At 35.0% G+C, this 288,358-nt stretch overlaps 1 pseudogene; it reads left to right on the forward strand.

The window, feature by feature from the left end:
- Positions 1-59,901: 59,901 nt before the first annotated feature.
- On the forward strand, positions 59,902-60,741 carry LOC100982134 (taste receptor type 2 member 19-like; annotated as a pseudogene).
- Positions 60,742-288,358: the final 227,617 nt, after the last annotated feature.

A 288,358-nucleotide genomic window follows, 5' to 3' on the forward strand; every position in this document is an offset into this window, starting at 1 on the left:
AGTACATAAATGTTGTCAAAAGTGATTATAATATTTTAAACCATAAATGATGTTTTCCTTTCTCATTTTTTTCCAGCAATTGGTACCTCAAAATGTTGTCTCATTTTCTCTTAACATGAAAGCCTGAAAGGAAGAGGAAGTTAAAAATTACTTGAGCAAGTAAATCAAATGCTTCAATCAAGTGCAGCATTTGATTTTGATACTGAACGCCACTCTCTCTTTCTCCAAATTTGTAGAAAGACACTGTCTTAGGATTTCCACTCTCATTTTTTACAGTCCAAAAGCTGAAGATATTAATCTGATTTTCTTTTCTCTTTGCCTATTACATCTACCACTAATAAAATGTTTTATTTTATGCTAAAGTTATTGTTATAAGTCCCCTTATCTCTTAATATAAAGAGAAAGGGGGTGATTCTACCTCTTAAATACTTTAGAATAATTTAATTCAAAGGTCACTTTCCCTATATAGTGCTACGAACTTTGCCTATGAAATTAAATTGGCAAGAAATGTAATGTTATTTTTCAAAACCTCAACTTATTGTGCTATTTCATGTCTTCATTCCATTGGGTTTCTAAAAATTGTCCATTAATTCAGAATACTTCCAGGTCCAGCATTCTCACCTGCTTATATAGAGCTGTGTCTATAACCAGATAGCCTTTGTCAACCAAAGACTTGGGGTAGAATGAGTTTTCCTTGAACTTCATCACCTTTTTATGATGGCATTCAAGAAACACCCTTGTCTCTATTAGTCTTCAGGGTTGCTGAGATATTGTTCCTTGTTTCTGAGTGCAAGGACTTTCTGGGTCTAGCTCTCTTTTAACCCCTTTTGAACCACACAGAGGATTACCTGAAATATCTTCAGGTTGCTTGAAGTTTCTTTACCACTGTTATAATACAGTGCTCTAGCATGCATAAGCGGAGTAGATACAACTCTGAGGACCTTGTGCCCACAGCCATTCCATGGCATGAGAGGCCTTTCTCTTGTCTTTTCAGGTTCTAACTAAAAAAGGGGCACTGATCCCCTCTACTATTAAGAAGAGCTCTAAAATGTTATGGGATTACCAAGCCAGGGCCCCTACTACAGAGAGAGGATGCTTTTTTTTTTCCTTTCATGACTGTCCCCTTTTTCCCTTTGGTCTAGGAAAAGTATTTCTAGTAATGGGGGCAAATTTGACTGATTAGGAAGACATTAAAACAATTTTAACACTATATCCAGACCTCAGATTTTGAAAGTCAAGTACCAAAAGTTTAATTTATTTAATTCTTCATTGAGTGGTAACATCTCCTTGAGAAATAAATGACTTATAGTTTAGCTTGTGGAAGAAGAGAATGACATAGGGTTAAAGAAATATGGATGGAGGGATATTCACATCAGTAAATATATCAAAATATAACTCCACCAAATAATGCACATTTTTAATTGTATTAGTTTAACTGACCCCTACTTTTTAAATTTGGTTAAACACAATAGCTAGATATAGAACATAATAGTGTACAGAAATAAAATGATTTTGGATGGTAATTTGGTATTTACTCGCTTTGATCATAGATAACCTACGAAATGTTAAAAAAAAAAAAAAGAAAGAAAGAAAGAAAAGAAGTGCTTCACTTCCACATCTGCAAAACGAAGGTAATAACACAAGCATGTTAACCAGAGTAATATTGAATTCTGAAGGAATAAATGTTAGAATACAGATAAAGAATTTTGGCAATATTAATTACTGGCAGCTATGTCACCTAGCACAACACACACGTTTGTAGGAGACTTTTGCATAGAGGTGTTAACAGATTGAAACTGCATATTCAACAGGATATTTTAGAATAGGCTATTAAGAAGATGATTTTTAGTGTAAAATTGTGCTATTTCTAATTACTGAGTGCCCTTAATCCTGTTATACTACATTATTGTTCTATACATTAATAGCACTTAATACTGTGTACGTTTTTACTCCTCATTTGATAATTGTGTCTCTCACCCACCAGAATGGAGGCCACATAAACATAGGGACTTTGCTATGTTCCTTCATGTCCCCAGTTCCTGGTAGAGAATACATGATTAATATTTGTTTATTGAAAAAATAAATAAATTAACTTTATATTTGAAAAACTTAAACACCCAAAATACACAGAATATAAGAAATACATCTGTATGTGGTTGTTAATGAAATTCATATAATGGTGAACATGTAACATTTAAACTTTAAGAGAAAACAATCTAAGCTTGTTCAACTAATCACTTACCAGTTGTCACTAAGTAGAGGTTTGATAGAGCCAAACCTCTACCTAGTGCTAAGGGGCAGAAGCCTCTTTTCTGGTAGCTCTGAAACTTTATTTACCTGAGTGAATTCCTCCCACCACACCAACACAGTGAATTTTATACAGTGAATTCGGAAGCGTAGTAGTTTCACAAGTAGAAAACATCTGCACTCACTGGGTTAGAATCTCTACATTTTACTTTAGCCTACTGTTTTTTTTTTTTTTTTTTTTTTTTGAGACAGAGTCTTGCTCTGTGGCACCGGCTGGAGTGCAGTGGCGCGATCTCGGCTCACTGCAAGCTCCGCCTCCCGGGTTCACGCCATTCTCCTGCCTCAGCCTCCCGAGTAACTGGGACTACAGGCGCCCGCCACCTCGCCGGGCTAATTTTTTGTATTTTTCGTAGAGACGGGGTTTCACCATGTTAGCCAGGATGGTCTCGATCTCCTGACCTCGTAATCTGCCCACCTCGGCCTCCCAAAGTGCTGGGATTACAGGCGTGAGCCACCGCGCCCAGCCTAGCCTACTCTTTTAAGCATTAGCAAATAAGAACAGAAGAGTAGTGGAAATATAGTTGATAAATGTAAATATATAATATTGCTGATTTTTGAGCAACTGCAGAAGATGGGTAACTCTATGTGACCTAAATGTTAGAATCCACATTTTAGGAAAGAGATAGATGACTTACAGGAAACTTGGGCTACATGTACCACAGTTACAGATCTGCACACAAGAAGGAAACAGAGTATCAAGAGATGAAACTATGAGCCAGAAATAGAATGCTTAAGTGGAATCTTAAGAAAGATGGATATTATATATGAGATTCAACAGGCAAAGACAGAATGGAGGCACCCAGACACAAACAAGAATGCCATGAAGTACAGTCAGGATCATTCTGGGAGTGTTTGAAGAATTGAACAATAGTATGCTATTAAATGGCTCCTGGAAGAAAACAAAAACACCATTTGTAGCACACCAATTTCCATGATATTAATATACCCACCAAGGCCTATGTCAAGGTAAGAATGTTATTAGTTAGATCATGAAGTTCCTGAAAATTTGTCATCTAGCTCTTGAAAACTGCTACTAGCAGGACAACACACACACTGTGGAAATAATCACATTTAGGTGAACATGTGGTATGAGGGTCTGGCTAGAAATATAAGTAGAGAAATACTGAACTTTAGCCTAATGAATTCAGACTAAAGAATTGCTCTTTATTCTGTAGGAAATAATGACCCGTAGTAGGCTTTGAGTGGTGTGATGTGTTCAGACCAGACTATTCACAGACTTTATAATGTTAGCATGAGGTTAATGAATTATAAACTAAAAAGCTAAAATAGAGCCATATATTTCAGATTGCCAGAGGAAGTACACACTGAATGTATAAATGTATTTAATGGGAAATAAATTCCTTTCATCATTTTCCTTTTCCCTCTAGTGATATATCTTTGAAATAAGATCTTGTATTAAAATAGATATTTTACTCCATTCCCTTACTTTCCTCTAACTGTACATTAAACTTGCTTTTTAAAGAGACTATACTTGCCTTACCATAATGTAATTTTCCTATTTTAGAAAAAAAAGAAACATTAAAGTGTTATTTTGTTTGACTCTATATCTATCAAGAAACTCATTTTTAGATAACAGTTCTGGTTAGTTTTGTTATGTTTTTTAGAACCTAACCATCCCTGAACTTGTATAGAATCTCTGGGTGGTAGGAGTAGGAAGGGAAAAACACACACACACACACCACACACACACACACACACACACACACGCACACACATCAGAGGCAACTATAGAAAAGAAGAAAAGATAAGCAACAGAGACAGCCTTCTCCAGGGAGTTGTTTGTGTTTTCCATAAGGAAGCCCATTTCTTAACCTCCAAGATGTGAAAATCCCTGTTGACAAATGCTGGCTGTTTGATATTCATAATTATTTACATTCTGCTTCTTATTTGTCCCAGATTAATGTGAACTCTTTAGACTTTGAGAGCTAAAGTAAATTTTGGTACCTTTCAGGAATTTTCTTGGAATCTATATGCTCTGACATATGACAGGTCTGAAATCTATCTTATTAATAACTTTAATAGTCTTACTCAGAATTTAAGCAACTCTTTCATTAAAATGTTCAGCTCATCAAGTCATGATAAGTAATTTAAAAACTCCTTCACTTCTTTCCTCGATGAAAGGCATGCAGAGCATAATTGGGTGCTATTGTGGTAGACAGCATTTGGTGTGATTATTCTTGACACTTTGCTTATCACAGTACGATCTTCAGATAAATAAAATAACAACTCACTTCCCTTCACAACAAAGAATATACTCAGAGATAACAATGATTGGGGAATTTTGAAAACTCTACTAGATTCATATGTTAATGAACAGCTGTGATGTTTCCCAGACACATTACTAAAGCGAAGACAATTCCCAGGTTTCCGTATAATCTAAAACTTTTATGAAAACTCAAACTAAGAGTTGAAAGCAAAAATGTCAGTAGTTTCCACAATAAGTCCATACACCTTTGTGGTTCCAAGTTGTCACTCTGCTTGGTTGAGGAAGCCCAAATGTTGCAACAATCTTTGTATTGATCTATTTTACATTCTTTTACTTTAGAAAAGAAGTCTCCATATATACAGCACCGTTTCATTTGCTGTAATGGTTTGTTGTACTGAAACATCAAAAGCGAAAATGAGGGTACATCAGGAAAAAAAGAATAGTGTTTAAAATAACAATAATGTTGTCCATGTACTTTTAAATTCAGTAGGCCATGTATTCATTCACTCCCCCCATGCAGCAAGGAATTCTTACTATGTAAGGCCACTGTAATTAGTAAACAGATACAAAGATGACTAACGGCCCTCAAAGAGCTCTCAGACACCTATTTTCAAAAATATATTCCCTGCCATCACAGATTTTATATGTTAGTTGGGGAGACAATACATATGCAGGCAAAATGTAAAATAACCACAAAAATTTTGAAATTAGATACATTCTTGTATTTTCTTCTGTGACTAAGTCCTCTTGGGAATAAGACTAAGGATTTGTGATTGCCACCTGCCCTCTTTTTAGTATGAATTACCATAAACAAGTGATTCAGAAACAAATATTACTGCTTTTATATCAGGCTAGGATATGTTCCCCTTGATTCACTTCAACTTCGTCTCACTGTTAATATGGTTTGTAAAGATCCATTCACTCTGACATTCACACTGATAGGAGGAGTGCAGTGAAAGGCAGTTCAAATATTTCTCATTGTCTGTTCAGTCTGCTGTGCCATGAATATATGAATGCATCCAAATTATGTTAATCAAGCCTACCAAATAGCCAGTGCCATGAGAAACAGAACTCTTTCTCGAGATTTACATACATCCACTACTATTGGATTTGGAAAAAAAAAAGAAGACATTTCAAAAAGAGGTATAAATCTATAAGTTTATAGTCATTGCAGTTTGTTCCAGGTCTAGAGACCTGAAATATTTATCAACAAACCACAATTACAGTTTAGTCATGGTATAACTTTGCCACTTAACTTAGGCATCATTTTAGTTGTATCTTTTATTAGTTTTTAAGAATAAGTGTTACCTATTCCATACTGTCTTTGCATTGAAGGCAGGGATGGTTATGGATATACTACCTTCTGCAGAGTCAAATACAAATGGTGTGAATTGTGTGTTCCCACTTACATGTGGATCTTTTTCAAGGTATGCATTAAATTTTTTTGAAGATTTACAACAATTTAAAAAAAACTCACAGATAAACTGTGAGCCTAGAAATATAAAAAAAAAAAAAAAACAAGAAAAAATTAGGTATGGCACGAATGCATGACATCTATGTAGATACTAATTTATTTTATTATTTGCTACCAAAAATATGCACACATTTATTATAAAAAGTTAAGATATATGAAAACTTACACACATACACTTAGAGATCAAACATGGCACAATTCACAGTTGAGAGCAGTGTAAACAAATGTAAAGATGCACTATTAAATCATAACTGTATAAAATTCACTGTAGGCCATGCTGTACTACAGTAATAATTTCATGGCCACCTCCTGCTGCTATTGTGGTGAGTTCAAGTGTTGCAAGTGCCTGCTTAAAAGGCCTTGCGATGCTAATCACATCTGCATGACCAGTTCTTCTCCCCAGTAAATGCGTATTGCTGTAAAAATTGATATTTTGTGATTCTTGTGTATTTTTAATCATTTTCAGTGCAACACTATAGACCTTGAATAACATCATGAGACCCACATGAAGTGCCACTAGTGATGCTGGAAGTGCTCCCAAGATATAGAGAAAATTCATGACTTACAAGAAATAGTTGAATTGCTTGACCTGTATCATGGATTAAGATCTGCATCTGTGGTTACCCACAATTTCAAGATAAATAAGTGCAGTGTAAGGACTATCATAAAAAAAGAAAATAAATTTGTAAAGCCATCACTGCAGCTATGCCATCAGGCATGAAAACCTTGCACTTTTTGTAAAACTCCTTTTTATCTCATACTGAAAATGCAGCTTTTATGTGGGTGAAGGATTGCTATAAGAAAGGCACACCTATAGACGTTAATATATTTTGAGAAAAAGTGAAGTTATTTTACGACAATTTAAAGCAAAAGGAAGGTGAAGGGTCTAAAGCTGGATAATTTAATGCCAGCAAAGGAATCTTTGATAATTTTAGAAAGAGATTTGGCTTAAAAAATAACAAGATAATAGAAGGAGATTCTGCTGACCAAGAGACATCAGGCAAATTCCCAGTCACCATTAAGAAAATCATTGAAGAGAAAAAACAGCCACCTGAACAGGTTTTTAATGCAGATAAAAGTGTCCTATTCTGGAACAACAACAACAAAAAAGCCTTAAATGACATTTATTAGAAAGGAAGAGAAATGGATTTAAGGCAGGAAAGAAGTGGCAAACTCTACTGTTTTGTACAAATGCAATTGGGTTTATGACCAGGGCTGCTCTTATCTCTGATGCTGCTAACCCCCAAGCCTTGCAGGAAAAAATAAACACCACCATCCAGTCTTTTGGTTGTAAAAGAAAGCCTAGACAATGAGAACCCTTTATCTAGATTGTTTCCATCAAATGATTTGTCCCTGTGGTCAGAAAGTACCTTGTCAATAAGAAACTACTTTTTAATATTTTTTTTATATTGAACAATACTCCGGGCCCAGAATCTTATGACTTTAACAACAAAGACATCAAAGTAATCTGCTTGCCCTCAAACACAATTCCTCTAATAATTATTCAGCCTTTCCATCAGGGGTTATAAGGGTCATTAAGGCTCACTACACACCATACTCTATGGAAAAGATCATCAGTGCTATGGAAAAGAACCCTGATAGAAAGAACACATTATGAAGATGCCATTATTGTTATAGAAAAAGTCATGAAAGCCAGCAAGCCCTAAACAATAAATTCCTGCTGGAGAAAGCTCTGTCCAGCTGTTGTGCAGATTTCACAAGATTTATAACAAAGCCAATCGAAGGAATCATGAAAAAGGTTGTGGATATAGCAGACAAACAAACAAAATATGGGGTGGGGGAAGGATTTCAAGATATGAATCTTAGAGAAATTTAAAAGCTAATAGACACCAGAGAAATGAACAGAAGACAACTTGTGGAGATGAGTGATTTTGAACCAATTCCAGACAATGAGGAAGAAGATGTAGACGCAGTGCCAGAAAACAAATGACTTTAGACAATCTGGCAGAAGGGTTCTGATTATTCAGAACTGTTTGTGACTTCTTTCACAACATGGATCCTTCTATGATATGGGCACTAAAACTAAAGCAAATTGGTACTGTAAACATTTTTAGATAAATGGAAAAGGAAAAAAGTCCTATGATATGGGCCCTGAAATTAAAGCAAATGATGGAGATCGGTACTGTAAACACTTTTAGATAAATGAAAAAGGAAAAAAGTCGACAGGAATTACAATGCCTTTCATAAAGTTACATCTAGTGTGTCGGCCTCCCCTGCCTCGCCTTCCACATCCTCCATCTCCTAAACCTCTTCTGCCTCTGCCACCCGTGAGATAGCAAGACCTACTCTTCCTCCTCCTCAGCTTACTCAAAGTGAAGATTATGAGAATGAAGAACTTTATAATGATCTACTTCCACTTAATAAATAGTACATATATTTTTCTTACGGTTTTCTTCATAGCACATCTTTTCTCTGTATTGCTTTATTGTAAGAATGCAGCATATAGTACATATAACATAAAATATCTGTTAATTGACTATGTGTTGATAAGACTTTAATCAACAGAAGGCTATTAATACTTAAGTTTTGGGGGAGTCAAAAGTTATATGCATTTTATTTTTTTCTGTATGGGAGTGGGGTTTGTGCCCCTAACCCTTAACCATTATTCAAAGGTCAACTGGAGTCTTAGTAAATATTTGCACCGGCTTAATTTCATGGTAGAAGTGTTTTTAACAATTTCTTCTGTTGAATATTACTTAGTCAGTTGCTTCTCCCTTCTTTCTTCAGTTTCAACTCGTCCATTTCCACTGATGGCTTTTCTAAAACTGTAAAAATGCTAAAAATTATTCCATATAAAATAATTTTCTTTCCAGGGAGACCTTGATTTTGGTCTCTCCAGCTCTTGTGCACATGCATACACACACATGCACATACATGCTCCTTTTATGTTGCCCTCTCTGCCCAAAATCAGGGTCTCTAAGAAATAGCTCACTTGTTCACTGAATGAATACTTCATGGAATCAAATCTGGCAAAATCTTGAATGGTATTCTAACTACCTAATTCAGTATACTCCTTTTAATTCTTTAATTTGACTCTGTGTCATCTGAATATGTTGGTCATTTCTTAAAATCAATGTATGTGAGAAATTTATTCCATTCTAATTATCTTCTTTCCTCTTATTCTTTCTATATTATTATCTTTACTAATCCATTATTTGCCAATATCTTAATCTGGTATCTCCCAGATGTAATCCTCGCCCTTCCCCTTGGCAGTAGCCTTCATTCAAGTGACTTCAACCATCACCAGCAGATCTAAATCTAAAATGCATATCAAAATACAGGGAAATTTTTTCCAAATACAATCTTGCATCTCTCTGCTAGGTCAATAATTTTGACTGGGGCTATTTTTTTCTGGGGGAAAAAAAAGCCTAAATGATTTTAATATATTTTCTTGTGGGAGAAGCCCTGATATATATGATTAATTCTTTAAGCTCTAAACCAAAAGGTTTCATTGCCTGCTGGGTATATTCACTCTAAGGACCCATAGATAGTTCGAAGTTATATTTATGTAAAGCAGAAATCATCATCACCTCAAATACAAAGCTATTGAATCTTCTATATTTCCTAACTCTGTCATTATCCATACAATAACTCAAATCAGAAACTTGGAGGTGTAATTGGCTCCTTCCTACTTCTCATCAGATCTTGTGAATTCTATCATCTTAACAAATTTCATATGTACTCCTTTACATTCCTACTGCTACTTTTTTTTTTATAATTTTCATTTTTTGTGAATGTCATTTATTCTCACTTTACTTTTACAGACACACCACTTTCAGTATTCAAGTCAAACTCAATCTCCTAAGACTTCCCTCTTGACTGTCCCATATACATCATACACTGCCCTCTTTTCCCTAAAGTCATATTATTATCTTTGAATCTCAGTATATTCTTTATGTTTCTACCATTTTATCTGAAATTCTTCAAATATGTATTGAATATCTCTTTTTAATAAACTCGATGTGCCTTGATGCAAGTCATTATTAGCTTTTGGGATTTCCATTAATTAACAGAATTTCTGATGCTTATAGAGCCGTAAACAAGTGTTTGTTATGTCTACTTGTGCATACGTTTGTACGTGTGTGTTTAATATTCACATGGATGTGACTAAAGATCTAATGTCTTTACAATGCATCATTTTATACATTATTTATAGCTTTATACATATCTTTAAAAGAGATTTGGTATTGAATAGGAATATTTTTATATATATTTACTCTCTGAGATTGAGGTGTTATTTTCAGTTAATATATGAACATCAAAGTGTAAAGCAAACTTACAGCTTATTCAATGTAACATAGTAAATCATTATTAAAGTTAGAAAGATGTCTATAAGGCTTTATATCTAGTGCTATTTCAAATTAAATAATAAGGTCACAAATATTAGAAATACCAAAATATTTGCCACCGATCTAACTGTGAGATTCAGGATAATTTTCAAAGGCTCCAGTAAGGTTGTGAGTGCCTCCATTTATATTCTGCTTGAGTATTTAAAACCATTTAAAACCACCTGTTTGTGCATTCAGTTTCTCATGTTGCACACATAAATGTGAGTTTTTGCAAGCAAAAACAGATGCATTCCTAAAATGTGTCAGCACATTTTCAAAAGCCTACTGAAAATGTGTCCTCATATGTCTGCAGACTTTGTTATAACTTACATCAGTGAGCTGTATAAATTGGTTTCTTGAATATCCATTAATGCAAATTACCAGGCCAGGAAAACATCACACAAAGATCTGTAAAATCTCACAAAATATAACATCTTTCCTAGGAAGGAGATAAAAAGAACAAAGTTATGTTAGCATTTTTTATCCTAAGGTCATCTTGGAAGTAAATGTGGCTTATTTTAAAAAGTGCATCTTTCTCTATGCGTAGATAGTACTTTCCCTCTTACCCACAAATTCACCAGCTGACGTTGGGTAAGGAAAATATATATATATATACACTTTCATTGTTAAAAAAGTATGGAAAATATCTTTCCATTAGTCTTATTATAAATAAACAAATTCAGGAAAAAAAAGTGGAAGATTGGGATATGGAAGGATGATTAGTTCTTTGGGGCAAAACATCTCTTAGAATGTATTGCAGAAGTTTCAATTATGATAGAGAAAATGAAAAGCAAGGATAGTCAAGCTGTAAATACCATTTGTCTTTCCTTAGTAAGTAGTTTTCATACAAGGTCTTTTTGGTCTAAACCTACCTAAATTGCTACTAGTACTAGCAGGGAAAAAAAGTTACCAATTCCTACAAAATTCACTAATAGATAAACAAGATGGGTTTGACTGTGCCTTTCAATCTCCAGTGGCAAGCAGGAGCATACCACTTGCCTCACTCTTGTCTCTGAATCCTTGCTCCACCAAATTCCTGAAGAAAATTATCACATCTCTCTTTTTTCTTCCATATTTTTGTGTTATTTTCTACTGCATCTTTACATTCTATCTTTAAACAGATGCAGTATCATATGAGTTCTTTTTATTTTTTTTCCAGTTATAATATCTGAGATGGTTATTTTTATTTTTTTTCAAATGTAGTATCTGAGATGGTTAATTTTATCTGTAATCTCAGCTTGGCTACAGGATGCACAGATATTTGATTAACATTATTTCTGGGTGTATCTATGAGAGTGATTCTAGATGGCATTAATATTGGAATAGGTAGATAAAATAAATTAGATCGTCTTCCCCGTTGTGGATGGGCCTCTTTCAATCCATTGAAGGGCTGAATAGCATCAAAAAGCTGAGTAAGAATTATCCTTCTATATCTGACAATTTTTTTGCTGGGACATTGGTCTTCTCCTACCTTCAAACTCAGACTTGAGCTGGAACTTACAATGGCCGTTCTGGGTCTCTAGCTTGTGAACTGAAATCTAGGGACTTATCAGCCTACATAATTGTAAGTCAGTTTTTTTTAAAATAATAATTTCTGTTAAACTATTAAGAGAGAGATTAGACAGCCAGATAGATAAATATAGATTCTATTGCTTCTAATTCTATTTTACTAAAGATTTTGGTACTAAAAAGTGGTTCTAGAGAAACAGAATGTTAAATCTGAGTTTGCTTAATTGATTCTGGGGTTTGTGAATTGGCTATTTAACTAGATTTAAAAATACTGACTCATGGTGGCTCACGCCTGTAATCCCAGCACTTTGGGAGGCCGAAGCAGGTGGATCACGAGGTCAGGAGATCGAGACCATCCTGGCTAACACGGTGAAACCCCGTCTCTACTAAAAATACAAAAAATTAGCTGGGCGTGGTGGCGGGTGCCTGTAGTCCCAGCCACTTGGGAGGCTGAGGCAGGAGAAGGGTGTGCACCCAGGAGGCCGAGCTTGCAGTGAGCTGAGATCGCACCACTGCACTCCAGCCTGGGTGACAGAGCAACACTCTGTCTCAAAGAAAAAAAAAAAAACTGATTCCTCATTTTCTAGTAGAGTACTGATAGTCTATAGTATAATATGGCAATAAAGATATACCAAGTATCTCTGTTGTATACTCCTAATCAACCACTTGGAAGAAGAAAGGAACTGGGTCACTGGATATATGACACTTTCAAACATTTTTAGGAAATTGACAAATATAATGAGCTTGGCTGGCCTCTCTTAATGTTGCTGGACAAAGTGGTAAAATAAAAAGATGAGCTCAGGAATTTCAATTTCCAGCTCAAGTGCTGCATGAATAACCTAAAACCTTCTATGTGTGCTCTGAAGGAGACCCCTCTCTCCTGCAGGCACACAATCTCATTCTGTAACTGGCTGAATTTCAAGCTGAAGTTCCAGCATTGCAGAGTGTCTACTATTGAAGTGAGGGCATTCAATGGAAAAAACCAAGATCTTGTAAGTAGAAATGGGGATGTGTGGGAAGATCTTGATAAAGCAGTGGACACTGAACCCCTAAATTCTAATGACTCTTTCTCCCTCCAGTGGAAAATGCCTCTCAACCTACCCACTCTCAGTGATAGAAGCTTCCTCTCCACCCCAACCTAAGAGGATTAACCACTGCATTGCCTGAGGGAACTATAACAGCCTTCCCTGAGGAAGCTGCCATGCAAGACAACGCTGATTTTCTTCAGAATCCACTCACACTAACCTTTATTGCTTCTAGACTTATAGGTAGACTCAAGTCCCATCAGGGTCCTGAAACTGAGGTAAAACGTGTGAACCATGAAAAGGTGCACTGCACACCAAATTACTTGAATTTTCTTATTTATAGAGCAGAAATCTGGGGAACATGTATGTGAATGAATGTTATGGGCCTGGGCTATTGGTGGAAGGAAAATCAAATTTGAATGGAATGAACTTATTGATATGGTCTCACTAAGCAGATATTCTGCATTTAATGTGGAAGCTCAGGGATTTAAAAAGGTTTCTAACAATTTGTTTGGTTGATTGGCTGACGTATAGACCAAAAGATGGTCTGCAGCAAATGAACTGGCAATGCTGGACTGCATTGGTTTAGTGTAGAGAAAAGAATTCAAGAAGATTAGAATGTTAGAGCAGATGTTTCATTTAAGACTTACTCACCCACACTAGGGTGGGTCCATACCTAAGGTCCATACTGTTCACCATGACTGGAAGAAATACATTTGTGAGGGAAGACTAGACATCCTTGAAGAGCTCTATTATTGTTCTTCTCTTTAGTTCAGGTCTTACCGTGATTGCAGTCACTGAACTGGAAAATCTAAATGCAATGGGAGTAATTGAATCCTGTGGTGTAGGGAGCAAGTAGCGGAACTTACCCACCAAAGGAAAGGTGGGCGTGGTTAGTGTAATGGACAGCAGAGTCAAAACACAGTCAGAATAGCCTGACTCCTGCAGCATACGGCATTGGCTAGTTGATTAAGATGTAATAGAAAAGAAAAGGGTAAGAACCTTAGTAAATTCTCACTTGATCTGTATAAGAAGTTTTATGTCTAGTGAACAAAGTCTACACCAAATAATAAAAACAGAGAGTCTCAGCCCCACATTGAATTTCCAGACTTGGAACAGTTTTAGAGCCTGGCTCCCCTTAAAAAAGAATGCTCGTATGCTCTAAAAAATGTATAATGTCAATCTTCCCTCCAAATTCCCCTAAAAGAGTCTATGGCCTTTAACCAGAATAACTGTGCATTGGGAAAAGGAAATAATTCAGACCCTTTTCAGCCTACTTAATATTCTGAACTGGTACTAATTCTAGGAGGCCCAAAATGTCACTGTGATCCACCAATCAGAATGAGGGCTTATAGAGGTCAAATGATCAATGGAATTTTAGCTCAAGTTCATCTTATATTTGACTCAGTGGGTTCCCAAACTCATCCTGTGTTTTTTCCCCTGGTTCCATAATGGATAATTGAAATAGATATCCTCAGTAACTGGCACAATCCCTTGAATTATGAAGTGAGGGCTTTATGGTGGGAAAGAACAAATGCCGCACTTAAAACAAACAAACAAACAAACAAACAAACAGGAAACCAAAAGAAATACTGCATCCTGGAGAAATTGCAGAGATTAGTGCCACCATCAAAAACTTGAAAATGCAGGGGTGATGATTCCCATCATATCCATTGAACTCACTTATTTGTATTTGGCCTGTAAAGTAGGTGGATCTTAGAGAATGACAGTAGAATATAATAAGCTTAACTAGGCAGTGACTTCAATTGCAGCCACTGTACCAGATATGATTTTATCGTTTAAGCAAATTAACACACCCCTAAGTACATGGTATGGTGCTATTGATCAGGCAAAGATTTTTCTTCATACCTGTTAGTAAATACCACCAGGAGCAATTTCCTTTCAGCTGCAAGGCCAACAATACACCTGTCCAGTCCTACTTCAAAGATATAGCAACTTTCAAGTCTTATGTCATAATTTAGTTCACAGAGATCTTGATTACCTTTCCCTTCCACGAGATATCACATTGATTCCTTATAATGATATTCTGCTGGTTTGGACCTAGTGAGCCAGAAGAAATAACATCTCTAGACTTATTGGTGAGACATTTGCATGTCAGAGAGTGAGAAAATATTTTGCCTGATAAATTCAACAAAAATTTAGGGGATTTCTATGTCAGTAAAATTTCTAGGGATCCAGTGGTGATACATCAGAATCAAGATATATTTTCTTGTAGGCTTATTTAAAACAGCTCCTTTTTTGCATCTTCTTTTCATCAGGTTGTCTTTAGATTTTTCATCCTTGTTCCAAAACATTTTTTGGGTCTTTCTTTTGGGGTATAACTTGGTATGTCAAGACACAACCAACAAAGAGGCACAGCATCTAATGGTCCTTTCTAGATTTTGGAGACAATATATTCTCATTTTGATGTGTTACTCAGGCCCATTTACCAACTGACTTGAAAAGCTGGTTGTTTTGAGTGGGGCCCAGAACAAGAGAAGGCTCTGCAATGGGTCCAGGCTTCTGTGTGAACTCCTCTGCTTCTTGGGTCTTATTATCTAATAGATTCAATGGTGCTTGAAATGTCAGTGGAAAATAGGGATGCTGCTTGTAGCCTTTAGCAGACCCGTATATTTGTATCACGGGACCTTTGAATTTTGGAGCAAAGCCCCGCCATCCTCTATGAATAACTACCCTCCTTTTGAGAAACAGCTCTTGTCTACTACTAAGCCTTAGTAGAAGGTGAACACTTAACCAGGGCCACTAAGTTACTAGATGACCTTAGCTGCCTACCACCAAGTTTTGACTTACCAAGCCAAAAAGTTGAGCATGCATAATAGCACTGCTCTATCATCAAGGGAAAGTGGTATATACATGATCTGTCCTGAGCAAGTCCTAAAGGCACAAGTAGGTTAGATGAAGAAGGCCCAGATACTCATGATTCCCACTTCTGATACACAGCCTTTTCTCTCCTAGTGTGCATCTATGGCCTCAAGAGGAGTTCCCTATGATCAGTTGACAGAGGAAAAGAAGTCAGGCCAGATGGTTCTGCAAGGCATACAGACATCGCTCAAAAACAGACAGCTGCAACACTACAGCCCTTCTCTGTGACACCCCTGAAGGAGAGTGGCAAAGGGAAATTCTCCCAGTGGGCAGAACTTCAAGCACTGCATCTGGTTGTCCACTTCGCTTCAAAGGAGAAATGGCCAGATACAGGATTATATACCCTCTTGAGGTTGGCGGTGGGGGTGGGGGTGGAGAGTCTCTCTTCTCAAACTTCTGTACTATTGGGCTATAACTAAAATTGACAATAAGTTCATAAAATATTTATTGAATGTAATCATTTAATTAATTTAGCTCAAATTTCCTTTTATTTTCTGACTTCAATGAGTAGTTTTACCACTTTGGTCTATAACATTCTTTTATACATTTTAAATGTTAAATTCTATTAATAATTTATTATTGTTTCAGTTTATTCTAGAAATCACAGAGGCCTACAGTTTATAAATGTTTACTCACTGTACTAGCTTGATTATCACAGAGCAATAATTCTTAAAATGGTACCTACAGCAGTACCTGCAAACTTGTTAGAAATACAGATTCTTAGGGTCCCTTGCAGATCTACTGAATCAGCAATCTGTGTTTTAAGAAGCCCTTCTGGCCTGGCATGGTGGCTCACACCTGTAATCCCAGCACTTTGGGAGGCCAAGGCAAGGTGGGCAGATCACCTGAGGTCAGGAGTTCAAGACCAGCTTGGCCAACATGGCAAAACCTGGTCTGTACTAAAAATATAAAAGTTAGTGGGGAGTGGTGGTCTCTGCCTGTAATCCCAGCTACCCAGTAGGCCGAGGCAGGAAAGTTGCTTAAATCTGGGGACAGAGGTTGCAATGAGCCGAGATAGGGCCCACTGCACTCCAGCCTGAGACTCCATCTCAAGAAAAAAAGAAGCCCTCCTGGAGATTCATTCTGGTGCAGACAAAACTTTGAGAACAAGTTCCCTAGACACACTGATTGCTATGGGAATTGTTTATTGACAGAATGTTCTGAAGTGAAACCTGTGGAGAAGTGAGGAAGAGCAGCATGGCAAACATGTGAGTTCAGCTCAAGTCTAGCCACAATCTGATTTTCTGCTGCATCAATGAATCAAAATTTGAGGCAAAGGAATAGGACTCTTGTTATTCCTAAATTACTATACTGCTCCCAGAGTGAAGGCGTGCCCTTCAGGTATTTCTGCATAAGATAGCTCTAGTATACCCAAGACAATTCCCAGAATGGTGCTGTCATGAGCTGTTAGCTTCCAGCTCTCATAGCAGTTTGGCTTAGATTCATCACTCAGGGATAGCATAAGAAAGACATGAGTGGGGCACAAAACTGTCCTTTACACATTTTATCTGAAATTTTTCTCAGAGGGAGAGGGAGAGAATTTGGTTTTTATGCATATTTTCCTTTGGAAAACAATAAAAGAACATTTCATCCACAGACAGTAAAATTCAGAGATAAAAATTTCCAGTGCCTTCAAGATAAGTTTAATTAGTCCTTCAATCAGGTGAGTAATTTGCAGCCTTTCTCAACATTTTCTTTAATTCTTGCCAATCCATTTTATCCTGAGTCTTAAAACCAAAAGGTTTTTAATTTTTTAATTTAAAATATTTTTATGAAATGACCTCTTGACCACATAATGAATCTATCCTCTTATCTATTAATTCCTTCAAATCCTGGGTATTTTAAATTGCTCAAACCCTATTTGGTCTTGAAGATTATACTGTTACTCATGATTTTACTCCTAAAAGTTGATAGTATGTTCATTGTAGAGTCATGAATTAAGCCATAATCCTAAATAAATTGCTCAATAATAATTTAAGCTTCTGAAGGTTTGATTAGGAATGCTAGCGGATTATAAAAAGAATGCTGATGACCAAGTATCTGGGGACAAAAAGCAATGTCTTCAAACTCTTTTTTGAAGCATCTATGTTTGGAAATTAATATTAAATGTTTTTCAGCACATTCACTTTAGAAAGAAAATGAAAATACTAAAATTATTTCCCAATAACGATTTAGGCACCATTTAAATAATTTTACAAATAAGCATAGGCATATTGCAGTGCCTTGTATTAATTTTTAAAACATCTCTCAAAGAGTTAAAGGACATTTCTTAATTTGAAGTTAGTTTCTATTGATGTAGAGAACCAGAAATTATATAATTCTTCTCCTATATTTGTAGGTCCATGCCCCTCCCTTACCCCCTTCTAAAATAGCTACATTGAGTCTCTGTTTTAAAAATGTATATATATATATATAGACTTGTTTTTTTCCATAGTCGGAATCAAGATGTATTTTCTTGTAGGCGTATTTCAAAGGCCTCCTTTTTTTGCATCTCTGTCTTTTCATCATGTTTTCTTCAGGTTTTTCATCCTTGTTCTAAAACTTTCCTTGCCTCTGTCTTTTGAGATATAACTTGAGGAAGATTGAAGTAAAATTATTTTAGACATAATTCTGTCTCTTTACTTCCTTGATTTCTCTCAATATCACTTGTCTTTTTACCATAAAGTGTAGCCATAGAGTTTTCCTGCGTTGTTGCTCATTTTTGCCACTCTTTCTTTTTTTCCCAAATCCATGTTAGACTCCTTGTTCCCCTGTTTGAGGTGGTATACAGGCTTGCTTTGACCACGTGCGTTGGAAAGAGAAAATTAACTTAAAACATGAACTCAAGAAATGAGAGATGTAGCAGGTTCCTGAAACTCTCCATTCCCTATATCCAAGCTTTCTCATCTGAATATTGAGGATAGAAAAGCTGTTTGTGTCCCACTCAGATTCCTCTTTTATGGCCAGTGCAGACACAGTTCCCCCTTTTCCTTAGAGAACATCTCTGTTGATGGCAGCCCCCTTTTCCAGGAGGCTAACCACCCCATATCCTTACCCTCTTCCTGGGTGCACCCAACAAGCCAATGACAGATAGGTGAATACAGAAGGCTGATCACTTACCTGTAGAAACTGCAGCTCTGGTAGAGATTTGTGATCACCCTGTAGATTAGGCCAAGGATAGACTTACCTGAGGCTGTATCTTTCCTCAGTTCATTCTCCTTTTCTATCCTGCCTCCCCCACTACCTTTACCAAATTCCTGTCTCAGGCTCTGCTTCTAGGGACTCTTACCTAAAAATGATGCTTCCAGGAGTCGTTCTAGGAAGCAAACATTAAGCATGGGATTCTGGAGTTGGATCACTTATGGGTCAGCAGAAACAAAAATGCTATCATTGGTGGTAGATGAAGTATTGATAGATTTTGGCAGTGTAATTGCTAAGATTTTCTCCTGTGGTGAAAAATGATGGTAAACAGGTAGATGAGTGTGTTCTGGCTTGCCTAATGTCTCTGGCCTCTTAGAGACAGTGGAGAAATAGTATTTATAAGGGTTGGAGTTTGGGTGGCTGTTGCTAAAAATTAAGAATGCTTGAAGGCAGAAAATGACAGGCTCAGGGAAATCAATCATTAATTTACGTCCTGCTAACAGAGCTGAAAACCAGGCATTGTGTCATCACTGAATTCAAACTAGTATAATATAGTAATTACTTATATTGGTAAATAAGCCACCAAAAATAGTTTAAGTTATGCTATGTATTCTGTGTTTAAGGGTTCAGGTAAGTGCAAAATGTAGTACAGACTGCTTGCAATCTAAAATCTTAAATGTTCCTGCTGAAAAATATGTAGAAGGTATTTGTCAAATGTGAATGCATGTTGTGTTCTGAGTTTTAAATGCCCATGTTGTCTTTATTTTGAAGAAAGTAAACGAATGGTGAATATTTTTTATAACTAAGCATAATATGTGATATCATTTAATTTTCTCAAGCATTGTAATGACCATTTTACAGAAGAGTAATATAAGACAAAGACAGGTATGCACAAAGTTTCTAAAGGTCATGGACAATAGCAGTAGAGAGCTAGAACTCAAAATTAAGTCCTGATTTCAATAAATGCTATGTTGTTTTTCTATATTGATGTTAGCTATACATAGTAGTCTCCTTTTTTGAATGGCTGAGGAATTTTTCAAGATTATAGTTTTTATTGTTTTTCTTTGTTGGGCCTGGAATAAATGTGTAGACTGCATAATTTGGAACTCACAGTGTAGTATAGGAAAGACTGTCATAAATAGTCTGAAAAATTAATCAGAAAATAAAATCAGATATGAGCAATACAATCCTTCAGGCTAAATATGACAATGATCTTGGTGTAAACCTAAGATGTGTCTAGACTTGGAGGTAGAGGTGTCCTCTTGGGCCCATGCAAGTGTTCATTTGCATTTAAAGTGACGGGTTGCCTGGAAAATAAATCACCTAAGGAAAAAGAAATTGAGGAACATGAGATGTTTAAGGATAATGTGAAGACAGGGCTGTAAAGGGGAGGAAATTAAACTCTGCTTTGGTCTGCTGTAAGGACTTTTGGGTCCAGAATATGCAAATTTACACAAATAATACTAAGTAAAGGGAAATTTTACTGAAGGGATTCACATAGACTGGAAACAAAGTCATTCAGAATCAGATACAGCTCTAAGCTTATGCTACAATCTCAAAAAATACCTGTAAAATATATTTATATGCTCTTTTTTTGGCTCATTATTTTCTCCCCAATTCCTTTCAGAATCCCTTATCCAAACTGATTGGCTTAGTTCATTGGTTAGATGCTTAATGAACAAAGCGTTTTTTTCAGGGTAACTGACCTGTGACTTGCATATGGATCAGATACTCCAACTGATCCAACAAGTGGCTATCTTTGCACAAGGGTGTTTTTTTTTTTTTTTTTTTTCTGATATCCCTAAGCAAAGCTATTGTAAAGGAATGGTGAACATTTTTTATAACTAAGCATTATATGTAATAGCATTTAATTTTCTCAAGTAGCCCACAAAGGCAGGTTCTATTGTAATGACCATTTTACAGAACGATAATATAAGACAAAGAGAGGTATGCACAAAGTTTCTAAAGGTCATGGACAATAGCAGTAGAGAGCTAGAACTCAAAATTCAGTCTTGATTTCAGTTGAAGTCAGTTTCAGCTATAGTTTCTGTTTGGTTGGTTGGGATTTTTTTGGCAGCAATATGACTGAGACATCTAGTATGCAGATTATATTATTCTAATATTTTGATGATTATATAATTTATCATCAAAACTAGCTCACTTTTGAGGATGAGATGGGTGATCTTAATAATTACATTGAAACAACAGAAATAAATCAAGACTCTCTCTCAGATAAACTAGAATGTGAAGTCAAATTTCACAAGGCACAGACTCCTTTATTCTTCCTTCTGCTGAAGTTTGAGGCAAATAAATGTCACATCTATTTTTTGAGAGTGCTAATACAACATGGGGATCATCCATGTTAATACCTGAGCCCAGGCCAGTGGCATCAGGACTTGGAGCAATTTCAGGTGAATCCATAGACCTACATTCCTGACATCACTAAGATATTTTATTGTGTTTTGACAGACAGCAAAATCCTGGACAGTAAGCATTATTAAAGAAGTTATATACAGGAAAGGAAGAGTGTTTCTAAGAAATTTCCTAGTAAATTCAGGGTGCCAGTTGTTTATTATTATAAGTGGGACCTCAAAACTTTCTTTGTCCCCATTTCCTGTTGGTATTTGATAATAGAATGACAGGTGGTTAAAAAACTAAGTTTTGTAAAATTTGAAGCAATTCATAGAAAATCAGTAAGATTCAGAAGAGAAGCAAATTCTTAACTGTATGGTCTTAGTCAAATCACAAAACTCTGGATCTCAGTAGCCTCAATTAAAAAATGAACTCCTTTAATAAGTCTGAAAATATTTACTCTTGTAGGCTAATAACATGATAAAGAAGTAATTAAATTTTTGGTAAAACTGATTCTTATGAATGAGACCAAGGTCACATTTGGAGTTATAATTTACAATTTATGTTAATCTAGTTCCTCCAGAAAATAAACACAGAAAAGGATTCAGTGCTCAAGGATTTTATTCAGCAAAATGCTTTGAAAGAAAATAAGTCTGGGAGTGCTACTGGACAACAATGCAAGTCTTGACTCAGAGAGGAGGGAGGGAAGGAAGTTTGGTAGTGGTGTCCTAGATGGCCATACATTCTAAAGAAGTTAACAAGGCACTTCAGGAGAATGCAAGATAGATGCAGCCAACAGAGAAATCCTGTGCCTTCCGGGAGCAGATATAACATAGTATAGTATCCCACTGAGCTCAGACATGTGCTTGAAGTAGCCCTTGAGAAATGTGGGTTTAGTGCTAATGTGGAAATAGTTTTAGAAGCTTTGCCACAACTTCTAAGTTGTGGAGGTCTGCTTCTTCGCAAAAGTTCAGAATTAGTTTTCTCTGTTTTTTCTGAAACTTTCTTCCTGAGGGGAACCTCAGAAGAAGAAACTTATTGGGATAAATTAGTTTTCATTTCTGCACTTGAATTCCGAGCTATACATGGTACTCATCTTCTTCCTCCCTTACTACTCATTTTAAATTCCCCTCAATCTTAGTGATCACCTGAGCAGGTTCGGGTGGTTTACCTGGTGTTACCTTCGTTACTAAGGTGTTCATACCCTTGATGATGGTACCAGTCTCAGTTCTGAACCTGTCCATTCAGTTATAATAGGGTGAGGGATTACCAGGAGGTGACCAAGTAGATCTTCTGTGTTTAATTTGTTTTCCTGTCCTCTTTGTGTAAAAAAACGCCCTAAAATATGCCTACTCTTTCTATTAGGGCTAGTTACTTTTGCCAGGATGGTGACTGTTCTTGCTTTCCTCTCCCTGTTAACAGGATGCCAAAGTGCCCTGAAAATAGCTCTAAATTTTAGGTCAGTGGGACCCTTACTGTATTCACTGGTAAACGTGTGCTTGTTTGGAAACGAGGACATCCAACCCTACAGAGTGCAAAGTTGAGAGGACACAAGTCACAAAATCCCCAATTAGGTCATCAGAGCTCGCGATAGGAGAAAATACTCCATCTTCTACCTGGACAATGTATCCTTCCTATTGGAAACATAGAGCAAAAAGAGTTCTGCAGTATAATAAATATACTTTGTTCTGAAGGATGTCACCTTATCCTTTCAGATGTGGTTTTAGTCTCACTTTTGAACACCATTGTTGTGTTTTTTGAGCATGGTGCAGTATAAGATGCAACCACTGAATCCCAAAGTTATGGACCCACTTCCACGTCTCTTATGTATCCCCTAATCAGATGTTGTGCTTTTTGTGATTCTGTACCTATGGACCAAGCATTCCATAAGCTCCTAGATATTAGTGCTTCCCAAAGCTTCATAGGTTGGAAAAGCAAATTTATGCACAGAACAGGTATCTAATCCTATCAGAATGGACACCTGGCACTTCTGGGACAGATGGCAACCAGTGTGGAAAACTTGCCAAAAAGTGGCTGATTAGTCACCTAGAGAAATAGTGCCTTATTGGAGCTAAACTGTTGGTCTCCATTGCTGACAGGATGAACACTTGCAATATAATAATCTCATGAAATAGAATCCACTGGTATCATTCTAGCCTTTCATAATACATGCATCCCATATGCTCTCTTTACTCAGCTTCTTTATTTCCTCTTCTACCATTTGTAGGGCATTTTAAAACTTTTGAGAGCCACCTGAAATCCTTGTTGGGAGTTTAAATGCCATGTATTGAGAAAGTGCCCACATGTCAATGAATTCTTGCCTTTCCTGTCAGAAATTTTGGGTCCCTTGATCAAGCATCATTAAAATCCAATCCACGCTCACTACCCTCAGTCATGGCAGTGTATGCCAGCTAGTTCTTGCAATTCTTCAGAAATACAGTCTTTTGTCTTCTTTATCAGGCTGAGCAAGTTCCCAGAGAAGTTGTACTAAAATTTTTCGTTAGTGTTTAGCCTGGCAGCCAGGAGAGCCTGTGGAGGCAGCTCCCAAGGCTGACATCTGTTGCCTTTGTAAGAGTGGCTTCTGAAACTTCTTTCATCACAGCTAGCTCTTATTATAGAAAGTGGTTCTTTTTACAGGCTCAAAACGTCCAGAGTAAGCTGAACAGTCAACATCTTCAGAGACAGCCCGATATATTTCCTGTTCCATGTTTTCATGAACCCAGGTTTACTCCACAAGGGCCTGACACCACTACAAGCCACTACACACCACTGCACCACTACAAGCAGTACTTAACAGAAGTAGTACATAGGTTGATGCAAAAGCAATTGTGGTTTTGGACTGTGAGTTTTAAATCATTATAACTGGAATCAAACACATCTTTATTAATAAAAATAGGAACTATTACAATCAATGCATTTTTGCCAATGAGAAATATGTTTATTCCTGTAGTGTAAAAATCCATGCTTACGGATTTGATGAACTCTTGGAAAGCCTTTTCTGCCTTAGTTTCTGCATTCTGCTGATTGAGGAAGTGTTTTCCCTGCAAAAAGTCTTTAAGATGCTTGAAGAAGTAGTAGTCAGTTGGCGAGAATATAGCAGGCGAGACAAAACTTCGTAGCCCAATTTGTTCAACTTTTGAAGCATTGGTTGTGCGAAGTGCAGTAGGGCCTTGTCTTGAAGAAGAACTGGGCCCTTCCCATTGACCAATGCTGGCTGCAAGTGTTGCAATTTTTGGTGCATCTCATCAATTTGCTGAGCATACTGTTCATATGTAATGGTTTCACCTGGATTCAGAAAGCTGCAGTGGATCAGACCACCAAACAGTGACCAGGACCCTTTTTTGGCACAAGTTTGGCTTTGGGAAGTGCTTTGGATCTTCTCTGTCCAACGACTGAGCTAGTCATCGCTGGTTGTCGTATGAAAGCCACTTTTTATCGGAGGTCACAATCTGATTGAGAAATGGTTCATTGTTGTTGCATAGAATAAGAGAAGATGAAACTTCAAAACGATGATTTTTTAAAAATTTTTAGTCAGCTCATGAGGCACTCAAGAGCTTTTTCACCTTTCCATTTTGCTTCAAATGCTCAACGACCTTAGAATGGTTGATGTTGAGTTCTTCAGCAACTTCTCGTGTAGTTGTAAGGGGATCAGCTTCGATGATTGCTCTCAATTGGTCGTTGTCAACTTCCCATGGCTGGTCACTAAGCTCCTCATCTTCAAGGCTCTTGTCTCCTTTGCAAAACTTCTTGAACCCCGCTTCACTGTATGTTCGTTAGCAGCTCCTGGGTCGAATGCATTATTGATATCGCCAGTTGACTTCGCTGCTTTATGACCCATTTTGAACACGAATAAGAAAATCGCTCAAATTTGCTTTTGTCTAACATTATTTCCATAGTCTAAAATAAATATAAAATAAACACCAAGTAATAAGTCATTAGCAAAAAAAAAAAACAAGAAATGTGCATTAAAATGATGTATAACATAACCACATTTATTTAAGAATGCATTCCAATATCAAACTGCAATTTCAACAATGCAAAAACCTCTTTACTCTTGCACCATATACTATATATAACTATACAAATACGTGTAGTATTTGTATAATTATATATTATATATATGGCATATCCAAATATGCTATATCTACATCTATACTTAATCCCGATACTTCTTTTGTTTATCATACAGAAGCCCAGGCAGGACCCATGTCTGATGGCTGGGAAGGCCATCAGACCTCAAAGCAAGTCTGACCCTGAGGAAAGAATGAGGGAAAGAAAGTTGTGTGAAAACATCTTAAAGGGTTGTGGGTTTGTGCAGTCTAAGGACAGTTTGGCAAGGATGCCATGGGACCCCCAGGGCAAAGTCAATCCTTAGAGGAGGCTCAGTTTCCCCAGCAATAGGGCTGCTTTAGTTTCCTAACTGTGCCTGTTCATTGCTGGGAGCAAGCCTGTGGGAGGAATGTCCTCAGTGCAGAAATGCTCAATGAACTTCTTAGTACTACAGTTGGAGCCTTCATCAAATACCCTCCGTGTGCTTTCATGATTGTGAGGGGCATTCTCATAGCCACCAGAAAATTATTCTAGGGAAAAATTTTACAGCCATGAGGTGTGCAATGACCAGATGAAGACTAGGATTAGTAATCAAGCAATTAAGAAATAACTAATTTTTTAATGAAAGAATTTTTTAAAAAAGAACATAAAGAAGTCATAAAATATCATTATTCACACCTGATATGTTTTGGGTCTGTGTCCCCTCCCAAATCTCATTTCCAATTGTAATCCTCAATGTGGGAGGTGAGGTTTGGTGGAAGGTGATCGGACCTGGGGGATGGATTTCCTCTTTGGTGCTGTTCTTGTGATAGTGACTGAGTTATCATGAGATTTGGTTGTTTAAAAGTGTGTAGCCCTCCCACCGTCTCTTCTTTCTGCTCCAAGCATGTAAGACATGCCTGCTTTCCCTTTGCCTTCTGCCATGATTGAAAGTTTCCTGAGGCCTCCCCAGAATCCATCATGCTTCCTGTACAGCCTACAGAACCATGAGCCAATTAAAACTCATTTCTTTATATGACACAAATTTGAGTATTTCTTTATAGCAGTGCCAGAATGAACTAATACAGTACCCTTGTGCCCTTTGCATTTTAGTAATTTATGTGTCATGATAAATCAGTAACTCATCAAGGAAGTAAGGCAAGTTCTTATTCCAACCATAGGTGGTTTAACAGGCAATAGATATATTCTTCTGCCTGTTAAATCATGTGTATGTGTATACACAAATGTATGTTTCTGTCAGTTAAACCATATTATCAGAATACAAACTTGTCTTTTCTCCATTTTATATATATATATATATATATACACACACATATATATGTGTGTGTTTATGTGTGTGTATCTGTGTGTATAAATCTTATTATATACATCTATGCATATGTTGATATACATGCATCTATACATAATATAAACATACACATATATACATTTGGATACATGTGCATATGTGTACTCAAACACAGACTATACATATATATACATGTACAAATGAACACATATACACACACACGCGCACATACTCACACCTGTGAGAGAGATGACTATAGCAGTTGTCATTAAATAGATATTTAGTAATTATAATGTTTCACTCATTCTTATTAAATTATTTATGTCATAATACTTATTTATCCTAAAGGAAGTGCTATGTCATATTTTCCTTGGAATCCATTATTTTCCATTATTCTGGGTCATCACTTTACCCATGCTGTAATGTGGAGAACAGTGATTGGGTATGTCCTTTCGTAAGCAACCTGGATAAATGAAAGAAGCCAAATAGTTTGCAAAGAGTTAGCAAAATGATATCCCATTGTAAAAGAAGAACTTAAAAATAAATGGCAATATTGTAAAGTTTATTATGTAATTTTGACTATGTTTCTGTAGTGATGTCTGTGAAAAGTACAAGGTTATATGTGTTTGGTATTAATATATGAATGTGTATATTTTCTACATGAATATCACTCTTAAATTTTATCAAAAATATTTTTTTGAAAAACAGGAATCTACATTTATTAGAGTTAGAAATAAAAAAAAATTATTTAAGAAAGTTGGTGTCCTGTAGTTTCTTTCTTTGTTTCTAAATATAAAACTCACCCTGAGAAAGATAGCTATGCCTGAGAACATGAGGACTAGCTAGAATTTCATGGCATAGCTGCAATAGGACCTTAGTGAGTATGTTGTTCTCCTAGCTTTTTGGATAACTTATTTTAAAAAGTAAATCAATAATAAACTGTGTCTGGTTCAGAATTAAATAACTAAAGTAATGAAAACAGAAATTGTACAGAACTACAAGATAGAATATAACAAAAATACAAAATAACATTATTTTCAACAGTATTAGTGATGTATGCTACTTTTCCATGGCTGTAACAGGATTTACAATTCAGAGACTTGTAATTTCCTGTTTCCTCCCCTTAAAACCATCCCGATTAGCCCACAATTACTATTACCAACACTTACTCAGGTTTAAAATAATTTTTTCCAGTTTTTCCCACTGGAGTTACAAACAATTTGAAATAAGGGACTCTGTCTTATTTATTGCTATATCCTCATTTCCCAGGATATTCCTCTCATACCTTAAATATTTTTCTAAGTGAAATAATAATGCAATATATTTTTAAATAGTGTTTTACCCCCACATCCTCTACATACTTCTATAAGTATTACATGGTGTTATCTTCTTTGATGTTTAAATGCATTGGTTCTAAATCTCCATCTAATTCAGTAGGGACCACATTCACACAACAAGTATTTGTAGCTTCTTGGGTTTGAGGGAAGGAACAGAGAGAGGTGCTATAAAAAATACCAAATATTTTTCCTAGCCCTACATGGATTCATGTTTTTGTTTATGCCTAATAGGTTTATTTTCTGAATCATCTATGCAGGTGATGACATATAAAAGCAATTGTTAAAGACACGTGCATAGAGAACTCAAAATTGAAGGGTGGATGACCAGTCAATTTTCTTCTTAGAGTTTATCAACCTAACATGTTAAAGGTCCTCTCTTTAACATTCTGTACCATTCTCCTTACCTTTACATTACCTTTAAATTTTTGTACAAAGCAATGTTGCCATATCTTACATTTTACTTCAAGAATCTTAGGGAGTCATCACTTACACATGAAGATATTTTTCTAAACAATCACATTTGGTACCCAAGTGGAGGTCTTGTGAAACTTGACAAAATTTCTCCTTCAATGTATAGAATTCTACGTAGCATAACATCTTCTAATTCACTTCCAATGTTCATGGTATTGAGTTCCCACAATTATTTGAGAACCAGTAGATATTTATTCACAGAAATAAGGAATATTCTTTGAATTAAATGACAGATTACATCCAGAATGTTGATGAAAATCGCCATATGCTTTACCCTAAGTAAGGAATACACTTTACTCAATGTTTTTCTTTCAAGTACCCAAATGGAGGTAAAATATATAATGTAACATATGTTATTAAATATATATCATGAAATATACATATATAACATATATCAAATGAAAGTTTTATATACATGTAGAATGTCCCAATTATTCTATTTATATTGAGAAACAATTGCCTAGCATCACAACAGGCCCAAATACTATTTCATGATTATATAGCCATAAACTGATATATTGGACCTAAATATTCCATATGAAATGATATTAACAGAATAATTATTCACAAGATAAGAAAAGTGAAAAAGATTAATGAATCTGGGAATAAAACAATGGAAGCTACTCTTACACACTATCATGAACTCAGTTGGCCTTTTTTTGTTTCACAAAATAAGAGATGATACATGCTATATAACTAGAAGAGTTCGACTTCTCTCCCATAACTCAATCACCAAACTCTTGGCAGCTGTATTACAGATGCTACATATGAGTAACAGCTTAATTAACGTATTACTGACATGAAATGTACTCTATATATTTAAAGTGTATGATTTGATACATTTTGATATATGTAAACCTATGAAACAATCACTGCAATGAACATGTCCATCACCCTCAAATATTTCCTTAGGCTTACTTGTAATACTTCCCACCTGCACTTTCTAATTGCCTCCAATCGTTCCCAGGAAACTATTAATATGTTTTCTGTCAAGATAGGTTAGTTTACATTTTGTAGACATTTACACAAATAAAATCATATAAAGTATTCATTTTTATGTTGCTTCTTTCACTTAGCATAATTATTTTGGGATTTAGCTGCGGTGTTGAAAAATATATACATATATATGTGCATTCTGTTTTAAGAATGGGCATTTAGGTTTTTTCAGTTTTTTTGTTCTGTTTTGAGCATTTTGGCTACTACTTCTTAAGCTACTATAAACATTTATGTACAGGTCTTTGTTACCCACATATACTTTCATTTTACTTCAGCAAATAATTAAGAATGGAATAACTGGGTCATGTGCTGGTTATGTGTTTGTTTAAGGAAATGCCAAAATTTTTCCAAAGTGATTTAACAATTTGAATTCCCACTGGCATTCTATGAGTCCCGGTTCCTCCACATGTTTGCCAACAATGGTATGACAATCTGTTTAAATGTATCCATTCTAATAGGTGTGTAGTGGCATATTATTATGGTTTTAATTAACATTTTCCTAATGACAAAGTGGTATTCTGCTTATCTGCTATCTGTAGCTCTTCTATGGTAATGTATCTTCAAATATTTTGCTCATTTGTTTCCACTGAGTTTTGTTTTATCATTGAGTTTTGAGGTTTTTAAATATATTCTAGATACAACATTGTATATGTTATGTGTTAATTATTTTCTCCTAGTCTGTTTCTTGTCTTTTTATAATCTTAACATTGTCTTTCAAAAATCATCGTTTTTATGAAATTCAATAAGTGTAATTTTTTAAACTATAGATCGTATTTTGGTGTTGTATGTAAGAAATTTTTGCCTAACTCACGACCCTAAAGATTCTCTTCTAAGTTTCTTCTAGAAGTTTTATATTTTCAGGTGTTACATTTAAGCTTATGATTCATTGTAAGATATTTTTGGCATATAATGTGAAGTATCATTGAAGGCTCTTTTTTTCTTTGTCTGTTTCACATATGACTATCCATTTTCCCCAAACAATATGTTAAAAACATTATTCTTTCTTCACTGAATTGCTTTAGCATCTTGATCAGAATTCACCTGTCTACATATGTGTGGATCTATTTCTGGACTCTCTTCTGAACCTTTGACCTATTTGTCTATCTCTACACCAAAACCATCTTGTCTTTATTACTGATGCGCTACAATAATTCTTAAAATCAGGTAGCACAAGTACTCTCAATTTGTTTCTTTTTAAACCCACTTTAGCCATTTTATGTGCTTTCCATTTCCATATGAATTTTAGAATCAGCACATCTCATTCTTTAAAAAAAAAATAGCTAAATTTTTGTTTAGGATTGCATTGAATGTATAAATCAATTTTGGGAGAAATGATATCTTAACAATATTGAGATTTCACTACATAAGCACAGTACATTGTTCCAGTAATTTTGGTTTTCTTTGTAATATATTTAAACAATATTTTAAAGTTTTAAAGTTTTTAGTGGACAGATATCACATATTTTTTATTATATCTATTCTTAATATTTTACATGTGTGATGCTATTATAAGTGGTGTTTTAAAATTTCTGTTTCTAAGTGTTCATTGCTAATATTTACGATTATAATTGATTTTTGCATATTGATCTTACAGATTTAATAGGATATTCCATGTAGGTGATCATATTATCTCTAACGAAATACAATTACACTTCTTTTTCCAATCTGTATGTGTTTTATATCTTACACTTGCCTTGTTGTACTAATTAGAACTTTCAGTAAAATGTTAGAAAGAGGTGGTGAAAGCAGAACTCCTAGTCTCCTAACATAACATATGCTTATGTTAGTGGGGATAGCAGTCTTTCCTCACTAAGTATAATGTTAGCTACTGGCTTTTAGTAGATGACTCTCCTCAGGTTGAGGGAGGTCCCTATGTTCCCAGCTTCCTGAGAGGTTTTATCAAAAAATGGATGTTGGATTTTTCCAATGTTTCTTTCTGTCTCTATTGAAAACGTCATGTGGTGTTTTTTTTAATAGTCTTCTATTATGGTGAATTCTTTTTATTACTCTTCAAACATTAAACCAAACTTTCAGCTCTGGGGTAAACCTCATTGAGTCATAAAAGGCAGTCTTTTAATACATTATTGTATAGATTTGTTAAAATTGGTTTAAAATTTTGCCTCTAAGCTCATGTGTGATATTGAGCTATAGTTTTATTTATTTTTATTTTTTTGGTCATGTTTTTGCCTGGTTTTAGTATCAAGAAAAAGCTAGTCTCATAGAATTAGTTAAAAGTTTTCCTCGCCTTGATTTTCTGTAGAACTTTGTATAGAATGGATTTTTTTTCTCTTAAATGTTTGACGGAATTCACCTTAGAAGCAATCTGTGCCTGGAGTTTTATTTGTGGGAAGGTTCTCTAACTACAATGTACTCAACATTAAAAATAGGTTTATGACATTAAAAATGGGCATACTTGCAGTAATTGTTTCTTCTTGACCAAACTTTGGTAGTTTGTATTTTTAAGCATTTGTTCACCTTATCTCGGTTGTCAAATTTATTTGTATATTATTTTATAATATTAAATTATTGTTTTATTAATTTTTGAATAAGCTTCAGTAGTGTAATCTCTCCCACTATTGAAATTGGTTGTTTTCTCTTTTTATGTTGATAAGTTTTGTTTCAATTTATTAATTTTTTGACTATTACAAATAGCCAGTGTTTGGTTAAATTATCTATTTTTTTTTGTTTTGCAGTTTATTAATTGCTGGTGTAATCTTTATTACCTTCTTTTACTGCCTATTTTGGGTTGAATTTGTTCTTTCAGTTATTTATTAAGGTGTAAGCTAAGAACTTTTTTTAACAGAACTGTTTAATGCAAAAGTCTTCATTCATATGCTATTTTAGCTGCATCTCAAAAATTCTAATATGCTGTATTTTCATTTTTATCCCATTCAGAATACTTTCTAAATTACCTTTTAATCCCTTCACTGACTCATGTATTATTTAAAAACGTCTTGTTTAATTTCTAAACACCTGGTGATTTTCTGTATATCTTTTCTTTATTAATTTCTAATTTCATTTTATTGTGGTAAGATAATATACTTTATACAATTACATTATTTTAAATTATTGTAAATTCATTAATGGTCCGTAAAACGGCATACCTTTTTATATCCACTTTCAAATTCACTGCAATGTGTCTAAATAATGAGACCCATATGTTTTTATTCCCAGAGATTTTATTTTTTCACTGTGGCCTAATAAATAGTCAAATTCTGTGAAACTTACATATCTGGTTAATGTGCCATTTTCTGACAGATGTTCTCACATTATGATTTTAGATTAATCAACTTTCTCCTGTAGAATTCTAGTCTCTGCCATGATAGGATAATGAACATATTATTTTCCTCTTCCTCACTTCTAGGAAAAATTGTCAAACTGCATTCACTATCTGAAGCAACATTTTTTTGAGGTACTGGAAAGAAGATAGTGTATGATTGCTGTCCACGAGAAAAAAAAAATAACAGAGGTAAGGACCATGTTTGCCCCGTTTTGGAGCATTCTGTGTATTATGATACTGGGACGTGGAATAAACATAGAAGTTTGCAGATTAGTGAAGTGGAAGTAACAAAATTTAGGCTATAGGGATTCTGAAGGAGGTTGTATCTGTGGTCAGGGAACTGGAGATAAAGAAAGTATATAGAGGGGAAGTGTCAGAAATTTGCATAAGTTTTTCTTGAATTTTGGCCAAATACTAAACACAATTGCAGATTAAGTCTCTGCGAGGTCTGAGTGAACAGCCACTGGGGGACTAAGAACTGAGTGGATATTTCATAGGTCACATGGTGCTCTCATTAGCCAGAGTGCAGATACATTTTTAAAAACACCAGGAATTTAGTTGAGAAAACAGAAAGACTATCCCTTAGGACAAGATTATTCTAATCTTAGACTAGATACTAGGATACTAAATGTATCCTAACAAAAGCTAAACAAAAACTGCATGAGGTCCAGCTGAATAATAGTAAATTAAACTACTTTCAAAACAAAATCAACACTCTTCAGAGGAAGTAACACAAGACTCTCATTAACGTAGCAGCATAATGTTCATTATATAATAATAATAAAATTAGACATTAAAATAAATAAAATGTAACCTGTAACCAGAGGAAAAAAATAGTAAACAGCAACAGACTTAGAAGTGACAGAGATCCTATTATTAGCAGATAAGGAGCATGAAACATCTATTACAGACACGTTCAAGAATATAAAAGAAGTCCCAGCATGATGGGTTGTTGAATGAAAACTCAAGTCAGAGACGGAAACTGCAAAAACCAAAGAACCAGATCAAAATCAAAGAATTGGAAAAAATAATATCAATGACAAATGTACTAGACGGGCTTTACTGCGGATTTCACAGCACACAGTACAGAAATAGTGAACTTGAAGACATTAATTAGAAATTATCCAAATGAAAGTGGAGACCGAAAAGAAATGAAAGGAACCCCATCAACCTGTGTGACAGTATCTAGTAACCTAACATGTGTTTATGTGTGTGTTTGTTCTAAAAGGGTTAATAAAACCCAAGAAGTCTAAACCCACATCAAGACATACTTAGGCATGTTATAGTCTACCTTCCAAAACCCAAAGACAAGAGAAATCTTGAAAGCAGGCAGATCAGTAAGATATCTTACATACAGAGAAACAACAGTATGACATCTATCAGAATGGAACAAGCCAGAAGACAATGCAGTAACAAGTTCTGATTTTTTTCAGAAGACTAAAACTGTATATTTAAATGTCTTTAGAATTAGAGTTAAAGGCATTTTTCGGATAAACAAAAGCTGAGAGTATTAATCATTAGATACTTAAAAAAAAACTTGGGTCTACATGATGAATCAGAGAGCACTGAATTGGTAAACATATGGGTCAACAAAATTCTATTTATTATTTCTTAGAGTTTTAAAAAGGCCATTGACTGATTACATAAAAAATGAAAACAATATATTATTTTGGGGTATATAGAACATGCAAGTAGAATGTATGACCAAACAGTAAAATGGACAGGAGCAGGGTAAGGCAGTGTATACTTTTGAAAAGTTTGTAAAATACACATAAAATAAATGATATTTATTCCAGGTTGACTGTGATGAGTTCTGGATGCTTACTATAATGCTAAAGAAATCACTAAACCAATGAACTACTAATAAATTCAGCAACGTGGGTAAATATAAAAAAAAAAGGTAAGTGAGAGAAATCAGAAACAAAGGAGCAGGCATTAAATCTTTCCATTTATTTGAAGATACAGGAGAGTCAAAACTGATTTGTGGTTGTAGAAATCAGCAAACTGGCTCTCTTTTGGGGAGACTGAACAAGGGATGGAGGGGATAATGAAAATATTTTGTATTTTGGAATAATGGAAATATTCTATATATTTAGAGAAGTGTAGATCACAGAGGCTACAGTTTCTCGAAATATATTGGACAGTACACTTGAAATTTATACCTTCTGTCATTTGAAAATACTACTTAAATACAAGAATAATGCTGTTTTAATTATGAACAAATTATATTAAGGGTTTTTGTTTTATTGCTCTATTGTTATTTGTTGAAGTTTCAGGTTGGTATGCCTCCTAGAGGACAATACTTTTATAATAATATAGATTTGTCCTGTCACCTTTAAAGATTTAATATTTATTTTTATTATCTCTGTCATTAGCTTAATCATGCTTAATTTTTGAACATATGTATGTTCCTTTATTTTTTATTAAAAGTGTTTTATATTTTCTTCAAGATATAAATAATACAACAAATATACAATTGCCCACCACTCAGCTTAAAGTAAAAAAAGAAGTTATCAATAAAGCCAAAGCTATTTATAGATTACATGTGAAGAAACTATTTTCCCATTCTGCCATGTATACTTTTAACTTTCTTTTTATTATCTGCTAATGTCCTATTTATCAATAATTCCTTTATAAATTATACTTTTCAAGTCTTGCTTAAGATCTACTTGCCTACTTTGGTCATAAACATATATATATTTTTTAAAAATTATACATAGTTATCCAAATCTCTTGTAATTAATTTTTGGTTTTGTTCACTATATGAATCTGATCATTTTTTCCTCATGGAAAACTGACTCAATATTATTCATTAATCAATCCTAGATCTTTCATACTTAATATTTCTACCTATGCATGTGTCTGTTTCACAGATTTTATCTTTACAATTATTTGCTTAATATCTTTAAAATTATTTGCTTAATACCATTATAGCTACAGCAGGATCGATTTGACTATTCTTTCCTGGCACATCCCCTTTTTTTCATTTTTAACATTTCTATATCCTTACATTGGAGTTCCTCTCCTAAATGGCAATAGCGAGATTTTGAGCTACATTTTAGTATTTTGCTTGATGTCCAATATGACATCATCTTTTAACCAGCAAGTTACATAATTTAGTTCAAATGGCATTACTTACACAGTTGAAATTATTTCTCATATCTCTTCAGAAAGCTCTTTACTCATGGTAGATTCACTCTTTATTAGCCTACAATACTTTCTAACACATTATTTAAAAGTTTATTTTTTAACATTTTTATAGAATTTATTACAGAAAAAGTAAAAGTATTTTTAAACTTCTCACTACAAAATTCTCAAATGTATACAAATGTATAGTGAAAAATTTATTTAATCCTCATCTACCCATCATCAAACTTCATCAGTTACTAACAATTTGTTAATCCTTCCTGCCCTCACCACCAGTAATTTTTATCTGCTTTTTGTATATTTTGCTGGAAGTTTATTTAAAAATCCAAGAAATTATACAATTTTGTCCATAAATAGTCTATTATACCACTCTACTGAAAGACTTTTCATTTTTTCGTAACCATATTGTCATTTTAATACTTAACAAAAATTTGCAATACTTAATGACACTGTGATCTCAAGATGCTTTTTACAATTGCTTTGTTTGAGTGAAGGGGCAAACAAAGTCCATATATTGGATTTGATCCTCATATTACTTTTTTATCTTTCTCTTCCTTTTTATAATGTTGATTTGTCAGAGGAATCAAGTCATATTTCCTATAGAAAGTCCCCTGACTTGACTGCCTCCTGTGGAACCCTCTCACTTTAGTATCTAAACTTTTTCATTTTGTGTTTATTTTCTACTCAGTTTTAATTCTACTGCCAGGATTTTTTTAAATGGAGGCTTTCTGTCAATTTGTTAGGAAGATGTTTGAGGTAATTAAAGCTGTTAGAGCAGCATTGTCCAATAGGAATATCTGAGTCATATTAACAGTCTTAAATTTTCTACTAACCATATTACAAAAACTAAAAAAAAGTGAAATTAATTTAACAATATATTTTATGTCATCCCCCATATCATAAGTAATGTCATTTTAGTTTGTAATCAGATTAAAAACTGTTGGGATATATTCCATTATTCATGAGGTGTTCCAGAGAAATAAGCCTCTTTTTTTTCCCAGCCCTACAGTCCATAGCTCTTTCCTGCAGTTAGTCTGTTTCCTCACTATTTCCTTTTTGTTCCATTGGGTTTTCCAATTCCCATGTAACCAGTTATCTGTATTAAAGTGCTTTTGTGTAAAATACATAAAGTAGTTTCTGGTTTCCTTAATGGACCTTGACTGGTATTCTTATATCTGTCTTTGGAGGCTGATTTGTAGAATTTGTAGAATATGTAGAATTGCCAGGTAAAATACAGGATGCAATAACTGGTATATTCTTATACAAGAAAAATATCCATTGTTTATTTGAAATTGAAATTGAACTGGGTGCTGTGCATTTTTATTTGCTACATTTGGCAACCCTATAATTATCTTCGCGGTCACCTGATGTTTTGATTATGGCAGAGAGATGGATTTGCTGTTGAGAAGAAGGCACTATTGCATGTCTTCTGTGTGACTATGCTCACCTATTTTATCAGGTAAGTAGCCACCTGTGGCACTGTCCTTCCTATCCAGTTCCAGTCCCAGCACTCACTGCCTTAGTCTGGCAGCAAGTGCAGATGCTGCTGCAAAACAGCACACTTAGTGTTTGGAGAATGCCCTGTTGGAATTTATACAATGAAATCATTAATGATAAATGACAGTTTTAAAATAATCCATTTAAGTTTCTCCTGACTAATTTTTTCTTTGAAGATTTATGGTTTTCTCTTCTATTGACCTGAGCTGGATTTGTACATCTGTTTATTGGATATTTCATATGTGACTATATTAAGACATTTCATGTACTAATCCCTAAATAAATTAGGCCAGATATGCATGTTATCTTATCCCACAACACTGTAGAAGAAAAGTACTTATTTTTTACATTTTTAATATGAGAAACAAATGAAAGTAAACATGCAGCTTGTGATTAATCATGAGACCTTCAGTGTAATCAGTTATGCAAGAAATTATTGAACTTCACGTGCAAGACTTAGTATATACAATGGCACATCTACTCAGAATCAGGAACCAGATTTATTAGACAATTAGGTATTTCCTATCAGTTCCCATTTTCTTGTCTCTCTTATAATTCCAAATTTCAACAAATGTTATATATAGTATGCAAAACTTATTAAAATCTTTTTTCTTATTCAAGAAACTAAACTTACTTGGAGAAAATTTAAACCAAATACCTGGTTTTGCTAAAACAAGCTTATACTTTATTATATTTTTCTCTCTTTAAATTTGTTTTTCACATGTCACAAGATACAACAATAGTCAAGATAATTTGACAATAAAAGTTGAAGACATAGTTACCGTTGATTACAATACAGGGAACAAAAGACAGAAAATACCTTTATAAATGTGAGATCAAATTCTGTAAAAATAGTTGTACATGAATAAATGAAAACACGTTAACTCAAGAGTCTGGTGTTTGTTAACTTAATTCTTCAAACTGTAGCTTAAAAAATCCAGATAAATAATTTACCCACTGTCTTTACTACTGAAAAGTACATGTAAGTAATGATCGTAAAAAAAAGAATGCTAAATAATGAGTACTAATTATACTTTTGTTGGGTTTTAGCACCAAATCTATTACAGATAGAGCATACTGTATTTTATTTCCAGTGATGTCTAGCAAATAAATTTATTATTTTTCTTGTTTACAGGATTATGCATGACTAAGACCATTGTATAAAATATAGAAATAACCAAGGATGACAAATAACTTAGATATCTTTAGAGTTTGGGTCCCCAGGAAGCAGAATCTGTAGTGGAGACTCGCATGCAGGGTCAAAACCTAAGGAAGCAAAAGGAAGAGAGAAAAGAAAGAATAAATTGGCAAGGGGAAAAGTTGGGTTGCATTTCAGTCTCAACAAAAGCACCTGATCCCACATGAACCACTGAGTCTGGAACAACTCCTTAGAAGCATTTACTCTGTGGTGATGGGTCTGGGCCTATATACTCTTGCATCCACCAGTCATTGGATATATTTGAAAGGGCAGAATGAGTGACATGATTTCCTTCAGCTAAGAGCAATTTCCAAAGATGGCTAACAACTGGCAGCATTTCCCACAGCAGGGGAAATACATTTTTCAGTCTTGATGGGAGCTCTGAGCTGAAAATCACAGCATCCACTACAATATTGTAAAGGCCTTATTTGAAAAACCAACAAACATTGTGGTTACCACTTGAAAAGAGGAGGATGATCAAATGAAGTGAGTGACAGAAATAGGAAATTTGAAATTACAGCATCTAGCTTAAGGAAGGAGATAGAGAAAAACACGAGAAAAATGTTATGCTTCTGAAAAACCTAATGTATTCTGTTGCATTCTGGTTGAGATTGTCTAGAGTCAGAAAGCATGACTAAAGTTGTATAACCATATTCATGAAGTAAGTTATTGAAATTATTAATTAGTACATTTAGTAAAAGTTAAGAAACTTTAAGTAAAATTATTTTGCCGCTGTGATCTGTAGCTTCTGGATTATAAGCCAGCGAGAATGCTGAAAATATATAGGAATAAGAATATTCATACATGAAGTCATTGATAGAATCTATTAGGTTTAGACATTCCTCTGTGTATCTAGTCTTTCTGAACATATTGAAGATGATTATACAGGGGTTTTATCTTTGAAAAATTCAAACACACACCTAAACTTAAGGTTTGTGTCCATGGTAGCCCTCTATGTGGGCATTGCTATTTTCTTTGCAAACACAAAAAATATATAAAGCATCATATTTAACTACATTATATTGTAGACCTATTTACAATTGTCCTTGTTTGGGGAAGAAAACACAAATCATGTGGCCTAAAATTAGCATACATTTTCCTGAATCTCAATAGCGAACTATCATGCTATTTTATATGTCAACCCTTCTTACAATAATAACTTTTTGAAAAACCAAATGCTCAATTGCTGAATTGGGTACAAGCAATGATGAAGCTAATAGATTTAAAATGAAATTATAGTCATATACAACTGCCTGTTAAATTAACATAATATCCATTTAGAAACATCTTATAGCTTACCTCTCGCAATCATCTCATTTATCATAACTACAAGTTAACTGAAGAACCAGTACTAGAATGTAGGTTTCCTGACATATATAAGCAATGCGGAATAAAGGTTTAATAAACATTTTAAAAGATGTATTTCTCAGACATATGCTATAATGTCATTTCCATTAAGCAATATGGAATATACTAATGTAGAGCAATTTTCTTATCTTATACATGAATCATATCATCTACAATTTTAACAGATAGGTAATTTATTATTGATCAAGATAAAATACAAATTTATTTGCATATTTTGAAACATATACATTTAGAAACGTTTTATAAAATAATGTATTTTACTACCAAATGTATATTTTCTATAATTAATATATGTTCCCAATCAGTTAATTTGCCTGAACTACTAATGCACCAACATTACAAACATAGTACTTTTCCAAGTTCTGTTTTTAAGTTATTCTTTAGAAACAATTTGAAGATCAGTCAGGAGTGGAAACAATTGATGGATGCTAAATACTGTCTTTGGAAAGAGAGATATATACTATAGCAACCACATAGAGATAAGAGCTAAATAAAAAGGAAGTTTTCACAGTTTTATGCTGGGCTATCATCCAACAAGATGGGAATTGTGATATCCCTTTTGTTGATATTCCTCCTTAGTTCCTGAGCACATTTGTTTTGTTCTTTCATGATAATGGTTATGGATAGCATTAGGACAACAGAACCTACTATGTTAACTCCTTCCAATTTGCACATTTAAAGTACTTGTGACATTGCAATTGGTTTCCAGAAAAATCAAAAGAAAGAATTTAAAGATATATATGAAATCTCCAAATTTTTTTTTGCTTTTGGAACATATATAAATAAATATCTCATTTTTTACAAACTAGCACACAATATAATAAATCTACCAAACTGTTTGTTTCTTAACTGTCTTAATAACACTATATAAATGCAGTGCTTTCTGACAAAGACCAAATACATGTATAGATAATAAAAAGACAGAATAAGGAAAAAAACAGAATAAGGGCCGTCATTCTTTCATGAATAAATTTTAAAATGTCTTTATTTTTATATTATTTATAGTATGCAAATAATGTGAATATATTTATCTAGGTTTGAATACAATATATTTACTTTTCTTAAAGAGCATCAATGTAAAAGGGAATAAGTATTAAATGCAAGTTACTAGATGTACAGTGTGATCCTTACTTTTGGTTTTACAGGAAATACTGAACTTCTAAATTATGGAATAAATTTTGTCCATTATCCTTTAATACTGAAGAATAAGTTAATGTATCTTTCCTGGGTTTATTTACAGAAGCTCTCTAATGTCTATTTATAAATTTACTTTCCTAAGACTTAAGCTTGCCAGTTTGGTTTCTCTCACTTTTTAGCTCTTGTGCAAGGTTATTTAGTAAGTACATTTTCCCCTTTCCATTAGTACCTGATTCCAAACAATAGAATATTTTTAGTTGTTGTGTGAGACTGAGACAAAATTAATTTCTCTGTAATTTTAGGTTCTGAGTTTGTAAATAAGCTCTTATTTTCAAAGACCTATAGGGGTCCATCCTATGAAAATAAAGAAGTAAAAATTTAAATACATAAATATATAAGAACAGAGAGAAGAAGAAGCCCTGATTGAGCTATGTTTAAGGAAGCACCACAGCAGAGCTCTGAGTTAGACACATAGGATCTACTGACTACCACTTATAGTCCTGGAAAACTGGGGCAGCACACTTAATTGATTAGTTCTTTAATTTCCTTGTATATACAATTTATTGTTGAAAGGAGGTGCTATAAAATAATGAACAATTCTAATTAAAATACCTAGCACTGTGTTTGACAAATGTAGGCTCTTGAAAATATTTGTTACTATTATTGTTTTGTTATTGCTACCATTTTGACAGCTTTGTTAAAATATTTCTGACAGTTGCCAGACTTTATTTGACTTATCTTACACAAAAGTAAATAATCAGAAAAATCTTTTGAAGGCATATCTTGAAAGAAGATGCAATAAACTAATGCAGTCTATTTTTGACAAAATATATTTTGTACTTGAAAAAAAGAGAAAATGAAGGTATTCCAATTACTGAGTTCATTGTTCCTCTGATACTTCAAAAAATGCTTTATAAAGTATTAGCTGGTAATTTTTTAAAATAAAACTTCCAATCTTTAGTCCTTTTCAATCCCCATTGTAGATTGTTAAGAAGATTGCCTGAAGCCAAGAGACTTAAAAATCTATATTAAATCTAGAAATATTAAATATATAATATCTATATTAATGCAAAAATTCCTACAGCAAAAAGCAAAGTGATTATAAAAATTAGCTGGAAACATTATTTAGACAGTTTTCCTAGGTTATCAGTGGGCACAAACATATGCTGATTTTCCAAGAATGTTTCTAGATATGAGTCTGTCATCCTCTTTTAGTAACCTGCTTGGAGGGAAGATCAGAAAGCACAACTGAAAGGCTAGAATGTAGTCACAACTCAGAAAAAAACCCCTGGCTCTTGTGCTTCCTGTTTGATTCTGTAAACCCAAGAAGGGACTTAAAAAAACATAACGACTTATGGGATCGCATTGCAAGCAAATAAATAAAATTCACATTTCTTTTTGATTAAGTGCAAGCCTTGTTCCTTTCCTGGCACCTCCCCCAAACAGAAAAGCCCAGAGAAACTTTGTCTGAATTAAACCCAATAAAAGCAGAATCCTAATACCAATATATCTGAGGTTGAATTGCTAGGTTCCTTGTTTTTTCTTGAGATGACTTATATATCATCAGAGGTTTAGATCCTTGACCAGAATACCCCTGGCAAAATGTGAGAGGCAATAACAATTTACATGATGAGATAACACAAAGAAGCTTATTTTAATCACCAGCAAGCACAGCCAGCCATTCTTTGAGTAATAAGTATCTCTCTCTCAAGATTTAACATGGAGAGTAAAATCTAATTACATTTTCATCCTTAACTATATTTCTATTTCCTATCTACACTAAAGACTGCTGCTTTCGGCTCTCTAAATTTTGGTCACATTGGTTTCAAACACTATAGATTTTTCTCTGCAATATTCACTCATAATCTTTCATTCTATTTGAAGTTAAATTTAGATTCCATAAACATTATAGTATGCATTTTATTCTTCAAAGCACCTGTGTGCCCACATATGCAGGTAAGTGTATCCATGTGTTGTTCCATTTGTGTGTGGATCTTCGTGTTCTCTGTAGGAATGTCTGTTTAATTCATAATTAAAGAATAATACATATGCTACATATGCACATAGCTCAGATAAAACAACAGGGAAGGAGAAGAAGATGGTACATTGATTAATGGTCTAAAAGTCTAAAGCTTGGCAGCATCACTGACAGAAATAAAAATGTGGCAGAGGCAGTTTTTAAAAGAGGCCTAGGTGTCTAACACTGTGATTACTAAGACTGAATTGACTAGAATATTGCCAAGTGAAGGATGTTTCCCCTTAGTTTCCCTTATGTCCATGTTATATTAACTTACTATTCTTTTTTTAAATGTATCCACACAACTTAGGCTCTATACTCAGAAACTAGATAGCTGCTATTTAATATCCAACCACCATTTGATTGGATCACTTCTATAGGTTATCAAAACAATGTTATTATTCTTTTGCAATGTAGTAAACATTTGGCTGCTAAAATTATTAGGGTTTTAAAGTTATTAGCATTTTCTATTTTAAAAAGCCAACGCTCCTCTTCTGTAACTTATATTGAAGTTTAAAGTCCACTATGGCACATATGTACCTATGTAACAAACCTGCATGTTCTGCACATGTATCCCAGAACTTAAAGTATAATTAAAATAAATAAATAAATAAATAGAAGTGTTTAACAGACTATGACACTCTCCCTTCCTATTTCTTTAAGCCTAGTTTTCCATTTCATTGATAAGTTTTCAGCATTTCATCCCCCAATCCCCTAACAGTTTGCAATGGCACTAACAAAAGTTTGAATTTAAGAGTAATTTTATTGCTTACAAATGTAGATCATTTTCTCATCTAAAGACATGTAAAAGCCCCGGGGTCAGGAATCACAAATTAAGAAAGAAAATAAAATACTTAGGGCAAACTATTAATATATAAGTTAGACAGAAAAAATATATAAGTCAGGAAAAGGATTTGCTTTTCTCTTGAAGTTCAGGAAAACAAACCCAAATATGTGTCAGCCAAAATAAAAAATAAATGAGAGCCGAGGGAGAGTTTTCAAAACCAGAATGATCAGTTTAAAGTACAGTATATTGACATAGGCCTGTTACACAAAATCAATTAATATTATCATTATTATTGTTGTCATTATTTTGCCCACAAGTAAGCCTACCAATCATATAATAAGTGACATTATGGTGTGGTTCTTTTAATTCAATCATTTACAGAGATCTCTACCATAAGAATGTCAAACTGATTAAACCCAAACCAGAGCAAACCAGTATTTTCAGCTGCAGATAATGTAGAAAAATCAAAGACATGTACCAATGTAATGATTACATTCTGATTCTAATATATTTAAGCTGACTTCAGCCAATATTGAATTTTTACATGTACAAGCTACATTAGTGATTTAAGTTCTACCCTACAATTCTATTTCTATGTTGAGGTTTTAGTAATGACTTAAAGCAAATGTCCAGAGTAAACTGACATTTAAACCTTGTTTGGCTGGTTTGAGTCATCTTTGTAACCCTAAGAAAAGCTGTCAGTGTTTGAACAAGAGTTCAAGCATTAAGGAGGAAATATCTGAATTAGAGCTTAGATGTGAAGAAATAAATGAGCTTAAAGAAAGTCTCTATTGCTTCTTGTTACTTTAATCTCTATATAAAAGCTAACATCTTAAAAGTAAATCTGTGGAGAATTATCTTGCAAAACATGTTTATTTATGTAAATTGGAAAAATGAGTGAACTATTTGCAGGTTTCATGAGAAGTAAATATGTCTCTAGGCATAAAAAACATTAACATCTTTACTGTTTTTTAAATAATATCTGTCAATCAAAAAGTTATGAATTAAAAAAGACGAAGAAAAAGCCTGCAATGCCAAACAGATTAGACACAGTGGGCTAAGAAAAGGAAGATGGATAGAATTGTTCACGGGGCAGATACTCTTCCCCTTTCTCACTAAGAATAAGCAGAGCCACATTTGTGGAAACTTAACTGAGCAGAAACCTGCAGTGTCTGCTCAGTGCTGCTGACCTGCCAGCTGGAAAGAGCACTGAGTTTAAAGGGTTTAAGCTCTCAAAGAAGCCAAGACTTGGCTGATCATCTTGGGCTCAGCATATTGTGAGGCATATGAACACTCTCTTCAAAACTGGCAGAGAAAAAGGAAGGAAAATTGAAAATCTAAACACAGTAGCCAGTTAAAATTCAGATAATTGTAAGGGTTATGTTTTCTGTGAAGCACTTGGTTATACCCAACACTGATAAATAAGGAAAGTAAATGGATTTTCTTTCTGAAGGGAAGAAGAACAGTATTCCTTTCAATTACTGCTACTTTTAAGTGTACTAAATTAAAAAATGCAATTCGTATCATTTTCCATTTGTTTCATTTTCCGAAATGTGATCTAGTTCTTTTTATCTATCCCTAGAAATTTATTTATATTATTTATTAACATGTTTTATTATTAATTTTAACAGAAATAAGTAAGTTTAAATACATTTTAATAGGATATTCACTATTATAATGAATAAACTTCAAAGGCATGGTTTTCAAAAGGAATATGTGGAATAGCCCAAAAGTTACAATGGCGTATTCATTATTCTTACATTTTTAAAAGAAAAAAAAATTGGCTTAGCTCCAGTAGAGTTAAAAACGATATTAATTTCTATTCTACTTTTTGTTTTTAACATTTCTGTTTGTGCTATGTATGCCATATAAAGATAACACAACACCCCTCACTCCTGGGAATGTAAAAACATGTTGCCAACAACATTCTAAACTGACATACTTCTGATTTATTTCATCAATACAGAAAATATTACTAAAGATAGTCAAAGTTCACCACTCCTGGGCACATCGCAGGCCATGGGCCTGAAGAGCGGATGCTGCCCACACATCTGCAATCAGCATTTTTACTGATGTCACTTGAAATTGCTGAGCTAGAGGTTGAGACTGAATACTTATCAGTTATATTACTGACAAGTATTTGAGTTGTATATTTAGCAGAAGTTGTAATAAATAGTTCTTTGCATTATATTTCCATTCACATTTCTTTTTTTTTTTTTCAAGACAGAGACTTGCTCTGTCCCCAGGCAAGTGCAGTGGCATGATCTCTGCTCACTACAATCTGCACTTCCTAAGTTCAAGCGATTCTCTTGCCTCAGTCTCCCGAGTAGCTGGGACTACAGGTGTGCACCACGCCCCGCTAATTTTTATATTTTTAGTAGAGACGGGGTTTCATCATGTTGGCCAGAATGGTCTTGATCTCTTGACCTCATGATCTGCCCGCCTCAGCCTCCCAAAGTGCTGGGATTACAAGCGTGAGTCACTGTGCCGGGCCTCAATTTACATTTCTAAGTGATAACTGAAGTCCAGGTTCAAAGCAGGCATTTGAGAAATACATGAGACTAAAATACATAAATAATTCTAGATTCAATTCTAGTTTCAGAAAATACATACGAATATTAAGAAACTTGCAGTAAAGTTTTAATTTAAAAGAAATACATTTTATATTTATTATATTTTCTGTTAAGTAGTGCTTGCCCTTAGCTTATCTCCTTAAACCTACTCTATTTCATTTTTGGATTAAACCTAATTTGTGTTTTAAAATATGACACTAATTATTCTAGAAATCAGAGCTGAATATAATATGCTATAAAATGTTTACTATGTGTAGTGAATCAACTACTTTCAGTAAGGCAGAAAAATATTTTTAAAAGAAATGTAGACATTCTTTACTGCTAATACAAATTGAACAGAAAAGAAAGGGTAGGATTTTTTGCCTACCTCAACTAGTAAATCATGTGCTACTTTAAATGGCTCCTCTGCTCAAAAAGATAATATTCTTTTCTAGGAGGGAGGGTTTCTTTCCAAAATGATCTTGCTCATCATCTTTTCAGTTAAGTTGTTTTCATTGTGCCAAATGGAAGTTTTTAAAAATTGTTTATGGGTGTCAAAATTCCTTGAGAGTTCTGTTGGACTCTTTACTCTCCAAGCAATAGTACATAGGCAACATTTCCATCAGTAGTAAAAGTTGATCTGCCAAGTTTTTAATGCTGTGACTCAAACAAGAGAGGCAGTTTGGTAGGAAAGAAAGCTGCCTGTTACTTGACCAGGTTTGGTTTATGGACAATATGGCTGAAGGTGTTTGGCATGATACATTCTTTCTTCATCATACTTGTAGCCTTATGTCAGAATGTATATCCTCACCTGGAGTCAATCTGCTGAGTTCTTTTTTCCCTTTTAACAGCAAAAGGAAAACTATACTTAGGGAATAACAGTAAAGAATAGTAAAGAGAGATTTTACACATTGATTTTCTATGAAACTGTGATTAGAGATAATAATGAATGCTAGCTGCTTATTTATATGCAGAAGTAAATTCCTTCTTTCAGTGATATAGAGGGAAAAAAATCAGTCATTCTAAAAAAGATGTTACCTCATATGAAATCTACTTGCTCAAACTAAGAAATAAAGCACTGACACAGGGCAAGTGAAGGGATTTCTTTGCAGTCTGAAATGACTGTCTTAACTTGACTATAAATCTTCTTCACACAATGCCTGGGGTCTTGCTTGCAGAGATGTAATGAAGTTACACTGCCTGAATGAAAATTTAAAAAGCAAATTAGGGCAGGGGACCTTGCCTGCTATCCATGATTTGTGGCAGTGCTTATCAGTAGCTGGTGTGGGGTGATTCATCGTGAGAACACCAAATCTCTCTGTCCCAGGCCACCATGTTTCACTCTAGTGTCAATATATCAGGGGAAATGAATGCTAAGCTCTAACAGTCATAGGTAGTGTTGGACATGTTTGTAACACACACAAAGAGAAATTTACAGCTGGGAAAAACTAGGACACATCCCCTAGTGACTTGGTTCATGGAGCTCTTGCCTTCAGACTGATTGAGTAGCAGCAATACTCCTTTAAGGTGACAACCTCAGTGATCTTAAGAATGTGTTCTACATGGCTGTATATACGAAATGAACACTATGAAAGGCATCAGTATATAAAATCACTCTCTGGTATCTGTTTAAACTAAAGTTCCTGAAAATTCAAATCTTATCCTTAAAAAAAGTTACGTAGTAAGAACTCATGAACTACAATGTGAATAATTTGAACTTTGTGATAGCTCAAACCAGGATTGATAACTCTTACTACTATCTCTAAATAAAGATAATACAATGTTTTATATGTGTTATATGTTATTTTATATTAATATTATTAATAGGTTTTGGAGAATTTGTTTTATACGAGTTTATGGAGATTTAAAAAGAAAAACTATTGCTAGATACCCAAGTAGTATAGAATAATTTCATTTGACTTTTAATTTAAGATCATTCTTATCAATACTTTAAACTCTTTGCTAGTCCAGTTAAAATTAATTATTTTAAAGCTAATTTTCCATTTCATGAAAAAGTATCAGAGTTATAAGATTGCAAATTTTATCCGCCACCTCCTATATATCCCAGTTATATATTGTATACCTGTAAGATTTTTGCACACTCATGTGTGCTGCACTAGATTCCAATATTTAAAAACTAGAATTAGAAAAGTCTTACAATCAGCTAAGAAAAAAAAAAAAGGAGACATATCCAAATAATAAAAACAATGTTAATGACAAACAGAAGCCACATGGGTAGTAGAGAAAGTCATCCAAAGGACTGAGAAAACAAAGCAAATGCAATCCATGGGACAATTGATCCTATTTTCAAAAGTGGGAAAGCCTATTTCTTGATGCTGCTCAGAAAGAGCATGTACATAGCAGATGTAACTTTGTCTTCATTCAAGTCATATACCTATGTAATCTCCAGATTCCTTTTCAACAGTGACCGAATTCTCTGAATATTAACATCTGAATAATATCACCATCACTTGTTTGCTTCAAATAGTGGCTAAAAAGAGACCATCTTAGAAGAATTCCTTGAACCATTCTGTGGCCCATGTGTCTTTAAAAGCCTCTGTGGGAATTGCTACTCACAGTTTCTGAGGTTTGCATTTCATTTTACAAGTACACATGGAAGTCTATGCAGTAAATTTGGATGCAATTCCAGTTTAAGTATGACCTCCATCAATTGTCATAACCAGGTTCAATTTTGGTTAAAATTTCTGATATTTATATGAAATATACATTTTACATTCTATTGGGTTGGGGATAGATTATCTAGATATGGTCATCCAGGTTCTATTATAGTTTTGTGTTTTTGTGCAGAAAGAACAATTAACATTTAAAAAGATTTTTTTTTTAATTTGGCATAAGATGTCATTCTATTACTAGCCACATTTCGTTCATAGGTTTGTTGTTGTTTTTATTTTAATGGCAAAAATAAAGCCCCATAACCAACAAGTTGACACCAAAGCAATCAATCTCCATCTAACTAAATATTTTTCTGCTTCCCTATTTCTCTTAAATGTCACTCCCCACTCAGGGACAGAGTCATAATTCTATCCTTGACTCTTTCCTATCCTTTATCTTCAGCCTCACCTTCACACGTTATAGTTAAGAATTCCTTACGTTATCTGTATATCTTTTTCTTTTCTATTTCCACTTATCTATGTATAAAAGCCTCACTTCTAAATTAGTGCAATAATCTTGTATTTGTGCTCATTTACTTCATCTCTTTACTCTATAGGTGGCTATACAACTACCTGTTTAATCTTCCTAAAATGTCATGCAACTAACCTACTCAAAATTTCGGATAATAGTTGCTATGGTTTGAATAGTTTTGTCTTCTTTAAAATTCATGTGTTGGAAACTTAATTACCAATGCAACAGTATTGTAAGGTGGGGCCTTTTGGGAGGTGTGTAGACCATGAGGGCTTCAGCCTCATGAATGGATTAAATGTCATTATAACAAGAGCTTGCAGGAGTGCCTTCACTGTCTTTTGCTATTCCGCCATGTGAAGAAACAGAGTTGCTCTTTTGCTCTTTCACATGTGAGGACACAGCAAAAGGCTGTCATCAGATGCCAAAACCTTGGTCTTCGACTTCTCAGTCTCCAAAACGGTGAGAGAATACGCTTATGTTCTTTATAACTCACCCAGTTTGTGGTTCCATTACAGCAGCACAAATGGACTAAGATACCTCATTGAACGAGTATCCAGGCTATATCCAAAAATGTTTGTCCCTTAATCATGTCGTAAGTTGCAGTCCACAAGTTTTGATTTGTGCATTTAATGCATACTAAGAAACCAGTGGTCCTTGCACCATTTTTAACACTTTATAACCTTTAATTTGATTATTTATTTGGCGATTATTGTTAAAAGGGGCTTCAGGATCCTGGCCATGCTCTGTTTTCTTACAATAGTGGTGGTTATATGATTTGTTCTCACTTTACCTCGAGCTGTACATAAAGATATATATTTATCATTGTGGACTTTTCTGTGCTGAGTTATATTTCAATTTAAAAAGTAGTTTATTTGAAAAGCAAATTAAATTGTTAGGGAATAGAAATTCACTATCACCTTGGGTTGCAGAGAGGTTAGAATGTAAAGTGATGTTGCAGGCAACCATCTTGCTACACAAAGCAGGAAACTTCATGAGAATAAAAAGCAGAATTTAAAAGTTTGGAGAAGAAGGGAACATTAAGGTTAATCTACAGAACATGTCATTTAATTAACTTCAGAGTACAAAGTACAGGGTTCTATGCTGTAATAACTGTAAAAGTATAAAACTATATGCTATTATGGTAAGCTTTTATATGTATTTTCTTACTACAATATTGTTTGTAAGTACTTCTTAATTTTCAAATGGAACAGTACTTTATAGTTATCTTTTTGATGTTGATTCTTACCTTAATCTCACTATGATCAGATAAAAGACTGATGTTATCAAAACCTAAAACTTTGTTGAGGTTTACTTGCTTTGTAGAACAGCATATAGTTGCACAAGTAGAAGTTGAAACAAATGTGTGTTGTGGAGTTATTCTGTACAGTATCTTGTACATGTCAATTAAATCCTACAGTTAGGTAATTGTGCTTTTCAAATTTATATCCTTCCTGATATTTAACTCAATCTGAAACTTTAGAGTTGTAATGAATCCATTATAGGAATAGAAAAAAAATTGTATTAATTTTTAGTTCTAAAATAAGTTTCATTATTTTATGTAGCTTCCAGGTTTCTGTCAACATTTGTCATTTTGTCATTCAAATAGTTGCTGTCTTTTTAAAATTAAAGTACAACTATTCTAATTTCTAATTTTTTTGGATGTATTTTTGTCACCTGTTCTTTCTCTTGATCATTAGTAATTTCTTGATGTTTTCATTGCAAGTTATTTCGATTGGATTTTTTATTAAGTATGATAATTTAGTATAAAAAAGTAGAGACAATTTGAAGAATTATATAATTTTAAATTTCTCCAGATTTTGCTTCCAGCTATCAATTAGGTCAGCACAAATCAACTTAAACCAGGGCTTCTACACCTCAGGACTAGTTGATATTTTGGACTTGATAATTCTTGATTGTGAAGAGTTGTCCATCGTAGGATACTTAGCAGAATTCTTTGCCATCCATCGGATGCCTGCAGCATTCCCCCAAATTGTGACAATCAAAAATATCTCTGCATAGCTATATGTTCCCTGCATCGTGATGAGGTGTTTTGGTGGTGCTTAAGAATGACTGCTTTAACATGTCAGGAACTGGATTAATTTAAATCTTGTTTAGGCCGAGTGCACTGGCTTACGCCTATAATCCCAGCACTTTGGGAGGCCAAGGTGGGTGGATCACCTGAGGCCAGGAGTTTGAGACCAGTCTGGCCAACATGGTGAAACCCCGTCTCTACTAAAAATACAAAAGAAAATTAGCGGGGCGTGGTGGTGGGTGCCAGTAATCCCAGCTACTTGGGAGGCTGAGGCAGGAGAATCACTCGAACCCGGGAGGTAGAGGTTGCAGTGAGCCGAGATCGTGCCATTGCACTCCAGCCTGGGCAACAAGAACAAAATTCTGTCTCCAAAAAAAATAATAATAATAATAAATAATAAATAATTCTTGTTTAATTTTCGTGAGAATTATTTTTTTTCTGGTGTGATCTTACTCATAGGCTTTAGATTTTACTTTTTTCAGATGGAACCAGAAGTATTTATCAGACACTCATTTTTAGTCCCAAACCCTGAGATGGACAGCTGTACCTCTAAGCCTCTCAACTGCCTCTTTTTGCTCAGATTCTCAGCTTCCCATTCTCTGCTTTTACTTGACAAACACCTTACAGGAAAGTGATGCCAAATGTCAAATTTACCTTCCAGAGGTTTTTTTTGGAACATAGTTAACTCCCCAATCCCTTTAAACAGACATTGTAGAAATGTTCTTCAGTTATTTTAGTTGTGTTCAGGTAGTGGATTGGTAAAAAGCAAGTGAGCCCGCCCTTGTCAGAGTTAAATCTCCCCTTGACCAACTGTTTAAAACATGTTGCAGGATTGTAAGTCCCTGCCCTTTTTGGCTTTTTATGTGTCCGACACCCATCTCTGAATGAGTCACGGTATCCACAAAAATGAAATGCTCAATTTGGTTTATCCTGATTTGTATGCCCATATCTAAAGATGTGTATGGGACCAATCCTACTTCAACTGTATAGATAAAGTATGGATGATGAGGAGCTTCGCAAAGAAAATCTCAGGGCTACTATCTTAAAGCAACAGTGAGGAGAGCTTCAGTGGGAAAGAAGGAGATAACAGGTGGATGGTAGGAGATGAAAAACAATAGTTTTTACTAAAGATAAGTAAAAATAGTTATATTTACAAGTAAATGAATAGAAATTATATTTATAATATAATATAAATTTATAAACATAAATATAAACTGATAAATAATTGGTGCTCAATAAATGTTACATTTTCTTTTTAAAACTTTTTAAAATTCGCATAACATTTTCTTAAAAATCTCTAAATATTAAAATAAAAATACTATATTATACTTTTGATATATTAACTGAACCCAATGTTTAAGGAATATCACTAAACAGAAAGAAACTAAGATAATTTAGGAAAAAAAAACTAGTTTAAAGATAGAAATACTTGCTCACATATGTGGTTGAATCATTTTAACTTATAGTCAGAAAGTATTTTTCACATCTTATGCACTGGTTATGGCTGGAAGATTTTTATATGTTTATCTCAGATTTCTGGGGCAGGAAAAAGGAAATAAATCTAATCATCTAACAACTAAGTCCCTTTGAATGCAATTTTTTTTTTTTTTTTGAAACAGTGTATCCCTCTGTAGCCCAGGCTAAAATGCAATGGCATGGTCACAGCTCAATGCGCTCGACTTCCTGACTTCATGAGCTCAAGTAATCCTCCTCCTTCAGCCTCCTGAGTAGCTGAGACCACAGGAACACAACACCACAACTGGTTAATTTTTTAAAATATTTTTGTAGAGACAGGGTCTTGCTACGTTGCCAGGCTGGTCACAAACTCCTGGGCTCAAGCAATTCACCCTTTTGGTTTCCCGAAGTTCTAGAAGTACAGGCATGAGACACTGTGCCCAGCTCGTATACATATTTTTGAGAGCTAGGTAAGTCAATATGAGGTATCTTCAAACCAATCGACTTTTTTCTAAATTGTCAGTAAATGCATTTATGATTAGTTGTGTTGAATGTGATTAATGATTTTCAGATACACATGCTTTATCCTATCTAATGAACCATACTATTCTCACTATTTCATATACATGATTCAGACATGCGCACACACACACGTATTTTTGTTTTCACTACTTAATATCATGTACAGAGCAATATTTTATTGCTGATAAAAAATTTCACTCTTCTGGCATTCAGGATTGACAGGCCAATTCCCCACCACTTCTATAGACATCTATGCTAATGAAACCAAAGTCAACTTCTACCTAGAATAGTCCAATCATCTTATTTCATTCATGGGAACAGACTTCCTGCCAAGTGCTATCTCTCATCTATATACCTTTGTCCCAAAACTTTACCAATAAATCATATATCTGTGGAACAAATTGATCACAACTTATTTCACAGAATGCAATTAAAACTGCATTTTGTAATTCTAAATTCTGGTGTGTGTGTGTGTGTGTGTACTTGTGTGTGTATGTACATGTATGTGTGGGCCAAGGGGAGAGAGGAAATGAGGAAATTGGGATGGTAATATTGTTTTGTGTAAAAAAGGGCAAAAGGGTAGCATTATTATAATGACCTTTAGTACACAGCACTGTTAAACTTGACATATATAACATATGTGTTCCTTTATGTAGGCAATAAATGAATCAGTACTGACTTGAACAATTATTGAATGTAATTTGGTAAGAAATTCACCAGGGATAAAAAGACCCCAAAAGAATTCTCTGAACCTAGAGTAGGCAAAGTAGAAGGATTGAGCTGCCATTGCAGATTAAAAGGTTTTTTTTGATTCCATTAGCAATATAGTTGGAGTAAAGGGAAATGTGTAGAAGTATAAGTATGGATGGTTAACTTTTAGCTTTAGCCGACTTCAGGAAAAAAAAAAAAGAAAAGCCGTTATTGCTTGGTAGTAAATTAAAAGATATCATTGCTGTTGAAAAATACAAGTACTTTCTATCGCACAAAGAAATTTCATGGAAAACATGCATATATTTTCAGTGTATTTTCTATCACTGTTATAGTCAAAAAAGTGCCACAGTTCTTCAAGAAGAGATCAGTTTTGTGATGAGATAGTTCAACTCTGTTCTAAAGGATTTTTTTTTTTTTTGTCTAATGCAAATGGAAAGAGAAGACCAAAAAAAAGTGCACTTGAAAATACTTACACTAGCCCATTTCTTATTTTCTGAAAGGGAAAAATAAAGCTTGCAAACATACACCTAAGCAAAAAAGAAAGGAGGACAACTTTGATTCCTGACATGATGGCAATTACTCTTTCTTCTAGCTACTTCTGTCAAAACTTAGCCGAGAGAAATAAGAGATGGAAGAATGGTATTCAGTGTATCAACAACATCAAAAGGAATGAGACCCAGTGAGATAGAAGGTGTTTTATTTTTTTGAAAGTATGCGTGTGTTGTGGATGTGTGTAGCCTGGATGGAGTCCTAATTAGGCTAGCCAGAGTGGAGAGAGTGACAAATAAGAAAAATTGTTTGGAGTTTGTTATTTCTGCCCATATTGTACCCTTCCTACCACCACTACCACCTTAGAATAGTCATTAGCTGCTCTCTTCCGCTGAGGTCAGTAATTGACATCAGTATGCCACAAGAAACCTCTTGCATGAGGTCAAGAAAAATATAAGCGAGAAATCATTGTTTTTCTATATTTTATAAATTTTTATATTGATTTTTCTGATGGATATTCTAAGAATATTGTCTTCTCCTAAAACATTGCTTGTTCAGGATTTCTTTTTTTTTTTTTTGAGACGGAGTCTCGCTCTGTCACCCAGGCTGAGAGTGCAGTGGCGTGATCTCTGCTCACTGCAACCTCCGCCTCCCAGGTTCATGCCATTCTCCTGCCTCAGCCTCCCAAGTAGCTGGGAATACAGGTGCCCACCACCACGCCCGGTTAATTTTTTGTATTTTTAGTAGAGACGGGGTTTCACCGTGTTAGCCAGGATGGTGTCGATCTCCTGACCTCGTGATCCGCCCGCCTCAGCCTCCCAAAGTGCTGGGATTACAGGCAGGATTTTTAAGTTGAAGTTCTAAATCTGATTTTGTGGAAATGATAGCAAATATATGTAATTAACTATGGTTTGCTGGGATCTGCGGTTCTCTCCCCTAGGGCTTATCCTGTACAGCCTCCTTGGACTCACTTGAAATGCCACAGGCCAGGTGCTAGCCTTCTATCCTTCTAACGCATATTATGAAACAGAGTAGCTGATGAGCCCAGGAATATCAGAGATCATCAACTAGAAAAAAAAAATTCCACAGAACTATTACCTTCAGAGAAAAAAAGGCTGGGAAGTATATACTCTCTGAAGCAGAAATATTTGAATAGTCAGGCCAAAAATCTAAAGAAGAAAAATGAGTTATATTAGCAAATTAAAAAAGAATGAGAAACTCTTAAAAGTTCAGATGGAAATATTTTTTGTAAAAATATAATAAGACAAGATAAAGGAGTAGCAGTTGAAATTTAGCTGATAATCAAGTTTGTGTTTGGATGACTATATTAAAAAAACTCTTCTAGAACAAAATAAGATAATATAAAACAATACAAAATATACAATTTAAGATATATGGAGATTAAAAAGAAGTTCGACATTCAAACAACATAATTTTGGAGAAAAATAAACATAGTGAAAAAATTGTTCAAAGAATAAAAATAATTTTCAAGAATTAAAAAGAAACAATCATCTGAATTGTGTATAAAGGAGCAAAGTGCCAATAAGAGCAACTTATTTAAAAAATAATAACAGAGTACTTTATAAGTTATTATAAAACATTATTATTAAGGTGCAGTGGTATTATTGGTGAAGAGATACACTAATTTGATCAATGGAACACAATATGAGCCTTAGTACAGACTCACATTTTTATGAAGATTAAAAGCAAGTAAAAATTAATTACAGATTGTCAAGACAGTAACTAAATAGGTTAAAAAAAAGAGGAAATGGTAATTTAAAAATAGTAGTTGTGAAGGACAGGTTTGGGGATGAGATGGAGAGACTTGTATAAATAGATATTAGTAATAGTGTATAAACTAGATTTGAGTCTGAGGCCGGATGGTATGTTCATGGTGATATTAGGTATGTAAATGAAATAATATAAAATACATAAACACATATGATTAGTGGATAGACCAATGATGGCCATGTGCCATGAACAAATAATTGCAATTAATTCAATATATCTGAGTTTTAATTAAGAGAAAGCAAACAAGGAAATAAAATAAAAATAATTCGTGTTTTTAAATTCTTAAAGGTTCTTACTGGGTTTAACATTAAAAAAATGTTTATTTGATCTGAAAATTTAACTATTTTCTCACTCATGAAAACTCATCTTGGGATTTATATACATAAACACTTTAAAAACCTTAAGTGGCTTATAATGGCCTATTTATCTAAACAGAGAACAGAAAATATTTCTAAATGCTAACAAAATCAGAATGAATGGAAAATATGACTAAGAATACAGGAGATATAATTATAATATTTTCAACTTATTAACACCATTGTAGTTGTATAGCTGTCTGCTTAAAATAGAATAAGTCCCACAAATTTGATCATTGCAATATTTATATATCTTATAAAAATCTCTGCTAGTTTTCTTCAAATATGTCATCATTAGACAAATAGCTGATTACAGTAGGTAAAATTTATTTTAATTCAGATATAATTCACTTTATAGAAAATTTATTCTTAAAGTGTGTACTTCACTTGTTTTAAGTATATTCACAAAGTTGTGAAATCAGCACTGCCATCTAACTCCAGAACATTTTTATCATCTCAAAAATAAAGCAATACCCATTAGAAACACCTCATTCCCCTCTTTTCTGAGTTTCTGGCCACCATTAACTACTTTCTGTCTCTATGGATTTGCCTATTCTAGACATTTTATACAAATAAAATCATATATGACAGGGCCTTTTGTATGGCTTCTTTCTCTTAGCATAATATTTCCAAGATTCATACATGTCATTCCATGAATTGGTGAATAATATTCCATTTTATGGATATACCACTTTGTTTATCATCTACTGATGAATGTTTGGGTTTTTTCCACATTTTTGCTATTAGCAATAATGATGCTCTAAATATCTGGGTACAAATATGTGTGTGAGTGAAGACTGATTCTCTTGAATATATTCTTTAGAGTGGAATGGCTAGATCATTTTGTAACTCTATGTTTTACTTTCAATGGAAGGACAAACTGTTTTCTAAAGCAGTTGTTCTATTTTACAATCCACCAGCAATGCATGAGTTGTTCAACTTCTCCACAATCTCTTCAATACCTGTTCATGTTTTTTTCTTATTATTATAACCACTCTAGTGTGTAGGAAGTTTTCATCTGAGTGTGGTTTTGATTTACATTTCTCTATAGACAAAAAAGTTGAGCACATTTTTTCACATGGTTATTGGCTGTTTGCATATCTTTTTTGAAGAAATGTTTATTCAACTCTCTTGTCTGTTTTAAAAATTGGTTTGTCTTTTTATTGCTGAGGCTTAAGTAGTTATTTATGTGTTTTAGATATAAAACCATTCCTAATTGTGTGATTTATAAATATTTCTTCTCATGCTTTGAGTTGTTTTTTCACTGTTTTTATAGCGTGCTCTGAAGCAAAATCATAATAATTTTGATGAAATCCAATGTATCTATTTTTTTCTTTGGTTGATATGCTCTAAATACCGTATCTAACAAACCATTGCTTAATCCAAGGCCTATAGTTTTTCGTATAGATTTCTCTTATCCTTGACACCTCTTCTGTGGACAAGAATGTCTTTCCTCTTGCTACAGAGACAGCAGCTTTCACATAGAAATTTTCTCTTCTGCTTTAAGTAGAAAAAGGAACCTATTAGTCCCATGCTTTCATCTGTTGTTTTTCCAGTGCTTTTACCTCAAAATAATCACTGTGCCAAAGAGGCATCTGTGGGGGTAAGATGCTTTGGATCCTATCAATGTGAATGGCAATTACTGTTTTAACTAGGCAAAATTTCCAAACTCAGTGGACAAGGCCAACATTACCCTGATACCAAAGCCAGACAGGACACTGCAAGACAAGAAAATTACACACCAATATCTCTGATGAACATAGATGTCAAAATCCTCAACAATATACTAGCAAACTGAATTAAACAACACATTAAAATGATCATTCACCATGACTGAGTGGGATTTATCCCTGGGATGAAAGGCTGATTCAACACATACAGATCAGTAAATATGATACACCATATTAACAGAATGAAGAACAAAGCCATACATTCCTATTGATAGATACATTTGACAACATTCAACATCATTTTATGATTAAAAGCTCTTAACAAATTAGGCATAGAAGAAATGTACCTCCATAAATGCCATATATGAAAAGCCCACAGGTAACATCATACTCAGTGATGAAAGTTGAAAGCCTTTTCTCTATGATCAGAAACGAGTCAAGGATATCTACTGTCACCTCTTGGTACTGGAAGTTTTAGCCACAAGAAAAAGACACAAAAGGCATCCAAATAGGAAAGAAAGGAGTGAAATTGTCTCTGCTGTTTAAGCCACACTTATTTTTTTCTTTTTGTCTCATACTTTCTTTGTGTGTGAAAAACTGGACAATTTAAACAACCAAATACGGCAACTCTGGCAGACTCTTTCACCTCCTTCATTGGTATGTTGTTTAGTGACTTTCTGAATGAAGTTACTTGTTTAGTGACTTTCTGAATGAAGTCTGTTTGTATTACTTGTCTTTGCTGATGATCAGACAGATTTCTTTAGACACCTGAAACTAATATATCTCCTAGTGTCTGCCAAGAGGTTCTGTGTACATGTTGAGGCATGCCTCCAACACTCCGCCAATTGACAACTACACCTTATCCTTTATACCTTGCTTGTGAAGAGCCTCAACATTAATAAAGGTCGAAAGTTTAAAGGCTTTTTATCTTTTCTGATACTATATACCATTTTGGGCATCTGCTTAGCCCTACACATGAACATAGCCTGCTACGTTTTTTGAGATGTTTTGGAATTCTCAAAGTCCTATATGAACATCTCATTCTCCAGCTTTTCCTTTTAAGCTTTTTGGTTAGCCTGTTGTTTTCCCCAACTGTTATGTACTTTCTGAAGCAATTCAACAGTTGTTTAATAATTTAACAATTGCCTCTGATTTTTTTTTTAATTTTTAATTTTTGCTGGTACACACTAAGTGTATATATCTATGAAATGTATGAGATATTTTGATACAGGCATACAATGTGTAAAAATTACATCAGAGTAAATAATATATCCATCATCTCAAGCATTTATCCTTCTTTTGTGTTACAAACAATTCAATCATACTCTTTTAGTTACTTTAAAATAGCCCCTGATTTGTTCTCGGAAATGTTGCCAATGGCTTCATAGCTCTAGTAGGTGTCATTGAGTGGGTTAAGACACAAAAGATCTCATCAGCTGACCAAATTTCTCACTGCTCTGGTGGTGTCCAGAATTGGTTTACTCTGGGTCATATTATTACATTGGTATGCAACTGTGTTTAATTTGGCTTCATATAGATTAGAAGTAAGAATTTTTGGTTCTAATGTCTCAGCAATAACCAAGCATTTCAGCATCTGGGTGTTACTAGCCTCAGCATATTTCATTTGCTCAAGACTGCCAATTTCTCCAACCTTATTTTTCTCCACCTAAAGAAGAGGATTAAGAATGTTGGTTTGGTGATACTGTTGGGGCCCTTGGTATTTTTCATTTGTAATCTTGCTCTGATAACCACGGGTGAGAGTGTGTGGACAAAAGAATATGAAGGAAATTTGTCTTGGATGATCAAATTGAGGAATGCAATACAGCTTTCAAACTTGACTGTAACCATGCCAGCAAACGTCACACCCTTCACTCTGACACTAATACCTTTTCTGCTGTTAATCTGTTCTCCATGTAAACATGTCAAGAAGATGCAGCTCCATGGCAAATGATCTCAAGATCTCAGCACTAAGGTGCACATAAAAGCTTTGCAAACTGTGATCTCCTTCCTTATGTTATTTGCCATTTACTTTCTGTGTCTAATCACATCAACTTGGAATGCAAACACTACCAGAATTGATAAAATGATGAGCAGAAAACATATCATGTTTGAACAAATGAAAAGAAAGAAAAAATGCAGCCTTAATAACACTGGTTGTGATTCCCTTAATATCCAGACCTTAATGTCGATAAACACTTGACTTTTAAATGTGCAGTAACATTTTCTGCCTTTAAATTCATGACTAATTTCAACAGGAAAGCACCATCATATGCTAATGGATGAATTCAAAGCTGTCTTTATAGAAATAGAAAATATTCTTATTCTCAAAACAGCTCAAATTCACTCCTCTTCATACACTGTCTGTCTTACTATATGCTGAAATATTTTATATTGAGGATGAAGTGAAAAGTAAATTCTCATGTGTTAGTATGCAAATAAAAGCATTTTTAAAATTAAAAAAAAAAATAGCCCCTGATTATTTTTGACAAAGTCCCAGTGGGGATGATTGCTTTGGGGATGATTGCTTGAACTGGGCAATTCCCGTTATGTGTGTGTGTGTGTGTGTGTGTGTGTGTGTGTGTGTGTATATATATATATATATATATGTATAATCTTTGTGAATGTGGTCTTACCAGGAACTACCAAATAGGTGAAATAATAACATTTTTGAGGGCTTCGAAAGGTGCTCTATTCTCATTCTTTCCCTTTCAATTTCTGCCAAGTTGTGATTTTCACTGCAATTGTGGTGGTTGATTTTCAAGGCTAATGAGAAGTTACGGAGGGGAGAATTGGAACAGGTCATGTTAAAATGATATTAATCTAAAACTCTTTTTCTTAATGTGATTGATCTCTTTTTTTTTCTCTGAATAAACACTCTTGGGATTGGCTAAAGTCTTTGGTTAATTTCCAGAATTCTAAAACATTAATTCTGACATTTTTGCCACTGTTCTTATTGCTTTTATGATGATGATGTATCAAAATGATTTGTGTGCTTAACGTGTCAAAATGGAGTCATTCATGTCAAGCAGCTTTGAGACCACAGTGAAGTTGTTCTTCCTTTCCTCAAAGAGATAAATATGTAATGACCTGAGGGGATAACATCCACTGTTGCCTGTACCACCTGAGACCTAAAAAGAGCAAATGGAAACTTAAAGGCAGCTGATATAATGAGATGAGAATAGAATCATCTGGGAAGATTGTAAAAGCAGCTAGGACTTGGCCTTCTTTAAGACACCTTCTCAGGCTCTGTCTGTGAGAACTTGGAGATATTCTCTGGCATTTGTCAGCTCTGCTGGAGAGAAATCCCTTCACATCTTCCTCTCCACTGACATTGGAAGAACTTCCAGACCAACTGAACTTGGCTATTGGCATGTTGGTGTTCCCGAGCCATCACTGTGGTTTTCTACTGCCCTTTTTTATTACTACATGTGTGTTAAGTATTAATCGCATGATTGGTGGTGTATGAAGGTCTTGCAATAAACCATCACTTTGAGCATATATAATTGGCTATTGAGTCATTATGAAACCTTATGGCTTTGGTCAGAGTTAGTTTATGTAGGCAGTATAGACCTAATTAACATATCAATTGGCATGGCCATAGCGGTAACAAGTGGACAGAATTTCGAAGAGTCCTTAGTCCACCATTTTTACTCATGCCACTCTGGATTTCTTAAGGAACAATGCAACACATCTGAATTGGCTTCACTGTATTTTTTACATTTGTATTTGTGTAAAGCGAAATCATAATTTGATTTCTAAAACAGTAAATTAAAGGACTATAAAAACAGCTATAACATTTTCAATGGTTAAACTCATTGATCAATCAATTCTCTTTTGTGGGATAGAAATGATAAGCCTTGCAGAAGATGCTTATCCTACAATTATTAAATTCCAATTCAATCTAATTACATACCAATAAAAAGTCTTTCCTGTCATTTTTTCCTTCTGAACGAACTGAATTATGATTTTTGAGGATGCAGACATCAATTTCTTTTCAAAAGGTGGCTCTAAATATACTAATAAAACATCTTGAAGCTAATAATATACCATTGATTAATCTAGTGGCATTATGTAGTAAACTACATAAAAATCTGTGATGTGTTTCCTTAAATAATATTAGAGGCATGGTTATTGGCTATATTTAAATTTAGATCTTTCATTGCTAAGTATGAGAGAAGTAAGAAGATAAACTCTGAATGCCTGGATATAATCAAAATGGGAAATAATATAGCTAAATAGTAATAAAATATATTAAATATGTTTATATTTATTTTTTCTAGAAATGTTATCTTATTTGTTAAACAAAACCAGGAATCCACTAACAAATAATTTCAAAATGGCAAATAATCCATGAGGATTTTTTTTTTTTTAAAGCTAAAGCAGACATTCCTTTTTGGTAGTAGACAACATAAATCTGCAAGGCAAAATCAAAGACCCATTGAGGATGGGAACTGATGAAGTTTGAAGCTTTCTTATATTCTTTTTAGATCTATCTCTTTTTCATGCTTTGTCTTGCAGACTCACTTGAAGAATAACAAACCACCACCAACTTAACACTCCTTTATAAACAATGGGGACCTAGAGTCTAAAGAACTTTGAAGAAATGGTCAAAACTAAGGATTTAAAAGACCCTATGTAATCTTATCCAATTGTTGTTTGTTTGTTTGATGGTAGTTGACTTAAAAGTATAAAGACTGGGATACTACTATTTTTAACCAATTATTCACTGTGTAAATCATTCTGGGTGATGATCAAACTCATAGAAAACATATTTTAAACTCCAAATAAGATAAATTTATCAAAGTCAACAGGCAACATGGCAGCATAGCAGCATAAGTGGATCCTTATTTGAGTTAAATTTAACTGTGTGCATAGAGGCTACCAATGATTTTTAGGTGCTCTTTAGAGTTCTTTAATTCCACACCCACTTGCTATCTCTCACTGATAAACTTTTGGCTTCTTGATGCTTTATGATTATAATCAGCTGAGTATCATCATATGGAAATTGATGATTCTTGATAATGTGCAAAATACTTGCCTTATACAACAGGGGCCTAGATTAATTGGAGATAAATGGAAGGAAGCAGGTAAGAAGACAACATAAAGATAACATTTCTCTATGCTCTGTTTCCCAAACTGTGCTATCCTTACAGAAAATTTATTTCCAGTTTCAAGAAAGAAATGCAATCTTTTGGCTAAAATATTGAAAATGTGGATGAGGAAATACTTATCCTGGTAATTCAGCTAAAGCCTATGAGATTTCATTTATTTTATATTCCACACAGAAACCTAAAATTATTGTTCACTTTTTCAAAAATAGCTACCTCTTAAAAACCTTTGATAGTGTTACTTCTGGTACAGCCAGAAAAAACAATTACGCTGCCAATAACAGAAGTTCCCTAGTATTACTAGAACATTTCCTTTCCTCTATGATTCCAGAGGCACTCTAAACTTAGCCAGTGGGGAATTTCTGATTTAAAATTTAGGCCAGAATAGAAGAAAATATTTCACGTGTCTAGGTGCACTATGGATGAGTAGAGAAAGTTATAGAATCAAGACTGTGTAGGATAGAGGAAATTTTTCAGGGATCAGAAAACTCTAAAAGGGATTTAATATGGGGCTTAAAATTTTGAACAATATCATCACTGGGGAGATGAATGCAAATTTCTTTGGTCAGTCCCTTGACACATATACACACATACATACAAATGCACACACCTCAAAACAGACAACAATAAATTTCCTACTTCTTGCAGTGCTCAATAGAGATTGGAGGGGAAGGAAGGAAGGAAGGGAGGGAGGGAGGGAGGGAGGGAAGGAGGAAGAAAGGAAGGAAGGAAGGAAGGAGTCAGCACATTATATATTGAGCACAAGGCTCTATGTGATTGGCAATATGAAGGAAGGCAGTGATCAACAAAAATGAATTCACAAATGTTTGTCATGTTCACTATAAAAGTAATAGGAATTAACTGAGTTGTAGTCACTGGCGAGGATCTTTGACAGAGGCTTCACTAATACTCTCCCATAGCCATGGCCAGCTTCAATACTGAAGATATATTATTTATCATTCAATAATACTAAATTTTAATCCTTTCATCTTTTCAAATCTATTCAAAAATGTTCTGTCTATATCTGCTTAATTTTATTCTTGTTGCTATAATATTATTTGTTCCATTAGTGCACTAGCAATGTCATGCATAAAATTAACTGGAGGTACTAGGGACACACAGAGATTATACATTTTTGTAATGAAGGTGTTTCTTAATATAAAATTGTTTCTACCTAAACAATATATTTTCTAGAATTATTAGATTCTGGAGAACATTTTGTTTTTGCTTTTATCTAAAAGGTATTAAGTCAATTTGGTTAATTTAAATAGAATATTAATGATATCTGTAAAATCCTAACATTTATTTTCCTATCTTATTTTGAATTCAACATCTTTTTAATTTTCAAATTACTTCCGGAAGTTTCATTACATCTAATGCTTCATCTACATGCTATGGCTTTAATGTGGGGTTAACTGTAGTGCAGGAATCTATTTATGGGCCATAGATTGTCTTCCATTGCCAGGTATTTTTATGTACACTATACCTCTGAAATATAGTTTGGAAGAAAAGTTGTGCTTTCTAAAAATATTTATTTAATAGAAAAATTAGGCATTCAGATTGAAATTCTACTTTTAATTTTATCCAGTCCAATTTTACTATCACGATGGAACATACTAACAGAGTTTAATAAATGCTACATAGTCTAAATCGAAGGAATGTCTATAGGAATATATGTGGACCAGTAAGCAAAGTTCTCGTGCTCAGAAATTCAACTGTGATTGGCATAAAAATGTCAAGGTCAGTGAAAATTAGTTCTTTTCATTCATAAACATTGATTACTTTTGATATTCCACACATATTCTTCAAATTTTCTTCTTACCATTTTGAATAAAGGAAAATGCAGCCCACGAATGGAGTATTCTGCCTTAAAATGATAGCTCTATTCATAGGCCGCATTTTTCTGTTTTCAAAATGGCAGGGCCTGGTGTGGTGGCTCATGCCTGGTGCGGTGGCTCATGCCTGGTGCGGTGGCTCACACCTATAATCCCAGCACTTTGGGAGGCTGAGGCAGGCAGATCACCTGAGGTCGGGAGTTCAAGACCACCATGGTCAACATGGTAAAACCCTGTCTCCACAAAAAATACAAAAATTAGCTGGGCATGGTGACAGGTGCCTGTAATCTCAGCTACTCAGGAGACTGAGGCAGAAGAATTGCTTCAACCTGGGAGTCAGAGGTTGCAGTGAGCGAGATCGAGCCACTGCATTCCAGTCTGGATGATGGAGTGAGAATCTACCTCAAAAAAAAAAAAAAAAAAAAGAAGAAAATTTGAGTGAATGGGAATATGAAACAAAATCATTTAAAATTAATTTAGAAAAAAATGGAATGAAATAAAAACTTCTTTCCTTTTTTTGTGGTTGTTTTGTTTTGTTTTTGTTTTGTTTTTGTTGTTGTTTTTTTGTTTGTTTGTTTGTTTTTGTCCTCCAGGCTCCTAGAGTAGGAGGATCCTGGTTTTGTACTTTTTCCTTCTTTTTTCTTCCTCAGCATATAGCACAGTACCTGGCACATCATGAAGGCTCAATAAATATTTGGTCAATGAATGAATGTGTGAGTGAAAAAAACACACTTGCAATTAACTACACTCCAAGTCACATCTTGTATGTGCCATTACCCATTCTTGCTTCAATTTTTATGTAAAAAATGACTACTGGAAACATTTTTAGAAATTTCAACCAGAATGACTCACATCTGATCCAAAACAGAAGAACAATCATTTTGGCGCCATTATAAGAGCTCTCAGATGTTAAAGGTGACAAAATGGGCAGAGCTTCTCCTAACAGATTATGAATACCATGTGTGACAGGATTAAGTGAAAAAATGTTCATAAAAATGCTGAAGTGGAAGGCATGTCATGCCCATGTGGCTTGGCTGCAGGATAGTATGCATTCACTGACATGATGGCAAAGTTGGGTAGCATATCACATACGGCATATGGCAGGCTTCTGCTTCAGCAAAAATGCATAGCACATGCCAAAAAGTGGTGTAGTTTCTACTGATTACTCTGTTTTTTAGTTTCTTTCAAAGGGTTCAAAATTAATATTAAAGATTTTTAGCAACTTCCCAAAAAACCAAAAATATCCAAACATACACTTACATCATTTAACAGTGAATTTCCATATTAATGATTTGCCCACCTAAAAAATGAATAATGTATGCGTTATCTCTAGAAATATAAACTAAAAAGGACACTAAAAGGAAAAATATCTCATAATTTAGTAAAAACAGACTCACTTTCAAAATTTAAAGTATGCATATGTATACTTAGTACATATGCTTTCATATTCTGCCTTACACTCACTTGTACACTCATTCAAAAAAACGTTATTGAGTGCATATGCTACTCACTGTGAATCCAGAGGTCAAGTATTGGTCCCTTCTATCAAGAATCTTGTGTTCTAGATAGTGAAATGAGAATAAAAAGAAAACTAAACTACAGTGGGGTAAGTATAATAAGAATTAAGAAATGAAGGTGGGGCTGGTCATGAGGAAGGTAAAAAATATTAATAAATAAATTGTGGGTGGATAATTATTGTGATTTGCCTCTGTTATGAAATTATGCGTTAACCATTTAAGAAGAAGAAAAAATATTACAAGCAAAAGTAAGAGCATTTGAAAAGCAAAGAAATGTAAGTTAATAGATTGATTTTTCAGATGCTGCAAATAATTTAATATTGATAGAGCATAGTGTACAGCTACTATGGCAATAATCTGGAAGACGGAGACCAGAACCTCACTCTATGTTATGTTGAGCTTAGATGATGTACTGAATGGGATGCAAAACCATAAAAGCGTTTTAAGTAGAGAGTAATGATCAGATACTTCTATTAAAGAAATCAATCTGCAGACTCCAAAGAATGGGAAAAATGGTAAGAAGATGATGATATTGAAGGCTGCTGCATTAGTTCAAATGGTAAGAAGAAGGGCCTATCTGGAGTATTATTAATGTAAATGGAAAGGAGAAGGTTGCTGTTACTGTGATATTGACAATATGCCTGGCAGGACTCAGTTAACTGATTGGAAGTCTTGGGGTAAGCAATGGAAGTAATTTATGACGACTCCAAGAGGTGATGCTTGGTAAAATGGCTGATGTGAGAAAAAGAGGATGTGAGAAAGATTTGTTAAAAAGAAAAAAAATCTGATTTTTAAAATTTTCAATTGGTGGGCTTATGAGATTATCTAAGTGGAACTCTGATATACAGTTTAATGCGTAGACATTATCAAAAAAAAAAAAAGCTTACACCGGAAAAAATTGTTCTTGAATAGAATGTGAAGTTTCCTATTGCTAGGTATAATGTTTTATATATGTCCATTACATCACTACTATGAATTCTATATGAGGAAAAACATATTTGCTTTGCCAACACCTCATTTGGATTGCACTTAGGTTCTTGAGTAAGATTGCCCCTTATCTTCTCCTTTTTCTGGTATTATCCTTGTCTAATATTATTAAAGTTACGTTTGCCTTATGAAGAGTAAAAGAGTTTTCTTTCTTTTTCTCTCTCTGCAAGGATTGTGTTGAAATTGGATTATTCTTTGAATGTTACCATTGTAGTCAAGTGTTTCTTCATGGGAGAATATTTAATACATTTAATTTCACTAATGATTGTAGGACTACTACTATATCATGTTAAATCAACATTAATACATTGTTTTTAAATAAATGTATATATTTCATCTGAGTTCTCTAATATATTAGTATGCAATTAGTCACAATAATCCTTTATTATCTTTTTGATTTCTGAAACATCTGTAGTGAAGTCCCTCTTTTCATCCTTCATATTGTTTGCTTTAATTAAGTGAATACTACAATTTATAAGCCAAACTAATATACTTTTGAGAATGAAAGGGGATGCTGTTTCTTACACCATGGTGTAACCTTGCAGTGTCATGGCAAGCTGTGACATATGGCCTTCATGTGAATATCTAGTTTGCTTTATATCCTTGTGATTCATCAGTGACATTTAAAAAAATGTAGCCATTCTTGCAGTTGTGTCACATAAAATGTTTTAATAAAAAGAAAATTAAATATATCTTTTAAAATTAAGCGATCAATACAATTAATAAAAAGTCACATTTTATAGACCTCCAGGGCTCATACTAAATACTTAATGAGATTACATGAAACTATATGAGATCTTGAACAAGTGAAATCTATTTGTACTACAAATGAATATCTAGTATTCATTGAGGATTTAGTATGTGTAGATCTCGTGAAATCCTTATGAAAGCCTATGTGCCCAATAACAGCCCCACTTGGTAGATAGGAAATTTGTGATTTACTTTATTCAAAAATCACAAATAGCTGAGAAGTGGTGAAACCATGAAAGAAGTAAGGTCTGAATTTGCCCATCTCTTAGTTACCATTTAGCATACTGAGAATTTCCCATAAGTAAATAATTATTCTCTATTCAAAAAACTTTTCAAAATATAATTATTAACTCTGAACTTTATTTTTTAATAAAATACTGGCTTTAGTTATCTTATGAGGAATAACTGAATAGCTATTCATTGGAAATTTTAAGTATCTATTTCATACTAATATAACCAAGTGCCTAGAAATTGTTTCATTAATTCCTGAGAATTTTGAATCACTTTCTCAAGCTAAACCTCAGAATGAACTACATTCTGAGTTCAACAAACTGATAGTTACAGGACTGTTAAGATTGCTAGCCTGAGTATATATCCAAAGGAATGAAAATCATTCTGTCATAAAGACACATGCACGCATATGTTCATTGCAGCACTATTCACAATAACAAACACATAGAATCAACTTAAATACCCATTAATGGCAAATTGGACGAAGAAAATGTGGTGCATATACACAATGAAATATTATGCAGCTATGTAAAAGAACAAGATCATGTCCTTTGTGGGAACATGGATGAAGGTGGAAACCATTATTCTTAGCAAACTAATGAGGGAAGAGAAAACCAAATACCTCATTTCTCACTTTTATAAATGAGAGCACTCCATTTTATAAATGGAAACAAAGAGGAGAACAAGAGATACTGAGGTCCACTTGTGAGTGGAAGTTGGGAGAAGGGAGAGGTTCGGAAAAAATAACTATTGGGCACTAGACTTAGTACCTGGGTGATGAAATAATCTGTACAGCCAACCCTGTGAATTGAGTGTACCTATATAACAAGCCTACACAGGTACCCCTGAACCTAAAATAAAAGTTAAAAAAAGAAAAAGAAAAGAAAAGCTGTAGGCCATAATTCTAGGCAAATTAATACAGGAACAAAAAACCAAACACTGCATATTCTCACTTATAACTGGAAACTAAACACTGAGCACACAAGGACAAACATGGGAATAATAGACCCTGTGGACTATTAGTGAGTCGGAGGTGGGTTCAAAAACTACCTATAGTACTATGCTCACTACTCGGGTGACAGGATCTGTACTCCAAACCTCAGCATCACACAATATCCGTATGTAACAAATTTGCACGTGTACTCCCTGTATCTAAAATAAAAGCTGAAGAGAGAAAAAAAGATTACTAGAAACACAATGTTTAAGAAGAGTCACAGTTTCCTCTTTCAAAAAGTTTTAATTCTAGTGTGAAAGCAGAAAATAAGTAAACAAACTTAAGGTAGTAATTAGTTCCAGGAATAAAAATGAGGTAGAACGAAGGCATGATGAGTGACCAACATGGATATGATAATTCATTGGACTCAACTGAAGCAATAGAGAAACTCCTGTAAAATTTTGCAGGCAGCATCCCAGGCCAGGAGATAAGAATGGGCAAAGCTCTCTCCACCATGTGGAAAACAGACCAGTAAGGCAACCAAAAGGACAACAAGGAAATGGAGTGGTAGATATAAATTTAGAAAGGAAGGATATTGGATTCCACTGGAAATTAAATATTAAATGTTTTCTATCTTGTTACTGTGAACAATGCGCAATATATTTCCCACTATTTACAACCACACACTTTCCTCAAGATTTATGACACCCTTGATATCTCTGCTACTCTGGAAATTGTCAGTAATCGGGTAGAGTAAGGGACAAAGTGAAGATGTGTATTTGCAAAACACAAGTGGCATTAAAAAACTATGAAATATCCTCCTGGATATAGACCTTAAAGGAAATTAAAAGCTGCAGGATAAAAGAGGCACCACTGTCCCCATCCCAAACTGAGAGTCTGTCATAACTAGGTGGTGTGTCAGCTTCTCCAGGAAAAACTACTTTAACAAGAATTTCCTTTCTAGAATGTACCAATATTGGGTCGGGGGATTCAAAAGATATTCTCTTATAAGAGTCTGAAGAAGGAAAGAAAGCAGCAGTCATTGTATAGCACAAACATTTATGCACACACACACACACATGCACACAAACCTTTTTCCCAGTTTTTCAGTCAAACAGAAATCTAGGTACTGATGTGAAGCGACTTTGCCAATGTAACTAAAATTCCTATTCAGTGGATTTTAATTTAGATTATCTTGGGTGGTCCTGACATAATCAGTTGCTAGTCCTTTTAAAAGAGGGCATAGGCCTTCTTGAGAAAGTGGGCAACAAACTTTGGCCCTTGCTCTTGGGTTTCAATCCACTTGGTCTCTTTCCTTCCTGACTGTCTGCCTTGTGAATTTCAAACTTACTTAGCCAGTCCCCACAAGTGAATAAGCCAATTCATCAGAGTAATCCATGTATTTCCTATAGGTCCCTTTTCTCTGGGCGAACTTGAACAGACACGGGCATACTCATTTCAAGTGCTTTGTAGTGGAGACTCTAAAGAACACATGGAAATATTTTTGAGTCAGATTTAAACATTTGCCAGATCCAGAGAACCTGAGGACAGATTTAGACATACCAATACCTATCTTTTTAATATCCTTTTTATTTCCTCAGTTCAAACTTGATGAGCTCAGAAATTTTAACCATGGGGGCTAAGTGATGTGAAAACATGAAAACCAAGAGGAGAACCAGAGTTATTGAGGTCTACTTGAGGGTGGAAGTTGGAAGGAGGGAGAGAAATTTTGAATGGAAAGCTAGTGGAGCTTTTATAATGTTTGTAGTTTGTTTCATTTTAAAGGGCAAAGACAAAATATGACCACATCCAAAAGCAAGATACATCATGTATTACTTATGAATGGCTCTTGTGATTAATACACAGTGACTTAAAACAATATGACTTTAGTATTTTGTAGTTCTCTAAATTATAATTACTACACAGCTCTTACTGAGCTAAAATTAAGGTATCAACAGAGCTGCATTCCCTTCAGGAGGCTGTAGAAGAGAATTCGTCTTCTGCCTCTAAAGGTTGCCATATTCCTTGACTCAGTCCCTCTTTCTTTATCTTCAAAGCCACAATGGTGAATGCAATCTTTCTCATGTGACATCATTCTTTCTCTTCTGTCTCCCTCTTCCACGTTTAAGGTAAGGTTCCTGGTGATTATATTGGTCCACGTAGCTAATCCAGGATTCCATATTTTAATAGCATCTAATTAGCAATCTTAATTACATCTGTAATGGTAATTTCCCTTTGTCATGAAACATAACATAGTTGCTGGTTTTATGGGTTAGGAATTTGACAACTTAAGAGGTAGTGCTAGTATTTATTCTGAATGCACATCTGAGCATTCTGCCTATTTGTATCTGGAGCAACTATATATTTCCGCACTTCCTTTCATAGTTTGATATAATAGAACTTCACTGAGACAAATGTATTCCCATTGACAGGAAATCACTCCTGTAATTAAACTATAGAGGGAAAAACTTGAATGTGTCAACTAACTGGTAATTGGATCTATGTCCAAACATATACTTTTCTTTACATTGCTATACATCTTGCATAAATTGTCCTTTTCATCTGGCAATTCACGGTTATACATGAAAGACATTATCATTAAGGGTACAGTTTACTGTAAATATAATTTTTCAATAGATCTTAGTTGTATCCTATGAGTATTTCTTTACATGTGTTTTCCAATATATTGCTAAAAGGTAGCTTTTATTGTGAACAGAATAATAGGCAGTTGGTCTTATGTTCAAAGACATTTCAAAAAAGCATTTGCTTAAAAATGTTAAAAATGGAGGTCATTATATAAAATTGACTCCAAATGACTTCTTGGTCAAAAAGAGATAATTAGGTGCTTCCCTGAAGAAAGTGGTATATTAGGAAATTAATCCCCATGGAATCAGAAGTCTTTCTGAATTTCAGTGATTTTGTAGTACTCATATTTGATTATGCAATATGGAAACCTCTAAATGTATCACCAAATCTGCAGGCCCTACTGACAGCTGCTTGAACAGCCAAGCAAAGGAAGAGAAAAATAAGGAAGAATTACAGGCCAGGCATGCTGCCTCACTGCTGTAATCCCAGCATTTTGGGAGGCTGAGGCAAGCAGATCACCTGAGGTCAGGAGTTTGGAACAAGCCCGGCCAACATGGTGAAAGAGATGGGCGTCTCTACTAAAAATACAAAAATTAGCCGGGCATGGTGGCAGGTGCCTGTAATCCCAGCTACTTAGCAGGCTGAGGCAGGAAAATAGCTTGAACCCAGGAACCCAGGAGGCGGAGGTTGCAGTGAGCTGAGATTGTGCCACTGCACTCCAGCCTGAGCAACAGAGCAAGACTTTGTCAAAAAAAAAAAAAAAAAGAAGAAGAAGAAGAATTACAACAACAATGAAACTCATTCTTGATTTAGCATCATAATTTCAAGGTATTTTTAAAAGCTTGAGAACTTTCTTGCACATTTCAGCAGTACTAGTCAAAAACTGTGTAATTAAAAAGGAAGTAAGTTGAAGTAGGACCAGGTAGAGATGAAGGAGATGTGAGGATGGGCAGTGCATTAGTACCACATGTGCAAAGTTAGTTCAGTAAAGAAAGGGATTAATTAGCTTAAAAGGTTTGAAACCATTTGGGCATAGTTTTAAAGACAAAAGAAAAATCATCCTGCAGGAATGCAGTTCATTACTGAGAGAAGATGAGCAATGAACAATGAATTCCATCAGTTTTATAGGCAACCCTCCTTCTCCTTCATACAGTACTATCCATTATTAATGAGCACTATTTCTGAGTGTGAAAGAACTGTTTGAAAAACATTAACATAGTCTATTGGATGTGATTGACATTGTCATTTCTTTTATTTTGCTGTTGGCAAGTGGCTTCCCTGTAGATGTATGTGCATCTGGACATTACTAATATTCTTCTTGTTATGCACTCTGGGCAGCTGTGATATGGAAATTTTCAGCATTGTATTTTATGGTTTATTTTTCAGCTTTTACATTGTGTTCTGTTGCAAGATGCATAAGTCAAGCCTTTTTGTATGCAATGATCAATCAGAAAAAAATTATCTTTTTTCTAATCTGACTCTTCTCCAAAATGTAAAAGAAATCTATTCGAATTCTGGAGATATGCAATGACTGTCTGCTAGCGAAGCAGTTATTTAGATCCATGTCTATTCATGGTATTTCTTTTTTGCCCTCCAGTTTTCAAAGTTGATTACATTTTTAATTGTCCTGCTCCAAACAAAAAAGAACTGTAGCTCCTGTCTACCTGCTGTTCAGTAACATCAAGCACAGACTAACCTGCCCACATAATACCTTTTAATCAACAAAATTAAAGGTAACAGAGTCAAGGATTAGAGGAGTAATGAATCCAAGAAAAAAAGAAATTAAACACCACATCCTCTTGACTTTTAAATATGTATGTAACTAAGCTGCTTTTTTCCTCTCAGCTGCCCGGCTTCTCCCTCCTCACAGCCCATATGCACACCCACACAGAGATGTGTGCTCCTAAGTGTTACTGACTCACTTCACATCAGCATACCACAAGTCAATCTGTTTCTCTGTACATTCATAGCCTATCAATAAAGTGAAGTAGGAACTAAAGGTGATAGTCATTAATAGATGGAGGTGCAACTTAACTGCTTCTATTCCCTTTGTTGGTATTTCACTGCCAGATTTGCCAAATTACTTGAGTACACTAACAATTCATCCTAACAGAGCTCCCCAAAGTGTGTGTTTATCTCATGGGATGTCAATATATGTAATACAAAAAAAAAAAAAAAGAGAGAGAGAAATTGTTCTGTGGTAAAAGTAACATGGCGGTGTTCTGTTTCAGTATTTTGGAGTGCTAGAGAGCCAGATGAACTCTCATAAGGCTGACACGAAACAGGGTTCCTAGGAAAGTGAGTATAATTATATGGTTTTCTTAAACTGATATTACTTTAGCATATTTTCACCTCATAAACTGTCTGGAGTTATTAGTGTTTTATGGAACACATTTTGGGAAATTCTGATTTAATTGCAGCTCCCTATTAAGCATATTATTATACTAATAGGAGTTATTCTAGGGAAAAAAACGCTTTAACTTCTTAGTCTTTTTCATACACCACATAGTATGGTGATTAAAAGTGGCCTTCAGAGTTCTACTTCCTGAGGTCAAATACTAGCTCCACTAATTACTAGTTGCATGACCTTAGGCAAGTCTCTACCATTTATTTGACTCAATTTTCTCTACAGCCAAATGAGGAAAAATAATAGTACCTTAGACACAAAATAATGTGAATAAAGTAGTAGCTATAATAATTGTTACTCACACTCCCAAAACCTATGCATATGAAGCACATCAGCCCTCTTATATCAGAAAGGCATGTTATGTTACCAATTTCTTTATCCAGTATTCTAGATATTGAAGAACTTTCTAGAAATGATTGTAAGTCCCAAAATTGATCACGAAACTTCATATACTCTGTTTTTTCAGTTATCCAGTGGTTTGACTTATGAATTACCACTCTAATGAAATAGTGCAGCAGGGCTGCATGCTACACAAGCAAGAATATTTTCAGGTTGGTCTCCAGGATGTAATAGTCTTCTTCCCCTACTGTTAGGAAGCCATGTGTTACTCTAATGTTATAAATTTCAAGCCTATCAGTAATTATATACAGAAGTCCCTTTAAAACCTACCCAAATCATATTATGGTGGAATTCTTTCATTTTTTTTTTTACCCAACACATTTGCATTGCACACTTATTGCCCTAATGCTATGGTTTTAATGTGTCCTCTCCAAAATTCAGGTATTAGCAATGTGATAGTATTAAGATATGGAGACTTTAAGGGGTGACTAGGCCTATTGGGGATCCTTCCTCATAAATAGGAATAAAGCCCTTATAAAAGAGGCTTCATGTAGCATTAGGCTCCCTTACCCTTCCACCTTCTACTATGTTAGGATGCAGCAATAAAGCACTCACCAGAATAAATGTTAGTGCCTTGATCTTAGTTGTAGCCCCTAGAACTGTGAGAAATGCATCTGTCCTCTTTATACATCACCCAGTCTCAGTATTTTGTGACAGAACTACGAATGGACTAAGACATCTGTCATCCATCAGTCAGTTTTATAGCTAAAATTCAGAAAATCAGTATGTAAACACATAAATGACCAAGACAATTTTAGAGAGCAATGGGTGATTTTTTAAAAAAAGATAATTAAAGGGAGTATCTAATAGGGAATTACAAAGGTAAGAAGAACTTTACCTTAGGAAGTCAGGTGAGGAAACTCTGTGAAAAGAAGTGTCACTTGAGCTGAAATATGGGTGAAGAGAAGGAGCCAAGCATGCAAAAAGTTATCGAGAATGAATGTACAAAAACAGGAATGTACGTGGTGTCTGAGGAAAAAAGTGAAAGCCACCGAGACTAGATCATGTTAAGATAAGGCAAGACATATGGAAAATGAGATTAGAAAGAAATTATTGGATTACCACTTAAAGCAATCTGTCAGACCAAGACATTGGTCTGAAAGATTTTGGCGGGTCAGACCTCAAAAATGCAGGCCGCAAAAGCAAAAATAGACAAATGGGATTATACTGGGGTAAAAAGTTTTGCAGAGCGAAAGAAACAATCAACAGAGTAGAGAGACAACCTACACAATAGCAATAAATGTTTGCAAACTATTCATCAGAGATTAATAACCAAAATATATAAGGAACTCAAAGAACTTAACAGCAAAACAATAATAATAATCAGATTTAAAATGGGTAAAGGATTTGAGTAGACATTTCTGAAAAGTAGACATACAAATGGTAAACAGGTATATTTTTAAATGCTCAACATCATGAATCATTAGGGAAATGCAAATCAAAGTCAAAATGAAATATCATATTATCCCACTTAAAACAACTGATATCAAAATGACCAGAAAAAAAAATGATGGTAAGTATGCCAGAAAGGAGAATACTCGTACTGCTGATAGAAATGTAAATTAGCATAGCCACCATTGAAAATCCTATGAAACTTTCTCAAATAAATAAATAAATAAATAAACCTAGAAATAGAGCTACTATATGATTCAACAATCCCACTGCTGGGCATATATCCAGAGGATTGAAATCAGTATGTTGAAGAGATATCTGTACTCCTGTGATCATTGAATTTTTCCCAATAGCCAAGATATGGAACCAATTTAAGTGTCCAGCAATAGAGGAGTAGATAAAGAAAATGTTGTATATATACACAATGGCATATTATTCAACAATGAAAAGGAAAGAGATTCTGTCACTTGCAGCAATATGAATGAAATCAGAGGAAATTATGTAAAGTGAAATAAGCCAGGCACAGAAAGATAAATATTATATATTTTCACTCAGAGAATGTGTTAGCCAAAAATGTTCATCTCAGGGAGGTAGAGAGAGATTAGTAATTACTAGAGACCAGGAGGGGCAGAAGATTAGGAGGAATAAAGACAGGTTGGTTAATGGGTACAAAAATACAGTCAGATTGAAGAAATAAGTTCTAGTGTTCAATCACATAGTAGGGTGACTAAATTAATAATAATTTATTGTATATTTCAAAGTAGCTAGAAGAAAGATCTGTAATATTCTCAACACAAAGAAATGATAAATGTTTGAGGTGGTGAATATCTCAATTACCCCGATTTGATCACTACATATTTTATGTATCTGTTAAAATATCACAAGTACCACAGAAGCATATATAATCATCATATGTCCACTAAAAAATAACATAAATAAATAAAAACAATTTTCCCAGATAACAGATTGAAAGAAGGTGTCAGGGCAGATCCTGGAAACAGGGAAACCACTTTACCAGTTGTAGCAGTTATACAGGCCAGAGACAAAGGGTGTTGGACTTGGATGAAAGCAAGGGAAAAATAAAGAGTTAACAGATTTAGCATATATTTTGAAAGTAAGATTGACAAGATTTGTGGAGGGAGTGACTATGGGATGAAAATGGAAAAGAGGAGCCAGGGATGATGCCCAAATTTTGGCCTGAGAGGCAGTTGAATTGCAATACAATACAATTTCCTGGACTTGGTGAGACTTGAGGAGTGGTAGGCATAAATTCTGCATTCTGTTTTTGTCACAATAATATTTGTTAGCTACTAGGAATCTAAATGGAGAAGTAAAGTTGGCAGATGGTCATACAAGCTGTAGACCAGAAAACAGATATACGATGAAATTAAGAAACTATCATAGAATATTGTATTAAGAACTTATTGTAGGCCAGGCACTGTCCTGATTACTAGAAATAAAATGGTGAAGAAAATATATATGTGATAGGCAGAATTCTAAAATGGCTACCAAGGTCCCTGCTCCCTGATGTGTAATATCCTCTTCTTGAGTATGCGTGGGACTTGTCTATATGATGAATATAGCTCCCATAATTAGGATATGCTATGGAGCAGTGGTCCCCAACCTTTTTGGCACCAGAGACTGGTTTCATGGAAGACAATTTTTCCATGGATTGGGGGTGGGGGACGGTTTGGGGATGAAACCGTTCCACTTCAAATCATCATAAGGAGCATGCAACCTAGATCCCTCACCTGTGCAGTTCACAACAGGGTTCATGTGCTCCTATGAGACTCTAAGGCCACTGCTGATCTGACAGGAAGCGAAGCTCAGGTGGTAGGTAATGTTCCCTCCAACACTGCTCACCTCCTGCTGCGTGGCTGATTCCAGGTCTATGGCCAGAGGTTGGGGACCCCTGCTATATAGCACAGTTTGCTTTAAGAACAGAAGTTATTTTGGGTAAGCCTGATCTAATTAGAGTAGCCTTTAAAAAGGTCTGGACCACTTCTGAAAATAAGTAACCTATGAGCTCAACATAAGAGAGATTGGAAATGTGAGAGGACCAAGTGTAGAAGGAACCACATCTCTGGGACCTGCCAGAATCAGCAAGAAAACACAGACTTCATTCACTCAGCCACAAAGAAATAAATTTTGCCAATAACCTAATGGAGTCTCCAGATGAAGATGTGTCCAGCTGATACTTTGATTTCAACCTTGTTAAGAACCCAGCCATGCTGTACTGAACTCCTGACCCAAGGAAATCTGAGATAATATATTTGTGTTTTATTAACCCACTACAGTTGTGGTAATTTCTTACATAGTAATAGAAAACTAATTCTATGTATTTCATCTGTTTTGTGGAGAATTCAGTTTGCTAAAAAAAAGGAGAAGGAAGTAGAGCAGATAACTACCATCACATTTTCATTTCAAAAAAAGGCTGTGCATCATTTTGAAGACTGGAGTTGAATGGTATGCAGATTGAGGTCCTTTACGACATAATAGATGGATGAACTTGGTGGTTGGCTACTGAGGTACAAGCAAGAGACCTCAGATTAGGATGGTGGTAGCAGATATTGTGTAGAAAGGACAGATGTTAGAGCCATTTTTAGGGAACATTGAAGAACTGGAATAATGGACATGAATGGAGAAGATAGGCATCCATATTGGACCAGCCCCTGTCCACAGTATTGAAGATATCCTTATGTGTAAGTCACTTTGGGACATCAGATATCAGATATAACAGTAGAGCAATTGAGAAGGAGACCATTCAGTATATTTCCCACTTTTGTTTATGTAGTTGCATTATTTATGATGCAATCAAACCTCATATTGTCACCATTATTTTATATTTTTGTTCGATGTTTTATAGCCCATGTTAAGTCATCATAGATATAAGAGTAACAAAGCCCAGGCACTCATGTCAGTAATTTAAATATACTGCTATATTACTGCCAGAATATAATGATGCTCAATCAGCTAAATGATCTGCTTATTTTATGACACAATTGATGTCAATTTTTGAAATCAAATTTCTCAATATCCATACCATAGATTTGAATGTATGTCTTGTTTAACACATTGAACTGCTAGATTATGTATTCCAGCAATTTTAAAAGATTACATAAATTATTTAAGATCTTGGTTGTTTTATATATAAGGTTATTTTTCTTGGGTTCTCAAAAGTGAAAATAAAATCACTTATCTAAAAATTGTGACATAATCTTTTCTCTCGTAGATTTATAAATGTTATTTATTGTCTTCTGACATTAATTGTAGCAGAGAAAACTGTGGGCAGGAAAATTTTAGTTTCACTGCAGACCGTTTGCTATTTTGTCTCTTTTTTTACTAAATGGAGAAAAATTTTCTCACTGTTTATATTTATCTCCTTGTTGTTTATAAATTGGTGTTGTTGTATTTACTACTTGTGTTGATTTTTCCCATGCTATGGTACTTATTTAATCTGTATATTTCAGGCTTATTCAGCTTTCATTTTTGTCTTTCTTGTTCTTATTATGATCATTATGTCAGCTGATTTTTATTCTTTCCTCTATTTCCTTTTTATTCTTGAAATATTGCTTTCAGGACTTTTCATCAAAATTATTGCCTTTAATGTTAATTCTGTTCTTCATTAACTTGAAAACACGTTTTAACTTATACTTTTTTAGTTTACTTAAATTTTTGCTTGTTTTACACATTTACTTTTGTATTCTTTCTATTTCTTTCCATACAAACTTATGTTTCAATTTCTCGTATGCGATTTTTCTATTATACATTGGACACCAAGGAATCTTTGAATGTTTTTTTCTTATTTTGCATTAAATTGTTTATGATATCTGTTTATTTTTTGATATAAAAACAATATTGCCTTCCACTTGATCTATTTTATTTTTTAATTTGGCACTCATAAATAAGAAAATGATTGTACTAATGTTTTCATAGAAAAAGTGACATTGGTTAAAAAAATACTTTAAATAAACTCTTAGAGCTAGCTTACGATACTGACGATGCAAAAGATACATGCTGGGAATTGCTGCAAATTTAGAAAAAAAAATTTAATTTACCAAGGTGTAGAAAAGATTCTAATTCCATGTCATAATTTATAAGATGATGATGAAGATGAACTATATGAGAATAGTTTCTGTTCAGAAACTATAGGAGGAGAGAGTCAAGTTGGCAGACTAGAGGCAGCTAGTGTGCAACAGTTCTACAGAGAGAAAACAAAGTGGCTGCTAAACAGCGCCTAGCGGCCCTGCAAGCCAATCATCTAATAAACCATGTGGAGATCCAGCAAGGCAGTGAGGGAACACAGAGAACAGAAAAGAGTGAAGCTAAGCAGAAGCCCATCTGGGATTAGTACACAGGCAGGAGAAGCGCCCCAAAATGGGGAAAGGGTGAATGAGTGAGTGAGAGCCACTGGGGGATCCAGAGGGATCTGTGCAAGCCTTGGAAGGAGAAAATCCCCTTCACCCCCCGGGCTGCTAGACTGATACAGAGCCACCTGCAGTTTTTGCAGAGGCAGCACTCAAGTCTATGGGGACCACCAAAAGCACTGGACTTCAGAGAAACCCAGCACCAGCTGTCATAGCCCCAACTGAGAACACAATTGGAGTGTCCAAGAACAGTAAGATTGCTCCACTCCACCTCAGAAGACTAGGCTTGGTGCCAGCTTCCAGCGCAGTGGCCTTGCTTCTGCCTCAACTCTGCCAGGGGGAACAGCTCCAGGTTCCTCGGGAAGCACTTTGATGGCAGGATGGGCAACACATCCATCACCACTGCTCACAGCCAGGTGGTCCATACCTCCTGTGGCTTGCAGCACAGTGGAAATGCTTCTGCCTAAACTCTGTGGGAGGGTGTAATCCCATGTTCCCACAAGAAGCACCCAGACAGTAGATTGGGTAAGCACCCCCGCTGCTTCTAGCTGAGTGGTACCCACTGGCTGAGTTAGTGACCAAAGAAAGGAGAGCGCTTACTCTCAGAACATGGAGAGGTGTTAGGTGCCTGGTTTTGTGAGTGAGTGGAGGAGCAAGCAGGGTGTGCCTCCCTCAACAGGACTTGTCCAGCAGGTCCTATAGGAGGAGGGAGTCAAGATGACAGACTAGAGGCAGCTAGTGTGGTCTGCCAACCATGATCCCTGCCTGAGGGAGCCCTGTGGACAAGAACACCTAACAAAGGCAACACAACCATGGAACCAATGATTGGAGGAGGCTCTTCCAAAATGCAGGAGCCGGCCAGGTGAGGCAGTCATTTCTCTCCCACATCTTCTCAAACACAGAGCACTGCTGCCAACTGTGCCAAAGTACCAAAGAGACATATGGCTGAGTAAGAGTCTATCTGCCAGCCAGTACTTGTAAATGCCACATACTAGATTACAGCTCAAAATGCAACACCAAAATATTTTGCTAGTATACAGCACCTGTGAAAACTAAGGCAAAAATCCAGCCACAAATATAGATTTAGTACAGAGTTCTGGCCCTCTGAAAATATCCAGAAATAAAGCCAACTGACTAAACTTAACTCACATCACAGTTAAAGGAACATTAGCCCTCACACATAAGAAAGTTTCAATCCAAGAACTCGAAACTCAAAAAGCCAGTGTGTTCCCTTAACTGCAAAAGAACCCACTAGAACCCTAGAAATGGTTCTTGGTCAGACTGAGATGACTGAAAGGATGGACATAGAATTCAGAATCTGGATAGCAAGAAAGCTCATCAGGATTAAGGAGAAAGTTGAAACCAAATCCAAGGAATGTAATAATTTTTTAAAAATGATCTAGGAGCTAAAAGACGAAATAGCCATTTTACGAAAGAACAAAACTAAACTTCTAGAACTGAAGAATTTACGTCAAGAATTTCACAATACAGTTAGAAGCATCAACATTAGACTAGATCAAGCTGAAGAAAGAATTTCAGAGATTGAAGGCTGGTTTTTCAAATCAACTCAGTCAGACAAAAATAAAGAAAAAAGAATTCAGAAACCTGAACAAAACCTCTGAGAAATGTGCGATTACATAAAGAGACCAAATCTATGACTCACTGGAATTTCTGAGACAGAAGAAGAGAGAGTAGGCAACTTGGAAAACACATTTGAGGACACCGTTTATGAAAACTTTCTAATCTTGCTAGAGAGGAGGATGTACAAATTCATGAAACACAGAGAACCTCTGCAAGATACTACACAAGATAACCATACCCAAGGCACATAGTCATCAGATTCACCAGTGTAAACACAAACACAAAAAACTTAAAGGTAGGTGGAAAAAAGGTCAGGCCACCTAAAAAGAGAACCTCATCAGGCTAGCAGCAGACCTCTCAACAGAAACCTTACAAACCATAAGAGATTGGGAGCCTATTTTCAGCATTCTTAAAGAAAATAAATTCCAACCAAGAATATCACACCCTGCCAAACTAAACTTCATAAGCGAAGTAAAAATAAAATTCTCCAGCTCTAAGGGTACTCATTACCAGCAAACCACCCTTAAAATATGTCCGTAATGGAGTGTTAAACATGGAAACCAAAGATCAAAACCTGCTACCACAAAAACACACTCAAGCACATAGCCCACATACGATATTACACAATTACACAATCAAGTCTACAAAATAAGCAGCAAGAGCACGATGACAGAATCAAAATCTCATATGTCAATACTAATCCTGAATATAAATGGTCTACATGCCTCAATAAACCCTTTTCCCATTTAGATAAAAAAGTACAGCTCTTTGCCAGCATTCATTTAAACACACTCTTTGAAGTTGAAAATTTGACTGATTTTAAATGTGAAAATAAAATCTAAAAACTATTCTCTGAGTTATTTCTAGACAGAATTAACATCAGAATAATTAGAATTATCTATTTTGTAAAAATTGGATTCATCAAATGAATTTTTGGCCAACAACTGTTAGAGAATGATGTTAACATTATGCATAGGAGTGCCAAACTTTCTAGGATTTGATATTTTTAGCAATTGAGAATTACTATAGTTTGTAAATGAGAATATCACTACTAAAAACAGAATATTATATATAGAACAGTGTCTTTTGTTTCCAAAGTCAATAAACTAGAGTGATGCAAAAATAATATTAAAAGCAATATTTTGTGGCAAAGTTTTTTGGGCAAACACTCCAGCCACAAGTGCCACTAGTGAGTATTCTCAGAGCAAACCCAAAAAGGAGTAAAAGTCATAGAGTGGCAAACTGGATAAAAAAAGACAAAATCCAACTGTCTGTTGTCTTCAAGAGACATATCTCCATATAATAATGCTCCAGGCTCAAAGTAAAGGGATAGAGAAAGACCTACCAGGCAAACAGAAACCAGAAAAGAGCAGGAGTTGCTATTCTTTTATCAGATATTACAGACTTTAAACCAATAACAATCAGGAAGGACAAATAAAGCATTACATAATGATAAGGGGTTTAATTCAACAAAAAGACTTAACTATCCTAAATACATAGGTACCCAATATCGGAGCACCTGCATTTACAAAACAAGCTCTTCCTAACCTACAAAAACACTTCGAGAGTCACACAATAATAGTGAGGGACTTCAACACCCCACTGACAGTGTTAGACAGATCATCAAGGCAGAAAACTAACAAAAATATTCTGTATTTAAATTCTACCCCTGACCAATTGAACTTAATAGACATCTACAGAAGGCTTCACCTAGAAACCGTAGAATATACATTATTCTCATCTACACATGGAATATATTCTAATATCAACCACATGCTTTATCTTGAAGCAAGTCTCAATAAATTTAAAATAATCAAAATTATATCAAGCATATTCTTAAACAGTAGTGCAATAAAAACAGAAACCAAAATCAAGAGATTTTTTCAAAACTACACAAAACAGGAAGACATTACCCTCTTAAAATTATATGCACCTAACACTGGAGCTTCCAGATTTATAAAACAGTTACTATTAGACCTAAGAAATGAGATAGATAGCAACACAATAATAGTGGGGGACTTCAACACCCCACTGATAGCACTAGACAGATCATCAAGACAGAAAGCCAACAAAGAAATAACGGACTCAAATTATACCCTAGAACAAATGGATTTAACGTATATTTCCAGAACATGCTCCCCAACAAGTATATAATACACATTCTTCTCATCAGCACATGGAACATTACCAAAGATAGACCATATGATAGGCCACAAAACAAGTCTCAATAAATTTAAGAAAATCAAAATTATATCAAGTACTCTCTCAGATCACAGTGAAGTATAATTGGAAATCACTCCAAAAGGAACCCTCAAAACCATTCAAATACGTGGAAATTAAATAACCTGCTCCTGAATGATCATTGGGTCAACTATGAAATCAGAATGGAAATATGAAAATTATTTGAAATGAATGATAATACTGACACAACTTATCAAAACCTCTGGGATACAGCAAAGGCAGCGCTAAGAGGAAAGTTCACCACATGTTCCTATTCATAAGTGGGAGTTGAACAATGAGAATACATGGACACAGGGAGGGGAGCAATACACACCGGGGCCTGTTGAGTGTTGGCAGTGATGGGAATGAACTTAGAGGATGGGTCAATAGGTGCAGCAAACCACCATGGCACACGTATACCTATGTAACAAACCTGCATGTTCTGCACATGTATCACAGAACTTAAAAAAAAAAAAAGTCCAAGACTAGATGAATTCACAGCTGAATTCTACCAGTCCTTCAAAGATGTATTGGTGCCAATCCTACTGAAAAAATTCTGAAAGAGAAAGAGTGTATTAGTCCATTTTAATACTGGTATAAAGAACTGCCTGAGACTGGGTAATTTATAAAGGAAAGAGGTTTAATTGACTTACAGCTAAGCATGGCTGGGAAAAACTCAGAAAACACAATTATGGCAGAAGGCAGAGGGGATGCAAGGCACCTTCTTCACAAGGAAGCAGGAAGGAAACGTGCTGAGGAAAGGGGGAAGAGCCCCTCATAAAACCATCAGATCTCATGAGAACTTTCTCACTATCATGAGAACAGCCTGGGGGAACCACCCCCATTATTCAATTACCTCCACCTGGTCTCTCCCTTGACACGTGGAGATTATAGAGATTAAAATTTAAGATGAGATTTGGGTGGGGACACAAAGCCTAACCATATCAGAGGGAATCCTCCTTAAATTATTCTATGAAGTAAGTATTACCCTAGTACCTAAACCAGGAAAAGACATTAAAAAAATAACTACAGATGAATATCGCTGATTAACATAGATGCAAAAATCCTGAACAAAATACTAGCCAACTGAATCCAACAGCACATCAAAAAGATAATAATACATCACGATCATGTGAATTTCATCTTAGGGATACAGGGATGGTTTAACATATGCAAGTCAATAACTGTGATACAGTAAATAAACAGAATTAAAAACAAAAACCATATGATCATCTCAATAGATACAGGAAAAACAATGGATAAAATCCAGCTTCCCTTTATGATAAAAGCCCTCAACAAAATAGGCCTAGAAGGAACATACTTCAAAGTAATAAAAGTCATGTATGACAAACCCACAGCTAATATCACACTGAATGGGGAAAAGTTGAAAGCATTCCCCTTGAGAACTGGAACAAGACAAGTGTGTCTACTTTTACTACTTATACTCAACATAATACTTGAAGTCCTAGCCAGATCAGACAAGAGAAAGAAATAAAGAACATCCAAGTTGAAAACGAAGGATTCAAACTGCTGCTGTTTGTTCATGATGTGATTGTATACCTGGGACACCCTAAAGACTCATCTAAAAAGCTTCTAGATCTAATAAACTAATTCAGAAAAGTCTCAGCATGCAAAATCAATGTACATAAATCAGTAGCACTTCAATACACTTACAACGACCATGTAGAGAATAAATTCAAGAACTCACTCCCTTTTACAACAGCTGCACAAAAAGGTGAAAGATCTCTACAGGAAAACTAAAAAACACTGCTGAAAAAATCTTAGGTGACATAAACAAATGGAATCACTTTCCATGCTTATGGATGGGAAGAAAATGACCATATGGCCCATATTAATCTATAGATTCAATGCAATTCTCATTAAAATACTATCATCATTCTTCACAGAACTAGAAAAATAATCCTAAAATTCATTATGGAATCAAAAAAGAGCCCACATAGTCAAAGCAATACTAAGAATAAGGAAAAATCTGAAGGCATCACATTACCCAACTTTGAACCATACTATAAGGCTATAGTTACCAAAACAGCAAGATTCTCATATAAAAATAGGGGCATAGACAAATAGAACAGAATAGAGAACCCAGAAAGTATTTAAGCCAACTGATCTTCAACAAAGCATACCAAAACATAAACTGGGGAAAGGGCACACTATTCAATAAATGGTGCTAGGAAAATTGGCAAACCACATGTATAAGAATGAAACTGGATTCCCATCTCTCACCGCATACAAAAATCAACTCAAAATGGATAAGACTTAAATTTAAATGTGAAACCATAAAAATTCTAGAAGATTACATCAGAAGAACTCTTCCGGACGTTGGTTTAGGCAAAAAATTCATGATTAAGACCGAAAAGCAAAAAATAAATAAATAAATAAATAAATAGGACCTAATTAAACTAAAAACCTTCAGCACAGCAAAAGTAATAATCAGCCAAGTAAACAGACAACACACAGAGTGGGAGAAGATATTTGCAAACTACTATGCCTTCGACAAAAGACTAGTGTCTAGAATCTACAATAACTCAAACAAATCAGCAAGGAAAAAAATAATCCCATCAAAAATGGGCAAATGATATGAACAGATGTTTCTCAAAAGAAGATATACAAACAGCCAACAAACATATGAAAAAGTGCTCAACAGCACTAATCATTAGAGAGGGAAATGCAAATTAAAACCGCAATGAGAAAATCGTCTACTGCTGCAGGAATGACCATAATTAAAAAATCAAAAAACAAAAGATGTTGGTATGGATGTGGTGAAAGGGAACATTTTCAAACTACTAGTGTGAATGTAAATTAGTACAACCACTATGGAAAACAGTATGGCGATTTCTTTTTGAGTCTCTGTCGTCCAGGCTGGAGTGCAGTGGCACAATCTCTGCTCACTGCAACCTCCACCTCCCAGGTTCAAGCAATTTTCCTGACTCAGCCTCCAGAGTAGCTGGGATTACAGGTGCCCAACACCATGTCCGACTAATTTTTGTATTTTTTAGTAGAGACAGGGTTTCACCATGTTGGCCAGGCTGGTCTTGAACTCCTGACCTCAGGTGATCCACTCACCTCAGCCTCCCAAAATGCTGAGATTACAGGCGTGAGTCACTGTGCCCAGATGGAGATTTCTTAAAGAACTGAAAGTACAACTACCATTCGATCCAGTAATTCCACTACTGAGTATGTGCCCAAAGGAAATAATTCATTCTATCAATAAAACACATGGAGTCGTATGTTCATTGCAGCACTATTCACAATAACAAAGACATAGATTCAATCTAGATGCCCATCAACAGTCAATTGGATAAAGAAAATGCTGTATTATAAATATACCATGTAACACTACAGCTGAGAGGTGAAGCCAGATGGACTTCTGGGTTGGGTGGGGACTTGGAGAACTTTTCTGTCTTATAAGAGGATTGTAAAATGCACCAATCAGCACTCTGCAGCTAGGATTGTAAAATGCACCAATCAGCTCTCTGTGGCTAGCTAGAGGTTTGTAAAATGGACCAATCAGCACTCTGTAAAATGGACCAATCAGTGCTCTGTAAAATGGACCAATCAGTGTTCTGTAAAATGGACTAATCAGCACTCTGTATAATGGACCAATCAGCAGGACATGGGTGGGGGATAAATAAGGGAATAAAAGCTGGCCCCCTCAGTCTGCAGGGGTAACCTGCTCAGTTCCCTTCACCCTGTGAAAGCTTTGTTATTTCTCTCTTCACAATAAATCTGGCTGCTGCTCACTCTTTGGGTCTGTGCCATCTTTAAGAGCTGTAAAGCTCATCGCAAAGGTCCATGTCTCCCTTCTTGAAGTCAGCAAGATCAGGAACCCACCGGAAGGAACCAACTCTGGACACACAGCCATAAAAAGGAATAAAATCATGACTTTTACAGCAACATGAATGGAGCTGGAAGCCATTATTCTAAGCTAAGTAACATAAAAACAGAAAACCAAATACTGCATATTCTCACTCATAAATGAGAGCTAAACACAGCACACAGGAACATAAATATAGGAACAATAGACACTGAGGACCACTAGAAGGAGAGGAGTGGGTGCAGGCTGTAGAACCACCTGTTGGAAGCTATGCCTACTGCGTGGGTGATGGGATTGTTGGGACCCCAAACCTCAGCATAACAACATGTACCCATGTTTCAAACCTGCACATGTACCCTTTAATTTATAATAAATGTTGAAATTATTTTCATAAAAATAAAATAATAATGCTTTTTACCAATAAATAGAGCACTTTAATTCTCAATGTCTCTGTTTTAATTACAGTATACTATGTAAATATTCATTTTTATAGTTCTTGATGAATTTCTTTATACATTTATAATTTACAGTGAAAATAATTTTTAATAATAAAAATTGCCAAAAATGTTTGGAGGTCACAGCAAAATTATTATTATTGATTGTTATGATTACTTTGAAGTTTCACCTTATATGGTCATTATTGCTATCCTGTATTTCCACACAAAGTGAAAGCTTCCTGTATTAGGTGTGTGTAATCATATTTATAAAAACATACATACTTTCATATATATTCACTTAGAACATAAATTCTTGAGAATGGGAAAAATATTGATGAGAAGCAGAGAACACTATTATTTTAAAATATAAAAAAATTCTTACTGAATTGGTGCTTGCCTACAATTTCTGTATTTTAAAAACATAAATAAAAATATGCTATTTACACTTTTATTTGTATGTATTGGAGGAGACAGGATGTTGTTCTTCACATAACATATCATTGTATTTCTTTAGGCGTAAAAAACTAAAATCCAGGGTTGGGCGTGGTGGCTCACACCTGTAATCCCAGCACTTTGGGAGACCGAGGCGGGTGGATCGCGAGGTCAGGAGACCAAGACCATCTTGGCCAACATATTGAAACCCTGGCTCTACTAAAAATACAAAAATTAGCTGGGCGTGGTGATATGTGCCTGTAGTCCCAGGTACTCAGGAGGCTGAGGCAGGAGAATCGCTTGAACCCAGGGGATGGAGGTTGCAGTGAGACGAGATCATGCCACTGCAATCCAGCCTGGGCAACAGAGCGAGACTCTGTTTAAAAAAAAAAAAAATCCAAAAATCACAACCAAGTGACCTGTATTTATGACCTAGGTCATAAAATACTATTGTAATTTCACACCTTAAATTTGTTAGAGGTAGAAGTACCACAGAATTCCCATCTTTCCTGAGGGTAAAAAGGATAAAAATGTTTTTTTTTCTTTTCTCTTAACTGATTAAAAGGAAATAGCAACTAGCCTAATCAAGGCTTAATCTTTTCTTCCTATTAATAAGTGGATATGCAGTTCTACTTGCTGCATTCAATGAGGATATGTTTGAAAAAAGAAAATTGAACTTTCCAAGTAGCTCACCTTCTGTTCAGAGCTGCTCTTACCTTTTTTATTTTATTTATTTATTTTTTAAATTTATTTTTTGAGATGGAGTCTTGCTCTACCGCCCAGGCTGGAGTGCAGTGGCACTTTCTTGGCTCATTGCAACCTCAGCCTCCCTGGTTTAAGTGATTCTCCTGCCTCAGCCTCCCAAATAGCTGAGACTACAGGCATGCACCACCACGCCAGGCTAATTTTTGTATTTTTCATAGAGACGGGGTTTCACCATGTTGGCCAGGCTGGTCTCGAACTCCTGACCTCAAGTGATCTGCCCACCTAGGCCTCTCAAAGTGCTGGGATTACAGGTGTGAGCAACTGCGCCGGCCTGCTCTCACCCTTTAAACTCCATTCATTAGATTCCTATCTCCTCACCTTATAATATTGGGTGGGAGGGGTTTTTTAACTGGCAAAGAGATGGCAGTTTTGAAAGAAATGTTTATTATGTTGACTTATCGACACCATGTTAAAAGAGATGTGGAATAAATATGGGCATTAGCTAGCATCGTATCCCCCAAAAAGGGATGCAGTTATTTGCAATCACACAACTGAGGCTCATGGGATGGGAAGGTTTTCTCAGAGCCTTTATGTGAAAGTATAAAATAATACTCTTGTTTCTGGCACCAATAATTCAATATGATGTCTTCCTTCAGGAGCAGTTGTCATCTAGGAAATTTACCTAAATCATAGCAACAACAAAGTCTGTCATTTCTTTCATTATTCTATTCCTGGCCTGGCTAGATAAGAGCAGAAAGATAATTAAGTCAGTGATGAGTTGCAGGCACGATGCCATTTCAGCTATTAAGAAATATACTGAGGAGTACATATATAGACACACGGTGGCAGACCTGTGAGGGGCATCATTTTAGCTTTTCTTAATGCCCCGTCTGTCCCACTGATAAACATCCATCTTTCAGTACTGCAGCTGAGGTAATTAAATGATAAATAGATGGTAGGTAGATAGATAGATTTTATAGATTTGTTTTAAAACAAAAATATTGCTTAAACATAACGTGCTTTTTATAGTAATTTTTTTTCTGAAAATAGTTCAGATGAACATGGTTATCTTTTAAGAATGAAAACATCATCATTGATGATAAAATGTTATATCACTATTATTAAAAACACTTTTTTTTTTTTAAACTTTTAAGTTCAGGGGTACCGGTGCAGGTTTGTTATATAGGTAAGTTTTCCTCATGGGAGTTTGCTGTACAGATTATTTCATCACTTAGGTATCAAGCTTAGTACCCATTGGTTATTTTTCCTGATCCCCTTTCTCCTCCCACCCTCCACCCTCCAATAGGCACCAATGTGTGTTGTTCCCCTCTATGCATGGCTGTGTTCTCATTATTTAGCTCCCATTTATAAGTGAGAAAATGTGGAAAAACACATTTTATAATCGACCTTACTGATATCATAGAAATTATGACCATACACTGAATATTGCCAGTATTATAAGACATTAAACATGTGTGTATATTATATACAATATTATAAAAGTTAAATGGAAATGTAGCTAAATACCCCAAAAATGCAAATAAACTAGTGACCCACGTAAGATAAAAAATTCATATTAGGGTATTGCTATATATGTGAAAGTGTTCGCATAAATGGGCGTTATCTCCAAAGGTCCATAGTCCTGCCTTTCCCATCTTGATTAACATTATATGTAGAAAGGCTATAGTGTTCTAAAGTTTTTTTAAAAAGCAATAGATTAGGCCTTGCTTATTTTTTCTTTATGTTTTTCTAACTTTACACAAAACGAAAATAATTTTTATCATTCTATTTTTCATGAATTTTTTTGAAGTGTATACTTTTATCGTAAATGAGCTCAGCAATTTGTCTTTCCTTATCTGTTTCTTCCTTCCATGTCTCCTGTGTGCCCGGGACTATATTATAAAATTACATATGTGAGTCATGACATAAAGATTATATTCATATATATGAACAAATTTTATGCATATAAATACACACTAATATTTTAACAACATTGGATTATACTGCTTATTACCATTTTTAAATTTATATTTAATATAATGTTGTTCATGTTGTAAAATAATTTAAAATAATCTAATTCTTATAGATAAATCTATATCTGTATCTCTGTTTCTAAGTTATTAGGCCAAAATGATGATTCCTTTGATTAACGTCTTCTATACAGTCACTTAAACTTATTAGTATTAAATCATTAATAGTGTGGAAAATATCAACATTATATTAACTCTGGTAAATAAAACTGAGTAGATAGCATCATGAAAATTTCTGATTATTTTCTGCAAATAATTTCCTAGAAGGTTACTGCGTAAAAAAGCATAAACGTTTTAAACATAAAAATTTCTGGTTTTTACTTCTAGTTAAGACAGAGTAATTCATATCTGACTATAAGAATAGACAAGATCCTGAATAAGCACCAGTATCTTGCTGCTTTTTGCCTGATTTCATTTTAGTTTGGTTGAAAACAGAAGCTTAAAAAAAATCAAGCAAAAACTGTCAGAACCAACTTTGTCAAAAGTCTGGAAAACAGTCAAAGGTTGTCAACAAGAAAACAAATGCTGAATCAAAGAAAAGGCAACTTAAAAACAGTAGGAAAGCTTTATGATGCTTTATTTGTTCTTGTGCCACCCCCTCCCCAGCACTGCAGCTATTCTGAATCTGGTAGAGTTTCCCAGCCTGGGCCCCTGGGCCCTGGTTTTGGAGAGGGGAGAGAAAGCTTCATCGATAAAGAATTGTTTGTCTCTTCTTATCTGTCTGGGGCGTAAGCTGAGGCATGATCGGTCATTGTTTTCCCTAACTAGGAACCTACTTGAGGAGAAAAAGCTGCAGGCATTCCTCAAAAACATTACAAGGTGACTGACTAACCCATAGCAGCTTGAGTAGGTCCTCAGGGCATATAAAAGACTAGAAGTCTGTGAGGAAAAGCAGAGGAGAGTTTCTTTTGGAACTTAGGGCATTAAAAAGTGCCAGCGTTTATTGGAGTGTTTAGAAAGCCACATTCATGCCCAGGACAGGAAGCTTACTCAGAGAAAAGCCGAGAAGACCCAGAATTTCACCTCTGAGTGATCTCTAAGAGCGGTCCAGGCAAAAAGTGAGGGTGAAGACAGAGTTGTGAATGGCCTGGCTAATTGGTGAAGGGAAGCCTCAGCACAGAGCCAATGTACAAAGAGTGGGAGATGAGTTTTGGGTTTTTTTCTTCTTTTTTTTTTTCTTTTCCTCTTCTCCCCATCTCATCTTAAATACTTGGCAACCATAAAGACCTATGACTGAATACCGTTTAAGGATGTTCTTCATCATATAGGCAAAGCTGCTGATGGATTAAAAATTAAACTGTCTTGAATAAGTACTAGTTTTGAAAAATACAGAGTTTAAAACAACAGCTTAATTTGACTAAACTTAGAAATAATCACTATGGAGGAAATTTTTTAAAGAGAATAAATTTTTTCATATGAGGAGAGAAAAACAGGATACAATGGATGCCACAGGTTTGAACACACTGCCTTTCTTATATCTACCCTCTTCACTTTCAGGGAAATTTTTATGTTTGCAAGGGGACTTCAGGGGCATCTGTTCTAGGGAGATATTAATGCTTTCAATTCATGATTGAGAGATTTGGAAATGAGAAAGAAAAATAAACATATATCAGGGGAAAATGTTGTGTTTTGTGAGTTGAAAGGGGTCGTTAACAATGTAGTGTAAAGAATGACTGTAAAGCTCTCATAACTATATCCACATTGCTACCATATAAAATATGTCTAAAAATGTTCCTTCCTCTTAAATTAAAAGTTAACTGCATACAGAATATCCAGCGAAAATGAAATGCAAGACAAAGCACTGACTTCATAAGAAATTAGGTCAAACCAAAAAAAATGGATGATTAAAATTTTCTGCTAATCATCTCTAGATATTATTAAACTATGCTGAATGTAAAACACCACATATATTTGAGTCTTCTGAGTTAAATGCAAAAGTATGGGGTCCAACTGAAAGCAACAGGAAAAAAGACAAATGTTATTTAGTATATTAGATTTCCGTAGCAGGTGTATGCAATGAGGACAATGAAAAAAATCAGCCCTTAGTTGAGTCTATTAAGAGAAAGATAATTTTGTTGGAATTCACTTTCTGCAATATTGGAATTCACTTCGTGCAATAGTAGGAAATGTAAGACTCTCTCATTGCAGTAAAGGAAGCATTGATTCCTCTGTTCACTGGGTTTGTCATAATTAGAGGATGGATTAGTCACATTTTCTGGCTCACTTAATAAAATTCACAATAATTCATTTCATTTTTGAACTACAGATAGCATGCTAATTTCAAATTGTTTTGAAGCTTTCTTTCTCTGTCAACTTAATAGTCAATTCCTTACCAAATAAGTATATAAATTGTCATTGAAAATTCATCAATAAATAAACTAGAGATAAATCTGAACCATCTGTTAACTGCTTGGCTATAGTAACCCCACTGGGACATTTACAAATACATAGGCACACAAACAGCTTCTACTTTCCCTATACTATTTCTTTGTCTTCTGGTCACCTTTCGTCCATTCAACTAAACATGGTCTTGCTGCTACGGAAAAAGGCTTTGAGAAAATCTGTGAATTCCAAAATAAAAAGAAAGGACAAATTGTAAAATTATGGAGAGCTATAAAAGCAGAGTGCAGGGCAAGACCCTTATGCTGTGCTAGACTGTTTACAGGTAGCTCCTTCTCCCAAAATAGTATTTCTTTTCATTACATGGAAAATTATCTCTCATATTGCAGACCTCTCATGTATTTTACAAACAGAGAAAATTTTGAATTAAAAAGTCATTTTTGAATAATCAAATTGATCTCCTAAAAACTAGGGGTCAAGGAACAATCATTGCATATTTGCACACATTAGGTTGATGAAATTTCTAAATTTCTGATATTCAGAGAAGGACTGTGTGGTAGATAGAGCTCCCTCTCCCCTCTCCCCTCTCCCCTCTCCCCTCTCCCCTCTCCCCTCTCCCCTCTCCCCTCCCCCCTCTCCCCTCTCCCCTCTCCCCTCTCCCCTCTCCCCTCTTTCCACGGTCTCCCTCTGATGCCGAGCCGAAGCTGGACGGTACTGCTGCCATCTCAGCTCACTGCAACCTCCCTGCCCGATTCTCCTGCCTCAGCCTGCCGAGTGCCTGCGATTGCAGGCGTGCGCCGCCACGCCTGACTGGTTTTCGTATTTTTTTGGTGGAGACTGGGTTTCGATGTGTCGGCTGGGCTGGTCTCCAGCTCCTAACCGCGAGTGAGCCGCCAGCCTCGGCCTCCCGAGGTGCCGGGATTGCAGACGGAGTCTCGTTAACTCAGTGCTCAATGGCGCCCAGGCTGGAGTGCAGTGGCGTGATCTCGGCTCGCTACAACCACCTCCCAGCCGCCTGCCTTGGCCTCCCTAAGTGCCGAGATTGCAGCCTCTGCCTGGCAGCCACCCCGTCTGGGAAGTGAGGAGCGTCTCCGCCTGACTGCCCATCGTCTGGGATGTGAGGAGCCCCTCTGCCTGGCTGCCCAGTCTGAAAAGTGAGGAGCGTCTCTGCCCGGCCGCCATCCCATCTAGGAAGTGAGGAGCGCCTCTTCCCGGCCGCCATCACATCTGGGAAGTGAGGAGCGTCTCTGCCCGGCCGCCCATCGTCTGAGATGTGGGGAGCACCTCTGCCCTGCCGCCCCGTCCGGGATGTGAGGAGTGTCTCTGCCCGGCCGCCCTGTCTGAGAAGTGAGGAGACCCTCTGCCTGGCAACCGCCCCGTCTGAGAAGTGAGGAGCCCCTCCGCCCGGCAGCCACCCCGTCTGAGAAGTGAGGAGCGTCCTCCCTCCTCGTCTGGGAGGGAGGTGGGGGGGTCAGCCCCCCGCCCGGCCAGCCGCCCCGTCCGGGAGGTGAGGGGCACCTCTGCCCAGCCGCCCCTACCGGGAAGTGAGGAGCCCCTCTGCCCGGCCAGCCGCCTCGTCCGGGAGGGAGGTGGGGGGGTCAGCCCCCCGCCTGGCCAGCTGCCCCGTCCGGGAGGCGAGGGGTGCCTCTGCCCGGCCGCCCCTACTGGGAAGTGAGGAGCCCCTCTGCCCGGCCAGCCGCTCTGTCTGGGAGGGAGGTGGGGGGTCAGCCCCCGGCCCGGCCAGCCGCCCCGTCCGGGAGGGAGGTGGGGGGGTTAGCCCCCCGCCTGGCCAGCCGCCCCATCCGGGAGGTGAGGGGCGCCTCTGCCCGGCCGCCCCTTCTGGGAAGTGAGGAGCCCCTCTGCCCGGCCAGCCGCCCCGTCCGGGAGGGAGGTGGGGGGGTCAGCCCCCCGCCCGGCCAGCCGCCCCGTCCGGGAGGGAGGTGGGGGGGTCAGCCCCCCGCCCGGCCAGCCGCCCCATCCGGGAGGGAGGTGGGGGGGTCAGCCCCCCACCCGGCCAGCCGCCCCGTCCGGGAGGGAGGTGGGGGGTCAGCCTCCCGCCCGGCCAGCCGCCCCGTCCGGGAGGGAGGTGGGGGGGTCAGCGCCACGCCCGGCCAGCCGCCCCGTCTGGGAGGGAGGTGGGGGGATCAGCCCCCCGCCCGGCCAGCCACCCTGTCCAGGAGGTGAGGGGTGCCTCTGCCCGGCCGCCCCTACCGGGAAGTGAGGAGCCCCTCTGCCCGGCCAGCCGCCCCCTCCGGGAGGGAGGTGGGGGGGTCAGCCCCCCGCCGGGCCAGCCGCCCCGTCGGGGAAGTGAGGGGCACCTCTGCCCGGCCGCCCCTACTGGGAAGTGAGGAGCCCCTCTGCCCGGCCAGCCACCCTGTCCGGGAGGGAGGTGGGGGGTCAGCCCCCCGCCCGGCCAGCCGCCCCGTCCAGGAGGGAGGTGGGGGGGTCAGCCCCCCGCCCGGCCAGCCGCCCCGTCCGGGAGGTGAGGGATGCTTCTGCCCGGCCGCCCCTACTGGGAAGTGAGGAGCTCCTCTGCCTGGCCACCACCCCATCTGGGAGGTGTACTCAACAGCTCATTGAGAACGGGCCATGAAGACAATGGCGGTTTTGTGGAATAGAAAGGGGGGAAAGGTGGGGAAAAGATTGAGAAATCGGATGGTTGCTGTGTCTGTGTAGAAAGAGGTAGACATGGGAGACTTTTCATTTTGTTCTGTACTAAGAAAAATTCTTCTGCCTTGGGATCCTGTTGATCTGTGACCTTACCCCCAACCCTGTGCTCTCTGAAACATGTGCTGTATCCACTCAGGGTTGAATGGATTAAGGGCGGTGCAAGATGTGCTTTGTTAAACAGATGCTTGAAGGCAGCATGTTCATTAAGAGTCATCACCACTCCTTAATCTCAAGTACCCAGGGACACAAACACTGCGGAAGGCCGCAGGGTCCTCTGCCTAGGAAAACCAGAGAACTTTGTTCACTTGTTTATCTGCTGACCTTCCCTCCACTATTGTCCTGTGACCCTGCCAAATCCCCCTCTGCGAGAAACACCCAAGAATGATCAATAAAAAAGAAAAAAAAAAAAAAAAAAAAAGAAATTTCTAAATTTCTAATGCCTAAATAGCTCAATTGAAATTAACTTGACTTAAAATTTAAATAATTGCAATTAAACAAATTTTTAAAATCTAGAATAGAAATGAATTTATGAAATTTCTGAATTTATGAGTACTTTTTAACCTGATAGTAATTTTAGAAAAAGAAGTAAAATTTGATTGTAAACTTCAAATGTAAAATAACCTGTATGCCAGTGCACATAATTAAATGCAAACAGCACACTGAAAAATAATAAAACAAATATGACAAAGTTTGATACCCTTACAATTAAAGACATCATTCAAACTTACTGAAAAGTTAAGCATTGCCACATAAAAGGACAAAGAATAAGAGCTGCCTGAAAAGTAAAACAAAAGTACTGGTGAATATAGAAACTATTGCAGTATTAGAAGTAATTGCTGAAACACTGATTGAAAGATTATGAGATACCAATTTAACCATCAGATCAGTATTTATAGAATGAATAGTATTTACAGAAACTCTCACAAAGCTGGTGAGGGTTTTATACATGTCATTTTCATGGGGGGATTATGAGAATAGAAACGGCTATAAACATTGTGAAAGTAGTTCAATAATATGTTTCAAGATATTTTACCCTCTGTGTCTTTTTACTCAGTGATTCTAATTCTTGCTGTCTGTGTTAAGAACATAACTAAAACATGAAGGATATGTCCATTATGATAAATAGTAAAACATTGAACGTAATTACATATCTACCAATAAGGAAATATTGAATTATAACACATCCATAAATGAATTATAATGTAATCATTAAAATTATGTTCATCAAGCATTGCTAGGAAGAATGAATGCTTAATCTATAATGTTAAGTGATCATAAGATATTAAAATATATGCAATAAATACAGAAATAATGAAATGAAAACCTAAAATATTAACCAAGATAATTTCTTTTTTAAAAAAGTTACAGGTACATAGTAGGTGTATATATTTGTAGAGTGTATGAGATATTTTGACACAAACAAACAATGCATAATAACTACATCAGGGTAAATGGGATATCCACCATCTCAAGCATTTATCATATGTTTGTGTTACAAACATTCCATTATTTTTAAACATACAATTAGTTATTGTTGACTGTAATCACCCTATTGTAATAGAATGTATATGCTTTTAAAAAATTACCCTTCATACTTTTCAGTATTTTCCAAATTTCATTTTTCAGTATGTGTTAGTTTTATACCATGTATTAGCATTCTTTAACAGAATATTCAATAAATATTGTTTAATTTTGGTTAAAACAGTCTTGGTGCATGCATGAACTCATGGATTCAATTGACAAATATTGCAAATATTTACTATGGGCTTGGCACTCTCCACACCTTGAATTTGAATTGTGAACAAGATATATATAAGTCCTGCCTTTATAGAGCTCATATTCAAGTGTGGCCAGAAAATATACAGAGTTTTACTGGAGTAAAAAATGGAAAGTAAGAATGAATAAATAAGCAAATGAGAAAATGGAGATATGGACTTTAGTCACTTTTTAAAAGAGGGGAGCAGAGAATATCAGTGTTCGTTTTAAGACCTTAATGTATTTAAGTATTTTTTGTTGTTTTTATATCAGCAATAGTGGAAGTATTTTAATGGAGTGGGAGAACTGGACAATGTAGAAGAAAATATTCCGGAGTAGATTATAGAGGATGAAATTTAGAGTGCAAATCAAGGGGCTTAACTCCGATGCAAGACCAGAAATTTCTTTTATTGAAATAGTTAGAAGCACAGAAAATATAGGTATAAACAGTAAAGGATTTACAGAGGTAGTCTTGGGAAAATAAGAAAATTGGACCAATTACTTCTAATTTTTTCAATAAGGTATATGATTCAATCATATGAGCTGACCATGTCAAGTTTGGTGTTTGGGTTTAAAGAAAATTAATATGATGACCTTTGGAGAGAGTAAAGAAGTTGTGAGTTTAGTTGTCTGGAGAAGTGGAAAGTGAATTTATACCAGGAAATGTAAAAACATTGCTGGAAACTTGATTTATGATGTAAAAGTACAGGTATATTCTTACTATCTAATTAGAAGACTCTAGTCAAAGGAAGCTTAGCTGCTCTTGTTCAGATGCAGATAATTGTGTTCAAGATCACCAGGTTTCAGCCAATTAATGGAATGATTCATAAATAAGAGCATCACTTACTAAGCAAATGCTTACCAAATGTGCTTACCAAAGAAGCACATGAGGACAGGAGAAAGACAGTAAATGATATAGTTGATACGCTAGAGTTCTTTCTTCAAAATTTACACCCTTTCAACAATTTTTAAGATACTGTTGGTTGTTAAGGATATTTGAAAAAGATATGAGCAGAAGCTGTGGTAGGGCAAGACCAGGATAAAACCACTAGAGGTCTTCCGAAACTAGCGTCTTTCTAAATGTCTGATCTTCCCCAATTCTCCCTTGACATAATTTCTCCCTAAGTCGTGCATGCTAGAATTTTTCTCTACCCATGCAAGATTAGGGTAGAGTTTAGGGTAGTAAAATAGATGAGATATTATATTCTTTCTCATAGAGTCCACAAAGGACAAAGAGAGGCATAAATCTACCTGATCACATTTAACACTGCAAGATAGCTGTCCAAATTCATGTGAAAATAAAGTGTAAAGAGTGGTAGAATAATTGAATCTGTCTCGCAGCAGTAGAGAAGATTACATTAATTTTTATGCTTTTAAGTTTTCTTGATTTAAAAACCACATGTCATCTTATTAATGAAAAAACAAAACACAGTGGAAAGAAAATATCATATGAAATGTATTCTTGAATCTTGTCAAATAAGATTGGCACAAAGAATTAATCATTTTATCAGAGCAAAGGAAACCTAGTCATGGAATTAAATAAATAAAACACTTGTATTAAATTATTTGATAAATGCTTAGGGTTTTGTACTTATAATTTGGGTTAGTGGACCTTTAACAGACACTCCTATCTCTCATTCAACCCCTATCCCTCCCTAACTACTTTTATGAAACTCATTCACAAATCTCTCCCTTCTTTATCTGTGTCAGTTTTTCCTATGTTGCCCTAGTCCTGAAAGTAGAAGGAAAACTGGAGCCTTCAGCGTCTATCCAACTTGAAAACAAGTAAACTTAAAATGTACTGAACTACTCAGCTATCCCATGAAATACAGATTCAAAATCAAAATATCTGTACTAAAAATAGAAGTAAAGAACATTTTTCAACCGATTAGTCATTTAGAAACATATTAACATGTGACCTGCACAGATTTTTTTTTCTTCTGAAAATGTACTGCTATTGATTACAACATTACTCACTGCAGTATGGCAACACCTGGCCATGTAAGGTCCTCACCACCTGGGCACTGTTTGAAATACTTTCCTTTGGTTTTATCTCATCCATCTATTTGTTCATTCAATGTGTTAGAAACAAGTGTTGGTGATTCAAAGAATAGTAAGTATTCACTCACTGCAGAGTCTGCAGATTATAATATATTTGAATTGTTTCAATCCAGACTGGCAAAGAGAGTTAGGAACAGGAAATTCCAAGCACAGAAAATAACAAAAAACAAACAAGTAATTAAATAAAAACAACTAGAAAAAAAGACGAGATAAAATAATCTGTTGTATGTGCACATCTAGTGTTTCCATAGAGCTGAGTTGTCAATGTAGGGGGAAAATAGGCCAGATTAAAAAAAAAATGTGAAGATGTAAAAAGCTAATGAATGAAATTTAAATAGAAGCAATTTGGTCATATTTGTACTTTAGAGATGCAACTATGGAGGAACTGTAGAAGACAGATTGGAGTAGAAGCCTAGAGGTAGAGATTGTGTGGGTGGGTATTATAATAGTTTCATGAGATATTATGACCGTATGAAATAAAGCACTATTAGTGTGTGAAAAAGAGAAGGGGAAACATAAGACATCATTAGGATGGAGAATCAACGGGACTTGATAACAGCTGCATATGATCGTGAAGATGAAGTGTCAAAAAAGTCCAAATATGTTGTATTAGTTCATTCTCAAATTGCTATAAAAAATAGCTGAAACTGGGTTATTTAAAAGAATAGGTTTAATTAGCTCATGATTGTGCAGGCTATACAGGAAGCATGGTAGCATTTTTTTCTGGGGAGGCCTCAAGAAGATTCCAATCATGGCAGAAGGCAAAGGGGAAGCAAGGTGTCTCACAAGGCAGCAACAGGGGCAAGAAAGAGAGCAACGGGGAAAGTGCTGCACAATTTTTTTTTTTTTTTTTGAGACAGAGTCTCACTCTGTTGCCCAGGCTGGAGTGCAGTGGCACAATCTTTGCTCACTGCAAGCTCCGCCTCCCAGGTTCATGCCATTATCCTGCCTCAGCCTCCTGAGTAGCTGGAACTGCAGGCACTGGCCACCACGCCTGGCTAATATTTTTGTATTTTTGGTAGAGATGGGGTTTCACAAACAGCGTATGTCACAAGAACTCACTCACCATCATGAGAACAGCTCCAAAGGGATAATGCTAAACCATTCGTGAGAAATCTACCCCCATGATCCAACCACCTCCCATCAGGTCCCACTTCCAACATTGGGGACTACAGTTTGACATTAGCTTTGGTGTGAACACAGATCCAAATTATATTATTCCACCCTTGGCTCCCCCAAATCTCATGTCCTTCTCACATTTCAAAATAAAATAATGCTTTCCCACTTATTCCAAAAGTCTTAACTCACTGTAGCATTAACTCAAAAGTCTGAAGTTCAAAGTCTCATTACAGACAAGGCAAGTCCCTTCCACCTACGAGCCTGTAAATTAAAAAAAAAATCAGGTTAGTTACTTCCAATATACAATTGGGATACTGGCAATGGGTAAGTACTATTATTCTGAAAGGTGAAAATAAACTGGCCAAAAGAAAGCAGCCACAGGCCCAATGTAAATCCAAAACCCAGCAGGACAGTCATTAAATCCTAAAGCTCCAAAATAATCTCCTTTAACACCATGCCCCACATCATCCAGGGCATACTGATATGGCAGGTGGGTTCCCTAGGGCTTGGGCAGCTCCAACCCTGTGACTTTGGTGGGTTGGGCCACCATGGCTGCTCTCACAGGCTGGCATTGAGTGCCTGTGGCTTTTCCAGCTGTCAGTGCATCTACCATTCTGGGTCTGGAGGATGGTGGCCCTCTTCTCATAGTCTTACTAGGCAGTGCCCCAGTGGGTACTCTATATGGGGGCACCAACCCCACATGTCCACTCTGCACTGCCCTAATAGAATTTCTCCATGAGGGTAACACACCTGAAGCAGCCTTCTGAAATTTTGGCAGAGGCTCTCAAACCTCAGTTCTTATACTCTGTGCACTTGCAGGTTTAACACCACATGGAAGCTGCCAAGGCTTAAAGCTCACACCTTATAAAGCAGTGATGTGAGCTGTACCTGGGCCCCCTTTGACCCAGAGCTGGAGCTGGAGTGACTGGGATGAAAGGAGCAGTATCCTGGGGCTGTGCAGGGCTGCAGGGCTCTGGGCCTGGCTCATGAATCCATTCTTTCCTCCTACGCCTCTGGGCCTGTGATGGGAGGGGCTGCCACGAAGTTCTCTGAAGTGCCTCTTAGGCCTTTTCCCCTATTGTCTTGGCTGTCAGCACTTGGCTTCTTTTTACTTAGGAAAATTTCTGCATGTTTTTTGAATTCCTCCTTTGAAAGTGGGCTTTTCTTTTCTACAACATTGCCAGGCTGCAAATTTTCCAAACTTTTGTGCTCTGGCTCCGCTTTAAATATCATTTACAACTTTAGGTCATTTCTTTGCTCATGCATATGAGATAGGTTGTTAGAAGCAGTCAGGCAACATCTTGAAAGCTCTGCTACTTAGATATTTCTTCTGCCAGATACCCTAAATTATCACTCTCAAGTTTAATATTCCACAGATCCTGAGGGCAGGGCACAATGCACCCCAGTTCTTTGCTAAGGCATTAAAAAAAATGTGACCTTCACTAAAGTTCTGAAAAAGTTCCTTATTTCCATCTGAGACCTCATTAGCCTGGCCTTCACTATTCATATCACTACCAGCATTTTGTTCATAATTACCTAGTTGGTCTCTAAGAAGTTCCAAACTTTTCCTGATCTTTCTCTTTTCTTTTGAGCCCTCAAGACTCTTCCAACCACTGCCCAGTACCCAATTCCAAAGGTACTTCCACATTTTCAGGTCTCCTTATAGCAATGCCCCACTCCTTGGTTCCAATATTCTGCATTAGTCCATTCTCACATTACTATAAATAAATACCTGATATTGGGTAATTTATAAGAAAATAGGTTTAATTGACACATGGCTCTGCTGTCTGTACAGGGAGTGTAAATACTGAATACCTGAGACAGGTCTCAGTCAATTTAGGAAGTTTATTTTGCCAAAGTTAAGGATGTACACCCATGACACAGCCTCAGGAGGTCCTGAGGACATCTATCCAAGGTGCTCCAAACACAGTCTGGTTTTATACATTTTAGGAAGACATGAGACATCAATCAAAATATGTTAGTTGAACATTCATTGGGTCCAGAGAGGTGGGACAGCTCAAAGCAAAGGCAGAACAACTCAAATTTGGGAGGGGGCCTTCCAGGTCATAGATAGATGAAAGACAAATTGTTGCTTTTTTGAGTTTCTGATTAGTCTCTCCAAAGGGGGCAATTAGATATGCATTTATCTCAGTGAGCAGAGGGATGAGTTTGATTGGAATGGGAGGCAGGTTTGCCCTAAACAGTTCCCAGCCTGACTATTCCCTTTAGCTGAGTGATTTTGGAGTCCCCAGATTTATTTTCCTTTCACAGAAGCATGGCAGCATCTGCTTTTTAGGAGGTCTCAGGAAGATTCCAATCATGGCAGAAGGCAAGAGGGAGCAAGACATCTCACATGGTGGGACTAGGAGGAAGAGCACAAGTGAGGAGGGAGGTGCTACACCCTTTCAAAAACCAGATCTCCTGAGAACTTACTACCATGAGAACAGCACCAAAGGAATGGCGCTAAACCATTTATGAGAAATCCACCCCCATGATCCAACCACCTCCCACCAGGCACCACCTACAACCTTGGGGACTACAGTTTGACATGAGATTTGGTGGGGACATAGATTCAAATTGTGTCACATATACTGGGCAATTGAGTGGGAAGTGATGCTATTTGCCAATACACACAAAAAATCATCAAATATTTTGCCTTGTTAGTTTTTTATAAAAATACTGGGACTATTGGGTGAGATAGCATCTTAAGCCCTTATTATTTTGTACCTTACATATTGGTTCCACAGATATTAAGACTAGAACGCTGCACAGGGCCCGGAACCAGTGCCAACTTCAGGATTTTGCCTATGGCCAGCCCTGGGTACAAAAGAACTTTTGTAATTTCCCTAATAGGATTTTAATGGGTAAAACTCTCTAGCTTTTTTTTTTTCTTAAAAAAAATTCCATTATCTCATGTAATAGCAATATACAAGTGTTAACAGCATGTATTAGGAGAAGAGCCTAAGGCTGTTTTTACACATGGAATACCAGGGGTGATTGCAGTATCATTTCTCTTACAACTTGGTCAGACATAGCTCCTCTATGCAGGGTTGGTTAGCAGGCTTGAAGGAAGCCACAGCTGACTGTATTTGAAGAAAATAGAAAAAAATCCTGTGACTATTTCTACCAGAGAGAATATTAATGGCAGTCTCAATAATTTTTAACCCAAAAACTGAAATACTTTAAAGCAATTCAGGTTAGAGATTGTTTGCAAAGCAAGTTGAAAGACCTATTATTTGCGTTTTCTAAATGGAATTGTCTTAACAATGTTAACAAGTTAAATGTATACAAGTAACAAGAGGAGTGCTTATTTATTATCACATAGATTTTCTACAGATATTTATCACCAAAAATATTGATGTACACCCAAATAATATATATAATTGTTGATGACACAAAAAGCAAAAAAAAAAAAAAAAAAAAAAAAAACAGAAAAAGAAAAAGAATCAACTGATGGTTCTACTGCTCAATTTTCAATGTGTTCTCTTTCAATAATGGCACATTTAACAAATTCAGTTCTTGCTTATTGAGTTTTCATATATAATGAATTACATTTAAATGTAATCCTACTAACCTTGTTCCTATTTGATTATGGGAATGATTGCATAATTACTAATGATAATTACCCCATACATGTATAAAATACATGTATAAAATACCATTACCCCATGCATGTATAAAATACCATACATACATATATAAAATACCATACATGTATTAAATACCATTATTTAATAAATAATGTTAATAGTTTCATCTTTAGATACTGTAAGATAGAAATCCTTTTCAAACCACAGTGTGAAAGAGTCAAATCCCATTGGCTGACTCAGAGGACAAAGAAAAATTTATGCTCAATTATGATAAGGATTACAAACAAACTGAATTATAAAGTTATTTGATTCAAAATTCCATTTTACTTTGAAAATTTTCAAGCACCAATTATACTTAAATATTTATGTATTATAGCTGGAAATAACAATTTACATGAGCTTTTATCACTCTATAATAAATATATACTTAGATCTTACATTAAAAAGAAAAACATAGAAGAAAGCAAACCAAAAGTAACATTGACCAGATAGGAAAACATAAGCAGATATTAAATTGTAGAATTAATAAATATATTCAATATATAGGACTTAATATATTTATTGAATACAATAAATAAATGGTTACATTTCATTTTACTACAACATTTATCGTTGATATTCCTAATAGAACTCTATAAATTTTGGGCCAATTATTGCTCATGTAGTTACATAGTGCCAAACACCTAGAAATCCACACTAAATTCTAACTAGAAGTCTCACCTACTACTGTATACTTTTGAAGCTTCTAGACCAAACATATTTAAATTGTTTTCTATATTTCCTTTGATATTCAACCTTGATCAATTTTTATTTGAAGAAGTAAGCGTAAAATCCCCAGAGTTCCCTAAACAATATGGTTAGATATTCAAGCACTAATTCAAACAAAATAAATTCCCATTTACCAAAGAAAATGATGTGAACATCTTCCTTTTGTGTAAATACATTGATCATTTTAATTATAAATTATGAGAAAAGTGAAATGAATCATAGACTTTAGTATATAATGTGTGTATGGTGTGTGTGTATTCACGATTTAAAATGATGCAGGTAACTATCAACAAAATTATAATAAAGTTGACTTTAAAATACTGAATATACATTGGAAATGCATTTTTTATGTTAATATACTCTTTAAAACACTGGGCCAGACTCAGCAGCTCATGCCTGCAATCCCAGCGCTTTAGGAGATCAAAGGTGGAGGATTGCTTGAGGCCAGGAGTTTGAAATAAGGCTGGGCAATATGGGAAGATCTTATCTCTAATATATATATTTTTAAATTGTCCAAGTGGTGCTTGCCTGTAGTCCCAACTATTAGGGAGGCTGAGGTAGGAGAATCATTTAAGCCCAGGAGTTTGAGGTTATTATATATATATATATATATATATATATATATATATATATTATATATGGCACCAATATTATATTATATAATGGCACCACTGCACTCTAGCCTGGATGACAGAGTGGGAACCTATCGCTTAAAAAAAAAAAAGTTGTGTGTGTATCAGGGAGACCAAGGTATACTGCAGGGAAATAACTGCTGTAGTTTTAATTATAAGAGTGGGACCTAAATTAGTCGACTAATTGCCATGTGGTGGTTATAAGAGAGGCCTGGAGCAGCAATCCACAGAAGTGATAATCCATGTGAGGAAGAAGAATTCTCTTGGGATTTTCAGCAATAGTCAATAGATGTGCCTGTGCAACAACATCAGGAAGAAGACGGAAGGAGAGGAGAAGGGAGGGGGAGGAGAGGGGAGGGGAGGAGAGGAAAAGACAAGGCAGGGGAGGGGAGGGGAGAGGAGAGGAGAGGAAGAATGGGTGAAAAAAAGCATGGACTCCCTGCATACAGGTAGGAAGGACACTTACTGGGTGAACCTCTGCTGGACAAGTGTTAGAGAGGGGAGTGGCGCTCACAAGTCTGGGAGCTTGAGGCTACATGATGTGCATATATTTCAACATCTACATTTTACTACAGTCAAGGAAACTTCCCTTTATGAAGCAAAAAAAAAAAATAACTGTGCTTATGAGATTGCATTCAGATATTCTAACTCTGAATTCAATTTTTTTTTTCAAATTGGATTAAATAATGTGCAGGCATCATTTGCCATAATAATAAAAGAATGATCTATGGAACCATAGTATTCAGAAGAGTGCACAAATGAGAGAGGGGAGAAGAGGTGTGGGTGGGTGGACAAGAACAGATGGACAAAAATATCTTTGAATCTTCTTTAACAATACCCACCCTGGTATTGAGAAGGGTATTTCCTTTGACCTATACATTTATCTAAGAGCATGTAGACAGGATTCGTCAATGTCTGACATTTTTCTTCTTCACAGTGACATATATAAATGTTCTGTCTGTTATTGGATAATTTGAGGTAATGGATCATCCATGTTGATGATTTTGTGAAATTTGCTACATTCTTGAAAATAATTTTCACATTTCAAAATAAAGAAATTGAGGCAAATTATTGATGGGTTGAAATGCAACTTTTTAATGTTACTGCTATATTTCATATGGGAGCTAGTAATGATCTTTTTCTTATGTAAGAAATAAGAAACTATGTAACAACCTTCACTACTGTCAAATCCCTAAGCACTCTGATGTTTGGTTGACACAAATCTGATCAGAATAACCTTGAAAGACTGATTTTTTTTATGTATGTGCTATAAAAGGAGAAATGTTACACTTATCTCAAGATGACCACAAATCTGCAAACATAGTGGGAAGCCAGATGGCCAAGTCCCTACACCTGGGATGCCATTGGTCTGTCTCAGCACGCTACAGCCTTCCAGCAGCTGCTCATCACACACACTGGAGGACACTGTTCACACACCTAAAATGCACACTGCAAAGAGTTAGGGAGGCTTTATAGCCATCCTGCCCAGGCCATGCAAAGATAGATGTGGAAGTTGAGGCATTTACTCTCTCTCTCGCTTTTTCTAATATATACCTATGTGATGGTCAATACTGAGTGTCAACTTGATAGGATTGAAGGATACAAAGTATTGATCCTGGGTGTGGCCCTGAGGGTGTTGCTAAAGGAGATTAACATTTGAATCAATGGACTGGGAAAGGCAGACCCACCCTTAATCTGAGTGGACACAATCTAATCAGCTGTCAGCAAGGCTAAAATACAAGCAGGCAGAAAAATGTGAAAGAGAGACTGGTCTAGCCTCCCAGCCTACATCTTTCTCCTGTGCTGGATGCTTCCTGCCTTCAAACACCAGACTCAAAGTTCTTCACTTTTGGAACTTGGACTGGCTCTCCTTGCTCCTCAACCTGCAGAGGGTCTGTTGTGGGACCTTGTGATCTTGTTAGATAACACTAAATAAACTCTGCTTTATAGGTGGATATAGAGAGATAGATAGATAGATAGATAGATAGATAGATAGATAGATAGATAGATAGATGATAGATAGATAGATAGATAGATAGATGCATCTATTCCATTAGTTCTGTCCCTCTAGAGAACCCTGACTAATACAACCTGTAAGTATAGGATTTCATCTAATCTGTTATAATTTGAATAGTTGCACCTTTAATAATTTTACTTGTATATATTTTAGATTACAAGTTGAAATATGTAGTATTTCTGTACTACTTTTAGGGGTTTTTAATTTATTCTATGTTAGCAGAGAATTTTTAAATGTTACACAACTTACCTTTTTAAAAATATCTCTTGTAGTAGCAACTTGGAAATATTTGCATGCTATTAGATAAACAAAAAATTTATATACTTAAAATATCAAATTGAACAGTGTATACCTCTCTTTATCTCCTCTATCCTGACACTTCAGTTAATAGTTAGCTATCTCTTATCAATTGATTACTAGGGAAAATGCAGGAACTATAAATAGTTACCAAGAAATTGATATCTAAGTAATTTGATTTGCAGGAATTTGATCTAATATTGTGGGAAAACGTCTTTTGAAATGTTCTGCCTTGATACATGTAACTCTTTGCCTTTATTTCATTAAAGAGTCCCTCCAAGTAAAAGATATTTTAAAAACATTGTTTGTGTTACCTAGGAAAGATAAAATACTAATCACATTGCTTGATTCATTCAAAATGTTCATACTACATTAAAAGAATAGAAATCCTGTGATGTGTTCTTAACTCCATTTGCAGTGAGGATGCAAATGTTAGTAAAATGCATGTGTCATCATGGTGCTCATAGGCTACTTGAAGTGTAGGGTATGTAGACACTGTATTACAAGCTGTTAAAGGCACATGGTACTGGCTGGGCACAGTGGCTCACGCCTGTAATCTTAGCAATTTTGGAGGCCAAGGCAGGCGGCTCACGAGGTCAGGAGATTGAGACCATTCTGGCCAACATTGTGAAACCCCATCTCTACTAAAAATCAAAAATTAGCTGAGCGTGGTGGCACACGCCTGTAGTCCCAGCTACTCAGGAGGCTGAGGCAGGAGAATCGCTTGAGCCTGGGAGGCAGAGATTGCAGTGAGCCGAGATCATGGCACTGCACTCCAGCCTGGGCAACAGAGCGAGACTCTGCCTCCCAGAAAAAAGAAAAAAAAAGACACATGGTACCAGGAGGCAATGGAGAGGGCTTTCTTACTTAAGAATGGAGTAGCTGACACAGTGCAGAAGTGTAGTAGGAGATGGTCTGAGAGCCAAGGAGAGGTAAGGATAAAGGGGGATTGCACAAATTACCACTTTCTTTACCTTGTCATTATCTGTAAGAGGGAGAATCATTTCTAAATGAAATAAATACATAAATATTGACGTAATATTTAAATATGTTACATTAAATTTTCTGTTTTGACTCTCAGGTCAATGGAGTAAAATTGCTATATACAAAAATAGCTTGATATAGCCTAGGTTAAATTTTTAGTTGACCCTTGAGTAGTAACGTATTTTCAGGTATTTGATTAAAAAAAAAAAACAAATTTGAAGTAAATGCACTGTTGACACAAGAATTTTTGAGAATGCAGAGCAGTTAGTTTATATATATATTTTTTTTATTTTTGAGACAGGGTCTCACTCTGTCACCGAGGCTAGAGTGCAGTGGCTCAATCTTGGCTCACTGAAGCCTCTGCCTCCTTGGCTCAAGCTATCCTCCCGTGTCAGCCTCCTGAGTACCTGGCACACCACCATGCCAGCTAAGTTTTTGTATTTTTTGTAAAGGCAGGGTTTCACCATGTTGCCAAGACTGGTTTCAAACTCCTTGACTCAAGCAGTTTGTCTGTCTTGGCCTCTGGAAGTGCTGAGATTACAGGTGGGAACTACTGCACCAGGCCTAGTTTATTTGTAGAGATAAGGGAGAAAGTTAGTGAAAACTGAATGTCAGCTATATTTAAGTTAACTTATCTTATATCCTATCAGCTCCATGAAGACATATTTCTTTCTCCATCAATTTACTCAAAGGAGCAAAAGGCTTTCTATACAACACTGAGGTTTTCTTCTATAGTTTTATAATGAAGTATGTTTCTGTGCAAAATTGAAGATACATATTGTTAGTAAAACTGTGCTTGTTAAAATGTAGTTGTAGGTATTTTTGTTAATTAAAGATGTAGCTACAATAGGTAAGTTTTTCTGCAAATTTGTGTTCATTTACTGCCGACTCTTACCTTATTGTGCTTCTTATAATTACTCTATCTGGTATATAAAGATGTCCATCCCTGGTCAGGCGTGGTGGCTCACGCCTGTAATCCCAGCACTTTGGGAGGCCGAGGCGGGTGGATCATGAGGTCGGGAGATCGAGACCATCCTGGCTAACACGGTGAACCCCGTCTTTACTAAAAATACAACAAAATAGCCGGGTGTGGTGGTGGGCGCCTATAATCCTAGCTACTCAGGAGGCTGAGGCAGGAGAATGGTGTGAACCCAGGATGCGGAGCTTGCAGTGAGCCGAGATAGCGCCACTGCACTCCAGCCTGGGCGACAGAGCGAGACTCCGTCTCAAACAAACAAACAAAAAAAAGATGGCCATCCACTTGTTAATTTAGGATAAAATCTAAAAGCATTCCTTCATGCAAAAGTTGTTTTCAAAGTGAATCATGTGTTATTCTAATATATTTTACTTAAATTTGTATTGAAAAAGAGAGCATGTCTAATTATGTTTCACATCTGTAATAGTCAATATTTAGTCATCCTGCCATTTAAAAATATATTTATATGCACTAAACTTCTCTTGTTATTCAAAATTCAAGTCAATTTTCTTTCACTTTTTTTTTCTCAAAGAAATAGATTTTGGTTAGCCACCTATTTAATAAAATAATTTTAGAAGTGCTTATAGAGTATAATTAAGCTTTTCCTCTTTTCAGGTTAAGTAGTATAATCAGCAGCATGAGTTCAGACCCTGAGCCGCAAGCAAAAGTTTTAGAGAGAACTCTTTTATTAACTATAAAATAATTAGAGATTGAGGAAAATGGCAGCCAGTGGTCATGAGGGCAAATGGTGAAAGGAGTTTTTCTTTTCATTTTGTTAATGCAAGACTGATCTTTGAACTAAGGAAACTATTATGGATCAATATAACACTAAATTATAAAATATTATTGAACTCTAATGACAGTTTTTTTTTTTAACCGAAGAAATTCTGCTCTGCTCTTTCAGGCATAGACCTTGCTGGTTCAGTGGCAGTGGCTAGATCATGAGTGAGCATCTCTTTTAGAGCAAGTCTACACAGAGGGAGTGGTTTGTATGTCAATAACTCTCCAGATTGTGTTGCAAACACAATCTTCAACTCAGCCATTTTTCTCTTGGTTTTGAAAAAACCAGAGAATAAGCAAGAGGAGGACAAAGAAAATCACTTAGTGACACTGTCCAACAATCCTGAGAGTGTTTCTGGGTAGGAGAAGCCTGCTTTTTTTTTTTTTTTTTTTTTTCTTAGTTAACTATCTTCTTCAGTTAATTAAGTTGCTGGTTACTTCAAGATTCAACCTATCTTATCAGGTTCCTGCCTCCTTCTCAATCTTCCTATATTGTCTGAAGTGCTCCATAACCTGATGCCTATAAAGGTGAACTGAATAGAACAACAAAGTCTTGCTGAAATTTTAAACATGAACAGTGACTCTTCTGTATTCAATGCACAACAATTCTAGAACAATATTTCTTGTACTATTGTGCCTTAAAAGCAAACAGCAAAACAAAACAAAAACAAAAACAATAAAAAAAACACTTATCTTCCTAGAGAAATAGTCTTTGGCCATTGTATAGTACTTCTCCCATGTGATTCATATATTACCAAGACAACTTTACTTTTGTAACACCACAATTCATTGTCATATTTCTCACTCAAAAATTCCAAACACCATAGTGTTCATAGAAATGATGGCTTTTTTTCAGAATTTGTTATATACAAAAATGACAGAATGAAGTAGTCAAATGTCTGTCTGTTGTCCTCTTTCTTGCCCACTTCACTGCATTAATATGCTTGATGATTATGGACTGTAATTTTGAACTTCAGTGATCATATTCCATCGCAATAGCCTGTAATTTATTTTTTATTCACTTTTTGCCTTTGATATTCCTGTCTCACAATGACCACTGTCATTTAAAAAAATATATTACCATTGCATCTCTACTTAATAATTCCCCAAACTCTACCTCTTGTCTAAAAGCATCACATATTTTTTCTCTTATCTGTTTATAAAATCCAATATGATAGAACTGTGAAAAGGTCAATAATCTCTAAGTATGAACCTGATACTTTTTAATTCATTATATGCACTAACTACTTAATTAATTATTATTGAGCTCTTTCTATGCAGTAGATAATTATTTTGGCAAATATAAATACTTTTCTTCTGACCATTAATGCTTGTACTTTAGTATAATTAAAAAGAAATACATACTGAAGATAAAAGGTATAATAGACAAGAAATGGCAAGGCAGAGGAGGGAGCAACTCAGTTTGCTTCTGTGAGTCAGAGAAGCACTTTTGTTGAGTTCTAAAAGGAGAAAAATTAATCTCCAGGCAGAGAGAATATTTTGGGGAGGAGTGGGTGAGGACAAAGGTGAAAGTATTTGCAAAAGACTACACAATCTTTAGTGTGGAGATTTATTATGTTTATATTATAGCTTAGAGGCCAATGACTCTCTTTTCCTTGTGAAATATATCCTGAATGTTGAAATTGTCAGGTAACTGTACTCTAAATGAAGATGAGAGACAGAATTGAAGTGTGTTTGTACTGACGATGAGTGGATAAATAGATTTTTAAAAGGAAGAATTTTCAGTACCGGAAGGATATGATGAGAGGCTAGTTTACTCACACCAGGATTCTAGCTGAAACTCAGATAATAGTTTGCATACACAAAGGAACTGGTCTTTATTTATCAGAATATTACATATATATGTATATATATATAATATTTAAATTAACTGGTCCACCAACTTAGATTTAAATAACATTATTGAAAATTATATGCATCAAACAATAAACTACATCATTATCAATAAACATTAGGTTATCCATATACTCATATAAGAAAAAAAGTATTTCTACACAATAGATTATTTGTTTATATTTGCAAGTTGAATAATATTTTTGTTATGAGTAAATGACCTTCTAAATGTCAATATACTTACGCCTGTCATAGTTTCTGCCAATTAATCATGTGCTGATAAGGCAGCAGTATGGGTGCTGGGACATATCAGCCTTGTTTTTGAGATATCTCTGTTCTCTGCATTGTTGAGCCTCTTTTTTATAGCTTACCTTTTAGATTTCACTAGTTGCCCACATACTGTGAGCAGTTTATCCGCTGGTTGTGATGGAAATAAAAGCATAGCTAGTTTCAAAGGTTCCCTTGAATAATCATTCTATGCTCAAGTTTCTCTCAATTTTAGGGTGATAGAAATGTATGCTTTTCTTATTTCCCCCATGTAAGTTTCTTGTCTCTAATCCTTAATGTAAGGATGTGCCAAACATTTGTGTTTTAAAGGAATAAAAGCTGGCATTGAATAAGACGCAATGGACAACACTGCCATAAAATAAAGTATTTAAATTTAAAAATAAAGCCCATCTGGCAACTGCCAGTATCAACAAAAAGAAACCACAACAAGGAGAAGAGGAGACACTCCTCAAAAGAGGGAAAAAAAATGTGGCAATTGAATTTGGGGGCTTGTGTTTTCATCCTCATTATATTTCTCTTTGGAGTGGGGTAGCTCTAGGCAAAGATTTAAATGTTGGATTGAGCAATATTTTTTTCCTGTGGAATGTCTCCAGGGAATCTCTGAGAGTGTTCCAAATTCAAGCCATTGCAATCTCCTTGCACGATGCGACATATGGAGTGGCAGATTTGTGCAGGATGGTGTTGTGCAGATGTAGGATGGTGATGATGCTACACCGTGGAGCTGAAGATAGCATCTAGGGGTGTTCAAAACTATCAGTTTCACTCCTTGGTTTGAAAAAAGTAGAAAGAAATGAAACTTGAGAAAATGATGATGCCTAGAGGAAAATAGCATAACATTGAAACACTTAATGGTCAAATGGAACCTGAAACCAAGTTAGGCAAAAAAGACCTGGATTGATAACAGAAATCATACTTGGTATGTGTCTGAAATGAGGTGTGGCATTTGAAAATGTGATTCTTTGCAATATCTTAACTCACTGATATCTTACTCAGATTGCATACCTAAGTGGTAGTGGTGGCAAAATGTTGATGAGTTAGGGGACAGAGAGGGAGAAAAAACAAAACAAAACAAAACAAAAAACTAAACATGAAAGAAGAATGGATTTTTAAAATCTTGTTAAAAACGAGGAGACATTTATTGACAAGTTCTGTAAGTGTAAGAGGAATTTATATGAATCTCTCTAATATTATGTTATTAAGGCTAATGAGAAGATTTTATATAAAAAATAGACATATATAGGCCATTAGGTCAACATGACACTAAGAAGACTGCATTAGAAGAGTCTCTGAAATTCTAAAGGGAAAGTTTAAAATTTGCCATTTAAGACAATTTTTAGAACTCTGTCTTACTCCTCAAGTTACTTCACCAAAATTCAAGTTGGCAGGAAAGAAAGAGTTGGCATTTGGACCACTCACAAGGCAAAAGACTAAAGATCTTTACTTTCCAACTCATTTATTCATGCATCCTACAAGTATTGTGTACAAACCATGGACCAGTTATCAATATAGTAATAATGCCTGTTTTAATACCCAAAAGATTAAGGTTAATATAAAGCAAACAGCTTTATTTTTCTTAAGCTTTAGGTTTAAACATTCAAAATAGTATTGTTTTTCCTATTGAGAATGTCAAATTATAAGCTATAAATTCAAGGGATAATTTTGTATTGTTAATGTCAGAGAAATGCTTTTTGATTTTAGTTTGTTTAGTCTCAGTATGAGTTACTTTTGAGATACTTTAATATAATAATTCTGGCACAGAATCTACTACAGATTTCAGTGTTCTCTATTTTCATTTCACTCAATATATTAAACACAGATTAATTGAGGCTGAATTGCGTGTAGTCTAAGACGCCAAATATTTGCATAGAAAGAATTCATATTGAGAATGAAAAGTAATTCTGCTAAGAAAAGAACTGTTAGAACAACGAGGAGTAATTACATATATTTTTTACTTTAAAATGCAGAAAAAAATATGTGCCAAAATTCTGTAACCATATTTTTTCAATTATAAAACCAATATAAACAAAAATACATGTCTGAATACTATTGTGGCTCTTTACCCGTATGAAAGTGTTTAAACCATCAAGTGATAAAATTTAGGTGAAAAGACATTATAAGTTAAAATTCTGTATAAATTAAGAATAGCTTTACTAGTAAATTTTAATATTGTACATATGTTGTCAGAAGTGATTAAGGTAATTACATACTCCAATTATTTTGCTTTTTTTGCAAATATATCCACTATATTTTTTGAATGAATCTATTTTTACTATAATTATGTCATATATAAATAGGCTATAATATTTAAATTTTCTTTTTAATCATTACTGCACATATATATTGAAATTTACTGCAATTGTATGCAATTCTCATTTTTAGGCATAGATAATAAAGACAAGAATAAGGTAAAATTTTGCCCTGAGTATACTTACATTTTAATGGGGAAAAGAACAGACATAAATGCATCTAATTTCAGGTACTGATAAATATGTGAAACTAAGTGAAACAGTGTGAAGCATGAAGTATGATAATCGGAGGCAAAGAAAAGGTATCCAATTTCAGATAAGGAGTTCCTGGGGAGGCTTGCTGAGAAAGTGAATTTTGAGCAGATATTGGAATGAAATATGACGGGAATTCAACAAATGAAGCTGAAAGAAATAGGAGATGGTGATGAAGGGTCAGAAAGGACTCAGATCATGTACACAATTTGGGATTTACTATACTTGCGATGGAAAGACATTGGCATCTTTTGAGCGTGGGAATGGCAAGATATGATTTATATCTTGAAACTCTCATTTTGCAGCCTATTGTGGTTTGTTCAACAAGAATTGACAGTGACTGGAAGTAGGATGATAGCAGCTGAAATGGGGAAAATATCCGGTTTTAGGATGCATATTGCTGGTAAAGTGAAGAGAACATGCAAGTACAAAGGAAAGAGTAGAATTGGGGTCACTCCCACCTTTAAAGGCTGAGCAATTTGGTGAGTGTTGGCATCATTTGATGAGAAGGAAAATGCTAGAAGACCAGCAGGTGGGAAAAATAAATAATTTGTTGTTAATCAGGGTATGTTATGTCCGAGATAATTATTAGCCTATTAAAATTACAGGTGCAAATGTGGGCAGGGCTAAAAATATAGACTTGGAACTCTGGTCCACACATCTTCTCTGCCTGCCATGATTTCAGCTGCAGCTGCTGTGGACAGCACACTGCAAACTCAGCCACACCTGGATTTTTATAAAGTTTATACAGGAACTTCTCCAATGCCATAGAAAGTCACTGAGTCCAGCATGAACATACAGCTGGGAAGTACAGGGTGTCTAGTGCCCCTGAGGGTAAACTTCAACCAATGGGATGAGGATGTGGCTAATGAGTGAATGCCCTAGCTTCCTATCCCCTCAGGTAGGTAATTCTGAAAGCCTTCTGAGGATATTTCTCTGGAGGCCCATCACAACTGAGCTCTGCTACCTGTGTTGCTTAATTTTATGTGTCAGCTTGGCTAGGTCATAGAACTCAGATATTTGGACAAACACTGGCCTAAAGTTGCTGTGAAGGTATTTGTTAAATGAAATTAACATTTAGATTGTAGCTTTGAAGTAAAGCCATTTATACTCCAGAATGTGGTGGGTGCCATCTAATAAGTTGAATGTTTTCAGAGAAAAAAAGACAAAGGTTCCTGATGAAAGTGGAATTATACCTCCAGATTGCCTTGGAAGTTGAGCTGCAACATCATCTTTTCCCTGAAGCTCCAGCCTGCTAGCCTACCAGCACATGCTGCAGATTTTGGACTTGCCAGCCCCCACAATTATGTGAGCCCATTCCTTAAAAATAAATTCAGTTCAATCTCTCTCTCTCTTTCTCTCCATACATACATCCTATTGGTTCTGTTTCTTTGGAGAACTCTGACTGATACAGATTTTGGTACCAAAAGTGGTTCTTAGGCTGCTCATTCATCCTGACAATCAAAAGTGGTTCTTAAAGAACAAAATCTTAAAAACCCATTTTCTAAATTGGCTCTGGGGTTTCTGCAATTGGTTCCCTAGTCTAATTAGATTTAAAAGCATTAATGTTGCATTTCCAGGAGTAAAAGGAACACTGATAATCCATGGCATGATATGATGATAATAGAGATACTCAGAATATCACCATTGGATTCTTTTAATCAAATACTTAAAAGAGGCAAGTTTCTGGGTGACCTATGTAATACCTTCAAACATCTCTGTCAAGCTAATCTTAGAGTTTTCATTTCACACGTGAACTGGGAATAATTATTTTTACCCCAAAAAGAGTTGTATTGAAGAAAAAAATGAGCTAACCCTTTTGGAATATCTGGCACATGGTATGCACTTACTAAACTGTCGTGTTATCAAGGTTGTCACTACGGCTTTGTTATTGATTATAAATGTTTATTTATTGTTATCAATTAAGTAACATTTGTTGAATGTTTATTTATTAAATTAAATAAATTAAATATTTAAGTGTTCCAAGAACTATTCTTGTTATGGCAGTTTAGTAGTGAGATGTACCTGTAATATTCATCTACTCTGTTCTCTTAGAGCTTACCTTCTGTGTTGGAAGAAATATTGAACAAAACTTAAAAGCACTGTATATATATTAAGGTAGAGCAATATCAAAGGTATTTCTGGTGAGAGAAAATAATAGACCTGTCCTAGTTGGAATGGAGGAAATCTATTAGGATGTGATGGATAGGAAAACAGTAGAGGAGTGGTTGAATATTCACTAAAGCCAGAAGAGTGAAATCCTGAGTTTATCAGAATGTTAGTCCTTGAGAGAGATTTAGGTAAGTGATTAACTTGTCACCCTTTAAGACTTTACAGGATGCCAAGGTTTTGTGACCATCTCTCAGGATCTTGAAATCTGGAAATATTTTGACTAAGTCTATTCAGTTCTCAGGATATAGACTCATGTTTCTTTGTTCTTTAAAATAGAAACTCAGTGTAGTACATTTTGAAAACAGCTATATATATATATGTGTGTGTGTGTATATATATATAATATAGCAATATATATATTTTATATTATATATATATTTTATATTATATATTTAGATGGAATCTCAGTCTGTTGCCTAGGCTGGAGTGCAGTTGCGCGATCTCTGCTCACTGCAACCTCCTCCTCCGCTTCCCGGGTTCAAGCGATGCTCCTGCCTCAGCCTCCCGAGTAGCTGGGATTACAGGCATGCACCACCACCCCTGGCTAACTTTTGCATTTTTAATAGAAACAAGGTTTCACCGTGTTGACCATGTTAGTCTCCAACTCTTGACCTCAGGTGATCCTCCCGCTTCGGCCTCCCAAAGTGCTGGGATTACAGTTGTGAGCCCCTGTGCCCAGCCAGCAGTGATTTTATTCACCTACAATTTGTCCTTCAAATTAAGGACATGCAACTATTATCCAAACCTCTTTATGAAAATTATATTTTCCTTTATTCATTTATGTAATAATTTTAAATGTTTCTAGCATTTAATACTAGGTTTGAATAATTATGAGTTAGCACTATTTCAATAATTTTATATATTGTATAGTTCACTCTGCTTAAATATGATATTACATCAGTTCAGGTTAACACACAAAAAAAATTCAATAATCTAATAGAAATGAACCAATAGCACCAAGTCTTTGCACGAGATTTTAGGTTTATTCGCTCAACCCCAATATTTTAATCTTTTACTTTTATGACAAAATAAATAAAAAGAACCATCATATAATCATTTAAATTAAAGAAAGAGAAAGAAATCTAAAATTAAAACATTTATTTTAACCATACGGTGTTCTAAATAAAATGACATTGAATGAATTGAAAACCCCCTCCAAAAACGTGAGGAAAAGAAAGAAAAATAAAAGTAGGAGTAAGTGTTGGGTAATGGGACAGATCACTTTATTGAACTTGAAGCGAAAGGGTAACTGATTACTGTATCAAATAATTTTAATCTTTGTCACAAACTGTAACATGAGGAACCAAAGCAATCTCCAGCATCAGCCGTCATATGCACTTGACTTTCCAATCACTACATTAGCATATTTTACATTTACTTGATAGAAAATTTTGCATTTCTTTTATCAAGGGACCTTTGCATTTTTTCAATAAGGCAGAAATTATTATGAAAATTGAATTTAACTACTCTCTTGTGAACTAGACTTTTTATTTGCATCAGAGGAAAATTTTTGATTACCAGGAAATATTGGGATCCTTATTTCTTCATTTCATATTTTGTCCTAGGAAGTGCATCAGCCTACTTTTTTTACTGCATTCTTATTTGAAATTTGTAACACCAAAGCAACAAATGTTCTCTTAGAGTTTAGTTTCTCTGTAATCCAGTGACTCTCCATCACCTCAGGCATTCAGAGAATACAGAGCATGAGGCACCAGGAGCTGCATTGTGGAGCTATTAAATACACTGTCAAATCTTCACATTTGAGTCCACGTGAGCAGCCCAGTTGTGGCCTTCTTAAGCAATAATGGGAAAAATTACTATTATTGTTCCCAAATACTCAGAATTTACTAAGCACTGCTTTCATTCATGTAAAATTGTCAAGTCTAGTGACTGACATTACTTTGCTACTAAAATTTTCATGTTATTACACATTCATTGACTATATGGATTAGAAAATAAAAAATAAATCAATAAAATTTTTAAATATAGTCAGCCTATTTCAAAAAATAAAAATCAATTCTTTGGTGGAGAGTGGCAATGAAGCAGGCTTGTTTTCAACAGTAAGCTAGATATTAATATTAGAGCAATTGATTTTTTTTAAATAAATACACTGTCAAAAATTTAGAATAAGCAATAATTTTTTATTTTGAAAATTCATTAAAAAATCACAGAAAACATTCATTTGTTCATAATGTAACTGAAGTAAATAATAAAGCACTAAAAAGGCTGCCAACCTACTTTTAGTAGGAATTACATTTGAAAATAAATATCAAATAGTTCTCTGAATGAACACATTTGTAACTGTTTACAGTATTTCTAAGAAACTCATGCCATTTAATTATAACAGTTTCTATTTTTAAAAAATCTGTTTACTAATGTGATAATGTGTTTCATAATTTAAAAAACACATAACCTTAAACATATTTCCATTTAAGAAGTGGAAAATTCATAAGTACATATACTATTATTTCTACAGAAATATATACTTTTATTTTTTTAATTAATTAATTAATTATATATTTTTTTTTTCGAGGTGAAGTTTCACTCTGTCTCCCAGGCTGGAGTGCAGTGGCGCCATCTTGGCTCACTGCAACCTTTGCCTCTGGGGTTCAAGTGATTCTCCTGCCTCAGCCTCCCAAGTAGCTGGAATTATAGGTTCCCACCACCACACCCGGCTAGCTTTTGTATTTTTAGTAGAGATGGGGTTTCACTATGTTGGCCAGGCTGGTCTCGAACTCCTGACCTCAGGTGTTCCACCCACCTCAGCTTCCCAAAGTGCTGAAATTACAGGCATAAGCCACCTTATCCGGCCAGAAAGATATATTTTTATAGGTGAGGGATATCACCATAATGCAAAAACTGCATTTTGCTTTCATAATAACAATGGTAAAAACTTGTTTATAACTTAAAATATTCATGGCAACAAGTGCTAAAGCATTAAGTAGAAAAATAATTTACTATCAAAAAAATCAATCCAGTTTACAAAATATTGAGAATATAGTTAAAATAAGCAGAATATTAGAATAGTTTAAAGAAACATTCCAGCCAGGTGCAGTAGCTCACACCTGTAATCCCAGCACTTTGGGAGAGTGAGGTGGCTGGATAGCTTCAGCCTAGAAGTTTAAAACCAACCTGAGCAACATGGTAAAACCTTGTCTCTCAAAAATAAATAAATAAATAAATAAATAAATAAATAAATAAATAAATAACTGGGAGTGTGCCTGTAGTCCCAGTTACTTGGGAGGCTGAGGTGAGAGGACTGCTTGAGTCTGGACAGGTCGAGGCTACAGGGAGCCATGATCACACAACTGCACTCCAGCCTGGAAGACAGAGTGAGATCCTGTCTAAAAATAAAATAAAATAGATAAAATAAAATAAAGAAAAAGAAAACAGAAAAGAAAAAAAAGAAAAATTCTAATTATTTGTAGCTCATGTTCCAGTATTCTCTTTTCTTCAAGACTAACACATTTGAAAAGAGCTCAACATTAAAAATAAAAGTATCATAAAAAAAGGCTCAGAAATTACCCTTATGATTTAGGAAAGATGTTAGAAACATTTTACATAATAAAGTATTCAAAAAATATTAATAAAAATAACTCAATGCTCCTATCATTGATCTCAGCATTAACTGAGCCAGGATATATGTGTCTAATGGAAATCAGTCAAATCACTACTTGTCATTACAAAATAGGTCAATTATTCAAAATTAGTAGTATATGAATTATGTTTTTATATAAATTCCCTTGAGTTGACATTTAGTCTCAATGATATGCAAACATACACACAAATACACATGCACACATGAACATACATGCACAAATTTATTAACTTAACCAAAGACAGTATATATGTGTATGGGCATGTGCTTGTGTCTTTGTGTATACATAAATATATTACATATTCATTTTGTAATTAATTTTGGCACATCAAAGAAGCTCATGACCAAGAAAGATCCATAAATAAAATGAAGAAATTAGGGGTGATTTCCTCAAATCTCACTGAAGAGTGGCAGAATATGCCACTTTGGCATAAAGATTATTTTGAGCTAAAGGCACTTGAAAAACAGCAGGTATAAGAATGGCATTCTAATTACCCCTTTCGCTTGAAAAGAGGAGATACAAAATCCCACGTGAAAGATGCCTTACCTATACCAAGGAAAAAAGAAATAGTCTTCGAGGAGGAGTCTTAGCCAAGATAATTCCATAAAAACAGACTGTTAAAATAATTCCTATGCTCCTTTAGCCTCCTCTATAGGTTATACTTTAGTAAGTATAGTTACTTACTTTTCCACAGTTGCCTCTCTTTGTTTAAACTAATATAAAAGCATTTAGGTTTTACCACTTTTGGGGGGCATTTCCTTTTGAGAGCTCCATGTCATATAAAACTGTATTGAATACAGTTACTTGCGTGTTTTTCTCCTGTTAATCTACCTTGTGCCAAATTACTTCACAGGCCCAGTCAGAGATCCTAAGAGAGTTAGAAATAAATTTTCACTTCCCCTAAACCATAATATATTGTTTTTGATGAAAATAGCAAGAGAAAGAGGATAGTAACACATGGAGATACTTTCATCTGCGTGTAAAACTCTCTACCCTTCTCTTGTAACTCCCTTAAGAAATGTAACTTTTGCACCACTTTCTAAAGCACAACTTTAATTGAAATGGTGTCTTTCAAGAGTGTATCTTTTGTTCCTAAAAAGATCTCTATACAAGTTAAACTTAACTCAATATTACACACACTTACAAACATACACATATGAATACACATTTGTTGTGAGAAAGCTGAAAAATGTTATGCACGATATAATTTTCCCAACCTCCTGTTTGTCATCCCCCAAATCTAACTTTGAATAGACTTGGTTGAACAAATGCATGTTTTACTACATAGGGAGCTAAACACAGAAAAAGAAATTTATGGCATCCAGGTATGGTGGAAATTGGATGACTAATATTTTGAGCGTGTAAAGCTTATGCAATTAGGGGATATTTTCTTTACAAAAAATAATTCAAAATTACTAATTCAAACCCACATACAAGGCCTTGAAAAGAGCCTGTATAATCAGTGGCTGTAAAGCTAGATACTCAGTAGATTCATGACCAAGCTACTTGGATGGTATCTTATACTCTACTCAGTATCTGATACGGTATTATCATTTGCCATATCCTTATGTTGACTCTCCATAGCTATTGTCTTCATGATGTATCACAATAATATTAATAATCAGAGATTATTCCTGACTTTCCTGCTTCAGTGCCTCAAATAAGCACATGCACCCATCCCTCCACGATGAAGGAATCTGGAGGTGTTTACAGTGATACAGAGTAGCCACTCAATATTTGGAACTCTAGACAAAACCTAGGTTCATTAAGAGATTTGGCACATTTTTACTACTATAAGATACTTCTGAACTGTGACCCAAAGAATATTTTATAAATATAATTAAGTTAGAACAGTAGGGTTTTGTTTTGCTTTTTCAATCTCCAAGTATATGTCCTAGTCTGTTCTCAGTACTCTTTAAATTGCTCTTGATTTTCACCATGCTTTATATTTACTGTTCTTAGAAATTTTACTAAAAATATAATCTCTTAATGTTCATTCTCATTGATTTTTGAGGTCAAAAATGGAAATAATGATTTTCAGTATTTTTAAGGTTGTCAAATCTTCACACAGCCATTCACCAAATGATTTTAAGTTTGAAATACACTATCTGAAACAAATGCCTTCTACTATGTAAGAATAGGTCTATGGGATATATTTATTAAAGTTTGAATGCAGATTAAACTCTGCAAGGTTAAATGACAAGGTTAAGTGTCTAATTTTGCAGTCTTTTTATACCTGGTGAGTGCAAAGGCTTCCTAATGATAGGATTAAATATGGTTCCTAGCTACAAACAGTTGCTTGTCGTTCCCTATAGGTTAGCCTCTATATTCTGTACTTATCACAAACAGAGAGGAAATAACTTTCTGGGTCTTTTGTGAGTCTTTTTAAAATACACAGACTTTAGGGAAATCATATTTTCTTGAAGGAAATGAGGCATGACCAATCACACAAAACGTGAGAAAATCCCTTGATAGATGACCTTTGCCACATGTAAAAGAAACTGTTCAGTGGCTGAGGTTTCATGGATTTCATGCATGGAAATCAGATTTTCTGGCCACCAGTGCTGTTCAGTAAATAAATAATCCATCATTGTGTCAAACAGTTGAAACATGGAGATACTGCCCTTGCTATCTGAATAGACATTTCGAGTTAGTAAGTTATGTAAACTGTTTGCATGTCAGCAGCTGTGTGAGCACTGTTCTACTTTTCACTATGTAAAAGAAAACCACCTCACTTTGGTCATGTTAACCTAATGGTGAGAGCATTCATTTGATTCTGCCTCCACTGATGAACTTTCTGGTGCATGAAGGAATTAAGATGAGAGTTCCCACATGGATTCTGTGGTATGTCAGGGCATTGTGCTAAATCATTAGTAGTCAGTTCCAATGATAATTTTAAATACACCTACATTTTATTTCCTGAAAACCAATAATAGCAGCTTTCTTAAAATATGTTGTCATGATTTTCTCTAAATTCTGTCTTAATATTTACATTGTAGTACATTTTTGGTGTTACTAGAATAAATCTGATTAAAATGATAGTCCTTGACATCTAGTGATTATTTTAATCTTCATTTAGCAAGTCACATGTACTTGAGGTTGTATGTTCCATTTATTTTAAAAGATTTAACTAGCTTTCATCCTTATTATATTTTATTTCTATGTCATTTTATAATTTATCCATCATTATCAGCAAAATGTCAGACATGCACACACACATGCACACACAACTGACTTAGTTCAGCTCTGCTTCCCACTAATGGGTCCATTTTAGGTTTCCATTTGGGCTCTATTTCCCCTAAATAAGAAGGAATATTCAAGTATTTCAACTATGTTGCTGGCATTAAAAGCAAAAACATAGTTGAAACATAGTTATGTTGCTTTCCAGCTAGCACCTACATGCACTTTTGATATTTAAAATACTTTCTTGCTGAAATGTCAGGCTCCTCCTGCCACAACAAAGAGCTTCTCTTATCTCCTAGGTTTCACAAATAGCACCTCACTTACAATAGACCTTTTTGCTCTTCCAGAATACAGTGGACACTATTTTGCTTTAGAGCACAAGAAATAATCATTTCATTTCATTCTGCTTAGCATTTAGAGAAAACCCTTCTGAAATTAGTTTGCAAAGTGGGTATAAAATATGTATAAAATTCTAAAAAAGGGAAAAAGGGGAAAAAATTAGGAAAACATGTTTTCATTTCAAGTGATTTAGTCAACAGTTACGATGTTTTACCAAAAATGGTTATACTATAATTATGCCATAATTTAATTTGATTTTTAAAGAAATTTATCTTTAGAAATATTTTCAGATTTATCTTTTAAATGTTAGTCAAAATAACACCTTCACTTTATTTTGTTATGACAGATTGTTTTGTTTTTTATTAGATACCTACTGAAACCCTATAGTCCTTAGAGATTTTTGGTTTCAGAGCTGATTTACTAAAAAAAAAAAAAAAAAAAAGGACCAAGGGAGTATGAGATTATTTAATTTATTAGGTAAATTAGTAGAAAAACCAAAGTTGATTTTCAATAATTTATAAGCAAGGAAAAAGAAGGAAAATGAAAAAGTCTATATCCATGTTCTTGTTTACATTTCAAAACAAATTAGTCATAAGATAATTGTTTCCAAATTTGTAAAGTAAAACAACAACCAAGGAAAAATCAAAATTTTCAAGAGTTTATAAGAAAATTGGCAGTTCAGGACAGATATTCATCTCTAACCTCAGTTTTGTTCAGCATTGAAAAGAAACATATGTTTGTGAAATCACCTTATTGGAATTACGATTTACTTTTATTTATCATCAATTTGCCACAGAAAGAGTTTATGTCCAGGAATCAGAAATAAATTGATAATACGCAAGGATTTGCCTCAATAAGCATCTATTACTACCAGGCTAATCCAGGCTGAATATTCCACTTTAGCACATTCCTCAATTTACTTCTCTAAATTAAAACAATATTGTTTATATTTATAGTAAACTACGTCTTAGAGCTTTTAATGAATTTTTTCTTTCATTTTTATTGAACAATTATTCCATGTTAAGTGTTCAAAAATGAAAAAAAATCTAAAAGGAAAAGAAAAATGTAACTACTGTTAACAACATCGTCAATATGGCACATACGCTTTGATGTTTCAATGCTTATAATTAAACATTTATAAAAAGAGGAGAAGAAAGCAGTACCAGTTTATGCATACTATTCTATCTTATTTTTTTCCACTTAATAATATATTGTGAACATCTTACCATGTCTGCAGATATAAATGTATGATGTAACTATATGAAACATTCAGAATGCCATTAAGGAAATAGAAGTCTCACTAGGATATTGGAATAGAAAAAGATATATTATAGGGATTTATAAGCTTAAGGGCTGCTCAAAGCACTAGGAGAGTGAAGACTAGAAGGCCACTTTCAGGCAATCTGGAAGTGCAGCAATTGCAAAGAAGCTTCCATCAGTGATTACAGCCATATGGCAGCATCAGGGATGGAGATTCTGAAGGGAATGCCTAGAGCCACCTGCAAGCTGCCAAAGATCTTTGCTGCCTCAGTACGTAAGTGGGTGATCCTCAGGTGGAGCATTCAGTGCTACAGGATGCTTGTGTATATCTGCCTCTAGAAAATGAGGGCTCTCCTCTTTTGCCTTCAGAATCCAACCTGGAACTGTAGTGAAAAGAGATTATGAGATTTAAACTTTTGGCTTCCTCCCAGAGATGATGGAAGGGGCAGAGATGAAGCTGAATTGACAAAGGACATAAAAATGGTCAATGCCTTTTTAATAGCTTCATACTATATTGTACTGTAAATTTTTAAAACTTCATATTTTTTCTTTCTTTTTTTCTTGCTTCCTCAACATCCCCACAGACAAGCTGTGAGCACCCTGCCCAAGTGATCAAGTTCACCAGTGAATAGAGTGGTCTGTGACACAAGTTCCTCTTCTTGCCCTCCCCTGACAGTGACCTAGTAACATCCAAAAGGACCAGTGAAATCCCTTCAAGCCTTTTCTGATGTACTCTATTCTGACGTATAAGAAAAACCCTCGCCTGACGGTTTCTTGGGGCTTTTCACTGGCTTGGTTGAACGTGCTCCTGTGGTGCTCCTCCTCTGGGGCCCCTCTCAGCATACAGTACTCTTTCTAGAACCTGTGAGCATAATAAACATTGTTTCCCTGAGTCTCTCCCGTGTCCCGTCTTGGGGACACATCTGATTGACCACTACCAAAAAAAAAAAAAAAACCATACACACACACATAAAACATATATCATAATCCATATGAATTGATAAAGCTTTCTTAATGCCATTTTTGGAAATATTTCTAATTTTTGCAAATTTTGAGTACTGAAATGAGTATTCATTAAGTGTTATATATAAACGGCAAATATATATATGTATTTATATGCCTGCTAAGGCTATTTCTCAATGTTCAGAAAAGTAATATAAAGTGCTTGATTTTGGAAACTAAAAATCGAAAATTTAAAAAGAAATGCATAATGAACTTAATTTTCAATTTGGGTTTGGGGTCAACAATGTGAATCTCCTAATAATTGTCAAAATTCAATAATTCATACATTATTTCGTATGCCCATTTCTCCAAAACAGCCTTAAAATTAATCTATTTTGTGGGAAACATTGTGAAAGTTACCCAAAGAGAAGAAAATGTGTTTATGATGAAGTTGCTGTCATCCAGAAACTTATAATCAAGTTGGTAAGATATGACATAATTTGCTATTTAAAGCACACGTGCACACACACACACACACACAAATTCAAGGCTGGATATGTACTTAAGTATATCAAATTTTTAAGTTGCTATTTTGATTTTTTTCAAATATACAGATGTGTCTGAATGCAGGGATTATAGCTGAGCACAATATCAGGCCACTGTATAGATTTGATTACATAGTAATTAAATATTTTGATGGGCGATTCTCACTATCTTAAAGAGAAAAGTACCCAGAGGGGGGAAAAATTGATAAAGTGTGTCAAATTTCTTTTTTTAAAATATAAATAAAATTTAAAAATACTTATGTATCATTTTTTGGCTATTCAGGGTCTTATTTTTTTGTTCATACTCCTTAAATTGCCTAATATTAAAAATGCATATTGAAATAATTACATAGAAAAACAGCTTAGTCAACGATTAAAAAATATTTACCTTGTGCATTCAGCTAACTTAGAAAACTAGATTATTTCTGGAGATGTTAAATGAGAGAGAGAGGAAGAATGTATATTTAGCATTTTAATTTCAAATGTCATATTGATATAGCCCTTATAATCACACATCAGTTTTATGCTATTGTTCACCTATATTTTTAGGAGTTTTGTGCCTTAAAATGCAGTTTTACTGCTATTGTTACAGGCATTTATTTTTTAAGAAAACAGTCCATTTTTTGCTCTTTGGGTATAACAAAAACACAACTTCAGTCTTTGACTATATAATCCTCAGCATGAGGAGCAATCCTTTCATTAAAAATCAATAAATAAATAAGGAAGAGCCTGTATTCTGTACCCTGGAGAAATCCTGACTGTGGCTTGATACCCAAGAAGAAAAGCCTTTGAAATGAATCTAATGTCACATTATTGAAAATGTAGCCACACAGATTAACTTTTTTCACTCTGCAATGGCTTACAAAGCTTCAAATGCCCAGAAATCTCCTAAACCAGACCATTTAAGGAATCTAAATAAGCTTGCACGGTTTTAAGCTTTCCGACTTTGAATGTTAGCTTTGAAGTTCTGCCAGAACCTGACTGTAGAAGAATTGCTTTTAAACGGAATTCATGACACTAGAATTAGTGTTGGAGGTTCCATATGCTTAATAATGATCTTGACCATGCAAACCATAGACAGCCATCACATATGGTACCTCTGAGTTAATAATTCTCCAAAGATAAGATGTGTAACATCCTGGCTCCAGTATTTATTTATTTTCCATCTTTATACATTGGGGCTTTGGATAATATCCAACTTAAAGAGCCAATTTTCTTAATGGCATATGGCATTTGTCCATGGGTAAGAGAGCATAGAAAGGAGAAAGGAAAGAAGTTTATAATGGTTGAATTATAAATGTCCCAATATCATATTTCTTCTCTCTTTTTTTGCCTTTTTCATTTAATTAGCTGAAAATCCTATAGCAAATTTCTGGGCAAAACTCCACTGTCAAGTGTTTTTCTGCCAACTACCAACCAAGACCAATTCTACTTCCATAAACTTTTCTGGACCTTTATATAAACAAATTTATCCTCAAAGAATGGAGTTTATTACAAAACCTTTTTAATATTGAGGTATGCACTTCGTTTTAATTTGAAGACTTGTATTTTGCCCCTTAAAAAATATTAAAAATTATCATATGGGTCTTCCCTCCTATCCTAAATTCGACTTCAATTTCCAACCAAGAGGAAAAAAAAGTCCCCAAGTCTATATGACTGGATGGCAAAGAGAATCACATATGGGGAGAATTATTATTCCTCTCAATTCTCCATACTTTCCAAGAAATCCACAATGCCATTTTTAGTGTATAGGTCTGGCATCTGCCACAAAATTGAAGAGTAAGAATGTGGCCCGATAGGGTTTATGATTCTGCCAACTAAAATATTTAGTAATTTTAATAAAAAGAGGCAAGTAGATATATTTGAAAAGTACATACAAATAAGTTTTAATTTTACCTACCTATTATTTTATGAGATATTCTTCTAATATGTGGTTCTAGGTAACAAAAATGCTTTAGCATTTTAAATAATATTTTTAATCAATTATGAGTTTGTACAGCAAGTTAAAAATCTTTTATGAGTTTGATCTGAAAACATAGGTAACAAAGAAGAAAACCTACATTAATTTTCTATACAGTTAGTATCTAAGTAATCACATTTATACAATCTGTCTACAATAGTAAAGCTTATTTTTTGTGATTAGTGTATAAACATAAAACTCAAAGAAAATACATAATTTTTACAATATTTTCTAATCCCATTTCTATATCCTTAATTGTTTCAGCAATTATAATGGAGATTAGAAAACAATTCTGGTATATAATTGCTGTAATCGCTTTCCTAAATTTTTTAAAAGCTAGAATTGATAAATAATAAATTGACAAGCTGTTAAAAATGTGTATCATGACTTCTTTTAAAAATACTTTCAATGTGTAAAATCAAATGAGATAGTTTACAATGCTTGGGGCCAATGAAATTATGCTGTTCATAAGAAATGTAAAAATTATATTTAAATGAATGGAACATGTAAAAGGTTACCAACTGATTTTGTTTAATAATCAGCCAATACGAATATTTTGCATCTGCCAATGCAGAAACTCACACACAGACATATAAACACATGCAGACGTATAAACACATATTCATACAGGTATACACATTTTCTTTATATTTTTCTATAAATTCTTTGATTATAAGACTGACTTCCTTCCTTCCTTCCTTCTTTTTCTCTTATGAAGAATGTAAGATCATTTCAAACAATTATATTGCTTAATGGTATGTTTATACTTATCTTTTAAGTCATTCAGCAATTACTGAGCACTTATGCTGTCTCAGCGTTGGTTTTCAGTTTTGGTGATATTTACATGAAAAATACCTCATCTTTGGGAATGACACAGGGCTATTTTTTAGATAGATACAGTGACATAAAACAAGTGCCATAACTACAGCACCGTGTGTTTATGTTGTAGGTAAATTTGAATTATTCAAATGTGGAGCAGTATGATGTAAATTATTAATAAACTATTAATTTATATAAAATATTTTAAGTAGAGTACATCAATCACAAATTAAGTTGATCAAATGTACATAATTTTAAAATGTATAGGTAGGATGAACAATGAACTTGGCTTAATCTCTTGACTAATGGTTGTGTCAATTTGATTGTTAAAAATTTACCCACCATACTTTTCCAGATTTGGGTTTGAATTATTTGAGTTTTTCCAAATGAAACTTCCCAATAAAGCTCTCAAAACAAACAAAATGAGACTTTTATAATAAAAGGTATTGTTAAGGAAGTAAGAATCTAAGCCAACAGAAAGTTGCCATAGAATGCTTATGAGATGAAACAATTTTTAAATTAAACATTGGAGTTTTTGGTCCAGTTTTCCTATTCAATTAGGTAGAAGAGATTTTATCATGCTGAGAAATAAGCATATACAGACACAGCATGTTGAAAAATAAGTAGTCCAAATAACTACTCTCAAGAATGAGAAGAGTGATGGGCAATTAGACTACTCAGATAAGTGTTAATAAAAGACTCACACAAATGAATTTGAATATATGATATTGATGATGTTGATGTTATAATTGAGAGATTAAGTTCTTATCACCATTTCTCAACACAAAACCTTCTAAACGTTTTAAAATTCTTCACAGACTCAAAATGGTATATGAGATCTCTCCCTCTGTAATTGAATTTTTTAGGAACAAAAGCAAAATGTGTTCATGTGAAATGTAAGGGTAAAAATGACTCTATTCATATTAATAATAAATACTGGTAGAGACTGTGAATTAATCTGCATTCCCCTCACCAGTGCTTAGTAGAGTAACTTGCAAAAGTAAGCATTTAATAAACGATTTTTGAACTGAATCACATTTTATTTTATTAACTAAATCAGTTGTAATTTGTTTAGTCCTTTTTTCCAGTTTGACCATTTCCTTTCTTGTTTCTATTTATAATTAATAATTCTGTAGCTCTGTAAAATAACTCAGTCTCAAGTTTCAAATCTATAAAATTCTTGCTTTACCTATTTCCAACTCTCTTTTGAATATAAAAAAATTACATGTAAACTTACCTTTGTAATTTAAAAATGTTTAATATAATTTTTCTGGCTAATAGTAAGTATTCAATGAGTATTTTAATACACCAACAGAAATAAATCCTTTATGATTTGCTTTTAAATTTTAAATCCTTTCTTACAGATTGCTATTAAATTATAACATATCTTAAGAATACATTAAGTACCAACAGAAGAAAATATTACTGAATTTAAATTGAATTTGTCATAGCAACAGACAATCTAACATGAAACACGGAGATAGAAAAGAACTTTAAAAAAGTATAAAGAGCATCATTGACCTGTAGAACACTTCCAGTGGCCTAATGTAGTGTAGTTGACATCCCTGAAGGAGAAGAATGTGGGCTGAAAAAATATTTTAAGAAATAATGCTTGAAACATTTAGAAATTCTATAAAACTACAACCCTAAGTTCTAAGAATTTCAAGAAACCCCAACCACAGGAAATAAAAATAAAACTATGCCAAGGAACATCATAATCAAATTGCTCAAAACCAGAAATGTAGAAGAAAAATCTTAAAAAACTAGAGAAAAAGACATTTTATTTATAGAAGACACAGATAGGATTGACAGCAGCTTTTTCATTGGAAAAATGCAACAAAAGCAGACAGTGGAGAAATACTCTTAAATTATTGAAAAAATGTCAACACAGAATTCTATACACAGTATAAAATATATTTTTATAATTGATGGCAAAACAAATACTTTTTAGACATATAAAATCTGAAATTATTTATATCTAGCAGATCCACACTATGACAAATGTTAAAGGAAATCCTTCAGGCAGAAAAAAAGTGCAGAGTTGTGTTTCTACAAGAAACAAAAGGCACTAGAAATGGTAACTACATAGACAAGTATGTATAATATTTTTACTATATAATATTTTTAAACAAAATAGTCTATTTAAATAATAATATAGATATAGTGTGGTGTTTATAATATTAAATGCACAATGTATGGAAATGATAACATATAGGCTGGAGGAGTTCTTATTCTATACGTGAAATGTCATAATATCAAATGAAAGTAAGCTATGATAATATAAATCCCAAACCAACCTCTAAAATAACAAAATAAAAGTTAAAACTATTAAGCCAAGAAGGGGAAACTTTAGAAGACAATCAATTAGAATGGAAGCAACAAAAATAGAAAAGAGAACAAAAACTGTATGAGGCAAATAGAAAATCAATGACATAATAAAAGACTTAAATCTCACCATCTCAATAATTTAATGGAAAAGAAATGCTCTAAACAACCCCAGTACAAAGTCAGAGGTAAAACTGAGAAAAGAGAAAGATCCAATTATTTCTTGCCTACAAGAATAACACTTTAAGAATAGAGATACAAATAAGCTATAGGTAAAAAGGTGAATTAAGAAATACTATGGTAATGCAAGTTTAAAAAATAAAGCTGAATAAGCTATATTATTTTGAGAGAAAGTAGATTTTAGACTAAATAATTTTACCAAGAATACAAATCATCTTTTTTTTAATCTTTCCTTTTTTAAAAGTTTTATTTTAGGTTCAAAGATACATGTGTAGGTTTGTTATATATGTAAACTCATGTCACAAGGGTTTGTTGTACAGATTTTTAATCACCCAGGTACTAAGACTAGTACCCAATAGTTACTTTTTCTGATCCTCTTCCTCCCCCAACACTTCACCCTCAAGCAGGCCCCAGCATCTGTTGTTCCCCTTTTTGTGTCTATGTTTTCTCATAATTGAGTTGAGGACATGATCTCTTTCTTTTTATGGCGGTATAGTGTTCCATGTTGCATAGATACCACATTTTCTTTATTCAATCTGCCATTGATGGGCATTTTGGTTGACTTCACGTCTTTGCTATTGTGAATACTGCTGCAATGAACAAACATGTGCATGTGTCTTTATGGTAGAATGGTTTATATTCTTCTGGGTATACACCAGTAACAGTATGGCTGGGTTTAATGGTAACTCTGTTTTTAGCTCTTTGAAGAATTACCATCTTAATTACCACTTACCAGCCTTCCAAAATAGCTGAACTAATTTCCACTTCCACCAAAAGTGTGTAAGTGTTCCTTTTCTCTACAACTTAGACAGCATTCTGTTATTTTCTGACTTTCAATAATAGGCATTCTGACTGTTATGAGATGGTATCTCATTATGGTTTTGATTTTCATTTTTCTATTGATCAGTGATGTTGAGATTTTTTTAATATGATTGTTGGCCACATATATGTCTTTTTTTGAAAAGTATCTGTTCATGTTCTTTGCCCACTTTTTAATGGGGTTGTTTATTTTGTTCTTGTAAATTTGTTTAAGTTCCTTATAGATGCTGGATATTAGATCTTTATCATATGCATAGTTTGTAGATATTTTCTCCCATTCTGTAGGTTGTCTATTGGCCCTCTTGGTAGTTTCTTTTGCTGTGCAGAAGCTCTTAAGTTTAATTAGATACCATTTGTCAATTTTTGTTTTTGTTGTGATTGCTTCTGGCATCTTTGTCATGAGATTTTTGCCCATTCATATGTCCCGAATGGTACTGCCTAGGTTGTCTTCCAGGGTTTTTATTGTTTTGGATTTTACATTTCAGTTTTAATCCATCTTAAGTTGGTTTTTGCCTATGGTGTAAGGAAGGAGTCCAGATTCAATTTTCTGCATGTGGCTGGCCAGTTATCCCAGCACCATTTTATTGAATAAGAAATCATTTCCTCATTGTTTGTTTTTGTCAGCCGTGTCAAAGATTAGATGGTTGTAGGTGTGTGTCCTTATTTCTAGGCTCTCTATTCTGTTCCATTGGTCTGTGTGTCTGTTTTTGTAGCAGTACCATGCTGTTTTGTTTACTGTAGTCCTGTAGCATAGTTTCAAGTTGGGTAACATAATGCCTCCTGCATTGTTCTTTTTGCTTAGAATTGCCTTGGCTATTCCAAAAAAAAAAAAAAAAAATTGAGAAGGGACTCCTCCCCAACTCATTCTATGAGGCCAGCATCATTGTGATAGCAAAACCTGGCAGAAACACAATAATAAAAAAAACAAAAAATAAAAAATAAATAAATAAATAAAAACTTCAGGCCAGTATCTTTGATGAACGTTGATCTAAAAATCCTTAACAAAATACCTGCAAACCAAATTCAGCAGCACATCAAAAAGGAAATCCATGATGATCGAGTAGGCTTTAACCCTGGGATACAAGGTTGGTTCAACATACATAAATAAATATATGTGATTCATCACATAAATAGGACTAAAGACAAAACCCAGATGATTATCTCAGTATATACAGAAAAGGCTTTTGATAAAATTCAACATCCCTTCATGTTAAAAACTCTCAATAAACTAGGTATTGAAATAGCATACCTCAAAATAATAAGAGCCATCTATGACAAACCAACAGCCAACATTTTACTAAATGGATAAAAGCTGGAAACATTTTCCTTGAAAAACTGGCACAAGACAAGGATGCCCTCTCTCACAACTCCTATTCAACATAGTATTGAAAGTCTTGGCCAGAGCAATCAGGCAAGAGAAAGAAACGAAGGGCATTGCAATAGGAAGAGAGGAAGTCAAAGTATCCCTGCAGACATGATTCTATGTCTGAAAACCTCCGTAGTCTGGACCGCAAAGCTCCTTCACCTGATAAACAACTTCAGCAAAGTTTCAGGATACAAAATCAATGTACAAAATCAATGTACAAAATCATTAGCGTTCCTATACATTAATAACAGCCAGGCTGAGAGCCAAATAAGGAATGCAATCCCATTCACAGTCACCACAAAAAGAATAAAAGACCCAGGAATACAGCTAACCAGAGAGGTGAAAGATCTTTACAATGAGAATTTAAAAACACTGCTCAAAGAAATCAGAGATGACATAAACAAATGGGAAAACATTCCATGCTCATGAGGAAGGAAGAATCAATGTCTTTAAACTGGCCATACTGCCCAAAGCAATTTACACATTTAATGCTATTCCTATCAAACTACCAATGGCATTCTTCACAGAACTAGAAAAAATATTTTAAAATGTATATGGAACCAGACAATCCTTTCATGTGATTAAAAAGGACTGACTTTATTGAACACTCCAGACAAAAACATCAGAATGCATATTCATTTCAAGTGTACATAACACATGTACCAAAATAAATAAAATTATTTGCAATAAAGCAAGCTTCAATATATTAAAAATGAAATTAAATTAGAAACCAATGAAAAGAAGAGCTCTGGAAAATTCTCAAATATTTGAAAATGTATTAGTATACTTCCAAATTATTCATGGAATCAAAAAATAATCATTTATGGTAGCTGAGAAAACTACTCCAAATATAAGCATGGACATGCAGATAATTATAAGGGTCCAAAGGAAAAACTGTTGATAAATACAAAAGTTACACTGCAAAACAACAATAATTATATCTTGTGGAATAAAGACATATAAAAATTAAAGTATAAATGAATAACTTTAATTTTCTAATTACTGATTTAACCTAGTAAACTTAACTTTAGCTTTTGAAGCTATGCTAGATGTGCTAATGAAATTAAGATGTTCTACGAAATTAAGAAATGGCAGTGAAGAAGATGCAGACTCTTGTATTCAGGGAAATCACAATTTAACGAAAAAATTGAATACATAAAAATCCATTAAAATATTAGCCAATAGCACAGAGGATATACTATTTGCCCTTCACAGTATCTGCAGTAGAACATTTTTTATCTCACAAAATATGTTATGTTGTCTCTTCACACTATCCCCAACATAATTTCATGAAAGTAGCATCTGCTGGTCTTCAGTGTGTACAAACAGGAACATACAAATCTGTAAGGTTTTAGAAAGCTGCATCAATAAATTTTCTGGAAGCCAATCCCTATTCTCAAACTCTTCCTTCTTTCCCAGAGCTTTTCAATTACATTAATACCCCACCCCCACCCCACATTGAATCTATCCAGCCCTATTATTTTCTAAAATCTTAATTTAGCACTTAGAAAAAAAAGAAACTATACCTTTTTTGAGGACCAGAACATATCCACCTTTCTGTGGCTAAGAGTATATATAAAAAGAAGAAAAATATAATATTTTCATTATATCAAGTAAACAATTGCTCTTTCATTGTCATTTCCAAGGAAATAAATGTCAAAGTATGGTATTATAGTGATACACTGCTATTCCCTATAAATTTACCAATGAAAGCGGCTCTATAGGGTGGATTTATGATAATATGAAATGAAAAAAGCAGGATTAGGCAACAGTTAACTGATATTAAAATGTCAAGCACAAGGTGAAAATAATCCTTTGATTGAAGATAGTAGTTTGTGGAATTCACGTTTCATGAATTATACAATGATGAACAACTATTCTATTGAAGATATTTTCTTTCATTTATTTGACATGATACTATTCTGTTAAATGAGTTAAGGAAAGAAGGGAAGGAATAGCAATACCCAGTTCCTGTAAAAATCAGAATAGATTAATTTATGCTATAATGACAGGCTAACTCCAAACTCTAGCAGCTTAAAGGAACAAAAAGTTACTTCTTGCTTTTGCTGCAGGTTTAATGCAGGTCAATAATAGAATCTGCTCATCATAGCCTTTGAGGCTGATGGAAGCTCTATTTTAACACTTGCTTCCACATCAACAAGGCACAGGAAGGGGACTCAGTAAATTATATACTGATATTAAAGCTTTTGCCTGAAAGTGACAGGCACACTTTCACTCATTCCTGAACATTCTGCTGAACAAAGAAAGTCGCACGGCAATTTCTAACAAAAGCAAGAAGGTTCAACCCTACTAGCTACCTGGAAGGACAATTAGCATATTGGCTCTTCACGCCTACAATTCAATAAAGAGAATTAGACATTTACTCCAATGGCAATACAAGAAGAGACATGATAAGCGCCGAGGAGTATAATGATGAAAATATAATGGTAATGCCAATACAAAGATTAGTAATATCTAAATTGTATTGATTTATTATTTATTATTTTATTATTTTTACCAGGCATCATTCTAAGTGCTCTACATGGCATATGGCACTAATGCATTTAATTCTCAAAGCAGCTCTATGAGATAGGTAGTATTGTTATAACTTCATTCTATATATAAAACATGAGGCACAAAGAAGTTAAATTACTTGTTCATAGTTGTTTATGGACTGGATAGATAGGTAGGGGTGTGTGTGTGTGTGTGTGTGTGTGTGTGTGTGTGTAGTGTTTTGATTGAGCCAAGATTTGAACCTAAGGAATTTGGTTCCTGAGCCTGAGCCCTAAATTCTGTATGATATAATAGCCAATTTGCTTTAGTACATTTACTTTCAACTTTTGTTTTTAATATATAGGACATTTACTTACATTAAAGCTTATTAAGAAGCTTATTATAAAAATGGATCTAATTGGAGCATCTTTGGTTAAAGCAGGAAGAAGAAGCCAAAGCTCTATCCATTTGGGACAGCATGTGTCTCCCAGCTACTGATTTAGAAGGCTGTCATTAACATCAAAAAAGGCTTGAAATTTGTTTATTTGCTAAAAATATAACCACTTAATATGACTCTTCAGGCTCTCATACCTTAGCTAAATTATCTAATTAGAACAGTTGTTTCTCTCTCAAAAATAAAATAAAATAAAATAAAATAAAATAAAATAAAATGAATAAAAAAAATAAAGTATCCTGAGACACAAAGTCAGGACAAGCTGAAATTGAAAATACGAAGCTTTTGATTTCTAGAGAGAGCTTAATTTTAGAAAAACTTTACTCAACTACAAGTATGCAAACAAACCCAGGATTAAGAGAGCTGTAAAGAGCTGTAAGAAATGGACGACACCTCATAAAAATGATGAAAAGCAGTATCCTACTAGCTAGTTGTTAGACAACTGGGTAATTTTGTGTAAATCTATAAAGAGGCTGAAAAGCACAGCTCTCTGTCAGCCACCTACAGAGAGTCTGAATACTCTGTATACTCCACGAAATCTACGCACTTGTCCAAAGTGTTTGTTCTTCTGATCTTAAATTGGCTTTCCCTTACTCTTTCTTCATTAACCCTGAACTGAGAAAATATTGATATTATGTATTTTTAGCTTCTCCACCAATAATTGCTTTCTCTAAACTTGTCTGGATATAATAAAGAAACAAAAACTCAGTTTTAATGATATGTTTTCTCACAGTTCAGCAGTTAACTTCAGTATTTACCACTAAATACTATTTTAAGAAAATAAATACTTGAGAACAAAAACCTTAATTTCAACTCATCAATAACATATTAATAAATATTTAACACCCTAACCTGCCCTTAAAATACAGTAGTTAGGTAGTAAGTTTGGGTTTGAGAGCTAGTTTAAATAAATACAAAATAAATAAGCAAATACACAATAAATACATATATTTTCTAGACAGCCTTCCGTCCCATACACAGAGCTACATTGATTCACCAAATACTTTCATTTTGTATTGTTCTCCTTTAATTAACCTCATGAAGATATTAATGCACTTCAGCCTTGCCATGTAATACTTTTTTTAACCTTTATAATTATAACGAGGTGTCACTATACTTAAGAGAATAAGGTTAAAATATTTTATTACTTATAATTATTTTCAACTCTATTATTATATTTAATTGGTAAGTAAAAATTTGAAAAAGAATTTTGAATATTTTGCAATTATTATTTAGACAAAAAATTGATAATTTCAAATGCAAACAGTCTGAATTTAAAAAATAAATTAGAAAACATAATTTTACTGGTGAAAAATATATTAGTAATATTAGTATAACAGAAAGTATTTAAAGTGTGTTTACGTTTCTGGAAACTTTCTAATATAAAAATATATCTCTGATAGCTCCCTTTATTGTTTGGATTTTGTATTACAGTGTGCCTACTGGACACAAAATTTAAAGCCTCTACGAATTTTCAAAGAAAACATCAACGATTAGGGGGATATAAGCAAATGTTTTTATGGTCCTTGAAGAAGTTTCACATCAAACATGTAACACAGCAAATGATCCTGGAAACAAACAAACAAATTAAAAACAAACCTTACCTCAGACATTGACAGTTTTTCAAGTCTTGTCTTGAACTTGCTGACCATGGGACTTTTATCTCTGAAATTTTCCCTATTAAATGCATCTATCTCAACCTCTAAGGCACTTAAAATTTCTCATTCCTCTTTTATTCAGAATAGTTTGCTCTTCCATGGAAATCTGGGCACTGGATATTATCATTTATGTTGGACAAAAAAATTTTCCGACAAAGTAGTTACATATGATTTATCAGATTTTTTTTTTTTTTTGAGACAGCATCATCTTGCTCTGTCACCCAGGCTGGAGTGCAGTGGTGCAATCTCAGCTCACTACAACCTCCACTTCCTGGGTTCAAGCGATTCTCCTGCCTCAGCCTCCTGAGTAGCTAGGACTACAGGCATGCACCACTATGCCTGGCTAATTTTTGTATTTTTAGTAGAGACAGGGTTTCACCATATTGGTGAGGCTGGTCTTGAACTCCTGACCTTGTGATCCACCCACCTTGGCCTCCCAAAGTGCTGGGATTGCAGGCATGAGCCACCGTGCCCGGCCGCTGTATCAGATTATTTAATTCCCAAGAACTCTGTTTATGTTCTCAGTGCTATGGCTATGACATTTGACATTAGATTTATTTTTTTAGATTCCACAAGGATCTCCATATATTTATTCCTGCAGAGTTATGGGAAGTTTATATAAAACATTGTGGGCAATGATATTATTGTCGTTGTCCCGATATGCCACAAAGTTTCATAACTGTCATTGAGGATTTACCTGACAAGTTATTTAAAAAATGCCTTTGTACCATCTAAATGGTCACAGCTGCTACAGTGACAAATGTCATCTGTCCTCAATATATATTTTTCTAAATCTCCAAAGAGTAACATCTGAACAATAAAGAAAAGGATTAAAATCTCATAGAGATATTATATTCTTGGAATAAGCTCTATTTTTCTTACTGAAGAGTTTGCAATGGACTGGAGAAATTCAAAATATTTTATTAACAGATTTTTTCCCCTTTTTATGAGTATTACCGTGTTCAATTTCTGGAGTGTTCATCCCTGAGTCAGTAAGTCACCATAAACAAAAGCAATTGAATTTGGATTTAAGAAATACCACTATCCATCTTAAGCAAACTAGAAATTTAGCAAAACTTTTAAACTCTGCTATGATTTATTATGTAACCTTGGAGATTTTTAATATGACTTTAATTTTTTTTTTTTTTTTTGCAATCTGACCCTTCTCTCAGTTGTATTGTCCTATGTGTTTCCTGATCTCTCAAAGGGAGGTGATCTAGATTAATGAGTTTGAACTCCACAGATTAATATTCTACAACAGCAATCATTTTTTCATTTGGTATTATTTCACTATTTCAATTTTCTGCAAACACTTGGGACACATACTAACCTAGAGGGATGACAAACTATAAGATTAAGCTAGAGCAGCGATGATGTAAATTTTCACACAACCTTCAGAAACATGAGTATCAATTTCTTTAGGATTAGACCAGAGACAAGCTGACCGTTGCCAAGGAAAAAAGACAATTTATTCTTTAGAGGCTCTTTCTAAGTTCTTTCCCTAAAGCCTGCCCGCTAACTAAAATCATGCCCATGAGATAAAGGAAGCCAGTAAGATACATTCCACGGAAGTACAGGATATTTACCAAAGTTTGATGAAAGAGAATAGTACTATTTTTTTTAACACAGCATTGGTAATGCAAATTAGTTGAGGAGAGTGGTGTTATAACCGTTACAGTCTTTCATAGAATGAGGATTTCTTAAACATGTGTTCTAGAAATGTAGGTAGATTGTTGTTGTTGAAAAGAAAATGAACAATTTCAGCAGTTATAATACATGGTGAAACAACTTTATATTGATTAATAATGCCCATTATTGAAGATATAATAAAGACTCTTTATAATAATACGTGTATCTTTAGGAAAAAAAACCTGAAAACTGGGGCTTTCGTCATCTGTCTTCAAAGTTTCAGGTGCTATAACCATGTCCTAGAATAGTAGCAGTAGAAACAATAATAATGATCTGAAGTAGCAGGTAATATTCTACCAAATAATTTAAATCATTTGTACATAGTAACTTGTAAATGGAACAAAATACTCATCTTTAGAAAACAACATTAACAAGTAATATTTATCATATGTCTACGAGGCTATAAGCATATACCAAATGCTTATAAGTAGGAAGTTTATTTCTTACTTATATACATTGCCTTTTTTCATCCTCACAGTACTGAAGTACAGAAAGAAAAACTTCTCAAAAGTACAATTTATTTACTGAAATTTGATCAAAGAGAAATTTGATGACTTTTTCTTCAACACAACATTGTACAGTATAATTTTACTGTTTTATAATAAAACAATGTTACTATCTTCATTACAAATACATATTAGAAAGGTTAACAATTTACTCACAATCATAGAGTAATAAGAATGGTTTAGCAAACATTTGAATGGAGACCATCTGACCAGAGAGTTAAGTTCTTAACTATCACATGATCTGACCATATGAATATTCATTACAATAAAAACACTCTGAACAGTTGTTTGACCAATATTCTCAAGGCAAAAATAGAAAAAAATGATACTGCTAGAGGCTTTTAAAGACAACCTTTGGGTTTCTATTGACCATTTACTGAGCTCTTCGGGTATAAATATCATTTAAGTCATTTCATTAGCATGCATTTGTAATCTACTGTACACTGCAGATTTCCAGGAATGCACAATAGAATGAAAAAGCAAAGTATAGAAAAATAAGTTTAAAAATTGTGATTTAATGTTTAAGTAATGGTTAAATGGCAGTAAAAGCACTGTCAAGAGAAATCGCAGACTTAATTCCCCATTAAATGATACAACAAATTTAATATCATCCACAGACTGAAGAGAGTTCATCAGATATGTTGGAGAAGAAAATAATTTACATAAGAGACAGTCGAAAGAATGCATAACACTTGGAAAGAGATAGAGAACTGGAATACTATTACTTGTAAGAGAAGTTGCATATGGCAATATGTAATCTACAATAAAAATTTAACACAGCATTTTAATTTCTGTTAGGCCCACCGGTTAATTTTTACATGCTGATTTTAAAAAATGACAAATGTATCTTTTGAAAGGTACTTTTGAATTAAAAAAGGTACAAAGTGGCAGGTTGCCGTGGCTCACGCCTGTAATCTCAGCACTTTGGGAGGCTGAGGCAGGCGGATCATGTGGTCCAGAGATTGAGACCATCTTGGCCAACATGGTGAAACTCTGTCTCTATTAAAACTACAAAAATTATCTGGGCCGTGGTGGCACATGCCTGTAGTCCCAGCTTTTGGGAGGCTGAGGCAGGAGAATCACTTGAACCTGGGAGGCGGATGTTGCAGTGAACTGAGACCGCGCCACTGCACTCCAGCCTCGTGACAGAGCAAGACTCTGTCTCAAAAAAAAAAAAACAAAACAAAAACAAACAAACCAAAAAAAGCCACAAAGTATCCAATTTAAAGAAAATACCGCTTGGTTTAGCTTGAAAAGCCAAACTTTATTCATAGTTTACTTCTTGCCTAGGGATAAGAGAAAAATAAATGCTTCAGAATGGCTTGTAATCTTTGATTTTACATAGAACAGAAAGAAAAAAAATGCAATGGCTTTTGTTCCTAGGTCTCACATAAATGTCCGACTTGTTAACAACAATCCGTAAATACAAATTAATAGGCAGGCATGGTGTTCAACTATTCCTATCAAAGCCTACACACACACACACACACACACACACACACAGACACACAAAGTTAAGATAAGTTTAATACTGTTGTAGAATTAACAGTGAAAAAATGGAGGCATTTTCTAAACTGTAGAATTAATATGTAGAAGAATATCATCATGGAAGAAAGTAAAATAAATAAAATTTTTAAATAGTTCCACTATTTTGAATAATGAATTATGCATTGGAAAACAAACTTTGAGAATGTGATGCAACCTGATAAATTTAAAACATTAATACAATTCATTAAATAAAGGCTTATTGATAGCTTCTCTTGCACTCCAACATGCTAGATCCCAGAAACATATGGATGGACATTGAAAAAACCTTTTCCCTTAAGTAGTTTATAATTTGATGAGGAAAATAGTCATATATCCCCTTTAAAAAATCAAGTCAGATATTAACACTGTTCTTATAGTCATAACAATAGATGATAATGAAATTTAAATGATTTGGAAGTGACCTTTGAACTTCATGGTTTAGAAAGATGTCAAAAGGCACAAAGCAGGAAGGAAGGAGAAAGTACCATGAGACAAAAAAGTGAGGAGTACTCAAAAGAGCAAGTATGTAGAATGCACTTAACTTCTGAAAACCCAGATTTACTCATCTTTGTAAGGAGTGTTCAGTGGAACTGTTGAAAACATAATTTGGGGATAAAGTTAATGTAAACATAAAAATATAGCGTAGTTTAAAAATACAATTATATGAGTGAAATTATTGTATCTTTATTTTAGAAAAATAACTCTAGAAACCTCATGGAGGACAGATTATATTAGAGGAAGGCTTAAGTTTGGAACAGCAGTGAGGAACTTTTGCTTTATCCAGGGTGTAAATGTACATAGTCTGAACTATTGATAAAGACAGGAGACAGGGAAATACTGGGTAGAAGAGGGTGGTTCCCGGGCAAAGGCCCCACCCTCAAGCCTGGAAACTTGTGGCCCTAAATGAGAACAGGCATTCCTGTTTTCATGCCCAAAAGTTGCCTTTTGGCCCACCAACCCCTGCATCCTGTACCCATATAAACTCCAAACCCCCAGCTTCACAAGCAGACGAGGAGATGAACAGAAGAGCAGAAGAACAGCAGCAGAGTGCAGCAGAGTGAAGGAATCGAGCATCTGAACATCCGGAGGAGTTCAGCTGGGGATGGTTACAGAGGAGATCAGCTGCTGGATGGCCAAACTCCAGGGGAATATCATCTTCTCACGGTCAAATGCCAGGGGAAGATCATCTTCTCACTCCATCCCCCTTCCTGCTCCCCATCCATCCCGCTGAGAGCCACCTCTACCACTCACTAAAAACCCTGCATTGATCCTTCAAGTCCGTATGTGACCCAGTTGTTTCTGGACGCTGGACAAGGACCTGGATACCAAGAGGGCACTGAGCTGGTTAACACTTAAGCCACCCAGGACAGCAAGGCTAAAAGAGCGCACTGTAAAACACACCCACTTGGGCTTCGGGAGTTGCAGACACCCACCCCTGGACACTGCCATGGAGCCGGAGCTCAGGGATGCTTGTCCGTGCTCCTGCACCTGCCAGTCTGCGTGCTTCCCTTCCCAAAAGCGGTTTAAGTGTGCACTGCAGTTTCCACTGAGAACAGATGAGCCACACCCCTTTTAACAGGAGTCCTCGAAGGACACCTGTAACACGTCCTTTGAGGAGGATCAAGGAACTCTCCTGTTTCACTATGACACTAGAAGTCACAAAGTAAAGAAGACAGAGATAAAATGAGAATTCTCGTAAGATATAATTTTAAAGTAATGCCAATTAATTGAGTGGGTAGGCAAAAAAATATGTAATTAAAAACAAGGTCCTTGGTGAGCTCATTTTCGTCTGCAAATGGATGGAGTAGATGCAGTTTTCCCTGTTCCTCCCGCTAAGTACAACCAAAATCCCTAAACATTATAGGTAAAATAATAATGAGATTATTAATAAAGCAGATACAAACATTTATGCATATGTTTTTGCATGAACACTTGTTAAACATAGCGCTAGAATTTCTAGCAGGTGCAAGAAAGAAACTAAAAGTCATAGAGATTCAAAGGGAAAAGATAAAACAATCCCTATTTGTAGGTGACATTATTGTCTTCATAGAAAATCCTAAAGAGTCTATTAAAAAATCTAGAAGTAATACTTGAGTCCCTCGAGGCTTCAGGATATATGATAAAGGTGAAAAAATAATTGTGTCTCTTTTATAATTGCAATGAATATGTGGACACAGAAATGATAATACAGTTTACAATATTTCTCCAACAAAATGAAAAACTTAGGTGTAAATCAAACAAAACATGTATAGTATTTATATGCTGAAAACGACACAACATTATGAGAAAAAATAAACAAATAAATGGAGAGACATACCATGTTCAAGGATTGAAAGACTAACATAGCAAAGATGTTAACTGTGTTAAAATTGATTTATAAGCTTAATGCAATTTCTATAAAATTCTAGCAATAGTTTTTGTAGATATGTACAATATTATCCTAAAGTTTACATGGAAAGACAGAACTAGTAAAGCTGAAGTAATTTTGAAAAAGAAAATAAAGTGTGAGAAATCAGTCTACTTGATTTCAAGTAAATATGTACCTACAATAATCAAGACAGTGTTGTATCGGTGGAATAATATACACATAGATGAATGAAACAGAATAGGGAATCTAGAAATAGGCTGACATAAATATGCCCAACTGATTTTTGACAAAGGTACAAAAGCAATTCAATGATGGCAAGACACACTTTTCCACAAGTCATGTGGAAACAATAGGACATCAATAAACAATAATTAATCTGACCTAAATTACACACCTCATACAAAAATTAACTAAAAATGGATTACAAACATAAATATGCAATTTAAGAGAGTAAAATTGTTAGAAAAACACATAGGAGAATGTCTTCGTTATCCAGGGCTTGGCAAAAATGTTCTTAGACTTGACACCAAAATTATGATCTATAAAAGAAAAAAAGGTAAATTTGATTCCATCAAAATTAAAAATATTTACTCTGTGATAGCTCCTGTCAAGTGGGATAAAAGACAAGCAAAAGAATGGGATACAATATTTTCAAATTATATATCAAAGAACTAGTATCTAGAATATATAAGGAACTCTCATAGGCAAAACACACAAAAGGACATTTATCTAAAGATGATAAGTTTCACATAACAACATGAAAAGTTGTTCAACTTCAATACTTCTTAGGAAATTGCAAATTAAACTTCAACGGGATATCATTATATACTTATCAGAATGGCAAAAGTGAAAAACAAATAATGACCACCCTAAATCTTGGCCAGGATAGAAAGAAACAATCACTCATACATTGCTATTGGGAATAGAAAATGTTACAGCCACTATAGAAAACAGTTCGGCAGTTTAAAATATAACTATCACACAACCTAGCAATTGGACTCCTGGAAATGTTCCCAAAGAAATGAAGACTTATGTTCATGCAAATTTCTGTACACAAATGTTTATACCAGCTTTAATCATAATAGCACTAAATAACTCATGTGTTCTTCAGCAAGTGAATGGTCAAACAAAACATGGACTACTACTCAGCAATACCCTAGGATATTATTCATTGGTAAAAGGAAGTGCATTGTCGAGCTGGCTGAATCTCCAGACAAGTATATGGTGTGAAAAATTCCATTCCAAAAGGTGAAATACTGTAGGATTCCATTCTTTGTAACATTCTTTAAATGACATAATTAGAGAAATGAATAACAGCTTATTGATTTCTAGAAATGAAGGGGGGATTGGGAGAAGGAGGGAAGTGAGTATGGCTATAAAAGGGCAACAGAAATGATCTTTTTGATAATAGACATGTTTTGTATATTGACTGTATTACTGTCAATATCCTAACTGTGATAATGTGCTATAGTTTTGTAAGTTATTACCATTGGGGTGTACTAGGTAATAAGTTAATAGTATTTCTCTATTTTTTCACTGCATATTTCATACTACATATAAACCTATAATTGTTTTCAAATAAAGGCTAATTTAAAAATATAAATAACCTTTTTGTTTTTAAATTCTGGGGGTGAGCCGGGGGAGGGGTGTATGTAAAAGAAAATCCAGGAGAGAAACCAGTTTGAGGAAAATATGCAAGTTTTAAAAATATTGATTTTGAGCTGTCCAAGAGATTTTTTGCAGGTTGCATTCTTCTACAAGTGGATTCCAAAATGAATTAGTGATCAGGACATTTATTTTTTAGTCACCTTGGGATTACCAACTGTGACAGGAACAACAACAACAAAAAGCTTATTAAAGTTGTTTCATGTTGGGTGGAAATGGATGGCCAGGCCTGTATGACATTGATTCAATTCTTCATTGCATACAGGCTGCCTCAGGAAAGGCATACACATGGGTGAGGTGGCTATCTACAGCTGACCACATCACCCCAGCTAAGACAACAGGTGCTTCCTTCAAGCGGAATCCTGCTAGGACATCTTCAGTTGCAACACAACAGTCTTTTACCTAAATCTGAAATTCAGAACTGAGAGTCAAGGTAGAATTTGACCTTTATTTTGGAATCTGTTCTGTTATTCTCAGGAAACTACCTATGAGCTCATCAAGAAAGACAATGTGGAGCCACATGCCGAGAGTAAACGTTCAGTATAGAAATATTGTACATGTAAACAAGAAAAAGGAGTGGTATGTCATGATAATTTAGCACAGATAAACAACTTTTCAAAGAGGCCGCCCACAGAAACCAGTCTGGTGAGAAGTAAAGGCCTTTCTTCTAGAAGTTTAAAAATGAGAAAAAAATAATGAGAATAAACAAAAAGGGCCCTTTTCCCCCAAAATGCAAACTATACTTGTAATAAGTATATTTAATTTGATAGTCCCAGTGATAACAAGCCTAAATATGCGGTTTAATTCCTGTTCTTTAGAGAAGAGTGTGGTGACTCTTAGGTAAGTTAAATAAATCTTATAGCCCAGACCACTAATAGCTGGCACAGCACTGCTGGGATTTGAACCATTTCTAGTTATTCCAAATTAATAATCTTCTGGCTCTGCAGCATCAGTTATCCTTATTCAAGCTGACAATGAATAACATATTTTACTTACATACTTTCCAATGGAAAGGAATCATATTCTACTTTACTCTTTAAAAAGTCAACCATCCTTTCATTTACTTACTCAGAGCAGCAGAGTGTGAAAAAACCATCAGAGAGATTTTAACAGTAGCATGCATAGTATAATAAACAGGTCTGTGCTAGGCTCATTAGCACTATCATCTCCAATATTCTCAATCACAAAGATGCAGAGTTAATATTATCTTTATATTATAGATGAGATAAAAGGCTTAAAAAGGACATCCTGGTTGATGGTATCATATCTTTAGATAAGCAGATGAAGGCAGACTCAAAGAAGAGGAAATTAAAGAGATAAAACATGCAAAAAAATTCAGCATTTTATTTACTGTCAGTAACATTATATATACTTATATGGCAGTTTTAGTGTGGCCATGAGTTGATTTTTAAGTGGATCAATATTATATTTCTGAGATCCCATTTAACAATTATGTTTATTTTCTTCAGACCTGGAATATCTTCTTTACAATGAAAAGAAACTAGTTGGGCTGTGAAGGTGGCCAAATAGGAACAGCTCCCAGTGAGATCAATGCAGAAGGTGGGTGATTTCTGCATTTCCAACTGAGGTACCCAGCTCATCTCACTGGAACTGGTTAGACAGTGGGTGCAGCCCACAGAGGGCGAGCCAAAACAGGGTGGGGTGTCGCCTCACTGTGGGAGCGCAAGGGGTTGGGGAACTCCCTTCCCTAGCCAAGGGAAGCCGTGAGGGACTGCTGTAAGGGATGGTGCACTCTGGCCAAGATACTATGCTTTTCCCATGGTCTTTGCAACCTGCAGACCAGGAGATTCCCTCAGGTGCCTATGCCACCAGGGCCCTAGGTTTCAAGCACAAAACTGGGCAGCCATTTGGGCAGACACCGAGTTAGCTGCAGGAGTTTTTTTTATGCCCCAGTGACACCTGGAATGCCAGTGATACAGAACCATTCACTCCCCTGGAAAGGGGGCTGAAGCCAGGGAGCCAAGTGGTCTAGCTCAGCAGATCCCACTCCCAGGGAACCCAGCAAGCTAAGATCCACTGGCTTGAAATTCTCACTGCCAGCAAAGCAGTCTGAAGTCAACCTGGGATACTGGAGCTTGCTGAAGGAAGGGGCATCCACCATTACTGAGGTTTGAGTAGGTGGTTTTCCCCTCACAGTGTAAACAAAACTGAGGGGAAGTTTGAACGGTGCAGAGCCCACTGAAGCTTGGCAAAGACACTGTAGTCAGACTGCCTCTCTAGATTCCTCCTCTCAGGGCAGGGCATCTCTGAAAAAAAGGTAGCAGCCCCAGTTAGGAGCTTATGGATAAAACTCCCATCTCCCTGGGACAGAGCACCTGGGGGAAGGGGTGCCTGTGGGCACAGCTTCAGCAGACTTAAACATTCCTGCCTGATGGCTCTGAAGAGAGCAGCAGATCTCCAAGCAGAGTTCTCGAGCTCTGCTAAGGGACAAACTGCCTCCTCAAGTGGGTCCCTGACCCCCGTGCCTCCTGACTGGGAGACACCCCCTAGCAGGGATCGACAGACATCTTATACAGGAGAGCTCCGTATGGCATCTGTCAGGTAACCCTCTGGGATGAAGCTTCCAGAGGAAGGAACAGGCAGCAATATTTGCTGTTCTGCAGCCTCAGCTGGTGATATCCAGGCAAACAGGGTCTGAAGTGGACCCCCAGCAAACTCCAGCATACCTGAAGCAGAAGGGCCTGTAAGAAGGAAAACTAACAAACAGAAAGTAATAGCATCAACATCAATAAAAAAGTACGTCCACACAGAAACACCATCCAAAGGTCACCAATATCAAAGACCTAAGGTAGATAAATCCACAAAGATGAGGAAAAACCAGTGCAAAAAGGCTGAAAATTCCAAAAACAAGAATGCCTCTTCTTCTCCAAAAGATCACAACTCCTTGTTAGCAAGGGGAAAAAAAAAAACTAGACAGAGAATGAGTTTGAAGAATTGACAGAAGAGGATTCGGAAAGTGGGTAATAACAAACTCTTCCAAGCTAAAGCAGCAAGGAAGCTAAGAACCTTGTAAAAAGTTTAGAGGAATTGCTAACTAGAATAACCAATTTAGAGAAGAGCATGAATGACCTCATGGAGCTGAAAAACACAGCACAAAAACTTCATGAAGCATACACAAGTATCAATAGCCTTATCGATCAAGCAGAAGAAAGGATATCAGAGACTGAAGATCAACTTAATGAAATAAACAGTGAAGACAAGATTAGAGAAAAAAGAATGAAAAGGAATGAACAAAGCCTCCAAGGAATATAGGACTATGTGAAAAGACCAAACCTATGTTGGATTGGTGTACCTGAAAGTGACAGGGAGAATGGAACCAAGTTGGAAAACACTCTTCAGGATATTATTCAGGAGAACCTCACCAACCTAGCAAGACAGACTAACACTCAAATACACTAAAGCAGTGTTTAGAGGGAAATTTATAGCACTAAATGCCCACAGTAGAAAGTGGGAAAGATTTAAAATTGACACCCTAACATCACAATTAAAAGAACTAGAGAAACGAGAGCACACAAATTCAAAAGCTAGCAGAAGACAAGAAGTAACTAAGATCAGAGCAGAACTGAAGGAGATAGAGACATGAAAAACCCTTCAAATAATCAATGAATCCAGGAGCTGGTTTTTGGAAAAGATTAACAAAATAGACTGCTAGCCAGACTAATAAAGAAGAAAACAGAGAAGAATAAAATAGACACAATAAAAAATAATAAAGGGGATAATATCACCACTGATCCCACAGACATACAAACTACCATCAGAGAATATTATAAACACCTCTATGCAAATAAACTGGAAAATCTAGAAAAAAATCGATAAATTCCTGGACACATACACACTCCCAAGACTAAACCAGGGAGAAGTTGAATCTCTAAATCGACCAAAAACAAGTTCTAAAATGGAGGCAGTAATTAATAGCCTACCAACAACAACAACAACAAAAACCCAAGACCAGACGGATTCAGAGCTGACTTCTACCAGAGGTACAAAGAGAAGCTGGTAACATTCCTTCTGAAATGATTCTAAAAAATAGAAAAAGAGGGACTCCTTCCTAACTCATTTTATGAGGCCACCATTATCCTGATACCAAAACCTGGCAGAGATCCAATAAAAAAGAAAATTTCAGGAAAATATCTCTGATGAACATCGATGTGAAAATCCTCAACAAAATTCTGGCAAAACAAATCCAGCAGCACATCAAAAAGCGCATCCATCACAATCAAGTCGGCTTCATCCCTAGGATGCAAGGCTGGTTCAACATACAGAAATCAATAAACATAATCCATCACATAAACAGAACCAATGACAAAAACCACATGATTATCTCAATAGATGAAGAAAAGGCCTTCAATTAAATTCAACGTCCCTTCATGCTAAAAACTTTCAATATACTAGGTATTGATAGAATGTATCTCAAAATGATAAGAGCTATTTATGATAAACCCAAAGCCAATATCATACTGAATGAGCAAAACTGGAAGCATTCCCTTTGAAAACCAGCACAAGACGAAGATGTCATCTGTCAACACTCCTATTCAGCATAGTATTGAATGTTCTGGCCAGACAATCAAGCAAGAGAAAGAAATAAATGGTATTCAGATAGGAAGAGAGGAAGTCAAATTGTCTCCGTTTGCAGATGACATGATTGTATATTTAGAAAACTCCATCGTGTCAGCCCAAAATCTCCTTAAGCTGATAAGCAACTTCACAAAATCTCCAGGATAAAAAAATCAATGTGCAAAAAACACAAGCATTCCTATACACCAATAATAGACAGAGAGCCAAATTGTGAACTCCCATTCACAATTGCTACTAAGAGAATAAAATACCTATGAAGACAACTTACAAGTAATGTGAATGACCTCTTCAAGAAAAACTACAAACCACTGCTCAAGGAAATGAGCGAGGACACAAACAAATGGAAAAACATTCCATGCTCATACACAGGAATAATCAATATCATGAAAATGACCATACTGCCCAATGTGATTTATAGATTCAATACTATCCCAATAAGCTACCATTGACTTTCTTCACAGAATTAGAAAAAAAACTGTTTTAAATTTCATATGAAACCACAAAAGAGCCTGTACAGCCAAGACAATCCTAAGCCAAAGGAACAAAGCTGGAGACATCACACTACCTGACTTCAAACTATACTACAAGCGTACAGTAACCAAAACAGTATGGTACTGGTACAAAAATAGATATATAGACCAATGGAACAGAACAGAGGCCTCAGAAATAATGTCACACATCTACAACCATCTGATCTTTGACAAACCTGACAAAAACAAGCAATGGGTAAAGAGTTCCCTATTTAATAAATGGTATTGGGAAAACTGACTAGCCATATGCAGAAAACTGAAACTGGACCCCTTCCTTACACCTTATACAAAAATTAACTCAAGATGGAGTAAAGAGTTAAAATTAAACATAAGGACCTACAACCATAAAAACCCTAGAAGAAAACCTAGACAATACCACTCAGGACATAGGCGTGGGCAAAGACCATGACTAAAACACCAAAAGCAATGGCAACAAAAGCCAAAATTGACAAATGGGATCTAATTAAACTAAGGAGTTTCTGCACAGCAAAAGAAACTATCATCAGAGTGAACAGGCAACCTACGGAATGGGAGAAAATTTTTGCAATCTATCCACCTGACAAAGGGCTAATATCCAGAATCTACAAGGAACTTAAACAAATTTACAAGAGAAGAACAAACAACTCCATCAGAAAGTGGGTGAAGGATATGAAAAAGCACTTCTCAAAAGAAGACATTTTTGAGGCCAAGAAACATATGAAAAAAAGCTCATCATTACTTGTCATTAGAGAAACGCAAATCAAAACTACAATGAGATACCATCTCATGCCAGTGAGAATGGTGATCATTAAAAAGTCAGAAAACAACAGATGCTAGAGAAATAGGAATGCTTTCACACTGTTCTTGGGAGTGTAAATTAGTTCAACCATTGTGGAAGACAGTGTGGCAATTCCTCAAGGATCTAGAACTAGAAATACCATTTGACCCAGCCATCCCATTACTGAGTATATACCCAAAGCACTATAAATCATTCCACTATAAAGACACATGCATATGTATGTTTATGGCAGCACTGTTCACAATAGCAAAGACTTGGAACCAACCCAAATGCCCATCAGTGATAGACCTGATAAAGAAAATGTGGCACAGATATACCATGGAATACCATGCAATCACAAAAAGGATGATTTCATGTCCTTTGCAGGGACATGGATGAAGCTGGAAACCATCATTCTCAGCAAACTAACACAAGAACAGAAAACAAAACACCATATGTTCTCACTCATAAGTGGGAGTTGAACAATGAGAACACATAGATTCAGGGAGGGGAACATAACACACCAGGGCCTGTTGGGGGGTGGGAGTTAGGGGAGGGATAGCGTGAATAGAAATACCGAATGTAGATGACAGGTTGATGGGTGCAGGGAACCACCATGGCATGTGTATACCTATTTAACAAACCTGCACATTCTGCGCATATATCCCCATGCTTAAAGTATAAGAAGAAGAAAAGAAAAGAAGCTAGTTGAATAAAATTACATAAATATATAAATTTCATAATTATATGTTTGCAAAAACTATTGCTCAAAAAAATAGACTGACAGTATTTTCTAAGGATTAACTTTAAAGGAATATTTGCTTCTGTTTCTCCTCACCCCCACCTTTATTTATCTTCTACATTAGGCAGGCTACTGGTAACCCAAGTTGGTCCTCTCCTACTACAGTCTTAACTGCTAGCATGGCAAGGATTAGAGTAAATTCTTGTGGGAGATAGCTTTTTCGAAGAGGCAACTTCTTTCCTTTTATATTGCCATAAGGTAGGAAATGTTTTCTTCTATTTCACAGTAGGCCTGGGTCTCACTCCCTATGCACACACACATCAGAGCCTTCCACATGGACTTGTGTGCACAGGGATTGAATCCTCCCATTAGGTTCCTTTCACCCTGGATACCTGGACAAATTGTTGAGAATATATTTCTTGTTACGAATAGTTAGTCAAAATAAAACTGCAATTAAGCCAGATGAGTGAATGAATAAAACAAAAAAACAAAATAGTTGGTAATATTTCTCATAGAATTTTATTAGATATTTAAATATGCAGACACATTTTACTTTCAGGAGGTGTAAATTAATAAAGTCAGCCAGGTCACAATTAATGTTTTTTTTCCAGTTATATAAATCACTCATTAAGTCATATCACTTGAATCTTCATCATTGGAGTGATATAATTTATTTAAAACTAATTTGATTATATTCTGAATGTATAATAATTGCTTGAAAACACTTGGATAATATCTTTATTTATACCCCAAACCTTAAAATTTAACTAAACTTGATTATGTCAATTTACCTTTAAAATTATAAAATCATCAGTAAAATTTCATAAACCATCAACATTCACAGTAAATATTAATCTACATTTTGGGCTTTCTGTGACACTATTGAGTTAAAAAATGTCCTACAACCCAAGCCAAAATATTATTTTTTTCAAATTATTTAAAGAATCGTTTTTAAAATGGGACAGATATTTTACATTTCAAAATGAAGCTTTTTAAAAAATTCTAGAATACAAGAAAATAGTATGACCAAATACATTCACATATAGACAGTGAATACTATAAGGGTAAGGAGATCAGAACTTTCAGCACATTTGTTTTACATTCTTTTTTTAATGATTTATTTTCAGAGAAGTTTTAGGTCCACAAGCAATATGAAAAGATAGGTTCAGAGATTCCATTTGCTCCCCATCCCCACACATACACAGCCTCTCCTAGTATTCACATATCCTACCTGAGCGAGATGTTTGTTACAACTAATGAAACCTAGAATGAAACATCATAATCACCCAAAGTCCATAGCTCACATTAGAGTCCACTCTTGAGGTTATATATTCTCTGGGTTTAAAATGACATATATCCATCATTATAGTATCATAGAGAATAGTTTTACTACCTTAAAAATCCTGTTTTCTACCTATTTATCTCCCACCTCTATCCCCAGGCAATAACTGATCTTTTAAATATCTTCATAGTTTTGCCTTTTCCAGAATGTGATATAGTTAGAATCATACTGTATGTAGCTTTTTCAGATTGGCTTCTTTCACTTGGTAACATGCATTTAAGTTTCCTCCATATCTTTTTACAGCTTGATAGCATATTTATTTTTAACACTAAATAATATTCCATTTTCCAGATGTAGCACAGCTTATTTATTCATTCACCTACTGAAAGATATTTTGGTTGCTTTCGAGTTTTGGCAAGTATGCGTAAAGCTGCTTTAAACATTGGTATACAGGCTTTTGTGTGAACGTATGTTTTCGATACATTTTGGTAAATACCAAGGAGTGAAATTGTAGATTGTATGGTAAGATAATATCCTAGGTAAGATACTAATGTCATCATATTGGGGATTAGGTTTTGTCTTAGTCCATTTGTTCTGCTATAACAAAACACCAAAGCCTGGGTAATTTGTAAAGAAAAGAAATTTATTTTCTCATAGTTTTAGAGGCAAATAAGTCAAAGATGAAAGTGTTAGCAGGTTTGGTTGTCGGGAAAGGACTGCTCTCTGCTTCCAAATGGTGCTTTGAAGCTACATCCTCTGAAGGGGAGAACTGCTGGATCCTCATGTGGCAGGAGGTAGAAGGAAAAGCAAGTAGAATACTGTGTGAAGCCTCTTTTATAAGGGCCTTAATCCTATTCAAAAGGGAGGGGTCCTTATGGCCTAATCAGCTTTTAAAGGCCCTATTTCTCAATACCATCATATTGACCATTTAGTTTCAAAACCTAAGTTTTGGAAGGGACACATTTGAACCACAGCCGGTTTAGACATTTAAATTTAGAGGAGTACAAACGTTCAGACTATACCATGGTCCTTTTGTTTTCAAACCATATTTACAGTGTATGGTAATTATATAAAACTTATTTGAACATCAAAAATTGTCAGAGATCATTTTTCTAAACACTTGTACCACATCTAATCTTTCCCTCAGATTTTGAAACATTTTGTTAAACACACTGGAAGCCAATGATTAATGTATAAATATCCTCCATATTATTTGTTATCAACTAAAAAAAAGGTAGTCCTAAGAAATAGCAAAAGAAATTACAAAAGTGCCATTCAGAAGCTTGTTCAGAGTTCACCAATAGAAATCATTGTTTCTTTAACTTCTTAGTGCAATACATGTCATTTCCTGAAGTTTAAGAACTAATTATTTGCTATCAAGTATACTTCCATTAGTTATTCCCAATCCCTTTTTTAAACGGAAAACAGGTTTATATTTTAAGAAAAACATGATGTTAAATGTGTCTGAATCATCTACATATAAGGATGGAATAAGAGGTCATAAGCAAAGTATTTTGATAAACCCTTCAATCTATAATAGAAATGGATTAACATTAAACATAATGACAAAATGCCACCTCTTCTGAGCTTACAATGGTTAAAAAAATAAAACAGGAAAAATCTTTTTATAAAAGCATGAACACAGTTTTAAAAAACCTTCCCACTTTCGACTGCAGAAAACATAAATTATATACTTTGCAACCAGCTGTAATGGTAGGCATAGGCAGCTGGTCCAATTTACTGTATAGTACTATTGTACATATTGTTTGATGCGCAAATTACTTATAATTTCTAGAAGTGCATCTTTGCAGTTTGATATTTTTAAGCAGCACTCCAACTACTTGAAAAGTTGTAAACTTTTGGAGAGGCTAATTCTGAAAAGGCTTTGCCATTGCTGAGTGTGTTTTTCCACATCATAGTTTACAATAGCCTATTTTATATGTTCAAAAAGTAAACAGAAATGCATGATGTTTTCCACAGTTTCAGGAAATAACTTAGTGAAATTTTGATGATTTCTATGTTCTGATTCTTGAAATTAAATCTTTTACTATGTTCATTGCAAAAGTATATATATGCACCTCAAAAATCTGCCATCCCCACAAAGGAATACGAAGGAAAAGGAATTCAAATCACTGGAGACCATTGAATTGGGGTCAAATATATCGGAAAATAATTCATGAATTTGAGTGCAGAGTTATTAAAACTTTTTATCTTCTCAAGCCAAAGGGGGAAAAGCAAGCACCTAGATTAAAATCAAAAGTCACTTTACCAACTATGAAATTATAGGAGGATTCGAAATCACAAAAGCATACATTTTTTTGTGTGTCTGAATTTGTCTTTTTACATGTGTTAATGTGTAGAATCAAGGGGAATGAATGTTAAAAAATTCCTGGTCTCTCTTTTAGTCCATTGTCCCTGCCAGTCAGGTGCTGTAGAACTGTTTCTTATGACACCAGAGCAAATGTGTTTATTATTTATTTTTTTTCCTGACTTCTATCCTTCTTTGGTAAGCCTACACACTGCTGCTGCCACAAGGTAGTACCCAGACTTACTTGCTCTTGAAGATGTGTGTTCCACTGCTGACATCCTGCTCCCCTGGCTGAATCCCTTCTGCAATGGTAGTCACAGATGCTCTGTCAAAAGTGGAATTGTAAAACTACTATAAATGGATATTAAGTGGACTCTAAGTGATTATCAGTGTTTTTTCTCTAAATGTTTCCCTTCGTTTTTAGGGTTTACTGTTTTTCATTGAAAATCTGGATATGCTTAAATGAGGATTAACTCATTACACCTGTAGGTCACCTTCACTGACTCTGGCCTTGTGTTTTGAGCATTTTGTCTTAATCTCAAAGTATATTTTCTGCATTCATGATGCATGTTTCTTAAGCACTGACACTAGCTTTATCTTTACTCCTTTGTAGGAAGCTCCAAACAACACTGCACAGGAATACATCTATAGAACCATAAGTCTACATAGCAGCATCCATGGTCTATAGATACTGCGAATGATTTCACTTTTTATATAAGGTTTAAAAGTATTTTACATACTACTTCACAACTTGTAGACTGCTATCTCTGGTATAAACATTTTTCTGAGCCCCAGATCCATATGTTGTGTTGTCTACATGGCTTCCCAATTTGGGTGCACAATGATATCTCAATCTCAATGGAACCCATAATCTGCTTCCCATTTCCCAGATCATTTTTATTTCTAACTTTCACATATAAGGGAACACAACTACCAAACATGCAGTTTTCTAATTAAAGAAAAGAAAATAGACATCACTTTGTATTATTAATAATTTGCTATGATTACAGTAACAAAGTGCCACAGATTGGGTGGTTTAAACAACAGAAGTTTATTTTCTCACAGTTCTGGAGATAAGATGTCAAAGATCAAAATATTCACTTGGTTAGTTTCATCTGAGGTCTCTTTCCTTGGCTTATACCTGGCTGTCTTCTTCCTGTGTCTTCATATTGTCTTCTATTTATACCTGTCTGTATCCAAATTTCCTCTTCATATAAGGGTACCATTCGTTTGGGATTAGGGACTCCATTAATGATCACATTTTACTTTAATTACCTTATGAAAGGCCTGTCTCCAAATACAGTCCTGTTCTGAGTTACTGGGTGTAAAGGCTTCAGTATGTAAGTTTCGGGGGAACAAAATTCAGCCTCTAATATACCTTTAATCTGTCATCCTCACTCTCCTATCTACAATCATCACGCCTTGTTGGTGCTACCTATTACATATATCTCTAATATGTCTACTTTTCTCCATTATACTCCACTAACCTAGTCCATGACAGCAACAGGTTTTCACTTAAACGTTTGCAAAGACTACTAGTCTCACCCTCTGAAACTTACAACTGATTATACGATAAGAGTGACTGTAGAAAGTAGTATCCATAGTTCTGCTGAGTTGTAAGAAAGAGAGGAACTGCCAGGTTTCACAGGAGCCCAGTAAATAACAAGCCAAAATTGAAAGCTAAGCCTTTAACCACTTATACCAAGGTATAAACAAGAGTCTAAACTGAAGAAAGCACCAAACTAGCCTGTCCCATTTTCTACTATGGAATGGTGTCCCATTTTCTACTATGGAATCGTGTCCCATTTTCTACTATGGAATGGAATAGTTAGGTGGGTCAGTACATGCGGGAGGAGTCTTAGTTGTTGAGGGAGCCCTGAACAAATGAACTTTATTATCAGGTGGGTGGGGAAGGTGGTTGGAGGATGAGGAGGAAGGTCTAGAAATGACAAAGTACTGGATACTGAGTCAGAGTGAAGAAAAGTTTCCCCCCTTCTCCCCTGTTTATCATCATAAGGAGGCTTGAAAAAGACTTCTATCCATGGCCTCAGGTACAGAGACTAGGAATACACATAACTGTGGTAGAAATGCAAACACACTTAAGAGCAAGATTGGCCAGGGGACTCTGAATCTTTAACTGCAATACATTGGCTGCACACAAACATTGGTTTATGTGTTAGGGATGAGCGGCAGCTTTCTCCAGTGAGAACTGCCAGGTAAATCTTTTGTAATTGCCTAGGGTAGGCCCGTAAAATCACACAAAAGATTTTAACCAGGAACCGAACGCCTTGAGAGTACAGTCAGGAGATTTAAGTTACAGACATTGGGATTAGACTTCATATGTTCAAATCCTGACTCTGATACTTGTAAATTTTGTGACCTTGGGAAAGTATTTTAAACTTTCTGTATTTTACTTCTCCCAATTAAATTTGATATAGAAATACTATGTATATTTTAGGGATTTCTGTGTGTCTTAAATACATTGATAAATGTAAAACTTTTAGAACATTACCAGGCACATAATTGATCAATACATATTAACAATCATTGTTATACTCATTATTATTATGAAGATATTTCAAGGGAAACACAACTAAAAATGTAATTTAAAATTAATTTAATCACCTTATTTCAGTTTTAGAAATAAAACTATATTTCCATAGGCAGATTAGAAGAATAACAAAAGAATATATGGTCATAATGTAGTGCAAATTATCCTTAAGTCGTTACTAAGATGAAGTAACTTAGGTAAATATTTCTATATGTAAAAATGGAGTGCCTGTAAGAATATTATATACTAACAGTAAATTGACATAAGTAGGCATATTTTCCTGCCTCAGAAATGAAATATGTCAAGGTCTTATCTTTTCTCTAAAAAAATCCAGAGGGTCATTTATCACTATTTTTGTGCCTTGAATCAAAATATATTAGTATGCTGAATGCAATCCTAGAATTACCTTAACAAACACACTTCCTATCTCTGAGTTAAAATGTTCTGACAATAAATGAGAAAGCAATATAATGCTCTTTATTCATAGGAGCAAGATCAGTTCAATACTTGGTTGTATTACTGCATTGCCTGAGTTTTAATCATCCTTCCTTTATTCTAAAGCTCTAGTTCTCTCAATGCTTTGTTGACTTTCCATGAGAGCAATTTTAAATATTTACTTTTAAAAATTCTGAGGAATAAATTTATTAATTTTACTATGTTAAAAACGAACAACTCAATAAATACATACAGTATAATAATAATATGCCCCCTTGAAATTTCTTAATTTCAGAAAAAAAATCAGAATGGTATCAATATCTCCAGTGTAGACCAATATTTATTTAATTAGAGCTATGAGAGAGCTAAGGTTGTTTCTAAATGCAGGGTAGTGGATCTGAAGAGAATTGTGGTAACCCTAAGGTTTGATACAACCCAGTAACCCTGTGTGTTAAATGCTTATGCCAGTGGTAATGCCTCAGTTTTTTAAACCTAGAATCATTATAAAGACTTTCAGTCATAAGTCTCTCTAATCCTTATATGGAACTATTTGAAGTTCTTTAATGGCAAACGTTAGAATATTTCGTTCTAGTCATAACTTGAACCAAGAGGAAGTTTAACCTTATTCCTAGAACTAAATTTCAAGAGCCAGCTACATTTCACTATTGATCAACTTCAAAATTAGGTGGCATAATCACTTTCATGAAGCATATTAGAGAATCTCACTCTGCCAGCATGAATGCCTTCTCTGTTGTCTATTGTATATTATTGCCATCACTTAAAAATTTCACCATCTTTATTCCACTTTTTCACTTGAAAATTTTTGTATGAAGAGTCTTACGTTACACTGCTGCTTTGCCCGTGAATATGGTGCTCTCTCTCAATTGCAAGGCTAAGCAGTGTGTCAAAAAACTTTGCTAAAAGCATAAGCAGATAGCGACAGACCAGAAGATAAAATATTGAATACTGAGACTTGATTTGTAATGAATCTATATCCCAGATGCCAAAATCATTTGGCTACCCATAGTTTAAGAGATCCAAGAGAACACTTCAAAGAAATAGATACAAGGGACGATGAGTCTTTGAACTAAGAGGTTCTTTTAGGAATGGAAACACAAATTGCCAAAAAACCACAGATGTTCACCACATGAACAGGTGAAAAAATACTACTCTTTCAAATATATTTATCAAAGTCTTTTCTGCCTTTCTGTAATTTCATTTTAAATGGGCCTTCCTTTTCAGCTGTTCTCTACTTAAACTACCTAATAAGTAAGGACAGATTGTATGACTACATTAACAATGGTGAGCCAGAAACTCAAGTCCTTTTCTGGGCCTCTTTTCTTTGCATGTGTAATTTTCTAATTGCTGTTCTCTAAAGCAAGAACTGCAATTAGAAAAAATGTTATCTGAGGACAAGAACTAAACTGAACATTATTTGGCACTTCAAATTGTTTTCTAGCATTGAATTATTGTAATGGAAATTCTACTTAAAAACTTGGTTTGTCATAATCACCTGCAATTGAGCTTATGGTTTATTTACATATATGGATTTCCTTGCTATAATTATCATAAGATGACAGGCGTACTCATTAGTATCCATACAAAGTTCATTGGAAATGTCCTTAATAGCAATTAGTGCAAGAATGGAGATCAGTAAAATATATTTTTTGATGTATTCATTTATTAGTACCATTGTACACATATTAAGATGGGCTGTAGTAGATTAAAGATGACCACACATTATTTGCTACTTCTCCCAAGAGGTGGAGTCTAATTCCCTTCTCCTTGAATCTGGGCTGGATTCAGTAACTTATTTGGGTAATAGAAAATTCCAAGAATGTTTTGGGACTTCTTAGGCTAAGTCCTAAGCCTTGGTACTTTCTTTCAGGACTCTTAGAACACTTGCATATTGAAATAAACTGCCAATTTGTGAGGAAGCACACAAAAGCTCATAAAGAGGAACTGAGGCACCCAGCTGACACACTAACAGAGCTCCCAGATGACAATCAACACCAACCTGCCAACTATGTGAGTGAGCCATCTTGAAAGTGAAGCTTTCAAACTTCATCAATCAGCTGATGCTACATAAATATAAAAAAGCCATTCCTATCAAACCCTGCACAAATTGAAGATTTTTGAGCAAAATTAATGATTGTTTTCATTAAGATGCTGAATTTTGAGATTATTAGTAATGTAACAATAGATAATTAGAACAAGGACTATGGCTTAGATTATTTAAGGAAGAACAGGAAAGGGGTTTTTCTTTAACTTGTTTTAGTTTTATTGTTATTGTCTTTGTGTTTGTTCTCTTTATTTATCCAAGTGTTTGTGTACCAACTGAAACATATGTGTGAGGAACACCCCTATAGTTTCCTAACAGAAGTTTTTTTTTTTTTTTTTTAATAGAACTTCCTTTATCCAGGTAATTCTCAGTATTTGGGAACTAGGAACATATATTAATGTAGTCAAATCAGCATCGCTCTACATAGGCTAGAAAATAAAAGTGAAATGAGGAATGTGATGATAAAGGAACACCATTGATATACAGTGAGAGAACCCTAATTCCCCTCAGCCGTTCCTCCCTGCCTCAGTAGCTGACAGTATCACCCAGTCTGTTGTCCAGAAACAAAAGATAGGAGTCGTGTTTGCTTCCTCTATATCCCTCAGATTTTGATATTCAGTTCACCTTGGATAATATCTACATTATCTCTTATTACTTGTCTACTTTTCTTCATCTGCATTTCTGCCTCCATGATATAAGTCAAGATCCTTTCTTACCTATGTGATCACAATAATGAAATTCTCTTTTTCTTCAATACAACCCATTCTCAAATAAGAAGCTAGAATGATCTTTTTAAAAAGAAACTTTCCAGACCTGAGCAAGATCTGATCTCCAACTACTTTGTCTGGGTATCTAGGTTTTGGCCACATTATCTTCTTTTTGTCATTCTGATGCTACAAATATAGTCTACCTTTTCTTCCCCAGAGCTTTTTCTACTGCAGAGACTCTCCTTTAGGTCCTGAATAGTTTAATCTGGATCTCCAAGTAGCAGGTTCGTTTAGTTTCTCAGATCTAAGGTCTCAATCTGAGTATTTCCCTCCTTCAATCTCATTCAATGTTAGTTTCTTCATAAAACTAACCACTCTCTGAGATTACTTTGCTGATTTATTTATTTGTTATTTATTGAACATCCCCTCACCTCAGCCAGCACACAAGAACAGATAAAATATTTTTCATTGCTGTCCCAGAGCTGTGAAATGTCTTGTTTCATGGTAGGTTCTGAATAAATATTTGTTATATATGCAAATAAATAATTCTTATATTTGCTTCTAATAATGTGTTTCTCAAAGACTTTGAACCATGTAATAGGCATAATGCCATAAATTCTCATTCAAATTCTTCAGAAAGGTAATTATAAGAAATCTTTACTTATTTTTTACAGATATTGCAGATATACTAAGTGATATTTCATGAAGTGCATTCGAGGCAAAGGCAAGGGCAAAAAAAAAAAAAAAGAAAAATGAGCCAGCCCTTACACTTTATTCTAATAATTTTAAAATTCTATTAGAAGTTGTACTCATTCTCATTTTCTGTTGTTATTTTTCTTCTCCACTCAAATGAATTCATTCAAATGTTTAAAAAGTTTCGAATGGTTTTTGAAAAAGTGCCTCAGTAATAGTAAACATGGATAAACACTATAACCAAGAAGAAGATAAAAAGAAATTCTATAGATGAGAAACAATGTCAGTCTTTTCTTATAGCAGCCATATGGATTTGGGAGGTGAAATAATTTTGAAATTATTAAAAACTTTTAAATATTGATAAATCTGTTTCACAAAGCAACACATGATGTTCATCCAATTCTCTTTACTTAATGCAGGTAAGAAATTGTGTAACATTAAACAAAATATTTTAGAAATTAAAATATCAAATTTGATTCATGATGCAATGAAAGATTATACTCTTAAAAGCAGTGGTGACTTTCAGTGCGAAATCTCGAAGTCACTCATTAATACAGGTTTTCTACTAATGTGTAACTTTATACTAAATATTACTTTTTAAAATTTTCAATACTCTTTGGAGGGTGTTAAATGAGTTTATTTGTGTCCAAACACTTTCTTTTACTCTTCTGATCAGAAGTATCTCTGTTAGCAATATATATTTATCTTTTTTATATAATTCTGAAGTAGAGAATCTGTTAAATGAATGTTCTCACCATCTGGCATCCTTTAAATTTGCAGCAGTAAAATTAGGAATTGACCAAATTTATAAAGATTTAATAAGCCTGCACACTACTTTATCTCTCTAAAAAGCATGAATAAATACAGCAAGGAACTGTATCATTTTTTTGGGGAAACAATTTCAGTAGGACTTTATACCTACTGCTGAAATAATTTAGTTATTGATAGAAAATTACTTCAGTAAATGTGTTCATTGAATCTCCTGTCTGTAGATGAAATCATAAAATGATTTCTTAAATAAATCAGTATGTTACATATCTGAAAATGAATATTTAAAAATAAGATCAAAACAAAATCAGAGCTATAGCTAATACTTGTAAGCACTATGTGCCATGCACTACTAAATTCTTCTCATTAGTTAATTTTAGTAATTAGCTTCATTAATTTACTCCACTTAATGTCCTGGCAAGGTATAAACTATTTTTATACCCAGAGAGTAGTGCTTAGAGATATTAAATAAGTTTATCTCCCCAAGCCATATAGCTGGTAAATTTTGAAATTAGCATTCGGACCAAGGCAGTCAGGCTCTTTGGAGCACAAGGTCCTGACTATTATGCTGTACTGCCTCCCAATGGAAGTTCTAGGTTTTCAGCACATATGGATTTATCCATTATAGCATATTAGAAGATCATGATCTTTGGAATTAGGCATAAGTTCTCAAATAGCAGTTCTGCTGTTAACTAGTTTTCATAATTTTGAAGGTCTCTAATCTTTCTGAACTTTGTTTTTTGGTCTGTAGTAAAAAAAAAAAAAAAAAAAAAAAAAAAAAAAAAAAAAAAACAAAGAAAAAACTTTCCCTCCTCTCAAGCATTATCATGAGAATGAAAGATTTTTACATAATAAGAAGTGTCCAGCACTGTATTTGACAGAAGCCTGGTGATTAATAAACGTTAATTTTTATTCCTTACTTCTTAATTTGACAAAGAATACATGTAGAAGTCAGAGTGTGTGCCATAGTAATCATATGTAATTTTAAGGGCTAGAAAAGTCAATAAATGTCATCTGTTAAACAGGCCTGACTTCCTAAAAAATCTGAATGTTCCTTTGACTGAGAGTAAGAAACTATCACCAACAACAGGAAGGTACCCAAGCTTGTCTCATAGGTTTTACTCTGACATATCCTTCACAGAGAGGTGAAACATGTTTAATCTATATTTAGAAGTAACTTCCAGGTTATAAGTTCTAACTGATAGCACTTCTGGGTTTGTGTCAGTGGCAGCTTTTCAGAACATGAGGAGAAAACCATGGAGCAGACCTGCATGGCATTAAGAAATAATCAGCCTACTGAAAATGGCTGTGCAGCTTTTACTCAGCAGAAGAACACTGCATGTATGGGGTGAGTGGGGACTGAAAATTAACCCATATTTCATGTGCTAAAGCCTCCAGTTATGCTCTGGAAATAGACAACCATCACATGAAAAGGAAGATCAGTGAATGCTCTAATACATCCTCATCATCCTTTACACGCACAAAAATCACTAGGTAGTCAGGCACTCAGGAATTCAGAACCATGTGTGTTTTTGCACTTAGCCCTAGTTGTACAAATATGTGTTTTAGTTAAAATTATTTTTGGTGTGATACACTAATAATTAATACTTAATATGGAAAATTACTCAGAGATAGCTATAATTATGGTGAAGTTATTTTCAATATGGTATTTGCATATATGCATAAACATTATTCCCCCCAAAATAAGTTTTATCTTATCTATTCCATCTTATAAATTATTGGGTCAATTAATATGTATTTTTCTTGATTTTTCCAGTGCTATAAAATGTTATTTTCAACATGTTTTTAATGTTTGATAAGCACGCACCCATATTGTTATATCATAATTTATTGTTATGGTTTATCATTGAATTTTTTTCTTACATGTTGATAAAAAGCAGAATTTGGGTTAAGAATATGGTCATTTTAAGTTTTCTTTATTTGTCTGATTTAAATAAATAGCCAAATTGCACTTTACAAATGCTGTACTCTTTTACAAAGTCAACTGTAATCTATCAGAAAGTCATTCCACCACAGTCTCATAAAACCTTGATATGGTATTCTTTTGTGTCTTCAAAAATCGACAAATGTTGTCTTATTACAATATTAATTCTATACTATTATATTAATTTTTCTTCAGAAGAAATCATTTGCTTATCTTTATTTGCAAATTATCGAGTCATATATTTCCTTCTATTGGGATGTTCATCTTTTTAAAAAGTTTGGAAAGCACTCTTAATTTGTTTTGGGGAAAACACTGAAATAAATAATGGAATGAAACAACAAAAACAATAAAAATCTTAGCTAGAGCGAGAAGTATTTTTATGAGTTAAACCATCTGTATCTCTGCAACTCAGACGATCATATAGAACATTTCCAGCACCCCACAAGCCACACTTTCTCATCTTTCATTCACTTGTGTCACCAAAAGTAATCACTATTTTGACTTCTACCACCACAGAAAGATTTTGCAAATTTAAAAATTTTAAATAAGATAAATCGTAGTGTTTGGCTTTTTTGCTCCATATTTTCTATGCAATTGATCTAAGAATTTGCTAGAAGTAATAATTCATTTTTAAAATTACTATGTATAGAAGGATAATTTTACTACTCTTAATTACTTTTTTATTTTATGAACTGACTATAATATATATTCTACTCTTTATAGACATTTCTATTTATTCCATTTATTATACAAATGTTTTTATACTTTACATTTTCTGTAGTTGTTATAACTTCAGTGTTATATTTTAAAAGTTGTTTATTATATGTTGAAATAGATTTTCGTTTTCATGTAACCAAAGTATTGATTTTTATAACTTAATTTCACAAAAAGACAAGTTATTGTCTTCTTTTTTATTTCTAACAGTTTTTCAGTCATTATTCTGGATTTTCAAACATGATATATATTTCTTGAGAACAATTTTGACTTCGTCTTACTAAATTTCTACATTTTTCTCTAGTATCATTTTCGTGACTTGAAACATTTACTGTTGCTTTAACTTCAATAAGAATTGTTCTGGCATTAATTTGCTATGCATGATGATCATGTTGGATTTGAAATATAGTCATTTTTTCAAAGAAAGGTACACACCTATTGTTTGAGTTATTAATTTAAAAATCTGGAATGAATATAGTTTATTACAAGATTTTTCAGCTTTGTGAAAGTGTTATTATAGTTTTTACAGATGGATAAATAAATCCGATAGTTTCTAATATTATATCATACTTACATTTCTAGAATGATCCCTCTTTGCTCTAAATGAATTAATGCTATGCAGCTATATTACATCTGCAATACTTGTATTTAGCATTTTATATTGTCATTCAAAAGCAAAATTGGTCTTGTTTCACCTCCATTCTTAAAATTTTTTGGCCTTAAATTTTGGAGACTCAGAATAATGAATGTAAGATATTTCCTCCTTCTTCAGGCTTTAGAATTTCTAACCCTCGTTATGTGGTTATCTGTTTTGACAATTTAGTAAAATTTATTCGCCAAACTGCTTGCCATTTATGCTCACAGGAAGAAAAGAACCCTCACATAATGTTCTATTCTTTCCATGATCACTGGCCAATTTTTTTCTGGCTCTCCTATAGAAAATTACAGACATATATATTTTCTCAGAATATTGTTTTTTTCAACCAAGATTTTCAAATTTATTTGAGCATTATTTAACAAATTCCAATGTCCCTTTATTCTGTTGACTTTGTCATTTTTATTTTTCTGTTATTTATTAATACAAGATTTCCAGCTGTATGGAAATGTTACCATAATTTCTTACAGGTGGATAAATCAATCTAGATATATAGATAATTTATAATTTTGTATCATACTTACATTTCTAGAATGATCCCTACTTGGGATTTTCAAATTTATTTGAATGTTATTTAACAAATTTCAATATGCTTTTATTCTGATTACTTAGTCATTTTTATTTTAATTGTATGCTTTTATAATTACTTATCTTTTTCTTTATTAATTTTGTTATATATTTAATATTCTATTATTTGTATGTATTATATATTTTTTGTTAATTTATTTCTGTTTTCATTTTTATTAATTTTTTATCTTTCCTTACATTTATTTTGGCCATCTCCATCATTTTTAGTTGAATGTCTAAGTCATTTTTTAAAATATATAAATGAAAGTGTTATGAGCATAAATTTTCTTTTAACTTCCTCAATTATGAAAACACTATGTTGTCATTATATATTTTTCCAGTTAATATGCAAATTTAGGTATTGATTTTCACTCCGCCAACATGAATTTTTAAAAAGAGAAATCTACATCTTTGGAGTTTTTTGTGGTAAATTCAAGGTTATCGAAATGTTTATTAATATTTTTATTAACTGGTAACCTCACTATATTATGGCCAGAAAACATGGTGTATATTATACTATTTCTAGTCTTACAGACTTTCTTAAAGTATGAAGAATAGTCATGGTCTCTTTTCACGTTTCACGGTTTACATTATTAATCAGTATTCTACAAAGAAACAAAACAAATAGGGTATAGGTATAGATATAGATATAGAGAAAGAGACTTATTATATGGAAATGGCTCTTGGAATTCTGGAGGCTGAGAAGTCCCAAGATCTGCAGTTAGCATGCTGGAGACCCAACAGTGCTGATGGGGTAGTTTCAGTTAGAATCTGAAGGCCTGGCAACCAGGGGAGTTTGTGTAAATGCCAGTCTTAGGGCAGGAAAACACTGAGGTCCAGCTCAAGCAATCAGGCAGGAGATGTTTCCTCTTGCTCAGCCTTTTTCTTCTCTTTGGATTGCAATTAATTTGATCAAATCCATGCATTAGGGAGAGCAATCTGCTTTACAGTGCTTACCAATTCAAATGTTAATCTAATCCTAAATTAACCTCAAAGCTACATCCAGAATAATGTTTGACCAAATATCTGGGCATCCTGTAGCCCAATCAATTTGACATGTAAAATTTAACCATTATAATGGGCATAGGAAATGAAAGTGCATTATTGATGTTCAGGGCATAAAATACATTTAAATGTATGTGTGTGTTGAAGGGTGTGAAAAGAGGGAGAGAGAGAGATAAAAAGAATTGTATCTTTATTAGTGTACAGTATTCTAAATGTTATTAAGGTCTCCAATATATTTACTCATTTGTGTCTACATAATCAAGAATAGATAGAATTTCAGTTTACTACAACTGTTTTCTTTAATCCTTTGTATTTAATTTTTGTTTATTCCTTTTTATTTTTGAAAAGTTTGCTATATAAATTCTAGTCTCATACATAAAATTTTATAATGATTATTATTGTAGATTTTTACTGCTTATTATAAAACTATCTTTGTTTCATTTTATGCTCTTATTAAATTTGACCTCATTTCTCATTAATAATAGCATTATTGATTTCTTTTGATTTGTACTTTACAAGTAGTTAGGTTTTTTCTTTTGCTTTAACTTCCAACTAGTCATATACATATACACAGACAAAGAGAGACACACACACACACACAAACACACAAACACACACACACACACATGATAGAGTATATGGGTCTGGGTCTTCTTTTTTATCAAATAATAGAATATTCATTTTAAAAAATGAATTCCATATCATTAAATGTTTCATTAGTCTTACTGTTGTTTGCTTCCAGAGATTGATTGATTGATTGATTGATTTCTCTTTATCTCGCTCTCTCTTTCTCCCCACTTCTTTCCTTTGAACTCTCTTTCTTTCTCTCTCTTTGTCTTCCTCTTTCTTTTTCTACTTTGGCCAGTAACTTCTAGGTTCCTATTCCTACTTTGATATGTGAACATTTGGTTTGATTAGTATAATTTCACTTTACAATCATTATTTGTGATTATTCCACACTTCATTGAAGATGAATATTTTTGTCATGGAATTCCCTTTTTATTGCTTTATTTATTTGTTTTTCCATAGGGTTAAATCTAAGAATCGGGATGGACATACTTTTACAGGTAATACTTTAAATGGAAATTACATTGCTCATTTTAATAAATTGTTGTAGTGAGGCTGTTATCTTGGTTCCATTCTCTTGTAGTGAGTGTAGAATGCAACTCTACTCATTAGGTGGCTATATCCAATGATTACTATGGAAACTAGGAAAAAAAAATGAAAACACAGCCTTTTAATTGTGAACTGATAAATACATATGTTAACTAACTAAATCATTAATATGATAGATATGCAAGAAGGGCAAATAAGGGCTATGGCATTCAGGAGAGACAACAAAAATCACAGATCATTTGTAATTAATGCCAATGATCTGTGTCTCTAATTCTATTGCCTATGGGTAAGTGTATGTAGAGCGATGGGTTTATTTCAAGAGACTGAATTCTAGTCCAAATTCTCCTGTTTGTTGGCTTTGTAATTTTGACTGAAATACTCCTTATGCCTTGGCTGCCTTATTTGTGAAATTGAATATTGATGACATTCTTATAAGTTTGTGTGGATAATTTTGGAAAGTTTCATAAAATTTTATTCAAACCATTTTGGAATTATTATTGGAATTAATATAAACACAAGAAAACTGCTTGAAAGGAATAAAAGATAATATTCAGCATGAAAAGAAACTAAGCTTGTTTACTTTTGGTTAATAATACAGCAAAGGTTATAAAAATATCCATGACATATCATTCAAGTGGGTGTGTTACAGTACACAGTCCATAGTCACTCTTAACTTAGCATTTCATGACTTCATTCCCACCTACTAGTATGTTTTTTCAGTCCACCTGCTAAACTAATGTGCAAATTTGTTCTTGTTAATCAGTTTAATCAATCTATAGAGAAGATGAAAAATGTTTAATGATGATTAACTTTACTCCTCAGTAGATATTATCAAGGACATTATGCTCAGTATCATTATTTGTAAAATTCTTTTTTTTAATGTATTATTAGTCCTCTTTCCTCCAGATGACAAAAACAAAACTGGGTGATTATTTAACAACCAAGTACCACCAGCTGGTGCTCCAGGCTGGTAGAAGTTACCATGTGTACAACTTCATCCTACCATAAATTCATATAAATGAGAATGCAAAAGGCAAATTAAATTCATAAATGCCTTTGGATATGAAGCATGGAGAAATATCAACATTTTAATGCTGTAATCAACCATCAAGGAGATGGAGTGAGAAATGAAGGATATCAAGAAAAATTGATAAACATTAATCACTTTAGCTAACTGATATGACTTTCATGATGTGTCTCCTTAAAGTGCCAAGATGCCATGCTTAGAATTTAAATGCCAACAATGCATACTAATTGTTTAAAAAAAATTAGTCTAGTGATCAAGATATAGGAACAATGAAAAAAATTACACAACAGAGATGAAGCAATGTTCATTAAAAAGCTTATTTTGTTCATTTACATTTTACTTTATGGCTATATCTGTGTTTTATTGCTTATCTTAGGACAATTCTACTTTATATGGACCAGTGAGTAATTTTTGTTCTTTCATTAATTCTAAAATGAGGTCTCTATTATTAACTCATAAACTACTCCATTTACTCACTTCTCTTCAGGTCCTCAGTGTAAAGTTTGGTTAAGTCTAGGTTTGGCATTTTAAATCATTAAGGGCTTCACTTATAGAATGAAAAAATTCCTATAATATAAAACAATAATGTAATAAAATATGGTTAAATAAGTTTTAATTTTGGAAAACAATAAAAAGCAGACTCTTTATCTGCAATATATTTTATTGAATCTGACGAAAAAGACAGTTAATTTGGGTATAGATGCCTACCCTTTGCTGGGAAGATTAAATGAAGTAAAGTCTGAGACAAGTGTCACGTCTTGTTAATAAAATAGAGGTTAATCTTCTTACTTTTTGGTTTCTCTACTTCTCCTTCCTCCAGTAAACTTGATATGTACTCTTAGCTCTGACTTAAAGAACTGATCACTACTATGATTCTCTCTTTTGGATTCATGTTACCTCTGTACTACTCTGAGCAGTAAGAAAAAGGAGATAGCCACTCTATGTGTGGCCGCTCTCATTCTCTCATTTTCCATCTTCTGCTTTGCTCCTCCAATCCGATGTAAATGTGGGTGACAATAGCCAAAGCATAAATAGATATTCCCTTCATTCTTCATGCCCTTTGGAGTAAGGTCATACTCTCTTTGAGAGCTCTCTGACAGGTTTGTAGGCAAACATGCATAGGTTCAACACTCCGCTGGCCCCTTGCACATAACTTTATATTAAAATATTTTATTTTGATGGTAATAATTAGAAAGAAATAAGCAATATTCTATTATGGTGTGATAGCCTCTAACTGAGAGAGAAGGTGAGAGGGCAAAAGTTGATCTGGAATCGTGTCATAAAGGAACAGAAAACTGAAGGCTTCTATGGCCAGTTTGACCTCACAGATGCTCTGAGTGGTATGAAACACTGACTATCATGAATGAATAATTTAAATTTTCAGTGCTCTTTAGCAATTTAAATTATGATCTGAATATTTCAAGTGTGCAGAAACTTATTTCTAGAATACAAAATCATAAAGTAGATAATTTTATCTTGCTAAGTGAGATAAAATAGACAACTTTAAGACTTTTTTTAAACATTCACTTACACATTTTTGTTTGGAATTCAGGGCATCATATTTTCCTACGTAAATAAGTTTATAAAGTCATATTATATTTCCAAGTAACCTCTAAGGCCCTTTTTTAGTGCTGTGTCATTTCATCGCTCATAAAACTTACAATCATGGCTGAAGGGGAAGCAAACATGTCCTTCTTCACATGGTGGCATCAAGGAGAAGTGAAGGTCTCCTGAGAACTCACTCACCATCATGAGAACAGCATGGAGGTAACTGCCCCCCATGATTCAATTACTTCCCACTGGATCCCTCCCACAACATGTGGAAATAATGGGAACTACAGTTCAAGATGAGATTTGGGTGGGGACACAGTTAAACCATATCATTCTACTCTTGGCCCCTCCCAAATCTCATGTCCTAACAATTCAAGACACAACCATGCCCTTCCAACAGTTCCCCAAACTCTTAACTCATTCCAGCATTAACCCAAAAGTCCAAGTGCAAAGTCTCATTTGAGACAAGGCAAGTACGTTTCACTTATGAGCCTGTAAAATCAAAAGCAATTTAGTTCCTGGATATAACGGGAGTATAGGAACTGGGTAAATAAACCCATTCCAAATGGGAGAAATTGGCCAAAACAAAAGATCTACCCCATGCAAGTGCAAAATCCAATAGTGCCATCATTAAACCTTAAAGTTCCAAAGTGATCTCCTTTGACTCCATGACCCACATCCAGGTCATGCTGATGCAAGAGGTTGGCTCCCATGGCCTTGGGTAGCTCTGCCCCTGTGGCTTTGCAGGGTTCAGCCCCACTTCTGCCTGATTTCATGAGCTGGCGTTGAGTGTCTGTGGCTTTTCCAGGTGCACAATGCAAGCTGTCAGTAGATTTACCATTCTGGGGTCTGGAGGACAGTGGCCCTCTTCTCATAGCTCCACTAGGCAGTGCCCCAGTGGGGACTCTGTTTGGGGTCTCCAACCCCAAATTTCCCTTTTGCACTGCCCTAGTAGAGGTTCTCTATGAGGGCCCTGCCCCTGCAATAAACTTCTTCTTGGATATCCATGTGTTTTCACATATCCTCTAAAATCTAGGTGGAGGTCCACTGAAGTCACGGCCTTAGCTGTATTTTGGCCCCTTTTAGCCAAGGCTGGAGCAACTGGGACACAGGGCAACAAGTACGTAGGCTACATACAGCAAGGGCACCCTGGTCCCGGCCCATGAAACCATTTTTTTTTCTCTTAGGCCTCTGGGCCTGTGATGTGAGGGGCTGCCATGAATGTCTCTGACATGCCCTGGAGATGCTTTCCCCATTGTCTTGGTGATTAACATCATTTGGTTCCGCATTACTTAAGCAAATTTCTGCTGCTAGCTTAAATTTCTCCCCAGAAAACGGGTTTTTTTCTTTTCTACTGCATCTTCAGTCTGCAAATTTTCCGAACCTTTTTTTTTTTTTTTCTTTGAGACGGAGTCTTGCTCTGTTGCCCAGGCTGGAGTTCAGTGGCGTGATCTCGGCTCACTGCAAGCTCCGCCTCCCGGGTTCTCACCATTCTCCTGCCTCAGCCTCCCGAGTAGCTGAGACTACAGGCACCCGCCACCACGCCCGGCTAATTTTTTTTTTTTTTTTGTATTTTTAGTAGAGATGGGGTTTCACTGTTAGCCAGGATGATCTCGATCTCCTGACCTCGTGATCCGCCCATCTCGGCTTCCCAAAGTGCTGGCATTACAGGCATGAGCCACCGTGCCCTGCCAGATTTTCCAAACTTTTGTGGTCTGTCACCTCTTGAACACTTTACTGCTTAGAAATTTCTTCTGCCAGATACCCTAAATCATCTCTCTCAAATTCAAAGTTCCATTGATCTCTAGGCATGGACAAAATTCCACCAGTCTCTTTGCTAAAGCATAACAAGAGTCACCTTTTTTCCAGTTCCCAACAAGTTTCTCATCTCCATCTGATACCACCTCAGTTTGGACTTTATTGTCCATATCATTATCAGAATATTGGTCAAAGTCATTCAACAAATCTCTAGGAAGTTTCAAACTTTCCGACATCTCCCTGTCTTCTGAGCCCTCCAAATCTATAGGAAGTTCCAAACTTTTCCACATTTTTCTATCTTCTTTTGAGCCTTCCAAATGGTTCCAACCTCTGCCTTTTACTCAGTTCCAAAGTTACTTCCGCATTTTTGGGTATCTTTACAGCAATGCCTCACTACCAGGTACCAATTTACTGCGTTTGTGCATTCTCACACTACTAATAAAGACATACCCAAAACTGGATAATTTAAAAAGGAAAGAGGTTTAATTGAGTCATAGTTCAGCATGGCTGGGGAGGTCTTGGGAAACTTACAATTATGGCAGAAGGGGAAGCAAACTTGTTCTTCTTCACATGGTGGAAGGAAAGAGAAGTGCAGAGTGAAGTGGGGGGAAAGCCCCTTATAAACCCAGCATATCTCATGAGAATTCACTCACTATTCCGAGAACAACATGGAGGTAACCAACCCCACGATTCAATTACTTCCCACTGGGTCTCTCCCAGGACACGCAGGGAATATGGGAACTACAGTTCCAGATGCAATTTGGGTGGAGATACAGCCAAACCATATCACCTCCTAAGTCAATACACATTTTCCTAAAACAGAGAATATATTGTAGCCTCAGCTGAAATGAGCCAAGATTAGAGGAGGTAATGATGGGTCTAAAGAATTAGACATGTGTTAGATTATGGAGTGAAAAGAACATATTATGCAGTCAGAACGGCTATTATCAAAAAGTCAAAAAATAACAGATGCTGGTGAGGTTGCAGAGAAAAGGGAACACATACACTGTTGGTGGGAGTGTAAATTAATTCAACCATTTTTGAAAGCAGTATGGAGATTCTTCAAAGAGCTAAAAGCAGAACTACCATTCAACTGAGCAATCCCATTACTGAGTATATACCCAGAGGAATATAAATCATTCTACCATAAAGACTCATGCACACAAATGTTCATTGTAGCACGATTCATAATAGCAAAGACACAGAAGCAAACTAAATACCCATCAATGACAGATTGGATAAAGAAAATGTGCTACATCTACACCATGAAATACTATACAGCCATAAAAAATAAGATCATGTCTTTTTGCAGGAACATGGATGCAACCGGAGGCCATTACCCTCAGCAAACTAATTCTGGAACAGAAGACCAAATACTCCAGACATTCTCATTTGATGAGAACTTATTAACACAAAGAAGGAAACAACAGACACTGGGGTCTACTTGAGGGTGAAGGTTGGAAGGAGGGAGAGGTGCAGGAAAGATAGTTATTGGTTATTGGGCTTAATACCTAAATGATGAAATAATCTGTACAACAAACTCCCATGACATGAGTTTGCCTATGTAACAAAACTTCATATGTACCCCCGAGCCTGAAATAAAACTAAAAAAAACACAAAAGTCACAACTCGACCAGTTGTATAAAGATAGATTGGAGGAAATGCAGACAGTTACTAGTATGTTGAAATAACCCAACAAGAGCAATGGTGGCTCAACACCTGGGGTGGAAGTGAAGAGAGGAATATGTGTTTGAAAGCAAAATCCACAGGATTTAATGATCAATACTTATTGGCAATTTTAATTCTCTAATTTGAGCAGAGTTGTTTGGGTGTTGAAGTGGAAATGTTGTAGGGATTAGATAATGAGTTTAGTTTAGAACAAATCTAACTAGAGGTGACATGTTTAGAGCAATAGTGTGAGCACTAGAAAGGCAGAAACAGAGTCAAGCTGAGCTCGAGATATTAATATTTCATGATACTTCTTGATTTTTTGCTACTGAGCCTGTTTACCCACACCTGTTCCACGAAGGCTGATTCATGTAGTGACTAGGAAGGTATATGGACTTTCTATTCTGATCTTACCGCTGGCTAACCTGCTATTCTTCCTATTCCAACAGACAAAACCAACATAAGCAAAACATTTTTAATACTTGAGCTACAAAACAATGGAACTATGTGATGCAACGACCTTGTTTTATCTTTTTTCTATGGAGATAAAGAATAACAGTTTTTTTTGAGCACTTACCATGTTCAAACAGAGTATTGCTAAATTCTAACATATTATCTCATTGACTCCTCACAAGTCTCCATAGGATAGAAAATAAAAATATTATTATTCTTACTTTGCAAAAAAGAAGTTAAAGCCTAAAGAATTTAAATGAATTACCCTAAACAACTCATGAGTGATAGAGTCAGGCCTCAAATACAGCTCTGTATGACTTCAAAGCACAAGTGTTTAAACATTAATCTAACCTGCCTCCCCATATTTTTTCTGATTCTCAGCTGGATAATCATAAATCACATCTCAATCACTTACATCATGATAAAATTCAAACTTTGAGGAGTTTGATTTCCAGATTTTTTATGTGTGGCCTGCGCAGGGAACAGCATAGCTTTATTTCTTCTCATTTCCTAAGATAGAGCAATGCTCTTCTTGAGCCAAATCCTACCAATGCCTGCCTCTTGAATACTCCATGCTCTTTCTCACATTCATGTCTTTACTCAAGCAACACATGTAGGTCTCCACATCTAATACTACTCAAATTATATATCATCTCTTTGGTGAAGCTTTCCTACACTCTCACCACCAAAATATTATTTCATTCTAGCTCTTTGCAACTATAAAACTTTGTATATACCTTTATTATTATGTTTATCTCATTAATATTTTGTTTCCATGTCTGATTCTCCCCAAGACTATGTACATCTCAAAATATTCTGTTTTACTCATTTATGTTAATAAATGTTAGTGTCAGTCATTGTACTGATATTTCATCATCTTTGCAGAGTCAAAGATAAAGATGCTCTATTTCCGAGAAAGTGTGGAATTCCTTTCTATGTTCCCTCTCTTCTTTCTAGTTATTTCAGAAATGGCAGTTAGGATCACCCAGTGGAGGAGATCAATTCTCTGGTGGTAGTACTTCTAGGGCAGGTTGAGACAGTGCTCTGGAGACAGTACAGATGAAAGGAAAGAAGAGATTCTTATTACTGGGCTGTTTTTATCAGTAAGTCAATATAAGTCATTTTACATGTAGTAAATTATCTCCTTTCTGGAAAGAATTTTCTAATGGAGGAGAAAAATGACTTAAAGATATTAAAATATTTTGAGGGAAAATATTATTATATGGATAAATAAACAGGAGTGTAAATAAGAGAGACCAGTAGTACAGTGAGACAATGTTTTCCTTCTTCTCTGAAAATAATGCAATCACTGTCTATAATAGAGAATAACAACTTCAAAAATGTTATAAGGTTCTTCCTGGTTTTGACACATTTTGACAAACGCTATGTTCTTAATTATTTGCCCTAAGAAGAAATCATTAGATGCTGTATTTGGGATCAAATATTGAAGATAATAAACAGAAATGTAGAAGAAAATTAATGTTTGAAATGCTTTTAAATTGCATATAAATTATTTTCTTTAGTGGAAAAACATTATATGAGATATATACTCTCAATATTTTAAAGTATTAAAAAATTCAAGAAAACAATGCTGTATAGTGTAAATTATATAAAGCAATGAGTGTAGATATTCAGTCATAATGCCATTAAAGAGGAAATAAGATTAAGAGAGGTTGAGAAGAGATGAGTTTTAAATAGTAATGCTAAAAGATGGGACATAAGTTATAAAATATTAACTAGATTTGCCGTATTTGGTTTATCTGATCAGACCCAAAGAATGTTAATGGCTAAAATTAGATATATTTTTCACAACTTAATATGGGAAGGAAAGGAAGAGATGCACCCTGGAGCAAAATTCATTCTACAAGGTGGTGGATTAGATTAAGCTAGATTGAAACCTGCAGAGAGTGACTAGAGTAGCACTAATAGGTTAGACTACCCAAAAATGTGTTTGCTTTTTCTTTTTAAAAAAATTGTATAGGTTAAAATGATCAGCCTGCACACACATTACTTGCAAGTTATCCTGTAACTCTCATCTCTGAATATATAACAGGTTCAAATTTATTGGTCAGATTAGTCAGTTGACCCGTTACAGCTAAATTAAAAGAAATAAAATAAAGGAAATGAGATTTCCTTTGAAAAAAATTAAGGAAGAAATTATACAATTAGGAAACTGTGTAAGTGCAGTGGAATGCAGGTCTGGAATTAGGCATCAGGGAACTGAAGTTTGCTTATAATCAATGATGTTATTATGAACTAAATGCTTGTCCCACCACCCCCCACTACTCCAAATTCATATATTGAGGCTCTCACTCCCAATGTGATGGGGTTAGGAGATGGGGCCGCTTGGGGGGTAATTAGGTTTAGATGAGGTTGTGAGAGTAGAGCTTCCATGATTTGACTAGTGGCTTTAGAAGAGGAAGAGACAGCAGAGCTCTCTGTTTCTCTGCCATGTGAGGACACAGCAAGAAAACAGCCTTCTGAAAACTGGGAAGACAGTCTTTACCAGAAACCAGCCACAGACACCCTGATCTTAGAATTTCCATGCTCCAGAAATGTCTGGGGTTTAAGCCTCTCAGTCTATGATATTTTGTTGTAGCAGTGTAAGACATGTAGAATTAGAGGAGTGATTAAGACAAATGTCAGTAAAGATTGTTTTCTTAAAGAGAAGAGACAGCCATAAAAGGTGATGTCACCCCCTACAGCAAGCATAATGAGTCAAGGTCTTGGTGAAAGCCAACCTGCTCTTAAGATGGTGATGGAATCCATGTCAATTCTCAGTCTAGGCAGCTTCCTTAATGCCTTCCAGGTGATTTTTAAAAAGCCACCAGGGATATAGGCTTGTGCATTAATTAACAAAGTAGACTCCCCATGAAGATGAGATAAATTCTTTTAATCTCATATCTTATGTTAAGGCAACCATTAAGTGTTTGATGAATGAGAAGAAGGTCACAGGAAAAAAAAACATGGATAATTATTATTATATTATTTTATGATTACAAATATTCTCTGAACACTAAAAAAAGTTTGAATGATTCTAAGAATATAACTGCAGATCTATTGCATTCCCTAGAGAAACTAGGATAGTTCTACATGGACATGAAAATATATCTTTTCCTCTAGTTTTGAGCAGTGTTAAACATTTTCCCTAAGGAATTTTAGCAACAGTAGAACATTATTTTTAAATTAACTTTTTCATTAAATACTTGTTTCCCTTGAAAAGGGAGCAGCTGTTTAGTGCTGGCAGATATTTTTCCCCTCAATCTATGAGTGTAAATCAAAAACAATTTGTTTTGTGAATAATCTACAGTATGACAATTTGTCTACAAATATGTCACTGCCTGTTTACTTCAGTGTGTGTCAATTGGATTTAGCCCCTTATTTGCAGAGAAGAGAAGAAGGCAATCTTGACAGCATGCCTGCCTGCCAGGCTGGCACTGCAGCCTCTCCCCCAGCTTCCTGTTGCCACTGAGAACCACGGGGAGTGAGAAGCCACACACTGTGCAGAGTGTGGGCTTAGCAGGACTAGGCTAGCAACAAAATTAGAGACCTGGGCTCTCACTGAGAGAGTAGAGAGCTGTTCACACAGAGGCAGATCTTTCTGTACAGCACTTTGATTAAGTCTAGGAAGAACCTTAATAGACTGCCATTTACTAGAAAGGAACCTTTTAGAGACAAGTGTTGGGAGATGGAGTTGACTTTTTTCCCCTCTGTCAGCTCCCTCTATACTGAACAGCTGATGCTTGCATTAAAGGAAGATCAAATAAAAAGCTTATTCAGCACTTACTAGATTTCCAGGAAGGAAAAAAAAATATTGTCAGCTTTAGCTTACTTATATATAAGTATATCCTTCTATATGTCAGCTTATATCACCCGGTGTGATGTATGATTCACTCCATGTATTTAGTATTATAATGAGTGAATCTCTTTCCCATAGCCGGGCACAGTACTCTCCTTTCACGTCGGCACTTGCAGGGTTTGCATATTCACAAGATTGACCTGAGCTAGTGAACTCAAGAGCCACATTAAGTTATTTCTATGGCTTGTGGATTACTCAGACAGATCTTAATGTTGTTATTTTGTGACAAATGATAAATGTTCCCTTCCATTGGACTCAGCAGCAGCATTAGTGTTATGGTAACTGAATTACTAATCTCTATTTCTTTTCTAAATATTTGTTCTTTTTTATATGTATATATATATACTTTTATGTGTGTGTGTATATATATATGTATTTCAAAACTGAGATGTACGCAAGAAATGGCAAATTCAATAGAAAAGTGATTAAAAGGGCAAAACTTAGTACAGGGCATGTATCCACTTGCTACATGAACACTTATTATAGATGATTATTAACTAAAATCTTTAGGAGTGTTTCGAAAGAGTGTTTTGAAAATAAATTTCAAAACCAAGAGCAATCTAAAAATATTTATCTCAAGCTTCAAGTATGCAAGAAGGTTAAATTCTGAGCAAAAATACAAATGCCATTTATTTTACACCAAGACCTTTAAATATAAATTATGATTCTACCTAGGGACAGGGAATGGAGAAAGTCAATACTACTTCCTCCTTTAAAATGGACTGCAAAACTCCAAGTTGGACACAATACACAGAATTCATTTTGAGAGATAAATCCTAACTACTTACTCTGAATAGTTTTTATTCAGATCCCAGTAGTTGGAAAATGATAGTTTAGAGAGACCCAAATTGGAAAGAAGTATATCCCTCTGTCACAGCTACCTTAAAACATCTTAAAATAGAATGCACCTGGATGGACAAGGTGAAAGCATATTCTTTTCTTCTTTTTCTTTTCTGAGACAGAGTCTCGCTCTGTTGCCCAGGCTGGCATGCAATGGCATGATCTCAGCTCACTGTAACCTCTGCCTCCTGGGTTCAAGTGATTCTCCTGCCTCAGCCTCCTGAGTAGCTGGGATTAGAAGTGTGTGCCACCACTCTTGGCCAATTTTTTTTGTATTTTTATTACAAAAGGGGTATCATGATGTTGGCGAGGCTGGTCTTGAACTCCTGACCTCAAGTGATCCACCCACCTCGGCCTCCCAAAATGCTTCTTTTCTAATATTTAGAAAAATACTTATTGAAGCTATTAGAGATTATTAAATACTTGTGCCTAGAAAAATTCCAAACTTAGAGATGACATTTAAAAAATAATTTCCTCTTAATTCCTGTATATATAGGGAAAGAGAATTGTGTAAGTTTCTAAATTCCTAAAATGCATAGTAATTTTGAAAAAATTAAACAAAAAGTGAAGCAGAGTGAAGCACATAATTTTACATATTGATGGTGAAGCCAGGGTGTATGTATAAAGATGGAGTTTAGACACATTCATGTTTTTGCTTTCCACTAAAATAAGAGATAAAGATTCAAAGACTCATAAACCCACACGGATAAACAAAACAGGAAAAGATAAAACAGCAACTAACTTTTTGGAATCTAGAGTGACAGATGCATGTAACTGACACAGCCTAATAGAGCTAAATTCTAAACTGGCAGTGGGGAAGGCTGAGAACCACGTTTACACCATAGAACCCTAAATATGTACAGATGGGCAACATTGGATGTTTCTTGAATTGAGGGTAAAGGCAGAGAGGATTGTTTGAACGATGGCTGAAGAAGCAGTTAGGATCCGTCCCCCCACAGACATGCTTCCCACCCCTGCATGTAGCTCTGTGAATCCCTGTGCCACCAGACACTGTAATGCCAGGCTGGGTTTTTCTTCAAAGAAGGACTTGTTTACCCAGTGCTGTGAGTACTGCCGCAGACAGGCATCAGGTGTCAGCACCCTCAGGGATTGTCTCAGCTACAGAAAGCAATCTCAGCTTTCTGTGGCCTACATCTAATGGCTAATCAATGCAGTAGGGTAAGGTGTAACTATCTAAGTCCAACAGGGAACAACTCTGAAGGACTGTTCTAGTTCCAGAGCTCTCTGGGGGGTCAGCCAATCTATCTTTGGGCCAGTATCACAGCTGGATTTCTCCCTCTGCCCAAACATAATTTCTTCCTCTCCCGTCCACAGGGCTTGAACACAAAGAAGCACCTCAATAAATATCCTGTACATCAACTTGGTGTCCGAGCCTCCATCTAGATTCTGCAACAATAATTCTTCCTAATCTCTAAAGAAAAGTGTTGACTTATTCTTAGCATTCCATACAGCAGAGGGTGTCTCTACAAAGGGGAACACTAGGGAACGTGAAGAGCAGATATTTCATACTTAATACAAGTCAAATAATTGAACATTTGCACACCAAAGCAGAGATACAAGCCTTCTACTTCCTACAATTGTCTATAGGGTATTCAGGAAAATTGCTTTCTGAAGTATCTGAAAAGCCTAAAAAGAAAATTAGAATACATTCATATTAAGATAAAATGGCCCCACCAGAAAACCTTACAGAGAAGCCCAAAGGTAGTAAACTTTATACCAGCAAAGAGCTTATAGTAATTTCTTTTGAAGCCTTAGAAGAAAATCTGAGATAAATAAGTATACATAGAAACCTTTTAACATGAAAGACAAACACCAAAATAGGCAAACAAACAAACAAATAGCAACTTGGAGGTACTAAAGACTAGGAAGTGATTATGAAATTAAAATTACTGATATCCTCAGAAAGATAAGAGAAGGTATTACATTCATGAAACAAGAACAAGGTGCTATAAAAGAAGAAAATAGAGTTCCTGAAAATTAAAAAGACATCAGTCGAAAACAAAACCTTATTAGAAGACTAGGAAGATCGAATGATGTTCCCTTTCTGAAATACATCAAAAAGGCAAAGATATGAAAAATAAGATAGAATTCATAAGAAATATGAAGAATCAGTCTAGAAGTCCCAATATAAAAATTTATGAAATTCAAAAAAAGAACTGAGAAAGCAGAAGTGAAATCATCAATAAAATATTAAAGAAAATATACATTTTCCAAATGGAAAGAGTCCGCAGAATGACTGACAAAATAGATGAAAATAACGCCAAATTAATGTATCCCATTTTATTTTACTTTATAATTATTTTTTAGAGACAATACCTTGCTTAATGTGTGCCATTTTAAAGGAGCAAAATAAATATTCTACAATGTCATTGGAAGCAGATGAAAGAGAATATATGAGGTGTTCTTTGAACTTCTCAGAGCAACCCTAGAAGCTAGAAGATCAGGGAGCAATAGAACATGTTAAGGTCAGTAAGACAGAATTGGCAAAACTCTGCTAGACAAATGACTATTTTCATCAATAAATTAATCCTGGGTTATAGAGTCAACAAAAAAATTTTTGGGTATCAAAAGAAACTTAAGAGATATGAACAAAATGGAATATGCAGATCATAGGGTCCTTGTGTTTTTTTCATCTTTATTCATATCAGCCAACTTAAAACAATAGAAACAGGGAAAAACTGAGCATGACCTGGTTATTAAATAATATTAAAGAATTATTTAATTTTTGGGTTGTACTATTGCCACTGTGTTCTCATTTTTTTAAAGTAGCTTTTATAAGAGATACATGCATTCTGAAATATTTACAACTGACATCATATGATTTCAGGTACTTTTTAAAAAAATCAGTCCTTTCCCTTCTCCCCTGCGAAAAAAAGTATGAAGGGGTGTGGGTAGATTAAACAATATAGCAGGAAGTTGATTGGTGTAAGGCTTCGTGATGAGCATTGGAAGACGAGTGCATTATCTTTTCTTCCTTTGTATGTGTTTGAAAATATCAATAGCAAAAAGATTTTTTAAAGCTCTGAATGTCCAGATAAAATTCAATTTCATATATCTTTTCTCTGAAAGCCACTGCAGGAGATAGTATTCCAAAATTAGGGAATAAAACAAACAAACAAAAAAATAGAATCTGTGGGGAACAGGACATAGGAAAAACACACAGAAGGGAGATAAAGAATATCCCTTAGAATTATTATAACTTTATATTATCTGTGTCTACACAAACCAACAGAAAAGACACACACAAACTCACAGACACACACACACATATGCACACACAAACACATACAAACATGTTTTTCCATTAGGCTCACAGTCATGTGACCCAAGATTTTACTTGATTCTTATGGCCCTAATTACATTAAGACAGAATCATGGGATGGACTCAGCAACTCTCATCAGTGGTCTATGTAAAGCAAATTCTTAGGAAATCACAAAGCTGAGATGTTTCTTCCAGGCACAGACCGCACTGTTTCTTACATTCAAGAAGCACAGAGTTAGGATCTTCCTTTAAAAGGTTAAGAAAAGGAGCCTCTACGCTGTCCCTGGGTGAGCCTCTTGAAAACAATAATCAGGTAATTAGCTATGGCTTGCCCAGCCTCCCTACATTAAGGAACAAACAATCAACGTTGGAGTAAGCGCTGTTAGACATATGAATATCAAAGTCTCCTAGTGACTTTTAGTAATTTCCATCTGATAATTATTTCTCTAATTCTCAACTAAATTGTGGTTTGCTCAATTTAAGGTCAGGTTTTTCCCCTCTTTATTTTAGTTTTTACTTAAGAACTTTTAACAGTGCTTTGCATTTTTATTGGGCATTGTATTTGTCAAAGCTCTAATTGGCAAGAAGCAGATATCATCTCTGATTTATGCAGAATGTACATTTATTGAAGGAAATCGTGGGGGAGTCACTGAATTGCCCCAAGCCCAGAGTACCAAACTTAGGAAAATGGACAGGGATATAGAAAACTCTTTGTCCAGAACGGGTGTCCAAATCACATCACAGATTCTAAGCAGGAAGTACTTTGCTTCCAGGGCCACTGGACACCAGCATTTGCAGGAGCCCCTGCAGCATAGCTGGTATTGATACCTACCAGGAATCCCCACTAAATTTGCTGCCTTAAGATCCCAGATATCACAATGTGGTCCCTTAAGCCAAGAGAGTCTCCACAGACCTTGCTTCTTTCATATTAGCTCCCAATTCAAGGTGAGAGTGACCGATGGGCCACGCATGGGTCGCATACCTATACTCTGGCTGCAAAAAAGTTTGATAAACACTTCCACAAAGATTATTATGAAAAACATGCTACAAATTCAGAGGACTTAGCAAAACTCTGCTAGACAAATGATTAGTTTCTTCAACAGATCAATGCTGGGGGATAGAGACAGCAGAAAACTTATTGGACATCAAAAGATACTTAGGGGATATCAATAAAATACAATATACAGGTCATGGGGCTCTTGTTTTTGTTTTTGATCTTCAAATGTTGAGCAACCAGAAATATACAGATTTGTACTATAAGCATTTTGCAACTGTGTATAAGTACATATTTCATTTTAATTTTAAAATTCAAGATCTTGTGAATCGGTAATGATTTAGATCTGTCAGTGCAAACTTTTGCATTAACGGGAGTAACATTTTGAAAAACTGTATTCTGAGGGCCACTGTGTATATTTTATATTAAGTAGTGTTAAGTGTGCATCAGGAGTAGAGGGAGTAAAATAGTCAAGGTGCTACTTTCTAGTAACTTCCTCATCCTTACCCAGCACAGTGAATCTTCTCTTCCTCACTGGTAAGATCACTTGCTTCACATCTGGAAGCTAACTAGTGAACAAGAGGCCAAAGCAAATGTATAATATAGCATGTTTGTACAGTTAAACACTAAATTAACTATCTGAGAGCTATACATTCCATCAAATTCTACAGGCTGGCCTGTAGTCAAGAAACCTAAAGTGTGATTCCAGCTTGCCCTCTACAGAACTGTAGTACTTTATGTAAGAAACAGATACCTTTGAATTTCAGCTTGCATAACTCCCCCAAATATTAGACTTTTTAAAAAGCTGTTATAATAACTAATCAGAAATTCAAATTCATAAAGTTTAAAGAAATTTGATGAAAATTTTATATAGCAAAGTTCCAGAGCTACTGCACAGTGTAACCTCCAATTTATCCATTCAATGCCACTGAATCCTGAATATAAAATTTGTATATATATATACATATATAGACAAAATTTTTGTATACATATATATACAAAAATATATGTATATATATTTGCAGGTGGAACCATGAAGGAATTTTTAAATTTTATTTCTCTTTCAGGCTGTGGCTAAGTCACAACTTCTGGTCATAGTACCTAACTTATGCATTGATCTGCTTAAGCTTAAATAAACAATGTGTTCACAATATAAGCATTTATTAGTACTTCATATAGAAAGAAGTGTTATAATGCAGATTAGAGTGATGTAGATAGCAATATATAAAGACAAACATTATTTTCTCTGATTCTAAAAAGGAATTGAAAAATATCTGAGATATCAATTGGTATGATAAATAAAGCTCGATGTTTGAAGTAAGCAATTATTTTAGAAATTCTTAAAATAATAGAAAAAATATTTTGAATTCTATAAAAGTCACGTTAGTGCTTTTAGTATTTCATATGTTATGTTGAACCTACTTATTTTAGGTGTCTATATCATTAGAAAGTTGTAGTTCAGTTTTCAGTTTCTGATTTCTATTAGTTTGTAAAAGGATTTTACATTTGCATTTAAATAGGAAGAAAATGTGATAAAGATTTCAATTAAAAGGCTGTCTGTTTGGGTTAATTCATTTTTAATAGGAACAGTAAATATTTTTCAGTTGATATAGTTCTTACTGCAAGATCAGTACACAGTTCTTTTTTATCTAGTTATGTCAGGTGGTGCTCAATAATGAACACTATAATGTCAGCCTTTGCTCTTTAAGGAACATTTGCCATTCTTCATTGATTTTTGAGAAAACAAAGCAAATTGCTGAATAGTGCTTGAGAAAACTAATGACAGCAGGTTGCTGTGTAAGTACAAAAGTTCATTTACACACATATGAACTATGTATAACATTAATAGGTTTGTTCAAACAAGTGTATACATAGACACATACGGAATAGATTTTCATTGTAAAGTTATTGACGCTAGATTTGATGGAAAGAAAATGAAAAACTGTCTTATCTTGAAAGTTTGGCTAAGACTTCAGTCTCATCTACTTTATATGGATAGGTTGTGTTCTCTATAGAAAGAAAGGCCATCTTTTAACTAGTAATACATATAATACACTTTTTATATGGTATTGTAATGACAATACCAGTCTCCGTCTGACGTGTCAAAATTTTTTTACTTCCAAAGTTAGCTCTTCGAAATTTGGTCACTTACTCGTTGTTTGGTTTGTGGGTGTGTCCTTAGTTCTAAACAAATTCAGTTAACTGCATGGGATCTGCTTGAAATATTTTATATTAAAATCATTTAAACGTTTCTTATGTCTTCAGGATGTTTTCTTTTTTTTGTTTTTTGTTTTATAGCTACAATTATGTAGCTTGTAATATGTTTCTTTACTTACTCAGTTTCTAAGGAATTTGCTCACTTTCTTTTTTTCTTACTTTGTTTTCAAATTCCCGAAAACACTTTGCACTGGACATCATTTTCTGAGTGAGGGTGGGGGTGAAAGAATGAAACTTTTAAATAAAGAATCGAAGCATTTAATTAGTATGTCCTGGCTTACTGCTAGCAGAACATCACACTAGTGCATAAGTGGATTAAGTTTCCTGTAATGCCAGCCAGGAGATCTCTTGACAGATGCATTTTTTCATTCTCAGGTGTCTAGTTAAGAAAAACACAGGGGTCCAATTCAACCTTTAAAAATGTTATCTTTTGACTAGAAAGATTACTGCTTTGAGGTGCAATGGGATTTTCCACAGCAAACTTAGCAGAGGATTATGCTTTTCATTACTCTCTGAGTGAAGAGTGAATAGGTGGTGTAAATAGAGGATATTTCTAGAGAAAATTTCTATATAAATTGTGATTTATTTTTCCTGTTTTTACTAAAAATTCATAAAGAAAAGAAGTGGCTGTTGAATTAGAGAAAAGTCCATATTATCTTGTGAAACTGCTTCTTGCAAGTTATACACACACACTCACACACACCCCCCACAGACAGAGAGAGAGAGAGAGAGAAAGAGAGAGAGAGAGAGGATTTCAAGTGTTAAAATAATTCTATTTTATTGTACCTTATTTTCAGCTGTTTTATTCATTTTTGATATTATTAGAATCTATTCTCCCCACAGTATGTCTGTATCTTTAGGCTGTCTCTAAATTGACGGCTTCGTGGTTGATTTTTTTTTCAGCCATATTTAACCACTGATCTCAGCTGAATTGATTAGAGTGACTGTGGGATAATTCAAATCAGATAAGACGGCTGAGCTCACCAGACAAACCATGCCATGGTCCAGTAATTTTGTTCATATAACTACAAGCTAATCCACTGCAGTGAGTTAGGACTGTTGAGACCACAAACTTTAGGAGCTATCTATAATATACTTTAAAGCTTTAGTTTATTATAACTTATTTTCTTAGATTTTTCCATCTTTAATTTAGCAATGTAAATCTTTAAGGAGATTTCCATGCACAATTCTGGGGAAAGGAGTACTCAAATGAAGAATCCCAGGGACTTTCCACAGTTAATTCCATTTAATGTCTTTCCAGTGTCTGCAAAGCCAAAAAAGTGAGAGTTATTGGAAAGTGCCAAATTTAATATAATCATGAAGTTTTTTCAGCATTTCAGCAGAATCTGAGAATTAAAAACTTGTATATATACATACACACATAGAAGCACACCACACATGGGAAATTATAAGAAAGGAAGTATGCTCTAAGCCTCTAATACTACTTAAAATGTAGTAAAAATAAATACATAAATAAATACATTCACAAATAAATACATTTATAAATAAATGAATAAATCTATACTAGTACAGCTTTGCCTTATTTGACTATTAGTATTTTTCATCTCTCTGCATACAAGGCCTGCATACATAACATGTTTAGCATCTATTATTTTAAAGTGTGTATCTACACACTTCAATAAATTCAGCTGATGCAGTTTGGATGTTGTTCCCGCCCACATCTCATGTTGAAACATCATCCCCAGTGCTGGAGATGGGGCCTAGTGGAAAGTGGTTGGATCATGGGGGTAGGTTTCTCATGAATGGTTTAAGTGCAATTCTTTTGGAACTGTCCTCACAATGGGGAGTGAATTCTCATGAGATCTGTTAGTTTAAAAATGTGTGATAGTTTCCTTTCTCCTGTTTCTGCCCATGTACGACGCCTAGTCCCCCTTTGCCTTCCCCCATGACTGGAAACTTTCTGAGGCCTCCCCAGAAGGAGAAGTTGCTATGCTTCCCCTACAGCTTGCAGAACTGTGAGTCAAGTAAACTTCTTTTCTTTATAAATTACCCAGTCTCAGGTATGTCTTTATTGCTATGTAAGAATCAACTAATATATAAGTAAACAGTCAAGCAAGGCTGTTTTTTTTTGTGAATATTAACATTGTTATTTAAATGAATGTGTTTAACTGATTATTTTGGTAAGAGTTAAACATTGTGAAATTATTCATATAGGTTTATGGCGTTATCTGGAACATTTTCTACTTACACTTTTTGAATTTAAAATTATTTTTAAATTGCATATTTTTCTTAAAATTATGACATTCCAAATTGCTATCAACCCACCTGGTTATTTCCTAGCAATCATTAACAATTGCATATTGCCAGGCCATATTTAAACTATTTAAAACCAAAATCTTTCTATTCCTCTATCGTAATGTCTAAACCAGCAGTTGCACAAGAAAACCTGCTGTTTTGGAATTCCATTGAGTTTATCACACATTAGCTTTTTTGTCTTCTTTCACAGTTAGCATTTTCGAAGCATCATATATATCTCATGGCATTTGGAAAAAGAGCTACTGTTGCTATATGGATCAGTGGTAAATAATGTGGCAAGGGACAAACCTCTTTCAGTTTAGTTTAGTAGAATATTCCGTGTATGCTCATTACTTTTGGAAGGAAATATGTATGCAATCTCAATCTTACTACTTTTGTTTTCTCATCTTACCCTTTACTTATTCTAAAATTTAAAATGTTCTATGAAGTATGGCAAATAAAGGTCTGACAAATTTATAATGTATTTAAAAATAGTATTTTAAGGAGATTCTTTTGGGACTTGTGTTTCTCTTCACTAAGAACTACTTTATCATTACTTTCTAAATTAAGAGCATCATAATTTATAGTTTTCTAAATATACATTTGAAATGACTTTTTGAAAAAGAAATCCTTCCACTAATGGTTATAAATCCATCCTTTTATTGTTTCTCTAAATATTTGTGCACCAGTATTTTTTTTCAGGCAGAGAATGTTTATATTAAGCACTGATTAATGGAAAATATGAGTATGAATAAGAAAATCCTTTTAACGGAATTTTAAAAAAATTTGAATGCTTACATGCTGTATAATACCTTTGCTATTTCATAGAAGTTATGTAATGAATAGTGGTATGTTGACAAACCAAATTAGAATCTGTGGCCTAGGGAGGAAACAATGAAAAGTATTGATGAAGTCTACTTCAAAATTTTAAAATAAATTTTTATAGTATATAGACACATACATACACACATACACACACATACATGCACATTGAAATCAAGTTGATGTTGAGCCAAATAAGAAGACTTATAAAGCTTAATTCTTGAATGCTGCTCTATTTTGTGACATTACTGGTAACAAGTCACATCTTGTTGGAGATTTTAGATTAAAAATGATCTATTTTGTAATTCAGAGTATTACTGCAAGTCCATAAATTTGGTTTTGTCTCCTTTTTATACATAATGAACTGAGTTGCAGAAAGTTAATTGACATTTGTACCCATTTATGCCATTAGTTAGTGTGGTGGATTCAAACTCAAGTTTTTCAGCTCCCAAATTGTTATTTTAACTTTAATTAATTAGAGATTATCTTACAAAAGCCATTAAAGTCTATAGCACTTTATTTGTGTAACAGCGGTCCCCAACCTTTTTGGCACCAGGGACCGGTTTCTTAAAAAACAATTTTTCCATGGACCTGGGGGTGGGGCAGGGTGGTGATCTTGGGATGAAACTGTTCTACCTCAGATCGTCAGGCATTATTAGTTGAATTCTCATGTGGAGCACTCAACCTAGATCCCTCACATGTGCAGTTCACAATAGGGTCTGTGTTCCTTTTAGAATCTAAGGCCACCGCTGATCTGACAGTAGGCGAAGCTTAGGCAGTAATGTTCACTTGCCTGTCACTCATCTCCTGCTATGAGGCACCATTCCTCACAGGTACCAATCCATGGCCCAGGGATTGGGGACCCCTGTTGTATAAAACTGTATTTATGAATGCACATATATAGGTATCTAAATATAGTATTAACCTCAATTATAGGAGACTATTTTATGTAAATGGATAAACAGGTACAAAACTAATAGCCTAAAATGCAATAGGGGATATAAAAAAAACATGAAAATTAAAGCTAAAATAGTTCAGAGCAGTATGTGTATCATGATTTTATTGAAGTATAATGAAAAGTTCCAAAATTATGCTAATAGCCAGTATGATCCTGATCTTTAGGATTTCAGTGGGATTATTTTCTACCTTTGATTGAAATTCACCAAAGGGCATTTGTATTTGTTTTAATTCTAGTCAAACTACCTCATAAAGGTTTTGCTAAAAATTTCTAAGAAACTTACTAAGGTACTTTGAAACTGCCAACATCTCTACAAATCCAATTATTGGGCATTATTGTAGTCTTACTGTTCTGAAAGTAGAGTTAATTGTAGGCATGTGTCTTGGGCTGATGTACATATATCAAACAAAACTGTTGATCAACCCTTTTTTAATAGAAATTTCAATATTGTAAGTGTGGAAAAGTTATCTTTAATGCTTATAAACACAGAACAACAAGGATGCGGGCAGTTGAAATTGATCAAATTTATCATGCTTCATTCCTGTCACATTCTTCAAAGCACAAAATAGCACTTTTTGTTTTATTTAAAAGCATCTCTATTTATTTCCATTAAATTTAAACATTAAATTTATAAAATTCAGCTACATATTCAGAAGGAACAGATTTAAGGCAGTTACTGACTTCAGTTTAGCAAGTATTTTGGCATGCATAGCAGTTAGGACAGTTGAGGATGAAACTTATTTTAAAGCTTTTCAATTTATATCTGAAACTGACAGCTAGTATAGAAACATTGGAAAAATAAATTGAAGACTACTTTATTGACTCATTACATAATAAAAAAGAATAAGCATCTAGGGAGGATAATAGGAGTCAAAGTGAGTTTAACTATATGTTGTACGTGTGAAAATGACTATATTTACTCATTTAAGATCCTATACGTCATCTTGATTGCAACCAATAGCACTTGCTTATAGAAAGAGTGGCCTTTTGGGTTTTTTATTATAAGAATTATAAATCCAGATTTTTGTACCAAATGACGTCAGTGGCTCTTACATTATATAATGTAAGAAAATAATGCTCCCCTAAAAACCTAGATTTCTGCCAGGCACAGTGGCTCTTACCTTTAATCCCAGCACTTTGGGAGGCCGAGGCGGGTGGATCACGATGTCAGGAATTTGAGAGCAGCCTGGCCACAAGGTCTGGAGTTTGAGACCAGCCTGGCTAATATGGTGAAACCCTGTCTCTACTAAAAATACAAACATTAGCCAGGTGTTGTGGTGCTCGCCTGTAGTCCCAGCTACTTGGGAGGCTGAGGCAGAATTGCTTGAACCTGTGAGGCAGAGGTTGCAGTTAGCCGAGATCATGCCACTGCACTCCAGCCTGGGCAACAAAACTAGATTTCTAAATGAAACAATAAAATACCAAAATATTGATCATTTTTGTTAAAGAATAAATGCTTTTTAACTTTGTTCTCATATACAGGTTATATATATACACAAATTCATAAATATAGAAGTAAATTTTGATAGATAGCTGTCTTGAGACTTTCTTGTTTTTCTGCTCTGAAGGACTCCATATTTTGAACATAATACTGTAAGTAAAAAAAGAAAAAGAATCTGAATCTCCGCTACATGTATATTTATTTAATATCAATTTAGGTATTAGTGCATGATATTATATTAATCAGTAATATAAAAAGAGAAGTTAAATCAATATGAGTCAAGGAAATAATTAGAAATATAATCTTAATATTTTCCTGGATCACCCAGCACACCTATTGGGAAGTGCACATCCACCTACTTTGAGGGTTACTGGTCTATACTGAAAGCATGTAAGTCTCCTAGTATCAATGTGTAACTCAGAGAGAATCTGCATCAGAATCAAAGTAGTCTACTCTGGGTAATATTCTAAAATGATATCTGGGCTCTTAAAGGGGGGTTGGCTATCTATTGTTTGAAAGAAAGTTTTGTTGACTTGACTGTTAAGGGGAATACAAAAGATTTTCTAACGTAAATGTAGCCCTCATCCTCTATTCTAGTCCTCTCATTCCACAGTCAATATTCCTCTCTTTGGGCAGTTTCCACTTGTAGAACATTCACATGTTTATTGTTAGCATAAAAATCAACAACAATAATAAAACTTGGGCCAATGCACTGTATAGTAAGACTAACTACATGAGCACAATGATTCCCTCAATATTATATAACAGCAGTCGTTTGAAACATATAACGTTTCAATTGTATATTTTTATCTTCTTGCCTAACAAATATTTTCCCCATTTGGTTAGATTCATTTTGTAGTCTTAGCCAAGGTGTATGTCCCTAATTGTAAGAGCAAATGAGATAAATTCCTAATTAAAACAAACATAAGATCATAAAGTCATCTTAGATTTCTATTGCATAGCTCAGAGCATATTTTATGAGTGTGTCATAAGCAGTGGTTCTTAAATTTTAATAGGCACATGATTCTGATTCAGTATTCTGCTTTCTAACAAGATCCCAGGTGACATACATGTTGTTGGTTCATGGATCACAATTTGAGTTAGCGAGATCCTCCTAAACAATGTTCACCAGCAGGTGTTGCATCTGTTTAGTAGAGGATTGTGTAGACAGGTGTATATGCTGTGGCACGTATTATTCAGTACTGGTATAAATGGTAAAATGTGCGTAAGGATTAATGTCTTATAAAATTGAGAAATTGATGAAGTGGGAATCCCAGTCTCAATGAAATCTTATTAAAAATTGATCAGCTTAATAACTAGGCTGGGAATCAAGAGAAATGAGGTGATTTTAATGAGCATCCATTACAGTATAATATGTCTGTGACTTTTATTTTTATTTCTCATTGTTTTGGCTAATTTTAGTCACTGGAATAAAAATAATAGGCTGAGCCTTCTTTTTCCAAACTGAGTAAGTTATCGAGGAAAAAACACATTTTTGGCAACTTCTTGTGGGATGTTATTTTCTCTATTATTAGCTTATGAGCTCACCAAAATACTATAAATAGATTTAATTTGACCATTTTACTTTACTAATTATGCATATTGCCTATTTTATTTTTATTTTGAATAATATGAGAATCACTATTATTGTTAGGGATACATATCTATGGCTAATTAAATCAATATTCAGAAACTGGGAAGCATTTATTAACTACAACAGTGGTTGGAAAATTATAATCCATGGGTCCAATTCAGTCTGCAGCCTGCTTTTATAAAGTTTTACTGGACCAGAGCAGAGCCACGCTCATTTGTTTATATATTAATTCACCTATGGCTGCTTTCCCAATATAATGGCAGAGTTGAATAGTTGCAACAGAAATCATCTGGCTTGCAAATCCTTAGATATTCACTCTCTGGCCTTCACAGAAAAAGTTGTGTTTGCTCTAAACTCATATAAAATGTTTTTAAATAATAAAAATTTACTCTTTCCACATGCTGTTCTAAAGCAATTTTTATGAATGAGAAAACTTAATGCTAGAAATAATAATATAATTGCAAGTTTTTTTTTCTTTTTTTTTTTTAAGTTTGAGGTACTATATTGTATAAGGTACTACTCTAAGTGTCTGTGCCAATTTGTGATTCTTGAAGAGTCTGGATTACACCTTGGTCTTATATATTTTTTTCTAACCAGATCATGTTTTTTGCTTTTCCTCCTATGAGTTTGCTAAAAAGAAAACTAAGAAGAAAACTAAGAGTTCCAACCCCCTATTACATTACACAAGAGATGCAGCACTTTAAATACAAAGGGACTTGATTCAACAGGACTACTATAGTTGTCAGCCAAAATAGAATGATGTATTTGGCAGTGATTTCAGCTACATGTTAGTGTTTCACCTGACACAGCAAGCCCATAGATTGTAGCCTTCAACATAATTTATAGGGTTGACATTTTGCTATTGAGATAATGTAAGAAGATAAAGCCCATAACTCCAACAGTTGTTTTGTTTCGGTTCATTGTATAATTTATGCAAAGTTAGAAGGCCCACAGTAGTAGGCAAACCCATAATGTCTGGAAATTTAACTCTAGACTAATAGAGGCTCCTTCAGCAGCCATACACCAACCCTATCATTTAGCACATAGTATTGGAGACAGTGTGGAATTAGTATATAATGGCTATTATATCTATATGATTCCTCTTGTCTTCAATGTTCTTATGTGTAAAAAGATAAGTCCATTATATCTATATTATTTCATCTTGTCTTCAATATTCTTATGTATAAAAAGACAAGTTTGTCAGGCTCAGTGGCTCACTCCTGTAATCCCAGCAATTTGGGAGGCCGAGGCGGGTGGATCGCCTGAGGTCAGGAATTCAAGACCAGCCTAGCCAACAGAGTGAAACCCCGTCTTTACTAAAAATACAAAAAATTAGCTGGGCATGGTGGCAGGCACCTGTAATACCAGTTACTCAGGAGGCTGAGGCAGGAGAATCAGTTGAACCCGGGAGGCGAAGGTTGCAGTGAGCCGAGATTGCACCATTGCACTCCAGCCTGGGCAACAAGAGCGAAACTCCATATCATAAAAAAAAATAAGTCCATTATATCTATATTATTTCTTCTTTTCTTCAATATTCTTATGTATAAAAGGATAAGTCCAAACTAGAGAAGTTATAGGAAACTCTGTAATACAATTTTTCAGAGAAGGTTTTAAAATAACAACGATATCCTGACTATTTTCAACTAATAAAAATACAGAAAACTTGGGTAGTTTTAATGTGAGCTGAGATTTAAAGTCACTAGACCAAATTATAGATAGCATGCAAATTTTCACAGGTCATGCCAAATGTGATAACATTGCTCCTCTGATTTTTATCTGGATGTTGGGGCGAACAGTGAGTAGCAGGAATTAAGCAGCAAAAAACTTAGGTGTTTCCTGCTGCCTTTTGCCTTTAGTAGTAACATACATAGATAAGACTTGAACACACACATTTATTATTGCAACAGATAGAACAATAGCACAGATGTCTTATGGGAATTTCCACAGATGCATCTGCTCAGCAGAATGTGTGTGAACTGGTATATTTTGTTTAACTCAATATTTAAACCAGTAGCTTTTATAGAAAAATTTAGATTTCCAACTTATCTTGAAAAATCTGCTAACACCAGATCTGTATTTCCACAGGATAAGAGTTGTCAAGATCTGAGTAACAGCGGCTCATTTTGGAAGGGACATAATGTGTCTGAATTAACATGGTTCCCATCATTGTCTTTTATCTTCCCAACATCACAATGGAGTATCAGTTGCCATTTATTGTTTTCTTTGTTCTATTGCTCTGTTACAGTAGAGTAACATTATCTGTACTACGTCTCTGTCACAAGAGAAAAGACAGAAGATAGACCCATAAGATGGTAGTTTTCAAGAAGAATGGGAATAAACATATTTCTCTTGTGGTGGTTCACCTCACTCCTTTATTTTAATTGCAAGTGAGCAATAGATATTTGTACGTGTGACCCAATCTAGAGCAAATATATTATTGTTCTTTATTATTTTATGAGAAATTTCCCAGTATTTCTTTGCTCTGAGATTAGAGGTTTTCCTTGGACAAATTCAGAGTAGTTATGCTTTCCAAATATTTAGGATGGCAGACACTAAGCTTTTTAAAGACTGTGTGTATGCACACACGTATTTGTATGTTAAGCATTTGAAACAAACCCTAGAAATTACCACTAGTCTTTTCTCTGTCATTTAATTCAGTCTTTACTATCATTTTACCCTTTTAATGATGTAGAAACTGAGGCTTCAAAATAAAGTAATTGACTCAAGGTCCCCAGAGTAATTGACTTAAGGTAACTTGGAATAGTACTATGACTTTTGCCACTGTACATCTTCTTAAACTCTAGACTGTGTTGTCTCCATAACTTGAGAGGCTAAGTTATTTCACAAAGTTCAAACATAAAATCTCTTCTTACAGATACTCTCAAATTTGATGTACTATGATTTGATATTATTGGGCTAAAATTATAAGTCCTTTTATGACTCTAAATATAAACACCTATATTTTTATTATTTTCTGAGTTTGTATTTTTCTGGTCACCTTGAGGAAGCTGGGATCAGTTCTGATGATATGAAAGTCATAGTCTGCATATGAACCTGAATGATACTTTTTCCTCCTTTGAGACACAATATATAGCATTACATTCTCTTCGTAATTACTTAGTTTTCCCTCACACAATTTTAAAAGTAAGATCTTTGAGGACTTATTTTTATTATTTTTGTGTCTGCTGAATCGGTCATAGTATATTTAACAGTATTGAATTTAATCAACTATTGGATTGTTTAAGAATAAAAGGAAGGTAGAATGCATATGTGAGCTCTCCAAAACCTACTCAGTACAGAGAAAAATAAAAAGCCTTGCATATGAGCTGGTGGTGGGAGGACCCTTAATTATAAACTGGCAAGAAGCAATACTTTGTTAGCTCTGTCTTGTTTGTAATACATCTTTCCTAATTAGAAATTGTATTGCCTGAGCTACTTCAGGTAATATGGCATGAGTGGCTTTGATAAGACTATGTAAATTTTCCAGGGATGAGATTCTGGAGAGGAAATGTGAGGAAAGGCCTGGCTGCCGACAACATTTCCAACGGAACTCACCATGTTTCCTTTACAGTCAGGCAGTGAGTGGCTGTGAATTTTAAAATTCAGTTACATACCATTCTATAATAGGTTTCAGACTAGGCTTCTCAGCCTGCTGCATTATAAAGTCATTTTGACAGCGTATTAGTTGGCTTCAGTCTTTGAACAGCAAGAAAACAAATGAAAGTTTCTAATTCAAGTTTTAAACTCCAGACATAAATAGCAAAGTATCTGGGACAGTTGTCTCCATGAGAGGGATTTACCTTGCCCTGTAGTTATAGAAATAGCATCTAAATGCTGCTCAAAAGATCCTTAGCAAGAGTAAAGTGAAACAATTATTTGATAGGGGTCGGGATGGGACAAGACACTATTTGAATTATCCTCTCATCTCTAGGTCATACCCAGACTTGAAATTTTGGCTGCAGAATGTGTACGCAGCATGGCTTTGTGCTATGATCTCTAGCAAGCTTTTGAACACTTGTAATCTGTCCACGAGAATCTTTTCCTGAGGCTCAGCATTAAGAACATCTCATAAAAAGAAATAGTTGCAAGGTGGTGTCACTCTTATTGGACTCACTCCTAAGCACTTGGTATTGTAACAGGTAGGAGTCTACCTTCGAGATAGCATGCATTCAGGGTTTGCTTTTGTAATCTGAGTTTAGATCCTTCAGGCACTCAGCATGTTGGCAATCCCCTGTAAAACGGTATCAGCGGGGGACAAAGTGAAGTAAAGCGGATTGTATCTGACAGAGCTCCTTAAATAAGTTGTTCAATTGATGGGAGAGGTAGGAAGCCTTCCCAGGGTGATTAATTCGAATGACCTAAACTAGTTGATGTGTACTTTTAAATGATTTTTGTCTCTTATTATTTTCCTGAAGAATACTCAAAAATGCATTTTGTAGTTTGTAGTTTGTAAAAGTTTAAGCATTTGAAGCCTTACGTTATGGAATAATTTTACCTAAAGGCAGCAGTTCTTAAAATTAAGGGCACATGAGATTATCCAGTGTCCCACTATGATGATTTTGTAGTCTGAGTTGGAACCTAGGAATTTGAGTTTTTAACAGGCACTTCAGGTATTTGTGATACAAATAATTCAGTTAGATGATATTGACGGAAACTTCAAGAAATGATAGAAACATCACATCCACTTGAGTCTTTCTTCCTTCTTACCTACACAGATTCACCTTTTGTCAGGCAGTTGAAACAGATTACTCTGGCCAGAGAAGCAGGAAAATGTCAGCTAAGTTCCTTCGTGAAAAATGAAAAAGAAAATAAATCTAGAGCTCCCCACTTAGAAGTTGTCCTAGAAAGTAGCTTTCAAAGCGCTAAAGAGAAAATTACCAAAGTATTTCCCTGTGCTTCTGTCACTGATTTGATCTAAACTTTCTGTTTTCAAGCTAGTATAAAGATATTTCCTATTTTAAGAAAAATATCTATTAAAAACACTTCTCAATCACACCTTAGGACTCATGTAAATTTAATTTAGAAAACTGATTAAAGATCCATAAATCATGCTTGGATTTAGACCTAGTGGGAAATCATAGACATATATTTAATTTATCCTTCCTAAATTTTGCACTTCTGGTTCTAAGATTCTTCAAAATCTGTAGTATTCCAAGGAAATTAACGTATAACAAAGTATAATACACTAAAGTTTACTTTAATAAGGAAATACCTTCCAAATTAGATTTAATATGATTTTCAAGTTCTTTATTTAAAATTTTAGAGTTCAATCACAATCTTTTTAGCACTGACTCTATTCATAATTATCCCTGTGTTGCACCTTACAACTTTTTTAAATCATGGGTTAACACTGTCTGCTGATGCTAAACATGAGTCCTTAAGCTCAAAGCTAACAACATATCTTTGAAGAAATTCCACCTTGCTGTATATCCACTAATTATAACTCTAGTTTCAATGTTAAATGACATTTAGAGAGTAATCTGAGATCATATAATTTTAAAATAAGACAATTTCAATGATTTCTGGAAAAAATATTTCATATTTTCAAAGTATTGATCTTTTTTCTAAAGCTACACTAAAATTAGAAAACGTAAGACAAGGAGAGGTTGAAATAATATTCAAGTTAGTGGTTGTGGAGGCTTTTTAAAAAAAAAATTAATTGCATATCCTTACAGCATACAAAATGATTTTTTGATATATGTTTACAATTTGGAATGATTAAATCACATTAATTAACAAACCATCATGTTGCATTCTTATTTTTATAGTGAAAACATTTAAAATTTACTATTTAGCAATTTATAATATACAATACAGTGCTCATTGCAGTATTATTCACAATAGCTAAGATTTGGAAGCAATCTAGGTATCCATCAATGAATAAAGAAAATGTGGTATGTACACACACACACACACACACAATGGAATACTATTTAGTCTTAAAAAAGAATGAAATTCTATTATTTGTGACAAAATAGATGAGCCTGGACGATATTATACTAAGAGAAATAAGACAGGTACAGTCTCACTTACATGTATAATTTGACAAAGTTAAACTTACTAAAATAAAGAGTAGAATGATGGTTAAGAGAAGGGATGTTTAGGAAGGGAATAAGGGGAGATGGTGATCAAAAGGTACAAAGTTTCAGTTACAATAAGCTTTTGTAATCTAGTGCACAGAATGGTGATTATAACAACTCATGCATTGTGATGACTCTTGATGTGTCAACTTGACTAACATACAGTCTCCAGTTACTTGATCACATGTTATTTGAGTATTGCTGAAAAAAGATTTTACAGGTGTAATTAAAATATCTAATTACTTAACTTTTAGTGAGGAAAATTGCCCTAGGTAATATGGGTGTGCCTGATTTAATAAGATGAAATTCCTTGGAAGCAGGGCTGTGGCTTTTCTAAGAAAAGAAGAAAGTTCACCTGTGGATGATACCTTCAGTTCATGCTGGTAGAGTTCTGTACTATTCATAATATTCCTTCCTGACTACTGGCCTTATTGATTTGGGATTTGCTTAACCAGCTTCCACAATCACAAAAAGCAAAAACCATTGACAAATGGTTTTTATATGAGATACAAAATATTGTGATAATCATAACAATAATTGCAAATGGTAGTGTTGCTGTAATATAAGCTCAGCAAAAGAGGCTTAAGTTGCTGAATGCAAGGTTGCTGAACAATAAAATTGCTTTTGTTTATTTACTAGCAGAAAAATATGGCATTAGCTTGCAAAACTAAGACCTTTAGCTAGATTTAGATAAATTTTTTATGACAGGTCAAAATGAGGCCAAATGTTTATGGGTCCATCAGGTAAGGAAACGATTTTTTAAAAAATACGTAGACAAAAGCAACAACAGCCAACAAAAACAAACAAATAAAAAACCCGGAGGATGTGTGCATGTGAAAAGGATACAGGTTATCATTTATCCTGAGATAAAGAGCCATCTGGGAAGATCTCCAAATGGCCAAAGCTGGCTTAATGTGGGCAACAAAATAATGAGAGCATTAGATTATAATCCCTAAAATGATACATAAAATTGTACAATCTGACTAGTACTCTTCAAAAGCATCAAAGTCATGAAAAACAAAGATTGTGGCGCTGTCACAAATTGAGAGAGGCTGAGGAGACATGATAATTAAATGCAATGTGGTATCCTGAGTACTATTCAGGAACCTAAAAACATGTATTAGTAGAAAAACTTGAGAAATCCAAATAAAGTCTGCAGTTAATAATACTGTGCCAATATTAATGCTAGATGTTCATAGTAGGGAAAGCTGAGTGACAAGTGTATGGTCATTTTTTACACCATGTTTGTAATTATGATGGTTAATTTTATGTGTCAACTCAGCTGGGCCATGGAATATTCATGATTGAACATTTTCTTTTTTTTTTTTGGTGTGTACCTGTGAGGGTGTTTCCAGAATATATTAACATTTAAATTGGGGAAGTGAGTAGAGCTGATGGCCCTTCCTCTTGTGGGTAGTCATCCTCAAATTCCTTGAAGGCTTGAATAAAACAAAAAGATGAGGGAAGATTGATTTTGCTTTCTGCTTGACTGTTGGGATGACACATCCATGTTCTCCTGCCCTTGGTACTGCTGATTCTTAGGCCGTCAGACTCAGATGGAAATCTACATCCTTGGCTCACTAGCTCTCGAGCCTTTGAACTATGCCACTAGCAGCCTTCCTGGTCTGCAGCTTGTAGACAGCAGACCATGGGCCTTTTCAGGCTCCGTAAATCATGTGACAATACTTTTAAACAATTTGTGTGTGTGTGTGTGTGTGTGTGTGTGTGTGTGTGTGTTTATCCTATTGGCTCCTTCTCTCTGGTGAACCCTGACTAGTACAGTAACTATTTTGAGAATCTAGAAATAGTTACAAATAAAAGATTAAAAATTCAAAGAAAATTGATCAATCGTCTAGACAAGGTGAGACAAGCAGAACTATGAGATTTATTCTTACCAATTGGCTGATTGAAAGAGCAAATCTACAGACATTAATAGTTATGCTATTTATATCATTTTTTCTAATTATTGCTCTTGCCAATTGTATCAATGACAGTGTTTGTATTAATTTCCAAAGTCTCATATTCTGAAATTTTAGTGAAACTATGGATATGGTAGAATCTGTTCAAACTGCCTGGTGGGATATTATTTTTATGTTGCTCATATGTTAATATAAATTATCAAATTAAATATGAAATCCCCTCAATTAATGTAGAACACATATTCTCAACTGTGTTTCAGCAATATAAATCTTCAAGTGTATTCCAGAAAAAAAAACTAGTTTATTTTAATTTATTAGGTATTAAATGACAAAAGAAGACTTTTCTGGTCTAATAAAATTAGAGCACACTAGGTTCAACAAAATTTAATCATTTACTTAATGATTTGTCTGAACACTTATAACAGTAATGTGCTTTGTGAATCTCTAAAAAAGTAAAACGTAAACATTATTACAGAAACTTTCACTTTGTAACTCTCACAACTTATTGGGCTAATGCAGGGGAAAATGTTTGGAAATGCTATGGTGAATCATATAATTTAATCATGAGCATATTTAGAATTTCATGTGCACTGAAAAAATACAATTGCCAAAATATAAGTATCATGGGAAAAGCCTATCATCAAGGGAAAGTGCAGCAGCTCAGCTCCCTAACTTTTGAATTTATTATTATCATTCTGACCATATTTTTTTCCATCAAGTTTCTCTCTACAACTTTACCTTTTAAGCAATCATTCTTATTTGTGTATGCAGTGGGAGCAACCAAACCCCTGCAAGGTAGAGATGTTTGTATTATTTATAGGTCATTCTTAAGCTAAGTTCTCCTTTCTCTTCAGTTTTAGAAATTGTATTCTGATTTCTCTACTAACCAGAAAGTGTATGGTTTATTCCTGCTACCACCACTAGCTCTCATTTTTTGTTTTAAAAATGTCAGAATCCTATTTACTCTAATAATTGATACAACGATGGGGGGAAGGGTAAGCACTTAATTCAGCTAGTTCTTGAAACATTCTAAATATCCTTACTCCAGAGATGATACTGGGGAGGGCTTTCTTCGATAGGGGCTAAGCGTTGCAATTCTGGTGCTAAAAGAAGTTTCATCCAATTATATATAGAGGAAGCTCACTCCATCCTGTCCTCTCATTAAATATATTGCATGAAGCAGCTATCTGAGGACCCTGAGAGGTAAATTTGGTTGTAGGTAGATTGAGATCTATGCCAGAATATTAAATACTGTCAAATTGGTATTAAATGTTTTCTTCTGGTATCTCTCAACCTAGACTCAAAGGCAGCCCCAAATCTCAGAGTGTACACTAAATGAGAACAGAAAAAAGTCTCAGTAGAGTCCCTCTCTTTCTATTCTAAGGAGCGGAAATGGAGGCTCTAAGAGTCAAACAATGTGGAGAAAATTTTGTAGAGATTTTTCACCCTTCTTTCCTTCCATTCTCTCCTGAACTAGCCCCATGAAATCTTACTGTAGTTGAGAGTTGAAGTCAGCATCTGTTGATAGGCACCGAGATTCCAAAGAAAAATCCCTCTCTGTAACCAGCAGAGGTACGGGGAAGGAAAAAAACAAAACAAAACAAAAACACCAGAATGCTATAGAGTGGAGAATCTAAAGGCCCAGCCTTTTGGTCAGGAAATTGGGAAGAGAAGCCCTTAGGGAACCAGAAAATGTCAGGAAGCTTGCAGATTGGTGAGAGCTCAAGAGAGCAATTTCATAAAGTCGTGTACAAACTCCTGGGTTCACCTCAGAGCCCAATATGCATAGATCCGACCCTAAACAGTAGATGAAAGATCTTGAGAAGCGAGCTACATGGTAGATGTTGGCACATCTTAGTTGGCACACTGAGGAATGAGCTGTACCCTTAGTTGGCACACTAAGTAGATCTGAATAGTACTGTTTTTTTTTAATAGTATAGCACTACAAAAATGGAACTGACATCAAAACCGCACACTAAGAAGGGACATGAGAGCTTGTTGACTGAATCCAGTCTGACAGATTTTGTCCTTTAAAAACAAATTGACAAAAGAACATTCATTTTTAGATTTAAACAAAGACCCAGAATCTCATAACATAATATCCAAAATGTCTGACATACAATCCAAAATTTGTGGCACACAAAAACAAGGATAATTCCAACTCATAAGGAGAAAAAGATAGTTGAAGATGGCAACAATGTTGGAACTGTCATAAAGGTTGTGAATGCTGCTATCATAGCCATACTCTGAGAAGTAAGGGTAAATCCTCTTGAAAGAAATGGAAAGAGAAAAAATTCAAAAAAGAATTAAATAATATAAAGGTTTTAAAAATAGTAACATTAGAACCAAAAACACATTTACAATAATGAAAAATTCATTGGAGTTAAACAGCAGAATGGTGGTCAAAATAAAGAGTCAATGAAGCTGAAAATAAATAAGAGTTGATATAAACTGAACAGATAGGGAAAAATTTAAAAAAAATAACAGAACCGTAGGAACTGTGGGACAATACAAGCAAGGTCCAACACTTCTGTAATTAGGGTCCCAGGAGTGAGGGAAGATGCATGATGCTAAAGAAATATATGTATGTGAAGGAACAGTAAGTAAAAACGTATCAGTTTTTGTAAAAGACAGAAGCTTATTCAAGAAGACCAGAAAACTAAAACAGAATAAATTCAAAAAATTTCTGCCCAGGTGACAGATAATAATCAGACTACTAAAAAACAAATACAAGAAAAAAAATCTTAAAATAAATTATAAAGAAAGGACGCATTAAATCTATAGAGAAACAATGGTTCAAATAATTGTGGATTTTTCATCAGAAACCATGGAGGCATGAAGGAAGTGAATTGACATTTTTAAAATGGTGGAAAAAATCTTTCCAGAATGTATGTACAGGGAAACAAAGAATAAAAAAAAAGACATATAGTTAAAAAGAAAAAAAACTGTAAGAAATGAAAATGGAATAGTAAAAAATCTTAAATATACTTAAAAAATAGAAATAGGAGACTAAAAAGACTCATATCTTCCAAAAGATAGCAAGAAAAATAAAAGAGAAAGACAAAATATAAGGAACAGAGAGAAAACAAATCATAAAGTGAAAGACCTAAATATGATTATAGTCATGTGTTGCTTAATGATAGGGATACGTTCTGAGAAATTCATTGCTAGGCAATTTTGTTGCTGTGCAAACGTCATAGAGTTTACTTACACAAACCTAATTGGAGTAGCCTACTACTCACTTACACTATATTGGATAGCCTATTACTTCTAGGCAACAAACCAGCACTGCTTGTTAGGGTACTGAATACTGTAGGTAATTGTAACACAATGGTAAGTATTTGTGCACCCAAACATATCTAAACATTAAAAAGGCACAGTAAATATACAGAATAAAAGATAACAAAATGGTACACCTGTATAGGGTACTTGTAAGGAATGGAGCTTGTAGAACTAGAAGTTGCTCTGGGTACGTCAGTGAGTGAGTGGTGAGTGAATGTGAAAGGCTAAGACATTACTCTGCACTGCTGTAGACTTTATAACAATCTACGCTTGGGCTACACTAAATTTATTTTAAAAAATTCTTGCTTCAATAATAAGTTAACCTTAGCCTATAGTAATTTCTTACTTTAAAAACTTTATTTTTTTCAACTTTCAACTCTTACTTGTAATAACACTTACACTTACACTTAAAACAAAAACACATTGTCCAGCTGTACAAAAAAAATTTCTTTCTTGATATTCTTATTCTATGTTTCTTCCATTTTAATTTAATTTTTTTTTTTGCTTTTTACATTGTAAACTATTTCTTGTTAAAATGAAATCACAAAGACACACATTAGCTTAGGCCAACAAAGAGTCAGGATCATCAGTATCCCCATCTTCTACCTCTACATCTTGTCACACTGGAAGGTGTTCACAGGTAATAACACACTTGAAGCTGTCACCTCCTATGATAACAATGCCTTCTTTTGGAGTACTTCTTGAAGAACCTGCCTAAGGCTGTTTTCCAGTTTACAATTTATTTTTATAAGTAGAAGGAGTACACTCTAAAATAACAACATAAAGTATGGTATCATAATACATAAATCAGTAAAACAGTCATTATGATCACTGTCAAGTATTATGTATACACAAAATTGTATGTGCTATGTTTTTATATGATTGGCAATACAATCGGTTTGTTTACAAGAGCGTGGCCAAAACCACATAAGTGTTGCACTATGACATTACAATGGTTATGACATCATTAGATAGGAATTTTTCAGCTACATTAGAAACTTATGGAACCATCATTACATATGAGATTCATCCTTAATCAAAACATTGCTATGAGACTCAGAACTCTATATAAATAATTGCATTATATGCAAATAGTCTAAAACTCTAATTGAATAATGAAAAAAAATGGCAAGTGAAGAGAATTTGTCACCAGCAGAGTGGCTGCGAAAGCAATGTGAAAGAAAATTATTCTTATGGAAGTGAAATATACCAGTGAAATAGACATATATATTTCACTGTTGTCTAACCTAATTTTAAGGCCGGACTTGAGTACGGAATTAGAGAAAGCTGATGGAATGCGAAGCACTAACGTGAAGAGGCCCTATATGCACACAGTGGCTATGTTATGCCTGGTAGCAGCCACCTTCCCTTCTTCTGAGAACAAGATAGAAATGATTAAACTGTATTAGAAGGATGAAGTTATGCCCTAGGGAGTACACTTCCAGATCAGGCTTGAGATGCTAGACTTCAGAGTAAAAGGACTTGTGTCAGATGGTCTCTAGAAATATGGAAGACTAAGATTCAGAAATAGAATAAACAAAGTAACTTAAAAAAAAAACCCTCTCTCAAGATCATCTGCTTACAACAGGAATGAAAACATTTTCCAGTTTAACACATTTCTGACTGAAAGTCATTGCAGAGTTGAACCTTAAGGAAAAGTAAATTTAAACTTTCTTTGCATAGCATTTTATCTTTTTTCCTAGGGTTAGAGGTGGGGACTAGAAAACATAATACAGTTTTGAATTAATATTATTAAAGAGGCAAAATTTCACATTTCAAAATGGTCCAAAACATTCCACTGCTCATTTTGCTGACAGGTGATATACTCTAGAGAATCAGGCATGGAGGGTTCAGTCATAATAAGCATACATGCTGTGGGTCAGGTGACTCATGAACATGTCAAGCAGGCCATGTTCTTTAGCAGTTTCTGGTCTGGTCCTGCTATTAGTAATCTTGCAGTGGAACTTAAGCACATAGCTAGGAATTAGGTACCGCTTCCTTATAACCTAGCCTACATCCCTTTGCCCACTCTCAAGCCAATCAGTCTGTTCATCTCAGTGCCCTTAGAAGGTGAAGGTTTGGGCTGGGCCCACTCACTCATGTCTGTAATCCCAGATATGGGATTTGGATCATTAGAGGAAATAAATTTAGACCATTAGAGGAAAAAATGAAGAGGAAGGAAGGAAAGAAGGAAGGAGGAAGAAGGAAGGAAGGAAGGAGAATAAAAGAAGAAGAAGGAAGGAAGGGAGGGAGGAAAGAAAAGAAAGAGAAAAAGAAAGAAAGAAGAAAAGAAAGAAAGAAAGAGAAAGAAAGAAAAAGAAAGAGAAAAGAAAAGGAAGGAAGAAAAAGAAAGAATGAAGGGAGGAAGTATGGGCATTAGAAAGCACAAATATTATATATGTGTTAAATATGTGTGGTACATGTTAGAAAACATACAATTGTGTTATAAGGTTTACAGTGTATTTGGATATCATACATACAACTAGTACTGTATAAAGGAAATCTATATGTTCCTGAGGATTCAATAGTCTACAAAGATTTTTTTAGAAACTTTTGTGGAAAGTTCTTTTCAACATGAAATTTTCATAACTTTCATGATAAATATACAATAAAGTCTACTGAAGACTATTTCCAGCCAAGATAGATAGGAGAGTTTCCTGAAACAACTTTCAAGATGGGACAAATTATATAAAAACATGGTATTTCAAATAGTAAACATTAGCTTTGGTCCAATAAATTTATTAAAACTAACAGAGGAATTAACATATTAAAATAAAATTTTTGACATAGAATAAGAAAGTAAAGAAGAAAAAGGAATAAACATGAAAGAAATATGGAAAACAAACAGCAAAATTGTTGATGTAAGTCCAACCAGATAAATAATTACATTAAATGTGGATAGACTTAAAACTGTAATCCATCAAAAGGTAGAGATTGATGGATAAAAAGAAATACAACTGCTTGCTATCAAGAGGAGACATATTTTAAATTCAATGGCAGAAAATGGAGAAAGTAAAAAAACTATAGAAAGATATACCATGCAAACAGCAACCTTAAAGAAAACCCAGAATGGCTATATTAATATCATAAAATACATATTTTAGGCAAGATATAGTAAAAGAAAAAAGAAGGACATTTCAAAATGACTGAAAATTCTATACATCAGGAATATATAATTGTAAAATATTTAAATCTAACACATCCCAACCCATATAAAGCAAAAACTGATAGAGGTGAACAAAGAAATGGCAGTTTAACAATTACTGACGGTATCAATATAGTCCTCTTGATAATTTCAAGAACAACTAGAAAGAAAATCAGTAAGCATATGGAAATCTTCAACAATACTATTACCATTTTGACAAGACAATTTCAAAATACTTCACTCAATAACAGCAGAATATACTTTCTCTTTGAAAGCAGGTAGACTGTTATTCGGGATAGAACACGTGTCAAGACATAAAATAAATCTAAATACATTTTAAGGAATTAAAAAATAACAGATGAATAGAGAATATCAATAAAGCCAATAATTTACTTTTTGAAGAAATCAACACAATTCATTAATATTTAGGCAGATTGTACATGAAAAAAGATATAAAATAAAAATCAGCAATGAAAATGTATAGGATGTTACTACAGAAAAATAAAAAATGATTATCAGCAAGTGTTAGTATTATAAACAACTTTAAGCCAACAAATTAGAAAATGACAGAAATCACTATAATTGACTCAAAAAATGGAAAATATTGATAGACAATAACAAGTAGAAAAACTGAGGAAGAGTCAGAGCAAGATAGCCTAATAGAAGCCTCTAACAATCATCTGCCCCACAAGAGCACCAAATTGAACAACTATCCACACAAAAAAGCACCTTTCTAAGAATCAAAAGTCAGGTTAGTAATCACAGCCCTTGCTATTAACATCATATTAATGAAAGTGTCACTGAAGACCATACGAAAGGCAGTATTTAACTGCCTATATCACCCCTGCCCGCCAACCCCCAGCAGCAGCTACGAGGCGCAAAGAGAAAATTTGTGTGCTTGGGGAAGGGAAAGCGCAGTTATTGTGGGATTTTGCCTTGGAATTCAGTGCTGTCCTGACACAGCAGAAGACAACATGGGGTAGAATTCAGCTGGTGCCAACAGCTGTCAAAATCTGAGTTCCTTCAAGCCCTGCCACCACAAGCTAAAGGGCTCTGGAGTTCTAAATAAACTTGAAAGGCTGTCTAGGCCACAAGGGCTCCATTTCCTATGCAAGTCCTGGTGCTGTGCCAGGCTCGGAGCCAGTGGATTTGGTGTGCACGTGACCTACTGAGATACCAGCTGAAGTGGCCAAGGGAGTGCTTTCATCACCCCTGTACCAGTCTCAGGCAGCACAGCTCCTGATTCTGCGAGGGATCCTTCCCTGTGCATGAGGAGAAGAGAGGGGAGCGTAAAGAAGACTTTGTCTTATAACCTAAATAGCAGCTCAGCCACGATAGAATGGGGCACCAGGCAGAGTCCTCAGGCTTCCATTCCAGGATGTAACTCCCAAACAACATTTCTAAATATATACTGACCCAGAAAGGAGCCCGCTACATTTAAGAGAAGGAGCCAATCCTGGCAGAATTTATCACCTGCTGATTCAAGAGCCCTTGGGCTGTAAATAATCAGCAATGATAGCTTGGCAGTACTCTCCATGGGCCTGAGGCAGTGATGGCCATGGGAAGAGACTCCTTTGTTTGAAGAAAGGGAATAAAAGTGGGAAGGACTTTGTCTTGTGACTTGGGTGCCTGCTCAGTTGCAAAAGAATAGAGCACAAGGTAGATGCCTAAGATTTCCAACTCCAGGCTCTGGCTCTTGGAAAGCATCCCTGGACCTACCCGGGGCCAGGGAGAACTCACTTTCCTGAAAGGAATGACACAAGTTTGAATGAAATTGCCACCTACTTATTGTAGAGAACTTAGGCCTTTTGGGGGAGCTAAAAAAAATTAAAACAATTGAAGTCATGGTGATAGAGAGTAAAATGATAGTTACCAGGGGCTGAGAAGGATAGTTGGTGGAGAGTGGGGATGGTTATTGATTGTAAAAATTTATTTAAAATGAATAAGATCTAGTATTTGATAGCACAACAGAATGACTATAGTAAACAATAATTTATTATACACTTTAAAACAACTAAAATAGTTTACTTAGATTGTAACACAAATAAAGGATAAGTGCTTGAGGTGCTGGATACCCCATTTACCTTGATGTGATTATTACACTTTGTATGCCTGTATTAAAATATCTCATGTAGAAATGCAAATTAAAACCACAATGTGATATCATCTCACACCAGACAGAATTCTATTCTTAAAAGGCCAAAACACAACATATAATAATGAGACTGGTACCGGTTTTTCCCTTCCATGTTTAGTGCTTCCTTAATGGTGATCATTAAAAAGTCAGAACACAACAGTTGCTGGAGAGGATGTGGAGAAATAGGAATGCTTTTACACTGTTGGTGGGAGTGTAAATTAGTTCAACCATTGTGGAAGACAGTGTGGCAATTCCTCAAGGATCTTGAACCAGAAATATTATTTGACCCAGCAATCCCATTACTGGGTATATACCCAAAATATTATAAATCACTCTACTATAAAGACATATGCACACGTATGTTTACTGCAGCACTGTTCACAATAGCAAAGACTTGGAATCAATCCAAATGTCCATCAATGATAGACTGGATAAAGAAAATATGGCACGTATGTATCACGGAATACTATGCAGCCACAAAAAAGGAAAAGTTCATGTCCTTTGCAGGGACATGGATTAAACTGAAAACCATCATTCTCAGCAAACTAACACAGGAACAGAAAACCAAACACTGCATGTTCTCACTCATAAGTGGGAGTTGAACAATGAGAATACATAGACACAGGGAGGGGAACATCACACACCAGGGCCTGTAGGGTGGGTTGGAAGCTAGGGGAGGAACAGCATTAGGAGAAATACCTAATGTAGATGACGGGTTGATGGGTGCAGCAATCCATCATGGCACGTGTATACCTATGTAACAAACCTGCACATTCTGCACATGTATCCCAGAACTCAAAGAATTAAAAGAAATAATAATGAGACTCTGCTTTAAGTTAAAACAGAGCTACCATTTACATTCAACCCTGTAAGCCCATTACTGGGTATATACCCAAAGGAATATAGATCATAATACCAAAATGAAACATGCCCTTGAATGTTCATCACAGTGCTGTTTACAATAGCAAAGACATGAAACCAACCTAGGTGCGCATTGATGGTGGATTGGATACAGAAATTGTGGCATATATACACCACGGAATAAAATGCCGCCATAAAAAAGAATGAAATCATGTCTTTGCAGCAACATGGATGGAGCCAGAGGCCATAATCATACATGAATTAACACAGGAATAGACAACCAAATATCTCATGTTCCCACTTATAAGTGGGAGCTAAACATTGTGCACACATGGACATAAACCTGAGAATAGACCCTGCAGACTACTAGAGGGAGGAAAAGGGATGTGATTTTAAAAACTACCTATTGGGTGCTATGCTCATTATTCGGGTGCAATATACCCATGTAACAAACCTGTTCATGTACTCCCTGTATCTAAAATAAAAGTTGAAATAAAAAAATACACAAACGAAAAAACCTAATTTATCCCTTAAGTATATATACCTACTACGTACCCACATTTTTTTAAAAAAAGAAAATGGTAAATAAAATCTTCCCACAAAAAACGCAGCCCCAGATGCTTCGTTAGTAATTTCTATCGAATATTTAAATAAGTAGTAGCAAGCCTACATAAACTTTTTCAAAATAGTCAAGAAGGAGGGGACACTTCTATACTCAATCTATGAATCCAACATTACACTGAGAACAAAGCTAGTCAAATAAATCTAGAGATTAAATGAACAAATATACAAAATTTCTTAATGACATATAATCAAACTAAACCCAGAATCAAATATAATCAATGATACAACATGACCAAGTAGATTTTTATAATGGGCAAACAATGAATAGACACTTTATAAAATAACATATACAAATGGCAAAAAAGGAACATGAAAAAATGTTTGACATCATTAATCATAGGGAAATGTTACAATGAGATGCCACTACACTCTCCTTTAGAATGACTATAGTCATAGAGACACTTAATGCTAGGTGTTGTCAATGAGGTAGACAATTTGACACCCTTATACACTGATGGTGAGAACATAAATTAGTGCAGTCACTTTGGAAAGCTGTTTGGCAATTTTGTTGTTCTTGTTAAGATTAAGTAAAGACTTACTATATAAATCGGGAATCCACTCCTACCTATATACCCAAGAGAACTGGAATTATATATTCACAAAAAGACAGATTTGTGAATTTTCATAGCTGTTTTATTCAAAATAGCTGAAATTGGAACCAATTCAAAAGGACATTAACTGGTGAATGGACAAATAAATATAGTTTATAGTGGAACTACTTTCTGCAATAAAAGAGACAATACATACTAAAAAATCATTAGGTTCAAAATATTATGCTAAGTGAAAGAAGCCAGATATAAAAACTTACATAATTTGGTAGTCAATGTATGTGAAATTTCTTTTTTCCTTTTTTCTTTCTTTTTTTTTTTTTTTTGAGACAAAGTTTCACTCTTGTCACCCAGGCTGGAGTGCAATGGCGTGATCTTGGCTCATTGCAACTTCCACCTCCCAGGTTCGAGCAATTCTCTTGCCTCAGCCTCCCAAGTAGCTGGGATTACAGGTGCCCGCCACCACACCCAGCTAAGTTTTGTACTTTTAGTAGAGATGGGGTTTCACCATGTTAAAGGCTGGTCTCTAACTCCTGATCTCAGGTGATCCACCCATTTTGGCCTCCCAAAGTGATGGAATTACAGGCATGAGCCACTGTGCCCTGCCAGTATGTGAAATTTCTAGACAAGGCAGAACTATAAAGACATGAAGCAGACCAGTGGGACTGGAGCACTTCCTGGGACTGAGGATGGGAGCAGCAATTGGCTACAATTTATTTTGAGGGAAGTTCTGGGAGCAATGGAAATGTACTAGAAATCTCTCTCGATCATTGTACAACTCCTTTTTATTAAATGGTACAGTTAAAATAGATTAATTTTATGTTAGTATGATTAAATAGATTAATTTTATGTTAGCTTATAGTTTATGTTAATATATTATGACTTAATAAAGATGTTAACAAAGGCAGAAAAAGATTTAAAAAGAACACTTCAAAAATAACATACATAAGGCAAATACCTAATTAGTATTCAATATAATTAGTCATTAGACTAAAGCAAATTAAAACCACATGGAGCAGTTTTTTCATTGTCCAAACATGAAAGCAACCAAGATATCCTTCAGTTGGTGAATGGATAAATAAACCACAGTACATCTGCACAATGGAATATTATTCAATGCTAAAAAGAAATGAGCTATTAAGCCATGAAAAGACATGAAAGAAACTTAAATGTATATTATTAAATGAAAGAGGCCAATCTGAAAAGGCTACATACTGTTCAATTCCAACTATATGACATACTGGAAAAGACAAAACTATGGCAACAGTAAGAATATCAGTGCTTACCAGAGGATGGGGGTGTGGGGGGGTGGTGCCTAGATGGAGCATCAAGGATTTTTAAAGCAGTGAAACTGTTCTGTCTGCTACTACAATGGTGGATATTTGTCATTATACATTTGTCAAACCCATCTAATGTACATCACCAGGAGTAAATCTAAATCCTAACATAAGCTAATGATTTTGGGTGATAATGATGTGTCAGTGGAGGCTCCTTGATTGTAATAAATGTATTACTCTCGTGTGGAATGTCAATGGTGAAGGAGGCTGTGCATGTGTTTGTGGGAGAGGGTACGTGGGAACTGGCTGTATTTTTTGCTCAAATTTGATGTGAATCTAAAACTGATCTAAAAAATAAAATCTATTACAAAAAACACAAGGTGCTACTACACACATGTCAGATTGTCTAAATAAAAAGTCTGACCATATGAACTGTTGATGCAGATGTAAAGGAATTAGAGCTCATATACTGTTGCTGGGAACGTCCAGTTTTAAAAACACTTTGGAAAACAGTTTGACAGTTTCCAAAATGTTAAACAAAAACCTACCACCTGACCCAGCCATTCCACTCTTGGATATTTACCTGGGAAATGAAAGCCTTTTCCATACAAAGACTTATACACAAGTGGTCACAGTACCTTTAATTTTAGTAGCCCAAAATGGAAACAACCCAAATGCCCATCATTGGTTGAATGTATAAACAAATTGTGGTATAGCCACACAATTAAATACTATTCAGCATTAGAGAATAACAAAATATTAATACACAAAACAACATGGATTGCACTGAATGGACACAGCAGGAATGTGTTATTGTGTAGTTCCATTTATATGAAATTCTAGAAAATACAAACTATTCTATAGTGACAGAAAGTGATTAATGGTTGCCTGAGATGGGGATGGCCATGGAGGGGTAGGAGAAAGGTATTGGAAAGAAACACTTTGCAGATGTTGGAAATGTTAATTATATTGAAGGTAGTAATTGTTTTATGATTTAACCATATATGAGGATTTATCAAATTGTATACTAAAATTAAGTGCAGGTCGTTGTATGTCAATAATCTTCAATAAAGCTGTCAAAAAGAGACTTAATTGATTGATCTATTTAAGAAATTTGTCCTGGTTGTCTTTAGTGTTAATAGCTATGTGATATTGACCTGCTAATGATTTTTAGAATAATTATTTGGTTCCATTTAGCACTTCAATTATTTGAGAAGATAATTGTGTAACTTCAGGTAAAGTTATGCAGAAATGTAGGAATGATGGATTCTGCCATTTATCCAGTGTTTTTAGGAATGCCCTCTAGTCAAAAAGCAAAAACTGTGTCGTGGAGGGTTAGTTGCTTTAGGGATTTTTGCAAGTAACAATATATTGAATTCATTGTTTTATTCAGTATTTTTCCAACATTAGGCCTCAATAAAAATATTTTTGGCACTTTTATTAATTTTTTGTGCTATCTACAGATGGGCTAATTTCTGTGGGGCTTATAACATGTAGAGGTCATCATGTTCAGAGAGAAATGGTATGATAATTTCATTCGAGAGAGAATCTGATAAAGCACAAGCTTAAGCTTTGTAGGCTCTTTTGACCCTCTTAATAATAATAGCTAACATTTAGTGAGCACTTAATATGCACAATATATTCTTATTAAATCTTCTCTACAACCTCTTGAGATTTGCACTATAAATATCTTCACTTTACAGATGAGGACACAGAAGTTCAAAGAAATTAAGCATCTTGCTCAAGAGAGAAGTAAGGAGCAAAATATCCCACCCAGGTGTGACTATGTACAGAACTGAGCTCTGTCTCTGTATATTTTATGTCTCCATCTTAATCACAGAAAATAAGTAATAGATATCAAGCTACAAATATTAAATTATTGGTTTAAAATCATAGACGTTTTATGTAATGATGCTCTCATCATATAATTGATTTTATTCAACCACTTATTTATTTCTTTATGCCTACTACAAGAAATGCATAATTTCATAGGTTTGTAATATCTGATTCATTTCACATGATTTTGGAGATAATAAACCTCTAGTCAAGGTCACCACAACCACCTATAGAATAACTTATCTCTTGGCTCCATTGCCTTCTCAGTTCTATGTCAGAGGAAAACTTTTATAATTTGAGGAAAAAGAATAAATGGCTGTGAACAGAATCAGCTACAATTTTTTTAAAGATAACAAGTGATAACCCTCAGAGGCCTATCACCTCTGTATCACAGGGGCAGTTTACTTCATATGCACCTGAGGACCTATTGTTCTATCTGCGTGCTTCTCTCTAACTTTCCCTCTTTTGTATTTCTATCTCTCATCAGGTGTGTGCATGTGTATGTGTGTTTCTTTCTTTTTTTCTTTCTGTTCTCTATTCCTCTGGGTCAGGTGTGAGACACAAATCTTTAAAATAGCTCTATTCAAGCCATTTTTCTGGCCACTAAAATTAAATTGAACCTCCCTGTCCCTTTCGCTCTGCTTCCCACATACTACCTAATTTACCACTGCCAGTGCCTCAGTGGGCTCCTGTCCACATGCTAGGGACATCTTACAGCTCTCCTTGTGCTACTGACCATCTCTGTGACCAGTCTGTCCCCTGTGAACTCAACGAGGCTTCACTTTATAGCCTCCCTCTACCTCACACACAGTACCACTGGTACTCTTGTTATCACTTCATTTTGTCCAATACAAACAAGATGTAATGGTAACTTACATATTTTCCTCCCTTGCTTTTCTTTTAATTTTTACTTTCTGTCTCTGTTACTTGTTCCTCTACCATTTTCTTATTTTCTTCCTCTCTTATTTCCTTTGATTATGATATATTATTAAAATATTCTAAGTTATTTAAATTTAAAATTATGTTCCCTATTCTTTTGTTTGTTTGTTCGTTTTGAGACAGAGTCTTGCTCTGTCGTCCGGACTAGAGTGCAGTGGCATGAGCTCGGCTCACTGCAACCTTCACCTTCTGGGTTCAAGCGATTCTTGTGCCTCAGCCTCCTGAGTTGCTGGGATTACAGGTGCCTACCACCGTACCTGGTTAATTTTTGTATATTTTGTAGAGATGGGGTTTCACCATGTTTCCCAGGATGGTCTCGAACTCCTGATCCACCAGCCTCAGTCTCCCAAAGTGCCGGGATTATAGGCGTTAGCCACTGTGCCTGGCCATCCTAGTCTTAATTTAAAATTGTGTGAATCTGAATTGTTGCTCAAATCTGGTATATATTCCTATTTTGTATTCAAAATGAGGCAACCCTGAAGTTTTGTGTTGCTTTCATCTCAAAATAATAAATAACCCCCTTAATTGGTTAATAGATTTATTTATGTAAATATGACACTTTATTTGTGTTGGACATAGGCCGTGAGTCATAAACTATTATATAATATATAATACCTGCACTTATTATTTATGAGAATCAAAATTTCTTTCAAGGGAACTATTACATATGTATACATGTGCCATGTTGGTGTGCTGCACCCATTAACTCATCATTTACACTAGGTATATCTCCTAATGCTATCCCTCCCCCCTTCCTGCACCCCACAATGGGCCCTGGTGTGTGATGTTCCCCACCCTGAGTCCAAGTGTTCTCATTCCCACCTATGAGTGAGAACATGTGGTGTTTGATTTTCTGTCCTTGTGATAGTTTGCTCAGAATGATGTTTTCCAGCTTCATCCATGTCCCTACAAAAGACATGAACTCATCAATTTTTATGGCTGCATAGTATTCCATGGTGTATATGTGCCACATTTTCTTAATCTAGTCTATCATTGATGGACATTTGGGTTGGCCCCAAGTCTTTGTTATTGTGAATAGTGCTGCAATTAACACACGTGTGCATGTGTCTTTACAGCAGCATGATTTATAATCCTTTGGGTATATACCCAGTAATGGGATAGCTGGGTCAAATGGTATTTCTAGTTCTAGATCCTTGAGGAATCACCACAGTGTCTTCCACAATGGTTGAACTAGTTTACAGTGGCACCAACAGCGTAAAAGTTTTCCTTTTTCTCCACATCCTTTCTAGCACCTGCTGTTTCCTGACTTTTTAATGATTGCCATTCTAACTGGTGTGAGATGCTATCTCACTGTGGTTTTGATTTGCATTTCTCTGATGGCCAGGGATCATGAGCAATTTTTCATGTGTTTCTTGGCTGCATAAATGTCTTCTTTTGAGAAGTGTCTGTTCATATCCTTTGCCCACTTGTTGATGGGGTTGTTTGATTTTTTCTTGTAAATTTGCTTTAAGTTCTTTGAAGATTCTGGATGTTAGCCCTTTGTCAGATGGGTAGATTGTAAAAATTTTCTCCCATTCTGTAGGTTGCCTGTCCACTCTGATGGTAGTTTATTTTGCTGTGCAGAAGCTCTTTAGTTTAATTAGATCCCATTTGTCTATTTTGGCTTTTGTTGCCATGGCTTTTGGTGTTTTAGTCATGAAGTCCTTGCCCATGCCTATGTCCTGAATGGTATTGCCTAGGTTTTCTTCTAGGGTTCTTACAGTTTTAGGTCTAACATTTAAGTCTTTAATCCATCTCGAATTAATTTTTGTATAAGGTGTAAGGAAGGGATCCAGTTTCAGCTTTCTACATATGGCTATCCAGTTTTCCCAGCACCATTTATTAAATAGGGAATCATTTCCCCATTTATTGTTTTTGTCAGATTTGTCAAAGATCAGACGGTTGTAGATGTGTGGTATTATTTCTGAGGGCTGTGTTCTGTTCCATTGGTCTATATCTTTGTTTTGGTATCAGTACCATGCTGTTTTGGTTACTGTAGCCTTGTAGTATAGTTTGAAGTCAAGGAACTATTTTGTTACAACTTATGATTCTGTAACATTCTGCAACCATTCTCTCTCTAAACATGGTGTAATTCTGAATTGTCAGAGGCACACCTTATTATGAGCACATCTAGTATGTGAAAAATGTATTTAAAAAAGAATTAAAGTAGTAATTTTTTTTTGTTGTTGTTGTTGTATTGTTTGAGTCAGGGTCTCACTCTGTTACCCAGGCTGCAGTGCAGTGGCACCATCTTGCCTCAAAGCAACGTCCATCTCCTGGGCTCAAGCAATCCTCTCACCTCAGCCTCCTGAGTAGCTAGGACCACAAACAGGTACCTCCATGCCCAGCTCTTTTTTTTATTCTTGTGTATTTTTAGAAGAGATGGGGTCTCACCATATTGCCCAGGCTGGTCTCAAACTCCTGAGTTCAAGCAATCCTCCTGCCTCAGCCCCCTAAGTGCTGGGATTACAGGCTTGAGCCACTGGGCCAAGCTAAGTAGTAATTCTTAAGCTAGAGATGGATGTCTGTATATCTGTGTGGATATGCATGCTTTCATATTATCTTGCTATGAGATACTGCATAAACCAAAGCATATAGAAATAGGCATAATATGGCAATTATGGCATAGATTATATAGCTTATTTTACAGATTATATGATGAAATATTTATAATTCTAAAGATGTGTCTGTTATAAATAAGTATTGCAACTAGAATTGTCTTCTTTTTAGCTTCAATGCCATCCAAACTTGCAAATCCACATTTTAGTTTTCCAATATTCATTTGAATCAATATAAATTTGTTAATTTTAGATCAGATGGAATAAAAAGCTGCAGCCTCTTTGAATTATTTCCTCAGAGGGTGTGAATTGGTGTTATCAGGTAGGCATAAAGTCAGCCTTGAAGAAAAGCTACCAGATCTATAATCTTCACTCCATGCCTCCATATTAGGCACCTTCATACAACACATTTAACTTCTCCTAGCCTTTATTTCCTCATATTTAGAAGGGGAGAGATGACAATTCAGTTGTAGAATAGTGGTCCTCAGACCTTGGTGGGCAGAAAAAAAAAATCCACTAAAAAGTAATGTAATAAATGGGGAAAAAAGTGTAGTTATTCCTGGTCTAGCCCTCAGAGATTTTATTTTATTTTTATTTTTTGACTCAGCAGTCCTTGTTGAAACATTTCAGGTGGCTCTGACAGAGATGAAACTTGGGCTTTGAAGAACACTTCACGCTCTTGTGAAGAGTTAATGAATAAAATCACTTACTGCATAGTGGATACTTGTAAAGGAATTATGACACCAAGTTTTAGACCATGTAATTTGTGGAAATACACTAAAATAGCTAATCAAAGGAATCCTAAAGGTATAATCCACAATACTTGCTATGGAGATTCCAAGGAAAAAGACATTTCACCATTTGAAATATAGAGTTACATGGAACAGGCACTAAATAATACATTTTTTAAATTAAAAAATCTTAATTTGGAAAGTACAGGATTCAAATTAGATCAATGTTATTCTAATAATGACAAGTCAGAAGCAACACAACAATGAGGACAGGAACAAAATTAAGGAATATTAAAAAATAGAGAAATTCAACTAACAACAGGAATATATATATTATATTATACTTATATTCTGTATTATTAAGATATATTATATATATATGTATACTTTTATTTTTTGAGACAGAGACTCTTTCGCCTAGGCTGGAGTGCAGTGGTGCGATCTCCGCTCACTGCAACCTCCATCCCGCAGGATCAAGTGATTCTTGTGCCTCAGCCTCCTCAGTAGCTGGGACTACAAGTGCACGCCACTTCACCCAGCTATTTATTTTTATTTTTATTTTTGGTAGAGACAAGATTTCACTATGTTGGCCAGGCTGATCTCAAACTCTTGACATCAAGTGATCCACCTGCCTTGGCCTCGCAAAGTGCTTGGATTATTGCCTCCACATCCAGTCAGAATATATGTTTTACATATATAAAACATATGTATATGTCTATAAAATTTTGGCTTTATTAAATGTAATCAAACAAATACAGCAAGAGCAATAATGGGAAAACATAGCAAAATTACCCTGCAAATTGGAAAGAATTATATACATATAGCTAAAGAGAAATTATGGAAAAATTATTTCAAGGGACAAAAATAATGTAAATTGTTAAGACAACATATGGAATACTATGCAGCCATAAAAAAGAATGAGTTCATGTCCTTGGCAGGGACATGGATGAAGCTGGAAACCATCATTCTCAGCAAACTAACACAAGAACAGAAAACCAAACGCTGCATGTTCTCACTCGTAAGTGGGAGCTGAACAATGAGAACACATAGAAACAGGGAGGGGACTATGACACACTGGGGCCTGTCGGGGGGTGGGGAGAGATAGCATTAGGAGAAATACCTAAGGTAGATGATGGGATGATAGGTGCAGCAAACCACTATGGCATGTGTATACCTGTGTAACAAAACTGCACGTTCTGCAAATGTATCCCAGAACTTAAAGTATAAAAAAAGTAAGACAACATAGTTAAAGTAACTATTTTGTTAAAGTTATGCATAACAATGCAAGTTGAGACAATTTTAATGACTGACTTTACACCTGCTAATCTAACACAATTCATTAACTGTTTTGCCAGACTATGTGGAAGTATGCATATGTTTAGATTTGTTAATGGTTTGTGAGTTTATTTGGTTATTCTGGAGACTAAACAGACAATATATAATAAAAATGATGAAATACTTTGAAAAAAAGGTATAGAAATGCTCTTTGGTCAATTATTTGAAAATACATACCAATAAAACATCCTAAAATATAAAAAGCTGGTCATAGGCATGCATAATATTGAAAAAAGAAACCCTTCTAGAGGTCTTCTGTGTAGGCAACATCATAGTAAAAGAAAAATGAGGCCGGGCGCGGTGGCTCATGCCTGTAATACCAGCACTTTGGGAGGCCGAGGTGGGTGGATCACAAGGTCAGGAGATCAAGACCATCCTGGCTAACACAGTGAAACCCCATCTCAACTAAAAATACAAAAAATTAGTCGGGCGTGGTGGTGGGCGCCTGTAGTCCCAGCTACTCGGGAGGCTGAGGCAGGAGAATGGCGTGAACCCGGGAGGCGGGGCCTGCAGTGAGCCGAGATCGCCCGACTGCACCCCAGCCTGTGCGACAGAGCGAGACTCCACCTCAAAAAAAAAAAAGAGAGAGAAATGAAGAAATTCAGTTGGTAGAATGCAATATAGCCATTAAATAAGTTAATATATTTTTAGAAAAAAATATTCTCTTGAAGCGGAACTGATATATTGATGTAACATATCCAAAAATTATAACTATTTAAGATCACTAGTTACGCGATTTATCCTTTTTCCACTATTAATATTTAATGTTTGGCAAATAATTTAAAGTACGCTGGAATTATTTTAAATTGTGTAGAATAATATGTAAGGTGTTTTAGAAAAATTAAACTCTTATTTGTACAACACCATTTTACAATTCCAACTGAATAATACTGATTAAGACTTAACTGTGTGATACCTGGCTTAGCGTTTTCTTCCTGAAATTAGAGCTAGATTTAGGGCTACAGGATTGATTGCTTCAGGTGATTTATTAATTTAGTAAAGCAATTAGCTTGTTGATTGTTTTCATTGAATCAATTAATTGTTGGAAAAAATAACCAAATTCATTTAATTGTTTGCTGACATAGCCCTAATCATCTTAACTTTCTTTCTTTGTTTTCCAAGTGAGAAATTGGATCTCAGCCACAGAAATCGTGTGAGGATATAGCAACAGGAAAAGGAAAGGTACTTTTAGCTCAGCTGATATTGTCTGTGGTTAGCTCCTGAGCTGTAATGAATTAAAAAATAATAATTATAAACACTTAACAATGTTCATCACATTTCCGCTATGACAAAAACGTGACACTTCACTCTTAGCTAAAAAAGACAGCACAATTTCAGGTATAAGAGTAACCAAATCTCAGAAAGTGTTTCAATTGCTACATATTGTGAATACCAGAGTCTCTAATTATTCCATTTGCAATATGTAAAGTTGCTTTGTTCATGATAGCAAATAACAGTTTGGCAAGAACAATCCAGTTATTGGTATCTCTGAGTGAAAAATTAGTTTTCTATACACTTTACAAAAATGTCTGCCTGAATTAAAGAAATATTTCTAGAACAAAATCTCCTACAAGGCTATCAATGGATGAAGCTCTCCTACTATATTTGTAACATTATTGTTCTCAATATTAAAATATGTGAGAGAGAAACAGAAGTTACCAAAACAACAGAAAACATCTATATCTCTATATTTCTATTTCTCTCTATAAATTCTGTCTTGTAAGGGTGATGTGATTTTTCAGATGGCATTAATTCTATTAGCATTGGTTGGGTTGTGATGCAAAAATTTGGGAAACGTTTATGACTCCCATAGTGTAGACCCAAAATTATCAGTGGTGAGTAATACATTCAAGAATATCACTGATGCTAAGGTACAGATTGCTCATGTTTTCCTCTTCAGTTCTCAAAAGAGAACATTTTAAGCTTCAGAAGCATGAATGAAGCAGGCATGAGAGTTGGAAGTCTTTTGTATTACTAGTTAACATAATTATTCCTTTGTACAGTGCAGGATTTGGGAAGAAAAACCTTAATAAGAAGTTTTTGTCTAAACCATTAAAATAGTTATCATCAGTTCTCAGTGACAATTGTTATATTTAAGAATCCAAACACACAGACAAAATTGGTGCCTGCCTTGTTATCCCAAAAATAATTGAGGTCTTCTCCTGATAGGATACACTTCCTATATCCTCATAAACTTTATGGGTTTTGGGTCAAAGCTGAAATCAATAATAAAAAACCCATGTAGTTCAACTATTGTTGCTAGAAAAGAGAATATGAAAATATTTAATCTTGACTTGGTTGATAATGTCTAGTGTGTAAAAAGAAAATCATAGGTGAGTGGGTGGGGCAATCACTGAAGTCCTTTCATATTATTCATATTATTGACCTCATGCTTTTTGAAGAAGGGACTGGATCCCAATTTCAATACCAAATGAACTACACTGAGCTGAGATAGGGATGACGGGAGGTAGGCCAATGTTAGCTCCATTTGAAAATGAAGTATATGTTTGGAATTTCAAGTGTGCCTTCTTTAAGTGTTTCTCAAAAATTGTAACTGGAATTTATTGCAGATAATACCCATGTGATAATTTTGTTATTAGTTCACATAAGTAGACTACAAAAAGCTGTTAATATTGTTTTTAATGGCATGCATTTTATTTACATTTGAAAAACCATTCCACATACATGGTGCAAATGTTTTGGTATGCATATAGAATTTGAAGCCTCTTACTCTAACCCTGGTGTTCGCATGTTGAAAATTCCTCCTGCATATCTTTAGTAAGGAAGAATTTTGCAAAATAATGCTAATTTGAAGTGTCCATTCATCACAAGTTTTTCTCCAAAGAGAATTTTAAAGACTGCTTTGTTAAGCATGAATATAACATTCAAATTAAAAGATTTTATTAAATAATGAACAGTTGATGATATTCAAATGAGGAGATCATATTGGAGAGGAGTATGGTGCCCTGCATTATGAATAGGTGGGAGAATGGGAGTCCAGAATATAACTAAAAAGTGAGAATGTAAAAACTAGGAAGGCTTTAGCTATTATCACAGCATGAGGGCTAGGAAAGCTTATGGTTTTGAAGCACAAAAGTAAAATTTTGGAAGGAAGGCCTAAGGTAAAAATTTTGAAGTGTACCTGTGTATATAATCTTGTAAATTCTCTATTCATGTCCCTCTGAAGTCTTTGGTGTATTGCTTATAGATTCTTTGGGTAGAAGGGAATTCTATAATATAAATGATCCAGTTTGGCAAGAGCAAAAAAAAAAAAGGCTTTCCCTAGAAACATGTCATCTAGGAATGACACCAGATATGACCGAGTGGAGGCTTTTCATATTCTTCTCTTTTACTGCTTAGTTCTGAGAGTGAATACCGTGATTGATATTCACAGAGAGCACTGTACACTGTAATTGATAACCTTCATGAATCTTTTTGCTTTTTGCTCTTTTGGGGATGGGTCAAATGAGAACAAACATTTCAAAGCCTTAAAGATTTCAAATAAAAGTAAAGGGCTTTCTTTCTTGAAGCGGGTCCCATGGAAATTCAGTATTTTTAGGCTAGATAGGATAAATAAAATAACAATCTAACATGATCAAGATTTATAAGTTTTAATTTAAGGTAAATGCCTCTGTTGTAATATGTAATAATGCAAGGTAATTATATCTAATATGAATAAAATATACAAGCATATAGGCATAAATCATTATTTAAACAAGAGTACCTCATTTTGCAGACATACTTGATCATGGGTGAATATGCAAGTTTCCTGTTCTAATCTCATTTTTTAGGAGAAAAATATGTTATTCACAAAGTTTTTTATTTGGAAAACAGAATGATTTTTGATAGATGTAGTCCTACATTAGATTGTGTTTATGAAATTTATTCAAGAGATGATTTTTTTAAACACATTGTCAAGTAGCACTGTGAAGAGCAAGAACCAGTCTTGTATTTACCAGGAACATTTCATCTCACCAGAAATGCAGATTGATATTGGAACCAAACATAAAGAGGCTCTTAGACAGAGAGCCATTGATCAGTATAGTGCTGTGGGAATCGAAAGAGGCCCTAAAGTCTTGTTGAAATAATCCTAATAAATGAAACTCATTTGGGAAATAGTAAAATGGTTTTCTCTTTCATAAAGCACTATTGCCTCTTGGCCAGTGTTTCACAAGGAATGGTGTGTATCAGGAATACTTAGGAGAGCTTTAAATATAGTTGTTCAATTTCTATTCCGTAAAAGCTGATTCAAAAGGTCTAGGGTAACCAGGCAGGTGGTGGGCAGAATGTATAAGACACTACTAGAGGCTTCTAAGATGATGGCCATGCCATTTCTCCTCCAAATTAGGAACTTTGATTGCTCTGGGCCTCAATCAGTAGTTCTTGGAGAGAATGGGCTAGCTGGCTGATTCATCATTCAAAACTAAAGGTAGTAACAGTTAAAATAAAGTGTCAGAATGTTTTTCGCTTTTGAGAGAAGTATCCACAAAATATTAATATTGACTTAGGATACTTTTTAAAGTAAAGAATCTCAGAGATTATGCTTTGAGGCCTTAAATTATAAGGTGCTTTCCCCAATCTCTACCCTATTTCTTTATAAAGTTGGTTGCATTAAATGTCTGACACACTAAAAACTACAAGTTTTCCAGAATTTTTGTTTGAATTTTTTCCAAGAAATTATAAAGACAGCAAGATAGAGACAACTTGTTTCACTAAAACCAGTTTTTTAAACATATATTAACATATGTAATAAGTAATAACATAGGTAAAATATAGTTATAACATGTGTAACAAATTTTTACAAATGTTCTCTTAACTTCCAGAATGTCTTGCACCCAAAAGCAAAAGAGGTGCCACCTGGTACAAATCACAAGACTTGTAATCCTCAGCCATACTATTATTGGTGCTCCATTGAGTAACCTGATCTCAATATGTAGTAATTACTGTCTTTTCATAGAAGAGGCAATGGGCTGTACAAAAAAGGACATATAACACAGAAAAAAAAGGTCAAGTTCTTAATCTCATCCATGTGTTTCTTCTTTATGAGTCTCAAAACTGTGTCTCGAAAACCTTCAGCTCTACGTTAGTCATTTATAAAGTGTATTAAAATATATGCTTCACCTATTGGTGAAATTATGATGTGTTCCAAAAAATAATGGATTTAAGTAGAATACATATAACTTTTATGTTCATGAAAACACTAACACCAATTATGATAAAATAAAACTATGTGACTTATATTGTTTTTAATTTTTTTAAATTTTATTTTAGGTTTGGGGGTATGCGTGTAGGTTTGTTACCTATGTAAGCCCCTCTCCCGCCTACCACCTTCCCTGCTCTTGTAGACTCTAGTGCCTGTTGTTTTCTTCTTTTTGTTCATACTTTCTTATCATTTAGATTCCACTTATAAGTGAGAACATGCCGTGTTTGGTTTTCAGTCTCTGCATTAGTTTGCTAAGGATAATAGCCTCCAGCTCCATCCATGTTCCCACAAAATACATGATCTCATTCTTTTTTTAAGGCTGCATAGTATTCCATGATGTATATGTAGCATGTTTTGTTTATCCAATCTGTCATTGATGGGCATTTAGAGTTATTCCCTAAATTTTAGGGAAAATAAATAATAAAGACACATGCACACATATGTTCATTTCAGCACTATTCACAACAGCAAATCTTTGATTGACTCTCTGTCAATAGCAAATCTTTGGTTTGCCATTGTGAATAGTGCTGCAATGAACATTGTGTGCATGTGTGTTTATGGTAGAATGATTTATATTCCTTTGGGTATATACCCAGTAATGGCATTGCTGGGTCAAATGGTATTTCTGGTTCTAGATCATTGAGGAATCATCACACTGTCTTCCACAATGGTCAAACTAATTTACACTCCCACCAGCAGTGTAAAAGTGTTCCTATCTCTCTGCAGCCTTGCCAGCATCTGTTACTTTTTTGACTTTTTATTAATAGCCGTTCTGACCGGCAGGAGATTTATCTCATTGTGGTTTTGGTCTGCATTTCTCTAATGGTCAGTGATACCAAGCTTTCTTCATGTTCTTTTTGGCCACAGGTATATCTTCTTTTGAGAAGTGTCTGTTCACGTCCTTTCCTCACTTTTTAATGGGATTATTTTGTAAACTATAAAAATTAAGTTGTTTTACATCCTTATTCTTTATATTTAAAACATGATTAATATTTCTATAATTCTTTTCCATAAAAAGGAAAACATAAATTCTCACTCTACATAGTTAATCAAATTCCCATTCCCTGCTTCCGTAGCATTTTATCTATCCTAAAGAACCAATCTACAGGCTGTTTCCTCACCCAATAGCACTACTAGGAATTCTTATATTTGTGTATGGCTTCATTCACCATGCAACAATCATTGTTGCATCGATTTTCTGTAGTAATCTATTAACTGGTTGCAGTCTATGTTTTCAGTTCATTTTGCATAAAAAGAAACTGAGGTTCAGAAAGGTTAGGTGAGCCAATGGCTAGTAATAAAAAATGATGTCAGTAGATGTTTACTGAATCATATCGGATGTTTTTTCCCCAAACCTTATTTGAAGCAAATTTTTTTGTTTGTTTGTTTGTTTTTTATTGTGGCACTGAGAGTGTCCCCGGATTTACGTTTATCATTTCAGATATCAGATTCACTGAAACTTCTAAAAGTTTCACAATGTTATTAATTATTATAACATAATATAGAAGAGCTTTATGTTCATAAGATTTACAAAGTGTTTTTTTTTTGTTTTCCAAAATGTTTTTATGAGCATATTAGTTTGTCTTCATCATCAAGTAAAGTAAGCTCAAATTATACTAATGCCAAATCACTTAAGAAACATTCCTCCATTTACTCTAGGTTTTTGTGTGTCATATATAATTTGCTTTTTGAAATATATGATAGAATTTCACTTAGAAAAACTTAGTACCTCTGTGTAATATTAAAAGCCTTTTCTAACTCTCTGTCATAAATAATGACTTTTTTTAGTGAGCTAACTTGGCCCAACAAACAATGCCCAATTGCCACAGTGGGTTTGGCTTCACTCTGTTGAGCACTCATGCATTAATATATAACATTTTTAGTTCCCCACAATTCATATGTTGAAGTCTTAACTTCCAATGTGACTGTATTTGGAGACAGGGCCTTTAAGAAGGTAATTACAGTTAAATAGGGTCATAAGAGTGGGGCACTAATCCAATAGTATTGGTGTTCTTATAAAAAGAGGAAGAGATACCAGAGAACCCTCCCTCTCCATGTATATATAGACAAATGGCTGTATGAAGACACAGCAAGAAGGTGGTGGCTGTCTGCAAACCCAGGAAGACCGGCCTCAGGAGAAACTAACCTTGCCAGCACCTTGATCTTGCACTTCCAGTTTCCAGAAATGTGAGAAAATTGATTTCTGTTGTTTAAGCTTCCCAGTCTGTGACAGTCTGTGATGACAACCTAACCATGGTAATACAGATTAATGTAATTTTCTTTTTCAGAAAAATCACGCACTACTAGAAATTAGAGATCAGTTGTTGAACGGGAATTTATAGTTGGCCTGAAATAAAGTAATAGTGTCTAGTTATTACAATTGACGGGGCTCAATAATTGATGGTATGATGGTGTAAGGGAGTGGGAGCTGTGAATTTGTCAGAATATTTTTGTATGAGGCAAAGAGAAAAAAAAGAGAATTAATGAGAATGTGTGTGTGGAGGAGACATATGAATTCAAGTTGGAAGATGTATCAGTCTCTTAGGGCTACTATACCCCAAACTGAGTGGCTTAAGCAAATGAAAAGTATTGTCTCACAGTTATGTTGGTGAAAAGCTTGAGATTCAAGTACTAGGAAGGTGTGCTTCTTCTGAGGGCTATGAGGAAGAATCTGTTCCACAGCTCTCCCTTTGTTTCTAGTGGTTTACTTGCAATCTTTGGCATTCCTTACTATATAGAAGTAATATCCTAATCTCTGCCTTCATTTTTACATAACATTTTCATATTTTCTTCCTGTGTGTCTCTTTACATATGTCCTCTTTTTATATTGACACTAGTCATAGTGAATTAGAAGCCTGCTCCAGTAGCTGTCATCTTAAGTATAACATCTGCAACATCCCTATTCCCAAATAAGGTCACATTTCGAGGTACTTGGTGTTAGAATCTCGATGTGTGAATTTCGACAGGACACAATTCAACCCTTAACAATAGAACATGGGCATCAGTACCTTTTTTGCTGAAATGTTCTTTCAGTTATCCAGATTTGCACCTCTGCAAACCTTTTGTGTACCTTTGTGATCAACATTCATGCTATGACATTACTGATTTCTCTTCTACTATAGGCATATTTTATACTTGGTAGTGTATTTTGCTTTATACACTTCAATTTTCTCTGCAGAAGTGTGCATAACTCTTTAAATTACTCAATCTAATAATCGCTTCCCCTACAAAACTTTAAAATAGATGGTGGTAGCTCTATGTGATGAAAGTATATATTCCCCTCACTGTTCACTCAGTGTTTATAATGACCCTTCGTTCACCTTTTGAACTGCCCTTTTTTATAATCACTGGAGAATAGGCATGTGTTTCATCATCAAGAGAGTTCAGCAAAAAAAAGAAGCCAGTGGGTGGGACTCTTACAGGATCTGGCTGGTGAAGTACAAACTAATTTCCTTCACTTTTTCTGAGCACTGTCAATTTTTTATTAACTTTTAGTATAAATTTATTTTTTACTATAAAGTTATTAAAACTTTACTTCACAGGGAAAATGTAAAATATATAAAACAAATAATTCAGTTACTTATAATCTCTAAGATATACACTAAGATGAACATATTTAATATTTTTATTTCCAGCTTTCTTCCAGTGCTCCTCCTTCTTCTTTCTTCTCCTCCCCTTTCTTCTTATTATACATTTTCCTCATAACTAGCATCAAACTATTTCTAGCTTTGTTTTCCCATATATTATTCATTGTGAGCGTTTCCTGATAGCAAGTTAAATTATTGAAATTTAGGTTTGGCTGAGTGTAGCAATAGCAAAAACAAAAGCAAAACAAAATAAAAACTATCAAAATTAAAATGTTTTTCTAAGGAAAAAAAAAGTTAGTTTACAAGCCACATTGCGTGCTTCCTAGTGTCAGGAATCAGGCTCCTTCTATCTTGTTCTCCACAGGAAATTTCCATTGCCAAGCTCATGCCATAGTCTTAGATGGCTATTGAATCTCTAACTAGCGTATCTAGCTCTAAGTAGTATATGTTAATATAAGAGTTGCCCTCTTCAGACTGGCAAAATTTCACTTTCCCACCTCTATTCAGAGGTGAACACCCGTGCTCACTTTCCTACATGCTGACTCTATGTCAAAACTTTGTTAACACTTGTCTTGCAGCACGATACCATCTTAGATTGAAAATCAGTAATACAACTGTAGAAAGTTTCTTCCATTAGTAAGTTTATGCTTCCATTATAAATTTAGCCTGTTAACTGTGAAATAAATATTTTTTTAAATCCTCTTATACTTAGGATATATACTCTTTAAGTATTAGAATTTGGGCAACATAACCTGCATCCATTTGAAAATTTATTTTTCACTGAAATATGAAGGGCAGTTTTATAAAGCACACCTTTTTAAAGGACACGAGTGAAGTACTTAACTTTTATTAAAGCAGTGGGCCTTTCAATTAGTTTGATAAAAAGGCTGTCAAAATTTAACTTTCTCAGTGTTGAAAGAATAATACTACTAAGGTAGAGAATTTAGCGATTGTTGAAATGACTAAAGCCTCTAGCTACTTTACTTCCTAAGGAAAAAATAGTATCTCAAACTAACCATTTCACTCACTGTAAACAATATGTATCCAGTCACATAATTGGTACCTACGAGCAATGTGGGAGAATGCATGATGAATTGACATCCAACAAAATTGCTTTAAAAGTGGATATTATGCCTTTAAATATTTTTCTTGCAAGCCCATTTCTAGCACTAATCCATGTGATAAAAAATTAAACACTGAAATAGCACATTACTACTGTTTTTCTGCCTTATTAGACAAGATAAATTGTGTAATCTTCTTTCATAGCACAAAGTGAGTAGAGAGTCATTTAATTACCTGTGAATCAAAGCAATTTAGGCGACTCTTTCCGATCATTATTACAGAGATTCAAGAAACCAAAATGCTTAATAATCAATAACAATGTCAACCACAAAACAAAGTTAAGCCCTTGCAATTTTCATGGCATAGTAGTGTTCACTGTTTGGCCAAGTAGGATTCCATTGACTGCAGAAGTCCTCCGCAAGACTCTCTCCTCTGACACAGTTCCTTACTCCCTTGGGTAGGGTTTGATCCTATTTCTACTCTTGCACTTATCACTGCTTAGTTGTTTTTTTTTTCTCTATATGTAGTCCATTTTAGTTGGCAAACATTAATAACACAAGTGCGATTTATTGATATATGCATATTCCTAATACCTAGAAGTATATCTGCCATATTCTGGGCAGCAAAATATATTTATTTGAAAAATAAGTTTTAAAAACATTTACACTTTCCTCTACAAACCTACTTGCAGTGAATGTACTAGTTATGGGGATTTCCTTATGACTGGGATTCTAAGGACAAGCCTATTAACTTCTTTAGATAGTATGTGCATTATGTTGCATGTATTCTATTTGTGATAAGTAATAACAAATTCTTCTCCCAAAACAGCAACAAACACAAAATCCACATGTCAACAGTAAAAGTCCTGTTGAAAATAGAAATGTTGAGAAAAAGGTTTTTATTGTTTTAACAGTCACAGAACATTTTAACTTACTGAAGCATTCAGTGGTCCTGTACTTGAAACATAGTCTTATCATGCTTAATCAATTATTCTTGTTTATAAAAAAAATTCATTCAGAGCCACCTTGTTGTGCAAAATATCATTTTGGGAAATGCTACCTTAGTTGTATTCTAATGTATGTAGCAATTGGCTCTTTTCTGTTTATTCTTCCAAACATTTATCAACAACCAACACTGTGTTAGGCTATGCAAATAAATAATATCTCTTTACCTTCAGTTACATAACATGATAGCACATTTGAAACAAAGATGAGAAAATGAGATAGAGAAATGCATGAGTGCTACATAGGCTTCAGCACACTTGATCATTTGAATACGCACTATCCTTGAAGTGCAGTATCTTATCCTTGTGTGCTGAATTCATATTCTGACTTAAAAATCAATTATTTATTAAACTATAATTCAGTCATTTTTATTAAAGTCTATTTCTTAATTATTTGGAGACACTCTAATTTGGTAATTCTAAAACTCTTAGAGCAGTGGTCCCCAACCTTTTTGGCAACAGGGACCAGTTTCGTGGAAGACAATTTTTCCATGGATCCAGAGTGAGAGGGGATGGTTGTGGGATGATTCAAGTGCATTACGTTTATTGCACACTTTATTATTATTATATTATAATATATAATCAAATAATTATACAACTCGCCATAAAATAGAATCAGTGGGAGCCCTGAGTCTGTTTTCCTGCAACTAGATAGTCCCATCTGGGGGTGATGGGAGACAGTAACAGATCATCAGGCATTAGACTATCATAAAAAATGCAGCAACCTAGATCCCTAGCATGCGTAGTTCACAATAGGGTCCACGCTCCTATGAGAATCTAATGGTGCCACTGATCTGACAGAAGGGGGAGCTCAGGAGGTAGTGTGAGTGATTGGGAGCAGCTGCAAATACAGATGAAGCTTCACTCCCTGGCCTACTGCTCACCTGCTGTTATGTGGCCCAGTTCCTAATGGACATGCACCTGTCTGGTCTGTGGCTTGGAGGTTGGGACCCCTGTGTTAGAAGATGTGTAGAATTTTAGAGAATATACAACCCTTAAAAATCTACTCACATGTATAAATATCCTACTGGGTTGCAAACTTCAGGTTAAAAATTTTTATTTAAGGGATACATTAATATCTACATTTTTCATAGAAGAAAATAAAGTTCAGAAAGGCCAAATAATTTTTCCATGGAAATCAGCTAAGTAGAAGGGTAGAATTCAAAGCCAAGTTGGCTAAGCCTTGGTTCAATATTTATTCCCCCAGACCAGTGGTGCCTCTTCCCTATCATGCTCCTGAGATGGTTTAATTTTTCTCTATTTTTGTTAGAAGACTTTTTCATAGTGCTGTCTTATGTTAATAAGAAATAAATAAGCAACAATGCCTGAGGGATTCAATGTCTTTAGTATTCATTGATTTGAGTTGTGTTTTCATTGATGAGGACATCCTTTTGTTTTTCTGGAGTATTTTTTGAATAATAATTTAATCCATACCTTTTGACTCTTAGTTAATGATTTAAATTGAATAGATTCACAGATTATTATCAATATGTTAGCATTGGCTAATATAATTTTCCAGTTCTGCCGCTGCTCTCAACACATCACTTCTGTCCTCTGAACAGAATCAGGCAATTATCTAAAGACTTATTTTCTCCAGCTGCCCTGAACTAAGATCTCCAAAGATGAACAATTAAAATTAGATGGTCTACTGATCTCACGATGATTTTTATTTTCACCTCTTTACTATTTATATGGGATGGTAGAACTAGACTAAAGATAATTCGTGTTATGAGATCAGTATAATGAGTCTTTTAGAAAGCATGTAGATTAATGTTGCATTTTACATTGCTATATGAAAAAGGCCACAGGATGTACAATGAAATCCCAGTTCTACCCCTACAAAATACCTGTGCTTGAAAACATGTTTAGCTTGCCTAACGCTGTTTTTAAAATCTGTACAAGAAAGATAACAATGCCTATTTCAAAGAGTTTTATTAAGCATGGAAATAAATGCAATAATGATTTTTGTCTTTATATGTAAGTACTGTAGTTGGCATTTAAAGATGCTAAATAAAGTGCAGTTCCAATAAATATATTAGAAAGTTTTTTCTCCCAAAGATCTTTGATAAAAGATTATTATATATTTAAAAGAGAAAAACTTCATCCAAAGATTCTGTATAGGTTTGTTTGCTAAATCTTCTGAGAACTCACCACATCCTCATAGTGAAAGCATGTTTACATTGTCCTCCACAACTGCTAAGGAGCAGTTACTGGTGTTTTTATACAAGTATGGGCTCAAAAAGAGTGGTTCCTATTTTGGTTTAATTTATAAACCAGTTGATACATAAGTAGTTTCTTGGGGGAAAATATATTACTTACACATTTTCTATGTAGTAAACATGTATATGTATATGTGTGGGTGTGTATCTAACTACTTTGTTGGAGTGATTCCTATGGTTTGGAGCTGCAGGGCCCAAGTTGATGCAAAAGTCTACATTTTTGAGTAAAGTCCCCATGACTAGAGTAAATTTCTCCAGTATTTGAGAGTTCTTCATTTCCTAAAGCTGTACAAACATCAGATATCAAGTAAGGATCAATAATGTAATTTATAATTAAATTGCTTTCTCAGCTATTAATGTTAACTGTATCATCTTCATATAGCCTTATAACTCATTTGTTCTATTCCATTTTCCTCTGTTCCTTTTATTTTCACTTCCCTTCTAATGTTAATCTCTTTGTACTGATTTCTGAAGAGTTCATTTATGATTAAAGATATTAACATTTTGTCTAGAATTGCAAATATATTTTTTCTCATTCATTTTACTGTGGTGTTTTACTTTTTAGTTATACAGAAGTTGTATATTGAAATATAATCTTGTTCTGTTTAAAACAAAACAACAAAAACACATACATACACATTTTTTCACTATAAGGAGAAAGTCTAACTTATGTTGAGTTATATTTTGCTAATGTTTTTGTTTTCTTAGAGAAGCTGATAATTTATTTGTGTTTGCTTTGAGGTTAGAGTTAGCCCACATTGCTGATAACATAGTCAATGGACATTTTAAAATTCACAAATACGTTTAAGCTGTGTCTAGAGGTGATTTGAAATATATATTACATTTTGAAATAGTTTATTTTGTCCAGAATTCCAAAGTGTTACAAACTCTCATTTCCAGTAATCTACTCTAAAGACTTGATATAAAATAGGAAAAAAATACAAAAGTTATTCATATACCAATTAATTCCTTTATACAAGATTTAAGTACCTGCCACATTCTAGACCTAAGTCTAAATTCTGGGATGCAATGATAATTGTGAAACCTTTATTCACTTTGAACCTAAGTCAGGAACACAGGCATGCTTCTCACTCTACTTCTTCCTTACGGAATAACAAAACAACTTCATAGTTGAGAAACAAGCTACCTATAGTATGGCTTGCCCCAGTCATGAAACTCTTCCTTAGGTTCCAGAATATTCTCTCACTCTCCACCTAATTACAAACTCTTGAAACCATGAGGGCAAAAAATCTAAATTAATATAAAAACCTTTTTTTGGCTCCTTGTGCATCTATTTTGTTTTTGACAATAAAACCCAATTTTCTTTTGTGGAATCACGAAGTAACCTTTAACTATAATCAGGTTGGAATATTAATCAAGGTGTGGTGCTTAGGCAAGAAGCTACAAGGGACCCAGTCTAGGCAGACTGATTGTCCTTTCTCCCTGGAATCTAGATTGTGAGCAGAGAAAGCTAAATCAGAAAATGTTTGGAACTCACCTACTTAAGAAATTATGCTATGATGAAATTGTCTATTCGTTTTGCTTCATTTTGTTTAACCTAGACCTGTGGTGGCTATGATTATTGATTTTTACAGAAGTCAGTTTTCTAGACTTTGTGAGTTCTCTTCCTAAATCCTTCCATTGATTCATTTCTGTTTTGTATTACTCAGAGTTGATTACTGTTGCTTGAAAACAAATAATTTCATTGAATATTTTTTATTTCCAGATTTGCTGTCTATTCTTGCACTCTCATTTATTCTTCAGAGATGCATTTTTATTTTTCTTGATGCCTTATGAATAAACCATCACTGTTACACCCAAACAGATTTAACTTGATATCTCTTTCAGAATTTCTGGCCCAGAGTTCCTTCTTAGTCAGTTCTATGAGCTTCACCTCCTGGCAACAAATACCAAGTCTATACCCAAGTCAGGGAAATCAGTGCTTTGTTCAAAGTCTGGTATTAAATGTATACGAAAAATTTATAAGAGGATATAAGAACAAGATGGCAGAATAAAAATCTCCACTGATCATCCTTCCGAGCCCCCTGCAAGACCACCAAGTTAATGACTATCTACACAGAAAAAAAAAAAAAAAAAAAAAAAAAAAAAACTTTGTAAGAATAAAAAATCACGGAGCACTCACAGTACCTGGCTTCAACTTTATATTGCTGAAAGAGGCACTGAAGAGAACAGTTCTGAATCACCTATGACACCTTCAGGTCATGTTTTCTTGGATGGTGTTAATGCCACTCCCAGCAGCAATGGCATGGTGCTGAAAGCATCTCTGGGTACTCCGGGAAGCAGAACACAGCAATTGTAAGGCATTGAACTCAGTGCTACCCTGTTAGAGCAGAAAGGAAAATCTCAGCTGATGCCTGCCTATGGAAGGAGCATTAAACCAGGCCTATCCAAAAGGGGATTGCCTATCCCAGTGGTTTGAACTTGAGTGCCTGAAAACCTTGCCAGAGAGGGCTAAAGCACTCTGTGTCTCCAAGTAACTTAAAAGACAATCTAAGCCACAGGTACTGCAAATTTTAGGTGAGTCCTAGTTCTAAACTAGACTCAGAGACAGTGGATACATGGCAGGACATGTGACATACTGAAACAACAGCTGGAGGAGACCAGGGAGTGCTGGCATCACCCCTCCCCTAACCCCAAGCTGTACACCTCCAGGATCTGAAAGATATCCTTTCACTTGAGGAGAGGACAGGGAAGAATGTGAAGACTTTGTCTTGCATCTTGGATACCAGCTCAGCCACAGAGGACAGAGCACCTGGTCAGAGTAGTGGAACCCCCATTTCAGGCCCTGGCTCCAAGATAATATTTCTATCCACACCCTGGGCCAGAAGGGAACCTGGTACTTTGAAGGAAAGGACCCAGTGCTGGCAGCATTCATCTGCTCACTGAAGAGCCCTTGGTTCCTGAATAACCAGCAGAGATACCCATGTACTACACTGAGGGCCTTAGGTGAGTCCCTGAGACTTGCTGGCTTCAGGTGATACTCAGCACATTAATGGCTATGGTGGCTATGGAAGAAAACTCCTTTTGCTTGAGAAAAGCAGAAGGAAAAGTAAAGGGGACTTTGTCTTGCACCTTAGTTATCAGCACAGCCATAGGGAGTTAGAGTACCAAGCAGGCTCTTGGTGTTCCTAATTCCAAGACTTGACTCTTGGACAGCATGACGGGACTTTTCCCTGGGCCAGAGGAGAGTCCACTGCTCTGAAGAGTGAGCCTCGGATCAGGCAGCATTCACAAATTGACTTAAGAGACCTTGGACCTTAAGGAGCATCAACTGGGAGTCTGGCAGTATTCCTAGAAGCCTGGGTGGCAGTGGCTATGGTATGAGATTCTTCTGTCTTTTAAAAGGGGAAGGAAGAGTGGGAAGGACTGCATCTCGTAGTTTGGGTACCCGCTCAGCTGTGATACAATAGAACACCAGGTAGACTTCCAAGGTATTTGACACTAGTCCCTGATTCCTGAACAGAATCTCTGGACCCCACTTGGGGACTTCACCAACGTGAAGGGAAGGACACAGCCCTGGCTGGCTTTGCCAGCTGCTGCTTGTAGAGCTCCAGGGACTTGAGTGAACATAAGAAGTAGCCAGCGAGTGGTTACAGCAGGACTTGGGTGAGACCTAGTGCTGAGCTTCCTTCAGGTCTGACTCAGTGCAGTCATAGTAGTGGTGACCACAGGGGTGCATGTGTCAATCCACCCCCAGCTTTAGGTGGCTCAGAACAGGAGAGAGAGAGAATCTGTATGTTTGGGAGAAAGCGAGGGAAGAGAACAAGAGTCTCTATCTGGTAATCCAGAGAAGTCTCCTGGATCTGGTCAAAGATCATCAAGGTGCTCACTCTATGAGTCTATAAGAAGCACAGAGTTACTGGGTTTGGGGTGCCCCCTAAAGCAGATATAGTTTATATCACAACACCCAATTCCTTTCAAATATCTGGAAAGCCTTCCCGAGGATGGCTACAAATAAGCCAGATGATGAAGAATACAATAAATACCTGACTCTTCAATGTCCAAACACCAAAGAACATCTACTAGCATTAACACCATCCAAGAAAACATTATGTCACCAGATGAACTAAATAAGGCACCAGGGACCAATCCTGAAAAAACAGAGATATTTGACTTTTCAGACAGAAAATTCAAAATAGCTGTGTTGAAGAAACTCAAATAAATTCAAAATAATACAAAGAAAGAATTCAGAATTATATTAGATCAATTTAGCAAAGAGATTAAAATATTAAGAGAAATCAAGCAGAAATTATGAAGCTGAAAAATGCAATTGGCATACTGAAGATTACATCAGAGTCCTTTAATGGTAGAATGGATCAAGCAAAAGAAAGAATTTGTGAGCCTGAATACAGGTTATTTGAAAATACACATTCAGGGGAGACAAAAAAAAAAAAAAGTAAAAAACAATGAAGCAAATATACAGGGTCTAGAAAATAGTCCTGATAGGGCCAGTCTGAGTTATTGGCCTTAAAGAAGAGGTAGAGAAAGAGATCGAGGTAGAGAAAGAGATCGAGGTAGAAAGTTTATTGAAAGGGATCATAACACAGAACTTCCCAAAGCTAGAGAAAGATATCAATATGCAAGTACAAAAAGGTTATAGAACACCAAGCAGATTTAACCCAGAGAAGACTACAAGATGTTTAACAATCAGACTCCCAAAGGTCATTGATAAAGGAAGGATCATAAAAGCAGCAAGAGAAAATAAACAAATTACATACAGTGGAGATATAACACATCTGGCAGCAGACTTTTCAGTTGAAACCTTATAGGTCAGGAAAAAATGGTATGACATATTTAAAGTGCTGCAGGAAAATAACTTTTACCCTAGAATAGTGTATCTGGTGATGATATCCTTCAAACATGAGTGAGAAATAAAGACTTTCCAAGACAAATAAAAGATACTGGATTTCATCAATGCTAGGAGGATATTAATGAGCAATATATAATCACCTGAAGATACAAAACTTTCTGGTAATAGTAAGTACACACACACACACACAAAAACAGAATATCATGACACTGTAACTGTGCCATGTAAAGTACTCTTACTCTAAGTGTTATAGAAAGACTAAATCATAAACTAATCAAAAATAACAACTACAACAACTTTTTCAGTCATGGTCAGTACAATAATACATAAATAGAAACAGAAAGTTAAAAGTTGGGGAACAAAGTTAAGGCATAGAGTTTTTATTAGTTTTCTTTTTGTTTGCTTATTTGTTTATGCAAATAGTGTTAAGTTGTTATCAGTTTGAAATAATGGGTGTTATAAGATACTATCTGTAAGCCTCCTGGTAACTTCAAAACAAAAGACACAATGGATACACCAAAAACAAAAAGCAAAAAAACACATCATATCAACAGAGAAAATCACCTTCAGTAGAGGAAAACAGGAAGGAAAGAAGGAAGAGAAGACCATAAAACCAGAAAACAAATAACAAAATGCCAAGAGTAAGTCTTTAATTATCAATAATAATGTTGAATGTAAATGGACTAATATCTCCAATCAGAAGACACAGACTGTCTGAATGGATGAAAAAATAAGACCCATTGATCTGTTACCTTCAAGAAACACACTTTGCCTACAAAGACACACACAGACTAAAAATAAAGGGATGGACAAAGATATTCCATGCCAATGGACACTTAAAAAGAGTAGGGGTCGTTATATTTATAACAGACAAAATAGATTTCAAGGCAAAAAAAATATAAGAAGAGATGAAGATGCTCACTATATAATGATAAAGGGGTCAATTCAGCAAAAAGATACAACAATTTAAAATATACATGCACCCAACACTGAAGCACCCAGATATATAAAGGACATACTATTAGCACTAAAGAGAGAGATTAGCCCTGATACAATAATAGCTGGAGACTTCAATACCCCACATGCAGAACTGGATAGATCTTCTAGACAAAAAAATCAGTAAAGAAACATCAGACTTTATCTGCACTGTTAGACCAATGGATCTTATCTGACCACAATGGAATAAAACTGGAAATTAATAAAATGTATAACAAGAGGAACTTTGAAAATTATACAAAGTTTAGTTTTACTAAATACCATGGAAATTAAATGATATGCTCCTGAATAATCAGGGGGTCAATGAAGAAATTAGAGAGGAAATTGAAAAATATATTGAAACAAATTATAATGGAAACACAACATACCAAAACCTATAGGATAAAGCAAAAGCAGTACTAAAATGGAAGTTAATAGATATAAGTACCTGCATCACAAAGAGGAAAAACTTCAAATAAACATTCTAACACTACATCTTAAAAATCTGGAAAAGCAAGAGCAAATCATACCCAAAATTAGTAGAAGAAAAGAAATAATGAAGATCAAAGCAGAAATAAATGAAGTTGAAATTTAAAAAATACAAAAGATCAGTGAAAAAAAAGTTTTTTTGAAATGTTAAACAAAATTGACAAACGTTTAGCCAAACAAAGAAAAAAAAAAGAGAGATGATCCAAATGTGAAAAAGGAGACATTTCAACTGACACTGCAGAAATTTAAATGATCATTTGTGGCTGCTATGAGCAACTACGGACCAATAAATTGAAAAATCTAGAGGAAATCAACAAATTCCTAAGTACATTCAACCTACCAAGATTGAAGCAGAAAGAAATTGAAAACCTGGACAGACCAATAACAAGTAACAAGATTGAAGCCATAATAGTCTCCCACTAAAGAAAAGCCTGGGACAAGTGACGTCACTGTTTAATGCTATCAAACATTTAAAGAAGAATTAATACCAATTCTATTCAAACTTTTCCAAAAACTAGAGAAGGGAGGAATACGTTCAAACTCATTCTACAAGGTCAATATTGCCCTAATACCAAAATCAGACAGACACATAAAAAAATATTTAAAGAAAGGAAACTACAGGCCAATATCTCTGATGAATATGGTTGCAAAAATCCTCAACAAAATAGTATCAAATTGAATAAAACAATACATTAGAAAGATTATCTATCAAAACCAAGTAGAATTTATCCCTGGGATGCAAGGATGGTTCAACATATGCAAATCAAACAACGTGATACACCATATCAACAGAATGAAAGATAAAAACCATATGATCATTTCAATTGGTGCTGAAAAAGCATCTGATAAAATTCAACACTCTTTCATGATAAAATCCCTCAAAAAATGGGCATAGAAGAAACACACTTCAACATAATAAAAGTCATATATGACAGACCTACAGCTACAGCTAGGATCATACTGAATGGGGATAAACTGAAAGCCTTTCCTCTAAGATGTGGAACACGACAAGGATCCCCACTGTCAACACTTTTATTCAATATAGTACCAGAAGTCCTACCTAAAGCAGTCAGACAAGAGAAAGATATAAAGTATATCCAAGTTGGAAAGGAATAAGTCAAATTAACCTTGTGTACATATGATATATTATATTTGGAAAAGCCTAAAGACCTCACAGGAAAACTACAGAACTATTAAACAATTTAGTAAAGTTGCAGGATACAGAATCAGCATACAAAAATCAGCAGCATTTCTGTATGTCAACAGTGAACAATGTGAAAAAAGAAATTAAAAAGTAATCTCAGCCACACATAAAATTAAATACCTAGGAATTAACCAAAAAAGTATAAGACCTACATAATAAAAACTATAAAACACTGATGAAAGAAATAGAAGACGACACCAAAACATGAAAAAAAGTCTTCTGATCCATGGGATGAGAAGAATAACATTGTTAAAATGTCTATACTACCTAAAGCAATCTAAAAATTCAATTCGATCTCTATAAAATATCAATGATATTCTTCACAGAAATAGAAAAAAAACTATCATAAAATTTATATGGAACCACAGAAAAATGCAGAATACCCAAAACTATCCTAATCAAAAAGAACCAAACTGGAAGTAATGTAATTACCTGGTTTCAAATGATACTACAGAGCTACAGTAACCAAAACAGCATGGTACTGGCAGAAAAACAGACACATAGAGCAATGGAACAGATTTTAGAATCCAGAAACAAATCCACACAGCTACAGTGAACTCATTTTAACAAAGATGCCAAGAACATACACCAGGAAAAAGACAATCTCTATGATAAATGATACAGGGCAAGAAATCTGGGTCCCTATCTATCACCATATACAAAAATAAAATTAAAATTGATTAAAGATTAAAATTAAAATTGATTATATCTGAGACCTCAAACTAAAAAACTACTGCAAGAAAACATTGGGGAAAATCTTCAGGACATTGCTCTGTACAAAGTTTTCTTGAGCAATACCCTACGAGCATAGGCAGCCAAAGCAAAAACAGACAAATGAGATCACAAGTTTAAAGCCTTCTGCACAGCAAAGAATACAGTCAACAAAATGAAGAGACAACCCACAGAATGGGAGAAAATATTTGTAAACTACCCATCTGACAAGTGATTAATAACCAGGATATATGAGAAACTCCAACTCTATATGAAAAAGTTTTTTAATCTGATTTAAAAAATGGCAAAATATTTTAGTATACATTTCTCAAAAGAAGACATATAAATGGCAAACTGGCATATGAAAAAGTACTTAACATCATTGTCAGAGAAATGCAAATCAAAACTACAATGAGATATCATGACACCCCATTTAAAGTGGCTTATATCCAAAATACAGGCAATAACAAATGCTGTAGAGGATGTGGAGAAAAGTAAATCCTCATACACTGTTGGTGGGAATGTAAACTAATAAGACCACTATGGAGAACAATTTGGAATTTCCTCAGAAAACTAAAAACTGAGTTACCATATGATCCAGCAATCCCACAGCTCAGTACACACACACAAAAAAATTGAAATAGGTATACCAAAGAGATATCTGCATTCTTATGTTTGTTGCAGCACTGTTTACAATAGCTAAGATTTTTAAGCAACCTAAGTGTCCATCAACAGATGAATGGATAAAGAAAATGTGGCACATAAACACCATGGAATACTATGCAGCCATAAAAAAGGATGAGTTCATGTCCTTTGCAGGGACATGGATGAAGCTGGAAACCATCATTCTCAGCAAACTAACACAAACACAGAAAACCAAAGACCGTATATTCTCACTCATAAGTGAGAGTTGAACAATGAGAACACATGGACACAGGGATGGGAACATCACACACTGGGGCCTTCAGAGGGGTGGGTTCAGGGGGAGGGATAGCATTAGGAGAAATACCTAATATAGATGATGGGTTGATGAGTGCAGCAAACCACCATGGCACATGTATACCTATGTAACAAACCTGCACGTTCTGCACATGTACCCCAGAACATAAAGTATAATAATAATTTAAAAAAGAATGTGTGGTACATATACACAATGGGGTACTATTCAGTCATAAAAAAGAATGAGATACAGTCATTTGCAACAACATGGATGGAACCAGATATCATTACGTTAAGTGAAATAGGCCAGGCACAGAAAGACAAGCATTGCATGTTTTCACTTCTGTGTGGGATGTAAAAATCAAAACAATTGAACTCTTGGACATAAAGAATAGAAGGATGGTTACCAGGGGTCTGGAGGAGAAGTAGGGATGGTAAATGGGTACTAAATAATAGAAAGAATGAAAAAAACTACTATTTGTTAGCACAATAGAGTGACTATAGTCAATAATAACTTAATTGTAAATTTTTGAATAACCTGAAGAATGTAAGTGGACTGTTTATAACTTAAAGCATAAATGATTGAGGGGATGGATAATCTGCTCCCCATGATGGGCTTATTTCACATTGCATACCCGTATCAAAACATCTCATGTACTCCATAAATATATACACCTACTGTATACCCACAAAAATTAAAAATTAAAAGAAAAAATAATATAATAAAAAGTAAAAACAAGGATATAATAAATCTATTCACAGAAGAAAAACTTGCATCTTTCATAAAAGTCAAAATGAATTTCAGTATCATCTTCTGCCTCTCCTCATGACCCTGCACTTAGCATTCTGCTCTTACCAATCATCATCCCCAAGTAAATTGTTTCACTTGTGACTCCATGCACTTGCAACATCATTCTTTCAGCCAGAATATACATCTCTCTTTTCAATCTCTGTCTACAAATTCCACTATATATATATATATATATATATATATATATAGTGGAGATATATATATATATATAGTGGAGATATATATATATATATAGTGGAGATATATATATGGTGGATATATATATGGTGGATATATATATAGTGGATATATATGTATATATATCACACATGATAAATATATAACAATTTATGGGATTCTTTACTATTTTCCAGGCACTGTGCTAGATTTATATGGATTATCACATTTAAACCTCATAAAAAATACTGTAACATATAAAACTTACTTTACAGATGAGGAAACTGGCTTTGTGACATTATGGGGTGGAGAAGTAGTAGAAATTGGATTTTGAGTTGAAGCAGATATAGCCTACAGATTGTGCTCCTAATAACTACCAATAGCTGTTTTTTTCATGCCGTCAGTGGTTACTTATTTATGTGTCTATGTCCATGAAAATTATAATTGCATTTATATTGTATTTAATTGTGCATATAATGTTTTCATTAAGACTTTGAGTAGATAAGTATCTTCTCCAGCAAAACTTATCTGTCCTTATTAATATTTTTCAATTATTTTCTCATGAGCAGAGCAAGTGTATCATACCTTGTTTAGTCATACTTAGCTTTTTATATCTCCGCCTTTAACATTAAACTTTAAGCTTTTTAAAAGTAGACAATCAGAACAGAAAACCAAACACTGCATGTTCTCACTCATAAGTGGGAGTTGAACAATGAGAACACATGGACACAGGGGAGGGGAACATCACACACCTGGGCCTATTGGGGGGGTGGAGGGCTAGGGAAGGGATAGCATTAGGAGAAATACTTAACGTAGATGACGGGTTGATGGGTGCAGCAAACCACCATGGCAAGTGTATACCTATGTAACAAACGTGCACTTTCTGCACATGTACCTCAGAACTTAAAGTATATTTTTAAAAAAAAGTTGAGACTTAGTTATGGCAGGAAAGATGTAGGATACATAGTAAGAGGCATGAGCACCCAAGACAGATATGTTTGGGAACATACTTCTACTTGCTACTGGTGTAACTTGAAAACAAAGGCTTCTCTCTAACAGTTTTCTCATCTGTGAAATGAGGATTACAATATTTACAATGCAGAGTGTTAAAGAGTGTCTTGCCCACAGCAGGCTGTGAGTCATTGCTTATTGAATCAATGTTATTTAAAAATTCAATATAGACTGCTAATCAATTTTAACTTACACTCATTTCCTATCTCTTTAAGATCTTGCAGAACGTTTACTGTTTAAGATCTTGCAGAATATAACATTATGTATTTTTTACATTGTGCAAACTAATGATAATGCAATGTCTCATCTTCTAACATGCAGCAAAGGTAACATATAAAATACTTTAATGCCTACATGTGAATTAATGGAAAGGAATGAATTAATCCTCAGTGTAAATATATATATATAGGATTACAACCATTCCTCTTGCTATATTAAGGATACTGTTCTTAAGGATCATGCTAGCCTCATTATTCTTAAAAATATTTTGGCTTGTGAACCATAGCTTTATGTTTTTCACTGGAAAGTTGTAAAAAATTTAATCTTTTTTTGCACTACACTTCTGCGACTTTCCATCTATTTGCCCCTCTTTCAGATATAAAGCTGCTGCATCATCTTGTGTGGTTAAAGTGTGACCAAATGTCATTTAGCAAGGAGAGAGGTGAAGTGACATGAAGCATGAAATTTAAAAATGAATGTCACACCACTTTTCTTATTGAATTCTTAGCATTAATTCACATTGCAAGCAACTCAATGCAAATATTTTGTTGCAAAAGGAAAGAAAGTAAGGGACTTTCTAATATTTACTGCAGTTCTAGAAAAACTTGAAAAAATTGTTATTGAAAAAATTAGACACAGGCAGTTAGCTACTAACTGGAATTCAATGTCTGGCAATTCTGTTTTATACACACACACACACACACACACACACACATCTCAGCCAATTATATCCATGTTATTAATTTAGGGCACTGAGAAATATCTGACACCACACAGAAGTATGTATGTGATTCAGATTGATTTCTGATGGGATCTCCTAAGGCTACAGTTTGGTCCTTTAATTCTGCCGCTATTTTACCTACTTCCTCCTGCAGCAAAATATCTGCTTTCTGCTTGCTTTATGTCCACATTATTTATTACTTTACTTTAGAAGAATAATCAATCTAAACCAATTGAAGGCAAAAGAAACTAAAATATGTTTGTAACATCTTGGTCAGACTGGGAAGAGATTTCTGGAGATATTTCCAAAATAGATATTCATAAAATCATTTTTCAACAATTCACACACTTTCGAATGTGAGTTTAGTAGACAAGTGTACATAATGCTCATTGTTCCAATCTCAATTGTGAGTTTATTTTTAAGCTCCTTGGCTTATACAATGAAATCCTATCTTTAATCCCATACTTGCAAAACAAGTTGGCCTCTTGTAGGAAAGACTTAGTGTGTCTATTTCTACATTCTCTTCCTCTCAAGTATGAACATTTTAGACATCTCTCACAATTTAAGAGTTACGTGAATCATAACTTCAATCCACTCATTATGCCATCTAGGCATAACCATTTAATCAAAGGGTTCAACAAGGGCACTAGGTATCAAAGGTTTGTCTTTGAAGGAGCATATGCAATGGGATGTTTAAATTTTTCTTTGCTTGTTAACACCCAGACTCACTTCCTCAAAGCTATAAATCAAGTTCTCAAATGCCCTTCAAAATGTTGGATAAAGAGAATGAAAGCAACACTTTAGTCCCCATTGCAATTCACAGTTAGACAGTAAAACATAGGATTTGTGGACAGGCAAACTTTTGATTTTTTGAGTTTCAGATCAAACTCAGTGCTTTCTGCTTTACTTTGGGCACCATTCAAACCAAAGCTTTGTAGCTTTTAGACCTTGTAAAGCACCAGGTAAAGAATCAAAAGATTAAAAAATTCAGTGCAAATCAGATTGGTACATGCATTTTAAAGGAATATACTCCTGTATATCAAAAGGATATATTGTAAAGTTGCTTGTTTCTTTTGTTTTTGTAAGAAAAAACACAATTTTTCCTTTACAATTGTAACTTACTATTTGTTTGCTAAGACATAGTTTTGATATGAAGAAATTTACAACAAGAAAATTGAATTGGTAAGTTTCTGTAAAGAAAAAAGTGACCATAAGTTGACTTTGTAAAAGTTCCTTCCAATTCTATATAGCTTACGAACTTTTCTATGTATTTGATGAACTTTTTTCCTTAGATTTAAATAACTATAAAATTAAGATTAAAAATTATATTTTAATTTGCATAAAAAATAGTATGGTTTTGTTTATGTTTTTTAGTTAACTCAATTTATTCTTTAGCAGGCACCATGCATTATAGAAGTGTGATATTTTTAATAAATTTGTACTAAAGTATGCACTGGGCTCTTTAAAATGATGTTATTTTAATGTATTCCAATAAGTTATCAAATTCGAGTTATTTTACTTCCAAATAAAGAAGCTTTTCTACAAAGTGTGCACAGAAAAGTACAGCTTTCATTTACTTTTCTCAAAAATAGGAAAGCATTCTAATCTAATGTGCCTAGAAAGAATATTCATAACCATTTCATTGAAGCTAGCTATATCTTATACCAACTTTAAGACAAATTAAATATTCAGACAAGAGTAGAATAAAACAACAGTATTCACTGCAGAAGATTTGAATTTTACAGAGTAGTTCTATAGCTTTGGAAAAATATTGACATAAACTGAGAAAATTGAGTGATATTTAACTATACAACTATAATACATTTGACTCAAAACAATACACCTCTATGTATATTCTTTTGTTTAATGGAAGCATAAGATATATTTTTAGCATGTCCTTTGTTTCAAGATTATCAAGGTGTGTATTATACATTCCATTTGTTTCAGTCGGTGTTGGATATATACAGACAAGATACAAAGCTAATCTATTACCTTACCATGGATAGTGTAAAAAGATATTAGACTTATGGGTCAGAGGCAAAGGATTGTAATATTTATGGCAAAAGCAGTAGGCCAAATGTCAGCATGATGCTCATACTGCTTCCTCACTTCCCCATGTCCCTTGAGTTCCATAAGGGTAGTACAGTGCCTATGATGGATACCAGCACATGCAATGGGTTGTACTAACACAAAGAAACACTGATGTTGCAAGATTCATCATGTTTATAGTAAATGAAAGGATGCTTGCACTTTGTCCAGGGAGAGATGCTCCCTTATCTCTCATGGTTGCTCCCTGCAAATATAACCCTAAGAAATGGCCAGGTAAAAAGCAGTCAGTCTTGCTTTTTTTTTTTTCTTTTTTCTTTTTTTTTTTTTTTGCATACCCACCAATATTCTATGTTCATGACATCCACTCTGCAGATAAATTCAAGTCATCTTTCTTATCACTACTAAAACAATGGTTCTAAAATCCAAATATCACTCTACCAGGAATATTCACTCCATGTATTTTGTTACTTCAAAATCACTACCGCATAACTATGGGAAAAAAAATCTATGAAAAGAAATTCAAGAATTAACTTCTCAGGAAAAAAATGGCCTTATACTCTAACAATGAATTTGGTGCTGAATCTTTGTTTCATGGGTTGTTTCATTAGAAGAGGTGCATATCTTTCTTAGACCTTATTTTATCATTTTAGAGTAGTGGTATAATGTTCTGAGTCTCTCACTAAACAAGGAGTTTTTTTTTTTTTAATGCTATGTGCAATGAACATTTATTCAATGATTAGTAACTAACTGCAAGGCAGCATGCTAAAACTATGCACGGATTGCCTCATTTAATCTTCATAAATTCCTATGAGGTAGATAACGTTATTATGAGAATTTTACAGATGAGGAAAGCAAGGGTCACAGAGATTAAACAACTTGATGAAGGTCTCTTAGCTAGATGGTAATGAAGTCAAAATTCAAACTTAAGGTAGCTCCGGAGCCAGTTTTCTTGACAACTACATTATACTCTCTCCTTCAGAGTACAAGAACCATTTCTCTGTTTTTGTATCTTCAACATCTAGCACAATGCCAGAATAGTAATGGACATTTTATAAATATCACAGGATAAATACATGAATAAATAAATGAAGAGTTAATTAATGTATAACATTTTATCAGAATCCAAGCAAGAGTCTGAAATTCAAAAAGTAATAAATACTGTATTTGAATCAAAACATTCATTCATAAAAGGGAAAATATAATATTTTTAAATTTGGGAGTATTGCCTTATAGATTATGAAGATTTGAAAGATTGCTGTTTCAATAAATATAAATGTCTTATGTTAAATAGATAAAATTCAAAATATAGCCATACAAAAAATGAGTGTGCAAAATTCCCTTTGCTTCTTCCCCCCAATATTTAGCAATTTCAGAGATGATGACCATAAGCAGCCTAACAAAATACATCATCAGATTCCGCATCTGTAAAATGAGGAAGATGAGCTATACAATCTCAAAGGTCTCTTCTACTCATCATTTATAATCCTCTACTTAATTTATGTCATATGTTTTACTAGTGAGCAACGTGTTTTCCTTTAGTTCCAGACTAATTTCCTTCTTTCTGTAAGTCTATAGACCAATGCTAATTGTCATGTCTAATCTATAGGCCAATTTGTAAGGAAGAAAAATCCATTGAGGACTTTGCAAAACATCCATAATCTGAAGAGGGTAGAGTGAGATACCTGCTGTGCCTGCACTGAAACAGCTGTTTCAAGAACCTTAAGCATCTGGGGAAGTCATCCAGAGAAAGGCCATCCACTGTGCTTTTGATCTCTCCACTTCAGGCACTGAAGCACTGCCTGCCCATATGCTTGGTGAGAGTCTCGCCTGTTAGACCCACGCCTAGGGCTAGCTTTTTCCCTTGTTTCTGCCCAGGAAATGGCACTACAGTGTTTCTAAAGTATAAGTGAAATAAAATTTCATTATGTTGGAGTTCTGTATAAAACCAAGGTTAGATAATATTACATTAATTAGGCTGAGTAACTTGGCATTGTGCTTTATAAGTGAACAGAATAAAAAATAAAATAGAAGTAATGGAAAAAGTTTAAAAACAAGTGTGCAGAACTGGATGGTTTTTAAAATTCTTCCCAAATATTGTTTCTTTAATCCCAGTAAGAGTCCGCTGAGTATACCCATAACTACTTGCATTTTATAGATGAAGAAACTGATTATCAGAAAATTGCTTAGGAGCCTATAATTAGTAAATCCAAATCTCTTGTTACAAATGCCTTACCATTTTCCCCAATTGCACAACATTTTAACATGCCCCAGGAGAATACATGTACCCAAGACATATTTCACTTTCTAAAATAAAATGTATACATATACTGAAGGCAAATATTTTAATGAAATAATGAATTTGCATGGGTTGTCATTTAAAAGACAATTTTATGTAACATTTCTAAGTGTCCAAAGTTTTCTCCCAGAAGATACAATTTTATCGTTTTATTCTCTATCGGTGAAAATAGTTAATTAAGAATATGTTGAGCACTGATGATGCACACTGAACAAGAATTATTTGATTCATACAAAAATTACACTTAAAAAATTTTTTCTACTTGTATTAGTTCATTCTCACACTGGTATAAAGAACTACCTGAGACTGGGTAATTTATGAAGAAAAGAACTTAATTGACTCATAATTCCAAGGCTTAACTGAAGCATGTCTTGGGGGCCTCAGGAAACTTACAATCGTTGCAGAAAGTGAAGCGGAAGCATATCAGAGCAGGAGAGAGAGGAAGAGCGATGTAGATGTTGGGGGTGGGGGAGCGGCGCGTGCCACATACTTTTTTTGTTGTTTTTTTGAGACGGAGTCTCACTCTATCGACCAGGCTGGAGTGCAGTGGCGCGATCTCAGCTCACTGCAAGTTCCGCCTCCCGAGTTCACGCCATTCTCCTGCCTCAGCCTCCTGAGTAGCTGGGACTACAGGTGCCCGCCACCCCGTCCGGCTAATTTTTTTTTGTATTTTTAGTAGAGACGGGGTTTCACGGTGTTAGCCAGGATGGTCTCGATCTCCTGACCTTGTGATCCGCCCGCCTCGGCCTCCCAAAGTGCTGGGATTACAGGCGTGAGCTACCGCGCCTGGCCCGCCACATACTTTTAAACTATCAGATCTCACTATTATGAGAACAGCATGGGGAAAATCCACCCATATGATCCAGTCACCTCCCAACAGGTTCCTCCCTCAACATTGGGAATTACAATTCAACATGAGATCTGGGTGGAGACACAAATCCAAACCATATCACTACTTTTCAAAGATTGTCACAATTGTAGTACAGTTAAAACTGGATATATGATTCATGCACATTAAAAATCAAGTTACACTTTAGATAATTATTTGGGGCCTTTATCTATGTTAAAGGTTTATTGCATCTAGAGAATTCTCAACAACAGTACTATTTTCAAAATACTATTACCAGGAATACTATTTTCAAAATTCTGTTGTGGAATAAAATTTACACTATATGAAAGCTCGATAATACTTGCTTGCCTCTTGTATCTTCTAGGAAAATGTTTATATATTAATATGAAAATCATATTGTATATAAAATATGGTAAAAAGTTTCACCATGGCAATGGACATTAGCTGAATACTTGATTTTTAACAGAATCTTATACTTGAATCATTTAGGACATACTTGGTATTAACAAACCAGAATCTCAACGAAAACTGCTTAAGAGAAGGAAATCTATTTTCTCAAATTTTAAATCCTGAGTAGATGATGCTTTAGTGTTTGTTCGTTGTTTTTTTTTTTTTTTTTTTTCAACTTGTAAAAAGTGTCACCAAGTGCCTGATGTTTTTCAGTCTCTGTGCTCTTCCATCTGTAATTCTGACCTTAATCAAAGGCTGGCTTCTCTTCCATTTGCAGAACAAGCCATCAGGGAATCCATGCTTGTCTACGTCTGTGGCTGGGTTCTGGGGAGGTGGGCAGTGTTGGGAAGGAAAGCAGACATTTCTCCCTAAACCTATGAAAAAGTCTAGGATATCACTCTATCAGGACTAACTCATTTTTTTATTCCCATCTTTGTCTGAAACCACTGATTGCTTACCTTAGTCTTCTTTTGTTCACTAACTCTATCTCAGATAAATAAAAAGCAGCATTTCCCAGATTTTACAGGCATATGACCACTGAGTTGCAAATAGAAGGTATTGGCTGGCTCCAAAATGTCATCAAAAGTGAAAAACTCCCTGACATGCATATTTTGCCCTTTGCACTTTCTCTTGTTCCTGGATGGAAGGTGGGGATGGTGCTAGATGTCGAGCTGCCAATCTAGGATTTTGAGGACACAAGTGTGAAAAATACTTTTTGGTAAGAATGGCTGAGGAAGGAAGAACAAGCTTACCATTATGATGAATTATAGAGCTGTTGTACCAGTACCAGAATGCCTAGCTCTACTCTTGTTACATGATGAAAAAACTGGTATTTGTTTATATTACTATTATTTGTGTTCTCAGTTATGTGCAGCTGAATGCACTACCTGACAAGTTTTCTTTTTGTCTTTTTGTTTTTTTTTTTTTTTAACGGAGTCTCGCTTTGTCACCCAGGCTGCAGTGCAGCTGTGCGATCTTGGCTTACAGCAACCTCCGCCTCCCGGATTCAAGCGATTCTTCTGCCTCAGCCTCCTGAGTAGCTGGCACTACAGGCGCACGCCACCATGCCTGGCTAATTTTTGTGTTTTTAGTAGAGACGAGGGTTTCACCATATTGGCCAGGCTGGTTTCGAACTCCTGACCTCGTGATCCTCCTGCCTCAGCCTCCCAAAGTGCTGGGATTACAGGCATGAGTCACCGTGCCAGGCCAGAGCAGGTGCACGGGCACCAGCAGGCGGCTCAAGCAGGAGCAGGGCCTGCTAACCGGGTCACCAGTAGACCAGAACCCACACAAATCCAGAGGCCCAACTTCTCCGGTGACCTGACGGTGTTTTCTTTGAATAGGTCACCCTATCCAGGGAGAATGACGGAAACTGGTTGGCTTTTGTTTGTTCTGCTGCTTATCATTGTGGTAATTTGCTTATATAGATACGTTTTAAAATTAGGCCAATCATGACCCACATAACAAAGACAATACAAATGCTAGAAAATGGGAGAAATCCAGATTCTATTAGAAAACAGGAACGACAGATATGATGAGATCTGCCGGCACTGGGAAGGCGATGTCCTGGGTTACAAGTCTGTGGCTCAGATCGCCAAGCTCGAAAAGGCAAAGGCTGAAGAACTTGGCACTAAACTCGGTTAAATGTATACTATTGAGTTTTCTGTACATAAAAATAATTGAAATAATACAAATTTTCCTTAAAAAAAGAAAAAGAAATAATGGATAGTCCCTCAAAAATGTCCATTATAATGCCCATGTAAGGTAATTTATTTAAATGATTTTTATGTTTTTTATTTTAATTATTATATTAATAATATTTTATTATTAAAAATAAACTATTTTAAAATTACTGTTTATGTTTATTATTATTGTAAAAATGTGTGAAACTTCTTCATTGATAAATCATTATAAGAGTTTATGTCGGGAGACTGAAGTTGAAAGATTACTTGAGCCCAGGAGTTGGAGGCTGCTGTGTGCTGTGGCTGGGCTTATGAATAGTCACTGAACTCTAGCTGGGGCAATATAATGAGATCCCATCTCAAAAAAAAGAAAAAAAGAGTTTCTGTTTTTTTTTTGTTTTTTTAAAAATAAGTTGCTAGAAAGGGAATCACTAGCATAAATTGAATGCTATTAAATATTAATATAGTTTGCCAAATTAATCTTCATAATGTCCGTTTCAATTTGAATTCCTAACCGTAAGTGTATAAGAATGCTGATTCTGCAGGAGGATCACTTGAGCCCAGAAGTGCAAGGCCACAGTGAGCTATGATTGTGACACTGCGCTACAGCCTAAGTGACAGAGCAAGACCCTGTTTCTAAAAAGGACAAAGAATACTTATTGAAAGCACACTTAACATTAGCACCATTTATTTCTGTCACAATATTTTGCCTAATTGCATATACAAAAAAAACATATTATTTTAATTTCTTTGATTTAAACAAATATTTTAAATTTTATCTCCTTCTTGTGAACAATCAGTTTACTTCCTTAATTCATTTTCTAAGGATTTCATTGTCTTTGTCTAAGGATTTCCTTTGTCTTTTTTATATATGCCAGATGTTTTCCCAGTTCCTTAACTTTATTTTAAAATTTGCTTCTACTATTCTAAATTACAAGATTCAGTTTTGGTATAGTCCAAGCTTGTGAAGCATCTTTTGTTGTTTCTTACATAGCTTTTGTATTTTTAAATTATAAGTCACTAAATATTTCTATTTTCTTCTAATAAGGTATTTTTTGAAAAATAGTCAATTTCTGGTTTGCTTATTGTCTCTATGAGTACTTGATTTATCTTCAACTAATTAAAAAAATTGTATTAATATAATCAACCTAAAGGAACTATAGAAAATATTTTTCCACCATATTTAGGAAGATGTGTATTAAATTTTAATATTCCCTGCTTTCTAAGTAATATGAAATATAAATTTCCAAGTCCTCATTTAGCTCAATTGAATTTTACATTATGATGTTTTAAATCATAATTACTTTATAGAAATTAATAAAGCATTTTATTCATTCCTCATGACACCTATTTTTGTTTCAGATCTATAGGTCTGAGAGCATATGTTTATTATTAAATTACTGGTTTATATTGTGGTCAAGTTATATTCCTCTATTTGGAATAATATTTTATAATTTGGTAAAAATTTCTTTGCAACCCAAAAGAAATATTGTTTGTAAATGTTGCGTGCAACTTTGAAAAAAATGTTTATTCTCAGTATCTTTTGAGGCATCGATAGATATATAGGCTGATATCTCTTAGATCAGTTCATAAATTGTGTTGGTTAAGTTTTCCATAATATTGAATGTTTACCTAGTAGATCTATTATTTTCTAGGATTTAAAATTTTCCTTATAATTTTGGTTTTATTTTATTTTGTTTTGATAGAAAACCATTTGATAGAAAATGTTTTTTTATTAAAAACTACCCTTGTGTTGACAGCTAATGTGAGACATTGACCACGGTTCTTATCTTCTTAGTTTAAAAATCACACCTGGAGAAGAAAAAAAAAAGAATTTAAGTAAGAGACACACAGCAAAGGAGATGCAGCACAGAGTAATTTACTGCAAAAGCAAAATAATACTTTGAAAATTAACTGCAGAATAGACAGTACACCCTGAGAGAGGGAGAAGGATTCAGGGCAGACTGCTCCTAAGGATGAAACAGCAAAGATTTGAACTAGGGAGAATTCCTTTATGGGAGTCTCAGTTGATTATTCATAAGGGGGTGAAAAGGGGTGTTACTAGTAAGCACGTTCTGTGTGGTCCTCTGGGTGGCACATGCGCAGTAGCTGTACATATTTGTTCATACATCACACGTCTCATTTAAATCATAAATCTCCATCCAGGGGTGCTTTTTTTTTTTTTTTTTTTTTTTTCTATCATAGTAAGCAAAGTGTCAGTCTGAGGACAGGTAAAATCAAAATGTGCAGGCTGTCTACAGGGGAAATTCCCTACTGAAGATAGCTTTGCTTGAATGAGCTTAACTGCAATGTGAATGCTGGGGTTTATTGTGTTAACTGTATGGACATTACGGTTGCTGGGTCCAGAGAACATGGTTACTTCCTTAACCCCAGACTGTCTCCCTTGTAGGTAATGTCATACTATAGGAGAGCAGGAGAACATAAAATGCTATTTTTTTGGTAAAATTTTTATTCAATTCCTCTTTCAAAACTGTGCTTACATAACATCTCTTCACATCTTTCATAGTGTTCATAACACATCAAAACTCTCACCAATATTAAGACCTTAATTCTGAGAAGTTTACTTCTGAGACTCTCATGAAAGAATGCTTATTGGTGGACTTTGCTTATTAATATCAGGAATAACAAGGTGTATTTTGGTATAGCATGTGGTTCAGGTAAACCTGATTATAAATGCATATTCTCATAAACAAATATACATACATTAAATATTGATTTAATATTTTCAAACCCAGTTATTTATCTTAGGTTTACCCCAAATATATGTTAAAAATTTGACTTGGTTTCTTAAATGTTCAAATTAGTTACACATATTTATTTTAATCAGTCTGACTCATAGGCCAATTACCAATGACAAACAGATGGAAGGCTTAGATTTAAGTCAATAGGCAATTTATTACTTTTACTATGAGGATTATACTATTCCTTTTTGAAGGACTGGAACACTCATGTTTAGCATTCTTGGCATCCCAGCCTAGTATAAATGTGCAAGGGGCTGAATTCTAATCAGAAGATTTCATGAGTCGCACACACACAGCGATTAGGTTTTAACTTTTTCTAAGCTTAATGATTGTTTTTTCCCTGTGAGAATGCTCTGGTCACCTTGATTAGATTTGGGGGATATCCACATATAGAGATGGTTCCTTTGGATGAAATATGCCCAGCATAGCCGCTCTCAACTATTATATCTTGATTTTTTCCATGTTTTCCATTCAGTGGCTAATCTTTTATAGAAATTAAAGGGACACATCTTTCTAACTTGGTCTCAAAATTCTCACTTATCGATAAGTTTTAAGTCTTGCTTATGTCCTTGAGCTGCTAAGAATAAATCAGAACCATGTGCAATGTTTTTTGACCTGCAACTGTCCTTTAATAAGCAGTTGTACACAATTACATGCTTTTAATATAGATTTTTAGTTTACAACCCTGTTAAAATATATGAAGGCATTACTGATTAAATGAAAGTAGAAAACACATTTAATATATACATTTTAAATTCTAAATTATAAAAATGGTGGGTTCCTTGATCATAATTTTATACCTAATATTATATAATTCTATGTTTGTGATTGTATAATTTTATAATTCTAAATAGTAGCCTTGTGAATCTTCAAGACTTAAATATTTTATGTATAGGAACTCATTTTATTCTTATGTTATTTTACAGAAAAAAAAAAACAAGTCAGAGAGAAATAAAATGACTGGCCTAGGTCATAAAACTAGTAAAAAATGGATCAAGGATTCAAATCTGAGCAGTCTTGTTCCAGAGTCCTCTGTGTTATCCTGGAACTTGTGGTAACACATAGTAAAAAACAAGAAACTGAACTACATGTATTACCCACGAAGAGGAAGAGAACTTTATCTTGTAGATATAGGAATCCAAGGAAAATAAAATATATTGTCCTGGGAGTAGGATGGTAGCACACTAGGCAAGGGCAGTGTTTTTACAAAATAAACATAAAATTAAAATTTAACAGTCTATTTCTTTCTACTACTTATTAGTATAGCATAATTTTTCTCTTATTTATTGAAAAATATAGGTAAATCTGTTTGTAAGAATTCCCACAATTACTTCTATCATTGAATATTTTTTCCTGGAAGCTTTAAACAATACTCAAGAAAAAACCTAATAAGACAAACAGCTATTTGAAATAAAGAGGGAAACTATCACTATTATTTTCAGAAGTTATTATGTTAAAAAAATCTCTCTTCCAAGAAATTCAATTAAAACACTGTTAGAATAAAAAAAAAACTCACTTGAAAATAAAATGGGAATACTTCCACTTATAGTAGCAACAGAAAATATAAAATACCTATTAATAAATTGTTTTAAATGAAGATTTCAAAAAACATTATAATTTTTTCTTAGAAAATAAAGTAGACAGGTAACTGGATATGTGTACCTAATAATAGATGGTATGTCTCTGTTAGTCACTAAGCATATATTTACTGAGTAATTAGCACATGGCAGGTACTCTATTGATAAAATGTGTGAGCCAAAACATTGTCTGCACACAACTTACAGTTGAGCTGTAGAAAGACATTAGTAATGTGCCATTCTAAAAGTTATCATATAATAGAAGAGTGTGACTAAGTGAGGAAGATCATAAAAATTATCCCAAGAGAGAAACAAGATACCTTAGGTCTAAAGTTGAAGAGGTTCCCAGCTGCAGAGTGGGAGTGGTAAAGTGTTCTAGGCAGAGGAACCCTGCTGATAAAGACCCTGACTGTGCTGGAAAATTAGCACTTGTAAGTGAAAAAATCCCATGGAGTTAAAATACAGTAAGCAAATGGAAGTACACTACAATGTGAAACTGTGATTGTGGGTACATGCCAGATAATATTAGTACTCGTCAGATATGTTAAAGATGCATTCCTGAGAGCCAAAGGAGGCCATTATAGCATTTTGGGTGGGGATGGGACAAGGATTCAGGGAAGTCAGAAAAAAATCAGACAAGAAAGGAGATCCAAAACGTGCAGTCAGAGATGATACTCAGGTTTCTAGCTAGAATAGTGTCATTTAGTGAGATAGAAATACTGGAAAAACAACAACAACAACAACAACAACAACAACAACAACAACAACAACAAAACTCTCTCTCTCCATCTATCTATCTGCCCTCATTGGAGTTTAGTGTGTGATATAGTTGCAATTTTCAGTGGTGAGGAAGACATAATTATTCAATGAGTGGTGATACGACAGATGTCTAACCGTGGGGAAATTTTAAAATAGACCATAATTTCAAAACTTTTAACAAGATGAATTTAAAATATATTAAATATTTAAATATCCTCAAACATTAAAATTTATTAATTAAGTTATGATAATTTACCAAATAAAAGTTAAAATATTCTTGAATTAGGAAATATTCTGGTTATTAAGGTGTTGATCTCATCTTCAAACTGACCCTCCTGTGCCGGGCTTTTTGAGGCTGGGGTTGGAACTTTGCAAAACTCTCTTCTTTGATAGCTGGTTCCTGTTATTCTTCCAGTAGGAGTTCTTCCAATAGAAGGAAGCTGTCTGAGGAAAAAGGACGTGCTACATCTGTCTGATTCCTATTCCTGTCACAATCACCACAACACCGCTTCACCCTCGGAGCAGTAGAGCTGATTGGAGGAGCAGCAGCTGATTCCAGTTTGCAGTCTTTCCACATACATGGAAGTCATATTCTGGCATCTCGCAGGTAGCACTAGAAAGCATCGCTCCTTAGAGAACTGAGTCTCAGATTCACAGGATTCCTCCTCCAAACTTGTAAATTTGAATAATTCCAACCGAGTATTTTTGTACTCCAGTCTTACAGGTGGCAGCTGCTTCTTTCTGTGATAGCCTAGTGCCTCCTTTTTGTCTTTCTAGTTCTCTAAGACCCAGTTTACAATTTTTAAATCAAAACTCTGTTCAATAATCTGATGAAGTTTGTGTATTTTGACTAGAGAGATTGATAAAGAACTGTTTTTAACTGTGATAACCATTAAAGAAACATTAAAATAATTACAGATTTGTTGTTGATGCTTGTTAGAAAACTGTCCAATGTTCTACAGGAACTTAATCTTTGTCAAGCACTTCTCTAAGTGATGGGAGTGAAAAAGGCAGGTGGATCATTGACCTTAGTAACTTACATGACAATAGGGGTGGAGTGTGAGAGTTAAGTTCTAAACACATAAGCAAGTCCCTGTTGATAAGTGCTTTGATAAAGACGTAAATGAGTGATATACTAGAGTTGCAACTAGTATCAATAGAGTTGATGTTATTAAAAGAACAGAAAGAAAAATCTGCGTTCCTGCGTGGGCGGGGGCGGGGGAAGGGGGCGGGAAGAAGGAGGAGTAGGAGAGGGGGAAAGTGGAAAGAAATAAGATTAGAGAAAGCTGAAATCAGATCATGAAGGTTATTTTAGTCCTGAAAAGATGTTTTTATTATACTCTAGTTACACTGAGAGCACTGTGGAGTTTATGCTGCAAATGATATGATCTTATTTATTTATTTAAAAAGTAAGTCTGCCTGCAGCGTAATGTCCGTCCTGATGGCCAGTATTAGGGCAGGGATGGAGCCAACAGGACAGTCAGAACAGTTAAGTTCCTGGAATAGCTCAAAGATGATGGTGGCATTTATTAAGGGAGCATACATTTATTCGCTGAAAATTTGTATGTACTAACTAAACACTAAGGTTTATGTACAAGAATGTTCACAGAATCATATTTTGAATTGAAGGAGGGGGCCTAATATTTGAAAATAAAACATTGAAGCGTCGGACGCGGTGGCTCACGCCTGTAATCCCAGAAATTTGTGGGTCCAAGGCAGGTGGATCATTTGAGGTCAGGAGTTCAGACTAGCCTGGCCAACATGGTGAGGCCTTGTCTCTACTTAACAAAAAAAAAAAAGAAAATGTGGAAAACGATATTATGGTATAACAATAGTGCATAACACTGAACACTTATTAAAATAAATTTAGATAAGCTTGACTTATAGAAAATATATTTATGGTCTACATAAAATATAATTACTACAATATGTCTATATGTGTACATAATCCTAGAAAACTGCCGGTTGCGCTCCCAAGTTAGCATGCATTTAAGATTTATTTTCTCTTTACAATGTCTCATTTCCTTCTTCTTTGAAAATGAGCATCTGTTTTTCTATATGGTCAGAAAAAAATAAGAATTAAAAGAAAGCATTCTTTCTGACCTTAGCAATGTTCTTAGACCTCAAGTAATTCTGGGCTTTATGATATCAAATGATTTTTTTATTTTATGCTACTTTTTGCTGTTTCTCTGTAATATGTACTCTTATTGCCATTACTTATATTTGTATGTAAATATGAATTCATTTTGATTCTCCCTGATTAGTCACATGTTTACACCTTTCCTTCTTCATCAGAGTTATTTCCAAATAAGTTTTCAGGAATTATATTTATTTATACTTTACTTTTTAAAATAACTTTATGACATACAATTGGCATTGAATAAGAAATATTTAAAGGGTGAAAATTTACAAGCTTTTGGCCCATGACATCTTTTATATAAATGTGATTATGATTCTACCCATAACCATAAAAGTATCGTTGTAAGCCCTCTGTGACCTCCTCCCCAACCTCTACTCACTTTCATCCCAGGCAACCGCCAATCCACTTTGTTATTCTAGATTAATGTTTTCATTTTCTCAAATTTTATATAAATATAATTCTATAAAATACACAATCTGGCTTTTACATTTAGCATAAGTATTTTGAGCTTTATCTGTGTTGCCACATATGTCCATAGTTCATTCCTTTTCATTGATACCTAGTATTGCATAGTATAGATGTACAATAATAGGTTTATCCATTCATGTGTTGATAGTCATTTGGATTGTTTACAGGTTTGGGCCACAAATAAAAGCGGCTATGAACATTTATGTACAATTATTTGTATAAACATATGCTTAAATTTCTATTGGTTAAATAACTACAGTGGAATAACTGCAACATATGGTCACCATCAAACTGATTTTTTTCAGAGTGGATATATCATTTTACATCTCCACCAGCTGAGTACGAAATTTTTGTTTCCACTATATCCTTGTCAACACTAGGTATAATCAGTCTTTTTAATTTTAGCTATTCCACTGAGTATGTAATATTATCCCATTGTGATTTTAATGTACATTTTTCTAATGTCAAATAATGTTGAGCATATTAAGAAATTAATCTATTCAATTTAAAAAATGGCAAAAAATTTAAACAGACACTTTATTACATTTTTATTTCAGAGTCATTCATTCACCTTGTATTGTTTCCTCACTTATAAGTAATGGCTGTGTGGTTATATTTTATCCCAATATTTACAAGTTATTTTCCTGAATTCTAGGTGCCTGTCAGAATTTTATAAGATTTCACTGATTTTTTTTATTATTAATTCTATCTTCATCAACACAGCATTGCCTATCACCTTTTAAATACATACCATGCATAAATCCATGAAAAATAGCTTACATGTACTATTATTTTTACACCTTCCAACAATTTTGCAAGGCTAATATATTGTTTCCAATACTAAGAAGATAACCATGGATTAATTTTTTGTCCAAGGTCACATAGATAGTAAGTGATGATCCTGAGGTTCAAGAGACATTCCAGAACTTACATGATTCCTGCATCATGTTGTTTTGCTCTCAAGGTTAGCATCAACTTAATTTCACTTACTGAAGAGAAAGACCTAGTACATTTTGAATATGCCACAATTTTTCCTAAAGCCTTTTAAAGCAACATACCTCTATCATATGAAAAAGAAAACAGGTAAACATAGCACCGGAAGAGTAACTCAACTGTAAGAAACAAGATTATAGTATTAAGACCATTCTTTTCTTATGCATTTGAAGGATGTCAGTTTCAACTTGAGACCCACAAATTGACACATGCCTCATGATGTGGATTTGAGATCTTTTCATCTTTTCTCGAGAACGTCTTTCTATAAATCAGGGTTTAATGTACATTAGTAAATCAATATTGCAAAAACATACTGATGATTATGAAGCTTTAAGAAATTGAAAGCTTTCAAATATGTTCATGTATGGCTCACAAAAAAGAATAGCCATGAATGAACAAGCATTTTTATAATGACCTCATTATTTCTTAAATTAGTAGTAATTATTTTAGAATGCAGTACCTCTTGTATGCCTTGCACTCTTGCATGTACTGAAAATTTTCTTGCCTCCATGATAAGGAACTAGCCTCACTGATATGTAAAAATCAGCTTACTGGCATATTCATGTTAAGACTCATATAAAGAGAAACTATATACATATATATACACACACATATATATACAAATGCATACACATATATATATAGTTTCTCCTTATATGAGTTATATATATATGTAGTCAATCCATATCCACATATATAGTTGATCCTTGAACAACATGGGTTTGACCTACGTTAGGTCCACTTATACGCAGATTTTCTTCCACCTCTGCCACCTCTGAGACAAGACTAACCCTTCCTCTTCTTTTCCTCCTCAGACAACTCAAGTGATGAAATTGAGGATGAATAGCTTCATGGTGTTCTACATCCACTTAATGAATACTAATTATATTTTCTCACCTTTATGATTTTTTAAATAACATTTCTTTTACTCTAGCTTACTTCATTATAAGAATACAGTACATAATACATATAACATATAAAATATGTGTTAATCGATTGTTTATGTTGTTGGTAAAGCTTCTGGTCAACAGTAGGCTATTAGTAGTTAAGTTTTTGGGGAGTCAAAAGTTATACATTCAATTTATAACCCTGGTTGAGTATCATAATCAATACCATGCAAACAACCTCTATATATACTCCATATCCTTTTTTTCCTTTTTCTTGTATTATCTACGGTATTAACCTATCAAAAACCCAAATCATCCTGTTGTTCTTCAGTATACCAAGGCAGATGAATGTAGGGGCTAGAGAAAAATATGCAGTCTCACTGATAGTTTGTTCTTTGAATTGATGGCAACAAACCCCAAGTGAGCCTTCATCCCTGTCCATAAATCTTGCTGCATTTCTAGTCAGACATTTTCTTTTCATCTCTCTGGATCCATTGTCTATAATTCTCCAAGCTTCTCCCTTTCTTAGGTAACTGAGCTGAAGGGGAGCCTTAGGTTTTGCAAATTTCAGCTTTTACTGAGAGAGGGAGTAAGAAATGGAGAATCATTTACCTTCTCTGTATTTGGAGTTTGTATTATTAACCCTCTTTTAAAAAACTGGGACTCAGGTGTACCTGCACTTCTTAGGGACTTATACCAACATCAAAATTATTTTCACTTTTTCTCTGACTCTTCCCTTTTTAAGTACAGGGAATAATGATGTAGTGTCCAGGGAGTAGAAGAATCACTTCTCATTCACACTTCCAAACCCATTGCTATGACCTGGGATTTTTCCATCTCACCCCTAAAAGCTAAGCCATTGAGCCTCCTATCAAAACTGGGATTTTTACGTCCCACCCCGAAAACCTAAGCCGTTGAGTTTCCTGTCAAGACATTTGTTGTTTGATTCTACTGTACCATTCAATACAACAGGTTAAACTATCTGAATGGAAGAAAGCACAGAGATTGCATGAAATGTTAAGGAATTTTAAGAAATAGAACATTTTACACACACACACACACACACACACACACACACACACACACACACACACTACTGACGTTTTCCAGATTAGCCAAAGAACACATAAACTCTCTGTAAATTGATGAGGTTTCCTTAATCGGTAATGAGTTCCCATTACTGGAAATATTAAGGTAAATTAGAGCAATCATCTCTCCAGTATATTGTCCAGTAAATTAGTGCATTATAAAAGAGATTGAAGAGGATGGCCTTCTAGGAAAGATGAATTTTATGGTTCACACAAACTGAAGTTTTATGCTTGTGGTGATGAGATTCATAATGTAGAAAAGCACTTCTGTCCAAACTCTTTTCTTAAGATATGTATTTCCCTGACACACTACAACTAAGAACTCAAGCATGCTCTGGATGATTTAGGTATCTACAGTGAATAGAAGGTTATAGCGATACTCTGATAAAACACTAAATCTCAGCACACTCCTTGAGTTGTTTTCAGGCCTCAGATAACCATCAAATTTTGGAAGATAATTGTGTAGGAGAGTTTCAGGTATCCCGTGAATCTCAGGAAAAAGATATTCCTCTTGTAGATAGGCCTTAATGACCTACCATTTTGCTCCTATCTCACTATTTATAAAACTCTATTTTACATGATAAAATAGAGTAAAATAGAGCATAGATTTTTCTACTTGTGTGTGTGTCACAGTCACAGTGTTGTTGATGAGACCCTTACCTACAAAATTCATAAACTATAAAACATTTCCCCAATATGAGTATTAATAGCAATACATTTAATATTATGAAATATTTTTAAATGCTTAACGTAATGATGAGTTTTATTCATTTAGAGTTGAAAATATAAATTTTAGGATTATTCTCTACAAATTGTGAGAGATTCATTACAGTATTTGAGAGGCACTTAACAGTAATAGTTTTCTATAGAACTGTCACAGAAATGCTATGATCTACCTTTAAAAGCAATAAGTAGAATAACTGTGTAGAGTGAGGGACACATGTTAAGAAGACTTTACAAAATGGTTTGCAAATGGTGAATTTACAACAAATGAAAACTTCTTATATGCAAACTTTATGTTACATTTCTTATATCTGAAATCTTCAAAACAAGAGAATTTAAAGAGTCACTGCACATATTACAGGAGTTGCTATAAAAGATTTTTTCAAAATATTAAATAATATAGAATATTATTGAGACATTGTTTTTACTTAAAATTGTTAAAATTATGAGACATTTTCTAGTACAGTGTTAAAGATAAAACTTCCCTAGTGTGAATGATATGAGAATAAATTAAAATATTAATACAATTGCACATATTGCCCTTTACTCAGGAGTGTTACATAAAATATCAGCTATTCACCAGAGAGACTGATGATTTAAAAAATACATTTTGAGGACATAAATATTTTGATTTGTTTATGTTATTAGATTTGGTGTGTTGAGAGATAGTTAATTTTGTTCTTTACATTAATTTTAATCCCCTGGGGGGAAAATGGTTCATAAAGATTTCTTGGACAGACAAAAATGTTGCTAGTCAGACATAATAGGGTTTGGAGCTATTTTAAGTCAAAATGAGTTTTTTAATTCTCTAGTGCAGGTAGAATTAATTCATTACTAACCTCACAACAAATTTCAAGGAAACTAGGTCTGCTGTAACTGTTAAATTGTGGTAGAATTAGGAAATGTTGAAATGGTCTCATCAAGAAACCGTGCATAATGACATTTAGGACATTAACAGAGTTCCCCAAATCTTGTTCAAAAGTGTCTTTTTCCATCTTCATTTTGCCATTGCATGGCTCATTTGGAACAACCAGCATGTCTGAAGCAGTTTATAACAGTGGCTGAAGAAACCATTCAGCACACCTCGTTAACTAGCAATTTTACCTCAAGACCATTCTAACTATTTGATTCCTTATGGTTTATTTTTTTGAATAGAAAAAAATAAATAGTGCAAGTTATAAACATACTTCCTGAGTGTGGGTGGTTTCTTGATGAGTCAACTGATAATATTCATACAGTTTGTTATTTAACAATGGTTGTTGTGTGCATATCTGTGTATAATTTGCCAGGGTAGCAACAAAATTATCTGAACAATAGTAGTTTGGATGCTTAATGTTATATCTTTGTTGTTAATTCATTTCCTCTTCCCCTGGAGTTTCATAAGGTGAACATGGTCAAGTAATTTGGGTTCTAGTCCCTGCTGTATAGTTGGCTCGCTCTACTTGAGTAAACACCAAGACAATGCTGATTCCTACTAACAGAGGTGTTCATTCCTTTTGAGTGAAATAAGGACTGCCCCTCCTCCCTCTCTCTTTCTGTCACACACATGCACACACGCATGCACTCCTTTTTCCTTCTCAATTTCCTCTCTCCCAAGAAGGAACCAAACTGAATTTTATTTTCTAATGTTTCTGGTACTTTTCTCTGTAATTCTAAATAATGTGCCTGTATGCCACAATTTTAATCATTTTTGACAGTGCCTGGTGACTCCCTCATATGAAGTATAATAAATTGACTCACATGAACCTTCTTTTTTCTCTCCTTAAATTTTTTTACTTACATTTTAATTGTCATCCTTATTGGTTTTTCTAACTTTTCTTTGCCTTTTAAACTGCCCACTTTTTTAAATTCTGTATTACAATTTTAATATTTTTAATGTTAATAAAATTTGTATTAACTCTTGAGAATATAAATTTTCTGCAATTTTTTCTAAGAAATGAAAGCCAATAAAGAGTGCTCAATATATAGTGATTGAATTTGTTTAATTCTCTGCCTTAAACTACTAACTGTGGAAAAACTTCCTATTCTTTTCAGTGCCTCTATGGAGCCTGGAGACAGCCAGTCCCATGAATTTTTGGTTTACTGACTAGCTGCTTTTATAGTAAGACACTCACAGCCTGGGGCCTCCACTACAGCAACTCAAACTCCTCAGCACAGGGTGAAATCTACTATTTTCAGTAACCTCTTTTCTAAGATAATTGTTATGTTAGCAGTTAGCATAGGTTGAAGCCAGAGCCTGAACCTGAGAAGAGAGCTCACACCCCTACCTACAGCCTCCTGCCACCAGCAATGTGTCCCTTAGACACATCTTTCCAATGAAAAACTGAGAAGTTGCCTAGATTTGGCCTTTTTACACATTTTTCTTTTCTTCACATAAGTCCTTTATTCAACCTCTACTTTATTATCAGTCAAGTATGCCTATTCACCCAGCCCCATATTTCCATTCATTCACATATTCTCCACATTATTGAAAGTTTACAATATAAATCAAAAGAATATCATATTTCTCAGTTTCATTGTGTAATTAAATCTCACGAGTTTTTGTTATACTTTAAGTTTTAATTTATTTTCATGTTATTCATTCCCTGATGTATTTTTATACATTTAATAACATTCTGCCTGAATTTATTTCAATTTTTGATGCTTAATGTATGATTGGATATTATGTGCTCACCTCATTACTGAAATATTCTCAATGACAATAATGGTTATGGATAAATTATTTAAACCTTATTACATCCAAAGTATAATTCTTAGTATTTCACATATAGTGACTCATTTAATCTTCACAACAACTCTGTGAGGTTGGTCCAATTATGCTTATTTTACAAGTGATGAAACTGAGGCACAGAGAGGAAAAATGACTTGACAAAGATCACCGAACTAATAAATGGTGGAGCAGGCAATGGAACACTAAAATCTAGACTCTCAGTCAACCCAATATTCTGTCTGTTATGATATATATTCAAGTCATTACCAACTTTGTTATGGGGAACAGGCTTTATCATTTAAAATAGTCTCCCTTTTTTATGTTTTCTTATTCCCTCTTAAACAGAAAATAAATGGAATTTAAATTCTTGAATGTTTGAATAATTGAAAGTGTTTTTGTTTATATTTGATGACTTTTCACTTTGGATATCTAGGTAGAATCTATTTTCCTATGAATATTGAGATTATTTATCCACTTGTCTCTCATATTTAATGTGGCTGATGAAAAGTCTGAAGCTAGACTGATTGTCATACCTTCATAGGATAACCTGATTTTCTTTAATCTCAAAGTTTTTATAGCTTTTAATTTTCCTAACTTTCTAAAATTCACAAGCCACATGTCAGAATGGAACTGTTTTCATATATCTTGTTGATACCTTAACTCTGAAAACATGTTTAAGTTCAGCTTATAATTTTTTTCTTCTATTGTATATTTTATTATTTTTCTTCCACTGGTTCTGCTTAACTTTATCTTGCAGACATTTATTCAGTTTTTTTGGGGAATCATAGTCGTATTTCTCTAGAACTGTTTCTTACTCTCAAATACTTTTTTTTAAATCAACAAACAATGGAAGATACTAATTCTAATTTAATATTTTAAAAGTTTTGCTTTCTTTGCAGTAAGTTCTCTTTCTGCAGCTTGACTTTTCATGGTATCAGTTCTTCTCAAATGCCTGGTAATTATTATGCATTTGGTGAGTTTAGTACTAGAATTATGATAGGTAGCTAAGCGTGTGTGGGCATTGTGTTTCCACACAGGTTTTTCCCCAGTATTGGAGGATTTACTTACTAAACTATCTCTACGGAAAGGTCTTCTTGGCAACACTGACGTTCAGATAGCATGATGAAAAACATATTCTGGGGCTCATACTAATGCAGAAATAAGAGCTTCATTATTGAAAGCCAATAGCCATATCAGATGTTCTACTCCTTCCCAAGCTTGTTTTTTGGACTAGAGTAAACCTGTCCTGAGGTTCAGTCTGCCTGTGGACAGCGGAAGATAGGAAACAACATAATATCATGTTTTAATATTATGGGATCTTTGAGGTGTTGCTTTTCTGGCTGGAAACCTGTGGCTGGTGGCACCTTTGCCCGAGTTTTGCTTGGGCCCACTTATTCTGCCCACTTGACCTGGCAGGCTGAATTCACTACTATTGGCCTGGATTCCTTGCCTCTAAAGTAAACTGCGACTCAGGTGTAGAGTAGCGTGGGGTCTGGCCACTGCATAGTCAGACGTGCCAACTGCTGCCATGAGGTGGGCAGCTCCAGTTGGTGCCATGGGAGCCAGCTCTCTGTGAGGCTGCAGCTTGACTGGGTGCACTGCAAGCAGCTTCCCCTACTGGCACTGGGGAATGTGGTGGTGCCCAGAAGCTTGGAGATGCCAGGAAGGGCAGGGCCCCCAACAGGGAGTCACAGCCCTGGCTCCGGGAGCTCCCAGGTCTGGGATCCCTGAAGGGCCACAGCTCTTCACTCCTTCTATTTGCCCACAATGTGGAAAAGAAGGGGCATGTTTCAGCCCCGTTTGTGCTACAGCTCTTTTCGCCTTGCCATTCAATGGGTCCTGAGTTCTTGTCCTGGAATCAGTAAGAATGAGGTATGCAGAGAAGTGGAGGGTGAGCAAGATGAAGAGGAGCTTTATTGAGCAACAGAACAGCCCAGAGAAGACCCGCAGTGGGTAGATCCTCTCTATAGTCAGGGTGTCCTGATGGGTGTTCAGCTCCTAGCAGAGAGGGAACTCCTCTCTGCAGGCAGGTAATCCCAACAAGTGTTCAGTTCAGAGTGTAGATCCTCTCTGCAGCTGGTCATTCGTCTTCAACTCTCGGCAGAGAGGAGGCCCTAGAGTGGGGCCTCCTTTGTCTCTGCAGCTCTCAGAAGAGAAGGTAGCCCCTGTCTGCAGCTGGTCATCCTGTGCTTTCTCTGTCCTCTACTCTGTTCTGTCTGAGACCCGGGATTTCATGGGCCTCAGTGGGGAGGAAGTGTACGCCCATATGTCCATGGGCGGCCATAGGCTGACCAGAAAAGCCACCCCAAGTCCCCACTCTGGTCTGTGGGACTGGCAGTCCAGCCCCCAGCCTTCAGGCCCTCCCTTGCCTGAAGGTGGGGCCTCACTGGGGACCCACCCCCTTCCACCCAGAAGCCTTCTGACTCCTGCCACTGTCCATGGTGCCCAGGCTGCTCACACCATGGGACAACTGCAAGCCAGTACCTAGCAGCCCTCAGCACCCACTTCACCGTCTCCCCCACCTGAGCTTGTTGGTGCCCAAAATCCAGAGGGGGCTGAGGTGGGAGGGGCTGGCATGTCAGCACTGCCTCAAGCATCCGCCCACCTGGCCAGGCCGTGAAGACATCCAAGCTCGGCCCCAACCCTGCTCTGAGACTGGAGGGTGTGTTGGGAATGGGGAATGGCCACGCAGCAGTAGCTGACACTCCTGAGCCTGTGGGACTAGGGGTCGGGGATGGGGGGGTCCTTCCAGAGCCCCTGAAGGTGCAGACTGCAGAGAAACCTGGGTCCAGACCCATGGCAGGGCATCTGTAGCTGCACCCAGGAAGCTTCCACCTGACCAACTCAGAAGGGGCGGGGCTTCCGCTCGTTCCAGGCTTCTGCCTGCTCCGTGGAGTGTGCAGCACCAGCCACATCTCCCCCCAGCCTGGGGCGGGGCCCCAGGTTATCTCTGGGACCTGGCCTGCATCTGGAGCAGGGGCAACTTTGCTGCCAGCTCCCCTGTGGCCCTGGTGCTCAGGCAGGCCCAGAGCTTCCTCTTACACAGCCAGCGGCCATGCCTGAGGGGGTGCCTCCGGGAGTGGATGGCGCCCTGGGCCTAGCTATTGGTAGTGTCAGGCGTGGCGGCTACCTGATGTGGAGCGGACCCCGGGAATGCGGCCCCGGGAGGCCCTGTGCAGAGACTCCGCCCAAGGCACACAAACCTGGTGCCCTTGGCGGGTTGGGGTTGGGCACAGTGACCATGTGACTGGCTGGGTCCCCAAAGTGGGCACCTCTCCAACTTCCCAGCCTGGGCCCCCGAAGCATGACCCCAGCTCCATGCCCTGGGCCCAGCTCCGCCTCGGGGTCTCTCTCTGCCCGACCACACTGCTCTCCGGCTAGAGGGCGACTCGGCCAGGCTCCTTCGTGGCAGCCCCCAGGGCAGTGAGCTCCAGTGACTGTCTGCCTCCTCCCCAAACCTTCTTGCAATAGCACTGGGTGAGAGCAGGGATGTGGGCCCAGGGTCCAGAGCAACGGAGGCTCTGGGCCTGGAGAGGGGTGGGGAGGGGTGGGTCCCCTGGCCTCCTGAGGGTGGCGGCGGTGCAGTCTGCTGCCTCTGGGGATGCAGGGCACAGGGGACATGGGGCACAGGGATCCCCCCAATGCCGCCACTGCTGGTCCTGCTCTTGCTCCTGCCACCACCACTTGCACCTCCCCTCTTCAGCCAGTGTGGTGGCAGCGGCTGCTCCCGACAGCCCACCATTCCCATCAGTAATATGGAGGGGCAAATATGTGTAAGGGTAGAAGATTTCCACTACTTTTGTGAAACCATCTTTAATTAACTCTCATTATTGTCTCACAGACTGATACTATTGTAGGTATCCCCTAAGCTAGCCGACCTTCCACTATTTTACACTCTAATGAACATGTTTTTCTGATCTGTGTCTTTATCCACTTTTGATCATCCCTTGATAGACTAGCAGATTATAGTGAAAGATGAATTGGCTACCTTCTCGTTCTCAGAACTGTAATAGATTTACCTCTTTGAATGAGATTTTGCGAGATGGCATAGCTAAAAATGTGCCTTAAGTTTGCAATATCAAGTTGGAAGCTTTGAATAAGTGCTTTTAATTATTGATGCCTATCAGGTTGGGGAAGTCAGAGGTTCATATGTAGGTGACCAAAATGGTGCTGTTAGGCATCAATTTCACTTGCAACTACAAACTCTACTTGACTTCACTTAATCCCAGTATCTTCTTCCCAATCTTCTCATTTCTCTTCTTCATATTTATAATAAAACTTGGACAAAGATATGTGTATACTCACGGCCTCCAATTTCTCCCCACTCATTCTTATTTCAGATGATTCTAAGTAGGACTTTCTCCTCATCACTCTACTGAAGCCATTCTTCTTAAAGATATAAAGACCTCCATAATCCTAAACCAGTGGTTATTAATAGTACTTATACCATTTGACTTATATCAACATTTGGCCCAGCTGATAACTCAGTCATGTTCAAAACACCTTTTCTCCATTTGTCTTTTGACATATCACTAACTCAAAGATTACTACTTCTAGTTTCCACTAATAAGAAGTCTGAGTCTTTTTTTTTTTTTTTTTTTTTGAGATGGAGTCTCCCTCTGTCACACATACTGGAGTGCAGTGGCACAGTCTCGGCTCACTGCAACCTCCACCTCCCATGCTCAAGCAATTCTCCTGCCTCAGCCTCCCGAGTAGCTAAGACTACAGGCGTGCACCGCTACAACTGGCTAATTTGTTTGTATTTTTAGTAGAGACGGGGTTTGCCATGTTGGCCAGACTCGTCTCGAACTCCTGACCTCAAGTGATTCACCTGCCTCAGCCTCTCAAAGTGCTGGTATTACAGGCATGAGCCACCAAGCCCATCCACTTTCATCTTCTTTAACTTTTTAAAAGTCACAAGACACATGTCAGAATGGAAGTGTTTCTATATATTTTGTTGAGCCTCATATATTCAGCCCTATATCTACACAGACTGAAAAGAATGACTGGGTACTCTCTTCTTTGATTATTTAAACCACATAAGTCCCAGGTTACATATGGGAACTCTCACTCTGACTCTGCCCTCTAACAAGAAAAACTACAAGGAAGGAAGGGCCAGGCCTTTTTCTTGCTCTCTCAAGCCATTTTGGACCAGATTGGGAAGGCTGCGTTGCTGTTCCTATAAAGCCTTATTACTTACATAAGCATTACATGTAAACATTTTTATACCCTCTTGGTGAGAGTGTGACATCAGTCTTCACATCTGAACCAAATGTCTCAGTGCTCCGACCTCCTAAAAGGACTCAGTGAAAGGGTCTCTTCTTTATTTTCATGTACTCTCATTGCTATCATGGTTTCATCCAGTCTCATAATTTAAATTTATATATATATAAATTATATATACATAAATATATATAAATAATTTATATATTTTATATATATAATTTATATATAAATTAAATATATAATTTATATATATAAATTATATATATTATATAATTTATATATATAATTTTTATATATAATTTATATATAATTTTTATATATAATTTTTATATAATTTTTATATATAATTTTTATATATAAATTATGTTATATATAAATTATATACAATATATAAAGTTTATATATATTTAGATATAAAATTTACATTTTATATATATTTAGATATAAAATTTACATACATATATATATCGGTTTCTCCCTTGAGTTCTCAATATCTACTTCAGTTACTTACTTGATGTCTCTATCCAGATGTCTAATAGACATCTCATACACAGCATCCAATAGTGAATTTCAAAACCCCCGAAACTCCTCCTCACACAGTTTTCCCAACTTTTAGTTTCTTGGCCCAAAAACCTTGGAATCATTCTTGACTTCTTTCTTTCTTTCAGTTAAACCCCACATCCAATATGTAAGCAAATCTTATCTGCTCCACAGTCAAAATGTATACAAAATCTTACACTGTACCTTACACAACTACTACCACCAAGACTATTGTCTAAACGAATGCCATTTTAAAACCAGGATTAGTAAAATAATCTATAAACTAATATTTCTTCTCCAGCCCTTCCCTGCACTGTCCAAATTCTAAACACAGCAACCAAAGTGATATTAAAATTAAGTCAGCCAGGCATGGTGGCTCACGCCTATAATCCTAGCACTTTGGGAGGTCAAGGCAGGTGAATCACTTGATGTCAGGAGTTTGAGACCAGCCTGCCCAACATGGTGAAACTCTGTCTCTACCAAAAAATACCAAAAAAAAAAAAATTAGCTGGACATGTTAGCGTGCTCCTGTAACCCCAGCTACTCCGGAGGCTGAGGCAGGAGAATCACTTGAACCTGGAAGGGGGAGTTTGATGTGAGCAAGGAGTGGAGTGCAGTGAGCAGAGATGGTGCCACTGCATTCCACTGTACTTCACTTGGGTAACAGAGTGAGAGCTTGTCTCAAAAAAAAAAAAAAAACAAAAAACAAAAACAAAAAAAAAACTAAATCAGACTATGTCAATTAGACCATCCAGTGGGTTCCTCATTCACTAAGAGGTAAATTTCTTTAAATTGCGCACAGAAATCAGTATGATCTGGTACCCACAATTCTCTGAATTTATCCCCTATTATTTTCCTACTTACTCTACACCAGTCCCAGTGGCCACTTTTCTGTTCCTTGGACATGCCAGATTTCCTTCTATCACAGGCTTTTGCATTTGCTGTTTCCTTTGCTCAGAAAGAAATCTATGTTCTTCATTGCTCATTCTCATGTATTTTGGGTCATTATTCACCCCTTACTTGCTCAGCTCAGTGCATTCTCACTCTCTCAGCAGCTTTCCTTTTCTTCTTTCCTTTTCTCTACTTCACTTATTAAATCAACATCCAGTATACTGTTTTACATGTCATGAAAATTTTATTCAGTAGTTCATCTTCAGTAGTTTATCAAGAATGTAAACTCCATGACAGCATAAAGTTTTGTTCATTACTATTACTGTATTTAGCACATAATATGTATTAAATAATCATTTGTTGAAATAATAACTAAAAATAATTACCAGGTTTACATAATATTGGTACGTTTATTTATTACAGTTTTAAAAGTTAATTTGATAATCAATTAGTATATTGTACATCTTTAATTGACTTGCTTTCTCCATTTCTGTAATGGTGATAATAAAATATACATCATGTTACTTGGCTTGATAATAGCAAGTAATCTATATGACTTAACCATCCAATGATGGGATATACAGGTTATTATGTTTCAGCTAAGTTCTAGAATAATTGTGTATGTAAAATACTGTGTTTGTGTGTGTGTGCATGTGTGTATGTTTGTGTGCCTGTCTCTTTATTTCGCCACCATTTAAAAATGTTTCCTTAATAGCAAAAATTAATAAGTGAACAATAGTTATTAGAATACCTGTTGTGGATAACTCTGACTTCCTGTGTCTTGGGGGCTGAGCAAATGGACTAATGAGGTTATTATCAGGTTCTGAGACTAAGAAAGGAAAATTCAACACATATGTTATATAAGATACAAAGAACATGGGATGTTTAGCAGAACCAACAGCCAAGTATTCAATTAGCAAGTATATAAAACAGCAAAGTGGCCAAAAGTAGAGACTAAGCTGAATAGCGATAGAGAAGATCATTAGAACCAGGTAAACAAAAACCAAAGCAATATTAGTGGGTAAAGGGGAGGTGATGGACCAAGCACAGTTGTTTGGGGAAAAAAATCCTGTTGTCTGTGGTTGACTTTTTGTGTGTGATATAGTGTGAGACAAATAGATATTCTGACCTCAAGGAGATTACAATATAATGAAAAAAGAGAAAAAATAATAAAATATTAACAATATACAATCTTTTTTGATTAAATTATACAGAAGTTTAAGTGCTAACAGTTGCAATAAGTCAAGATACACACAGAATAAAACTTTAAAAATCTAGATAAATATAAAAAGTGGCTAGATTCCTTTGAAACATTTTAAATATGCAGTATATTTAGACTAGCTTCAACATTATATCTCTTTTTTGAATGAGATGAAAGAAAAGTCACTGGGAAATAATTATTTTTAGTTTTATTCTCCATACTATAAACCTTCCTGTTAGGAGTATGAAAATAGCTAATTATTAATAAGCATTCTTTTTACATTGTTATTACAAGCTGATTTCTTAAGCCTGGATGGTCTATCCAGATTTTATGGTATTAATATTTTTATATTGAAGTTATACCATATTCAAAAGAAATGATTTTTTCTAATTTGGAAAAATCAGGTTTGATACTAACGGATTATGTAGTTAAAAAATCTCTTAGAGACATTTAATTTACATTTTAATCAGGCTGCTTCTATCCAAGGTGCCCAAACCTTCTCTTTTGAACAAACCAGGTTAAGTGTATTAATAGTCGGGCTGTTAAGCACATCACTTAATATTGTTCACTAACATATATTGATTCCTGAAAGAGACTTGCTAGTAAAGCTTCATTCCTGTACTGCTAAGATTAGGTTTATCCTGCATTAACACTTTAGTTTGATCATTTAAATGTCTCCCAAGTTCAAGTTTTACATTTTAATTTATTCTTAGGCTGTGACAATGCAACTAAATCTTTAAGACTTTGCTCACTAGAATGATTTAGCCTTGATTTTAATAAGCTTGAGCAAATTGGCAGCTTTAAATAACACAAGCAAAGCAGTACTTTTCAAGATTTTTGTACATAACCACACATGATTATAAATGTTATGAACAATGGGATGTGATTGTTCATGGAAGAAGAAAGTTTCCTTTTATAAATTACAATGCATCTATTCTTTCCAGACAAGAAACTTCATAATCATTTTGAAATGTATTTTTAAAATAGCCAGCAGGGTAAAAAGTACAAAATGAGTCAATCAAATTAAAAGATAAGTAAAATTTTCTTATTTTAATATTGTCTCTCGGTTTACTCATGAGAAGGAAAGGTGCCCAACGGTTGCAAATCAGAGTATCCCCAGTTAAAAGTTCCCATAATTACTTAAAACTAAATATCTTCTTCCACAAAACTTCTTTGTATTTCCAAAGCTTCATTTTTATAAGCACGGTAGTCTCATTTGATGTTGAGTGGCCATTTTAATTGTTCCTAATCTTTTTTGGTACAGAATATAAGGAGTCAAGATAATCAATAACCACTCACTTTTCAAAGCAGTCATTGGATTGTCAACCGTAGATATATCACCCATTTTTATTTTGATATACTTCAGATAGTTCCTGTCTTCTCCATTTCCTAGGGAATTTTCTCAAATTTCTTAGGAACCTATTGCATCTCTTAGAAAACATTTCACTTAAATTAAATGGGAGCCTATATGAATATGCTCCATGCTCAGGCCATTTCTTCCTAGTCACTCTTATAGATAAATCAAGCTGCAATACATCTGAATGCTCAGGTTGACTTTCCTAGGGTCACTGTGTACCCTGGGGTTTCTGGTAAGAGGTAGGCAACAGAACTGCAATAACTATTTGTTAGGGATGTGACCAGTGCACCTATTTATTAAACTTTACGATAATAAAGCACAAATCTCACTGGCCAACGAATTAGCAAAATCCAAAGCGATTATATTAAACAAGTAATATCTTCAAGGAAGAAAAGATTGTGTTCCTAAGAATCACACATTCTAGAGGAAATATAAAATATTCGAACCATAGTAACTATAAGCATCTTAGCACACTTATTATGCACATATATCTCACTATAACTGAAGATTTTACTTTTTATGTAAGTTACTATATAATAATGATGAAGTAGTAGTGCTTGATCTTTGAGGGTCACTCAGAGAAACTCTGAAGTGGTATGCAGAAGCTTTCTTTTTTAGGAAATAGCATGGCTAAGAACACTGCTTTAGCAAACCAAGACCTGAGTGGTACATCTGGCTGGGAACTGTTTTGTTTATACCTCTGAGCAAGTAATTTAAATACCTTATAACATGATGATAATAGTGTTTGCCACCCAGCTAACTTGGAATATTTTTAAAGGCTTCTGATAAATCAGGGCATAATATTTTCCTAATGTATACAATTTTCCATTACTGTTAATATGTCATTTCTGTACCTGAAAAAGAGTCCCATGTTTCATTTTGTGAGGACGTTAGTGTGTTCTTGTTTCTGAATGATATTTTAGTCATAAATCCTCAACAAACCTAAACATTTTAAGTATGCAATATATTTAGACTACCTTCAACATTGTATCTCTTTGTTTTTGAATTAAATGAAAGAAAAGTCACTGAAAATAATTATTTTTAGTTTTTTATATAACTTATGTAAATCCTTACATGACTATTAATTCTCCTTTAGGTGGTGAACCTCCGACATGTTTACCCAGGTCTTATCAGTAGACAGTGATGTCAGTGATCCCACAGTTTTCCTAGTTTTGGCCCTTTTGATCTCTCTTGCCATACTCCTCGAAAAACACTTTATATTTCACCTTTGTATTCATCTACTCCTACCTCCTCATCACCCATCTTCTATCTTTTTTCTTCTCTCCCTCTCCCAGTATTTTATTGAAAACTAGTAAGTTCCTGGTACCATTTAGGACGCTGCTATGCAGCAATGAAGAAGCCTAAGTCACTATTATCTCACCACATCTACAACAATCTACTCAAGATGGATTAAAAACTTAAATGTAAGGCCTGAAACTATAAAACTACTAGAAGAAAAAAAAAATGTTTCTTGACTTGGATCTTAGATTTTTTTTTTTTTTTTTGGATATGACCCAAAAAGCAGAGGCAATAAAACCAAAAACAAGACAAACAGGATTGTATCAAACCAAAAAGCTTTTTACAGTATGGGAAACAACCAAAAGAAAACAATAACAACAACAACAACAACAAAAACCCCAAAAAGCCTATATATAGAATGAGAGAAAATATTTGCAAACTATACATGTGATAATGGATTAATGACCAAAATATAAGGATCTCAAACAACTCAATATTAAGAAAACAGATAACCTGAGTAAAAAAAAAAAAATGGACAAAGAACATTAATAGAAAATTTTTAAGACATAAAAAAGGCTAACATATATATGAAAAGGTGGTCAACATCACAAATCGTCAGGAAATGCTAATTAAAACCACAGTGAAGAGCTACCTCACACTGGTAAGAATTACTTTTATCAAAAAGTCAAAAGATAAAAAGTGTCAGTGAAGATAGGGGAAAAAAAAAGGAATTCTTGTAAACCCTTGGTGGAAATGTGAATTAGTAAATGCATTATAAGAAACAGTATGGTGTTTTTTCAAAAAGATTGAAAATAGAAATACCATATGATCCAGCAAGTTTACTTCTGGGTATATATGGAAAGAAAATGAAATCAGTATGTCAAAGAGACATGTGCACGCCCATGTTCATTGCAGTATTATTCACAATAGCCAATATATAGAATCACCTTATGTCCATCAACAGATGAATGACAAAGAAACTATGATATATAAGATACACACACACACACACACGCACGCACACACAGAATGGAATAATATTCAACCTTTAAAAAGAAGGAAATAACATGGATGAACCCTAAAGGGCATTGTACTAAGTGAAATAAGACACACACAGAAAGACAAATACTGTATGATCTCATCTATACGTGGAATCTAAAAGAAATGAATTTATAGAAGCAGAGAGAAGGATGTTGGTTAACAGGTTCTAGGGATGTGGAGGGAGTGGGAAATGGAGTGATGTCAGTTAAAGGGTACAAATTTTCAGTTTAACAAGAGGCGTAAGGTGCTGGAGACTTACTGTTCATCAGAGTGGCTATAGTTAATAATAATGTATTATATACCAAAAATTGCTGAAAGTAGATTTTCAATACTGTCACCACAAAAAAATTGTATGTGAGGTGATGGATATATTAATTTACTTGATATAGTCATTCCACAATGTATACATATATCAACATTTCACATTGTACATCATAAATATCTATAATTTTTCGTTTGCCAATTAAAAAATACGAAGTGTGGCCCACAGACCCACATCAGCATCACCTACAAATTTGTTGAAAATGCAGAATCTCAGGCCCTGCCACAGATCCACTGGGTCAAAAGTGCATTTAAAAAAATCACCAGGGGGTTTGTGTACTCAGCTGTTTGAGAGGCCAGAAAAATTGGTTTTGGTAATAGAATTGAGTGTGGGGAAAGTTAGAACAAGAATAGTAGCTTCTTGTCTTAAGGCTTTAAAGTACTGCTTGACTTTTTTTTTTCTTTCAATCTGCATGTTGTTTATTACTTTGATATTTCATAGTTTTTAAAGTGGTTTAAAAATAAATACCTGTGGCTCACACCTGAAATCACACCACTTTGGGAGGCTGAGGTGGGCAGATCACTTGAGGTCAGGAGTTCGAGACCATCCTGGCCAACAGGGTGAAACCCTGTCACTACTAATAATTCAAAAATTAGCCGGGCATGGTGGCACATGCCTGTAATCCCAGCCACTCAGGATGCTGAAGCAGGAGAATCATTTGAATCCAGGAGGCAGCATGGGCGACAGCTTGAGTCCCTGTCAAAAAAACAAAAAAGAAAAAACAAAAACAAAAACAAAAAAACACCTGGGTAGATGGGTAGACTGTGGAGAAAGGAAGACAAAGTTACTATCTTTATTATAGTGAGACATTTAGATCTTAGGAAAGTACACAAATACATTAATGATGAATTAGCTGATACAAAAAATGATGTGAATTAAGAAGTACGACAACTTGACAAAGAGTGATTCGGGAGGTGAGTGTAAGATGGTAGTGGATACTTTTATGGGCATGCGTAGGAAAATTTCATCTCACCTAAGGTGAAATAAAAATTGAATAATGACAATGAATTATATTAACAAAGAAAGACATGGGTGCAGCAAGAGTAGACAACTTTCAATGCATCAGGCAAAGATGTATTAGAAAAAGTGCAGTTGAGCAGGTAACAGATGAGGTTGGTAAGGAAGGCAGATGACATATTAGGCAGAAATGTATGGGTCACTGCTAGATGTTGGCAATTAATTTAAGTGTATGGAAAGGTATTGGAGAACTGTTGGGAGTTTCAGAGGACGTCTCATGACCCAGTCTAATGGTTAGTTATTCCAAGTTTCCCTTTTCTCCGCGAATTTGTGCACAAGAAACTGCTTAGCACAATTTCTCCATCTATATGTCAGTTCTCATTTATGGAACTATTCCTCTGTAGACTGATTTTGTTTGTCTCATTTTGGACTGAGCACAGGGGTCCTCTGCCCTTGGTTCCAAAGCCTTCAGGTGCCAAAGCTGCTACAGGACCCCTGGAAGAATTATCAAAGATGCAGTCCCTCTCTTCAATTCCATGGTATATTTTGTCCTTCAGTTCTGCAGGTAGCACTATTTATACTGACTCTAACAAGCCTCAAAACAACCATAGGATCCTACTTTACCCCTCTGTCTCTGAGAAGCTAGCATAGTGTTTTCCATTCTCTGTCTTTGGACTTCTTTGTCTATTATGCTGCATTTCCTGATCATTAGCCAAACCAAGCAAACAAGCAAGCAAGCAAGCAAACAAACACACAAAGCCCATTAGGAAATTCAGTAGGGCAAATACACAGGAGTGTCTAGTTCCTGGCTCCACCAGGCCAATAACTGCTTGGGCCCAGCTAAGACAACTGCTTATGGAGCCATTTATAGAACACTTGTATCCATTAGACTGAGAGTAATGATATAATTTCTATACATTAAAGGGACTAAAAATAATTAAATGAAATTATCATATGTATTAATTTGATTTTTATCTGTATTTCTTTGAAAGTGGTTTTTTCATTGAAAATACTTTTCCCATTATAAAATATTTTTAAAATTGTGAAATATGCACAAGCATAAAAAAGAAAATAGTAAACACTGGTGATCCTACCACCCTAAAAAAAAGTCTGCTAACATTTTTGAGTTGTCTCTTGTGTGTTTATTTGTGTGTATACGTGTATTTGGTAATTATGGTTTGTACCACTTTAGAAGTTGATTTTTTTACTTAATTTATTTTGAGCAGTTTTCACAACTTAAGCATATTTCAAGAATTTGATTTCACATGTCGTGTCTTAGTTTAAGTGTTAAATTTTAGGCGTATTTATGTTCTGTATTTGCTACATGTACAACAGCATTGTGCTTTTCTTTTTCCTCTGTTGAGTTTTTGCTTATATAAACAGAGATTATAGCTTGATACTATCATTAATGGTAATATCATTTTATACACAAAAAATCTACAATAATTTTTTGAGATATTTGCATGAAGTTTATTATAATATGAAAGTGATTACACAGATTTTTATCTGTTTTTCATTTGATACATTGGCTACTACTGTTTCTTTTAGTACATATAGTCCCACTCTAGGATTTTAGGCTTTAATTAATTTTTAACTTTACATTGGAAAGTGTTATTGAATATTTGTATTTTCTAAGAAAGACATGTGGATACAGTGTTTTATTAGACAATGCTTATCTGAGAATAATTTTTACATTTATTTATGAATTTTTTGCCTCTCTACGTAAGAAAATTGTGTTTGGCTATTATTGTGTTGCTATAAAGACATACCTGAGACTGAATAGTTTATAAAGAAAAGAGTCGTAATAGGTTCACAGTTTTGCAGGCTGGACAAGCATGGCACTGTCATCTGGTTGGCTTCTAGGGAGGCCTCAGAGAGCGTCTACCCTTGGCAGAATGCGAAGCAGGAGCAGGCATGTCACATGGCAAAACCAGGAGTAAGACAGAGAGAGAACGGCGAGGTGCCATGTACTTTTAAACAACCAGATCTCACAAGAACTCACTATCACAAGGACAGCACCAAGGTGAGAGGGATCTGCCCCCATGATCCAGTCATCTCCCACTGGGCCCCACCTCCAACAGTGGGGATTGCATTTCAATGAGATTTGGAGAGTCATACAAACTATATCAAAAATAAAACACATTTGCTATATCTAGAAATATTGTTTCCTAATCCCCATTGTCTTTGGCATTCTTATTGCCAGGGAGTTTAAAGTTGGCCAGATATTCCCCCCTTTTCTAAGTGCATAATTTTTAATTTGGAAATGTATAGGGATTCTTATTTTGGATTTTTAAAAGTGCTACACTTTCACAAAGGTATGTCTAAGTTTGTGTATCTTTTAATTAATATTCCTCTGTGAACCCTTCCTATGTGCAAATTCAAGTCTTTAATACAGGAAGATTTTTGAAAATACTGTTAATCTGCTATTATATACTCTCTGTCAGCTTTGTTTCCTCCTTCTGGTTTGGCTCATCTTAATCAGTATTCCATTTTTCCCCTCTGACTTCTGAGATAATTTGTTTAAAGTTGTTATTTATTTCACTAGTTGCATTTTATTTAAAGTATAATCTGGTGGTCTCATCTCCTTTGTGGTTTTCATTTAAGCAGTCATACTGTCTTTTCTATTTCCTAATCAGAAAGTCATTAGTCTTGCATTGAATTGTGTTTGAGAACTTGAATGAGACATTTTCTAAACATTGCTTCTTATGATAACACTGCTTAAAATTGACCTTCGGAGTGGTTTCTTTCTTTTAAAATATAGCATTTGTATATACTCACGAGTTTCTTTTTCTTGTTACTTTCTTCATTGTGATTTCCTCGCATTCATATTTGAGATGAATTATATTTATGTCTTTCAGACCCAGACAAATGAAGAAGCAAAATATTTGATTTTCTGTGGTTTATTTATTTGGTTCATATACCCAGCAGCTTGAGGAGAAAACTGAAGTGGCTAAAGCTCAATGTCATCCAAACAGAAAGTGTGGTCTTCTCTCCTAGATTTTCCCTCTACCATGTTTGGCTTGGCCTTCCGCCTTGGTACGTGACTACTTCCATTCTTTATGGGGCACGGTATTTATCCTTAGAAACCAGCTTTAGCAGTGCCTTCCGTTTGTGCCTTTTTTTTTTTTTTTTTTTTGGTGGTCTCTGAAGATTACAAACCAAGATCTATTGCCAATTTAGATTCTCCAAGAAGTGTAGCCTCTTGTACCTAGCTGTCTTGCTAGAATTGCCAGTGATTACATTCCTCTTGATTTGCTATGACCCATCAGTGCTTCCTATCCTCATGCCGCAAAGTGAAGGGATACTAGTGGGGCTCCACTAGGTTCACTTCCTTTATTCCTCATGGTATCTGTTTTTTCTCACGGGGGGGCATTACTGTTATGTCCAAAAATTTCTAATTCTGGCTCTCTCTATTCTATATGTAGAAGACAGAAATTCCACTGAGATACTCAATTGTTTTGTCTATACTTTTTCACTTTTCAGAACTCACAGCACACACACACACACACAGATGAGTGTAGTGCAGTGGCACAATCATGGCTCACTGAGCTCTTGACCTCCTAGACTCAAGCAATAATCCTGCCTCAGCCTCCCAAAGTGTGGGATTACAGACATGAACCACCATGCCTGACCTAATTTTTAATTTAAAACAAAAAAACCCCTCAAAAACCCACTTTTCCCCTTTGGTCCCTGAACACATTTGTTATATCTGTTGCTAAACATAAATTTCCTTTTTCCAAACAAAATTTGATTATTTTCTTTGAAGAAAAATGATTAAGTGGTTATTACTTTCACAGTCTTCTGGTTAATAATGCATATGTTTCTTCAGGGGTTTGGGGTGCTGTTAGGAAACACCACAGTGATGGGCATGCAGAATTTGTTTTCTAAGAGTATGAACCCTAACTGTAGATGTAAAACATACACAAACAACTAAGATGGAAAATAGAAAATGCCCCAAGTAATAAATAGGTACCAAAAAAGGTTGAAGGAGGGTGGAGCATTTATTAGACTGTATACAGAAAAGGCAATGAAATTTTTAACTGTAACTTGCAAGAGGGGTATGGTTTCAGGAGTTAATTAGGAGAAAGGAAAGAAATTCAGAATTTGAGTGGTGTGCTGGAGAGATCGAATGTATTGGCATATAGTTGGCTTATTAGGATTGTTCATCATGATTTCCACTAGAACGTTTCCATATTTGCAGCTGAAACTTTAGTTTGTTATTACTTTTTAGGGCAATTTGTATCTTTGAATAAATAACTATTTCATGACTCATTCCTCTATAGTGTGTTTATGATAAAGTCATAATTTCAGTAGCTTGAATTGAAAGTTTTGCAGATATCAGCTTACATTGTTTTTATTATAAACGTTTCTCTTCTCCAACTGTTTAAGGGAAGAATTTGATCAAACAGGAAAGAGTAAATTTATCTTCATGAACTTTTGTTAGCAATGTTTCACCTACCTTTTCACTTTATACAAAATTGGATAGCAACATAATCTAAGAATCTGAATCACTTTAACAAAAATATAGTTCTTGTTTGTACTGATAGCTTGCTTCCACAGCATTGCACTAATGAATTGAAAAAGAAAAAACAAAAACATCTTATTGCATGAAAGTTTAGTGATGTGTAAATGCATTTGGCAGCAGCATTGCTACTGACACTCCTTTCTTAATATTTAATTTTCTCCTCTACCAATGTTATTTTTTTCTCTTAGAAGCAAAATTTAAAGAAAAGCATTTTTTTCAAAAAGCTTATATCAGGTATTCTGTTTTTGTCCTTTTCTAATCAGAAA

This window comes from Pan paniscus, chromosome 5 (assembly GCF_029289425.2).
Source record: "Pan paniscus chromosome 5, NHGRI_mPanPan1-v2.0_pri, whole genome shotgun sequence".
Classification (NCBI taxonomy): domain Eukaryota; kingdom Metazoa; phylum Chordata; class Mammalia; order Primates; family Hominidae; genus Pan; species Pan paniscus.